Source organism: Mauremys mutica, chromosome 2 (genome assembly GCF_020497125.1).
Source record: "Mauremys mutica isolate MM-2020 ecotype Southern chromosome 2, ASM2049712v1, whole genome shotgun sequence".
NCBI lineage: Eukaryota > Metazoa > Chordata > Testudines > Geoemydidae > Mauremys > Mauremys mutica.
This window is the reverse complement of record NC_059073.1, coordinates 240,085,043-240,291,777: the sequence shown is the minus strand read 5'-3', so window position 1 is coordinate 240,291,777 and position 206,735 is coordinate 240,085,043. Positions and strand designations below refer to the sequence as shown.

General features: G+C 43.3%; 3 protein-coding genes across 13 annotated transcripts; 2 read left to right on the top strand and 1 right to left on the bottom strand.

The window, feature by feature from the left end:
- The first annotated feature begins 16,082 nt into the window (after positions 1–16,082).
- Positions 16,083–66,170, top strand: LRRC72 (leucine rich repeat containing 72). 4 transcript variants are annotated; one of them, XM_045007942.1, is made up of 9 exons: positions 16,083–16,234; positions 24,270–24,343; positions 36,552–36,621; positions 40,469–40,550; positions 43,826–43,939; positions 55,409–55,498; positions 58,736–58,900; positions 62,101–62,128; positions 65,487–66,170. In XM_045007942.1, the coding sequence occupies exons 1-9, from the start codon at positions 16,202–16,204 to the stop codon at positions 65,650–65,652; spliced, it is 822 nt and encodes a 273-aa protein (XP_044863877.1). In that variant the 5' UTR covers positions 16,083–16,201; the 3' UTR covers positions 65,653–66,170. The 4 variants fall into 4 exon arrangements, with proteins under 4 accessions (XP_044863877.1, XP_044863880.1, XP_044863879.1 ...); XM_045007943.1 differs by lacking the exon at positions 16,083–16,234 and adding an exon at positions 19,348–19,731; XM_045007945.1 differs by lacking the exon at positions 43,826–43,939.
- A 2,959-nt stretch (positions 66,171–69,129) lies between these two features.
- Positions 69,130–98,701, bottom strand: ANKMY2 (ankyrin repeat and MYND domain containing 2). Its single transcript, XM_045007941.1, has 10 exons — positions 98,527–98,701; positions 89,059–89,123; positions 84,350–84,488; positions 82,541–82,639; positions 81,109–81,269; positions 79,501–79,715; positions 77,580–77,715; positions 74,513–74,641; positions 71,660–71,801; positions 69,130–70,063 (listed from the first exon to the last, which is right to left on the bottom strand). The coding sequence occupies exons 1-10, from the start codon at positions 98,591–98,593 to the stop codon at positions 69,840–69,842; spliced, it is 1,377 nt and encodes a 458-aa protein (XP_044863876.1). The 5' UTR covers positions 98,594–98,701; the 3' UTR covers positions 69,130–69,839.
- A 196-nt stretch (positions 98,702–98,897) lies between these two features.
- BZW2 (basic leucine zipper and W2 domains 2) lies at positions 98,898–181,568 on the top strand. 8 transcript variants are annotated; one of them, XM_045007242.1, is made up of 15 exons: positions 99,088–99,428; positions 101,993–102,615; positions 117,511–117,582; positions 125,036–125,102; positions 129,945–130,009; positions 136,501–136,677; positions 141,580–141,683; positions 145,612–145,677; positions 157,303–157,438; positions 162,464–162,573; positions 164,526–164,696; positions 165,100–165,246; positions 171,355–171,493; positions 178,579–178,701; positions 181,117–181,568. In XM_045007242.1, exons 5-15 carry the CDS (start codon positions 129,952–129,954, stop codon positions 181,170–181,172), a joined length of 1,287 nt encoding a protein of 428 aa, XP_044863177.1. In that variant the 5' UTR covers positions 99,088–99,428; positions 101,993–102,615; positions 117,511–117,582; positions 125,036–125,102; positions 129,945–129,951; the 3' UTR covers positions 181,173–181,568. The 8 variants fall into 8 exon arrangements, with proteins under 8 accessions (XP_044863173.1, XP_044863178.1, XP_044863177.1 ...); XM_045007241.1 differs by lacking the exons at positions 117,511–117,582; positions 125,036–125,102 and having other exon boundaries at positions 101,993–102,070; positions 102,566–102,615; XM_045007240.1 differs by lacking the exon at positions 117,511–117,582.
- The last annotated feature ends 25,167 nt before the right edge of the window (positions 181,569–206,735 follow it).

Here is a 206,735-nt window from a genome sequence, read left to right as displayed (position 1 = left end):
TTCTGAGATTTTCTTTTTTTCATTTCAAGGGAAACGATTCAGCAAAGTTGACATGATTTTCTGAGATGTTTTGGTTAACTTGAATCTGTATTTTTTTGGCCAAAAAAGTAATGGATAAAAAAATCTGATCTGGCTCTACTACACACAACTTGATTTTCTAGTTCTTCAGAGCAAAGATCTTCCACTGACTTCAATTGAAGTTATATTAGCATAAATATGGCAGGATGTAGTATATTCAGGAACTGTTTCACCCATCACTGAAGTGCTGCCAACTCTGGGATGGAATTTGGCAGCTGTGTAAGAGTGCATAATAAATGAGTTTAGGATAGGAAATTACGAATGCCATATCCAATAGAAACTGCATTTTTATGTATTGAGACAAGCGTTTCAGTTATGACATTTTCAATCTAACTTTTTTTAAGCACTGATAATCACTTTTAAGGAGGAAATGGATGACAGCTGTCTCATACTTGCCAATTAGTCAATCCTTTTCTAAGTATTGTAACTAATTATCAATATAACACCTACGCTTCAAGCACAACTCATACAGTACAGATCACAGAATTTATAAAAATTGAATTAATTTCTTTTTTTAAAACAGCCTTTCATTCCTTGTTTTTTTCTTATGTATGGCAAATTCCACTCTTAACAAGGCTTGTGCTTTTTATATTCTTTTTTAAAGTCTGTGGCAAGAAATCTATTTTAATTTTAAAAGGTTGCAATGATAATGACATCTCTGGGGATGCTTTGTACACAGGGCCGGCTCCAGGCACCAGCTTATCAAGCAGGTGCTTGGGGCTGCAACTCTGGAGCGGGGCGGCACTTTCAGGTATTCGGCGGCAATTCGGCGGCAACTCCCGCTCCGAGCGAAGGACCTCCCGCTGAATTGCCGCAGATCGCGATCGCGTCTTTTTTTTTTTTTGGCTGCTTGGGGCGGCAAAACCCCTGGAGCCGGCCCTGTTTGTACAAGAAAATATACTTGTCATTCTTTCCCCCCACAAAGTCTATTGACTGAGTAGTGAGTTTTTTATTAATGTTTTAGACCATTTGTGTCTTAAAGCTTTTACACAACATGTCTTTGTTTTTAGAGCATTTGTCTAAGAAATGGGAAAACACAGGAAAACAGCTTGTCCTGTATTTATTTGTTTTGTCGAGAAAAAGCGAATTTCTCTTGTTCCTGGGACTATAGTTGCGGTAGGAGCATGCAGTCAGTTGGGATTTTCTCAGGATTCTAAGGGAGTTAGGTGTCCAATTCCCACAGAGTTTAATGAGAGTCCAGAGTCTAATTCCCTTAGGCTTCTTTGCAAATCCCAGCCTGTTGGCTATGCAAGGCATTAATGGATTTATTTTCTTGGGACAACTGAGCAAGTAAGGCAAAATACCGGAAACCACAGGTTTATGTTAATTGCAATTTCTGGTTGGAAAATTTAAGGTGGGGTATAGAAGGAAAATGACAAATTTAGCAGACTGCCAAAAAATGTTAAAGCTACTACACCTCTACCCCAATTTAATGCAACCCGATATAACATGAATTCAGATATAACGTGGTAAAGCAGCGCTCCGGAGGGGCGGGGCTGTGTGCTCCGGTGGATCAAAGCAAGTTCGATATAATGCGGTTTCACCTATAACGTGGTAAGATTTTTTGGCTCCCGAGGACAGTGTTATATCGAGGTGGAGGTGTATTTGTAATTCTTTTCTTTATGGAACAATACACAGAGGGTGGGATCCTGTTTCTCCTCAGTTCCTGAGGATTTTTCTCATAGATCCATAGATTTTAAGGACAGAGGTGACCATTAGGTCATCTAGCTTGACCTCCAGTATATACCAGGCTATAGAATTTCATCCAGTTACCTGGTATTGGGCCCAATAACTTGTGTTTGACTAAAGCAGGGGTAGGCAACCTATGGCACATGTGCCAAAGGTGGCACGTGAGCTGATTTTCAGTGGCACTCACACTGCCCGGGTCCTGGCCACCCGTTCGGGGGCTCTGCATTTTAATTTAATTTTAAATGAAGTTTCTTAAACATTTAAAAAACCTTATTTACTTTACATACAACAATAGTTTAGTTATATATTATAGACTTATAGAAAGAGACCTTCTAAAAATATTAAAATGTATTACTGGCACGCAAAACCTTAAATTAGAATGAATAAATGAAGACTCGGCACATCACTTCTGAAAGGTTGCCGACCCCTGGTCCATAGGATTGCTAGGACTCAAAGTGACTATATGAGCAGTATTTTCCTATAACACAGTGGCTCTCAACCTTTCCAGACTACTGTATCCCTTTCAGGAGTCTGATTTGTCTTGCGTACCCCAAGTTTCACCTCATTTAAAAACAGACATAAAAATACAAAAGTGTCACAGCACACTATTACTAAAAAATTGCTTACGTTCTCATTTTTACCATATAATTATAAAATAAATCAATTGGAATATAAATATTGTATTTATATTTCAGTGTATAGTATATAGAGCAGTATAAACATGTTGTTTGTATGAAATTTTAGTTTGTACTGATTTTGCTTGTGCTTTTTATGTAGCCTGTTGTAAAACTAGGCAAATATCTAGATGAGTTGATGTACCCTCTAGAAGATCTCTGTGTGCCCCCAGAGGTATGCATACCCCTGATTGAGAACCCTGCTATAACATATTTAGAGTGGAACAGAAGAGAGACTTCCTACAGAAGAGATAGCGTATCCTTCTAAAGTCTTTACTATTTAGCCTGTGGAAAGGATTTGAACAACACATGAGTAGGCACCATGCCATTCTAACAGAAGGCCATGACTCTAAATTGTCAAGACATTAAGTGTATGATTCAGGTATACATGCTGAAATATGATTTATAGCAAGGAATATACAAAAATCCATCTGTTCTAAGCCTCATATCAAAGAAGAAAGGGAATATGTCATTTTTAAAATTTAGCTCTGAGTTTGCTTAAGAACCAAGAATGAAAAAAAGCTCTTTTTTGTCCAAGAAAAGTTGGCCTTTGACCATTTTGAATAAGGTGGAGTGCTATGTAGGGCGATGAGTATAATGGGTTTTCCTTTTTCAAATATTTTGTCTTTATGGGAGACCCCAATGTAGCTCTCAACAACAAGCTTCCTTGATGCTGCTGAGTTTCATATGACTAGGTTGGCAGGGCACACACTTTGGCAGAATTTTCCATGTCTGTTGAAGAGACTAGAACTAGAATAGCAGGGATGGCAGAGGTCAGGATAGAGCTGCACTGACTGAATTGTGGATGGAATTTTGCAGAGTACTTGTCCACAATTTGTGCTGACTCTCTCACTTTCATGAGCATCACAAGGTACACACAAATGCTGCAAAAGCACTATTGAATGTCTAGGATTTCAGATTTGAGGCATAACACTTGTGACACATCACAGTTTATAAGTACCTACATGGGGAACAAATATTTTGATAATGGGCTTTTCAGTCTAGCAGTCTAAAGTATAACAAGATCCAATAGCTTGAAGTTGAAGCAAGACAAATTCAGACTGGAAATAAGGCATACATTTTTAACAGTGCGGGTAATTAACCCTTGGGGCAACTTACTAAGGATTGTGGTAGATTTGCCATTACTAGCAATATTTAAATCAAGATTAGATGGTTTTTAAAAAAAATACTATGCTCTAGGAATTATTTTGGGGAAGTTCTATGACTCGTCTTATACAGGAGGACAGAGTAGGTGATGATGGTCCTTTCTGGCCCTGGAAGGTATAGTGGCATGAGACATAAACTTTACATATGTGCATTTCACTTGAGAATTAATAATGCCTGTCAGACTGAAAACTGCCTTTAGATCAGGGGTAGGCAACCTATGGCACACATGCCGAAGGTGGCACGCGAGTTGATTTTCACTGGCACTCACGCTGCCCAGGTCCTGGCCACCAGTCCGGGGGGCTCTGCATTTTAATTTAATTTTAAATGAATTTTCTTAAGGTTTTTTAAATGTTTATTTACTTTACATACAACAATAATTTAATTATATATTATAGACTTATAGAAAGAGACCTTCTAAAAATGTTAAAATGTATTACTGGCACGCGAAACCTTAAATTAGAGTGAATAAATGAAGACTCGGCACACCACTTCTGAAAGGTTGCTGACCCCTGCTATAGATAGACCTATCAACTCTTAATTAGAGTGCTACACAGCATTTTTTCATTTTTTAATAGTTGCACCATGTTCAAGATACACACCAGTTTTCTAAAGTGCCTCTAAGTTTCACAACCCATAAGACAGAAGTGTGAAAATTATAGAGCAGATATTCCCATGCTAGCTATGGGTGGGATTGCAATTTATCTTAAAGTAATTAAAGAGAAACAATGACATATTTCATATGTATCTGTGAGGTACATACAGTTCACGATAGAACAAGTTTTCAGTCCCAGTGCCAGAATAACCTAGCCAGTGGGGATAATTGATCGGTTTTATGCACTAACACACATTGTCTAACAGCACTCATAATCTATGGTTGATTGCACTGTGAGCATTGCCAAAATGCCACACAATCCCCTTACTGTTGAACAAGTTCATAATATTTATATTGACAATTGAGTGTTGAAGACAAAGTCCCATCAGTCATTCTCCAGAGTTAATAATCTTTTAATGTCCAAAATCAACACGAGACTGCACAATCCAGACATTCAGATTTTCATTACTTACTTCTTTAAAAATTCCCATTTTATATGTTGTGCCTTTTTCACCTAAATATGAAAATATTTGAATGTGAAAATATGTTCCTAAAATATAGCCCAACTTCCAGTTTGTCTTCTGTTTTGTATATTACTTTACTACATACTTCTTCCATAACAAAACATCTGCGTTTTCAAAAATGAGATGCAAAGCATGTTTTCGAGGTGGAGAAAATATCACCATGTTCTATTATAAAATAATGTTCTTCACTTTAGCTCAAAATTCAGGGTTAGAGAATCATGGAAACAGCTTTAGAAGTAATGCTGAAATGGCATTTCCCTTCTACATATTGATTTTCAGTCACTGATAACTGTCTCAAAAATTACTTTTGGGGCTCAAATTTCTTAGGATACATCACAACCTAAAAGCTTTTTTTAAAAAAAAAAAAGAAATCACAGAAGGCAGTGCTGTTTGGGCATTGGACTGGGAGTCAGGACACTTTCGGTTTTTTGGGGCTTTTTTTCTGGCTTTGCCATTGACCTAGTGTGAGATCTTGGACAAATTACTTCAGCTTTCTGGGCTTTGATTTCTCCATCTATAAAATGGAGATTAGAATACCTTCCTCTGTAAAATACTTTGAGCTGTGTAGAAGAAACTTTCTCTATATAGTAAGAGCTAAGTAAAAGTATTAATCTTTTGGGTCAGAAAAAAAATCCTCCAATTTTGAATTGATTCTATCCTAGTATCATATCATTATGTCTGAGGCCCTCTCTACTAACAACCTTTTGTTTTAAAGAAGTGGAGTAGAACAAATAAAAAGAAAGGAGAGGGAAAGCATTAGTGGAATAGCAGGAAGAGCAGATGAGGAGACAGCAGAGCAGGGAAGGCATTAGCAAAAAACAGTGTTGGTATAATAAGGGATTAAATCCTGAACCCATTTAAGTCAATGGAAGTTTTTCCACTTACTGTATTGGGCTCTGGATTTCACCTGACCTCTTTTCCCCAGAGCACCAGGCTAAAGGGAAAGTATCCTTTATGGGGCAAAGAATGTCACTGAAGGAAGGTGCTGCTTTCTCTCATTTACCTAAAGCTGAATTTCTGTGCTGGAGTTATAAAGCCAGGATCACTATTTCCTCTTATCAATGACTTTTTAAAACTGCCCTTCTCCATGTTATGTTTCTTTCTCCTAATAAAAATGCTATGGTCCCTAAAACTGATGATGTTTGAATGCAGCTACCAGTTTGAGGTTCAAGGAGTTCAGTCCGGGCCTACATAGGAAAGGGCTTTTCAGACAAACTGTGCAACACAGAAGGCCATCAGAGCACTGAAAGAAGAATTGTCTAGTTGTGCTGTTGTCTGGAAGGCAGGCTGCAGGCATATTTGTCTTCACCCTCTGTTCCATGAGAACCATGAATTATGACTGCTTTGTTTGTATGGCTGAGCTGCTTTGAAATGTTGTAAGGCCTTTTTTTAATTTTAGTTGGGGCTACCTGAGACTGTGTGTGCTTGGTAACCCTGCAGGTTAAACTCATAATTTGCTGATCAAAAATATCATGGCGAAATACACATAGCAGCATATAAACATAAGTTATAAAGATAAGCTGAGATCATGACTAAAAGTATGTTTGCCAGATAAGTCTGTGGGGAGAGTGGCTAAACTGTTCCTCAGACACAAAGGGCAAACTGACACTTCAGCCAGGTGTAAACAAGGCTAATGGACCATTACTGCTAAGTGGCTATTCTTTGTCAGGAAAGCAAGCAGGGGCAAAAATTCTATGTCTTAGCAAAGAAACAACATTGAGTTTCCTTCCACACAGATTGCCTGTCGCCTTGCTCCCAACTGGAAATGCTTCTCAAAGTGGGAACAGAACTATAATAAGAAGACACTGCATCCAAAGGGTACGTCTACACTACAAGACTATTTCGAATCTACTTAATTCGAATTTGTGGAATCGACCTTATGAAGTCGAATTTGTGTATCCACACTAAATACACTAATTCGACTGTCTGAGTCCACAGTAATGGGGCCAGCGTCGACTTTGGAAGCGGTGCACTGTGGGAAGCTATCCCACAGTTCCCGCACTCCCCGCTGCCCAGTGGAATGCTGGGTAGAGCCCCCAATGCCTGCTGGGGGAAAAAATGTGTCGAGGGTGGTTTTGGGTAACTCTCATCATTGAACCGTCACTCCCGCCCTCTCTCCTTGAAAGCGCCGGCGGGAAATCTGTTTGCGCCCTTCTCTGGTCGGTTACAGCTTGGACGCCACAGCACTGCGAGCATGGAGCCAGCTGCGATCATCGCTGCACTTATGGCCGTTGTCAACTCCTCGCACCTTATCGTCCACCTCTTCCACAGTCAGCTGCTGAGAAATCGGGTGAGGAGGCTCCGGCAGCGCGGTGAGGACAGGAAGTCACACAGTGGCGCAGACCTCTCACAAAGCAGGGTACGCCGCGCAGTGGAGATCATGGTGGCAATGGGTCAAGTTCATGGTGTGGAACGGCGATTCTGGGCCCGGGAAACAAGCACGGACTGGTGGGACCGCATAGTGCTGCAGGTCTGGGATGAATCACAGTGGCTGCGAAACTTCAGGATGCGTAAGGGCACTTTCCTTGAACTCTGTGACTTGCTGTCCCCTGCCCTTAAGCGCCAGGACACCCGGATGCGAGCAGCCCTGACTGTGCAGAAGCGAGTGGCCATAGCCCTCTGGAAACTTGCAACGCCAGACAGCTACCGGTCAGTAGCGAACCACTTTGGCATGGGCAAATCTACCGTAGGGCTTGCTGTGATTCAAGTAGCCCACGCAATCGTTGAGCAACTGTTCTCAAAGGTAGTGACCCTGGGAAACGTCCAGGTCATCATAGATGGCTTCGGCGCGATGGGATTCCCAAACTGCGGTGGGGCTATAGATGGCACTCACATCCCTATCCTGGGACCGGCCCACCAGGCCAGCGAGTACATTAACCGAAAGGGCTACTTTTCTATGGTGCTGCAAGCACTGGTGGACCATAGGGGACGTTTTGCCAACATCTATGTCGGGTGGCCGGGCAAGGTTCATGACGCGCGTGTGTTCAGGAACTCTGGTCTGATTAAACGCCTCCAGGCAGGTAGTTTCTTCCCGGACCACAAAATAACGGTTGGGGATGTGCAGATGCCTACAGTGATCCTCGGGGACCCAGCCTACCCACTAATGCCCTGGCTCATGAAGCCCTATACAGGTGCCTTGGACAGTGAGAAGGAACTCTTCAACTACCGGCTGAGCACGTGCAGAATGGTGGTGGAGTGTGCTTTCGGATGTCTCAAGGGGAGATGGCGGAGCTTACTGACTCGCTCGGACCTCAGCGAAAAAAATATCCCCGTTGTTATTGCTGCTTGCTGTGTGCCCCACAATCTCTGTGAGAGCAAGGGGGAGACCTTTATGGCTGGATGGGAGGTTGAGGCCAATCGCCTGGCTGCTGAATCCGCTCAGCCAGACAGCCGTGCCGATAGAAGATCCCAGCGGGAAGCGCTGTGCATCCGGGAGGCTTTGAAAGATAGGTTCCTCGGAGAGCAGGGTAACCTATGACTCTCCAGTTGATTTACAGAGAAGCTGAACCTGTTTCAGTGACTGTTGACTTCGATCTGCGGTTACATACCCCGTTCTCCAGGTTTCCCCCCTTCCAACACACGTTTTAAAATAACTTTAATGGAACACTGATTATTAATAAAGTTTTCTTTAATTATGAATTCCTGTTCAAGGGTTGAAACATGGACGCGGACTGTGGTGGGTACGGTGTGCACTGATGTCCAGACCGCTTCTACACTAGAGGAATGACAGGCTCCTGCTCCTACAGCGGTCTCTGGGGGGAGGACGGTTGCAAGTGGGTGTGCAGGAAGGGGTGGGTTTGCAGGAAGGGGTGAGGGGTGCCGTCTTTGGGACGGAGTTTGGATGCAGGCTCTGGACTGGGGGTTGGGGCGTAGGAAGGGGTGAGGGGTGTGTGGGAAGGGTGAGTATGTGTCCGTGGATGAGGGCTCTTGCTGGGGCTCAGGGCATCGGAGAGGCTCGTGGCTAGGGTGGAAGGGCATGGTAAGGGCAGCCTGCCTTGCCATTTGTGGATGTCAGGCGCTAGGACCCTGGGGCAGCATACACCTCACAGACTGACCCGGGGCAGCATTCACCTCACAGAATGACCCTAGTGCCTAGTGACTGCAGTCTGTGTGTGTCCTGCTGTTGATCCTGCCCCCAAGTCTGTACCCTGGTAATGGAGGCTGTCCTATGCAATTAAAAAAACCCTCCCCCCCCTTCACACAAAGTCTTCTGACAAGGAAAACGTGACGGAAACAGTGAATAACAACAAACTACTTTTAATACTCAGCTACACAGTGGGGGGATGAAACTTGGATTTGGGACTGGGTGATCCAGGAAGGGAAGCACTTCTCATACTTTAGGGAATGAGAGCTGTTTGGTACATGAGCGCTCTGCTGGGGTGGAGTGACAGTTTTCACGGCCCCTAGCGCCCCTCCTTCTTGTGATTTTTGGTGAGGGGGGGACAGGACTTTGTGGCGGGGGAAGGCGGTTGCAGATACAGTTCAGGGGGGCTCTCTGCTCCTGCCTGCTGTCCTGCAGAACATCTACAAGGCGCCGGAGCGTGTCCGTTTGCTCCCTCATTAGCCCAAGCAGCGTTTGAGTCGCCTGCTGGTCTTCCTGCCGCCACCTGTCCTCCCGTTCGCTGTGTGAGCGCTGGTGCTGACATAGGGTATCCCTCCACTGTCTCTGCTCGGCCGCCTCGGCTCTGGAGCAAGCCATCAGTTCAGAGAACATGTCGTCCCTAGTCTTTTTCTTTCGCCGCCTAATCTGCGCCAGCCTTTGTGAGGGGGATGCCGGGGCAGTTCGTGAAAGAGCCGCAGCTGTGTGATGGGAAAAAGGAAGTGATTTCCTTGAAAAGATACATGTTTGCGAACACTGAACACAGTCTAGTCAGTTTCTGTGAACAAGACCATACAGGGCACCTAGTCTCACGAGCTCTCAGGACAAGTTCGAGATTTCGGAATACGCTTTCATTGGCTGCGGTCTTGCACAGGAGATCGGACAAGCGGGGCGGTACAGCTGAATCCGTGTAGCAGCCAGGCCTGGTAAGCACTACACTATAGGCTGCTTAACAGTTAATGGATAGCTGTGCCCTCCCGCTGAAGGCAATCTGCAAAGCATAAAGGCTGACCCTGTTCCAGCCCCTCGCGGCTGTGGCCGGGAAAGATCACTGTATGCTTTTCCTCTGCGGCCTCCAACACGTGGCTGTTAAACGAAGGTCATTGCTATGCAAGGTAAAAGTCAAGCATTCACAATAGTAACAGTACACTAATTGCCCTAATTAGATGCAGCAGTCGCCGAACGAGATTACCCTGAGGCGGGTCACTCGGAGAGAGAGAGAGAGGATGCTGCTAGAATCCCTGCACAGACCAGGACCGTACGCTGCAATGCTGGTGGAGGCAATGATTCCGCTGTACATTAGGATGGCCTGGCGCGGAAGAGTGTGCTTCCACGGAGCACCAAATAAGGCACCACTCCCCAGGAACCTCCTGCGGAGACTTTTCGAGCTGCTCTCCGAGAGCTTCGTGGAAGTGTCCCAGGAGGATTTCTGTTCCATCCCTATATGTGTGGACCTTCTTTTTATATAGTTTTTTAAGGAAAAGTTTTTATATAGTTTTTACATATTTTTTATTCCTGTTTTTTAAAAAATAAATGTTTCCATGTTTATAGCACTTACCGACTGATCCTTCCCCTGATTCTGAGTCCGGGTTAACGGCCGGGGAGGGTTGGTAGGGGATCTCTGTGAGGGTGATGAAGAGATCCTGGCTGTCGGGGAAAGCGGTATTGTAAGCGCTGTCGTCTGCGTCGTCCTCCACAAACCCTTCCTCATCTTCCCCATCGGCGAACATCGCCGAGGAACTGCCCCTCGACACTATCACATACTCAGAGTCCACGGTCACTGGTGGGGCAGTGGTGGCAGACCCACCTAGAATGGCATGCAGTGCCTCGTAGAAGCGGCATGTCTGGGGCTGTGCTCCGGAGCGTCCGTTTGCCGCTCTAACTTTTTGGTAGCCTTGTCTCAGGTCCTTGATTTTCACGCGGCACTGCATTGTATCCCGGCTGTATCCTCTGAGTGCCATGGCTTTGGAGACCTTCTCGTAGGTCTTTGCATTCCGTTTGTTGGAGCGCAGCTCCGAAAGCACAGACTCATCGCCCCACACAGCGATCAGATCCAGGACTTCACGGTCTGTCCATGCTGGGGACCTCTTTCTATTCTGGGATTGCATGGACTCCTCTGCTGGAGAGCTCTGCATCGTTGCAGGTGCTGCTGAGCTCGCCCCGATGTCCAACCAGGACATCAGATTCAAAGTGCCCAGACAGGAAAAGGAATTCAAATTTTCCCGGGTCGTTTCCTGTGTGGCTGGTCAGAGAATCCAAGCTTGGACTGCTGTCCAGAGCGTCAACAGAGTGGTGCACTGTGGGATAGCTCCCGGAGCTAGTAAGTTTGATTTGCATCCACACCTAGCCTAATTCGAGATAGCCATGTCGAATTTAGCGCTACTCCCCTCGTCGGGGTGGAGTACCGAATTCGAATTAAAGAGCCCTCTAGGTCGAATTAAACGGCTTCCTGGTGTGGAGGGTTGAGCGGTTAATTCGAATTAACGCTGCTAAATTCGATTTAAAGTCCTAGTGTAGACCAGGCCTAAGACACTGCTCTCTCTTTCCCTGTCCATTGCATTTTCTGCACCTGAAAAGACAAAGGAAGCAGCCATTAGACTGTGGGGGAGAGTCCTCCTAACCTAAAGAGTTTGGTCAGTAAGACTGCTGAAAGCATGCTGTGAGAAAACTTTGCTTTGAATCTAACATAATTATTAGGCTCCACTAAGCATTTTATCATTATTTGTCTTGTAACCATTTCTTACTTTGATGCTTCATTAATTGTACTCACTTAAAATCTCTTTGTAACTAATAAATTTGTTTTACTGTTTTGTCTAATCCAGTGTGTTTAAATTGAAGTGTCTGAATAACTGTTTAAAATAATAAACTGGTATATCATTCCCTTAAAGAAATAACGGACTTAATATATTTATACTATCTAGGAGAGGGCTGGGCAGTATAGGACATATATTTCTGGGAATGGGGTATTGGGGTCGCCCTGCAGCATAACCAAAGCTGGTATGAACCAAGGTGTGGCTGGCTGGCTGCTGCACACACAGATATACCTGGGAGTGACTTACATACTGGAGGCTGTTTGTGAGCAGTTCAGGTTGGAGGCCATATCAGCAGGGCATGGTAAAGGGCACTCCAGATTACAGGGCAGGGCTGACCAGGAATGAAAGTAACTGAAAGGACTTACCGGTACGCCGGAGTCCTGAGTGGGGGCATGACCTCAACCAGAAGTGGCGTGGCGGCCTTTAAATCACCCTGGAGCTACCAGCTGCAGAGGTGGCCGGGAGCCCCGGGGCTGTGGGGCGAAATAAAGGGCCACCCGAGCCCCGCTGCCAGAGCTCCGACAGTGATTTAAAGGGCCTGGGGCTCCCCGCAGAGGCCAGAGCACCAGGCCTTTTGAATTCCCGCCCAAGCCTGGCAGCCGGGCTCTGGTGGGGATTTAAAGGGCCAGAGGCTCCGGCCGCTGTGGGGAGCCCCAGGCCCTTTAAAGCGCTGCCCAAGTCTTGCTGCCGGAGCTCCGGTGGTGGCGCTTTAAAGAGCCCGGGGCTTCCCGCAGCGGCTGGAGCTCTGGGCTCTTTAAATCCCCACCCGAGCCCGGCTGCCGGAGCTCCGGTAGCAGCGCTTTAAAGGGCCTGGGGCTTCCTGCAGTGGCAGGAGCCCCAGACCTTTTAAATCCCCGCCCGAGCCCAGCTGCTGGACTCCGGTGGATATTTAAAGGGCCAGAGGCTCCAGCTGCTGTGGGGAGCCCCAGGCTCTTTAAAGCGCTGCCCGAACCTTGCTGCCAGAGCTCTGGTGGTGGTGCTTTAAAGGGCCCGGGGCTTCCCGCAGCGGCTGGAGCCCTGGGCCCTTTAAATCACCACCAGGGAAGCCGGTCCAGTCCAGCACAGCGTACCAGCTCTTGCCGGTATGCCGTACCAGACCGTACCGGCTTACTTTCACCTCTGGGGGGTGACACAGCTATTAATTAGTCTGGATTGTCCTCCGCCCGGTATGTCACACACCCATCACAACTGTTACACTGGTACCGTGCTTCACTGCTCATACTACTCTTTGGAAAAATGGAGCAGAGCGGAAGTTAATGCTGTTGGATAATGGTACTGTTAAGAGGGCACATTGTATGGCTTGTTGTTGCAGCTGCATATTAACATAAAAACAGATATAAACCCTCACCTTACATTTCAAAATACAACAAAAGTGGTCATTTAATAGCACCCACAACTGTGTTAAACATTTACCACAATACACATAAATAACAAGTCACATCCATGAACATCTTAAAATGTAAGTGATGGATCCAACAATAGAGGAAAAAAACATCCAAAGGGAAGGGGCCAGGCAGGTAATGGTTGTAAGAGGTAAGGTTATATGTACACTCCCTATTTAAAATACTTGATTTGTTTTTAAAAGTGTAAATATACCGGTACTCTTTTCAAGTTCTATTTGCCTAAGTGGGAGCCTGAATAAGGACTTCAAGCTCCAGGCTGGAATAACTAATTCTCCTTAGATTAGCATCTTCACATTAAAAGTGTGTTAAAAAATTCAGCTGCTGGAAATTTCATTTTACCATTATAGATGAAAGCATGGTTCTCAGTTTTGACTGCCCTTCTCCCTTTACAGAGTTCCAAAACAATAGCTTTGTTGTGTTTATTTAAAGCTTGTTCTTCTGTGAAATCTAAAATGAATAGATTGTCTTTCTATATACCTGTTTGCCTCTCAAGCATTTCCTCATCAGCAGTAAAGCACCATTTCAATCTAAGTCCCAAGAGGTATTTTAGCAGCTAAAATGAGTGATTAAAGACTTTCCTGCTGTTATTTATATACTCTTAAGAAATCTAATTTTTCTTATTTAAGATTTTGAGTTGTCTAAAGCCACCTGGCTGGAATGGAAGCTACTTTCACAACTTTTCTATGACAGCTTCATTCATGCAATATATTTGTAGCTCCACCCATCCACCACACACACACTCCATCCATTTTTTTAGTGGTCTGAACATCATTAATTCCATGAGTGGTAGTTTATTTATGTATTTGAATGTACAATTCTTATTCTTTATTAATTGCACATGGTCTGTAACACCTATTTCTGTTAACTCCATATAACTGAAATTCTAAATATAATTCCAAGTCTTCACACAGATTTTTATTGCAGCTAGATCATTTTCCATTGTGCCACATATATATATATATATATATATATATACACACATATATATATATTCAGTCTCTGGAAATGGCCTTATGCTATTTTTCACTCAATCTATGCAGCATAAATGGTAGTACAAATAACATGGCAACAGCTGCTTGCACATGTGGAAGTCATAAATATTTTGAGTTGGTTTAAAGCCTGTGTTCAATTGAATGCATTTAATTTCACAGTAAAGTACGTGTTGAAGGAACTGGACACAGAATACGTGTATTAAGGTGTGAAGGTGATTTGTAAGTTGCATATCAGTAGTGTAAGTGGTATAAATTTGTTGTACATTAAAGTTCACAAATATTTGCCCAACTGCCAAGAACACCTATGGTTGCTACTCAAATAATGACAGAAATACAGGGCCGTCAAAAAGATCCTGTCTTTCCAGTTCATAAATCAGCAAGACCCAGTAAAGCCAAAGATGGCTTCAAGCTTTTTTTGTTGCTCTCAGGTTTTCCCTTCCCTGAGGTCTCATACCAGGGCACACTGACTTTAATATCACCCTTTTTTCTTTCTCCTCAACACTCAAACAATGAATTCAGAGAGTTCAGATGTTGGGGCAGAGGCTCCATCCAGGAACATAACTATAACTGAGGGCTCGTCTACACTGGCAACATTAAAGCGCTGCCGCAGCTTGTGTAATAGAGCTCTTCCAGTGCTCTAAGGCCTTGGCTACACTTGAGAGTTACAGCGCTGGGGGTGGCTTTACAGCGCTGTAACTCACTCCCCGTCCACAGTGGCAAGGCACATACAGCGCTGTATCTCCCTGGCTACAGCGCTGCATGTACTCCACCTCGAAGAGAGGAATAAAGAGAACAGCACTGCTGCTGCAGCGCTGGAGTGCCAGTGTAAACAGTGATTAATCTTACTACGGCTGTAACTGACCTCCGGAAGCTTCCCATAATGCTTTTAAGTAAATATTACTCTTTGTTTTGTTGTGAATTCGGGGCTCCCGGAGCTGCTTATCTAAAACAAACACAGCTACTGTTTGCTCAAGCAGAGGCAGGCAGGGGGATCCCTTTGGAACGTCCACAGCTAGTGTTTGCTTGAGGAGAGAAGCAACACAGTGGGCAGGGGTGGGGGTCCATTTCGGAGCAGCTGCTTATCTGGTCTGTGAGGAAAAAAACAAAGAAGGCTATTTGCATTTAGTGAATGAGAGAGGGGTGGGGGTAGGGGTCAGAACTTGCAAGGCAGGGAGCTGACACAGTGTCAGCTCCAAAAATCCACTCTCTCTCTCTCTCCTTGTCACACTCCACCCCACCCCCCCTCTTTTGAAAAGCACGTTGCAGACACTTGAACGCTGGGATAGCTGCCCATAATGCACCACTCCCAACACCGCTGCAAATGCAGCCACGACAGTGCACTGGTAGCTGTCAGTATGGCCACACTGCAGCGCTTTCCCTATACAGCTGTACGAAGACAGATTTAACTCCCAGCGCTGTACAGCTGCAAGTGTAGCCATACCCTAAAAGCCCCACCTCCATGAGGGGCATGTGCGCCCGGCGCTGGTACACTCTTTACGCTGGCACATTACAGCGCTGAAACTTGCAGCACTCGGTGTGTGTGTTTTTTCACAGCCCTGAGCAAGAAAGTTGCCGCACTGTAAAGTACCAGTGTAGACAAGCCCTGAGATTAGTTATTTCAGCTGCTCCCACTTCCTCCCACATAAACCCCTCGTGATCTGCCTTCAATCCATGGGCCACTGTGGAGGCTCAGGGGGCCACTCTACTATTAGACCTTTGCCTATTTCTTCAGGGGTGCTGGAACCATTTTTATAGCGGGGCCGCTGAGAGCCACTGAAAGAAACAGTAAGCCCTGTATACAAGGGAAACCACGTCAAGCCAGGCCGGGGGCGCGGCACACCCCTAGTATTTCTTTTAGCTAAGCGTCCAGTCAGTTTTAATACATTATTTACTCCCCACTGTCGCCAGCGCTGTCACAAACCCCCATCATGCCCCCCCCCGTCCCTCCTCCCACACCGCCCCCTCGCTTCCCCCCCACGCGCGTTCCTGGTGAGTGAGATTCTTAACTGGGAGCGCTCCCGTCGCCCCGCCCCCTCCCCTCCCAATCCCGGCTTCCTGGTCCTTGGCTCTCCGCCCGTCTCGCCCTCATCCTCCTCCCCCTCCTCTCTGATGCCTCTTTGCTCTTTCCCCGCCCCCAGGAGCCCCGGTCGCTTAGGAACAGGAAGCCAAAATGGCGGCTAGTCGCAGCGGCAGCAGCTGCCAGGTGAGCCCCTCCGCCTCCCTGCCCGGGGGCGGCCGCGCCACGCTCTTGAGTCCAGCCCAGCCGCCAGCCTCCCGACCCTCAGTGGGGAGCGGGCGCCGAGCCGCTAGCCTCCCCCCCGACCATCCTGCGCAACCCCGCTGGGTATAGCCCCGCCCCTAGCGCCCCCCCCCGTATAATCTCGCAGCAAACCCACGCGCGCCCCCCCACACACACACGGTCGGTGTACGGGGAGAGGCTGACACGACCTCTGCCCTTTGGGGTGAGACACTGACACCTCATCATCTCCCTGAAGGAGAGAGGCAGGAACCCCCACAGGACCCCCCACACCCACTGCATGGGGGTAAAACTGTGACCTCACAGCAACTCCCAAGAGGGGTGAGACCATGACCCCCACAGATCCTGCCCCCATGCCCTCTCCATTGGGGTGAGACAGTGACCCCTATGCATCCCATCCCAATGGGGGTGAGACAGTGCCTCCTCCTCCACAGCAACCCCATGCATCCCATCCCAATGGGGGTGAGAGAGTGCCCCCCACAGCAACCCCATGCATGCCATCCCCATTGGACAGATAGTGACTCCTATAGTAAGGAGATAGCTCAGTGGTTTGAGCATTAGCTTACTAAACCCAGGCTTGTGAGTTCAATCCCTAAGGGGGCCATTTAGGGCAAAAAATTTGCCTGGGCATTGGTCCTGCTTTGAGTAGGGGTTGAACTAGATGACTTCCTTAGGTCTCTTCCAACCCTGATATTCTATGAGTCTAACCCCCATGGGGGGGTGAGATTGACCTCCACAGTAACCCTCATGCCCTCTCTATTGGGGTTAGACAGTGATTCCCTCCTGCACTGTTCCAAGGGAGTGAGGCAGTGACTCCCACACAGCAACCTCCCCTTCTCCCCATTGGGGTGAGAGGCAGTGACCCATACAGCAAAATCACTTTCCATCTCATCCTTATTGTGGTGAGAGAAAAATGTACAGAAAATCACCAAACCTTGCCATGCCATCTGAATAAGACTGCCTACTCTTCTCTTATGCCATTTTATCTCTAAAGGGAAAGGGTCTTTGATATATGCAGCAACTTCCCCTCCATCACATCCTTACAAGAAAAACCTGTAAAATAAACAGCAACATGTCACCTCTCCATTTCATCCTCAAGGGGTTAGAAAGAAACTGACACAAGTATAATGAGATGTCATGGATTATCTCAATTTTAAAGTCCCAGATTCAATCCCACTAGTATTAACCAGGCAGCTGGATTATCAACTAAATGCCCTATCCATCTCTGTATGCTCTAATTCCTGTTTGCCGCTTCCTTGTAAAATTGTGCTAGATATGGATGCTCAGTATGAGTTATCCTATAAACCACTTTTTGGTAGTGAGGGAGATTCCATGAGGAAATATCTGGTATGGAGAAGCTTCAAATCTGGGCCCTGTTCAAGCACAGCTGGAACCCGCCTCAGGAGAATGGGCAGGAAGTTTTAGCAGCAGTAGGACCAGGATCTAGATTCATCATGTTCCTGTGGAACACGGAGAGGGCTGGTTGGGAAAGGGGAGGCAGCAGGGAGGATTGCATGCTTACATGAAGGATAAGGAGGGAATGTGGAAGGAGGCTGAAATATTGGGATTTAAACTGTCTTTAACCTTCTCCCAGATGTCAAAACCGTGCTGTTCATGTTTCTCTTACAAACAGTTGTGCTGCGCAGTTGTCCTGATTTGCATTTTAAAAACATCTGATCATTATTATCACTGGACAGAAAACATTTTTTGTGCAATACATTTCCATTTTTCATTAAAATTTCTACCCAGCTGTAATTACTCTACAAACTGCAAAATCCTCTATCCTCAGAGAAGCAAGGTTGTAATATACTCATATTGCCATATATCAATGTTCCCAAGCAATTTTGTATTTCTAAAGTAAAGTCAACATCTGTGTTTACTATATACTATAGATAGATTAACTTTTTAGATGTTTTGGACCACACTAATCTCAGATATAATTTACTATATATGTAACTTTAGCGCCCTCGTGGCCAAGATGGAGTCTGCTCTGCAGGCAGCTCTGGCCAAGAGACAGCGCACACAGGAATGCAGCAGGAGAAATCCCTTCCACCCCAGGGGCACCTGTTCCAAACCCCCCAGAGTGAACACACACACCCACAGGAAAAGTACAATGGACATAACAAAGGGAGATATTTATTTACAGAGGGCTGGGAGGAGAAAAACAACAAGAAGAAATATAGGGGGAGCAGTAAAACAGGGCTGCATTCAAACCAAGGCCCCACAGACCCAGTGGTAGCACAGTCTGAAAGGGCAGACACTAAGCAATGTGTCTGCGCACAGAGTTCAGGAGGCCTGAGCAAAGTTCCACTGTGGTGATGAGTCTTTGGTGCTCCTGGTCGTCTTCGGCGCCAGTGAACTCTCCCCAGCAAACCCCTCCGGTGCCCTCTTCTGCCGCTCTCTGCAAAGCCACACAGAGCGACCACCTCCCCACTTAACTATCTAACAGCCTCCCTCCTTATTCCCAGTGCAGAGTCACAAGCCCCAGTACTCACAGCCCCAGGCAGCTCCGGGCAGCCGTGATACTGGGTCCAGCTCCGGCCTGTCCTTCTCAGGCCTCCGGCAGGTTCTCTCTGCTTCCTTCTCCAGGGCCAGCCATGCTGCTTCCCCTCTCTCTCCCTCCAGCTCCAGCCCTGCCCCCCTGGAGTTTCCCTCCTTTTTCTTACTCTCCCCCTCCCCCTTGGGAAAAAGATTTAAAGGGGCCATGCTCTCTAGACCCCAAAGGGGTTACACTCTCCCCCCCCCCAAAAGAAATAATCCTTGATGTCCCCATCAAGGTAAGCAACTTTAAGCCATGGATCCCCAGCAGGAGACCCAGGGCCCCCATTCGTCAGAAGCATTCCCTCATCCATCCCATAGGACCCCGAGGGGTGGAACAGGTTTCCCATGAGGCAGCTCGCCCCCCGTGGCACCCCAGGAATCTGTAGGTCACTGGGTTCCCCTAAACGATCATATGTCAGCACACACCTGGGCTTCCCTTCCCTAGAGGAACGTCTAGGCTGGCAGTCGGATGTTGGCTGAGGTGACACCACTGGACATGGAGGCAAGATGATGGATCCTTGAGGCAAGAATTCAAGTGCATCTGGGTTTAAAGTGGCTGTTTGGGGTACAGGGTTCTCTGCCTGCACTGAGCCTTCCTCATCATGTTCTTGGGGGGTCTCCACAGCTTGGGACAGTGAGGCCTCGGGAATGCTCAGTGTGGGGTCTTCCCCTTCACCATCTCTTTGCGTGACAACAAAAGGATCCATTAGGGTCAGGTCATTCCCAACTGGATGTTCACCAAACCCTATTTCATCCTCACTCTCCGAGGAGCTGGGTGGGATCAGCGTACACCAAAACAGGTGCTTGCGTGAGCTGTTGAATGATTTTATGGAAAGCTTCTTCACACTCAGCAGTCCACCGTTTTCCAAAAGGTGCACCCACATTGAAGTATTTATGGCGAGGTGAGTTCCCCTTCTTCTTATTTGTGGGGGGGTATCCCTTGGTGAGCTCTGTGAGTGCATGTACGATGTGCGAAAAATTCTTGATAAACTTGCGGTAATAGCCACAGAATCCCAGAAATGACCTTAATTCCTTGAGAGTTGTGGGCCTCGGCCAGGTAGTTACCGCCTTCACCTTCTCTGGGTCTGTAGCTATACCATCTGCAGACACTATGTGTCCCACATACCGCACGGATGTCTGGCAGAAGATGCACTTGTCTAAGGATAACTTGAGGCCAGCCTGTTCCAAACGATCCAGGACTTTGCACAGCCGAGTCTCGTGTTCTTCTAAAGTGCACCCGAACACTATAATGTCATCCAGGTATACCAGACACTCCAACAGGTGCATGTCCCCTACCACCCGCTCCATGAGTCGCTGAAATGTGGCTGGAGCTCCAGATACTCCTTGAGGCATGCGATTAAATTGGTAAAATCCTAAAGGGCAGATGAATGCTGTCTTCTCCCAGTCCTCGGGTGCCATGGGCACTTGATAGTATCCACTGCGGAGGTCAAGGACAGAGAACCAGCAGCTACCATTCAGGCTATCCAAAGCGTCATCCACCGGGGCATTGTGTATTGGTCAGGGATCGTCCGCCGATTCAGAGTGCGATAGTCGACGCACATGCGCACCTCTCCACTTTTCTTTCGTACTACGACGATCTGCGAAGCGTAGGGGCTCCTGGATTCCTCAATGATACCTGCTTGAACCAGTTCCTGTAGGTGCTGCCTCACATCTTCAATATCAGCGGGGGCTAATCGTCTTGACCTCTCTCGAAAAGGCCGACCATCCTGCATTTGGATATGGTGCTCCACATCACGTGCACATCCAACATCCCATTCGTGCATAGAGAAAACAGCCTTCCTCTTGACTAACTTCTCACACAGGCAATCCTTCCACTCAGCAGGAATGGGGGAATCCCCAAACTGGAAACTATCCCTCCCAAAAGGCCTAGCCTTGGTCTTCTCTTGGGATGGGGGCCCCCTGGCTCGCTGGTATGCGGCTTTACATAAAGCATGCATTGGCAGCTCCTGCAGATAGTTGTTCCCTGCCATCTCACGGCATTTCCACGCCAACCTCTGGAACAGGTTTGCATTTGTCCCTAGGATTAAAGGTGCATACTTTCTTCCCTTTGGATCTGGGCAGACCAGTGCCAAAGTTTCTATTTCCTGGTTTGCCCCCGCAACGTTCTTTGGGAACTGAACATTCAACAGAATATATCCCCGATAGGGGCAGGAGTCACAGCCAATTCCCCAGACTGTCAGGCCAGACAGGGGACGCAGGGGCAAATGCTTCAGGTGTTCTCGGTAGTAAGATTCATAAAGTATGGTGACCTGTGATCCACTGTCCAGCAATGCCTCACACACTCGTCCTTCTGTACGAACAGGTACTATAGCCTGGGGGCCTATCAGCCCACGTGGGTAGCCTCTGTTTGTGTTTTTTTCTGGGGAGCCTTGTCTTGGGTTGCTCCTTCCCCAAGCCCTGTTGGTGTTTCCCTGAAGCCTCCTAATGGTTTGCTGCAATCTCTGAGATACCCTTGCATGATCTGTCTTGTTTTGACAGTCGAAGGCATAGTGACCATCTCTTCCACAGTTATAACAGAAACCTTCACGCTGGCTATCACCCCTCCTGCTACTCTCCTCTCTTGAGGATGGCACAGTATGTCCCTGAGCTTTCATCATGGCCACTTCTCGGGTCAAATCTCTCAGTGCTGCTGCCACTGATGGGGCATCTTCCATCTCTCCTAGCACTGTGGTGGTGTGACTCCCTGCCATCTTCGGCTCCACCACTGCATCCGCTTGCAACAATCGCTCCTCCTCCTCACTTATCTCTCGAATGAGCTTGTGGAATGGGGGTGGGTTTTGGGCCCGCTCCCTCAGCTGCAGTTTCCACAACATCAACCCATCTTGTCAGGTGCCCCGGAGGATTTGGTCCAACCTAGCGAAATCAATGCGCTTGGTGGGGATGCCCTCCTTCCACACTACCTGCTGTAGCAAATCCTCTAGTCTCCTGATGAAATCAGACAATCGTTTGTGGGGCTCCTGATAGGTATAGCGGAAACGATAATACAGGTCTTCACTGCTATCAGTAGCACCGTAGACACTCTCAAGAGCGGTTAAATAGTCTTGCACTGTGGAGGCTGGTTGTGAGTCTTTCAGGGCTCGGATAATTCGCATGGCAGGTCCCCTCAGACTCTCAAGCACCCGTTTCCGCTTCTCAGCATCAGAGCATTCCCACTCTTGGACAAGTGGCACCGTAAAATCCCTCCAGGTTTCATAATCATCCTCCCCTGAGGGTACAGGTGACACCCCCGAGAATGAACGTAACCGCTTGTATGGAGCATTTTCATGTACCAGCTTCAATGCATCTTTGAGAGCATTTCCCAGCTCTTTGGCCCATCCCACCAGGCTGGGTGCTGCAGGTGTTGGAGCCCCTCCTAATGCTAAAATTAATTCTTCTCTTGTCTGCTTCTCATCTACCATCAGAGCTTGCAATTTCTGTGCTAAAGAATCCACCTCAAGTGACTCAGGCACACTAGGAGGGGACTGCTCTGCCCCGAGAATTGTCCAGGGGATACCTTCTACTTTCACCTCTTTGGGCACTTTGTCAAGATCTGCTTCCTTGGAGTGAGTACATAGTGCTACCATGCCCTTCACTTTGTGGTTGTAAATAGGGGTGTGGACCTTAACCCTTCCCAGTATTTCAGCTGCATCTAGGCTTTCCTCAATTTCATTTGGTTCCATCTCTCCTGGGACCCCCGCCACCAGCACAGCTTTGGTTACTGGGATTCGTGCCCCTCGGCACAGGTCTTCTAATAATCCTCTCTCCATTTTTTTTTTACTGAGATGAAAGTCACTCAGGAGTTTCTTTTCTCTGTGAAGAAAAAGCCCAAGGTGCGCAACGTAGGGGTGTGGGTATGTGTGTGTGTGTACTGCAAATCCCCGTACGGGCCACCAAGTGTAACTTTAGTGCCCTCGTGGCCAAGATGGAGTCTGCTCTGCAGGCCGCTCTGGCCAAGAGACAGCGCGCGCAGGAATGCAGCAGGAGAAATCCCTTCCACCCCAGGGGCACCTGTTCCAAACCCCCCAGAGTGAACACACACACCCACAGGAAAAGTACAATGGACATAACAAAGGGAGATATTTATTTACAGAGGGCTGGGAAGAGAAAAATAACAAGGAGAAATATAGGGGGAGCAGTAAAACAGGGCTGCATTCAAACCAAGGCCCCACGGACCCAGTGGTAGCACAGTCTGAAAGGGCAGACACTAAGCAATGTGTCTGCGCACAGAGTTCAGGAGGCCTGAGCAAAGTTCCAGTGCGGTGGTGAGTCTTTGGTGCTCCTGGTCGTCTTCGGCGCCAGTGAACTCTCCCCAGCAAACCCCTCCGGTGCCCTCTTCTGCCGCTCTCTGCAAAGCCACACAGAGCGACCACCTCCCCACTTAACTATCTAACAGCCTCCCTCCTTATTCCCAGTGCAGAGTCACAAGCCCCAGTACTCACAGCCCCAGGCAGCTCCGGGCAGCCGTGATACTGGGTCCAGCTCCGGCCTGTCCTTCTCAGGCCTCCGGCAGGTTCTCTCTGCTTCCTTCTCCAGGGCCAGCCATGCTGCTTCCCCTCTCTCTCCCTCCAGCTCCAGCCCTGCCCCCCTGGAGTTTCCCTCCTTTTTCTTACTCTCCCCCTCCCCCTTGGGAAAAAGATTTAAAGGGGCCATGCTCTCTAGACCCCAAAGGGGTTACATATACTATAAATAGATTTTTTAAAGAAGTTTTGCACCAAACTTGTCTCAGACACATTGCGTACATTGCAGTATATAGTAAAAACCTTGCTAATTCTCCCATAGTAAACCTACTGATTCTGGCAGAAAATCTCATGTTCTCTGCTATGTTTCAGCAAAGTCTTAATAGCTGAGAGCCATAATGATGCTTCATGTTGCTAAGACTTCATTGCTTTTGTAAAATATACCATGGTAATTTACTGGTATAGTATACCATGAAAAATCACAATTAAAACTACATTTGTCAAAATAAATGGACAAGTTACATTTTGTGATTAAGTAGTTGTGTTTTTTTAAATCCTGTTTAATCACTTAGGTTCCAATCATGCACAATTTATCTATGTACATTAATGCTCATTGTGTACAGTTAAGCTGTATATGTGTTTGCAGGTTCTGCACTTTATTAATATTTAAGATTTGACCATCTACAAGGGTCTGCTGGTCATTAGCAAGAATTAGTGTGCTGGTTTTATTCTATCCCAATCCTGCCCTTGAGAATGCACTACTTGTGCAGTGGTGTTTTCCCCCAGATATGTAGCAATGTATCTATGTAAAGAAACAAATATGACAAGGATAAGAAAAACTGGAGTAAATGTAGGTGTTTTCTTCTTATCAATTTAAAGCAGAAACTTCCAGTTTCACCTCTCTTTACTTTAGACCTTATTGTTATTGCTTGCAAGATCTTTACTTGCAGGGATGAAGTCTGACAAATTAATTTTGTTATCAGGCAATAGAAAATCAGCTAAAGATATGTGGCTTTAAGAGGGACATGGATGTCTCAGTGTTGTACCTTGCTGGACAGTAAGTACAATTTATATTACTAATACAGAGGGGTTTTGTATTAAATAGATCCAGATGACACTGTGTACGTTAGTTTTTTGTAGTACTGTGTATGTCAGATATTTTGTGAAAGTTATTTATATATGAAGCACACAGTAAATCATACTTACACAACAGATGGTGGACCAGGTATATAAATAGAAAGAAATAGTGAAATTTTGCTGACATATATAGGCCAACTAAATTCACAGCTAAATAGTTCACTTCCTCAGCCGTCGTAGATCCAGCTGTAGCAGTGCTTGAAGGTACATGAGTTCATAGAGCTCTGCATGACCTTCCAGCACAAGAAGGAGAGAAATCAGGCTCATAAGAACATAAGAACGGCCGTACTGGGTCAGACCAAAGGTCCATCTACCCTAGTATCCTGTCTACCGACAGTAGCCAATGCCAGGTGCCCCAGAGGGAGTGAACCTAACAGGCAATGATCAAGTGATCTCTCTCCTGCCATCCATCTCCATCCTCTGACAAACAGAGGCTAGGGACACCATTCCTTACCCATCCTGGCTAATAGCCATTTATGGACTTAACCACCATGAATTTATCCAGTTCTCCATGGGCTGCTCTTCACTTGTCTGACTAGCTTGTAAAGTTGGGTGGGAGAAGCAGCAAGAAGGCAAGCACAAGTTGAGAGTACAGGAGCATCATTGGCTAAGAACCTGCATATCTGTCTTTATGTTGTCCATCCCTCACTTCCTGCAATGGTCCTGGAGTTCCCAGGCATGAGAGCAATTCACTGCTGTCTAGAGAAGTAGTAGGATAGCTATAGTGGCTTCTTTTACCACCTACTGTCAATTGTAGGAAGTAGCCAGAGATTTTTGGGAAATGGGAAGGAAAGGGAGAGAGACCATAGCACAGTGGTCCCCAACCTTTTTGTGACCAGTAGCACATTCACATTTTCAGAAGAGCGTGGCGGGCACCAACAATTTTTCAAGGCTTATTTTGTATTTGTATATTAAATAATACAAAAAACATATTTAATATTACATAATATATGAATCCAGAGAGAAGAGAGAAGCCGGAGAAAAGCCACAAGGACATAGAACACCGGTGCCCACAGCCCTGGAGTACTCTGTCCCCAGCAGGCGCGGGGCCCCAGATTCTCTTCTCTGCTGGGCACTAGGTGGGCCCCGCACCTTCTGGGGACCAAGAACACCAGCACCTGCAGCCCCAGAGTTCTCTGTCCCCAGCAGGCGCGGGGCCGTGGCTTCTCTCCCCTGCTGGTAACTAGGCAGGCCCCGCATCTGCCGGGAACAGAGAACACCGCAACCGCAGCCTGAGTTCTCTGTCCCCGGCAGGTCCCCTGCTGGGCACGAGGCGGGCACACATAAATGCCCTGGCGGGCGCTATGGCACCCGCGGGCACCACGTTGGGAACCACTGCCATAGCAGTTGGGAGGGGTCAAAGACACCAGGAACCTTATGTGGAGAAGAATGACAGATTATTAGGTGACATGTTAGGATGAACATTTTGATAGGGTGCCATAAGATATAGAGTGCAGAAAAGAGGACACTTAAAAGTTGTTTAGAGGCTCACTTTGAATTTCCGATTAAGGACTCATCCAGAAATTGTTGTACTCCTGGCTACAACCTCACAATTGCACTGTGCATATCATGTTTACACAGCTACGTTAGCGTAATAATATAGGGCCAGTTTTTAAAAGGTATTTAGGTGTCTAAAGGTATGGATATGTACCTACTGGGATTTACATTGATTGCCCAGATTGATTTCAACGGGAGTTAGGCACGAGGGGCCAGACTTAGGCCCAAATCCTCAAAGGTATTTAGGCCCCTAACTCTTATTTATTTCAATGGAAGTCAGGAGCCTAAATACCTTTGAGGATCTTGGTCTAGGTGCTTTTGAAAATCCTGCTCAGTGCTTATCTGTAACTTGGGTACCTAAATATTTCCAAAAATCTGCCTTATCCCCTGAATTGCACCTAAAAGATTCATTCCCTGAATTGCATTCAAAAGGCTGTGCTACTGTTTGAAAATAAAATGTATTGTACATTGGTGCTGAAAAATTATTAAAATAAATGTTAGCGAGAACTTAACATATAGAAAGTATAAATCAATAAAGATATAAACCATTAGGAAAATAAAATTAGTTTAAGTATAAACTAATGGAAAAAAATTAGAAGTGTCTATGATTGTAGAAAAATATATGTGATATTATTTTGTGTTATTTGACTAATAGGTGATCATGTAATTAAAAATTATTATGCATACACATAAGGGGGCAGAGTTAAGTCTACATGTAACCTTACCAGTTGTGTTTCCTGATTTTGGAGTGAAAAATGTGTAACTGTAGTGCTATTTGCTCAGGAATAAAAAGAACAGATCAGATGGCAGATATGGAAATGATCAGTATGCTCAGCAAGGGATCGTTTTCCCCATTCCAGTGTACGCAATCCTTGAACCTCAGCCAGTCTCAATATCAGATGATATCCCCGTATTTTTGACTTGACATGATGTTCTGCTGGCTAAACTAAGAAGAAAAATTAATTATTAAAATCTGTCAAACTAGAGATGAAAATCCTATTTTAAAACCAGTGCTATTAAGGGGACATGAAAAAATTTACCTTTGAACACCAAAAGCTGGAAAGAAATGCTGGAGGCCAAAAAGGATGACTTTGTAAAAGACATGCAAAGGCTGGAAGGCATATGTAAAGGGACAGGCTCATTTAAAATGTGAAAGGAATTAATCTCTACTTGGGGCCATTTAAATGCCTTAGTACCAGAAAGAACAGAGCAAGAGTCAAGATAGTTAAAATGAGCATATTATTAGGGAGGGAAGAAAGTGAATTAAAATGTAGTTTATAAAATTAAGAGTGGTGCAGGAAGTGCAAAGACAATTCCTCTGCTAAGAGACAGTAAAGAGAAACTTCAGCTTGATGGACTGAAATAATGCAGGATTTGATCAGTAAAACTATATAAAAGAATCATATAATAGCCCTGTAAAAGAGTAGTCTAAATATGAAGATCCTGATCCAATAAACACTTACATTTTTTATTTCACTACTTTGAATAATCTACTTACTGATTACTCACCTTAAAGCAGGTGAGTAAGTGTTTTCAGGATCATGTCTATGGATTATTTTAAGGAAGGCCGATTTACCAAATTAACAAAGGACTACGAGTCTCTATTGGACTATCTAGGCTTCAAAAAATGGAAGCATAAGCGCATAAACCCAGATTAAAGATATGCCTGTGCTGTGAGTGGGGGTGTAATTCCCAGATCAAGGAGACATACCTGCTAGTTCTGATGGTGTGAACAGCTAGCTGCCCCAAGTACATACTTATGGTCTTGGACAGATACATACTCGGAGTAGCTAACCTCTTGCATCATCGTGGCTACACTCCTACTTTTAGTGCACTAGCTTGATTAGAGCTAGTGCAGGTATGTCTCCTTGAGCAGGGATTGAGCTGGGAATCACACCAGCTCGTAGTATAGATGTACGCTTAGTTGGTGGGGTATGCTTCAAGCAGATTATTTTTAAAAACTGGACTAAGCAGAGGTGCCTAGTCTCATCTTTCCTCTTCTCTTTTTCCTGGATATGGAGCAGTTTGCATGGAAGATTAGAGAAAAAGTTCATTCATAAACAAATCAATTGGCACTTTAGACTGATGATATGATGTTAGTCATTTCTGATCCTATTGCTTCCTTACCAAACACAGGTCCTGATCCTGCAACTTGGTCAAGTCCATTTACAAAATCAATTTTAAGATAAATATCATAAGGAAACAAAAATCCTTTATGGCAGTGAAAGATGAGGGAGAAGCAAGTATTACAAAAATTATTGGGCAGCTCAACTCGGGTTTTCTGGTGATGGAAGTTTATTGTCATTTATATTACCCTAGTGACCTAAGGCCCCATTGTGCTAGTTGCTGTATAAATAGAAAAGAGACAGTCCCTGACCCAAGGAGCTGACAGTCTAATTTAAAACAAGACACATCAAGTGAGTGTAATTAAAAAATAGGAGGGAATGCAGGAGAGAGGAGGAGTGTAACAGTAATCATAGCTTCTTCTTTGAATGATGTCCTTGTGGGTGCTCTATTTGTAGGTGCGGGAGTGCCACCTGTGCCTGAGATCTGAGATCTTCATCAGCAGTGCCCATTGGACTGCATATGTGCCCCTCCCCCTTCTTGTGCTGTGAGCAGGATGCAGATATATCACTGTGTGGTCCAATCACCCCGAGTTCCTTCTCTACCGACTTTGGTCTAGGACGGAATCCACTGCAGAGCCTGCTTCTCCTATTACCTCACTAGATAGTCCCTTACCTGATAGTGTAGTTAGTATTTTCTTCTTCACCTTTCTTCCTTCTATCTATAAACATTTTTTTTTGTTTTAACTTTACTTTTACAGTTATTTCATAGCTTAGGTTTCCGTTTTCCCTGCTTTCCACCCTTCCTGACCAGAAAGCCTTTTTCCTCTATCCTTATGCCCAGATCCCCTGTGTTTAAGAGGTGCGTTTCTTGTGGCTCCACCTTCCCGGTAACAGGTGACCCCGCACCGTGTATTCACTGCCTTTCCCTGAAACCCAGAGCCAGAAAAGACCAGGACATTAGATTAAAACTTCTCCTCATGGAGAAATTGCTGCAACTGGCATTGGACCTGGGCCCAGACCCTTCCCCGGAGAGGCCTACATACTCTGTGAGGTCATCTCTAATTCTTACTCCCCACATCCCTTGAGGAGAAAGTCATCTCTTTCTTGCTTGGATGAAAAGAAATGGGCTCCCTCCTCACACTTTGAGGCACACCCTCTAGAACACCATCCCTGGCAAGATCTGTTGTCTCAACCTCATCTGATGGGGTACAGCTCCAGGGCCTGTTCAAGTACCTCTGGTATCAATATGAAGAAATAGTCTAAAGACCCTAACTGGGCAGACCTACAGCCCTTGGCTCCGCTTCCCAGCTCTGGGGAACAAGACAGGCCAACTTCAGGAGCTATGGCACCTATAAACTGCTAGCACCTGTGCCCTTTCTGACACCGACGAAGCCATTGGCACCGAGTAAGCCCTCAGCTCTATCGAAATCATTGGCACTGGTCACGTCATCAGAACCGGCCAAGTCATCGGCACCAACCAAGTCTCTGGCACTATCTACAGACATTTTGGGAGAATACACCCTTTCTTTGACACTGAATCGTACACTGGCACTAACAATGTTTTTTCCCCCTCCACAAGACTTTAGATACCCTAAAGACCTGCTGGTCTCTAACATCTCTGAGTCTCCACTCCTTCGACTTGTCTTCGCCCCCACTTCCACCCTTCTCTCCAGACTCATTACATTCCTCCCTTTTTCCATTGAGGATGGCACCTCTCTTCCCCAGTGATGAGAAGGAGGAAGAGGAGAGCTCCATTGCTCCCTCATCTACTAGGCAGATCAGACCTGCTCATCCTCACTATCCACAGTCTACGTCTGGTCCACAATCTTCGCATGAACCACTTGAGATGCAGCCACATGTTACACTCCCTCCACATTGGCCATATTGGGACCCTTGGGCCATGTACAGAGCACAGTTCAAGACCCCCTGAGACCTACACCTCTCCCTTCTCCATTGGTCTCTCGCCCTCCGCTGGTTAAATCCCTGCGGATACCAAGTAAAGAGGAAGATCAGGAAGAAGAACAGGAGGAGGAGGCTCCACCAACATTACATTTTTCCTCCTCCACCCCCAATATCTGCTGATGACTTCATACATTTTCAAGACTTATTCTGCAGGATTGCAGACTCCCTGCAGATTCCTTTGGAGGAAGTCAAGGACCAGCAGCATAAACTGCTTGATATTCTCCACACATCTTGGTGTTCCAAAGAGGATGGAACTGGGCTGTTCTCAGTGGTGGCAGATGACAGAACAAGGAGCAATGGTTTCAAGTTGCAGTAGGGGAAGTCTAGGTTGGATATTAGGAAACACTATTTCACTAGGAGGGTGGTGAAGCACTGGAATGGGTTACCTAGGGAGGTGGTGGAATCTCCATCCTTAGAGGTTTTTCAGGCCCGGCTTGCCAAAGCCCTGGCTGGAATGATTTAGTTGGTGTTGGTCCTGCTTTGAGCAGGGGGTTGGATTAGATGACCTCCTGAGGTCTCTTCCAACCCTAATCGTCTATGATTCTATGACCTACTGGAGACCAAGAAAGAGCAATTCCAGTCCCTAATATTGGAAGGACACCTCCTAACCTGTACAACCCTACAAGCCTCGTTAGAATATGCAGACACCACTGCCTAATCCTTCATGACTGCTGTGTTCATGAGGTGTGCATCATGACTCCACCTCTCAGGTTTTCCTAAGGAGGTATAAACCACAGTGGAAGACTTACTTTTTGAGGGCCAGAAGCTATTCTCAGAGTGCATGGATGATTGTCTGCACTCCCTTAAAGACTCCCAAGCTACACTTTGCTCTCTCAGAATTTACATGCCAGCACCAAAGAGACGCTCCCAATCACAGGAGTACAATCCTCAACAGCATTATGACACCCAGCACCAAAGACAAAAGGCCTCCTACGAAACATAGACAGCCCACTCCTCAAGGGGCTACCTCTCAGGCACTCCCCACTGAAACAACAATTTTGAAGGTGTGGTGGAAACCCCAAGAAGCCTCCCCCTCTTCCAATCATTCCCACCATCTTTGACATTCCACCAGGTTGGTAACTGACTAGCTCAATTTTTCCCATCTTGGAGACTCATCACTTTGGACAAGTAGGTTCTAGAGATAATCAAGGAAGGATACTCCATCTCCTTCTTAACTATCCTGCCCCACCACCTCCTCTCCCCATCCCTTTTCAGGGACTCCTCTCACGATTCCATTCTACGGGGAGAAATAAATCATCTTCTGCAATGGGGAGCCATGGAACCAGTCCATTCCCAGCACATGGAACAGGGTTTCTACTCCCACTATTTCCTATCTGGAAGAAATCTGGTGGCTGGCAACCCATCCTGGACCTCTGCAATCTAAACAAGTTAGTCAAACTGCATGCTTCAAGATGGCTACCCTCTCAACTGTTAGTGCAGTACTGGAACAGGGGCACTGGTTCTCAGCCCTCGACCTCCAACACACATGTTTTCAATATAGTTTCACCCATTTAATCCACCTTCCTGACTTGTGGTGGAAGACTGGGAAGGCAGTAGGGCAATACCATGGCTTATGTATGCTGGGGAAGATGTAAAACACTAGTCAGACTCTACGCTACTGACATTTGGTGCATCTCATTTAAGGAGACCATTTATATCAGGGGCTCTCCCAACTTCATTGCACCGCGACCCCCTTCTGACAACAAAAATTACTACATGACCCCAGGAGCGGGGACCAAAGCTTGAGCCCGCTCGAGTCGCACCACCCCATTGCTTCAGTTCTATGGATCAATGGTTCTCAACCTCTTTCACACAGTGCCCCATACAACAACAGAAAAACGTTGGGATCACCCCCTCGTCTAGCCATAAAGAAAGGAGGTGTGATCTCACTGCCCTGGACCTATTCATCAGGGGTTCCCAGCCTGGTTTCAGATAGCTCTATCTAAACAACACTCTCAAAGAGCTGAGCACACACTGCTATTGAGTCCCTAAAAGGCCAAAAGACTCTGAGAACTCTCTGAGAACTAAGACTTGCGGGCAGTCCAGAGTGCTAACATGCCTATGCATTGCACAAGGACTTTAAGTTATAAGATTTCTGTCACTTAAGAACCACTGGATCCACTATTATTTCATGGTGAACATACTCTGGGATTGAAGGCCTGGAATGGAAAAGCGAATTCAGCGGAAGGTCGCACAGGGTCCTCTTCAGCTTGTGCCCCAATTCTACCAGCAGATTGCTGCAGTCACAAACACAAACAGATTCAGCCCATTTAAAGGGGGAGGGATAGCTCAGTGGTTTGAGCCTTGGCCTGCTAAACCCAGGGTTGTGAGTTCAATCCTTGAAGAAGCCATTTGGGGATTGGTCCTGCTTTGAGCAGGGGGTTGGACTAGATGATCTCCTGAGGTCCCTTCCAACCCTGATATTCTATGATTACAATACATCCTGCCCAGAGGCGATTTCTCTGATTCGTCATGGGCAATGACCAGTACAAGGTGCTGCCTTTTGTACTGTCCATGGCACCGTGGGTGGTCTCCAAGATTCTTGCAGTAGTCAGTGCCTACCTAAGGAAACAAGGAGCTGTCATCTTTCCATACTTGGATGACTGTCTTCTCAATGCCGCATCTGAAACCACGCTCTGTGAGCCGTTCACATAACAATGGACCTGTTCATGAAGCTGAGTTTCCTTGTGAACCTAGAAAAGTCCACTTTAATGCAATTCAACAACTGGAATTAATCGGGACACAGTTGGATGCCATACAAGCCAGAGCCTTCCTACCACCTCACTGATTCTTATGTATGGTATCCAATTCACAGATTTGCCCCCAGATCTCTGCCAGAACATGCCTCCAACTTCTAGGCCACATGGCAGCAGCCACTTTCGTGGTCAGTCATGCAAGACTGCACAAGCAATGTCTTCAGGCATGGCTGCGTACACTATATCTCCCCCACAAGCACAGTCTCCACAAACTTTTATCCATGCTGATGAGAGTCAAGGACTCACTACTTTGGTGGACACAGCCTAACAATGCCTATGTTGGAGTTCCTTTCCTCCAACCACCACTGACCACGATCCTAACAACTGATGCCTCCCTAATCAGTTGGGGAGTGCATCTCCATGATCACACAGTGCAGGGGAGATGGTAGTTAACCGAACCCACCCCACACATTAATCTCCTAGAACTACAGCAGTCTGCAGTTCCTGCTGACATTTCCTCCCTCCACTCAGACCATCAGAGTCATGATGGACAATCTCACCTGCATGTGTTACATCAATAGATAGGGTGGAGTGAGGTTCCACTCTTTATGGTCAAAGGCACTCAAATTGTGGAACTGGTGTATCCAACACAACATGATCATTTCAGTAGCATACCTTCCGGGACACCAGAACAGCACTGTGAACGTATTGAGCAGGAGGTTCTCCCACAATCAGGAGTGGAAACTGGATATGTGAGCACTTCAGCGCATCTTCAAGTGATGAGAATTGCTACCATAAATCTTTTTGCCACATAGCACAGCACCTGCTGCCCTCAATTCTGTTCCAGAGTGGGACTGGGACATGGATCTCTTGGAGATGCATTCTTCAGAACATAAGATGCCATTCCTTTATGCCTTCCCTCCCTGGCCCCTCCTATTTCAAATACTTAGCAAGATAGAGGAGGATCAAGCTCATGTCATACTAATAGCTCCAATATGGCCACAACTTACCTACTCCACATGATGGTATGCCAACCAATCTCTCTCCATCTAATTCCGTGGCTCCTTTCACAGGACATAGGATGCATCCTCCATCCCAATCCACAGATGCTGCACCTCAAAACCTGGCTCCTCTGTGGTTCTGGGATTCAGAAATAACCTGTTTGGATGCAGTCAAACAGATACTTTTGAATAGCAGGTGTGACACAACTAGACACACTTAGGTTCACAAATGGACTAGATTTCAATGCTGGTGCGTCTCCCACCAAGTTGACATAGCACACACTTATCCTGGACTACATGCTACACCTTAAAGAATCAGGATTATCCACCAGCTCCATTTGTTACCCAGGGTTCTTTCAACCCAGAGCTCTTGGTAACTTTTACTCTGTGCGAGGAGGTGTCAGAAAATAAATCAGGGGAGACACAGCCGTCCGAACGATAGATGGCTGGCACAAACAGGACAACACAAGAGTGCTTTCACTTAAAGCTAAACTTTACTAGTCTCAAGCACTTACACACGTCCACAACAAGATTAGTAAAACACCCCCAATCCTTGATAATTACCAAAGCTGAGTGTGGCTTTCGAGTGACACAGCGGCAGCCCATCTGCCGCTGGGGAACAGAAGATGCATCCAGAGGGAGAGACCAGTCCCGAAAAGTCCCCAAATGAGTTCCCTTATTTATACATTAGTAATAGAATGACATGTCCCTTAAAGAAACCTTGTTAAGTAAGCATTTCAATCATCAAGCAAGAGGTTCCTTCTGATTATTGATTAACCAGGTGTGGGTTATTCCAGAACTTGCAGCCTTGAGACCTCAATAGACATTCCAGGGGCATATCCTACTCTTTTAAAATGCATGTATCAGCAACTTCAACACAATTCTTATCAGGAAGGACGCGGGGTCAAGCTGCTCTTCCGTGGCACCCCAAAACCCCCTCCCCTCCTGCCTTGGTCAAGCTGAGTTTGCTGAATGGCCAATTTACAGCTTGCTGACTAGGTTGCTTTTTAACAATAAGCCATAGTGGTTTTAGGCACTTTACTGGTTTGCTAAAGTCTCCCTGTACACATTTGAGTACACTTGGTAGCAGTCACTACTTTTCACTGCCCCATAGATGGTCATTCTGTTTTTACACATCCACTTAGGAAACGTTTTCTGAAGGGTGTCCACAATCTTTATCCATACATAAGAGACCCAGCCCCTGCCTGGGACCTTGTCCTCATCCTACGTTCTCTGACTAGACCCCTGTTTGAATCCATGAAAACCTGTTCTTATGTGCATCTGTCAATGAAAATTGCCTTCCTTGTTGCCATCATTTCTGCCCGACGAGTTGGTGAAATCATGGCCCTTATGGCATATCCACCAAACAGACTGTTCTATAAGGACAAAGTTACACTACGCCCACATCCAAGATTTCTACCTAAGGTTCCAGCATCTTTCCCTCTCAACCAACCAGTACACCTTCCTTGTTTCTTCCTGAAGCCTCACAGTAATCAACAGGAGGCAGTTCTACACACCCTAGATGTGAGACTAACATTATCTTTTTACTTGGACAGGACTAAACCTTTCAGAAAACCACCACGATTATTCCTCTCCATCATCGAAAGATCCAGAGACACAGCCATACCTAAACAATGCCTTTCAAGGTGGATCTCGCAGTCTATGCATTTATCTTACTAACTCCACAATAGACAAACTCCTACCACAATCAGAACACATTCCACATGTTCATTATCCACCTTGATAACTTTTCTCAACAATGCCCCTATTGCTGAAATTTGCAAAGTGGCTACATGGACATCAACAGACACTTTTGCATTACTATGTTATTACGCACGATGCTGCAGCAGACACTCTCCTGGACCTAGGACATGCTGTCCTATCATCAATAGTAAATGTCACTCCAAAGACCCAGCCTTCCAATTAGGGGCACTACTTTCTAGTCGCTTACAAGTGGTGCACCCATAGGGACATCACTTGAAGAAGAAGAGAAGGTTATTCACCTTGTGCAGTAACTGAGGTTCTTTGAGATGTGTGTCCCTATTGGTGCTCCACTTCCCACCCTCTCCCCCTTTGCTTTGCAGTCAAAAACATATGCTCTGCGGCAGGGAAAAAACGGGGGGTGGTCGGATTGCACAGCGGTATATATCTGCCCCTCTCACAGTGTGCGGTCCGATAGGCAGTGCTGATGAAGATCTCCAATCCCAGGTGCAGAGGGCACTGCTGCACCTACAAGTGGCGCACCCATAGGGACACACATCTCGAAGAACCTCAGTTACTGCACAGAGTGAGTCACCTCCTGTGTTTACATAGCCCAGGTAATTACATGACATATATTGAGTACAACACCAATTCTTAATGAGAATTTGATTTAGAGAAGTAATGTTTAACCCTAGAAATATCAGGTCTGCTCAGAAATATGTCCATCCATTTGTTGGGTTTCAGTTTTCCATCTTTTTCTCTTTAGAGCCATGTCTGGTAGCTCCAGGCCACACCTTCAGTAACAATTTTCCCATTGGCTTGGTGGCCTCCCAAATGTAAGAATTCTCCTCATGTGTTATAAGCAGTATTTCTTTGGAATGCAAAGCAGCTGGGACTCCTGCTGTAATAATAATTTTTTAAAATAACTTTTTTCTTCAGAGAAATTGAATTCAATTTGGAGAAAATTAAGATTTTATTTTCTTTACAAAAGAGTTTTCTTTACTACTTTGGTTGCTTGCATTCCCAAGCACTGATCATAACTACACTACCACAGTCAAATTATTCTGTATGTCTTTCTCTATTAAAGGCTCTGTTAAATTGTTGCTTTATAATGTTTGTATAGTATAATTTGACTGAAGATTAAATTATATTTACAGAATAATTATGAAATATTGAAGTTGGACAACTTTTTTTTTTCTTCTCAGGGGACTAAAAGAAGTCCCTAATCTGTCACGATTTCAGATCTTAAGGTATTTGTGGCTTAACAACAATAAGGTAATAAGACATTTTATTAAAATATGAATACTGGTACCTAAAATAATTTTTTATTACTACCTAATGCTTTTGCTATTACAAAATATTTAAAAATTACAAAATTGGTAGATATAGTTGTTTTTTTTAAAGATTATTTCTCATTTCTTTACAAAAATAGGAATCAATTAATTTAAATGTGATATTTTTAAGAAACCTGTTTTGATATACATATTAGAGTATAAGTTGACATTTTTCCCTTTAAAATAATAATGAATTATATTCATATTTAGTTCATCAAAAGGGTTAAGTATCTCTACCAGAGTTATAAAAATAGAGAGATTTTAGAAAGATCTGATCTATTTTCCAAATCAAAGACCTTCCAGAATTAAGGTACTGAAAAATGTGTTTGCTAATATACCTAAGATTGTCAGTTTCTGACCTTACCATAAGGCAGTAAATTGTTTTGCTGCTCCTAGAGCACCCTCAGGGGAAAATTTATTATGACTCTGAGGCACAGTTTCACTGTCAATCTCCCTGCTGTTTCAGGGAGGGAGTAAACTGTAACAGGTCTATACCTGCCCCAGTATATGCTCTCCGACAAACAAGGGTAACTATCCTGGTAGACACTTTGGGGACGGCAGTAGAGTTGAGATTCTGCCCACTCCACCCTCCTATCTATCTCTACAAAGGGGAGATATAGCAGCTCTTTGGAGCCTGCTTCCCCATGTGTGCAGAAAGTGATGGTATAAGGAAATAAGGGAGTGCCTTGTGCCAGTGTGCTGGACAGGCCACAATCTCTCCCTAAATCAGTTGCTTGTAAGAACAAAAGACTAGGAGCTAGACCCTCAGTTACTGTAAGTTTACCTGTGTTTTGTTTCCAGCTCATTGACTCACTGTGTGACCCTAAGTCAGTCACTTAGGGTGGCATCCATGAAGGGACTTAGGTTTTGTGACACTGAGTGTCATGGTACCTAACTTTTACATGCCTAGAAAAATCACAGGAACAATGCTGTGATCCATAAAGCTGACCTTGGGATGTAGGAGACCAAGGTTCAATTTTTCCCCTCCCCCGAGTGGGAGAAAGGATTTGAACAGGGGTCCCCTGCCTCTCAGGAGAGTGCTCTAATCACTGTGCTATGGGACATTCTGATGTGGGGCTTCCTCAGTCTCTACGATTGAAGCTGTTTTCTTCTGGATAAATAATTAAAGGGTGATTGGAGCAGCGGGACTGGAGCCTGGGTCTCCTATCTTGGTGCCCTAACCACTGGATTACACAGTCATTCTTTCTCTCTCTGGCTCAGTGACAGTTCCACTGTGGATAAATACTTAAAAATGCATTGGACCATAGAGAGACCCATGTTCAAATCCTTTCTCCTCCTCTGACAGAGGCTGGGTGGAATTGAAGCTGGGTCTCCCACATCCCAGGTGACTGTTCTAACCACTGGGCTAAAAGCTATAAGGTGGTTGTTACCACCACCACCACCACGTCCTCCTCCTGGATTTTGAATGAGACCGGCTCCAGTAGGTGTGCTCAGAGGCCACCTAACAGATCATGCCTCGCATGCGACTTACGTCTGTCTTTCCCTGAAGGCCTTTATTTCCCTGGTTAGTGAACTACTCTGGGGCTTAGATGGAAGACAGGCATCTGGATGCCTAGAGGGAGGAAGCAGTGAGTGTGCCCAGAGACAGAAATTTCTGAAACCAGGGAACTTTTACCTTAAAAATGTAGGCACTAGTGAGTTTAGGCACCTACAGTGTACAGTGGGAGCTTTGTGGCTTGAAGTGGAGACAAAACTGGGTTTTAATCACCTAAACTCGAGCTTTAGGCACCTAAGTCTGAGGTTTAGGTGCTTAACTACTTTTGTGGATATATGCCTTGCACTCAGTGTCCTAGGGGTGGTATAATGAAGATTATACTACTTAGTGTATACCATATGGGCTTTGAGGCAATTTTGTAAAGTACTCAGGACCCTCAGATGGAAGGTCTGATATAAATGCAAAGTATAACACCCAAAACCAAAATATTTCAAAAATCGGCTAATTGGCAACAAAACCAGCTCATGCCCTTCCTTGCTCTTACCAAATGCAAATCTGCACATTTATTCACTGATCTTTAAAAAAATGAAAATAACTATCGATTTGTACTGAAAAATTGATAACTCATAGTAGTTTAAAACATTTAAAACTTATTTATAAGTTACTGTTCTGTAGTTCACATGATTTCTCAATGTGCTCAGTATCTGAGGACTCTGTGTGCAGCAGTACTTGCTAAGATAAGTATGCAGTTTTGTGAAGAAAAATTAGTATACATTCCACATAACTTAGGAGTGTGTGGATTTCTGCTGCCTCAAGCCAACATTAATTATAAACCATCTCATGTCAACTCTGTTGAAAGACTTGTAGTTATTCAAATGTTTAAAAACTTTTAATGATGGAGACATAAATGAGCTGAACTAGTTCATGGCATTGCTGAACATTTCTGAAGGACATGAAGTGTGAGAAGATAGGACTTCTTGATTACCAAGCAATATTTAACCTGCTGATCAACAAGACAAAAATCAGACCCATTTATCCATATTCCCCATCTTCAAACCTAAACAGTAACAAAGACTAAATTAAAAACAACGAGGAGTACTTGTGGCACTTTAGAGACTAACAAATTTATTTGGGCATAAGCTTTCGTGGGCTAAAACCCACTTCATCAGATGCATGGAGCGGAAAATACAGAGGCAGCTGTAAATACACAGCACATGAAAAGATGGGAGTTGCCTTACCAAGTGGGGGGTCAGTGCTAATGAGCCAATTCAATTAAGGTGGAAGTGGGCTATTCTCAACAGTTGACAAGAAGGGGTGCTGCTGCCAACAGCAGCAAAGAAATAAGGCTGGCAATACCATACCATGCTACCCTTAGTTCTGCACTGCTGCTGGCGATGGTGTTGCCTTTAGAGCTGGGCACCCAGCCAGCAGCCACCACTCTCCACTCTGCCTTCAGAGCAGCCGCCGGTCTCTGGCTGCCCTTCTCTAAAGGCAGTGCAGGAGTAAGGGTGGCAATACCGTGACACCCCTACAATAGGCTTGTGACCCCCCCCCCCCCCAGTTTGAGAAATGCTGTGGAGAAATCATACATTTTTCATGAGTTGGTTACAGCATAAGTAGCAAATTTGGCATTTATACTGTGACCAACCTGCAAAAAATGTGTGATTTCTCTGTGATTTAAGTAGACCCCTACTTATATGGAAAAAATAAGAATTCTCATAGACTGAGATTTCATCAGAGGATAACACAGTTGACTCTCGAGGTTGCTATACATACAGGTTTTGCTATAATTATAATCTGTTTGGGTTTGGAAGCCTAACTAAACTTTAAATGTTTTCAGGAAACCTAGAACAAATACATGCTCCCTCAGATCAGTTGGTGCTGGTGTAATTTTTAATTTGGATGTTGAGTTTATTCTAAGGATATTACCTTTGAGAGTATTCTTAAATCAACACAGAAATGTTATATATTATGAGAGGAGATTCTTCTCACAATACGAATATTTCAACTGAACAAAACTTCCCGATAGCTAGGAAAGTTTAATTGAACACCAGTAATTTTCAGTGAAAATGTGTTCCAAAATACAAACTCTAAATCACGGAGTCAGAAGGTTCTATAAGAATTTTCTATAAGGTTATTCTATATGTATTTATCACACATAATTAATATTATTGACAAGTTTTCAGCTCTCAAAGAAGTCCTAAAACAAGGGACCATTTTCACTGAAACAAGAACAAATACTTCTTTAAAAATATACAATATATTAATATATAGTTCTCCAAAATTAAAATTTGACTGACAGGTACCTATTTCCCTGATTCTCATATTTCAGATCCAGAAGCTAACATTCTTGATCAATAATTATCGCTTGACAGAACTCTACCTCAACAATAATGAGCTCATAGATATAGCAGGTATTGTCTTACATTTTAAACTTTAGAGCAAAAATGTGAAGTTTTTTTCTGTGTATCAGCAAGCTAAGTGAGTTTGATTTAGGTGGTCTGTAGTCAGTGACTGACCGATAGTAGCTGAAAATAACATCCCACAGTTTATAACAGCATACAGACGCCCCCCGACTTACGCAATTGTTCCATTCCGGAAAGCCTTGCGTAACTCAAATTTTGCGTAAGTCAGAAACATATACCCGTACGTTACGCAAAAATTTCCGCAACTTGAAAATCCTATTTCTGGCTTATGGAACTTTTTCCGTAAGTGCGAATTTGCGTAAGTCGGGTCTTGGGTAACCCGGGGAGCGTCTGTGCACAAAAATGATGTTTTAGGAACATGATTTATTACACTACACTTGAATTGTTATATAGTGATATTTAGGGTCAGATTCAACCATGATGTAAGTGGGTGCAGCTTCATTGCATCTACTTCAGTCAGGGATAAATTTGTCCCTTACTCTGTAACTGTTGTTATTAATTGGCTATTTTAAAATGTAAACAGTAGTGTAGTGGGGTGTCTTGCCCTGTAAGGGCCAGAGGCATGGAGCTGGCCAACCCCATACAATTAGTCCTCCCTGCCACACCTGGGATTATGTATGAGATTTAATTAGAACCAGCTGGATATGGAGGAGCTGACTCCCCCATAATGGGCAGCAGAGCGATACATAGAGGGAAGGCGGCCTGGTCTGAGATGAGGCAAGACCAGGCACGACACGACACCAGGGGAGTTTGCGGGCTGTGCCCAGCTTAAGGCTGGAGGGAAGATTTTTGTGTTTATTTTTTGAATTTTAAGTTAAACCAAACTCTGAAGAGGGCTGTTGTTATTAGATTTGTAAAAGACTCTTTTTGAGTTTACTGAGGAACCAAGATTGGAAACTGAGGTGAGGGGCTGGTTGCAGGAGGCCACTTGATGACAAGTAGGTTGAAATAAACAATACTAATTTAGTAAGACTGCATTTATATTTTTTGTTTAAAATGAACTGAAAATATATTGATTCTGGAAGCATAGTACACCATTTTGGTGGAAAAAATCATGCCGTTGAAATACATTTCTGATCTACTATGGCAAGTTCTCTTATTCAAATGAATATGCAAGATTTGCTGGTCAGACAATTCATAATTAATTAAAAGTACCCTTTGGAAACCATATAAATGTATATGATAGTAAACTGATTAGCAAGACTGACAGACATACCATGAAACTAAAGGATAGTAAAGTAATAGATTGTCTCATATGTAGTATGTCTGCAAAGGCTCTGCAATTTTCCTACCAGTATAATTGTCACTTACATTTCAAGTACAATTGTACTCTGTGAAGTTACTCTGCAAAACTGGCTTCTTGTGAAGCTCCATCTTTATCTCTCAAGGACTTTTATTTTAGTTTTGTCACAGAATCTGTCCCTTAGTTTTTAAAAAATTGTTCATGTTAATATTTTCATCTCTCTCTTTATATAATGTTAGATTGGAGAAGGAAGTTAAATGATATTGGTTAGTGTCTTTGAGACTTATGGGAAATGTGAATCTTTAAGAAGGGAATGGGAGGTTGTTCCAAGCATAGGGGGCAGTATGGAAGAAGGTAACAAGATGTGGGAGAAAGAAACAGCAAGGCTGGCTTCACTGGCAAAACAAAATGGGTGAGGGGTAAGGTTGCCAACTTTGTAATCACACAAAACCGAACAACCTTGCCCTGTTCCTGCCCCTTCCCTGAAGCCCCACCCTGGCCCACCCCTTCTACGAGGCCCCACTCCTGCTCACTCCATCCCCCCCTCTGTTGCTTACTGTCCCCCACCCTCACTCATTTGCTCATTTTCACTGGGCTGGGGCAGGGGGCTGGAGTGTGGGAGGGGGTGAGGGCTCTGGATGGGGGTGTGGGCTCTGGCGTGGGGCCAGAAATGAGGGGTTCAGGGTACAGGAGGAGGCTCTGGGCTGGGGCAGGGGGTTAAGGTGTGGGATGGGGTGAAGGCTCGAGCTGGGGGTGTGGGCTCTGGGGTGGGACCGGGTCTGAGTGGTTTGGGGTGCAGGAGGGGGCTCTGGGCTGGAGTCGAGGGGTTTGGAGTGTGGGAGGGGGCTCTGGGCTGAGGAAGGGGTTTGGGTTGTGGGAGGGGGTGGGGGTGGGGCTGGAAATAAGGGGTTCAGAGTGCAGGAGGGGGCTCCAGGCTGGGGCAGAGGGTTGGGGTGCAGGAAGTGAGGGCTCCAGCTGGGGGTTTGGGCTCTGGGACGAGGCCTGGGATGAGAATTTTGGGGTACAGGAGGGGGTTCCAGGCTAGGGAAGGGGGTTGGAGTGTGGGAGGGGGTGCAGGCTCTGGGTGGCTCCCCAGAAGCGGCTGGCATGTCCGGCTCCTAGGCAGAGTCATGGCCAGGTGGCTCTGTGCGCTGCCTCTGCCCACAGGCCCCACTCCTGTAGCTCCCATTAGCTGCGGTTCCCAGTCAATGGGAGCTGTGGAGCCGGTGCTCGGGAAGGGCGCAGCGTGCAGCGCCGCCTAACCGTGCCTCCGCCTAGGAGCCAAGGGACACGTCGCCACTTCTGGGAGCCATGCAGAGCCAGGTAGGGAGCCTTCCAGCCTCGCACCAACCGCACTTTTAATGGCCTGGTCAGTGGTGCTGAGCGGAGCCGCCAGAGTCCCTTTTCGACTGGGTGTTCCAATAAAAAATTGGACATCTGGAAACCCTAGTGAGGGGAGTGACATAATCTGAGTAGGCAAGTTAGTGACTGGTGGTGACTTTTTTTTTTTAATGTAAGGTTATTTGAGGTGGAGCTAATGTTCCAGAGGGAATGGAGTTTAAATTGGTTAATATGGAGCCTGTGAGGCAGAGATGGTAATTGGGAAGGGTGAAACCGGTATGATAGGATGGGGATGATAGATGATCCAAGATCGTTGTGGTTATCCGGGGAAGGAGGAGGCAGTAGAAGTTGGATGTAGATTTTTGGAGGTGAGGTTAGGGAGAGAAGTAGGGGAGCAGGGATGGGAAAGAAGGAGATGAAGATGCAAAATGCTGTGATTAGAAAAGAGGAAATAAGGGATGCAAAATTTCTGGGATGAGGTAGAGGAGGAGGAAAGACAAGAAGTAGAGTTGCTGAAACAGAGGATGAGTATAGTCAGCATGAGAAGTGTTGTATGTAGTGGTGGGAGTGGATGGATAATTAGGATGGCAAACTAAATGTGTAGCATAGCAAAACAAATTAGCAAGTCAAAATAGTCAACTATGGTGAGAATCATTTATTATAATACATTTTATTTCAGGTGCTCTGAAACATTTGCATGCATTGCAGATCTTGCTGCTTCACAACAACCAGCTGAAAAACCTTGACACAACAGTGAAGGAATTAAAGGGAATGATAAGTCTGCAGACCCTCAGTAATGTATCACTTTTTATTATGCATAGCTGCAATCAGTAACATTGGAAATTAGGGAAAAACAGACATTTTTGTAAGTAGGAATAGAACTAAATCATTCAGATGTCCAAGTTATTTTCCTCCTCTTTTCTCCAGAGTAAATGGATTCTCACATACAATAATAATATTTTTTTTTAAATTAAGCATACCAATATCTGTTTAACTAGTGTAGGCATTTTGATTACTGTGTAGAGTAAGTGGTAAATGAAATAACTGTAGTCTCTGAAATTTCAAATTAACATGAACAAGACAGTGCTGGCGCCACTAAGTTGTACTGTGTGAAGTAGCCTCAAGGGAAGTAGGATTATATGCTATTAACCTATTGAAAATGAAAGTATAAGCAATCTTTCTCCATCTTTCCTAAAGGAATGTGCTCATAGATCATACCAAGCTCTCAGAACTTTAAGAAACAGGAAACTAATTTCATGTCTTAGTAACATAATTAATGGAGGTGTATAATATCATCAGCCCCTAACTTATGCATTCAAAAACCTGGATGTTTGATGGCAAGAAATAAAAAGATGGCTTGAAAAGTACATTTTTAAATTGAACCTGAAACTGAGCCAAGAACTGAAAAACAAGTCAAGTGTTATAAAGACAACATACCAGTCAAATTATTGTAAGTTATTCCATTATGTGTAAAATCTAAAAATAGACCTCTAAAAATGAAGTTGTTTGAAATGATTAGACAAAGTTTGGACAGACATCCCATTTCTCAGTGGTCCTGTCACTCGCATTTAGTGTTACAGCGAAAGCAATTAACAGGGAGCTTCAACAAGCACAAACAGTTTGCTTCACAGTATTGTGAAACAAACAGTAATAGCAAGAATTCAAAGCAGTGTTCTAATGCTGAACTGATGCATACATCAGTTATAATGACATGGTAATGTAGTTCCCATTGGTCCAATCACTAGCAAATAAAAATAAAAGATAGAACACTCCAATTTGCTCTGATACAAAATTTTATTCTCGTTTATGGATTTAGGAAAAAATTCCTTTTTATAGGGGAACATATTATTGCACTATACAGTATATACTCACTGGACTTTATAACCCATACAAGAAATTGGCAATTCCTTTCAGTCAAGAATTTATATTAAGGTTATAATGGGGTCTTATATTACGAAGACTATTATTTTAATGAAATACAGTATACTACCCTTCATTATCACATTAGAAGAAAATGAATGTCAAACAAATGAACAAGAGTACATTTTAAGCAGTATCTTTACTTCATAAATAATATTGATTTGCTTACTTGCTAATTGGCAGTGTTCAGAAATTTGAACTGAGCCTACCAGCCTTTAGTGTGAATTAGCCAGATTCTGTGGCTATCCTTTATCAAATATTATTCTTATTCCTAAAGATTACTTTAGGAATAAGAAGATACCTATTGTTGCTAGATGGTTCTATTTTATTGTTGGATAGTCCAATTAAAAATAAAATGTACTCAGCACCCTTCAGTGTAACATCTGGACATATAACATATAATATCAATGTAATATTAAGCATCCATGGGGGGATTATTATTTGAGCAGCCTAATAAACCGTTATTGTTTATAGCCACATCAGTTGCCAAAGTATCCTACTTCCCTCCTTTAGGGCTTTTAGACACTGCCTTACATTGGACATGGTATGCAGCAGCCTTGCTGCAGCAGGAGCTCATGGGAAAAACTGTACCTCCTGAAGTTCACAGGCTGGCTTTCTTGCTAGTGCACCCTTTCAGGGGATGCAGCATGTGCAGTAGAGGGCATGGTCATGGCCTCAGTTCATCCCCACCCCATCTTTTTGGCATACAAACTCTTTGTGTTCCCTCCAGGGTTCTCCTGTGCCAGGGTAAGCCACAATCTGGCTTGGGCTCAGTGAAAAAGACTGACTTAATAAATGCACCTTTCACTGTGCCGGAAGATCACCAGACTCAGGTTCTTGCAAACAGCAAGAGGCAATAAGTTCCATAAATATGAGTCCTCAACAGTATCCTGCTGCTACTTCTAACTAGGTGGTTCTTCTTCTTTTCTATAGGCCTATAGGCTCCAGCCAAGATAAGTTTCCCATTATCTTGTTCATTCTAAATGAACAAGATAGACAAGAATGGGGAAAAAGAAAGTACTATCCCTAATTTATGGATGGGGAACTGAACCACGGAGATTAAAGACCCGTGGCCACAACGAAATTGTGTGGTGGAGCCAAGGAACTGAACCTAAATCTCTTATACAATGCTACCATGCTGATGGACAGAGCACCAAGAGAGATTTATTTTTGGAACTGACAGCTGTTCTCAAACAAGATGACAGGACCCAGAGGGACCATATTGGTGGCTGGGTGGTGAGGGAGGTGCCTAAGTGTCTTTTGTAAATGGGAATTAGGTACTTAGCTGTCATTTGTGCATTTGAAAATCTCCCTTTCTGAAGCCCCACTCCATTCCAAAATGATATTACATCAAATCCAAAAGGAAACCAAATTTTCCTAAGGCTTAGGTGCTTCTAAGATTCCCTTCCTAAAGACCTATTTCTCCCAAACAGTAGCATTCATTTTATTCACTAGTGTAGGTTTATGGGCTATATATAATGTTTTAGAATGTACCGAATGAACTCTGCAGCAGTAAGAATGAAACTCTTTCTATTACTGCCATCTTGTGGTTCTCCTAATACAATTAAATGCAGTGATTTAAAAAAAAAATTCTGATCTAAAAATCACCCTACCAGGAGCATAAGAATGCAGATATTTCACAGAGCTCTCCTCCCCTCCCCGCCCCATATTTTAAACAGCCATTTCCAGCATGGAGAAGACCAATTATCCATTCCCATATCCTGCCTATATCAATGGGCCCCCAAAACACAACTGGCCAGTAACATCTTTCTATAACATAAGAGAGTGTCTCTTCACCAGTCCTGTCTGACAATTGCTTTATGCCCTGAGGAAGAAGGATTGACATCTTATAACTTTCTAACTTGTGTAGAATATCTGATATTCTATACAGAGAGATTCTGTGTTTATTCAGTTAAGTGAATAATCCTTTATGAATCTCACTAAACTGTTTGCTTCAATATCTTATCCCTCTTTCCATAACCTTATCTTTATCCTTATCCTTTCTCTCCATAACCACTGAAGTTGCATAATCCACAGGAGTTGTTTCAGCCTTAGGGTATATCTACACTGATGTGCATACCTGAGTGCTGGATTGTATTCATGCAGGCGTGAGCCAGGCAAATCTGCCCCAAGAGTCCACATTTGCTGTGCTGGACATTGTACAACAGTATGTACCTGCATTCATACTGCTGCTCTAGGTACAGGAGTTTAGCACTACCATTTCAGGGTTCATATCCAAAGGTTCTTTGTGACATACAGAAGCACTTTAAGAACTGATGTGTGGTGTGTTGTTGGACTGGAATATAGTATTTTCCTGGACGCCTGCACAGAAAACAATTTTCCCCGCTTTCCCATGTGTGCCGATGGCACTTCCAGATTATGTGGCCCCTGACTTCTGTCCTTGCAGAACTGGATGGAAGTCATGGATTCATTGGATGAGCTGGTCCTACTCTTGCTCTTTATTGCAAGATAAATGTTTATGCAGTGAGATAGGCACTCATCGAGACACTGGATAGCCTTTTGACAGCATTTTCTGACTCACTGAAGACAACAGGCCATGAGGAATGAGGGCAGTTGATTTATGCAAGGCTGGACAGATCTGATGAAAGCTGCTATTGCCACAGAATACCTTTGGTTTATTGTCACTTCTGGTATAGGAAAACTCACATGGTGTGGTTGGATCACATCATTTTGCAGACTTGGGACAACGCAGCAGTGGCTCCAGGTCTTCTTCATAGAGCTATGTGAGGAGCTTGCACCAACCCTCCACCACCAGAACACTCAATTGAGGGAGTCATAATGATACAAATGTGTGTCACTATTGCCCTATCCAGACAGCTACACTATCCCGGACAGCTACAGGTCTCTAGCAAATCACTTTGAAGTTGGAAACTTAACTGTTGGGTTCATGGTAGTTGAGGTTTGTGAGGTCATTAGCACTGTCTTTACCTCTGGTGGTTGGCATAAGAAACATGCCTGAAATAATAGCTAGTTTTCAGAGGATGGGGTTCCCATTCTGTGCTGGGACCATCAATGGCACTGGTGCTCATAGTTCACCCAGCAGAAGGGGCAAATGAGTATGAGGACTGCAGAGGGTAATATTCCACTGTTATGCAAGACTTGGTGGACCACAGAGGCAAGTTCTTCAACACCAATATGGAAAGTATAGGAAACATTTGTGACATTAGGCTGAAGAGATCTGGTTTGTACCTGAAGGGGAAAGCAGGGACCTTAGTCCCTGGAAATGTTATGAATGGGGTATCTGTGCCAACTATTATTTTGGGGGTCCTGCATACGCACACCTGCTTTGGCTGATGAAACCATACCCTGATGTAAGTGGCTCTGGAAAAAAGGAATTCAATTTCAAGTTCAGCAGCTGCAGCATTTGGTAGGCTCAAGGCTCATTGGAGTTGTCTACAAATCCAGCTGGGTGCCAGACAGAAGATGACGTCTCACTTGTGCAGCTGCTGTGGGCCACCTTTCAGTAAAACTAATTTAACCTTGCATGATGTTACATGCCAGCCTAGGTACAGACCACAAATTCTGTTCACGTGTTTTGTGTTTATCTGGCTGGGGGGTTTGCTGTGTTTGTGCTTGTGACATTGCACACCTGTATAAAACCCATTGTTACAGGTTTTATTAAGGTTGAGGCTGGAGGAGACTGTGATTGATTGGGTTTCCACTAGGGCAGTCAAGTGATTAAAAAAATTAATCGTGATTAACCGCACTGCTAAATAATAACTGGATACCATTTATTTAAATATTTTGGATGTTTTCTACATTTTCAAATATATTGATTTCAATTACAACACAGAATACAAAGTGTACAGTTCTCACTTTATATTTATTTTTGATTACAAGTAATTTGAACTGTATAAAAACAAAATAAATAGTATTTTCTAATTCACCTAATACAAGTACTGCAGTGCAATCTCTTTATCATGAAAGTTGAACTTACAAATGTAGAATTATATAAAAAAACTGTATTAAAAAATAAAACAATGTAAAATTTTAGAGCCTGCAAGTTCACTCAGTCCTACTTCTTGGTCAGCCAATAGCTCAGACAAACAAGCTTGTTTACATTTGCAGAAGATAATGCTGTTTGTTTCTTGTTTACAATGTCACCTGAAAGTGAGAACAGGCATTCACATGGCACTGTTGAACCAATGTTGCAAAATATTTACAGGACAGATGCACTAAAGATTCATATGTCCCTTCATGCTTCAACCAACATTCCAGGGGACATGCGTCCATGCTGATGACGGGTTCTGATCGATAACAATCCAAAGCAGTGTGGACCGATGCATGTTCATTTTCATTATCTTAGTCAGATGCCACCAGAAGAAGGTTGATTTTCCTTTTTGGTGGTTCAGGTTCTGTAGTTTCTGCATCAGAGTGTTGCTCTTTTAAGACTTCTGAAAGCATGCTCCACACCTTGTCCCTCTTAAATTTTGGATGTCACTTCAGATTCTTAAACCTTGGGTCGAGTGCTGTAGGTATCTTTAGAAATCTCATATTGGTACGCATTTTGTCACCTCTCCAGTGAAAGTGTTCTTAAAATGAACAACATGTGTTAGGTCATCATTTGAGACTGCTATAACATGAAATATGTGGCAGAATGCAGGTAAAACAGAAGAGGGAACATACAATTCTCCCCCAAGGAGTTCAGTCACAAATTTAATTAACACATTATTTTTTAATGAGCATCCTCAGCATCAAATCATGTCTTCTGGAATGGTGGCCAAAGCATGAAGGGGCATACGAATGTTTAGCATATCTGGCATGTAAATACCTTGCAATGCCGGCTACAAAAGTGCCATAGGTTATGCCTGTTTTCACTTTCAGGTGACATTGTAAATAAAAAGTGGGCAGCATTATCTCCTGTAAATGTAAACAAACTTGTTTGTCTTAGTCACTGGCTAAACAAAAAGTAGGACTGAGTGGACTTGTAGGCTCTAAAGTTTGACATTGTTTTGTTTTTGAGTGCAGTTATGTAACAAAAAAAATCTACATTTGTAAGTTGCACTTTCATGGTAAAGAGATTGCACTACAGTATTTGTATGAGGTGAATTGAAAAATACTGTTTCTTTTATCATTTTTACAGTGCAAATATTTGTAATAAAAATAATATAAAGTGAGCATTGTACACTTTATATTCTGTTGTAATTAAAATCAATATTTTTGAAAATGTAGAAAAACATCCAAAATATTTAATGAATTTCAATTGGTATTCTATTGTTTAACAGTGCGATTAAAACTGCAATTAATCGCAATTAATTTTTTGAGTTAATTGCATGAGTTAACTGCGATTAATCGACAGCCCAAATAATTTTTATTTTTTTGGTGCAGAATTTTTAGTTTTTTGGTGCCGAATTCTCCCAGGGGCAGAAAGTGTAATGGAATAAAACAGAGCGGTGGTATTGTCATGCACATTAGTCCTGGACAGCCTCACTCCTTGCATTTATAGCACCTATCCCATTGACAATGATGTGTTTTGAGGTACTTGGCTGTGACTTATGTTTTCCACTTCATGTCATTGTATGGTCTGGAAAATTTTGCAGGAATCAATGTGAAAAACTGCTGTAATTTCATAATAGTTGGATAAAAATCAAGGCTGGAGAAAGTTTTAGGAATATTTGCTGTAATTAAGCAAATTTTTTACTTTTTCAGAGAAGCAGTTTCCTCCGCTTACTAAAGAAATTGCAGATTTTTAATTTTTGAAATTTCTTTATTACACTTTTTACAACTGAAAAAAACACATGCACATGGAAAATCCTAGCAGTCACAAAATGGCTGCATCTGTCCTTGCAGCAACCTCACCCCACTCTGTAAACACAATCCAGGATACCTGATAAGAGGGGTTCCAGGCACCTGTGAATTGTGTCAGACACTAAACAGTGGAAACTAGGGCTGTCAATTAATCACAGTTAACTCACTTGATTAACTCAAAAAAATTAATGGCGATTAATCACAGTTTTTAATCGCGCTGTTAAACAGTAGAATACCAATTGAAATTTATTAAATATTTTGGATGTTTTTCTACATTTTCATATAGTATTCTGTGTTCTAATTGAAATCAAAGTGTATATTTTTTACAAATATTTGCACTTCAAAAATGATAAAGAAATAGTATTTTTCAGTTCACCTCATACAAGTACTGTATTGCAATCTCTTTGTCGTGAAAGTGCAACTTACAAATGTAGACTTTTTTTGTTACATAACTTCACTCAAAAATAAAAAACAATGTAAAACTTTAAAAATTCTTAAACCCAAGGTTTAAAAATCTGAAGTGCCTTCCAAAATCTGAGAGGGACGAGGTGTGGCGCATGCTTTCAGAAGTCTTGAAAGAGCAACACTTGGATGCAGAACTACAGAACCTGAACCACCAAAAAAGAAAATCAGCTTTCTGCTGGTGGCATCTGACTCAGATGATGAAAATGAACATGCATCAGTCTGCATATCTTTTGATAGTTATTGAATAGAACCCATCATCAGCATGGACACATGTCCTCCGGAATGGTGGTTGAAGCATGAAGGGACATATGAATCTTTAGCGCGTAAATATCTTGCAATGTCGGCTACAATAGTGCCGTGCGAATGCCTGTTCTCACTTTCAGGTGACAGTGTAAACAAGAAGTGGGCAGCATTGTCTCCTGCAAATGTAAACAAACTTGTTTGTCTGAGCGATTGGCTGAACAAGAAGTAGGACTGAGTGGACTTGTAGGCTCTAAAGTTTTATATTGTTTTATTTTTGCATGCAGTTATTTTTTGTGCATAATTCTACATTTGTAAGTTCAACTTTCATGATAAAGAAATTGCACTACAGTACTTGCATTAAATGAATTGAAAAATACTATTTCTTTTATTTTTACAGTTCAAATATTTATAATAAAAATAAATATAAAGTGAGCATTGTACACTTTGTATTCTGTGTTGAAATTGAAATCAATATATTTGAAAATGTGGAAAGCATCCAAAATATTTAAATAAATGGTATTCTATTATTAACAGGGCGATTAATTCTGATTAATATTTTTAATTGCTTGACAGCCCTAAAATTATGCATACAATATTTTAAAAATCTGTATATTTTATTTGTCAAAATAATACAACATAATCATGCCAGCTTACATTATTTTGGTCATTGATTTAAAAATACCTGTCAGTAAATATGTCTGTAACAATACAGACAACAAAAAAATCAGGAAATGTTTTTTGACAAATAGATTCCTTACTAGGCATATTAATACAGAACTTTGAGTAATAATTCATTTAACTACAATACAGAAACATATTTCCCACACCCCTTAGAAGGTATGCAAAGGCTTGGGTGAGTCAGTGCTAACAGAGTAGCTGATGGAGAGGGAAGTAGGTGCTGGGAAGAAACCTAGGAGTGGACCTGGAGGGTTGTTGGTAGGAGAACTATGGGAAAAGGTTTTTTTTTGCAGGGGTGGGGGGGAGGATTGGTAGGAAGTTGGGGAGCCTCCCCCATGCAGAGCCTGGCTGACCCCTGGCCTCTTGCATTCAGTCAGGCACATCTGTCCCTGTCCCCATGTGTCCCTGCACTCTCCCTCCCCCATGTTCCCAGGTGGCCCTGCATCCCTACTCCCATTCAGCCCCGGCACAGTGTTGAGATCCCACTAGCTTCTGTGACCCCGGCTCTCTGCCCCAGTCTCTCCCCCCATTACCTCTTCTGAACTCCAATCTGTGTGACCCTACAGCAGCCTCTTGTGCCCTGCTCTGTCAGTTCCTTCCCCCCTCCCATGCCACCTAACCTGGCCCTGCAGGCAGGGCACTGTGAGGAAGGTAACCTCTGCCCCTTCCCTCTCCGTGGCTGGCTGCTGCAGCCTGTCAACCAGCTGCTTTCTTTTCTGGCATCACATCAGCCCCTGGTGGGAAAAAGGTGTAATTGCAGCATGACCCCTCTCGCAGCTTCCCTTTACCTCCCTGTCAGAATCAGTTATTCTGCGGTGGGGGGCGAGGACATTAATTCTATGCTTGCACAGTGACGCAGAATTCCCCAAGGAGTAACTTTCACCACATTTCAGCCCTTAAAAGATAAGGTTGTACACCACAGTTTGGTGTTCATTAGTAAAGTAAGGTTACTGGAAAAATTAAATAATGCATTAATCGGCCTTACTTCAGTGATTTATAATGAAGGGTAATTGAACAGCTTTTTAAATGTATACAGTGTCGTTGTAGCCATGTCGGTCCCAGGATATTAGAGAGACAAGGTGAGTGAGGTAATATCTTTTATTGGACCAACCTTCTGTTGGTGAGAGAGACAAGCTTTCGAGCTTACACAGAGCTCTTCTTCAGGCCTGGGAAGCTTACTCAGAGTGTTACAGCTAAATACAAGATGGAACAGATTGTTTAGCTTAAGTTAACACATATTTCAATGGACTATTCAAGGTGAAATTGACTATTTACATGAAATGGACCAGTCATAAGGAGGAAATGGGTGAGGGGAGAAGAAATCTTTCCTGAACCCCCCTTTTCTGGAACACCCTTTGAACTTCCCCTCCATCACTCTATATCTGACCTATACAGTATCAGTCCTCATTCTCAAAGGAAAGCTGCACGATGCTTTCAAAAAACGAGTCTGAGGGCTTAGATTCATAACTTTGCTAGACACTAAAAAACATGGACTGACTCGAGATACTGAATTTATGTCTTATTACAACAATCTATAACCCATTAATAAGTCCCTCAGAGCCCCTCCCTATGACTGGCAAGGTATTAATGGGCCACTTCACCTTGAATGGTCCCTTGAAATATGTGTTAACTACTTATGCTAAACAATCTGTTCCACCTTGTATTTAGTTGTGACACTCTGAGGCCAGGCTACATTATAAACTTACATCAGTACAACTACGTCGCTCAGGGGTGTGAAAAATCCACCCCCCTGAGCAATGCAGTTATACTGACCTAGTCCCCGGTGTAGACAGTGCTCCCACTGAGATAGCTACTGTCTGTTCTGGAAGTAGCCACTCCTTCACCACATCCACAGTGCTAAGTGAGCTGGTATGGGGCTGAGCCACAGCTCATCCGGGCACGTATCTGCTCACCCAAGCACCTGTCCATACCGCCTCAAGTGAGCTAGATAGCTCGGCATCTACTTGCCCTGAGACACGCGCTTCAGGGATTTCTGGGTGAACAATAGGGTGGTTTGGACACAACTGGCCATATGTAGAGTCAGCAATGTAGATACCCCTAGAGTAGCTGAGTATCTGCCAAACAGGTTCTGAGAAGGAGGAAAATTCCAAGGTGACTTATAGGCCTTCTATAATGGTGGTGAAACTAACGGGTTTGGGGGATTTCTCTTTCACCTCTAATCAACATGCTGGGTGGGTCCTGCTCCACTACTTAACTCCTATACTTTCCTTTTGAAATACTGTACATTACAGTAGTTATCTCTGGCCAGATAGCACCTTCTCTTCTACATGGCTGAGAGACACAGCTGCCATGTAAAGAGAAGAAATAGGTTTGCTGCACAACCCATTTTATAAACCATCTTTTCCGGCCTGTCTGCCAGTCAACCAGGGAATGAGCTGGACTCCATTTTGGTGTGCCCACTGGATTTCACTGTGTCCTGTGACGACATTCCCATGAACCCAAATGGTCTGGCATTTGATCTAGGAAGACTTTGTGTGTCCACCCCTGGCAAAATGGCAATATTGGGCTGATACATATGTCTCTCAAAGAAAAATAAATGTCTTCCATTAAAAGGGCTTGTTTATTCACATAAATATTATGAACTCTGAGTAACTGAGCCAAATTTTGAAAAGAGCATAAATGATTTAGGAGCACAAGACCTAGAGTCGTACAGGACTTAAGCATTTTTGAAATTTGTATGCTTCACCCATTGTCCGATACGTATTTGGAGTTGTCTGAGGCATTTCCAACTAGATATAGTCAAAAGTCAGAAAACTGTCATTCACATTTTATATTCCATGTATATGGTAAAACTGCTGTGTACTTAAGTATATACTTATCTTACAGTACATACCAAAATCAAAGGCAAAAAATGTGTGGCTTTGTCAGTATATCAAAAATCTCCTAGTTAATCATAAAAGATCAAGCAGGAACTTCAAAGGCTCAGCACCTTAGGTGGCACCTTAATTCATTTATTTTCATTGAACATTTCACAATGGGCCAAATCTTGCAGTCCTTATTAAGGCAAGGGAATTTGTTTGACTAAAGACTGCAGGGCTTGGCTCATAGTATAAAAACAATGTGGGTGTATTTAACTGTATTTTCTGCAATATCTTTGCCAAATGGTGATTATTTTCCCAGGCTTGTTCATTTTTATATTTTTTCTTCCTTCCTTAAACTTTTGCAGATCTATTTCACAACCCTCTGTCACAAGATCCAGGGTACCGTCTTTATGTGACATACTTCCTTCCCTCAGTACAGCTCCTCGACAGGAAGAGTAAGGACTGCTTTCCTCTTTTCACAGTGAATTGACAGTCACTTAAGACTCTAGCCCATTTAGAAAAGTAGGTGAATTCTTCCTGTGGCTGTTCTCCTTCTTCCTTCTCTCCTCCTTCTCCTTCTTGCTTATATACCAAAACGTATAATGAATGTAATCCAATTAATGGTGAGATTTTGCATGCAGGTAGAGTTTGTGTGAACTAAACAATTCTCTGCTTGATATCAGACCTTTCATGTTGAAACTGACTAAAAGATTTGGCTTCTTTGCTATTTAAAATGTGTGTGTCTACAGTCTGAGATCTCATTTGTCTTACATAAAATTCTGTGGAACAAATTTAAGAGAGGTTAATGTCAGTGTTCAGAAATATGAACCTACCTTCATGTGTGCAAATTGGGTAAGTGCATGTACAATGGCTAGTTTATTTCAGTTTGTGCTCACCCAGAGGTCTGCACACCTCTGTAGCTTTTAAATAAATGCATGCACATTTCTTAATTGATCTTATCCACATAAAACTGGCTAAGCCCACCAGAAATAAAATGATCATCCCTACATCCCTCCCAGCAAGCCCTCAAGGTAAAACCTGGGTAAGTAGGGCTCTGTCTGGAGAATAAACAGAAGTAGTAAATCAGATACATAAGTTAATGACTGGATCAGCTAGGTTCTTGTAGATGCCACAGAAGAAATAGATCCTAAAGATCAACTTCTTCAATAAATGCCTAAGTTGTGTATTTACCAATATGACTTTTTTGTCATCTGAGTGAACTGTTCAATGATGTGGAGGAAGGAGGTTGAACATTAGGAGGAGGAACGTTGGGAGACAGTGGGTATGATTCTCACCCTGCTCCAGTCCCTTTATGCTGGATGATAGGGCGGGAGTGGAAAAGGGGGCCCTTGAAGCCCCAGATCTGGCCAGGGGAGAATTCTCCTGGTGCAAGATCTGAGGCTCAGCACCCTCTCACCAGTGTTAGTGATGGGGTGTGGCTGAGATGGGAGGGGTCAGGTGGTGGGAAGGGCCACAACACACAATGTTGTGGAGATTCTGGGCAGTGGTGCTGCCATTCGGGGAGGCTGCCATAATTTGGACAACACCCCAGGATGTGTCTAAATTATGCTGGAGGCCACTACAGACCTGGAGTAGCTCAGAATCAGGAGGGTGTAAAGTGACTTAAAGTCATCTTTGACCTTCCCCCTCCTCAGCTATCTGTTCTTTACTGTGCCTCTTCTACAACACAAAATGTCACCCATAGGATTGAAGCTGGGAAGGGAGAATGAGTGAGTTTAATTCTGGTGGGATGAGAGGAATGTAGTTTAACTTTAAAAATCTACAATACAACTCTGTAACTAATAAGACTCATCTATCATCACATTTTGTCTGTATGGTGCATCACTTTTCCCCTTTGAATTTTCAGTGTACCCTCTTCCAGACAGAAACCTGTCTCTTCTGCAGTGTCTGAGAAACAGAGTGCAGAGTTTTGGCTCCACCACAATCTAAATATTAAAAATAAAATAGTTCTATTGACTTTGCTGGTTCTACTTGAGAAAGGATTGTCCTCACAAGTAATGGTTTGCAAGTTCAGCCCCACGTGACAATTTGTATGTGCACTTCCCTGTTATACACATACAGGTTTGCAGGTGGACCTCAAGCCTATTTCTGAACATAGAAATGTAGTACTGGAAGGAACCTCGATAGATCTTCTAGTCCAGTCTCCTGCACTGAGGCAGGACTAATTATTAGCTAGACCATCCCTGGCAAATGTTTGTCTAACCTGTTCGTAAAAACTTCCAGTAAGGGAGATTCCACAGCCTCCCCAGGTAATTTGTTCCAGTGCTTAACTACCCTGACAGTTAGGAAGTTTTTCCTGATGTCTAACCTAAATCTCCCTTGCTGCAATTATGAGCCCATTACTTCTTGTCCTTTCCTCGGTGGCTAAGGAGAACAATTTATCACCCTCCTCATTATAACAACCTTTTATGTACTTGAAGACTATTATCATGTCCCCCCTCAATCATCCCATCTCGACTAAAAAAAAAAGTTTTTTCAATCTTATAAGTCATGTTTACTAGACCTTTAATCATTTTTGTTGCTCTCCGCTGGACTTTCTCCAGTTTGTCTACGTCTTTCCTGAAGTGTGGTGCCCAGAACTGGACACAATACTCCGGCTGAGGCCTTATCATAGTACATTTGGCATTGTTCAGAATAACTTTTTCAGTATTCAGGACAGTACTTCTCTTACTGTTGCAATGAGGATCATTGCTGGATAGAGGAGAACTGGCTATAATTTAATCTAGGGAAACTATATTGATATTTACAAAGTCCAGAGATAATCTTGTTAAATTCATGGACTTAATCTTCTTTTAAATACAACCATAGTACAATGATCATTCCTGAATTAAGTTAGGCAGTATTTTTTACCAAACTTTAACCTTGACTGTACATTTGAGAACTATTTCTTTAACATTACAAACTCCTGTCTTTACTATGCAACATTACTAAAATATACTCCTGTCTTCCTCATTTACACAAGACACTTAGTCACACTTTTGTACCCCCAGGCATAACTACTGCAGTTCCTTTCTAATTGGTCCCCTAGACATCAATGTTAAAAGACTTTACCGAATTCAAAATACTTCTGCCAGAGTTTTTTGTTTTGAGTCTTTAGTTCACATTTATCTCAGTTTGAAAGTGCTGAGATTAGTAGGTGGTGCATATTCTTAGTGTCAAAATTCTCCTTTTGATTTATAATCTTAACCTCTTTTTTAAAATGTACAAGTGATCTTCAAACAAAAGGGCAAATGAAGCTGCAAAACTTTTTTTGATTGTACTCCTACAACTTTCTGTAATTGAGTGGTGGGAATTATTACTGACTTTGAACTAGAATTCTGTTTTATTGTGAATATGAATCTTACAATTTAAGACTTCATTTAGTTCTCTAGTATAATGCATTTAAACACCATGCAAACAGAGTCTAGGGATGAAATCCTGGACCCAGTGAAATTAATGGGAGTTTGGTATTGACTTCAGTGGGCTCAGGATTTCACCCTAACTCTTCAGGCAGTATAAATCAGTATCTCTCAATATTGAAGTAAATGGAACTATACAAATTTACATCAGCTGAGGATCTGGTCATAATTCTGTAGAGAAAATAGTTTTCATCTGAATGCTAGCAAGCAGCTAAGCTTAGATTTTATTCCTTGGTATAGAAAGGGTAATAGTTTTTATTTCTCTTTTAACAGAAGTTACTCAAAAAGAAAGGGAATCAGCTTTACATATTTACAACCATGAAAGGTCCCGTGTTCTCCAGTCTATAGGTTTTGGAAAGAGAATAGATATGCCAATGGTGGCTAAGACAGTATCTACCAGAACCACTCCACGTGCCAAAAGTTTGCTGCTGTCTCCAGGTATTTATAATGATTTAGGGAAAAACATATATTTCCAGGTAATTTGATTTAGAAAGAATAATTTTCACCAACTTGGTTGTAAAATTAATTAGATTTAATAATGTAATAGATATGCTTTATGAACTCAGTCAGATTGCTTCCTTATTTAATTAACAAACTGTAGCAACATGCAGTGAATGTGTCCTTCCTACTAATTTGTATATTACACTATGTATTTTAATCAAACTCTGGAACAACAGAATTGCCTTTAAGGCAGCTACTCAAAATAGAATTTCATTCTTTTCAAAATGTATTCTCATTGGTGTTGAAGTTTTTACTTACATTTTCTGTTTAATAAACATATTTAACAGGGAAATGAATTTTTCCAGGATACTGTACCTATGCACTGACCATGAATGTCTGTATGCAGTGTTGGTTTAGTCATGTCAGTCACAAGATATTAGTGAGAGAAGATGGGTGAGGTAATATTTTTTATTGGACCAACTTCTGTTGTGTAAGTAGGACAATTGTCTCTCTCACCAACAGAAGTCTCATGAATACCTGTCAGAGACAGATCCGGCTGTTTAGAGTTTTGGTGCCCTCTGGTGCTTGTTTGACATTATAGACCTTTTCAGTCTTCCGAAGAAAGAGTTTTTCTCTTAAATAGTGTTGCAGATGGTGCATCAGCCTTTTCTATAGCATCTGAATACACAAGACTCTAGGTCTGGATCCTTCTGCTTAAAATATGTTAGAAATATATACATATTAGAAATATCAGTCACACAAAAGTTTGTATTTTTAGTAGACTTACATACTTAACATCTCTCACTACCTGTTTTATTTGTAGAAGTTTAAAATGTGGTTCTGCTTTGAATTGTGACTTTCTAAAAATAGCAACATAGTATGTCATGTTTGTTGAGTCTGTGTGAGTCCAGATGAAATTTGATCCCTTTAAAAGAAAGATGTTTTTTCTAACTCAAATTTAGAAGGGGCTTTTTGTCTTGCACACCGTCTTTACTAGTAAAAATCCTGCAAATGAAATTCTTTCCTAAGGTAGACATGAACCATAGTGGCTTCAAATTATGTTCTCAGTGACAAATATGCAATCCCATTGTTTTCCATGGGGTTGAGCAGGTGTAAATGACTGGACTTTGGGTGTGCAGTTGGAATTTAATTAACGATTTGCTCATTCTAGACAAGCTGTGATCTTGTCTATACAGGGAGTTAGATCTTTTTGTGGAGACTGCTAAGCAGAAGTCTGCAAGGGTTCACGACCATATACCAACCAGTACCAGATAAAGAGCAAACCGCTCAGGAAGACCTATATTAAAACCAGGGATGAGAGGAAAAAATCCATCAGGAGACATGAAACCTATCCATTTTTTGAAGGGTTGGACAGGATTTTCCACAACTACATGACCACCATATCCAGAAAAAGTTTGGAGCCTGCTGCATGCTTTCTTCCCCACTCCACCAAGGACAACTAGCAAAACTCATTGGAGGATGAGCATGAGGAGGCCACTGACACATTGCAGGGTCCATGCTGGCTGACAGCAGTTTGAAAATGGCACTAGCCCACCCAGAAAGGACGTATGGGGTAGACAGAGGAAGCCTGTGATTTTTAAAAAATTTGAACCTGCCTGGCATCCATTATGCAGCCCACAATGCATAGCAAGAAAAATCCCAGAATGCATACTGCTTAGCAGCAAAGCAAAGGATAATGGGATACTCTCCAAGAACACCATGCCCTTAGTACTCAGCAAACCACCATTGTGTGCACAAAATAATGATGCATATTAAAAGTGGGCACACTGGTTCCACGTGTACGATATTAGTGTGGTATCCGTCTTTCACATTACCTCATGCACATCAAAAAGCTGCAGATTGACCCCCCACCTCCCATAGACAAACCCTGAAATATAATCCAGGTAATTCTCTTTTATGTCTCTGAATTTAATGGAGCAAAAATAGTCAAAACTTTCTTTAATCAGGCTGGTAAGCAGAGATGACTCTCTCTCTGAAGTGCTGTTATACATTTATTTTAGTAAGCTCTACCACTGTAATGCTGGGGGTGCTTTTTTTTGTATGGAGGAATTTGTTAAGAGTTGTTAAAATATCTGCTTGAACAATGCATTATGGCCCTGATGAAGCAAAGCACATGATTAACATTAAGCATGTGAATTAGTCCCACTGAAGTTAGCCTACACTCAGCCTCACACTTTCTTAAACAGCAAAATATGGAACTCAGGAGCCATTGAAAATGGGTTTATATTATAACCAAAATGACAACTTTTTACACTGCTGCAGCTTCACTGCTACCAACAGTGGATACTTTAGTAGTAGAGAAAGGTCACAGGTGATTCTACTGTCAGGTCATCTGAGCCTGCTCTAAAAACTCTCATGCCCTATCTACAATACATACTGTGTCCACTATAGATAAAAATACTTACAAATTTTCTCATTGTAGACTTAACATCATGCAGTTGGTTATAATAAACCAATTTCAGGAGTTCAGAGTGCGAAGTTTGGACTTTAAAATAAGTTAATTGCAAGTGATTTTGGAGTGTAATGTTTTGCAGTTTTAAATCATATGCAAAACAATGACTATAAGCGTTACTAGTTTAATAATAATTTCTAAAATGCAGGTTAAAAGAGTTATTTTTAATCTTTTTCCTCATAGTTCATAAGGACCCCTGGGAAGTTAGAAACTGAAATCCTTGATCAGTGTATCATATGTTCACATTGCTTTGCTATTGGAGGGTTGGTGCTATCATTTCTTTTAAAGAAAAAGAAAAAGAAAAAAAAAGGAAGGCAGCATTTTGAGGGGGAAAGTAAAACATGAATAATTACACAGCATAAGCAGTCAGAAGAAAATATTTAGTAAACAAGAAGCTGGGAGCTGTGTGGAGCGGCCCCCGACCCTGCTCCCTGGCTGGAGTGCTGGAGGGGGGCATGCCCCAGACCCTGCTCCCCGGCAGGAGCTTGAGGGCCGGCTTAAAATGGCTGGTGTGCCAGATGCAGCCCATAGTTTGCCCACCTCTGCACTAAGTGCTAAAAATAGCCTATATTTTGATTTAACTACAAATATTCAGTTGTAATGGCTAGCACTCCTAGGGATTGATTTTGCACCATTCAAGTCAATGGGAGCTAGAACAAACTGTAGTTCTTAAATGGTCAAAGTGATGTAGAAATATTTACTTATTATAAATTTGTTGTTACAGGTTATGAAGTTGCAAATCACATAAATAAGTAAGTAGTTTGCTTTGTGCCTATTCACTCAATCCTCTCTGCCCCTCTCACTCCCCCCAAAAGCAGTAACTTTTAAAAAATATTCTGCTCTTTTTTTTGTGGTGGGATAAACCACTGTGACTATCAATGGTGAGACAATCCACCTGCTGCTATCTTCAATACATTTTCAGTAGTATTCCTGATTAGGAAATGAGGTGTATCATAAAATGCAGTTCATTTTGTAATATCAAACACTAAGTCCGGGGTGGGCAAACTTTTTGGCTGGAGGGCCACATCTGGGAATAGAAATTGTATGGCGGGCCATGAATGCTCACAGAATTGGGTTTGGGCTGCGGGAGGGGTTTGGGCTCTGGTTGGGGGTGCGAGCTCTGGGGTGGGGCCAGAAATGAGGAGTTCAGAGTGCAAAAGGGGGCTCCGGGCTGGGGCGTGGCAGTGCTTACCTCAAGTGGCTCTCGGAAGCAGCGGCATGTTGCTTCTCCAGCTCCTACGCAGAGGCGCGGCCAGGCGGCTCTGCATGCTGCCTCGTCCTATTGGAGTGCTGGAGGGGGCCATTGGAGTGTGTAGGAGCCGGAGGGGGGCTATGCCATGCCGCTGCTGCTGAGAGCTGCGTGGAGCGGCCCCCAACTCTGCTCCCTGGCTAGAGCGCTGGAGGGGGGCATGCCCCAGACCCTGCTCCCCGGTGGGAGCTCGAGGGCCGGTTTAAAGTGGCTGGTGTGCCAGATGCAGCCCATAGTTTGCCCACCCCTGCACTAAGTGCTAAAAATATTATACATTAATGTGTTAGAGCAGCCGAGTAGTTCTGCTATAACATGGATGAGACAATTTCCTTCTAACTGCCTATTCTTAAATAGGCAACTTCTTGGAAAAAATGCTGCTCTGTGGAATGAAATTTCTCAGCCCACAGTTGGCTTATTTTGTTGGATTTTTCCATGTATAATAGAAATAAAGATAAAATTTAGTTCTCTCTCTGTGTTGTGATGGGGAAAAAATGCTATTAATGCTCTGAGACATTTTTAGATGCATTTTTTTATGAGGCAACTTTACAAGTTATTTTAAAAGTTCATGCTTGTTTTAATTTATCAATGAGCAACATGTGTGAGTAGCTATGTTTTTAAACATAGACATTATTGAGAAATATATTTCTCAAATTAGCATGTACACATTAGTGCACACAAGTTCACTACCATTTCCTTTAACAATCTAAGTATACGGAGTTATCCACTTTGAGGATAGCCCTACGCAATCAGGCAAATCATAATGAAAACAGTTCTATGGTGGTTTCAATACCACCCTGCTTGCTGCATGTACTTTCTGTAGCTTTTAGGTACTCAGGTGCCAAATTCCACAAGGTACTTAAGCACATGCTTAATTATAAGCACTGGAATAGACCTGTTGAAGTCAGTGGAACTACTCACATGGTTAAAGCTATGCACATGCTAATGTGTGTACATGCCTTTATGCAGAAATTCTGTTCAGTTTTTATGCTGTGCCCAACACCTGAGCACCTATATATGAGAATGACTGTACTACTGAGTTTCTTTCTACCTCTACTCTCTTCACTGATTTTGTGAGTCTACAGCTCACATCTCCCATGGTACAACTAAAGTATGACATGCACAAAACTAGCAATCAGAAGTTTGCACCTTGATTATCCAGAAGACTAACAATGAAATAAACATCAGTTGCATTTGCCTGAGTGTGCGATCACTTACATCTGCAAGAGAGACGATAAATGCAGTGTAATGATTAAGATTTTACATGTTCATGTAACCCTTCTGCCAGGTGGGGCCGGCAGCAACCAGGGCTGGGTTCAATATCCACGGGTTTCTTTTCAACAATACAACACAGAACTGGCTCAAGCCGCCACTCAATAACCTAGGAAAGTTACATACCACCCCTGGGTGCCTCTGAGGGGCAACACTTTCCCACATGCAAGCACAGAGTCTGTGTGTAGAAAAGAAACTTTTAATGAGCGAAGTCACCTGGCATGAATTAGGGAAAATGCCACAAGGATTCATAAACATAAAACTGTCAGCAGGACACCCACCCCAGAGTGCATGGGGCAGAAGATGATTTTCTACAACCAAAAGTCCCTTTACTGTGCCCCCCTCTGCTCCCTCACCATACCTCACTCACAGTGGTTGTCCTTGGTCAGCGAGGACCTAGGGTTCAGAGGCACATCTGTGTGAGTTCACCTCCCACCTGGAGAAGAAGGCACCTTGCTTGCACTTGCCCTGGCTGGCTGCCCTGCCAGTCGTGGTTCCTTGCTGCCTGGCCATCCCACCAGCCAACTGTTTGCCACTTTTGCTGGCTGCCCGTCAGTTACCTTCTGCTGCCACCTGCCTCTCTGCTCTGACCTCTGTAGGTCAGTCTCTTAGTGACTTTCAGTAGGCTGGGCAGAAATGCTGCCCTACCACAAGTGATTTCGGCTCTTATTGAATATTTGAAGTAACAAAAGGCTCCTAATTAAGCCTATTTAGCACTGTCTGTGAGCAGTAGGGAAAACAGATTAAACCAGACCAGGGACCCTTAAGGAAAGTCCACACCTCATGGCTAGAACACCTATCTCCACCGCCTCTTACTTTCACAGGGGTCTAGCATTCAAGCCCCTGGCTTTTAGCTAAGGGTGACCCCCTCATTTGGGATAGGTTAAGGACAGTTCTGCTCCCCTTTATTCATACAATAAAGACAACATTGATAACATTTCACTACCCCTGTATTCAGTACTAAAGTGGTTTGTAACCCAACACCAGCCAAAGTTGATCACTTTGAGCAACACAGCTCTATCTGCTGTATATCTTGGCAGAATAGGTGTGTTCATGTAAATACAGATTGCTCCTGAAGTCTCTACCCCTCCCCAGCTAGTTGTCAGAGGAGAGTTCATTCAGACCCTGCTTATATAAAATTGTTACAATTCCTACTGTAACCAGATCTATATGCACAGAATCATATTCCTGTGTATAAATGCAGCAATTTTGTGAAAGTCAGCTCTGAGCAATTAATATTATATTAATGTATCTTTTTGCACTGAGTTTGCTTGTTTTTTAAAGTTAAGGAAAATACATTTTAATTTGTTTCTTTATTGCATTTAGTTTAATCAAAAATGAAGTTTCTTTTACTTGGACTTCTATGACTCTGCCTTTTTTGATTCTCTTTTGTTTTGTCTCATTTTGATCTCAAGTTTTAGAGAGGAAGCGTACAAAAAAAGTCTTGAGTAGTTATAGACTAGTCTGTTTAATCAATAATTGCCTCTACTATTACTTTCCACATAACTCTTTCCAGAAATTATTTCCAAAGTGGTTAGGAAAAATTGTTTTTATCTTGTCAGTTATTTACATTTGTTTTGTTATTTTTGTAGAGTTCCATTTGAGAACCCTGAAGATGCTGTTTTTGTGAGGGCAATGAAGAGATCTATAATGGAATTTTCCTCTGTGGATTGGAATAAAATACCTACCTGTCTAGGAATACGCCTTGAAAACAAACCAGAAGAACCCCATGAGAAACTGACAGTCAAATTCAGATAACTGTTTGGTTCCTTAAGAAAATATGTACCTACATGTTGGATATTAAACTTTTGTTGTAAGTTAATATCCATAAGACATGTATGCTATAACTTATACTTGATTAAAAACTTTCAGCAGGAAAATTTTAAATTCATTTCCTTTAATCCCAACTGTGGGGATTCAAGGATTAAAGTTAGAAAATGCTGGTCACAGATTTGCTGTAACTTTATCATAATGTTGCCACTAATTGAATTTTCATGAGTACCATACTGTCTGTTGTGACAAATTAACAAAGCACACTTGTACATTAATTTTTAGGACACTAAGGATGAATATATTCATCTTTGATAGTCTTTGCTGGTGGCCTCCTCTTTTCTAACTTAATCAGGTTTCTCTTACCCCCTTAGTTTCTAACACTTCCAGGTCAGATTAAGGCTTCATGTGGCCTCTCTCTTTCCCAAATGAAGTTACTGCAAGGTTCTCTGTGTATAAGGTTGTTATATAGTCCTTATCGCGGTTATCTTAATTTTTTCCCCTTTCCCAACTCCTGCTACAATCCACTTTTGTTCCTTGCTGATTGTTCAAAGGAAAGTATTTGGAACTGGCAGCAGGGAAAGCTAATTACATTAGGAATGTAGAGAAGATGCAAGGTAAGTCCACACTGGCTTCTTACAAGAGTCCCAACATTTCTTACCTCCTGTTAGCCAGAAACCTTTCTTGGCAATTGTTCTCAAAGTGGTCAAGCTGAAACACTAGGAATTAGCCAGACAGAGGTGTTAATCACTCCTCATGGGAAAACTCTACTGCACTGCTCTCATGGAGAACCTCTTGAGCTGTTCCATCAAAGGAAAGGCAGGATTTATCTCCCAGTGTATGTGGGGCAGGGGAGAGCTTTTGGTGGATCAGAAAGCCATGGTTGAGGGCATAGAGCCTAGCCTGCATCCCAGCAGTTAAACACTGTAGGTGCTTTATCTCAGGATGTACAGTTAGAAGAGATCTAATATTTTATCTCACAGCAGTATGAAGCTGAGTGTGGTGTAGAAGAAAATGTCAGTCTCCAGGGAAGAGGGAAGTACATTGCACTGGGACAGTTGCAATGTAAGGTTACGCTCTGATTTACCCAATTACAGAAGTAAATTTCATGTTGTTAAATTCTCTGAAGATTTTGTGTGCACTGAGAATACTCCAGCCTAGGACTGTAGGGACACAAGCATGACTTTCCCTCTAATTGCTCCTCCCCATTACCAGGGGCTGATGTGCCACCAAGCATTGGAACTGACAGCAAGGAGACTGTCTCTCCTGTGCTGTCAATGCCCCCCCTGCTAATATGGAAGAGAAGGAAGAAGCTGCCTGACTGAAGAGGGATGCATGTGGGGAAGGTGGCTTGCGGGAGTCAGAGGATAAGGAGAAACAGAGTGGGGACAGCAGGAACAGGAGCTAGTGGAGGGAGACAGGAGCTGTAGTGGGGTGCATGGAGAGGGAGAGGTGCTGAAGGGTTATATAGGCACAGAACAGGAGGAGGGCATAAACCAGAGGATGGAGGGGATTAGATAGAAGCAGAGGGGGGCAGGGGCATGAGCCAAGTGGGAGACTGGATGGGAGCAGAAAGGGAGGGAGGGAGGCAGGAACCAAGGTGGGATGGATAGAAGTAGAGGCATACCCCTGCCACCCATCCCCCTTCATCCCTCTCCCCTTGAGGCAGCCCCATACTCCTCTCACCCATGTTTTCCCCCCACTTCTCCACCCCATAAATGCCCCTTGTCTCCAGGCCACCAAGCATTCATGTTCTAACTTTTTGGTTTAAAAAGAAAAACAAAACCAAAAAACCCCCTTTGATTACATTCTGCCAAAATAATGTAACTCTGGTAGGGGAAGTGAGAAGGGGGGTCAGGTGAGGGACATACAGGGGTGACCACTAACTCCTACCAACAAACATTTCTCTAACTCTTTAGAAAACTAGGAAATTAAATGGCAAAAAACTTCCTTAAGACAGTGTTACGGTTGCCAGGTGATAGCTCATGCTCCTCCAGACTGTTAAGATCAGCCAAACTCAAACTTATGAAAACTAGGAACGGTAAATGTAGTCAAGGTGAATGCCCATTCACCCCTAACTCGTCCCTCTTTGAGAAATGCCCAATACATCCCCTCATCCCCTCTGCTTTTTCACTGTAATGGACAGGTGCTACCTGCGCTTGCCCTCTCAAACACTGCGCCGACTGCCTTGACAATGCCACACTTGTAAAATTTAACAGCGACTTCATACCCTTTTACAACCCCTTCACATTTAGGATACCACCTAAACCTATGCTTTCCTCTATCCAGCCTTAAATCCACGGATTGTTCTCATATCCCACCTCACTACTGACAATACCCATGGCAAGAAGACCCCAGTGCCCTGTTACGGACAACCTACACAATTCTATAATGAAGTGATGCAGACTGGAACTTCAAGTGATACATAAATCTCCTTCGTTGATAACACACAAAGCGGGAGGTGGGGGGAGGGGAGGAGAGAGAGACTCAGACACAGAATTCCTCATATCATAATCACAGGTCTTCCAGCCTGGTCCAACTTACTCCTCCACCATTCAATATAACTACACCTAACACAGCTGGAGTTTCCAGTGGCTATTGCCAGCTGCATGGGAGCGGAGTTAAGGTTGTGTGGGTGTTTACCTTAACCCTGAATTTCCCAGATTTCAGAAGTTTGAGTTTTGCTGAACTTGACATTCTGGAAGGGCACAAACTATCACCTGGCAACCTTAACTCCGTGTTAAAATTTTTGCCATTTAATTAAATGGCAACTGGTATACATGCTCTCTGGGATATTATTTCTTCCTTTAGATTGACTAGGGAGTCCTGGTTTCTCTATGTGAGCCTTTTAAAGACCCAATCCTTCACACACCAATTACTAAGCATAGTGATTCCTGAAGCCCAAATTCTGCTACCCTTACAAAGGGTGAGTGGTACCTTACTTTGTGAACTGTCCCTTTGATTTCATGACATACTGTACCACTCATCAAATATAAGGGTAAGAGAATCAAGGGTGACTGGGAATTTTCCCATTGGCTTCAATGGGGCCAGGACTTCACCTTTTTGTCTTGTATGGCCATCAAATGTGTGGTCAATGCTTACCAAATATTTCAGAAACATAAAATCTCACTGTTCTAGGAAGGAAACCTTTCCTTAAAACGAAATTTAGAAACGATCCCACTCTAGTCAATGTAAATGTTTAATATTAAAAATTTGGGGCTAATCTTTTCATTGGTCTGTGACAGACTTGAATATCTTTGAAAAAATAATTGCCCACTTCACTTGAAGTGGTCTCCTACAGAATCTGTGAACCACTTATCCTTAGCAACTTGTCCCACCTTGTATTTAGCTTACACACACTGGTTAGCTTCCCCAGGCCCAAAGAAGAGCTCTGTGAAACTCAAAAGCTTGTCCCTTCTACCAACAGAAGTTGGTCCAATAAAAGATATCACCTCACCTGTCTTGTCTCTCTGAACAAATAAGTAATTATTTGAAAGATACATTTCACAGTCAACTTGAGACAGCTGGATCAGCTGTATCATTTAAATGAAAATTGTCACAAAACAGACAAATTATATATTGCTCTGTACCAATAGCGGAAACTAACTAATCACAGTAAAGACAGTGAAGAGTGTTCAGAATCTAGATGAAGACTCTCAAAAAAAAAAAAAACTTAAAAAAAATGTCATGAAGAGTTGTAAAGCAATTTAACTGCTCAACTCCCATATGACTTCATAAGACTCTCTCAGCTTCAATTTTATTGCATGTGGAGAAAAATCTTTAAATTTACTATATTTAGGATTTTATTTTTTGAAAACAAGGATAATCCAAGTGATTTGAATGTTTTCCCATTTCACTAGCAAGTGGCTTATTTTCCACAGATATTCATAGGTTTACTACACTTATTGTAGGTACAACCAGAGGGATATATGAAAATATAGTATTGACCAGAGTATAAATGACTTGTCTTGACAACCTATGATGGAGTTTAAAGTATGTGATTATGCTGGCCTATTTCTTAACTAAAGAAAAAAAGAGACATATGCTATCTCACACAGGAAGTCTTGCATATGCTATGCAGTGAGGGCTATAAACATATTCCACATAGAATATGCATCATGACACTGAAGTACAGGGACTTCAGCCAAGACCTTAGTCCCCTGCCCAGCATCATCTTACTCTTCAGGTTCTTGAACTTTTTGCACAGCAATGTCAGCTAAGCTGGTCTCGCTTTCAGACTGATTGTCCGGACGAGGTGGTGGGGCCGCTGGCTCATTGTTAAGCACACTTTCCTCTGTTCTGTCAACTGCATGATTTGGATCCACTTCTTTGGTAGCTCCTGGATGAGGGTCTGACTGCTCCTCATTTGTGGAACTAGGATCAGCTACCTGTGCTTCATCTAACAAAAAAAAAGAAAAGAAAAAAAAAGAAAAGACATATACATCTCATAAACTCCATCATTAACAAACCCCTGGAACACTCACACAAGAAGCGGACGTCGTTATTCTTAAAGCTGAATTTGGCAGGTACTTTCTCTTTGTTTCACTGAGAAGTTTATTTACCCTGCTATCAAACAAGTTTCCTAATATTTATTCTTCTAAAAGTAATAAGGAAGCAGGACTACATTAAGTGACCTTAGACACAGGAATTCTGCCTAAGGCAGGGGTAAGCAAACTATGGCCTGGGGGCTGCATCTGGCCCTCGAGCTCCTGCTGGGGAGCGGGGTCTGGGGCTTGCCCCACTCTGTGCGGCTCCCAGAAGCAGCAGCATGTTCCTCCAGCTCCTAAGTGTAGAGGCAGCCAGAGGGCTCCACAAACTGCCCCAGCTCCAAGTGCCACCCCCTGCTGGGAACTGCAGCCCATGGTAGCTGTGGGGGCAGTGCCTGTGGACAGGGCAGAGCACAGAGCCGCCTGGCCATGCCTCTGCTTAGGAGCCATAGTGGGGACATGCTGCTGTTTCTGGGAACTGCATGAGATAAATGCTGCCCGGAGTCTGCACCCCGACCCCCTCCTGCACCCCAACCCCCTGCCCCAACCCTGATCCCCCTCCCACCCGCCGAACCCCTTGGTCCCAGCCCAGAGCACCCTCCTGTACCCCCAACCTCTAGGGTCTACTCAGGGGTCAGAGTGATTAAAAAAGCCCATTTTGGCTCCTTAAATTTTACATGAGATGGTCACTAGGTGGAGTTGTTTTCTGATACACTAAACTGCTCTGCAGTAGTATTTTCACAGCCCAACTGAGGAGAGCTACTCTCCTGTGAGTAAGGCAAGCATGACATGGCTCCTGTATTTTGTAACTGCCTACAATAAAGTTAAAACATATAAAGTAGTGATAATAAAATGGGGAAGGGTGGGCTAAGAGATAGGAAGTGAGAATGAGCATGCATGCTACTTCAGGGACTTTCCGTTGAATTACATACAGAAAAATTGTTTTGGAGGAAGGGTGTTACGCATTTTTACTCTGTTGCAGGATCTTCAGAGTTTGTCATTTTGTTAGTGGTTGAAAGGAAAGAACCAAAAAAAAAATAGCCACCCCCTACATACTCACACAAGAGTTCCTTGTTCCTCTCCCTATACCCACAATATAGCAAAGAATTAACTTCGGAGTTAAACTTTCGGACAGTGGGTTAGTGTGTGGGTTGGCGGTTTTGTTTTTATTCGATTTGTCAGTTGGTCTTCCAGTTATACAGTGAAGTTATACAGTTAGGATTTCAGGTTTTTTGATCAGAGCTTTAAGATTTGAAACAGCAAAGTTAGAATTCTTGGTGCCCGATTGTACTCAAGAGTCATGTGTATTTCTGGTATTGTATACAAAAAGTTATGCTTTCACAAATAAGTCGTCAAGCATTCCAACAATTACTGCCATTTTTTTCTACCAACCAAGACATTCTCTTAAACCTCCCTTAGTACATGCAGTAACAGAATTTACTTTTGCTTCTTGTAGTAGAATTTGTTAGTGCAGCATTAATTTTAGTTAGCAAACTGTAGATCCTAACCTCTCTCTTGTTTTTTTTCTTGTCTCTGTTTTTCTTTGGCAGCTTCTAGCTCTTGCTTCTCATGAGCTTCCTTCAGCGTCTTACAAACTTTTTTGTGGGTAAACCAGTGTATTTTCTGGCAGTTCTGGTCACAATAAATAACCTGAAAAAGTTTCCAGAGCCATTACTTCACCTTCATGTAACAGGGCTGTACAATAGTTTAACTTTAAATTTTTAGCTTTATCTCCCTGTAGTGGGGTGGACTGCCCCACTCCCTGTGAGAGTGGGCTGCGGCAGGCCAGGATGCCTGTGCAGACAAGGATCCAATCAGAAAAGGGCTTATGGGGAGCCAATCAGGGCCAGGCTCAGCCACATATAAAGGCTGTCCAGGAAGGGAGCAGTCTGTCTGTCCCAGGCCTTTGAGAGGGGAAGGTCAGTCTCCAAGGGTGGAGACTAGCACAGCAGACAGTGCAGTGCTGGCCAGGCTCGGGGAGGCTAGAGAGCTTGAGCCCATAGCCGCCAGGCTGCAGGCTCTGAAGGGAAGGGCCCAGCGGGTGCAAGGGGCCTTAGGGAAAGCGGCCCAGGGAAGCAGACAGACGAGGGGAGAGAAGGAGGACAGCGAGGCTGCTGCCAGAGGGTCCTTGGGCCGGGACCCAGAGTAGAGGGCGGGCCTGGGTTCCCCCCCCCCCCTTCGCCCCTTGCAGTACACCCAGCCATTGGCCGTAGGGAGCGGCCATTATACTACGCCAGATCCCTGACAAGAGGGATTGGACTCAGAGGGTGGTTGGACATGGTGGCTGGGGTGTGAGACTGCTGATCACAGACCCCCGGAAGGGGGTGCAGATGGACTAAGGGGCACTGCCAGAGGGCAGTGGCCTCGAAGAGGATGCCGTCGAGCAGGGAGCAACGCGGGTCCAGAGACGCCTACGGAGGGTGGAAAGATGGACGAAACACCACCAGGAGGGGGCGCTCCGCTGGACAGAGCTAATTCCCAGAGTCACCAGCAGGAGGCGCCAGGTGGTGAGGCCCCAACCTGTTACACTCTCCATAATCAGGATATTGGAACAATGTTATATAGCCTAAGAGTACTTCTTTGAAATTACAATTATAAACCGTTAATAAGGTCACACAGAGTGGATATTCTATACATTATCTCAGAAAGGAAACTATTGTTCTACTGTAATTAATTTAGGAAATCTACAATGTATTGTAATTCCGCCCTCTAACCCACACAGTCTTATTTGGGGCTTTAAATATTCCTACTTCTTGGATTCAAGATACCTGCACCACAAGCAGGTGTTTTGTATCTCCTGAGTCTGAACATACAAGTATTTCTCAAAGAGCTACAATTACTGGTAAGTAACCTTCCTTTTCCAGACTGGCAGTAATATATTCAGAGATTACAAGGCCAGAAGGGACCATCAATTGTGATCGTCTAGTACAGGAGTGGGCCAACTTTTTGGCCTGAGGGCCACACTGGGGTTCCGAAACTGTACGGAGGGCAGGTGTAGTGTATTCAATTGCTCCCCGTACGAATGTGCTACTTACGGTGTACTACTTACGGCTGCCAGTCCTGGTGCTCTGAATGGCATGGTAAGGGGGTGGGAAGCAGGGGGGTTGGATAAGGGGCAGAGGGTCCCGGGGGGCAGTCAGGGGACAGGGGGCGGTTAGATAGGTGTGGGAGTCCCGGGGGGCCTGTCAGGGGGCGGGGGTGTGGATGGGGTCGGGGTAGTCAGGACAAGGAGTGGGGGGGGGGTTGGATGGGGGTGGGTTTTGGGGAGGGTGGCGGTTAGGGGCAGGGGGTCCCAGGAGGGGGCAGTCAGGGGACAAGAAGCAGGGGGGATTGGATGGGTCGAGGGTTCTGAGCAGGGCCGGCTCCAGATCCCAGCGCGCCAAGTGCGCGCTTGGGGCGGCATTTTGCCGGCAGGGCGGCAGCCAGCTCCGGCGGACCTTCCGCAGTCATGCCTGCGGGAGGTCCACCGGAGCCGCAGGACCAGTGGACCTCCTGTAGGCATGACTGCGGAGGGTTCGCTGGTCCCGCGGCTCGGGTGGACCTCCCGCAGGGATGACTGCGGAAGCTCCACCGGAGCCGCGGGACCAGCGGAACCTCCGCAGGCACGTCTGCAAGAGGTCTCCCGGAGCCGCGGACCGGCGACCGCCAGAGCGCGCCCCGCGGCGCGCCGCCCTGCTTGGGGCGGCGGGATTCCTAGAGCCGCCCCTGGTTTTGAGGGGGCAGTCGGGGCAGGAAGTGGGAGGGGGCGGATAGGGAATGCGGGGTCCAGGCTGTTTTGGGGAGGCACAGCCTTCCCTACCTGGGTGCAGTGTATTAAATTGCTCCCTGTAGGAATATGCTACTTACAATGTGCTACTTACGGCTGCCTGTCCTAGTGCTCTGTAATTAGCACATTCCTATGGGGAACAATTTAATACACTACAGCAGGCGGCTCTCGCAGCCGTGCTGCCCGGCAGGACCTCGTAGCCCTGCCGCCCAGACTGCTGGTGGCACAGTGAGCTGAGGCTGCTGGAGAGGGGGGACAGCAGGGGAGGGGCCGGGGGGGCTAGCCTCCCTGGCCAGGAGCTCCAGGGCCAGACAAGATGGTCCCGCGCACCGGATGTGGGCCGTAGTTTGCCCATCTCTAGTCTAGTATGACCTCCTGTATAGCGCAGGCCATAGAACTTCCCAAAATAATTTCAAGAGCATCTCTTCTAGAAAAACATCTGATCTTGATTTAAAAATCGTCACTGACGGAGAATCCACCCTGACCCTTGGTGAATTGTTCCAATGGATAGTCTCACCATTAAAAAATAGGCAAATTCAGACTGGAAATAAGGCACATCTTCAACTTCCAGATTTTTTAAACTATAGTCTCTTACCATTTTACATACTGAACATCTTTTGTCTGCTCCCTTTTCCCCACAGGTTGTACAGAATTCAGCATCCACAAACCCCACTTGGCCAGTAATTGCTTGTGTAAGTACAGAGAAAGCAGTAGGATCAGAGCCCTGAGGGAAGAGGAAAAAGTTGGGCAAAAAGAAGGGGAAAATACATAATTTAAAGACTGCAGAAATATGACATGTATATTTATTTCTCTTTGTTTCACTGAGAAGTTTATTCACCCTGCTATCAAACAAGTTTCCTAGAAGAAGGCGGCATGTGAGCTGATTTTCAGTGGCACTCACATTGCCCAGGTCCTGGCCACTGGTCCGGGGGCTCTGCATTTTAATTTTAAATGAAGCTTCTTAAACATTTTAAAAACCTTATTTACTTTACATACAACAATAGTTTAGTTATATATTATAGACTTATAGAAAGAGACCTTCTAAAAACGTTAAAATGTATTACTGGCACGCGAAACCTTAAATCAGAGTGAATAAATGAAGACTCGGCACACCACTTCTGAAAGGCTGCCGACCCCTGGTCTAGTCTGCAGTTTCTAAAGAAGGGGAGAAAAAATTATTTTATTTAATCTTAGAAGCTGAAATCCAGTTTTAGGCTAATCAGTTTAGAATGAATATTTAAACCCACATTCCAATGCTGCCATCACTTTAGAAAGTAGTGGATGTGCAAAATCCTCCCTCACCATTCCTGTCCACCATGTGATCTGCAAAAACTCTGATGGCCAGGATTTCAGAGCTTTTATAGTAGCTTTCAAAATACTGTAGCTGGTCCAGTAAGTCTATGATACAAAGTGCCAAATTCTACCCTTGGCTAAACATGCACACCTGATGACTTCAAGGGGAGCTGTGCAACATTAGTCTTGGACAGAATTAGCCCGAAAGGATAACAGTACACAAACACAGCAGCATCTATGCTTCTGATGAAGCATATCTAAAGTTGAAAAGCTGTATCTCCCAGTACCACTTTAGCATTAAGTATGGCTTTAGATAGAGCACAAAGGACTTCTTAATGTCACGTTTAATATTTTCTTATTGTAACCCCTGCACTTACTACAAAGTGTGGTGAGCCTATAAACAAAAAGCTTTTTCCAATGGAATTTTTTTTAAAACACTTATGTGCCATTGCTTGAGGAAACGTTAAAAGAGAATGTCTTTCCCGATTGAGGTTCTTTCCCCATTTGGAAACAATGGATATTGTCCCTGTATCTAATGCTGCTGAAATTAACATACATTTTTTGTTGTAGTCACTCCCATTTGTGGCATCTGGTGAAGCAGTTCTCCAGAATCTCTGCATAATGGGGCACCACTTCATTTTATTTCACACAGATACCCACGTGTCTTGATATCAGAACATATGCGATGTTCCATTGTTTTAGTTGTTTTGTCATAATTAAAGCATCCTTTTAATGTATTTGTTGGCTGAATTAATGAACTATACTTTGTGATATTCTTTTCACTTAGGGTTGGCAGTTTGTAAAGAATATGCAACAGGATTGTGCAAACTAGTGTCTGTACTAGCTAGAAAGAGAAGTTTCTCTTGGCACTGACGTACTGGAGTGTTCCATTTCTTCAAATATTCCAAACTGAATATTTGCAACCTGGAATCTTTAAAATACTAGATACAATTTGCAGACATCCTGCTCCTTCAAAAAGTACAAGCAGTAGCCATCATTATATGCTACTCTGGTAATGTTATGAAAGTGTTAAGAATCCCTTCCTGGAATGATGCTAACACTGAGGGCGGGGGCTGAGGGGAAAAACCAAACAAGTTGTTCCAGCTCAAAAACAAATCTAAAACCATTTAATCATCTGAGAAAGATAGTAATTGCTACACACGAGGCTGGGTTTTTCTCATACTCAATCTGCATAATTATGCATGCCTAAGATCAAGTACTCCTGAACAAATGTAACTGATAGCACAGATTCTTCTAGTGTTTTATAGGTATGCCCAAAAGAGTCAAAGCCTGTGCAATGAAACAGATTTATTTGAAGGGAGTCGGTAGGGGAAGAGGAGAGTGCCAGGAATAGAGGAAAAAAGTAGAAGCCGCCACTGTAAGGATGCCTTAAACAGTTTGAGAGAGAGTATGAACATTCAAATCATTATGCTGTCTTTTGTTCTGATCTAGATAAATTGTACGGATTACTACTGCAGAAATTAAACTATAGAACAGTCAAATGTATCGGATCCCTGTAAGATGAAGGATATTTATAATTCATTAAAGTGTATAACAGTTGTGTCACAAAATTAATCATCATCCTTATCTTAACACACGTACTGCATAGCTTTCAGAAACAGATGCTGATGTGCTTTCCTCTGAAAAATAAGTCTCTTGTACAAGATTTATTATTAGCCAATTAAAACACTCTTTAAAGACAGTCTCCTATCAGACACATCTGGGAAGATGTAAAGTTAGTTTTCTTACTAGGCATCCATGACAATGGACACCAACAGCTGTTCATTTTGCTTCTTCCGTTTATAAAGGCAGTTTCAAAAAGATGCTTTTCTTCCAAGTTACCATCACCTATTGCCATCCACTTCTGGCCCATTGGAAATAATGACTGCAAGAGTCCCAAGAGATCCTGCAGTCCTTACACCCCTTGCTGTTTTGCCCAAGTGCAGTATAAGGCTACTAAGCTACATAACACCACTGAATTTATGGAGTGAGTTTTGCAAGGAGAAACAGGGAGAGTGTATCTCTTGCCTCCTCGCCAAATAGAGAGAAATACAAAGTACTCTGCTCTAGTTTTCTGATGTGAAGATTTTTAATAAATAATGTTCCACAGTCAAAGCCACAGTAGGGGAACAGAAACCCAATTGTCAGGGGTCAGAACTTCTACTATATTTGTTAAAGAAGTAGAATCCCAATTTTTTTTTTTTTAAATATCTCAGGGGACATTCAAAACTTTTGCATCCTAGAGAACATAACTCAAGGGACACAAAGACATGTTAAATTCAACTGAATAATTGGGATTTTACTATGTGGGCTATCTAAATTAATCTGTTTATAAAATAGCACTTATTTGCTTAATGGGAGACACTTACAATTTCAACTGGAGCAATACTTCTCACCAGCTGCTGGAGCAGGGTAGCTTCACAGTAAGGAAACTTTCGAATGCACTCTCTGATAAGCTTCTCTTGATACACAGGAAAACCATCTGTATCTCTGCCTTTCGATAGACTGAAATTTTTAAAGCAAAAATTAAATGAAAATCCACTAGCAACTAATGATTAGCATTTACTAACAAGCATGGTCCAGGCTGTTTATTCCGCTGTCCCCCTGGCTGCCTTCCTCATACTGCAACTTTATGCTAAAATTCAGATTCAAAGTAAATTCTGTATTCCCAAAATCACAGTGAAGTTACAAATACAAAAGAAGCTTTTTGTACGTAATTACATAATTTTGAAGTATAAAATAAACTTACAGCTAAGTTCTGGAAATGTAGATCCACTGTATTTCAACTACCTAGCCCAATATTAGCAATGCCAGATCTACAGCTTATTAGAGAGGCTTTGCTTTGTTTTAAATTATAAGACATGGAGGTACAGTTCTTGTTCAAAATATCTCCTCTTTTCCCTTATTTATCCTCTTAATTCTTGAATCACGGCTGTATTAATTGATTTTAATATTTTAGAAACAGGGTTATTTGCTTCATTTATAACCCAGTTTTCAGAAGCACCTACACATCCACTGAAGTGAGTGGGAACTCCAGATGCTCAACACCATTGAAAGTTAAGCACCTAAATCAAAATAGCCTGTTGGTACTTAGGCATGTTTGAAAATCCCACCCAAGATATACAAACCCAACTGGCTTAGAAGCAAAAATTCCACTGGCTTTAAATGGGACTTTTGCTTTATGCCTGCTCAAGTCTATGCTGGGGAGTAGAGTGGAGTAGACAGCAACATGCTCACAGGTGGCCTTCGCTATATATTTGAAAGTGTAGCTTGCATCACTCTTACACGCATGCACGCACCACCTACCTTTCTAGTGCTCCAGGGCATTCAGGACCCTGGCCAAGCCAGTCTAACCCACCCAGCCATGTGCCCTATGGGGTGTTCAGTGCTGATGACTGCACCCTTCTTTGCACTACATGAGTTACTCCTGGGGGAATTCTGCACCAAAAAATTAAAAATGTTGCGCACATTTTAAAATTCTGCAAATTTATTTGTCAAAATAGCACTATATAATCATGCCAGTTTCAATTATTTTGGTAATTTATTTCAATATACCTGTCAGCGGGTTTGTCTGAATAGAGAGAGGAAAAAATTCCCCCAGGAGTAGAGAGTTGAAGAAACCCCTACAACAATCTGGTTCCTGTTTCTCTGCCCCCTCCTTCCAGAGCCCAGCGAGGGGGCCAGACACTCATATCCCCTCCCCCCAGAGCCCAGCCATGGCCCCTCCAGTCCAGACACTTGCATCCCCTACCCTCCTAGAGCCCAGGGATCCGGGGGGAGGGGCACACGGGAAACAGCCTGATGCTGGGTTCCAGATTTGTACGGAGTTTCCTGTGCTCCCTCCTTCCTTCAGGTTGTGCTGGGAACTGCAGCTGCTGGGCACCTTCCAGTTCCCTTCCTCTCCTTTCAGCCTCGTCTTCTATTTGTGAGCTGGGTTCTGCTGGGTCCAGCAGTCAACATTTCTGCCACCCATTTCTGTGGCCGAAAAAAGGAAATTCTGCGCACACAATTACTACAAAATTCTGCATTGCGCAGTGGTGAAGAATTCCCCCAGGAGTAATGAGTACTGGATACCTTTTGTACATAAGTGGTACGGGATCAGGGCTCCCCTGGACAATGCTAAACTAGAATCTTTCAAACAATGCAATTTAATCTTGGTAGTTTTTAAACCACAAACTAACCAATGCTCCAGCTCCACTTCATCCTAATAGACACATTATTTTTGATATGTATAAAATTAATTTATGTATAGATCCTCAGATTCCTTTTAAATTCTGTATAAATGCATACCTTTTGATTAATCCATCCAGTTTATCCTCTCGCTCTTTGAGAAAATTAATACATTTCTGGAAGATGCAACTGATATAGTGCATTTTAATAGCCAGTACTTCATTCATATCTCTCTGCTTCATGCATTTCTCACAAATCAGGTCCAAAACTCTGTAGCACTTCAGCAGTGCTTCTACTTCTGCCAATAGGGGGTTCTCTTTGACCAGCAGCACAATCTACAGGGAACAGTGAAGAGTGTTTAATGTAATGAGAAACCCTTTTTTCCTTTAAGCATGTGAGTTAAAACATGTAGGTTAGATGGATGAAAATAGCTAACTCTGCCATTTTCCAGTCCATTTTCTCTTCCTATGTTGTGCTTCCTTCCTATGCTAATGGAGCATATTACTGAGTAATAAATATACTGCAATTCATAGTTACCATCCAAGACTTTCAAAACTAAGAGCAAGACTACACCCCCCGAGCAACACAATTTACAGCAATCTAAGTGCTGTCCACACTGGTGTGATGTTGGTGTGAGACACTCTCCTGCCTACATAGCTTCTGCCTCTCACGGAGATGAAGTAATTATGCTGACAGGAGAGCGCTCTCCCATCAGCATAGAGCGTCTTCACTAGATGTGGTGCAGCTGCACCAATGTAGCGCTTCTAGGATAGACCTGCCCTAAGACTGATCAATAACAGCAAACAGATCTAAAAAAGGAAAGTTGCATCAAGAATTAAAATCATTTACAGTGTAACCAAAACACTATAATGATTACCCTGGCCCAACATCCACCTCTCTGTGGTGCATGTACAAGATGGCATTGCATGATATAAGTTTACCACTATGGAGTTAGCCTAAAGTAAGCCTAGAGTGCAGTAAACAGACTGTTCATAGATTGAACTGAACACTTTCAAAAGACAGGTGCCCAAACTGCTATTCTGAGTAATGCTGTACATAATTACCTGCTTGCACATGCCATAGATACCACAATGGTACCTGAACTATTTCCTATTTTAAATGCAGATGAAAACTATGGTATCTCAGATTGGTGATAGCTGACAAATGCTAACTTTCAATGGCAAGCTGAAGGAATTTGGGGCTACTTATTTCCTGAGCTACACAAAGAAATAAGCCATAAGATATAGCTCTTTTTTTTTTGACTGTTATACCAACAGGTAAAAACATAAGTCAATTGCACATATGTTCAAAAGTTGCAGCAACAGACATTACTGCAATGAAATAGTGATTAAAGAAAAAAAAGTAATGGTAAGACATCTGCTGTGACACATTAATTGAACGAACAGTGAGCTTAGGACTGGATGGTGCCTGTTTAAGCATTTATTTCAAGAGTATGAATCTCTGTGACCAGAGATGTGAGCTCAGTTTGTGACTTACCTGTACCATACTAAATCTCATGATGTCTTGCATGAGCATGAAGTATAAGCCATAGTATGCAATAATACCACTTAGTTTGATATCTCAGATTTAATATTCGTAATTATGGGCCAGATTCTGCCATGCCTTCTCATTTCAAAGAACGCCTTATTTTGCAATAAGATAATTCTCCACACAAGAGTTACAGAATCTGGTCCTATGCCAATAAAGAAGATGTATACATTACTGCACCTTAACAGGATGCAAGTTTGTAGTAGTAATAATTTTGTGAAGAGGCCCAGCTAACTTCACTGGCAGTTTTGGTTCTTTATCAAGTCCTTGTGGTTTAGTGTAGTAGTCTAGCCTTTCCCGTGGAAAGAAGTTGTTGATAATGGTCACGCAATCATGTTGACCTAAAATTTTAAAAAAAGCTATTAAGATTGAAAATGTAATTTAGTTATTACTCTCCCAACCCCCAATACCCACAGGAGCTGGTTTGGCACAATTTTTAAACTTTTGGCAGTAAATAAGTACCGTACATATAAGATGTCAGGCTGTAGGGACTGAGAGAGAGAGTCCCTTAATTTCTTCTCCCCAAGATCCTTTAATAATATATTTAAGATTAAGCATGAGGGGAGTCAGTATTCCTCTCAATAATCCCCACATATTTTCTTATTCAAAAACATACAGGGGTCTGTCATATTGGTGTCAGCAAGTTTTCAAGAGGAGCTCTCTGGCAATCGCGCCCTCCTGCTATTCATTTTGAGAGAGTAATCTATTCACAAAAGTAGGTCAAAGCATTGTCTATAGGATGCATGGGATGTAAGCAGGGGAGGGGGGACCTTTCCCCTGGCCTAAGACACATTAGAACGGTTAATCAAAGTTGTGTTAAGAGAAGAGATGAGATGAGACACTGGTTGTTGGAACTGGACATCAATCTCAGGATTTAGAGCACTAGTTAATTCATGAGAAAGGAACAGGTAACCAGAGAAACTAGAGAGTCTTAATCACATACCTTCTTTTGGACGGGAGGAGAATAGGTGCTATATTAATACTTTGTATATGGATAATAAGTGCCATATAAATATCTCAAAGCACTTTGCAAAGGTGCATAAGGATCTTCATTTATAGATGGGAAAAGAGAGGCACAGACTGGCTTTGTGCTTTGCCCAAAGACACACAGCAAATCAATAGCAGAGCTGGAAACAGATCTCAGGTCTACAGTACCCTGCTGTAACCATTAGATAAGTAAAACTTGCTGGACAATTCTCCTAACACATCTGGGATGCAGGCTGGTAAATATTATTATTTCCCTTTTTATAGGTGGGGAAAGCAGAGGGTGAAATGACTCATCCACAGCAAGTCAGTGGCAAAGTCTACATTAGAACTTCCCAGTCTGTCTTATGGTTTGGAAAGTGATGACCCAGTGTAATTTAGCACAATAGCAACTATCTTCACAGATTTCAGCAGAGTGGAGGATCATAGATGTTCTAACATTGTTTAGAATGAAATCTAACTGTCTGCTCGCCCATTACAGGAGGAGACGTGATAAAATCTAATCCCCTGTTTTTAATCAATTAATGCAGAAATGTGAAGTAACGTTCCTCCAAGAATAAACAGCGTAATCCACCAAACCATATAATCTTATAGCCCTGGTGAAAATTAGAAGATAATTTCAATTTACCCACAAAGGCAGCCATCTGAGCTGCTGTCCTTCCCACAGAGTTGACAACATCAGTCTCTGCTCCAGCCTCTAACATCATCCAGGTGATTTCTTTGCTGCCTGTATTTGAAGAGAGAAGACATACAGAGTTTTGTTTTGTCTTTTGTAGATGCACATAATTTGAGAAGACCAGTAGCTAATTTCAAGTTGAACTTCAAAACCTAAAAGGGACAACACTGACACAACAAATCCTTGATGTCCTTGGTTTAAAACAGTGGATTAAAGAGCCAACAGTATTTTTCTCTTATTTGCAAAGCCCAAGGAATAAAAATTCACACTCCCAGGGTCAGCTTCTCCCCTCAGTTATGCATGTTCAATTCCCACTGAATCAAGTGTGTATCTCTCAGTGCCAAGATTTGGACCCCCAGTGGGTAGCAATATAGATGCAAGGCCTGCTATTCTAGTTTGATAGTACAACTACAGCATCTTGTCTTCTAAAAGAAGAACAAATTCAGTACTATTATGGAGCAGAAGCGTAGAGCAGAGAACAGATTGTTTCTTTCTTCCCAAGGGGAACTAGGTGTTCAGGCTGGGATAAATACCAAATAAATAAGATGAAGTTAAATTTGATGGCAAAATTATATCACTTAACTGGTGCCCTTCAAGGAGACTAATAAAGACACTTGTGACCAGGCTTGTTGGTTCTATTTTCCAGAGATGCTCTTCCTTTACTTTCTGTTTTTGTGGGACTGCTGACTAGGGTGGCATGACTATAAAGGAGAAAAAAATATAAATGTTTCTTGTATTTGCTCTAATCTTAAAGTGACACTGCTTCAGCTGTGCTCAGATTTTTTTTGAGCTCAAAGATTAAAAGGCTGAAAACTAACATCCAGGAGTATTCATACTGGAAATTGTGGACCACTGATTTCACTCTATGTCTAACTAATATTTTACACTAATGTCTCCACACCTAGCTAAGAGTTTATATTAATTTCTCTAGGAATTATGCTTTGGAAAAGATTTGAGTGACCCAGAAAGGAAAAAGTTTAAAAAGAGTCTAACTTCCCTAATCCTTATCTTCTACCCCTCATTCAGAGATTTAAAGCCCTTTTCCTGGTTGTAAGAGAATTATTGCTTATCTAAATCAGGGAACAGAAACAATACCATATGACCAGTGACAAATAACAAATTGAGCTCAAAGTTCAAGAATCAGATACATGCAGTGAACTGTTAGTGATCAATCCCTAGAGGAAGGAAATTGGGTGAGGGATCTATCCCTTGCCAAAGTTTCGCTAAATACATTCAGAGGAACTACAATCTGCTTGCAGCCATTATTTGAACAGAAAGACTAAATCTGACAAGCCTCAGAAGTATTAAAGTGGCATTGCTTATTAAAAGCTACAGTTGGAGAGTCTTAAAACTCCACCCATCCTTCAGTAAGGGAGTGTCTTTCATAGGAACTCAATGTAATTAAACAGAATTCACCCTGCTGCGCAGGAAAATCATTGCATGACAGATGGAATTTTAAGGACTAAGTACGGCAGTATTCCTCCCTATATACTAGGAATTATATAGCATATGCCTCAAATAGATGAACAAATCAACTTAATATAGGACAAAATAAGTCAACAGCATCTCTCCTGCATACTGGGTAGTACTAGTACTTCTGCAGTTACACAGACCCACCCATTACTTCAGTAATAACGTCTTTTTATTATTCCATCCTAAGGCAGTGTCCTGAATTATGAACTATTGCAACCTCTTCATAGGCCTGTTGTCCAGATAGCAGTATTATAAAAATTTGAAAATACAAATTTAGAAAGAGTTTACCTGAGAGTCCAGCAAACATCAAGGCAGTATATCCATGCTCGTGTTCATTGCAGTTAACATCCGCTCCATGTCGCAAGAGCAACCTGCACATGTCAACTTTCGCTTTGTATGCTGCATGCATTAAAGGGGTCATGCCATGCTAATGAGAGAAGAATCAAGAAAGAAATATACGCACTTGTGGTAATTACATTTATAGATCTTTGTACTGCTCAGGACTCCCACCTGGTAATTACATACCCATGTACAATGCCTCATTTGATGTGTGGGTTAACAAAACCAAAACATAAAGCAAAGTGTGGGGTAAAAGGACTATACTGTATATATAATGGATTTCACACTCATTCATTACACTGTTTTATTTGCGTATCTTTTATTCTGTACTATTACCATGCAGTCTTCAAAAAACAAAATACCTATTGCCATTTACCAAAGGTCTCTACATGTACTTAGCATTAAAGACAGATTATACCCTATAAACCTAGGAAAGTTGCCAGCCTCCTAGGTTGGCAAATGAAAGTTTTCTCCACTGCACACATGTGGGAGTAAGAATATTTAGTTCAGGCTCCTCTCAGTCTTTCTATTACCAAGATTTATAGACACCTAACTGTGAAAGTCATGCTGTCAATTCTTAATTATAATTGATGGAGCTGTAACTATATTACCCCTTCTCCCTCCCACTTACTACCTATTCACAATACCAAAAATATGAGGGAAGGATTCACCCAGTAGCTGAAAGTTTTTCCCCAGAACTTCTCTGGTGTAACTACAGCAGTGTAGTTATATGGTTTCTAACTCCTTCTGTAAACCCACTGCAATAGTGCAAAAAAAGGGGTAAGCTGCAGTAAATCATAGAATCATAGAATTCAAGATCAGAAGGGACCATTATGATCATCTAGTCTGACCTCCTGCAAGATGCAGGCCACATAAGCCGATCCACCCACTCCTTAAGCAAGCGACCCCTGCCCCATTCTTCGGAGGAAGGCGAAAAACCTCCAGGGCCACTGCCAATCTACCCTGGAGGAAAATTCCTTCCCGACCCCAAATATGGCGGTCAGCTGAACCCCAAGCATGCGGGCAAGACTCTCCAGCCATACCCTCTGGAAAAAGGCTAACAATATCCTATCATTGACCCATTGTACCAATTACCAGTGTGGCACTTAATTGACCTATTGACTAAGCCCGTTATCCTATCATACCATCTCCTCCATAAACTTATCTAGCTTAATCTTAAAGTCATGGAGGTCCTTCGCTCCCACTGTTTCCTTTGGTAGGCTGTTCCAGAATTGCACTCCTCTGATGGTTAGAAACCTTCGTCTAATTTCAAGCCTAAATTTCCTGACTGACAATTTATATCCGTTTGTCCTCGTGTCCACATTAGCACTGAGCTGAAATAATTCCTCTCCTTCCCTGGTATTTATCCCTCTGATATATTTAAAGAGTGCAATCATATCTCCTCTTATCCTTCTTTTGGTTAAGGAAAACAAACCGAGCTCCTCAAGTCTCCTTTCATACGACAGGCTTTCCATTCCTCGGATCATTCTAGTGGCCCTTCTTTGTACCCGTTCCAGTTTGGTTCAGTGTGTCTGCATTAGGGGTTTGTATTGATGCAACTACAACTATGTAGCTACATTAGTGTATACTTCCCCACACTAGCCTAATCTTAAGTAAAGCTTTAGCAACCAGGATGACTTGTTGTGAGGACTATAACCTGACCTTGATTGAAAAGTGAATGAAAATTACAAACACTTCTAATTGAACGACTTATGCCCAAATAAATTTGTTAGTCTCTAAGGTGTCACAAGTACTCCTCGTTCTTTTTGCTGATACAGACTAACATGGCTACCACTCTGAAACTTCTAATTGAGAGTATGAGGTATAGCAGTGTACCCCCTCCTAATACTGGAGAATTGAGAGGAATGCATTTTAGCGAGTCACGATTTCTAAACGAAAGTGTCTGGATGAGACAGTCTCCATTTTGTAATCCAGATCATTGAATTCAGACAGCTGTGTGGATGCAGCCAGCCCTGCATGATGAAAGCTCACAAGTTTGAAATAATCTAATCAGGTGGTTAGTTTAGTGTTCAGTCTGGGGGATAGTGTCTAATGCTATGCAGTAGGGTCAACAGTGAGCATATGAGCATTAAGGCTGCAAATCTGTCATGGAGGTCACAGATTCCATGACTTTCCGGGATCTCTGTGACTTTTGCTGATGTGGCTGGCCCAGGGGCCCCTGAACAGCTTGGGAAGCCCCTGGACCAGCCGCACTGACTGCTGCTGGGGTAGTCTGAGGCCACCGCACCCCTCCCTGCAGCAGCAGCAGGAGTTTGGGTGTGGGAGGGGGCTCCAGGCAATGCTTCCCTCAGGGGGCTCCACGGAACCAGCGACATATCCCTACCTTGCCTCCTAGGCAGAGGGACCAGGGGGCTCTGCGTGCTGGCCACACCCGCAGCTCCCATTGCCCACGGTTCCTGGCCAATGGGAGCTGCAGAGCTGGCGTTTGGGGCGGAGGCAGTGTGTGGAGCCCCCTGGCTGTGCCTCCACCTAGGAACGTGTCGCCATGCGGAGCCAGGTAAGGAGCCTCCCACTCCCACGCCCCCCCCCTTCCCCCAGCGGCAGCGCAGGTCCCAGGCCACACACTGCCACCCTCCCGCCGAGAAACCCCAGGCTGCCCCCCTCCCCCCCCCAAGCACCCAAAATTTAGTCTGGGGTATATAGTACGAGTCATGGACTGGTTATGCATTTTACTGCCCATGACCTGTCCATGACTTTTACTAAAATACCCGTGACTAAAATGTAGCCTTAACGATCATTTCTCAAGAAAGCATCCAGAGACCTTGACTCCCCTGCCCTGCAACTGCATTGGGCCAAATATAGATAACAATTAACATCCTGCATAATAATCCTTGGGAGCAGATATCCACTTAAAATTGTAGTATAGTTTTGAGGCTTAAGGGTTTTGGGGGAGGGGGGAAGAGGAAGTGTAGCTTAGACTTAGGCAATGTCTAGGGGTAATGCACTCTACAGGGTGTGATTTTTAACATGCACTAACACAGGGTTACCGTATTTCAGGTTCCCAAAAAAGAGGACACTGCTACAGTGGGGTGAGGGGGAGCTGAAGGAAGAGGGGATCTGTAGCAGGGTGGTCCCCTGCTCCTGCCCTGAAGGGCTTGAAACAGCCCAGGAGAGGGCTGTGGCTGGCCCAAGAAGCCTGGGCTGATTGGGGAAAGTAGGCTCAGCTGTGGCCATGCCCCAGTCAGGCCCAGCTGGCCCCTATAAGAGGCTGTGAGCCAGAAGCCCAGAGAGTCTTCCTCTGCCTGTAGAGGGAGAGGGCCTGGCTGCAGGGAGCTAGAGACAGGGTACTTGAGTGGAGCAGGGCTGGGGAAAGGCAGAGGAGCTGGGGAGCTCCAGCCTGCGGCCTAGCATTGGGCTAATAGGTACTGGGGGTTGCAGAGGGCAGCCCAGGGGTAGGCCAGGCAGCAGGTCCAAACCCTACTTGCCAGTGATGAGTTGGCCGATACTGTAGTCTGCCCCAGGGTGTGGGAGGCTAGACAATGACTGGCAGTAGACGTATACTGAGACAAGGTGGGGATAGTGGGTGGGGGTTTCCCAGGGAGGGGAGACCCTGAGAGAAAAGGGGTTGCTGCCAGGGAGCAGCACCCCAGATAAAGTGGCACAGGGTCCTCGGAGGGACACAGGGGTCAGAAGACAGGCAGACCACTGGCCTGCAGAGGGCGCTCCTGGCTGGCAGTGAGCTAATTCCCAGAAGTGACCAGCAGGAGGCGCCGCAGGGGTGAGTCTGCTCGTCTACAGGATCCTATTGTCATGGTAGTAGGGTGGCTGGTGCAAGCCCAGGATGCAGCAACAGCCATCGCTCAGCATCTCTCTGCAGGACCCCCTCCCCATGCCTGGAAGCTGGGGCCTGGGTGGGTGAGATCTGGCAGCTGTGGCTTGCAGGGGAATCAACCAATCAGATGCAGGGGAAGGACCAATCAGGAAGGAGACCAATCGGGGCTCTTTCTGAGCTGCAGCTTGTCTGCTCTGCAAAAACCCTGGACATTTCCTGTTATTTGAAAAATCTGCCTGGACAGAGAAAGGAAGCTCCAAAAGAGGCTGTGTCTGGGAAAACCCGGATGTATGGTAACCCTAGATATTAAATGGTCTGTGTTGGTTCTTGAGACTTCTATACTGTCCTCTCTCTTTCCTCCCTTCCCCTAAAGAGGACTGTACCCACTTCAGAGCTAGTCAATGCCACTGGCTCCTTAATCAGCCAGCATGCATGTTGTGGGGCAAAGCACCGTTGTTTTGATGGCACAGTTATCCAATAATGCAGAATTTGCTTGAAAATGCAGGGATAACCTGTGATAGCATGACTTCTTTCAGAATTAAAATTTAGAAGAATTGCAATACGAAATGCAGATTATAAACTCTTTGTGGGCTTCATGTTATACCATTTCACCTGTCAATAAAGCCTGTAGAGAATTTGAGAGAAAACACATACTATATCTAAGCTTAAAGATATTAATCCTCTGAAATACTTTTATAGATTAAGAGTAGTTCAGAGGCTTACTAATAGCTGCAGGTTGAAAAGCTATTCAGAAGTCTGCCACTTAGCTCCTTGGAAGCCTGCAGATCTCTAAATAGCTTTCCAACCTGATACTTCTCCTTGATAGACCCACTAAGATACTTTTAATTTAGAAGTTTTGTTGTACCTCATCCAAGCAATTGACACGGACATTCTTGCTGCCCAAGAGCCTTCCAGCTTCTTCAGTGTTTCCTTAAAAATAAATAAGCGGTTAAAAATAAAATAAAATGGTGTTCATCAAAAGTAAGGGGTTAAAAGGGAGGAAATGAAGAATCAAGGCAATGCAAAATCTTTCTATTTCTGATCTTAAATGAAATACTCAGACTAAATTTGTCAAGTTACCAAGCATGAAGAAACTCAGGGATGAATAATATTAAATTCTAGAAGCTAAAAGCCAATAAGTTTTAAAATCAAAGTAAAGTAATTAGAAGACTTGCATTAATGGGAACTGACTGCCCAGGAAGGAGTACTGCAGAAAGGGATCTGGGGATCATAGTGGACCACAAGCTAAATATGAGTCAACAGTGTAATGCTGTTGCAAAAAAAGCCAGCATCCTTCTGGAATGTATTACCAGGAGTGTTGTAAGCAAGACACGAGAGGTAATTCTTCCACTCTATTATCGTATATACTCATTCATTAGCCTGTTCGTTTATAAGCCAACCCCCACAAGATGGTTAGGTAAAAATAGCAAAAACTGTATGAGTCTTTTATAAGCCGACCCTATATTTCAGGGGTTGGCAAACTTTGGCTCCCATCCTGTCAGTGTAAGTCACTGGTGCGTAGGGACGTTTTGTTTACTTGGAGCTTCTGCAGGCATGGAGCCTTTCAGTTCCCTGTGGCTGTGGTTCGCCGTTCCCAGCCGATGGGAGCTGCGGGAAGTGGCGCACCCTTGGCTGGGAATGGCAAACCGCAGCCACAGGGAGCTGAGGGGCTCCATGCCTGCAGACGCTCCAGGTGAACAAAACGACAATGTATTAGATATTCAATTCAATGATTCCATAGAGTTTTAAATCATAAAATTTTGGTGTAGACCCATTTATAAGCTGACCCCCGCTCTCTGATGTGTCATTTTTTTACCAAAAATATTTGGCTTATGAACGAGTATATATGGTAAGTACAGTAGATATGGGTGTGTGTGAGAAGAGATTGAATAAGGGAGGGAAGTGGGTTCATCAGTGACCAAGGCAAAAAATATTGGAGGAAAACTCTAAGTGCATTTAAACATGGATATTTCTCTGGTGTGTGATAGATTTCCAGGTTGGAGTAAGAGAATGGTTTTGTTGTTTCTGGATAGTACTTTCATACTTATGTCTTAAGCTGATTTTATAAAAAAGCCATTCATAAAATAATTTTGATGTAGCTTTCCTGTTGATCATATTTGTGCTGTATACAAATTAAGGTGTGTATTATGTTGAAGATGTTTGATTTTATAGCTACTATTGATGAAGAAAGTGGGGGGCGCAAAAAAGTAAGCTGATAGTAAAACTCCCAAACTTAAAATAAAAAGGTTATGAACTACATTTACAAGAATGCAGGGTAAATATCTCACTTTTGAGATTCAAATTCTAATCTTTGAAAAAGCCTGGTTCTGTTTCATTATTCTGACAGTAGTAGCAGAAGATCTGAAATCCTAATTCATCAAAGATAATGCAAGTGATGATAGTACTGTATTAAATACTAAATTGTTCTGACCTTGGGTTCTATGAGAACTGGTTTCAAAGTCAAATTAGTGGGACATTACTACTATAATATATCTATGTCAGACATAATGACTGTATTTCTTGAGCAAGTGATCAAGACCAAAAGCCAGAACTGTGTCTAATCTCCAGCGCAGCCCCCAAACTCCCACTCTACCAGTGTCCTAAACGTATATCCATCATTTAATGACAAACAAATTAAAGACCATCCATTTTTAAGGGACAAAAAGGATAAAAAAAATGACATCATAAAAATAAAATTACCTGGCATGAGCTGGTTAAACAAAGATGGATACTAATAAATACTTCAGCAGTTAGGTTGTGGGAATGTTTGTTTACCTTGTGCATAAGCAAACCAAAGTGCAGCCAAGTTATTTTTTTAAAGAGTAATTGTTTAGAGTTCGAAGAACAGAGTAGGCAGTGCCTGCATAAGTCTCAAACTTTTGCCTACAAAATCCTTTCAATTGAGCCACAGGGATACAAGCTTGATCCAAAGCCCACTGCAGTCAACGTAAAGACTCCTTTAGGTTCTACAGGCTTTGGATCAGGCCATAACTGAACAGAAAATAAGGCTGCAGGGAAAGTGGGAGAATGAGGGGAAGAAAGTGGTCTCTATAATTAAAAAGTTCTAGAACCTTTTAAATGAATGATAAAGCTTATTTTGACCTGGGGGATGGGGTGTTGGAGAATGAGATATGTAGATGTTCTCTAAGCAACATTTCAGCATAACAATACTTGAGACTGTCTTTAGTTCATCCTTTCCCCAGGAAAGCATGCCAAGTGACAGATCATTTGTTTTAAATAACTGTTTAGTGCAGTCAGATCACACCATAACAAGCTTCCTTTTGTGTGATTTTCCAGGAAATCTGGGTTGTACAAAGAGGGTAAATCTAGAGACATTTTGCCTCAGTGTTCTTCATAGATATGCAGCTAAATATGCTGAGTGAAATGAAGGGCCATTGTCCATTAGTTTAGCCCCAAAATTAGTTTTTATTAAGTAAAAAAAACCCCAGTATTATTAGAACTGTTAAATTAAGATATTTTAAAACATTGCTGTTTTGTTGAAATGTTTAAATCCATTGTGGTAACATCTGAGAGCCAGACATTTTAGCTTTGTTTTGTTTTTTGATCCAAGCTGAAGGGCAAGTAAATCAAAACCATTAATGATGACAAACATTTGATTGTTAAGTGTATCACTTAGGACCTCAATCTTGCAAAAAAGACCCATGCACAAGCGTATTAACTTTTTGATGGCCAGCATATCCCTTGGCCCACGCCGCTTCCCGCAGCCACCATTGGCCTGTACCTGCGAACCGTGGCCAGTGGGAGCTGCGATTGGCCAAACCTGCGGACGGTGCAGGTAAGCAAACCGTCCCGGCCCGCCAGCAGATTTCTCTGACGGGCTGCGAGCCAAAGGTTGCCAATCCCTGACTTACACTTATAACAAGAATTGGATGAAAATATTTTAAAGCTTATCTGTGTTTTAAGATGTGGTCTATATTCTTATGGCAAAGAATTAAAATTATATTACTTGCCTTAAAGTTTTATTTTTAAGTACACCTCTTACCCCGATATCACACGGTCCTTGGGAGACAAAAAAAAATCTCACCGTGTTATAGGTGAGACCGCCTTAACTCAAACTTGCTTTGCCCCCCCGCCCCAGTTCCTTGTGCCCTGACTGCCCCCTCCAGAGACCCCTGTCCCTAATCACCCCCAGGACCCCACCCCCTACCCAACACCCCTGTTCCCTGACTGCTCCGACCCCTATTTTCCACCCCCCAACAGGCACTCACCGGCAGCGGTGGGAAGCAGAGCAGCCCGGCCCCAGTCCGCTCCACTCAGCCAGCTCCCAGCCGCGGCACTCCGCTTCCCGCCACCGATGAGTGCAGGGAGGTTGGGGAAAGGATGCCCTCCCCCCGCCCTCACCTACGGTGGTAAGCGGAGTGACGCGGCCCCAGCCCGCTCCGCTTTCCTTGCCCCAGCCCCAGCCCCATCGCTGGGGGGCGGCTGGGGAAAAGGTCCTGCACTTACCTGCAGCGGGAAGTGAAGCGCCACGGCTGGGAGCTGGCGGAGTGCAGCTGGCTGGGGCAGGGAGTTTGGGGAAAGGACGCCCTCCACACTCACCAGCAGTGGGAAGCAGAGCGACGCGGCCTCAGCCCGCTCCACTCTGCCAGCTCCCAGGCACAGTGCTCCACTTCCCGCCGCAGGTGAGTGTGGGGTGGTTGAGGAAAGGACGCCCCCTGTACTCACCTGTGGTGGGAAGTGGAGCGCCACGGCTGGGAGCTGGCGGAGTGGAGCGGGCTGGTGCCAGACTGCTCCGCTTCTGCCGCTGCTGGTGAGTGTGTGGGGGGGATCCCTTCTCCCAAGCCCCCTCCCCCTCGCGATACAGCTGGGGCTGGGGCGAGGGAAGCAGAGTGGGCTGCTCCCAGCCCCCTACTAATTCCCCGGGCCACTCTGTGACTGCGGGGCCCCCAAAAGTGCCCTCCCACAGCTCCTGCCCCCCAGACCCTGGGGAGGAGGGGAGCCCTTGACCACCCCCAAGACCCTCTGCCCCTTATCGAACCCCTCGGCCCCGGCCTGGCCTGGCACCCTTAAAACGCTGCTAAGAGCAGCGTGTCAGAGCTTTACCGCCTTGTATGCGAACCCACGTTGTATCGGGTCGCGTTATATCGGGGTAAAGGTGTAATTATAATTGTGCAAATTGTAAGTAATTGGAAAATACTGTGATCATGTTCATTTTTCTTAGAGGAGCACTGTCAATTATTTGCAAGTTGTTTGCTTACTATTGCTAACAGTAGCTCTGAAGATTACTGTAACTGACAGAAATTAGAAGGAAAAAAGTCTGTTTCCTTTCCCCTCCCACCACACTCAGTTGGGTTACTTTGTGCATTTGATTGCACTCTGGGTATAGTCAGTTTCCCCGTTTCCCTTGTAAAATCAGTTTCCTCTATTTTTGTGGGTCTTTCCTATGCTAATAGGTAAAAGAAAAACATTATAAATTTCCTGTTCTGGCATTTAAAAAGTCAAGAGAATTAAACAAAAAAAAATTACTAGATTTCAAGATGGTCCCCCTCCCTCCAAAAGTCTCTCTGCAGAACAAACAGGCAAACAAAAACCTAAGGTCCCTCTTCCACTTGCTGTTTATGAATAGCAAGTGATCAGCATCTGGAACTAAATAAGGAAGCTGACATCAGCAATGTGTTGAACAGGCTCATCCTCAGGTCATCTTCATATATACAGACCCAGAAAACTACATTTTGGATCCTGTATGGCCACAGATCAGCATGAAAAATGATGTCATTTTCCTTGGCCAGGACAGTAACAGATGAAAAATATTAAGGGCCCAGCAATCCTATTATTTGATGGGAAGTGTTTTTGAGAAGTTAATGCACTGAAACACACTACAAAGAAGCCATTAGCAGTTTAGATATTAGCCAGGGAACATGCTAGTGCAATGCGTACAATAAGAGGGTGTGTGTAAGTGTAAAAATTTGCAGTGAGGCATCCCCATACCTACCAACTACACAATATAATAAATCCTCTCTAAATCTGGGGCAGGACTGACTCAGAACCTGAATTATGCGTTCGCCCATGTAGAGCTAGGATAAGAGGGAAAGGAGCCAGCATTGTGTGAGCCTTCTGTCACCTCCAACAGATATAAAAATCTGTTCGCCCATGTGGATCCCTGTGAGCAGGGCTGGCCCTAGACCAGATGGCATTCCCCCTCCCTTTGTTAAACTTTTGAATACCTTATTTTTTTATTGCATTTGTAGCTCATTTCATGACTTTGATGCACGATTTGCATGCATGCTTTATCCCTGTCGTATAAGATGATAAATTTGCACGCTAGGATATGTAATTCTGTATTCCTGCCATATAAAAGCAAACAAAAATTTGTTTCCTCTAAGCTTATAGAAGCTATTTAATTTTAAGAATAACTGAAATGTACTAACATCAAGAAATTGAACTGTACACCAACACTGGGTGGACCAGTATTAAATAGTGTTACAGTAGGTGACAGCCTTAGAATGTTAACCCTAGTCCTTTAGTTCAAAAGGTCGCTTTTCTTGCCTTTGCCCTCACAAACTGAAGTACCGCGTCAGAGAGATCCAAAGACTGGCCAATGGCATTCTCAAGCAATAAAGTAGCAAGTGATGTTAGTCCTTCATCGGCCATCGTCGACTGAAGATATGTTTTAATGAATCTTAGCTTCAAAAAGCTGTGCTCCACTTGCGACTGACAGCATAAGCAGAATCCTCAAAGCTATTCACAAATTAGGAAAAGTGTCCTTCAGCTCTGCATCATAAATGAATTGAGAATCTGGGGTGGAGAGTGCTTCCTGTGTGGCAAAATGTGATGGATGTTGTCCAATTCAACATAGAGGTTTTTATCATCGATGTCCAAACATTCCCATGTCAGCGTCTATACAATTGTTCAAGTGTTTTCCTGTCCTCTAGCAGCTTACTAAGGTCATATAAAAACAGGTCTTTTCGTGGTGCTTTATTTATCCGAACCTTTCTTTGATGGACACCCAAGCAGTGTCAACAAAAAACTCCCTCAAATTTTTCTTCTGAGCTTGCCATCGCGTCATCTCTGCCTTCGTAACCAAACGGTCTTGTCTTCTGGTGAATACAAGCTCAACTCTTAAGTTTTCCATTTCTTTAGCAGTGATAGCACCTTAAAATCTGTTTTCTTTGCAGGCCACAACGAACTCAAGACAGCTTCTCATCAAAGTAGTAGTGGTGGTCACAATGTCCATTGACTGAGTTTGTAATGCCTTGCTTACAACATTTATTTGGAACAGAATATTGTGCCCAACCACATTTGAGATCAGAAATTTGAAGTCAGTGATCTGGTTTGCCAGGCTTTGTGCCTCACGTCAGATTCCAGCCTTGACTTTATTCAACTGTACCAATTCCATCAGGGTTTTGTAAATCTCAGTCACTTGGTACCTCACTGGCCTTATGCTGTCAATGCAGCTCTCCCAGCAAGTGTCACTTAGAGGCTTCCCGGTCAGATTTGTAACACTGTCCATGAGGATTTTCCACCTGATGGTTGATGCTGAACAGGACATATATCCTTTGCAGTACTCTGAAGAGAGATACTGAATCTAAAAAAGATGACAAGCATCTGACACAACCAGATTGAGGGAATGACAGCCACAAGGCACGAAGAAACCTCTTAGATTCAGTGCAAGGATCCTTGCCTGGATGCCACTATTTCTTACCTTCACGTTCATGCCATTGTCATAGCCTTGGCCACGGCAATCCTGAAGCTTTATTTTATTCTCATTCAAAATATTCATAAACAGTTCTTTTAGGCCTTTTTCCAGTGGAGGCATCCACAGACCGGAAACAGATCAAGTGTTTATTTGGATACAGACATCATTGTCAACTAATCTTACTGTAAATGACAATTTTTCACTGTGACTAATTATTTGTTTGCAAGAAAGAGGATAATTGAGATCAGACGCTCAAGCATGTTCTTCCAGTGCTGGGTTTCTACATTAACAACGTGTTGGTTTTCTGCGTCTGTGCATTTATTCAGCTTGAGCCTGGTCTTGTCCTCCATCCTTTTGGAATAGGCCATAAAATGGTGGGGTTGCTTCAGAGCATCAGCTAAATTATGCCAGTAACTGTACCCAGAAAGCACAAGCAACAATTTGGCATTCTTGTCAAATATTTTGCAACAAAACCAGAACACATTGTCAGTTAATTTCAAGTAAACTAACCAATGCCAATTCAGTTTCTCACCATTTTCCAGCACTTTTTCCAGTGTGACTTTGAGAACAGTTCTGCTCATTTACTGGAAACATCGTATCCTCCATTTTGCTGGCATGATCAATATCTGTAGAGTTTAGGATCGCCAGCCATAAAACAGGCTCTGATGTATCCATCTGTAGTGTGCAATTTTTCTCATGGCTGTTTCTGTCATCATACAAGCCTAATTCCTCTCCTATTCATGTGAGCCACATTCTTCTTTATCACTCTCCTGTACATGGCCAGGAAAACTGGATGATTCTCCACCACTTTCCTCATATTTCCATTCCTTATCTTCATATAAATCAAATAATTCCTTAGTAATAGGACTTCCATCATTTATGTTTTGCTCAATTTCTTCTGCATTGGGACGATCACTACTGGCCTAAAGTCCGGTCTATGTTGTTCTGTTTCAGATATTTTCCCATCAAAATTTGCTCCTTGCTGCAAACTAGATTGCAATTGAGCTTTTTACTTCCTACATTGAGCTCCTGAAGGCTTCTTTGGGGGAATCTTATTTTCTACATGGAAAACAGACAGTATTAGGAAGTGCAAAAGTCTATGTTCTGCAATCTTAGAAAGTCATCAAACATTACATGTTAAGCATGGCAAAAAAAAAAGTAATATTTACTTTATATTGCTGTGTAGATAGGGGTTCGATAGATATCTCTGGTGTCTCATAAAATATGTCTTTTATTAGTTGCTACTTACACTCTTCAAGTCTTAAAACACAAGTACACTTTCACAAGTACACAACAGAACAGGGTTCACACAGGGGTGGCTCTAGGAATTGCGCCACCCCAAGCAGGGCGGCACGCCATGGGGGGCGTTCTGGCGGTCGCCGGTCCCGCGGCTCCGGTGAACATCCTGCAGACGTGCCTGCGGCGGGTCCGCTGGTCCCGCGGCTCCGGTGGACCTCCCGCAGGCATGCCTGCGGATGCTCCACCGAAGCCGCGGGACCAGCAGACCCTCCGCAGGCACGTCTGTGGGAGGTCCACCGGAGCCGCCTGCCGCCCTCCCGTGGCATGCCGCCCCAAGCGCGCGCTTGGCACGCTGGGGTCTGGAGCCAGCCCTGGGTTCACAATGTTGCAGCTGGGCTCTCACTTCACTTTGATTCAGTCTTATGGCTCACTGACTGACTGGCGACACTCTGTCCCTTATATACCTGCGAGGGCATGGCTAATAACACTGTAGGATGTTCGAGGAAAATGTAGTTCTCAGAAAGCCTGGAAGGTTCTATGAGATGCTACAAAAGTCTAGGCTAGCGAAAAATAAATCCACATGCAGAATACCTGAAACATGTTACTTCAAACATTCTATTCTCCCTGCTGTCACTAACAAGAAAAACAGCACCCCAAGCCCAGCGTCCCCGAAGCCTGGCACCCAGGCAGTCACCTACCCCTAAATCTGACTCTGGGTATGAGGAAAACGAGCAAGAGGGAAAATAACAGGGAAGAGGGCAGCTGGTCCCCTGGGAAACTGATTAGACTCTTCTCTGTTTGCTCAAGCAGAGAGCTTGCCATGGAAATAGGGCTGCAGTGACCCACACCTGTTGGGTTTGCAGCCTGGGGCAGAGAAGAGAGGCAGGAAAGTCTGCAGCTCCCGGCGCTTCAGGGCGCGGGCGGTTAGAGTGTCAACCCCCAGTGCCTTTTGTGGGGGGAGAAACGGGCCCAGCTCCCAGCCTGCCCGGGAACACGGCGGTCAGTAGCCCACTCAATCGCTGGTGTTTCCTGCGGGAGCCGCCACGCCAAGGGGGCTCACTCCGCGCCCGCGAGCAGCTGGGCTGCGGCAGCGAGACTGACCCTGGAAGCGGAAACAACCGTTCCCCTGGCTAGTGTCGGTCTCTGCGGGGGAGAGACCGAAGCGCCAAGGCGGCACTATCCGTGCCCGGCTCGGCCCCGGCCAGCCAGAGCCACCCCGGGGCAGCGCCAGAGCCAGAGCCGGGCGCTGCCCCGTAACCCAGCGGCCGGCGCCGCAGTGACGCTCACCCCGCCCCCAGCCGAGCGGCCCCGGGCGCTGCCGCGCTCCCCAGGCGCCGGAGGGCTCCCGGGCTGCCGGCTACTCCCGGCCTCTAGTGCGGGAAACCTCCCCCCCCGCCGGGCCGGGCGGGAGCCCGCGCTCAGCAGCTAAGGCCCCACCTTGGGCGATCACCGCCAGCAGCTCCTTCTCCGCCGGGCTCAGCTCACCCCTCCTGGGGGGCGCCATGGCGCCTGGTCCGCGCCTCGCGGCGGGGCCGGACACAGCGCCGCGCCCGCTACTCCCCACCCCTCGGAGCCGCTCCGTCCCCCGCCGGGGGCCCAACCATTCCGCCTCCGGCGGCGGGGACGCGGGGGCCGCCCCCTCCCTGCGCACGGGGGTTTGATTTCCGAGCACAAAGGGCCGCCCGCGCTGCCTTCTGCGTGGGGGAGGGCCCAGGCCCCGCCCTCGGGGTGGTGGGGCCTGTCGTCTCCATTCCAATCCGCCCCCCCCCGCGTTAGCGGAATAATGGTACGGCCGGGGGTCGGGGGGGGGAGAACAGCTGGGTCGCTAATGTATCTCTGCGGCGCTGTCCTTCGCCGCTTCATTGTGCGTGTGGCTGCTCCCGCGTGCCGGCTGGTGCTCCCGCGGCCCGGCAGCCCCCAGCGGTAAGGGTGGCGGGGACCCTCTGGCAGGGAGAAGCGGGAGGGAGTTTGGCTGGGGGGTTGCGCCTCCATCCTGGACACGCTCCTCCGCAAATTGTCTTGGGCATCAGCCGGGCACCGAGCCGCTCTGGCCGCTCTGGAGCTGGGGTGGGTTATTGCGTGTGGTGGTTGTTGTGGGAGCTCTCCGGGCACGGCAGCCCTGCAGGGAGGTGGAAACGAATGGCTCAGCCCTGCGGTGCCCCTGTGATGAAGCAGGTGGCTGCTTAGTTGTGTAGCGTAACAAAAAGAAGAGTTTGTGTGGAGCAGTGGGTCGGTCGGGTGCTGGGTACGCTGCAGTTTCAAACAGGGATGCTCACTACCACCCTGGGAGATCAGGGGATCACAACCTTTGCATTATAACAACCACCCTCACTCAGTTGGTAGGTGGATTCCCCAGCTTGGTTGTGTTTTAAAATATGCCTCCTGTATGAATTATAGGCTGTGAGGTCTGACCTCTGTGGTATTATTTTAAACATATCACTATATAATTAAAAAAAGACTGCTGAGGTTATTTTTCAGGATTGCAAGTTACAAATTGTGGTTGCAGGTGTCTGCTGACCTGTTGGTCAGAAACACCTTTGGGGTTTGGTTAAAGTACTTTTAACAGACTTCATTTATAATATGTCCAGTTCTATTTCATTTTTATGCTCACAGAGTTAATTACCTTTCAAGTAGATGGGATTTTTTTTCATTAAGACTCAAGGTTCAAGGCTTGTGAAAATACGCAGTTGGAAATTTTACTAAATATGCATTTATACTCTTTATACCTATTTATACCCATCTATCAAAAGGAAATTGCATTGCAGTTATAAGAGGATGGATTAAAGGCCCAATGTAAAACTAACAGATCCATGAAATACAACAGAGTCTGTTCAAGTTAAATTGTCAACTGGAATTTTAATCTACCATATCCTGTACTATCTAATAATAGATGTGAAATGGATTAAAGGACTTGTAAAGGAAAATATAGGTTTGTGACATTGTTGTTTTTCTGCTATATAAGAAGAGCTGTACACTTCTTGTTTCTGCTTTCCCCTTCCCCCATTAGTAATTTAGTCAGGGTGGATTTAAAAAAAAAAAGTAAAATCAATTTTTAAAAAATCTATTTAAAATTAAATTTGAAACTGACAACCTAGGTTAAAGCCCAAACTTATAATCTATTAAAACCATTTAAATTAAATTAAAAATATTCAGGCAGTATATGTTTGCTGCTAACACTTTAAAGAATGTCAGTCTACTGTGCTGGTGGAAGTCATTGGCTAAGCACCTGGCTAGAGTGTCTTGAAGTGCCAAACCAGCTGTAGACAACAGTATCCTCTTCTGCAGGTGTACAGAGATTATCTTCATTTCAGTTTATTTAGCTAATTCAGTTCAATAACTACTTCATTCAAAGTTGAGAAACTGAGAGTTGAAAAAGCTACAAAGCTTGTTTTCCTCTTCCAGTATGATTAAAAGAAATTGTGAGAGGATGAGATTTGTAATTCTAAAATCTTGAAGGACGCGGTGACCAGGAACATTCAGTTCAATCCATTAACTACAGATAATACTTTCTGTTATTTAATAAATAAGCTAGTTTTAGATGCAAAAAATGTTAAACTTTTTTTTCTTGTGTATACAGCACATTTAAGGTAGTTTTATTTAACTATAAAAACAATTTAAAAATGCTTATTTTGTACATGCAGTATTTAATTGAATTCCAATTTCAAGCCAAATGCAGCTTGACACAAATCATGAATTAAAATGTTAATCATCATCTAGTAAATAAGAAATGCATTATTTGCCATTTTCTAACATAATTAAAGTAAAATTGAGAATTTTAATAAATCTGTTAATCTATAAAATTACTTACACAATATCTATACACATTTATTTATCTCCTTGTATATCAAATTATGCCAACTGATAAGAATAATCTTTTCTTTAGGATAAAAACTAAGTAAAAATGCAAATCAATATTAAAATTGAGTATTTAAATCAAAGTTTCTTGCTTGATGAATTAAATTACTTTGAATTACACCTCTACCCCGATATAACACTGTTCTCAGGAGTCAAAAAATCTTACCGTGTTATAGGTGAAATTTATATCAAAAGTTATATCGAACTTGCTTTGATCCACCGGAGTGTGCTGCCCCGCCCCGGAGCACCGCTTTACCGTGTTATATCCGAATTTGTGTTATATTGGGTTGCGTTATATCGGGATAGAGGTGTAGTTAATCCACCTTGAATTCAGATCTTTTCTACTTAAGAAGACTCTGGCTCACTGAAGAACCGGTCGTATTATGGCATCACAAGTACCTAGGAAGTGTAATCTGATAAATTTCGAGGGGAAGCAACTTTCATTCAGATTTTTAAAAACTCTTTTATTTTTGTAGTTTATAAAGCCAGAAAGAATCATTGTGATCATCTAGTCCAGTGGTCCCCAAATTTTTTCCACTGTGCTCCCCTGCCCCCTTAATGGAACCTGTCTGCACCTCCTCCTGGGAACTAGGGCGGCGGCTGGGGCTGGAGCAGAGCTGGGGGCAGAGCAGGCCTGGGTGGTGCTCCCTCCCCACCCCCTGTGAGCACTGGCCTGGGCCCCACTGCACCCCCCTGAACGTTCTTCTGTGCCCCCTGAGGGAGTTTGCCCCATAGTTTGAGGACCACTGATCTAGTCTGACCTCTTGCATAACACAGGCCATAGGACTTCCCTGAATTAACTCCTGTTTGAATTAGAGCATATCTTTTAAAAAAAAAAAATCCAATCCCGATTTAACAATTGCCACTGTTGGAGAATTCTTCATAACACTTGGTAGGTTGTTCCAATGGTTCATTATTCTCACTGTTTAAAAAATTGTGCCTCATTTTAAGACTAAATTAGTGTAGCTTCAACTTGCAGGCAGTGGATCTTGCTATACTTTGCTAGATTGAAGACACCTCTAATACTGCATTTCTGTTCCCTGTGTAGGTACTTACAGACTGTGATCAAGTCACCCCTTCACCTTTTCTTTGACAAGCTAAATAGACTTTAATCTTTCACTATAAGGCATGTTTTCTAATCCTTTAATAATTCTTGTGGCTCTTCTCTGAACTGTCTCTATTAAAATACTCAAGGATCAAGTGCTTTTTGTTAAGGATCCAACTCTCCATTCCTCTAACTGAGGGCTCAGAGAGCTTCCAATATGCAGTTCTTAGGCTATGACTACACTAGAGAGCTTACAGCAGCACAGCTGTACTGATGCAGCTGCACTGCTGTAAGATCTCTTGTGTAGCTGCTCTGTGCTGATGGGAGAAGCTCTCCTGCCAACATAGTCCTGCCCACACCGGCGCTTATGGTGGTGTAACTTATGTCGCTTGGGGTGTGTTTTTTCATACCCCTGAGTGACATAAGTTTTGCCAACATAAGTGGTAGTATAGACATAGCCTTAGTCACTGAGAAGCTTAACAAAAACAGGAAAGTAAAGTCTCTTCTTCTCTTGATGTTTCTTAAGAATTTTCAAGATACATTGAGTTTGTGCTCTTTTTTTTGTTTCTTTTATAGGTAATCTTTTAAGAGATTGTTTAATCAACCAACTGAATTTTCTTCTATTGGTAGGTGCAAGTCAAATCATTATCATTTTATTTGAACATATTTTTGTGGTGTTTAAATCCTGCTCCATTGTTTCAGTGGTGTGAATTGCCTCACTGAGTTTCAGAAATCAATGAAGTCCATAGATGTGTAACGTATGTCTTGTTTTGTTGCTGCTGTTATAATAAATATACAAGTGCTTGTGGATTCTGTTTTATTGTACCCATACATTCCAGATTACCTCTCTTCTGTCCACTAGTTTTTAATTACTGGGACTGTTTGGATTGCCATGCTTTGCCATAGTCTCTTCCATTCATAATTTAAACAAAAAACTTTAGCTGCTTTGTAAATGTGCTCTAACTAAATAGATTGAGAAGTGAGGGAGGGCTGGTAGTGACCCCTGTGTTGAGGTTGCCTACCACTTTCCATTTAAAAGGATTTGTGCCTTTTTTTAATTTTGAGAAGCTCTGACATGGGGTTTCCGGAGCCCACAGTAAGGTACAAGGAGTGGTGGAACAGTACTGGCTCAAGAAGGCCCTGCCTTTCAGCAGCAGCTGAATGGAAGAGACTATGGCAAAGCTGCTGGGCATACTCCCTATGCAGGATGGTGATAATCAGGCAAGAGTGGAGGTTTTTTAGGTACCTGATGAGGTCTGAGATCAAGGAACCTCTGGGAGGGACTGCTATCAACACCAGAGATGGAAAGAGAGGAGAGCCATAAGCCACAGCAAGCATAGGTGAGGAGTACCCAGGAGAATGAACGGCAGCCTCCATGCATGTCATGCCACTCAAGGCAACATCGACTTTCCCCAGAGGGGACAAATAGGAGGAATTAAGTGAGCTGTCAACAACTGACATGTTTTCTGACAATCTGTGTTTCGTTGAAAAACAAATAAATGACCCAAAGTTGGAAAGCGCCTGCGAACAGGTCACCTGAGTCAATGGCAAGTTGCTGAAACCTCAATTCCTGAAACAATGGCCATACTTCAAGCTAGAGGTGAGAGAAAATATATAGAGCAGAGAAGGCCCATCAGATGGGGAAGGTTAAAGTGCAACTGCTTGTCCCAAAAAAGTACCCCAAAGAAATACTACACCTGGCACATGCCCTACCCTGTGAGGGGCACATTGGTTCAGGGGGAAAAAACTCCTAACAAAGTTACTTTCTTTCTGTTGGCTGGTATGAAAGTACTGCATCTCCTGCCTGGAATGCCAGTGGACAAATCAAGGGAAAGTACTCTGGGCCCTGCTGATACCCGTCCCCGTGGAAGGGACCCTGTTGGACCTGGTGGGCCCATTGGAAAAGAATGCACCTGGATTCTAGTCATATTAGTCTATACTACAAGGTACTCTGAGGCAAGTCTTCTCTGCTCCATGAAGTAGAGCTCATGAAAGTGTTCAACCAGGTGGGGATCCTTCAGTAGCTAATCACAGATCAGGGCACCAACTTTGTCCCAACTTATGAAGGAACCAAGTAGAGTATTGAGGATAAAAGCTTTAAGAAGATCAGAGTGCCACCCTGAATCTAACTGGCTGGTAGAGAGATTTAATAAGACCTTGAAAAGTATGCAGAAGTTAGTGGCCTTGGAACTTCACAATTGGAACCAATTACTTCCATCACTCCTTTTGCCATCCCCAAAGTTTCTCAGGTGTCAAAATGGATTCTCCCCATTTAAATTATTATAATAGAGACAGGTGAGGAGAGTAGTAGACCTCCTTGGGGAGATGTGGAAGGAACTAAGTTCCAAGGTCACGAACTCGGTACATTATGTGCTGTGGCTGAGAGAGAAGTTAAAGACCTTTAGAAAACTATGCGAAAATCTAGCCAATGTGCAATGGGCAAACACAGGCATACAACAAGGGAATCTGTATCTGGGAGTTCCTGCAGATGGAGCTAAGGCAGGAGATCCAGCAACTCACCCAGTCTTTTCTGCAATTCTGGGACAGACTCACCTGGTGTTCTATCACATAGAGACTGAAACGGGGGAAAGGATGAGAAAACTTTCGGTCATTGCCAAAGTGCATGTGGGAAATGGTATAGAAGGAACTGCAAGCTGTGTTAGGTCTTGGGGTGGTTGACGAGTCAGACAGTGAGTGGTGAAGCCCTATAGTGTTGATAACTAAACTTGATGGGTCAAGCAGTTTCTGCACAGAGTTCTGGAAGGTCAGTGTGGTGTCCAGGTTGACACCTAATGATGTCACCACCCTTGACCTACCCAGGGGTTACTGGCATATCCCCTTTACTCCAGAGTCCTAAGAAAACATACCCTTCTAGACGTTGTTTGGCCTGTACCAATTTAAGATAATGCCGTTTGGCCTGTGTGGCATGGCAGCCACCTTGCAAAGGCTTATGGACAAAGGTTTTGGCCTCATGGTCAGTATGCAGCTGCATACAACTATGGCATCGTCATCTCTAGCAAGTCCTGGAATAAACATTTAAAACATGTTGCAGTGGTTTTGCAGGCTCTCCGAAGTGCTGGACTTACAACTAACCTCACCAAATGCCACCTAGCTAATCAAAAGGTGATGTACCTGGGATATACAGTGGGGCGGGGGGGCTGTGGCCATTGGTAGGAAAGCCCCGAACCTACCACAAAGTGTAGATACAATGCTTCCTTGGACTGACAGGCTGTTGTAGGTGGTTTATCTCTAATATCGCCATGATTGTGGCTCTGCTACTGGACCTGGTGAAAGATGCAGCCCCCCAGAAGGTCCAGTGAAAAGATCAACTGTGTCAGGAACCCGTCCTGTTTCACCCTGATTTTTTTGAAACCTTTCATCTTGCATACGGATGCCTCCAGTATCAGCCTGGGGGCCATGTTGTCCCAAGAGGTGAAGGGAGGAGAACACTCAATCCTTTACCTCAGCTGGAAATCATTTCCCAGGAAGTGGCATACTCAGTGATAGAAAAGGCAGTAAAATGGGCCATTGAAGCACTCTGCTATTATTTATGGGGACAGCCATTTCATCTCATGACGGATCAGGCACACCTCCAGTGACTTGAGTGCCATGAAAGACCATAACCCACGGATTATATACTGGTACCTTTCACTACTGCCGTATGAGTTTGAGGTACTGTATTGAGCAGAATTTGACTAGAAGAATGTGGATTTCATTTCATGGGACAAATAAGACTCATTTGTGCAGGCTGACCCTGTAGTGCTCAGCCTGGATGGGGAAGAGTGTGATGGAATTTACAGACCCACACTAAAGAACAATATTGGGCCAACAAGGCCCTGCCCCTCAGCAGTTGCTGGGCTTGCTCCCTATGGAGGACCTGCTTAAAAAGGAACTCTGGTAGTTCTGTTGGGGAGGCGGGAGCAGCATGGATGAGAGACTGGCTGCAAGAAAGCAGACTGTCTGCAGCCACTAGGCAGAGCGATCTACAGAGGAAGGTCCAAGACCATGAGTAAGACTCAGCCTGAATTCCTCTTCCCCCTGACTAAAGGGGAGAGGGGGCAACTGGACTCTGAGGGTGAGTTGGGAAGCATCCCCTACCCTGCACAGCTGAAGCCCTGAGCTACTGAGACTGTGTAAGCAGAAGGCTGGGGCCACACCTCAAATTGAAGGGAAAACTGGGAAGGTAGGAAGCAGTCCAGGGAAGGTTGTTCTGGAGTGGCAGTCAGAAGGGACTGCCCCTCACTTCTTTCTCCTCAAGCCCTGGATTGGGATTCAATGGAGAGGGAGGGCTTGGGTCCCCCATCCTCCCCCTGATCTCCTGAGACATCTCAATGGATTCCAGAGAGACCAATGAACTGGGGCTTGCTTGCCAGGCCCCTAGACTGCCCAGAAAGCCTCCTCAAGGCTCAAAGAAGCTGTTTTGCAAGCTACTAGCTCCCACACCTCTATTATTTGCATCAGACTTTTCCCCTTCTGAATATTAAATGCTCTCAGACTACAGAAGTACCTTCGTTTCTGCTTAGTGCTGGCACAAGGCTGACAGAACCCCAACTCTACTAAGAAGACTTTAAATGGTCTCTTGCTGGATCTTTGTGAACCCACTGTGAACTTTCCAGTCCATGGTGGAGGGTTGAACTTTCCTCCCTGACCTTATCGGGTTCCTTGGCCTGCTTCTAAAACTTCTAGGCCCTCATTGGCTACTCAGGACAAGGTCTTCTCAACCTCCCACTTTATTGGAACTCTCAGAGAAGACATTGGAAAAACCTTTCCTGTCCCCTGACCCCAAATATCTCAGCCTCATCTGGAGAAGAAATCACTCCACAGTCAACATTGCCTCCTCCTGAGGACTTCACAGTTTTTCTGGACCTCATTAGGAGAGTGGCCACATCTGTGTGAATACAAGTGGAACCAAGTGCAAGATAGTCTTCACAAACAGTAAAACATTTTGAAACTCCTGCTCCTGGAAGGGGTGCCCTTCCCATTAATGAAGACTTTTTGGTAGACATCTACCTCTATCCCACTCGCTCCCAAATGGGTGAACAGATATTACTAGGTTCCTCCACACAACTTAGCATTTTTCTTTACCCATCCCATCCCAGATTCATTAGTGGACACAGCAGCTAACAAGCATTCAAGGTAGCCTCACCCTAGGCCACCCTGAAAGATACAAATTATAGGAGACTAGACCTGTATGTCGGAAAGGCATATACCACCATAGCCTTCATATGAGGATATCAAATTTTCTAGCATTGTTGTCCAATTATTAACTGGTCAGCAATTTCAAAATTCACAGGCCATTCACAACACAGGGATTTGTTTTTGGCCACAATTTTGAAATGTCATCTCATTGCTTGCACATCCCTCCACGAGCAGCGATTGACATGTCCGATACTGTGTCTTGTTCTATGGCTATAGCCATTTCAATGAGACACTGTTCTTGATTGCAGGCCTCTGGCTTTCCAAGAGAGCTGCAAAACACTATAGAAGGTCTACCATTTGAAAATGCTAAATTGTTCTTCCCAGAAGACTGATGATGCAATACATATGTTGAAAGATTGTTGTGAAACACTGTGATCTCTGTGTGTATACACTCTCTAGTAACAAAGAGGAAGCAGTGTAAGCCACAAATGCAGTACAGGCGTTACTACCAGCAGAGGCTTCTGGAGCCCCATAGAAGACAGACCTTCTAAACATTGCCCTTAGGCATCCTCTGTAGCTGGCGAATCTCTCCATTCTTTGGTGACTTTTGAATAGTGTTTTGATACATTTGTTGCGGACAATATACCAATTGTCTCATCTCTTGCATCACACCCCTCGTCCCCCACATTTGGGAGACATCTCTCTTTTAGGCCTTATCTACACTACTACTTTACAGTGCTGCAATTTTCTCACTCAGGAGTTTGAAAAAACACCCACCTGAGTGCTGCAAGTTTCAGCACTGTAGACAGTTCACCAGTGCTGGGAGCTGCTCTTCCAGTGCTGGTAGCTATTCCCCTGGTGGGTTTCTTTATAGTGCTGGAAGAGCTCTCTCCCGACGCTGGTGCCGCCACTACACAGCCATGTTAAAGCGCTGCCGTAACAGCGCTTTAATTTTGCTAGTGAAGACATACCCTTAGTGTGTGGACAGAGATTACATTGGACAAATTGGGTGCTCAGCATAGTAAAGTAGGGATACACGTTTACCTCCCTCCCTGTCCCTTTCCAGGGACCTGTCTCATGAGATTGTTTTGACATCAAGAAGTCCCATTTTTTGTTAGTATTGGGAGCAATAGAGGAAGTTCCTTACCAACACAGAGGGGAAAGTTTCTCTGCCTGTTTCCTGATTCACAGAAAGAAATGGTCTTTGGTCCATTCTGGACTTAAGAATGCTGAATTGATTTATCAAAAAATCAAGTTTAGGATGGTAACCCTTGCTTTTATTATCCCTTCCCTGGATACTGGATATTCTGCCCTCGACCTGCAGGACACTTACTTTCACATGACAGTTCATCTGTCCAGTGAAAGCTTCTTTGATTCATAATAAATGGTATGCACTACTAGTGTACAGTCCTGCCCTTCAGTCTCTCCTCATCCCCAAGGATATTCACAAAATGGTGGTGGTGGGCCATCTATGCTGTCTAGGAATTCAAATTTTTCCCTACCTGGTTGATTACTAGTTTGAGAAAGAGTGAAGTCCTGTATCCAGAACAGCATTCTTGTTATTAGAAATCTGTTATCTCATCTAGGTCTAAGGCTATGTCCGTGCTTATAGTGGCATGTATTGTACAGCGACTGCACGCCTGACTAGCACAGATATAAATAGCAGGTAAACGGGTGAGGGACTGCTTAGGCGTGCAGAGTACAGACATACCAGAACCTTTGCATATACCTACATAGCTCTGTCCATGCATATACTGCAGAAAGTGATCTGGGGATCATAGTGGATCACAAGCTAAAAATGCCTTTGGTTTGGCTCATGAGGAAAAAGGGGGCACATACATTGTCTACTGGTACAACTGGGAAAAGTCTGTGAGTGGAGTGAATTGGGTGCACATACATCTACAGTGGAATGTATAGGTGTGCAACCCATCTCGAAGAACAGCTGTTACTGTACAGGTAAGTAACTGATTATTTTTCTTGATCAGGTCCTAAATCATAGAAGATTAAGGTTGGAAGAGATCTCAGGAGGTCATCTAGTCCGACCCCCTGCTCAAAGCAGGACCAACCCCAACTAAATCATGCCAGCCAGGGCTTTGTTAAGCCAGGTCTTAAAAACCTCTAACGATGGAGATTCCACCACTTCTCTAGGTAACCCATTCCAGTGCTTCACCACCCTCCTTGTGAAATAGTTTTTCCTAATAGCCAACCTAGACCTCCCCCTCTGAAACTTGAAACCATTGCTCCTTGTTTTGTCATCTGCCTCCACTGAGAACAACCTGGGAACCCCCCTTAAGGTAGTTGAAGGCTGCTATCAAATCTCCCCTCACTCTTCTCTTCTGCAGACTAAATAAGCCCAGTTCCCTCAGCCTCTCCTCATAGGTCATGTGCCCCAGCCCTCTAATCATTTTTGTTGTCCCTGCTGGACTCTCTCCAATTTGTCCACATCCTTTCTGTAGTGGGGGGCCCAAAACTGGACGCAGTGCTCCAGATGTGGCCTCACCAATGCCAAATAGAGGAGAATAATCACTTCTCTCTATCTGCTGGCAATGCTCCTACTAATGTAGCCCACTACGCTGTTAGCCTTCTTGGCAATAAGGGCACACTATTGACTCATATCCAGCTTCTTGTAATCCCCAGGTCCTTTTCTGCAGAATGGCCGCTTAGCCAGTCGGTCCCCAGCCTGTAGCGGTGCATGGGATTCTTCCATCCTAAGTGCAGGACTCTTCACTTGTCCTTGTTGAACCTCGTTAGATTTCTTTTAGCCCAATCCTCCAATTTGTCTAGGTCAGTCTGGACCCTATTCCTACCCTCCAGTTTATCTACCTCTTCCCCCAGCTTAGTGTCATTCGCGAACTTGCTGAGGGGCAGTCCACTCTGTCATCCAGATTATTAATGAAGATGTTTAACAAAACCGGCTCCAGGACAGACCTCTGGGGCACGCTGCTTGATACCACCTGCCAGCTAGACATCGAGCTGTTGATCACTAGCTGTTGAGCCCGATGATCTAGCCAGCTTTCTGTCCACCTTATATATGAATATTTAGGATTGCTTTGTGCACTGAGTGATTATCAAGCTCGTCTTGCCTCTTTACTTTTGATGTTTTCTCAGCTTGTTCATACAATTTTCATTCTGCTTGCTCAGATTTAAGGACCCTTATTTGTGCTGCACTGAAGGCAATAAACTCATCTGTGTGTGTGTCACTGTTAGAGCCTACAAATAAGAACAGTTCCATACTGAGATGTCAGAGATGCCATACATTTCATCTCAGGGTTGATGTGGGTGAATATTTTAAACGTGGGCTTGGGTAGAGATACAATTTGCTTGAATGCTTAAGTGATCACTGAAAAAGAAGATTTCTTCCCCAATTTGTTAGTTGTTTTTCATTATTCTGGAAATACTGATTATCCATCCAAAGGCAACTGAAATATCCAGTAATAGTGCCACATTGGAAATAAGTTGACAAATGAAAAAAAATTATTTGTTCTCCCTGGAGTGCGTGTGGACTATATTCCAGTTCTGTGATGTCTAAGGACACTTCTAAATTTGTTGTACCATACCCTATGTTGTCAGTAGCTACCGGTGTGGTGTGGTGCTCTGCTCTTGTTCGCTGATAACAGTCGGCTGCGTGCGTGTTCCCTCTGTGTGCTGTCCTGGCTCTGCACAGACAGCAGACACAGCAAACCCCAAGAGAACCCCCAAAGACCACAGACTCTAGTAAGGTACGAAGGAACCTGAGCCAAGGTTATTGTCAAACGAAGCACAGTAATAGTTTCCTATAGACTCTACAGGACATACTACGAATATGTGCCCCCTGGCAATGGACACAGCTCAGTCAGTGGCAGGACTTTCCACTGCCCCCTAGGCTGGACAAAGATGCGCACTCCAGGACCTACTTTTATACAGTTACAGGACAGATTGCTCATCCCTCCTGACGTATTAGGTTCAGCCCCTTGGCTCATTAGGGTGCTGTCTCCCCTTTGATCATGTTATTCCAGACAAACAGATCTATCCATCATGCTGTCCTGTCTTTGAGATGCACCTGCCTGATCTTTGTTATGTCTGTGAAGTGTCCTGATGTCATCTTGGCGCAAGTTCCTCTTCTCACCAGTTCTGTGAGTGAGGCCTGCCTCTAGCTCACAGCCCAGCTTTTGCTTAGTAATGCCTGGAAGTACTTTGGTTCAGGCTTCAAGCTTTTAGGCCTCAGACTAGGCCTCTGACACAAGAGTTTGTTTCAGGGCCTCATCTTACTACACCCTAAAAATAATTAGGTGATAGGCTAGCTAGATGAGATGTGCAAGAAAGCTGGTGATTTGTAGGTATACAATGTTTCAAATTTCTCTAGTTCAATTTGTTCCCAATCCAGCAGAGGATATGCTCTTCTCATATAGTAACTTTTATTTATATGTTACATAGGAAGCTCTTGGTGAAAGTTTTTACATGTTGTATTACTCTTCTGTTGATTTTTAGTTCCCAAGAACACAGGAAAACTCTGCCAGGAAAAATAATTGGTATTGATTCTTACCACATGATAGAAATCTTGCTTACAGGCAGCCATTTGTTTCTATGCTTCATAGAGCTTTGGAAGTTGGAAATTCTTTTTAAAAAGGACTTTCACACAGTGAACATCTTTAAATTCATTGCAACAGGATGATCTACGTTAGGTCTATGCCTAGGAACGTAGGTCTCCTGAACTGAGTAATCCTGATGACAGATCGTTGAGTCTTGCATAAAGGTGCATTATAATTAAGTGATGAGTCATGCTAGCAGATGGATCTTGTTAGCTCCAACCATGCTATAAAAGAGGGTGAATTAGCCTTGGCCAGAAGAAAGAATTAGGGTTGGGAAAGTCATACAGTGAAAACCTTAGGAACAGAGAGGTCATGCAGCGAAACCTTAGAAAAATGGGAAAGATGTGGAGACAGATTAGTGGTGTTTATACTTAGTGGTTCTTCTAGTTGACAGTAAAGGTAAACTCCAGGAACATGGCAAATAGACAATATCAAATACATAATCTGTTCAGAGGAGACAAGGGAAAAGGGGGAGAAATTGGTAGCCCTACCTACACAGTTCTAGACTTCTGCAGGTGTGTGGGAGAAGGTTATTGGTGACTTCATGTTTATAGTCAAAGCCCAGCGTATCAGGCGGTAAGTGGAACAGGATTTCTTTAGCTTTCCAATATGGCAGACTGGACATTGTATGAATGATTCAGGTAAACTAAAAAATGAAGATATTTACTGAAATTAATATAAAATTGACTGTTTTACTGTTAATGATTGTATTGTTCATTTCTCTTACTCTGCCTCTAATTTTTTTATTTTCAGTGTGCTGCAGATTTTTATATAGATAATTAATAACTATACATATGTAGCTATCTAGAACTTGTTTGGGGGTAAACTGGAGATCTAAGCATCTGAGTAGGTGACTTAAGTCTTTTCACACACAAGAAGGGTTGAGATGTGTTTTAGGACTAAGATAATTACAGTAGTTGATTATCTGCTAAAATGATTAGCAGTGAGATAGCTAGTAAACTTGACATTTTAGACTGACATAATTAGGCTTCAGAAATAACGCAACTTAGATGAATTCAGTGATTCACTCTTCTCAAACACTTTTTCAGTCTGTACACATGGAAAAACTACGTTTTAGTTCACGTTTGGGAGGAGAGGCTTTCTTCACAACCTTAAATGTAAGATATAACTTAACTGTTCTTCAGCATGAGCTTTTGCTTTTATGTGGCAAATTCTGTTTCTGTGGCATGGGACCCTGCCCATAGGTTCTGTGTTCTAGTGACAGTGTTTTATTTAGTAGTTTTCTAGAACCAAACCTACTCCCTTCTTTAGTGGAGTCAGGTAGCTGAAGCACTGGAACTGTGCAGGTATCCACTTCCCCATCTCACTGCTGCAAGAGACGACATTGTCAGTAAATGACTTATTCTTTCTCTCACTGTCTTGTGTTAAGCTATGACCCATACATGGCTTTGAAATTGTTTGGTACTAAACAGTTCTCTTTCCCCGCCCCCTTTGGTGGTGTCGGAGAAAAACTCAGTTCTCGCTTTTTGTTTGAGTGCAGCAAAATCAAATACTTTATTTATTCTCAAGCAATTGCATAGAGGGAGGGAGTGTCCTAGGACACACCAAAGTAGTCCAAGTTGATTGAAGTATAGTTGCAGCATTTAACATTTTCCCAGGGACACTGTTTTGTTTTCCATTGTGTTGTGTCCCTTTTGACTCTTTCATTCTGTACCCAGTGGCTGCAATTTACTGTTGGTTGATAGATCTTGACAACATTTGAATGTTATAAACAGCATCGATGTGGATAGAAAAAATGGCACACACCTTTTAACTGTGCTGAAATTGCTTGGTCTATGAATAATTTTTGGACTGATGGGGTGGGTGTATGGTAGGATTTAACTGAGTACTCATGGTAGCAAGAATGTGCAATAAAAATAGGAACTGGCACACATGAGTTGTTGTCATTAGACTTCAAGTAGATGCAACCTAAAGAGTTTTTATTGGGATTTGAATAAACACTAATAAAAAACAAGCCCCACACACAACCACAAACCAATCTAAGTGCCCCATTATTTTGCTGATTTCATACCTGAAAACCTGCTGCCACATCGTACTGTTCCTATAGAAAATTTTCAAGTAATTTTAAAAAATAAATGGACTCAATACTGACATTCAATTTAGATTGTAACAGTGTAATTTCTTACTGAATAAGGCATTCTACTAGGGATGGAATTTCTTAACAATATGGATAATCAACGGGCCCACAGTACCATAAGTGAAGTGAAACAGTATGATGTCATCTTTAAATTCACAATGCAGGCTATGCTAGGGAATTTTACTCCACAATTTCCCACTGATGTTGTGCTGGTGTTAATGTGGTGGGAGTTCTTCTGTAGACGAGGCTTTAGCCTTTGACAGTTTATGGCATTTTTGCCACCACATCAAGTAACCATGCTCCAGTCTTGCCTATAGTAGGGCTCCCACTTGTGTAGGTGAAATAGTGGTAGTTAAAATGTGTATGTGTTCATACAGTTCTGGAGAACCCAAACACTTTTTTTTAAAGTGATCCAGCACACTATGCCACAACTCAGTTGGCTTTGTTTTTAATCTGATTGCAGTGTTACTGCATGTCAGTAATACAGAAAAGTGGATACAAATTAGAGAAGGGACATGCTAATCACTCTGCTTTCTAGCTCTTAAGGTTTACACTGTTATTTTATTTGATTTCAAAGTATAAAACTATTTCTCAACCTGAAATTTGTCACATTTATGCACTATACATGTGCAAAATGTATGATCTGATTGTATTTACAATTAAAATAATAAATAGTTCTGCTTTTCACAAATATCGATCAGATTCATGGGTAATAAAGCAAAGCTAATGCATGATTTCATCCATTGTCGCCCTCATCCTCCCTTTTATTTGTCTGTTCCTATCACTTGTAGTGCTGTTTAAACTTAGGATAGGTATAACTACAAAGTTTTGTTCGAATAGTTATGTCAGTCAGAGGTGTTTAAAAACAAACAAACAAAAAAACCCCACACCCTTTAGCTGACATACCCTTGCCAGCCAAATTCCTAGTGCAAACACAGCTGAGTGCTTCTGTTGGGGAAGCTAATGCCATTTGGGGCGATGGTGTTATTAGGCCAACAGAAAAATGCCTTCTGTTGGCATATTCTGCGTCTACTAGGTGGCTCTGCAGGTATAGCTATAGTAGTGTAGCTATGCCAGCAAAGCAGTTGATGAGTAGACCAGGTCTTAGATTGTGAACAATTTGGGCTAGAGAAGATGCATTTTACTTGTTTTGTAAAGTGCCTGACACCCTTATATGGCTGTATTAATAATAATCACATATTTATGATCTTAGGTTTGTAGATTTAAGCTCTTGGACAAATGTAGTCTAGAATTCAATTTTAGTTCAGGTACAGTGTGGGAAGAGATTAATAAATGGAAACTGGATTATTCAAGTTTAAAATTTTACAGGGAAAGTGTAATATTTTGTATGTTTTTGTGATTGTTGAAAATTTAGTTCCATATACCGCAGGAAAAATAACACAAGGAACAATCTGCCATGCACAGCATAGAAAGGCAGATAATCAGACATGTTGGGGATCCACCAAAAGTCTGCGTCGTCTTGGCATTTCCTATACCAACACAGTGTCTGTTCTGTTGCAAACCTTCGTTTCAGCAAAAGTTATGTATATCAGAACCTTACTGAAAGTATTCTTGATAGAAATTGTATCTTTTCTTATACCATTGTTTTACAATCTTTTCATGAAAGGTATTTTTTGGGTTTTGCTGCATCATGGAAAAATTTGAAATAAATATTGGTTAAAAGCATATCTAACTTTATATATACATTGTCTTCTATATTAATTTTTCTTACAGAATGCATATGCATGAAAACAAGGTCTTTTTTGTCTTTATAGTTTGCTCCTGCTGCTTAATCCTTAGCTGAAGTGATAACCCTCTGTTTGACATCAACTGGTTGCTGTGGAAATTCTGATGTCAATAATATAAAATTGACTTCAGGTGGGAAATAAACAGCGGGAGTTGATTAAATCAAATAAAGATTCTGCTTTTGTGAAAATAGTTACTATAAAGAGTGAAGAGGAACACAGAAATGATTCTAATCAGAATGAACCAAAATCTGTTTACCTTGGGGTAAACTCAGACTAACTGCATTGACTTCAGTGAGTTACTCACTTCTGTTGGGACTACTCATGTGCAGAAGGTTAAACAAGTATACATTTCTTAAGGCATATGTTTTACTTTTATTGACATTTTACTAACAGACATTTTTTTAAGACATCTGTAAAAATGAACTCTTCCTTGAGTAACTTTTTCAAACCAAGAGATTCTGCTATAATGAGGTCCAGATTCTATATTACTGACACCAAGAACACTCCAGGAGCCCCAGCAGTGCACTTTTCACATTGAAAACTCCTATTCCCAAAGTTAGTTTTGTATATGCAAAATCAGCTGCCTTGCTGAAGGATTTTGCTTGTGGGAGGAAGGTGGTGGAGAAAAGGAAGAGGTCTGAATCCAATTTTAATAGATGAGAAATCTCTGAGATGAGAATTTTGAGGTTTTTATCCACTCCAGAGGCTGGGTAAGTTACTGGCATAATATATGTCCTATAGTTTTATATTTCTGCTACCAAAAGGCTGTTGCTTGAAGCCACAAATGCACAAAAAAAGTATTCATTACTTGTGACAGCATTCAGTTTGGAATATTATAAACCTGAATGTTGAGTCTTGTGGGGAATCAAGATGACTGGCCCAGGTCAGTGTGTTACTTGTATTTGTCCTGGTGAGAGAACCTCTAGTTTAGGTTGGCTTTCTTAAAGGGGGAAATGTTGACTCAAATTCTGCTCAGTTACACCAGTGTAAACCCTATGTAATTCACTGAAGTCAGTGGAGTTAGTCGGAGTTCACTCCAGTGTAAGTAGATTCTGATTAGAATAATGTATTCCTCTTCACTCTCTCTTTATAATGGTAAATACTTTTGTGAAAGGAGAATCTTTGTTTGTTTGAACTCCTGCTGTTTGTTCTCCACCTAAAGTCAAGCTTACAATTATGACATCAGAATTTTCACAGCAACTAATTGATGCCAAACAGAGGTGAAATGTTTGCTTTCCCCCGCCACCCCAGTCAAGGCACTTCTGAGGCAAATTGATTTCACTGAATTTCTTTCCACAATTTTTCAAATGACTGTCCACACCAGGAGGAGAATTTTATAATCCTAGATTTGAAATTTTTCGAAGTGATGACCTGTCTTCCTTATTTTCCCTTCATACACTGGTATCTTCATCCTCAGCACTACATCATAACATATCTATTGGTGGAAGAAGGAACAACCTCACCACCATGTTTGTTTTATTTAATTATTTTAATTCCAAAATGGGCATGAACTAGGTATTTGTGTAATTCTGAATTTTGGATTTTCTAAATCAACTAGATAAGCTTTGAGTTGACACCCTTCAATCACAGTTAAAAGTAATATCCAAAGATAGTGCACAAACAATGAAGACATGTCTCCTGTTTCTTCCATCTGTTTTTTTTTTTACCCCCTTTTTTCCCTCCACCAATGTTCCTTTTAGAATATAGGCTCCTATGGGCTACTTGCCACCAAATGATCATGGTGAAATTGCTTTGTTAGGTGAGCAGGTGACCAGCAAATGTTAGCACTGTGCGAATACAGGGGTTCTCACAACAAATTTTTTGGTGGCCTCAAAGTGCGACCACCAACTCTTGCTGGTGGCTGCACTGACGCTTTTCCCTAAAATTATTTTTCCTAAAGTTAATAAACTAATATGCACATATATACATCCAAATCATTGTAATTTATTTATGTACTTTTTTTTGCAGACTGCATAATAAAAATCCTACACAGTTGTCACTATTCGTTACTGAACCTAACAGAATAGAAACACAAATAAGGTGCTTTGCATGTTCTTGTCTTTTTTTATCATCGTTTCTTTTGCTTTTTTAGTAAAAGTGGTTGTCTATATAACAATTCTGAAGTAAATTTAAAAATGCTTTGACATAATAGAAGTCCAAATAATAATGAAAAACATATCTGGGTAGCTTGGGTCTGGGGAGGGAAGGGACAACTGCGGCTGTGGCTGGCCCTGGGCTCCTTGGGGTGCTCTGGGCTTCAGCCAGCCCAGGGCTCCTCCAGGCAGGGGTGTGTGTGTGTGTGGGTGGGTAGGTGTCTCAGGGCTTCAGCCAGCCTGGGCTCCTCTGGCCATGGAGGGAGGGTGCTTGTGGCTCAAAGTGGAGGGGGTCTCAGGGCTCCAGCTGGCATGGGCAGAAGGGGTGGAGTTGGGGGGCTAGCCTCTCCAAAAGGGGGCTCTACCTGATGCCCGTACACCCACCATTCACCTCCTCATCCCATGCCCAGCTCCTGTATCCCTCCTCACTCTCACACTTGCTACTTGCCTATGGTGTCGCTCACCCCAGCCCACTGCAAGAACCTCCGCTTGCTGGTGGCTCACCACTCACCTCCCCACTCATAGTCAGGCCCACCTCGTCTCCCTGCCACTTGCCTCGCTGCTTGCTTCACCCCCCCCCGTCTGCCTGCCACTAACCTCCTTGCCCCCCCGCTTGCAGCTAGCTCCCCATGCCCACCTCATCATGCTGCTGCTTGCCTCACTGCTCACCTCCTTACTCCTCTGCCAGGGCGCTGCTTGCCTTGCCGCTTGGCTCCTCACCCCCCCCCTACTCGCAGCTAGCCCCCCCGCCCACCTCATCACCCTATCGCTCACTTTGCCATTCGTCTCCTCACCCCCCTGCCGCTTGCCTTCCCACTCACTTCCTCACCCCCCCACTCTCAGCTAGTCCCCCCTTCCCACCTCATCCCCCTACTGCTCACCTCGCCTCCTAACTGCTCTGCCAGGGCCTCCAGCCACTCACTTTGCCACTCGCCTCCTCATACCCCCCACTCGCAGCTAGCTTCCCCCGCCAGCCCACCTGCCTGCCTCCTTTCTCCCCCTCCCGCTGCTCATCTCACCACTCGCCTTCTCACCTTGCTTCTTAAGTGGTGTGTGTGTCCCACCTGTGTCTCTAGAGAGGCGGTGCATACAGGAGCAACAGGGAGGAAGGGGAGAGGCTGATACTCCCGCCCCCACCCAGGAACGCCCCCGGTGGCTACATGCATCCATGGTGGCCGCATTTGAGAAATGGTGGAGTAATATTTGCTCTAATGCTGTAGGTGAGGGGCGGGCAAACTTTTTGGTCTGAGGGCTGCATCACGTTTCGTAAATTGTATGGAGGGCTGGTTAGGGGAGGGGGTTGTGGCCTGGCCTCCACCTCCTATCTGTCCCCCTAGGACTCTTGCCCCATCCAACCCCCCCGTTCCTTGATGCCCCCCCCCAGGAGCCCTGCCCCATCCAACTACCCCTTCTCCCTGTCCCCTGACCGCTCTCGGAACCCCTGTCCCTGACTGCCCCCCTGCTGCCCCATCCAACCCCCCCTCCTTCCTGACTGCCCCCCCCGGGACTCCTGCCCCCATTCAACCCCCTCTTCCCCCCTGACCACCACCCCAAACTGCCCTCTATCCAACCCTCCCTGCTCCCTTACCACGCTGCCTGGAGCACTGGTGGCTGGCGGTGCTACAGCCATGCTGCCCCGCTGGAGCCGAGCCATGCTACTGCTACTACACAGCACAGAGACCAGGTCAGGCCGGGCTCCATAGCTGCGCTGCCCCAGGAGCTCACAGCTCTGCCACCCAGAGCATTGCGCCGGTGGCGGGGTGAGCTGAGGCTGCAGGGGAGAGGGAACAACAGGGGAGGGGCCTGGGGCTAGCCTCCTGGGCCAGGAGCTTGGGGGCCGGGCAGGACAGGCCCACGGGCCAGATGTGGCCTGCGGGCTGTAGTTTGCCCGCCTCTACTGCAGGTAGTATATTTACCTAATGAGCCCAGAATGATGATTTTAGCTGATTATTCAGGTGCTTTATGCCACATGATGGCATAAAGCACATTTATGTAGATTTTTGTTTTGCTGTTTGCATTTTGAATGATTGCACATCAACTTCCGAATGACTGCCACAAAATTGCTTATGTATTTACAGCTTGTATTGAGCAGAATTATATCAATAACTGCCTAGAAAACAGAAACTGTTTTCTATGTATGTCTGATAAAGTGGTCTCTGTGCATCTGAATATTTACTGGTTTATATTATATCATGGACTTTAGAAATAACTATATCACCAATGTTACTGGCCTCTCTGAAAATATCTATCTTTTCTGGATTGTAACTAACCAATCATGAGAGAGAAGAAATAGCCACAGGGATTAGGAGACTGGTAATGAGATATGGAGTGTTATTAACTGGTTGTAGGGTTTCTCTTTCCTAGTGAACATTGCTCACAGCATAATTGATGTGAACTGACATTTTTGGAGTATCTGAGTTAGTTTCTACATATGCATAACATCCAACATCACTGCCGATTACATCCTGCACTGTATCTTTTTAACCAGGGAATATTAGAATTCCAGTTTCCCAAAACTGGTTTATTAACCTGAGGTTAAAAAGAAACACGTTAACTTGGTGGTCTGCCTTATCTAGCACATTTTCTCAAAAAAAAAGAGAGAATCCTCCTCAAAACTTGCATTTGCTGCTTATAGCAGTTGGCTTTTATTAAAGCAGAGGCCTTCACCGCGTAAAAGAATATGAATATCTTGCCTGTTAATAATAACTGTTTCCTGTATGTGTGTTTAGTTGATGAAATAAACATGTAAAAGTGTAGGCAACACATTTATGTCAAGTGAGAAACCTATATATACAGAATAAATGAATAGTTTAACAAAATGCCCCCCCTCTTTCTCCATGACAGATAGGAGCTGTGCTGAGAAGTCAGGAAGGTAGATTCCCTTAGAGGAGTATCATTTGCCACTAGAGTTCTTGGTGTATGGTTAGTGCTTGAAAAATCCACATAATGACAAGCAGGGAACTCCCCTGGCAGTTGGAGGCATTGTTTTCTGTAAGAATCTACACTTGACTTTTTTTTAAATCGCTGTTCCAGGCCAATGGGGGCTGCTGGAAGTGGCGCGGGCCAAGGGACATACTGGCCGCCACTTCCAGCAGCTCCCATTGGCCTGGAGCAGCAAACCGTGGCCAGTGGGAGCCGCGATTGGCCAGACCTGCAGACGTGGCAGGTAAACAAACCGGCCCGGCCCTCCAGGGGCTTTCCCTGCACAAGCAGCGACCCCTGTTTGAGAAACCCTGCTCTAGCTCTTTATCGTTCTAAAGACAACCTACAGGATTTCCACTACTACAGTGCTGTATTTTTGAGTCAGTGGACAGCCCCATTGCCTTTGCTGTTGCTTAGAACTTTAAGTATCAGAAAAATGAAACTGTGAAGTCTCTCAGATAAGTTTTACTGGTGCTATTACGGTAATTGCGGCAGTACACTGGGAAAAATGTCATTCACTCTGCTACTTCTGGAGAAAACTAGCATAAGTAGAGGCAAGTACCAAAAGCTATTTGTTGGGGGAGAATGACCTAACAAAGCAGAAGAGATGGGTAGTGTAGAAGAGGCCCCCACTCTCTCATACCAGCCAGCAGCGTGGTGATGCTGACAATAGCAGAACCCAGTTCTGTCCAATAGTCAGGAGACTCAAGAATTGGGAAGAGAGGACAGAGGGAGAAAATAGATCCTTCTAGCTTCCAGCATGGGGATGGGGTGTTTCAAACTCATCAGTTACCTACTAGCCAGAGATGATATGTAGCCATCTAGAAGATGAAGCACTTCAGCAGGGTCCCAAGACAGGACCCTGGTGGGAATCTTTGCCCTCCCCTTCACCAGTTGGGATGTGTGTGTGTGTCGGTGTTGGAGGGGTTGCTGGTGCTCCCTTTCATCACCCCTAGCCTCTGCCCCCAACTGTGGGCCCAGCCGCAGCTCTGTTCCCAGCTCCACCCTCAGCCTTGGCCCCGATGAATGCAACTCTGGCCCCAGATCCTGCCCCACCCCCAACTGGGGCCCCCATCTCAGCCCCCATATGCAATCTGTGCCCTGCTCCTGGCTCTGAGGTGCAGATGGGGTAAGTGGGGGAGTGACCCTTAAAACTTTGGGGACCACTGATCTAGGTAATACTTGAGTGCAGGCGACTGGACTAAAAGACCTCTTAAGGTCCCTTCTGGTCCTATGATTCTGTGACTCTGTGCCACTGGAGTCCTGCAGCTCATACTTGGTAGTTTAGCTCTTAAAATCTGAGCTGGAACCAAAAAAAAGTGCTGCTTTGACTTTTGTGGTGATGGTGAGAGATTACAGACATTTAGTACATTTCTTGGAAGTATATCATAGATCATGAGGGTTGGAAGGGACCTCAGGAGAGCATCTAGTCCAACCCCCTGCTTGAAGCAGGACCAATCCCCAAATGGCCCCCTCAAGGATTGAACTCACAACCCTGAGTTTAGCAGGCCAATGCTCAAACCACTGAGCTATGCCCCCCCATATATAGAGAGACTCAGAAATCTAGTCATGGTATCTGATCTTCCGCATGCAGATTAAAGATGGCCAATTAAAGATATAGGTGGGAGGTTCTGTTTCTCTGTAACTTGATGGTGTGGAGCACTCATGCCTTCTAGGTCTTGTCTATACTGGGGAAAGAATTCCAATTCTTGCTAATGTCTGTGCCAGTGAGAAACCTAGTACTAATGGTGCTCCAGCAGCTCTTTTAGCATTGTGGCAATCAAATGTTCTCAGCACAAGTCTACACAACATGGTGTTGAGCGCCACAGCTGGAACCAGAAGGCTGTCTATACCTAGTATTGCAACCTACCAAAGGGGATAATTTTTTTGTTAAAATTCCCTGTGTAGACAGACAAAATCTCAGCAGAGTTTAAGCAATCTCTCACATTTGACAATGCCTGGCATTGATTTTTCTGTAGTCATTAAGTGAATTTTTACTGCGGTGGACCAACTGTTGTATATAACTTGATCTTGGGCATATTAATAGTGTTTGGAGAATCTTGGATGCTTCAGAGCTTCTGTTAAGATAACTAGACTAAAATAATGCCTTTTAAAAATATGTGGTATGGAAATAGGTTTCCAATATTTCCTGTTTTCAGTCCAAGCTTGATATCTTGCAAGAACTGAGGCTTGTGAAGATATTTCAGCTTCTAGTTTTGACAGAAAATGAAGAGAGCTATGAAGGTTTTAGATAAACTAAAAGTTAATTCTTGATTTTGGTTTCCTCTCTCTCTCTCTCTCCCCCTTCCCCACCCCAAACCTCAGATTGTGTTTTGGGTTCAAGCTTGTTGCTTTTCTTTTATCTGAACCATTTAGCCTGTCACTGTTTGTTAATTTAGGGCTCCCATAAGCAGGCTCAAGGCAATGAGGGCATTTGAGTACAGCTGTCAGTATCTAATTATAAAGACTACTAAACAGCTACAACTGTTTGTTTTTGCCCCTTTCACCATGTGATGTTAGCTCAAAATAGGTTAAAGAGACAGCAAAGTGTAAATTTCACAAGTTCAACCCACACAGTTTTTAGAAGAATGTAAGCAACTAATGCTATTTCATTTTGCAACAAAAGACCTGTCCTATATATATCTAGGGCAGGGGTGGGTAAACTACGGCCCGGGGACTGCATCCGGACCTCCAGATGTTTTAATCCAGCCCTTGAGCTCCTGCTGGGGAGCAGGGTCCAGGGCTTGCCCCACTTCGCGCAGCTCCCAGAAGCAGCAGCATGTTCTCCCTCCGGCTCCTACGCACAGAGGCAGTCAGAGGGCTCCGCACACTGCCCCAGCCCCAAGTGCCACCCCCGCAGCTCTCATTGGCCAGGAACTGTGGCCAATGTGAGCTGCAGGGGTGGCACCTGCGGACAGGGCAGCATGCAAAGATGCCTGGCCATGCCTCTGCTTAGGAGTCATAGGGGGACATGCCACTGCTTCTGGGAGCTGCTGGAGGTATGCGTTGCCCGGATCCTGCACCCCTGACCCCCTCCCATGCCCCAACCCTGATCCCCCTCATGCCCTCCAAACCCCTTGGTCCCAGCCCAGAGCAGGCTCCTGCACCCCCAATCCCTCATCATCCTCAGCCCCACCCCAGAGCCCACACCCCCAGACAGAGCCTTCCCCCTCCCTCCCACACCCCAACCCACAATTTCATGAGCATTCATGGCCTGCCATACAATTTCCACACCCAGATGTGGCCCTCGGGCCAAAACGTTTGCCCACCCATGATCTAGAGAGAGTTATGAAAGTTCTGAGTTCTTACTGCTATTTCAGAGCCATCCATACTAACATGCATGGGGGGAGAACAGAGAACCCAAGGAACTAGGCAAGGTTCATCTTATAGATTTTTTTACTGTTCAGTGGATTTTGGAAATGAGTTTGAATAGGTTCCAGTATTTGCTTATCCCCAGGATCCATAGGAACCCTTCTGGGATGTGATATGGGTTGCCCTGTGATATTGTCCAGCCTGCTCTGCCCCAGGCAGCCTAGCTCTGCATTTGATATACTCTCCTGTCTTGGAAGTATTTTTGGATGTGGAGCAGAAATCAAGACTGCCCTTAGCAGCATTAACTTCTACAAAGAAATCTTTTGGGTCATGAGGAGAGAATCAAGAGCAAGTGTGCCCCAATCTCTGCCCAACCACTCCTAACTTTTTTGGAACTCCAGTTGGGTGAGAGAGGCATGCTGAAGAGTCACTACTTCCTGTGTTCCTCCTTCCCCCAATACTTCTCTACTCCCAGAGACAATCAGAGTTCTTCTATCTGGAATTACAGAACACTCGTATCCTTTGGTACTGAGCTTCCTGAAAATGGCTCATTTCAGTATGGAGATCTTATGTAAAAGTTCAAGGTCCTGAGTGTTTTGTTGCCTCATTATACATTACAGGTACATTTTGTTGTGAGCAACACATTGTATACAATTTAAAATTCAAGATGTGTATGCTCTTTATCTGCAGTCCCTATAGTGTTGACACAGGAGTTGCTTTAAAAAACCACTTGACAAAGTTTTCCCTTATGGTTAGAATTTAATTTCAAAACTCTTTTCTTTTTTAACTGGAAACTTTTCATCCATATACATTTTATTTATTTGATAACAGAATTGTGAAATCAGACTTTCAGTGTCTTACATCGTCTGCACTGTGGATGGGTGTTAGATTATTTCTAAAGAACTAAATCTGTTTTGCTCAGGCTAGTGCTTCTGCAATTTCCTAATGAAAGTGCTTTTGCTCCTGGGCCAGTGCTTTAGTGAGTACCTTATAAAGTCTGGCCCTCACTAGAGCAGATTAGAGGGCAATGCATTTAAAGCTAAATATAGAACAAGGCAAATCCTATGCTCCTCCTAATAACTACTCAAGAGTTACTGCTGTTGTACTGAACCTTTGATTAAATTTACTGCAAGTGGTAAGTCTTGTTTTGTTCTGTTTGTTCCCAGGTTCTATTAAAGGGCATCTCTTTGATGTCCAGAAAAACAATATTAAAATCTAATTGTCAAGCTTCAGGTATGTGAAAAATGTTTTTTAGTATTGGAAAAAAAAGACCTCCCCATCCCCCACAACAAGGAAAATGTGCAGTAGTAGAAATTAATGTAAAAACAGAAGACTGCACAGCTGCTGGGAAGTCTTATCTACTGCACTGTGGGGAAGGCAGGCTGGCTTTCCATTCCGCTACCCCAAAGGAAAGCTGGTGTTTTTTCACCGAAGGAGTTAAGGTGTATTAATTCAAGTCTGCTGGCTTATTTATGCTCTGAAGGGTTGTGACAATAGGATTAATTAATGCGTATTGTATAGTTAGCTTTGTTTTCTTTCCCAGGCTGCTGTAAGGTTTCTGTATCCTCTTGAAACTAACATCATGTTTGCTGCAATGAGAGAACATTCTTCCCAACCAAATGAGATACTATGATGACTAGAAGAACACAAACATAAAATCCACCGTTAGTAGCAGACTTACGGAAATGCAGATTTTTTAATTTATTTTTTTTAGTACACATCAAACTCTTTCACAAATGATTGGTTGTTAGGCAAAATAGATATGTCAGATCTAGCCGGTCACTAGCTAGAAGACTTAAAACCTGCAGGCACCGGTGGCAGTATTATCTGCCTACTTCATGTAGAAAGCATGTACTGGTGATCTAGATATGTTGTCGGATGGTAAAGGGCTATATCTGTCTTTCTCCAACCTCCTCCTCTGAAGTTCCTGAGCACTCCACAAGAGAGACTGCTGGACTCTGCTCATTGGAGAGCCTCAGCTCCTACAACACTTTCTAAGCTTCACTGTGCCATCTCATTCACCATCCTTGATTTTAAGTCACAGAATGCAAGTAAGAACATAAGGACGGCCATACTGGGTCAGACCAAAGGTCTATCTAGCTCAGTATCCTGTCTTCAGACAGTGGCCAATGCTAGGTGCCCCAGAGGGAATGAACATAATAGGTAATCATCAAGTGATCCATTCCTTGTCGCCCATTCCCAGCTTCTGGCAAACAAAGGCTAGGGACACCATCCCTGCCCATCCTGGCTAATAGCCATTGATGGACCTATCCTCCATGAATTTATCTAGTTCTTTTTTGAGCCCTGTTATAGTCTTGATCTTCACAACATTCTCAGGCAAGGAGTTCCACAGGTTGCCTGTGCATTGTATGAAAAAATACTTTCTTTTGTTTGTTTTAAACCCGCTGTCTATTAATTTCATTTGACTTCTACTTTGTGTGTTATGAGCAGGAAATAACACTTCCTGATTTACTTTCTCTACACCAATCATGATTTTATAGCCCTCTATTATATCCCCCCTTAGTCATCTTTTCTCCAAGCTCAGAAGTCCCAGTCTTATCAATCTCTCCTCATATGGCAGCCATTCCATACCCCTAATCAAGATGTCTTTCTTGAGTGGTAACGGCCCCATTTTTTATATGTATAGTTGGGATTATGTATTCCAATGTGCATTACTTTGCATTTATCCACATTGACTTTCATCTGCCATTTTGTTGCCCAGTCACCCAGTTTTGAGAGATCCTTTTGTAGCTCTTTGCAGTCTGCCTGGGACTTAAGTAGGCAAGTACATTGCCAGAAGGTTGGCGATGCAGTTTAACTGTACCTTCTTTAAATGTTTTTAATTTCTGGTAAAACTGTAGCTTGTTTTTTGGTTTGTTTTTGAGAGAGAGGATATTCTCAGTATGCAAACTGTAACTGCTGGTTGGGTATTTTCTTATGTTACAACTTGAAGACAGCAAAGCTAATCATGACTCTAAACTTTTCTGGCTCTTTATGCTTTCTTTCTCAGATGTGCTGGCATTTCCTAACCCCAGATAAATCATAGTTCTGGACTAGAAAACACTGATCTGCTGAGTTACAAAAGTGAAACACTGTTGGAATGACCAACAGAGGGGCCAGCTAGTGACATCATAAGAGTTGTTAAATAATTAAAAAATAATCACAATTAATCACAATTAATTCACAACTATTTTTTAATTGCACTGTTAAACAATTATAGAATACCAATTTAAATATATTATAAATATTTTTATATGTTTTCAAATATGTTGATTTTAATTACAACACAGAATACAAAGTGTACAGTGCTCACTTTATATTTTTATTACAAATATTTTCACTTTAAAAAAGATAAACAAAATAAATAGTATTTTTCAATTCACCTCATAAGTACTGTAGTGCAATCTCTGTATCATGAAAGTGCAACTTACAAATGTAGAATTTATTTTTTTACACAACTGCACTCAAAAACAAAACAATGTGAAATTGTAGAACATGCAAGTCGAAGTATGAAGGGGCATACAAATGTTTAGCATATCTGGCATGGAAATACCTTGCAACACTGGCTACAACCGTGCCATGCGAATGCCTGTTCTCATTTTCAGGTGACATTGTAAATGAGAATCGGGCAGCATTATTTCCTGTAAATGTAAACAGAGTTGTTTGTCATAGCGATTGGCTGAACAAGAAGTAGTACTGAGTGGATTTGTAGGAGATGAATTGAAAAATACTATTTCTTTTGTTTATCTTTTTTACAGTGAAAATATTTGTAATAAAAATAATATAAAGTTAGCACTGTACACTTTGTATTCTGTGTTGTAATTGAAATCAGTCTATTTGAAAAGTAGAAAAAATCCAAAAATATTTATAATATGTTTAAATTGGTATTCTATAATTGTTTAACAGTGCGATTAAAACCGTGATTATTCACAACTTTTTTTTAAAAATTGAGTTAATTTGTTTTACATTTATCACATGCCCTAGCTGTGATTAATTGACAGCCCTAATTATAACTGGAAAAAATAGACATCTCAGAAATTGGAGTAGATTATATCACTAGCACATTGTTGGGAGGGTTGTTCAAAAACTAATTTCCTTGGATACAGAAAACCAATTAACTGGCAGATTCTACCAATTAACTGTACAGTAATTTGTAATTGATAGAATCTGTCCAGCTATGAAACCAAGAATTCACTTTGTTCAGTCTAGGAGGAGGTGATGTAGTGTAGGTGTGTAGTGTATGCTTTGAAACCAGTAGCATGAGTGAGACTTGCTGTAGAATAAATCTTCTCTATAGCATCTATAAACAAATGGGCCTAAAATGAGGTAGGGTGTCTGTGTGTAAATGTGGGTGCGTTAAACTTATTGGGTGGTTGTGTTTTGTTGGGTTTTTTAGGTGTTTTTTTTTTTGTTCATCACTAAAACTTGATTTGCGATAGGTAAAACTTTAGGGTGCTCTCAGATGAGTCAAGAATCTTGGTAGAGTTTTATGTCCTGAATTATGTGAAATGGCTTACCCAGTCCAAACAATAATCTCCTCTGTGGGGAGGATGGGGGGAAATGTAAGAGAACTGGTAGGTACAATGAAACTTCATTATATTCACTCTATATTACGTATTTGCATTTGTTTAACAATATAGGGTGTGAAGCTTATGCAAAATTTAGCTATGTAATTAAATCCATTACACTAATATACTCAAAACTGAAGAATAGTGGTTCTCATCAGATAATATGCTACAGTATTTAATAATTATGATTGAGTAAAGGTTTAATCAAAATTGCCATATTAATCTCACATTAATTGAGGCCTGTATGTAAGGAATACTCTCCAATAGTTTAGGCCCAATATTCGTCCTAGCTTGAAAATCTAGATGGCATTCTATTAAATAATATCAAGTATCTATTTAAATACAGAATTGCTGATGGAGGAAAACTAGCTACCATTTTGTGCGGGACACAGAAGGCGATGACTTCTCTTCCCAGTTCTTTAGTAGCTAATAAGCAAGTCATGGTTATAAACACTTGAATAGGGCAGGAAAATATATTTGGTATTTGGGAGAAGTATTTGCCAAAGACTTGATCCTGTAAACATCTTTGTTGTAGAACCCATATTGATTTCCATGGGACTCTGTAAGGCATGAGTTGTCATTTGTTTTTCATCACTAAGGGCTAGATTATTGCAGCCCTTTGCTGGTTGTGCAGGGGAGTCAGGTTCCCCCTGATTTTCTTGCTCAGATTTTTAGTCTGCTAATGAGGACAGCAGGGGCTATTCTCCCTGCAAGCTAATAGGTAGTGAAGTGGCAGAGAGTGGGAGGATCCATGCCTCCATGCTCCCCTTCCTGCCAGCCTGAGTAGTTGACTGGGTGCACAAGACAAGAGTAAGTTGCTCTCTGAAAAGGTGTGAAGTAATTTACTCCCTCCTCAGAGTGAGGGGCAGTCGGGAGGAATTGTGACTTTTGTAAATCACAGTTTGGTCTTTCCTGAACCAGTGAAGCACCCGGTTGTCCCCTACCAGGTCAGATAATAAAGTTTCAATCTAGTCTTACGTGTTTCTGGGTTTTAATTTTGTTTTTATCTTAGAAATCAGCTAAATTATATAATGATGCCAATATATATTAATTTACAAATCATGATCCTATAGAAGATCCTATGGCTGGTTAAAGCTGGCCCTTATTAGAGCTAGGATTATTCTTGGTCCTGAGACTCATTATCTAATACTGTAATTAATTTCTCTACTTTACATCTCTTGAAATAGAGGCAAGACAAATGATATTGTGACAATACAATTTTTGAGATTATTTTCTGGTACATTTCTGTGTAGAATGAAAGTTTCCATTTTTATAGTATTGTCATGAATCAAGCTTTGTCAGGGAAACAAATTTCAATCCAATTATGCTAAAATTATAGCTCTGTTTGTCTTTAAAATAACAGAAACTATTTTTTACAAGAATTTTTCATCAGTGTTGCTTGAATCTATGAATTTCTTTTTTGCTTTACTGTCACGTTACCGTGTTGTCTGTAAGTACTCTGATTAAATTGATATATGTAGTTAAACTATTTTTCTTTCTCTTGCAGAAATTTTATGAATAAGCATCAGAAGCCGGTGCTAACAGGCCAGCGGTTCAAAACTAGGAAGAGGGGTAGGATAAATGCTTTATTTTTTTTCCTCTTCATGAAGATGATTAGAATGATCACAGTCATATAAAGCATTGATTGCTGTCCTCTCATTTGAAAGTTTAGTAGGATTAAGGTGTCCCCTCCTACTCACCACCACCGTCCCATCAGTGTTAAGGATACTGTTAGTGTTTTTAATGTAACTAAAGTTTATGCTTTTTGTATACATTTAGGACTACATATAAGACACTTGGAGCTTGGCTTTGTTTGTATTAGTGTGCAGTAGCCTCTGGAAAGAGCAAGTTTTTAACCAGGATTACAGAAGATTTGGATATTAGGAAGCATGGTTGATGATGATTAGACACTCCTTCCAGCTGCCACTGTAAAGGCACATTTTTTATTAAGAAAGCACAACTACCAAAAGTTTCTTAAAAGACAAGCAGTATTCAGAAATGAACTTCAACTGATAAGGTTTTTAGAGTCAAATCGATGCAATCTCCCAAAATGGGCCCCTAATTTCTACCCCCTGAAAGTGGAGGTGTGTTCTATACTTAGATTTCATCAACCAAGTAACAAGTATGAACTTCTCAGAAACTATAATAGCCTTAATAGGGAGCCACAGACAGTCCCCGTGAGTAGTCCAATCTATCTTGCCACACAGGCAAACCTGCCTCTGTGATAGATGGTCCCTTACACCAAAAATCACAACAATATCCAGGTTACTCCCAGTCCCAAATGACCAGTCACTTACCCCAGGTCAAGTGCATCCTAGATCTCTCACCAAAGACAATGCGTATAGCCAGTCTTACAATAGGTATAAGGCTAAAGCAGTTACACACGTACAGTGCGATACAATCTTAGGTTCCAAAAGATGATAGTAGCTGATATAATATGCAAGCTTTATATGCCCTTTAGGGCTAACTCAAACTAAACAGCTGAAGATCTCTTGCTTATGCTTAGAAATCTTCGCATCTTCAAGTTCAAGCAGCATAGGGATATCAATTTCTCAACATGTATTTTTATTCCCTTCTCATAGTGATCAAGCAGCGATGGGATGGGGCTTGTGCGTTATCCTCTTCAGAGGTGTGGGGGAAGCAATCTATAGAGTCTTTTGTCCATAGTGGCTTCTCTGATGTCTGTAGACCTTCTTTTGTTGAGAGAGGAGACAACAGCTCTTGTTATAAACTAGCACTTCACACTTGGTAAAATGCTTCTTCCCTGACTGTGGGATTTACAGTCTTAGCAAACATTTTAAAGTTGCAGAGCCAACATTTAAACATTACTTTATAATATGGGATACAGATATTATTAGTAGGATTAATACATGTGGCATCCTACAAGAATCCATAAAGTTAAACACATTCTTATAAGTGTAATATCTATTTTAACAGTACTACCACACAGGTAAGCCAGACCGGTTTCCAGCTATGCATTTGTCAGTGTTCAGTGAGGCCTGGGGACTTGGTATGAGCTGGCACTGGGTTTGCCAAAATCACCAAGGTATTCTAGTGAAATATAACCTTTTACGTGCACAGATGCATCTCATAATGTATTTTACAGCTCACTGGCTGCTGTAGGTTGTTTAGTCTGGGAATTGCGCCAATAAAGGGCTGCTTACCAGTAGTTCACTTTGACTGTGAAGAGAAACAATTGGTAATAATGGATGTGATACTACAGAAACCACTGTGAGCAAAGCGTGTGTGTGTGTGTGTGTGTGTGTGAGAGAGAGAGAGAGAGAGAGAGAGAGAATATGAATTACAGATATATCCTCGCTGCTATAGTAATTTATTCTATTATCTGTAATTTAACCTGGATTTTAACTGCTCTGGTTTACAATGGATTTATCAGAACAGTTACATGATATTGTTTTTTTGCAGCTAATTAAAATGAGTTTCAGTGTGTATCCTTTTAAATTATTGGTTTATCTCTTCTGGAGAGGCTTTTGGAGCTGTATGTCTCTTGACCTCTCCTCCAATAAATTATGATAGTCTGCTCATAGCTATAATACATGTCTTAATGTGCCACTCGTATGCACTTTTCATTGGTGGCACTGTTGTTTTTAGTGCTTTTTTAAAAAAAAAGAGTTCTCGTGTGTCCTCGGCAAAACTAACCTTCCTTAATTAAGTGGCCCAAGAATCAAGTTCAAGGTCCTCAGTGGCCTGGGCCATTAGTGGTGGTCTGCCCATGTGGTGCTCTAGCATGTTGGCTTCTGAAAAGGGATTTAGCCTGATGGGAACCATTGCTGCTACTCTCTTCCCAGCTGTGTTTTGTCTGTTTGGGCTCCCCTTGCCCTCTGCCTACCTCCCAACCCTGCCAGAGGAGCTGTGTGGAACATGACAATTCCTTGGAGGCTAGCCTGCCATGGGACATAGAAAGAAACAATTTAAGATGGTTGTGGACGTTGCTGGAGGGGCATGTACTTGCATACCTGGCCATTGGGCAGTGGAGTTCAAAACAGTGATCAGAGCAGTCACGGTAGGACACCTCCTGGAGGCTACTAAAGTCGATGCAAGTAACGCAGCGTCTACACTGACACTGTGTTGACCTAACTACGTCAACCTAAGTGCAATATTAAGTCAGCGTAGCATGCGAGTTACATCGGCAGCAGCGACATTTTAGTGTAGACGCTTACAGAGTTAGGTTGACATAAGCTGCCTTGCATTGACCTAACTCTGTAGTATAGACCAGGCCAAAGTGACTGGATTCTGGGTGGCTCGCTTTTAGGGTGCCAAACTTGGAAAAACCTTGAAGAAGCCTGTTTTTTTTCAGGAGGCAGTTCTCAGCTTGCTTCTTGCTTAGCTGTTATGTTGTATTACAGCAGTGCTCCAAATGTGTTGGGTGCTGTGGAGACATTTAGGAAGACGTAGTTCCTTCCCTGAAGAGCTTAGTTGTCTGCTGGCAACTAAAGAAATTGCTAACATACATCTGTTAACAGTGCTTTAGTTGCCAGGAGTTAAAATTACTAAAGCGGGAGAAGGGAGAGTGCGGGGAGGGGGCAACTGGAGTGGTGTTGCAATGTGTGATAGTCTAAGATGCAGTCCCTCTTTGGGCTTCCCCGGGGTGGGGTGGCTAAATGTTGCACTCTGGCCTCTACTATCTGGTTACTTGCACAAATAGGAGAATTCTAGTGAACTCTTACTCAGTGCAGTCTTTCCTATACTCCTGAATGCTGTTTTCTCAGTGGTCCTATCTGCAGTAGTTGGGATCAGGCCAGGATTTGTGGACATGCACAGATATACACAAGCCTACCATATTGGAGCATAGATGTGACTGCACAGAGTATTCCTTTCCTCTTGTGTTTCAAGCTCCTGTGAAATGAGAGAGAAGGTAGGATCTGGAGCAAAATCACCAGTGCCTGACCAGGCTGGAAAAACACATGCCCACATAAAACACTGTAGGTGTCACATGGGCCCAGTGGCATATTGGCAATGCTTCATGCCAGCACATGAGACCCAGATCTATTCCTGTGATATCAGAGATGGGAGTATATCCTTCAGAAACACACAGTCTGGCAAACTAAAGAACCATGCAGATGCTATTAGCCAGAAAGTTGGTGAGAATGGGTAAACTGCAGTATAGGAGGAAGTGAAGAAAAAGGAAATCCAGGTGCCATTCAGGAAGAAAATTGTTCAGTAGAAAGTCAAAATAAATACTAATACAGTAAAATGAGGTCAGAAAGGGGACGGGATGGATTGTGTGGAGGAATGAATTCAGTTTCCCTGGCTTGTGAGCCTTTTGTTGAAGGGTTAAGATTAATTTGTTAAAGAGGAAGATTCAAATGTATTTTATGATGTGGTGCATCTGTACAGAAGGGAAGAGGGTGACTTCTAGAAACAAAATGAGTGGAACTGCTAGCTGGCCCTAATTATGCACTTGAAAACTTCACATAATGTTCCTATTCCATGATGACAGCTTCTTATTCAGCTTGTTGTGCTGGTTCAGCACATCAGTTCTAGGGATGCAAGTTGTTAAGAAAACAACATTTCACTAATGATGTGTATCACTCTTTGGGCAATTTAAAAAAAAATCCTCTTCCTACACATGTTAAATTGCAACAGAGAAGAAAATATTAGGACATTCCAGATGGGAAGAGACTTGTAGGCAAGAAAGTATCTGGGTTTAAAATAATTGTAGAAAATATTAGTGGTGGTTGTGTTTGTGTTGCACTGTGATCCACAGCCCCCATAGTGCTAGACACAGTGAAGCCCTCCAAATTTAACACATTGAGTATTTTTAAACCTGCCTGTCTGAAAAATATAAAAATATCCATACGTTTAAAACTCTTAGGGGTACGGACTTTGTCTTCTTAACTGTCTGTAAAGCACCTAGCATGCTGTTGATATCGTGTGAATAATACATATTCTTGTGGTTTCCCAAGGAGGAATAGTTTGTACTTCCTTTGGTTGTTTGGTAGCATTCGTGATTCTTCTCCTGGTATTGTGTTTCTTGTGCACAAATAAAAATATTTTGGGCATTAGTACACATTAAGGTGAAATGATTGCTTTTTATAGTCCATGCTGAGAAGTACTCTAGGAGGCTCAAGATATATGTGAATAAGCAGCATGCCTGCTCAGAATGACTCTGCTACAGTTTTTCTCCATGGATTTTCCTGGTTCACTAACTTCCACACTAAGCCCTCTCTTTTCTTTCCATTCCCTTTAATGCCCTGCCAAAATCCCCACTGAGTTACTCTCGTTATCAATACCTGCACTGAAATTCCTCTCAGACCATTGCAGAGTATTTTCATTACATGCCCCACAGCTCCTGGGACCTGCTCCAGTAGGAGGTATAGTTTGAATAGGGCTAGTTTAAGGGTGCAGTGGCAGAACCATTTGCTTGATCTAGGTTTTTAATAGATCTTCATTTTTACTAGTAAATGAGAGGTTTATTCCTTCATGTGCAGAGTCTATTATATTCTTAAGTAATTATTGCTGTTATGTGATCATATGACTTGGCATCAATATCTAAAACAGATGACAAAATGCTATGTAAAATTCATGATTGTTTCTGTTTAAACACTCTCATGCCTGGTCTATGCTGCACAGGTAGGTTGGTGGCTACACACTACAGCCTTGTCCCACTGATATAAGTGCATTACGCCTCTCGTGGAGGTGGAGTTACGTCGGTGTAGTTAGGGCGATGCAGTGTCTACTTACATTGACTGTTGGCTGTCTTGTCAATTCCAGGGGTCTGCTGGATCTCTGCTCCAAGCCATGCTGCCACCCAGGCTCCCAGCTTGGGCTGCTGCCCAGGCTCCCCTCTGGCTCCTCGCTTCCTGCCGGGACCACGGCAGCTGACCAGATTGTTGGTTCCCCAGCAGGAGCATGGCAGCTGACTGGACTTCGGGTGCAAATCTCCCGGCCGGAGACGAGAAGCCAAGGGTGGCTGCCCCCCAGCTCTGGGCAGGGAGTGGGGAGGTGAGAAGCCCAGGGGGACAGCAGGGCTCCCAGCGGAAAGATGCGTGGAACTGAGAGCCCTGGCTCTCAGCCCCCCACACTCCGTCTCTTCGGTCAGTGGAAGTGCTCTGGTGAGGACACACACCACTGAGAGAAGGAGAATAGTGTGGACATCAGCAGTAATTACTGCAGTGGCTGTAAATCAACCTAATCTAAGTCGATTTAAGAGTATAGTGTAGACATGCTCTCAGACATAAGCCATTCAAAGCGCACAAGTGTAAATCCTTGCTTTGCTGGGAGGTTTCAGGTGTACATGGCTCCCTATTAGCAGCTTGTTAGTTTATCAAAGAAAGAAGAAGCAACAGGAGGTATATGTGTATGTGTCTAAGCTTAATCTAGATTTGCAAGTGCATCCATTATGACTAAAGACCTTGACTTAGAGATGCTATCTGAAGGTCAAAGTGAGCATTTTAATCAAAGGTTTTCTACCGGGGACTGAACTAGGTGATGCATCATTGAATGTCACTCTTCTCTGTTTCAAGAGCTGCTGCTCTCTGTCAATCTGGGGAACAACTGGTGACAACCCCCCACTCACACTCCTCCGTGCTGATAGAACATAGGAGTTTGTTGGCTGTTGTGATCTCTTCTCTTTTCTTGCATACGTCAGTGCATGAATTAAGTTGCAGTTAAAATTCAAAGAAGAACACCAGAAAATGAAAGTTCCTGCTGCACTTTTAACTAGGCAGCTTTGCACAGCCTGTATTTTATCATCTAATTTAACAACATATATAGTAACGTATTGAGGAATGCATTTAATAAGAGAAATAGCAATAGAAAATTGTACATATATACAGTTTAATTTTGCATTAATGGATTTCTTCTATTTAATTTTCCCAAGGTAGGTTGTGCATATTCCTTTTTAGTTTTTGAAAAAGAAGGGGGAGAGAAAAAAGTACAATTCCCAGAACTAACAAAAGCCAACTGATACTTGTGAAATAGGATAATCAGAATGGGAAATATGTTACGCTCCCATACCACAGACATGTCAGTTGTTGTCTAATATGTAAATCTAAGCATATAGATGGCTGGTTGACTTGTTTGTTTGTTTTTTCCTTTCCTAGATGAAAAGGAGAAATTTGAACCCACAGTTTTCAGGGATACAATCATCCAAGGCCTCAATGAAGCTGGGAATGATCTGGAGGCTGTAGCCAAGTTTCTGGACTCAACAGGCTCAAGGCTAGATTATCGTCGCTATGCTGACACGCTGTTTGATATCCTGATCGCTGGCAGCATGTTAGGTAAACTTTGCTCATCTTGTTGATGCTAGAAAATTTATGTACATATCATTTTAGTGGAGGAATGTGGTTAAATAGTATATGCTTTGCTCCACAAAAGCTATTAACTCTGCCCTCAGTACTATCTATCTAGGTACTTATTTAGTCTGCAATCAGATAGGTGGTGGTATTATTTATTATTGTGTTATGGTAGTGCCTAGGGACCCCAGTCCTAGATGAGAATCCTACTGTGCAAACAAAAAATGGTCACTGCCCTGAGGCGCTTAAAATCCACATATAAGAGAGGCAACCGATGAATACAACAGACAGGCCAAATGTGTTGGCATGAACAGCACTGGTACAGGAGGAGAGGAAGACGCTAAGGCAGCTTTTTGTATGAAGTGAAGAGGAAAAAGCTGCTGTAATCAAAGGGAAGGATGATCATGATTTGGGCAAGGGCTTTTTGCAATAAAGATCAAAGAGAGAAGAACTGTTGTTTTGTTAAGAGCTGTTTATGTAGAGGAGGAAGCAACAGGATTTGGCGACAGCCTGAATGTGGGAGGAGAATGCAACACAAAGGTAGTGAGCCTGGGTGATGTGGCAGACAGTGGAGTTGTCGGTGGGAACTAAGGGGGTTTGGAAGGAAAGTAAGCTGAGTGTTTTGTGGTGTTGAGTTTGAGATGGTAGCAAGTTGTAAAGATGTGATTGGGAGAAGGGTATCTGGAGATGCAAGACTGGACATATGAGGCAAGGTTACTGTTAGGTACATGTAAGAGTCTGAATTTAAAGATGATAACATTGGATAAGTGAAAGCAGGACCGGCTCTAGGCACTAGCAAAACAAGCACATGCTTGGGGCGGCACATTTCCAGGGACAGCAACCTAGACCCGGCCCTGGGTAGGAGACCTGTAGCAGAAGAAGCCCTGCATGTTAACCGTGAAGGTGTCCGTGAACTCAAAGTAATAAGCCAGCATCATGGTCCCTGCCATGATCGCCATCTGGAAGTAAAGCATGCTGGTGAGCGCAGAGGGCACAGGCACTCTGTCTCTGGCGGCCGCGGCAGCCCCCCTCCCAGTCTGCGCGGTCCGTCCGCTCCCCAGCAGCATCCACTGGGGGAGGAGGCAGCAGTGGCGGTGGCACCCGGGTGCAGGCTGGAGCACATGGGCAGCGCAGGAGGCTGGTTAGTTCCAGGCAGCGGCTCGGTTCATGGGCTAACGCCGGGCAGCTGCACGAGCACAGCCCTGGCACAAGCCCATGCCCATGGGCTGCTCCTGTCAGGCAGCTGCGCCTGGGCACAGGCTCGTGCACTGGGGGAGCAGGCGGCGGCTAGACCCAGGCAGCAGCGCCAGCTCCGTCCGGGCACATGCAGGGGGAGGCGGGTCCCCTCCCTGGAGCAGCCCCTGGCCGCTGGAGTGGGGAGCCTGGCTGAGAAGCCTCTGCCCAGCACCAGCCTCCCGCAGGAGGGAGGGGAGCGGGAATCCCAGTCACTCCGAGCCCACCAGCTCAGCCCGCATGAGCCTGGCTCCGGGCAGGCAACGCAGCCGCCGCTCCTGGGCTGCCAAATCCGCCACCCTTTTCCCTCTTAGGATTTTGTGTCTTTGTCCAAACAGCTGGAGCAATAATTGCCTGTGCTGAGCAGCCTTGTGCACAGCCCCTACCGCCACCTCTTCCACTCTAGCTACTTGCTAGACTTGGCGGTGCAGAGCTGTCCTCCACGCCAGCGATGCCAGCCCGTGAGAGACACACACACGCTGTCAGACTCCTCATCATCTGCTTTAACCTCGCTTTCCAAATTGCTGCACGGGGATTCCAGGGAGTTTTGCAAAGGGCGCCCCCTCGCCCCAAACCCTGCCCAAAACTTTGCCCTATTGCAGTTTGTTTGCAAGACAAGCACATTGATGCTGCCTCTTTAGTGCCAACGCTGGGTGCAGCTCGCGATCAGCAGGCAGTGGGCAGCTCCCTAGAGGACCCTCGAGGCAGTCCCACCTGGAGCACTCCAGTGGGCAATGAGAGGGAGGGAGAGCCTCAGAATGGACTGAAAGCTCCCCAGAGCCTATTTCACCACCAGGCTTATCGAATTTTAATTTAGTTAACAAGGTTGGTCTATAAGAGGCTGATCCCAAACCCACTGAAGTTGGCAGCCTTCTTTCCATTGTCTTTAGTGAGCCTCTGATCAGACCCTAAGCGCACACTTTCTATGCTCTGCTTCTTATGTGAAAACAACTTCATTCCCAGGACAAATATTTAATCAGATGAGCATTAAGAATGTTTACATTTCTAATAAATGCTCAGAAACCACAATATATTTCTCAATAGTACTATAACAAGTACTATACAGCAGTACAATGATTAAATGCTTTTACTGTGTTCTTTAAATGCTTTATATGTATATTTCCTTCATATAAGCTGCTCCAGCACATGAATAGGATCTTACCTGAAAGAAGACAATGTATATTTAACTTTGGTAAAATAAAACAAATAAATATTTCATCCTTTGGGGAAATCACACTTACAATATAAATGGAAAAAGGAGTCTTATTTAAAAATGCAAGCATTTTAAAGATTAAACAAAAAATGGTAAATTCTTTTACAGATGTACCAATATATTCTTCAAAAAGTTATGCTCTGAGATCAGAACTCCAAAAAATAAATACAGAAGTGAGCTGTAGCTCACGAAAGCTTATGCTGAAATAAATTTGTTAGTCTCTAAGGTGCCACAAGTACTCCTGTTCTTTTTGCGGATACAGACTAACACGGCTGCTACTCTGAAACCTACAGATAACAAGTAACTTTCAGGTTGTGCCCCAAAAGGACAAAAGCCAGAGACTGTAGTCAAAAAGCTCAAATGGTCTTTTTCAAGGCCACACTGTTAACCTTAAATCCATTTTAAACTTTACTTGGCTTTGTTACTACAGTCAGTCAGTCTGATCTCAGTTGTAAACCAGATTTGACAGTTATTTTTTCCCCTCTCCTGCCAGAGCAAAGGAACCTCCACAGATTTTGTGTGTGCTTTACCTTTTTTCCTGTGCCATACTAACAAGAAATACTCCCTACGGAAGGACTGGCTTAGCATAGCATGGAAATGTGGCACTGGAACAGCAATAGGGTTGGCAGATTCTGTCACTTTGGTAAAGAAAGTGCTGAATAGGAGAATATATTTAGAAAATGGGGGAAATTATTTTTTCAAACAGACATACAGCTTTGAGAAAAGTCAGCTTCACTTATACTGAAAAGTTGGACTCAGAATGTAAATTATTCACAGTTGATTAGACCAAGACAAGCGTTTCTCAAACATTTCTCAATGCTTAAAATTAAATGAGGCACTAGTAGGAAATTGTTTTATTTCACTAACTACAAATTCTCTGTTTTCATTTTTTAAATTTTAAACAGTCAAAAAACAAAACAAAACAAAAACATTGCAAAGTGCAAACGTGTAAAAGCAAAAAAAAAAAGCAGGGGGGAGGAGCCAAATTTTTTTTTGCTTGGAGCGGCAAAAAGCCTAGAGCCGGCCCTGAGTGAAAGGGACTAAAGGAAATCACGCAGGGAGCGAGGGGAATGCTCAGAGGATTACTGACATACAGATTAGTTACTAGTATCTCAACAAGTGTATTTATAGCAGTGAATTTGAGTGTGCAGCAGTATTTTCCCTTTACTCTTCAGTTACTTTGACTGTGGTTTCTAAAACAGTGGTGGGCAACCTGTGGTCCCTGTGGCCTGCTGTTTTCCACAGCTCCCATTGGCCGGGAACGGTGAACCACCGCCACCAGGAGTTGCAGGAGGCTGTGCCTGCGGATGGTCAACATCAGCAAAATGTGGCCCACAATCAGTTTACCCTGATGGGCCACATGAGGCCTGTCTGCGGCAGGTTGTCCACCACTGTTCTAAAAGGAATAAGCTCTGATCCCATTTACATAGTTACTGGATGAGCTATATAGAACCAGCCCACATCTACTTCAAAATATTTCAGCATAATGGTATTGGATGAAAACTCTATTGTGTCACTAACTCCAACAGCCACTGGAGAACTGAGAGCGAATAATCTGCATTATTGACTGCAGAAGCACAGATTTTAGCCCTTGATGTACCAGGAAAACTTCCACTATAATTCCCACCCATGCAATAGCTACAAAAGCAGCTTGAAATATGGCTGCATGATTCCTGGGATAAGGGTGGAAAATCAAACTTGAGACATTCGGAAATGCTGTCCCAACTTGTGAGTATCCTGAAGACCTCACAGCACTGAGGATTTATAGATTACAAATGGGAAAGAAGTACAAACAAATGCAGACAGTCTGTTGAAAGGGTGATCAATAGTAATGATGCAGAAGAGAGATGATGTTTAAGAAAAACAAACACAAATTGAACAAATTTGTTGGGGGAAGGTTAGTAGGCAGAAATAGTTTTCAATAAATAATCAGCTGCCTAGCACCTGTGTCTGAATTGCAACTCTGTGTTTTTCCATTTTATATTTAGTAGATTTTCCTGAAGCATAATGGTCTATATTTTCAATATTAATTTTATCCGAGACACTTTTTTTTAAGCATCTTTTATGTTCAAATTCTGTTTGGGGTGCTTGATTACAAACCTGTATCAATAACCTTTTTCACACCATAACTTTATCTAGTTATTTCCACTGTTTGCTTTTTCCTTTAGAAAAAAAGTTAGTTCTCCCCTCTATTCCCTGAAACTCTGTATTAATATATTGGCATAAAAATGGTAGAGGAGACAAAATGTTTGACCTTAATTCACTTGACTTCAATGGGGCTGTTCACATATTGAATTGAGGCCTATTTTTGCTATTGCCTCTGATGCCCATTTTCATTCCACCTTGCACTAGTGATACTGAAGAGGTTATAAGCTTTAGTAAATTTAGGGGGCCTTATCTGAATGGTGCATCTTTATTGTGCTTTTTCTCTTTCTTTTTAGCCCCTGGAGGGACACGCATAGATGACAATGACAAGACCAAGATGACCAGCCACTGTGTATTTTCTGCAGATGAAGATCATGACACTATCCGAAACTATGCTCAGGTTAGGGTAGGAAGGGAAACCCATTATTGACAGGCCACTGTAGTCTGTTTATAAGTCATTAGAAAAGATAATAACGATAAATCTGCAGATTGACCTTGCAGTAGACTAATTACAAAGCAATTAAGTAGTATAGTTGTACTAATCTGCCTTTGTCCCCTCTAACCTATAAGCATTAGATAAGAAAAAGGATTTCTAGAATTATCTGGTCACAATTCCTTTAAAAGACAATTATAGGGCTGTCATACATTTATCTTTGATCCTATTTCTTGTGAGGTTTATCAATCATTTCCTATTCTTCTCTTTAGTTTGGGCTGTCCTTTTCTACATACAGCGTTATTTTATAAAAGGTTTTAGCAAGTTTATATTTAATTAACAGATGGTACATAAGAGTAATGACTGAAAAATTTAAAGCCTAATCCTACAACTCTTCTTCAGGCAAGTAATCGGGATTTGCACAAATAGTCCAGTTGACGTCAGTGGTCCTCTACAAGTGATGAAAAAGGTTATTCACAAGAGTAAGAGTTTGAAGGAGTGGAAAAATAGGCCTATGTGAAATAAATATTAATAAGCAATGAAACGTAAAACATTATGCAAGAATATCTCAAATCCCGTAACTCCTTAGTGGAGTATAACAAATAATAACAATGAGTAATAGCAGTGCATCATAATCTGTAATATTCTAATAAGGATGAGTATTGTCATTACAGAAAAATATGAGCCACCCTATAATTCTGCATATAAGTAAAACTAAATTTAAAAAAACAAATCTCATTAGTGTGTGTCCAGGTATAATAAATAACAATAAATCTGTTATTTTGTAAATAGTACCTATGTAACTAATTATTATTGTAACACTGGATACAGTACATGAAAGAATAAGAACCATTATCCCTGCCGATATGTTCAGGTGATGTACAAACCCTCGCAAGACTCATACAAAGGGCACTAGCATCAAGAATTGTTTCAATAGAATATGTTGGCTGAGATGTGCGAGGCTACTTTAAAAATCCACCTGGAGGAGTGAAATTATTTTGTGTAGCAAGCAAAATGTTTAGCCACTCCACCCCATGTTAAGAATATGCCTCTCTTTTTAAGAACGTCTTTATTCATAATATTTATTACACAAAATTGTTGCTTTTGGTTCTTCAGCTTGGATAGGTTTTAAAGTTGTCTGGTAATGACAACTGGAAATATAAATCTGAGGGAGAGAAATTTAACTTTGCAATTGAATCTGCAGTTAAGTGTAGAGGCAAGAAGTTTGAGGGACTAGAAATGCAGCACAGTCAAAGTAGTCATACCAAAAGTCAGCAAAACAAATCAGTATTTTGTAGTTAATAACTGAATTGATGCTTCCATTACTGACTCTGCCAACTCTTTTTGGACTAACAGGAAACAGAGGTTTGACTCTAGCATGAAGAAGTGAAATTAAGGCTAAAATAACAATTAAAGTAACACTCAGGGTCTGCTTTAATCCTGCAGACCAGTCTTATGTCAGTGCATACTTGAAGACTCTTAAATGTGCCAGTGATGCCACTACTTGCATGGCACTTTGCTGCTCTGTGTAGACAAGCCCTGTGTGCACAGCAAGGGTATGATTTCTAAAGTGCACTAACATGTTGCACATTAGCTGGTCCTTGTAGATGCTATCGTTGCACATTAAGATTATGTCTACACTAGAATAAAAGTCCTGCAGAACGACCGCAGCTGGCCCAGGTCAACTGATTGACTTGGGCTTATGAGGTGGAAGGGAAGGGTCCCAGAGCTCTGGCTGGAGCCTGAGCCCAAACATCTACATTGCAATTAAACAGCACCTTAGCCCGAGCCAGAGTCAGCTGCCACAGGCGAGCTACAAGTGCCTAATTCCAGTGTAAACATGCCCTAAGTATCCCATAGCACTTCTCCACATTACAAATTGTGTCATAATATGTAACATTTTCTTAGTTTTTTAAAAGGCAAAAGGCTTAAAAACCCTAGCTCAGGGGTCAGCAACCTTTCAGAAGTGGCATGCCGAGTCTTCATTTATTCACTCTAATTTAAGGTTTCGCGTGCCAGTAATACAATTTAACGTTTTTAGGTCTCTTTCTATAAGTCTATAATATATAACTAAACTACTGTTGTATGTAAAGTAAATAAGGTTTTTAAAATGTTTAAGAAGCTTCATTTAAAATTAAATTAAAATGCAGAGCCCCCTGGACCGGTGGCCAGGACCTGGGCAGTGTGAGTGCCACTGAAAATCAGCTTGCGTGCTGCCTTTGTTGCGCGTGCCGTAGGTTGCCTACCCCTGCCCTAGCTCACGATTTTTATTCTCTTTCTACATCTTAATTAACTATAAATTTCCATATTTCATCCTTTATTTCATTTTCTGCTGCTGTGCAACAAGAGTGCCAGTCATAGGCTCTTGACAGCCTCTTAAAAATACATTATCAGAGTAAACGGATTCTGTCATTTACCCTCAGGTCACAATAACCTGGCAACAACAATAACAAAATTAAATTATATTTATTGTAAACCAGCTCCCCATCCCAGTTGAATCCCACGTCAGTCACAAGCCTGGTGCTGGCTCTGCACAGTGGTGAGAGCACTGATTTTCAACCTCTCAACACCAACACACCCAGGCTACTGCAGCCACAGTAGGAGTATGATACCCTCCACCTTTTACCAGGGCTGCAGTCAGGTGGAGAGGACAGGGAACAAAGGATGAAGAGACAGAACAGAGACAGATGATAGGGAGGCAGTTATGGAAGGGGAAGAGAGGGAAACAGACAAGTGGAGGACAGACATGAATAGAAGGCAGAAGTTGATTTGAGGGGAAAATATCAGAGTATCTTGGGGGAAGGGGAGAGAATTGGGGAGCCGCTAGTGGGAGGAGATCTATGTCCCCTCAGGAGAGAACAGAGAAAGGCCCACTGCTGTCTCTTCCCAGCCATCCACTACCCCTATAAGAATTAAAAACAAACTCTGAGAAGAGAAGGGAGATGTTCCTGAAGATGCCAATGCGGGGAGAAGGGGAAACCTCTAATGCTTATTCTCTGAATGTACCAGAAAAGGATATGTATGCATACACATACAGACATGGGAAGAACCTGCTGAGGAGAGGAGGGGATTTTTGGTGGGGAGGGAGAAATGCAAGGCTCTTGATGAAAAGTCCAAAACTTTTGAGGCCCTAATTAAGCTACTCCTATTAAAATAATCTGAAAGTTACCAGAATGTGCCTGTTACACTCTGGTAGAACTGACTGTTGGTTTCTTGCAGAGTTGTCCCTGAAAAGATTTTTAAAATAACTTTGCTAGCACTGTAAAGTATTCTCCCTCTCCCTCTGATCATAAAGCATTTTATGATACTTTGGTAAAGGTCTTTGTTAATAAGCCTGCATCTACTAAAGGTATTTAGCCTTAACATCATGGCATTACAGGCCCACCTCAGTTTGTTCAATCCCCCAGCCTTCCAAGGCAGCTAAGTTGTTAGAGGATGTATGCAAAGTGGGGATATCCTCATTGTTTCACTCCTGCAACTGGAGCTATGAATGGGGTAAAAAAGGGAAGATGGGGCACTGGAGAGAGAGAGAAGAGAGGGGAGCAGGGATGAGAGGTTGAGAATCAGAACATTTGTCATGGTAGCTTGTGAGACAAGGGATTGCTGCACAAATGCGCACAGCACCTGTTGTACTGGGTAGCTGCTACTTTCCCGGAAACACTGGATATTTGGTCATATTTAAAAGAAAATCATATAATAGGACATAAAAGCATAAGAAGCCACTAATCCCTACTTCTTTCTCCTCAGAGCTGGAATAGGTCTTCTTTTTTAAAAAAATCTGTATTCCAAGGGTTATCACAGATAAGTTATGGGTGTTCTTTGACTTACAGGAAACAGTGCTAGTTCCTGGCCCCCTACCTGTAAAATATGCTGACTTAATCTGTTTTGTATTTAGGTCTTCAATAAACTAATCAGGAGATATAAATATTTGGAAAAGGCATTTGAAGAGGAAATCAAAAAGGTAATGGTGCCAGTATCTCTCTGGGCTTAATATCACCTACCCTCTGTCCAAAGTAACTGCATATTCTTACATGCTGTTGTTGTTGTCTTGATTTAACTTGGCTGGGTCAGAGAATGCAAATTGCAACTCTCAGAAGTGGTAGCTTTAGTTTGTCATTGAGGCTCTATAAGAGCACTGCCTGTGGAGATTGTCCAGGATACATGCTGAGTCAGTGCATCCTTGGCTCCCCAGACTACCCCGACCCCCACTTTCTCATCTCAGCCTGTGGTGCTCTGATGGCTATGGAACCACCTGGAGAGCACTCATTGGGATGAATTTCACCACCAAGGCCCTATATCAACAGAACCTAGAGTTGTCTCAAACTCCTAGCATATATTTTCTATATAGCGAATGCAAATCTACCATGCATTGAAGTAAGATTGCTTGTATGAGTAGTAACTAGTCTGGTGTGTATAGGTTGCAGAATGAGCCCTAAACCAAGTTTTAGGTGTTTAGGAGGCTTTGAATGCATTTCTGTGACATAGTAAGAGCAAGTATCACAACAACAGAGTTGTTATTGTATTTGCATACTTTAGACTTCAGTCAATGTGGTGGCCGTGTTTTGAATTGTGGCATTTACTGAATTATATGGGAACCTGAAGAAATCTGTGGAGAAATGTTTGGATTTATTAATTCTGGCCAGAATTAATATATAAAATATATTGTAGGTTAATGGTTGGAATAATAAAACTGTGGTCAGTGCTGATGTGTGTATAACCGCTCCTGTGGTTAAAATACCTCCATTTAATAAAAATGAGCAAGAATATGGAATACTGTTCCAAGTATTAAATATCATGCAAAGAAAAAGTGAGGAAGTGTCTTTCTGATGTCAAAATGACTCCCTTTTACAAATGCAGTGGCTTAGGGATATTGGCTCTTATTTGCACATTCTTGCTAGTTCACGAGGCTGTTTTTATAGTTGTGGTCCATATATCTTTTAACTGATGCTGATTGCTTAGTGCATCACTCATTGTAGAACTAAATTTATCTCTCTTCCCCACACAAATCTGACATTCTTGCTGTTAATTATTATAATCGTTGACATAAGAAATGTTGACTCATTCAAATTACGGAAAGCGTTCTGCATATTTAACAAAGGAATACCATGTCAATTCAAACTGCCTCTTCTTTTTAACTTGCTTTGTAATTTGCTTCACTTCGAGTTTTGTGCATTTTTAAGAGAGCATATTCCACAATCATGCCACTTACAGATTGTGTTCAATACAAAGTCATTTGAGGCTTTATCAATCCATTAGCCCATTTTCTTTAATCATCAGTTCAAATCAGTAATGACAAAGTAGCTACCTAAAATGGATTGCTGGTGTTCTAGCACGTGAACTGGTACCAATCCCATCTCCAGTGGCAAGTAACTCAGCTGAAATAAGAATTATAGTTGGCACTAATAGTCACGTCAGCAGAGACTCCAACACTTAACTGGGTGTGGAAATATTATTCTTACCATTCATGGTGGTGGTTTGATATTAGGGTTGAAGCATGTTGTCAGAGCCCTGGTGGAAATCTTGCACTGCTGCTCCCTAAAATTGTGTATTACTGGAGGATATTAGTCTCTAGGACTGCAGATCTGGCTATTTTTGCTTACCCCAATTAACAAATAAGACTTACTTTTCAGCCATACCCAGTGATGAGCTGCCAAAATCTTTACAACCAGTTCCCTATAAAAAGTTCTGATTTAAGGGATGTGCCACAGTATGTATTTTTTGTACCAATAGGGTTACCATACGTCCGTATTTTCCTGGGAGGAATTTTTTAAAATTTAAAAATTCCTCCCGGACGGTGATTTAAGAACCAAAAAGCCTGACATGTCCAGGAAAATACGGATGTATGTTAACCCTACCTAAAGTTCTTTTTTTAAAAGATGGGCCTGAGCTAGAAATGAGCTCCATTTCACATGTGTGGGTCCCCGCCACTCCCTGGGGGTGTGCTAGGGTGACCAGATGTCCCGATTTTATAGAGACAGTCCTGATTTTGGGGTCTTTTTCTTATATAGGCTCCTATTACCCCTCCACCCTCTCTCCTGATTTTTCACACTTGCTGTCTGGTCACCCTAGGGTGTGCACATGTGTGGGTCCCAGCTGCTCCCTGCCCCCCTCATTGAAGCAGGTGTGCAGGGTTACTGTCCTGGGAACTGCAGGGCACCAGTGGACGTGGGGCCGGCTGCAGACAGGGGCGTGGGGCAGGGCTAGCTGGAGGCAGGGGGTGCGGGGCTGGCTGTGGGCAGGACAGAGGGTGCGGAGCTCGCTGGAGAGAGGAGGGTGTGGGGCTGGCTGGAGGCAGGGCAGGGGCTGACTGGAGGTAGGGGCTGGCTGCAGGCAGAGCAGTGGTGTGCGGGGCTGGCTGGAGGCAGGGCAGGGGTTGGCAAGGCTGGAAACAGAGGAGTGCGGGGCTGCTGGCTTCAGGCAGGGGGTGCGGCAGGGGTTGGCTGGAGACAGGGCAGGGAGTGCGGCAGGGGCTGGCTGGAGATGGGGGTGTGGGGCTGGCTGGCCTCAGGCAGGTCTACAGGGAGGTGCAGCAGGGGTTGGTTGTGGGCAGGGCTGCAGGAGGGTACGGCAGGGGTTGGCAGGGCTGGAGACAGAGAAGTGAGGGGCTGGCTGGCTTTGGGCAGTGGGGTGCGTCAGGGGTTGGCTAGAGACAGGGTAGGGGGTGCGGTGGGGGCTGGCTGCGGGCAGGGGGTGCGGGGCTGGCTGGAGACGGGGGTGTGGGTCTGGCTGGCTTCGGGCAGGGCTGCAGGGGCGTACGGCAGGGGTTGGCTGAGACAGAGGAGTGCGGGGCTGGCTGGCTTCAGGCAGGGGGTGCGGCAGGGGCTGGCTTCAGGCAGGGGGTGCGGCAGGGGCTGGCTGCAGGCAGGGCAGGGGGTGCGGCAGGGGCTGGCTGCAGGCAGGGTGGCGGGTACTTATGGGGAGAGGGGCTCGGAGCAGCCCGAGCAGCAGGACGCAGCCCAGGCCCAGCAGAGCAGCCGGGGACCCACCAGGCAGCAGCAGGAGCCCCACGGCCAGGAGTCGGGGGGAGCAGCAGCGGCAACAGGGCCAGGCGGCGGCCCACATGGCTCCTGCTGTGCAGCACCCCCAGCAGCCGGAGGAGGAATTACATCACTTCCCGGCCAGAGCCCATCAAAGCCGCAGTGCCCTCTCCTCGTAGGGAAGTGGTTTAACAACCGGTTCATGTGAACTGGTGCGAACCGGCTCCAGCTCACCTCTGGCCGTACCTCCGCAGGCTATGGTCTTCTCAGGTCTCACAATTTAAATAGATATCAGGCTGAGGGTAGATTAGTAGTTGGATGAAAGCTCTCAAGAGCCTACTCTGGTGCTGCATAGTGAATAGGCTGTAAGCCGGGGTGGGCAAACATTTTGGGCGGAGGGTCACATTGGGGTTCCGAAACTGTATGGAGGGCTGGGTAGGGAAGGCTGTACCTCCCCAAACAGCCTGGCCCCTGCCCCCTATCCGCCCCCTCCCACTTCTCGCCTCCTGACTGCCCCCCTCAGAACCTCCAACCCATCCAATCCCCCCTGCTCCTTGTCCCCTGAGCATAGACACCAACTTCTGCTGTTCCCGGTGGGTGGTTGACTCCCCTCCGCCCCTGCACCGCCCTCACCCCGCCCCCATTCCACCCCCAAGTCCCTGCCCCTGCCCCGCCTCTTCTCTGCCTCCTCCCTTGAGTGTGCTGCGTCCCCGCTCCTCCTCCTCCCTCCTGGAAAGTCCTAAGGTGCTGTTTGGCAGCGGGAAGCGCTGGGAGGTAGGCGGAGGAGCGGGGACATGGTGCACTCTGGGGAGGGGGAGTGGGTGGGCAGGGGAGCTTGGCTGCCAATGGGTGCAGAGCATCCACTAATTTTTCTCCGTGGGTGCTCCAGCCCCAGAGCACCCATGGAGTCGGTGCCTGAATGCCCCCTCCCAGGACCCTACTCCCTATCCAACACCCCCTGCTCCCTGTCCCCCACTTTGTTCTTTTTTGTGCACCTACTCTGCAAGTAGGCACCATCCAACCCATAGAGTAATTCAGTTTAAGGGCCATTGTGGTAATATTAGGAAGACATGAGAAATGATGCCTTGATGATACCATAAGAAATGGTTGTGACTGTCCCAGCAGTGAAGTTGATACTCTGGCAGTTACATCATCCAATTTAGAGTGTTCAGGTAGTGCTGGTGGAAAGTTCCACTAAGGTAAGAGACAGTCATGCCGAAAATCAGGGCCAGACCAGCAGTCTCACTTTACTCAAGCAGGTGGTGTTTGGGGAATCTTTAATTTTTTTTTAAGGTGAGATTGTCTCAGATGGCAATTTGCACTGTAGTGCTTGCTTTCACTGGGTCATATTTTATTCCTTCCTGTTCATAATTATTACAAAAGATCATTGATAGTCCTGTGAACCTTGAGAAGCATTTCCCTTTCATGTCTGCATTTGGCTTTCAAATCTTATTGTAAAAGAAGTGAGACTTAAAAAATAGGATTTTTTTTATAAGGACTTCCTCCCAATTGTGTAAGTATGCCACAGATTTCAGTAGCAATTTCTCTCTGATAAGCAATTTTTAATCTAGACTTATTTAATGCAAGGAATTTCAAAAATTGTTGGAAAGAATGTCCTTGCACAGTGACTAAATTTGCTAACCCTCTACTATTAATATTATCAGTTAAAGTTCATGCCAGTAGTTCACAGATGCTCGGCAACTTGGTGAATTGTCACAGCCCAAATAAGAGAGACAAGGTGGATGAGATAATAGCATTTATTGGACCAGCTTCTGTTGGTGAGAGACAAGCTCTCGAGCTTCCTCAGAGCTCTTCCTCAGGTCTGGGAAAGGTACTCTGTTCCACCTTGTATTTAGCTGTGACACTCAGATTGTTTAGCATAAATAGTTAACACATATTTCAAAGGACCATTCAAGGTGAGGTGGCCTGTTAACATCCCTCCAGTCATGGAAGCAGGGGAGGGAGAGAAGAAGGCAGGGGAGGAAGAGTGGGATTGTTCGTGGGTTACAGATTGTTGTAATAAGCCATAAATCCAGTATCTCCATTCAGTCCATGATTTTTAGAGTCTAGCAAAGTTATGAATTTAAGCTCCCAGGGACGTATTTTGAAAGTGTTGTGCAGGTTTCCTTTGAGGAGGAGGACTGATAGGTCCGCTGTAGAATGATTTCTTTGTGAAAAGTGTTCACCCACAGTTTGTGGTGTTTTTTGTCTTTTATCATTTTATTATTATATTATCATAGTTGTTGTTCAGGCATTTAGTGCACTGTATGAGGTACACCATATGTTGTGATAGGCATGTGTAGGACTCATAGATCTTGAAAGGTGTGTTGTGAGAGGTGTTGATCATTGTAGTGATGGAGATATGTCTGCAAGTTTTGCATCTGTTGTTCTGGCAGGTCTGGCACTGCTTCGAGTTAGTGTGTCCTAGTCTGTGGGGAGCTTGCTTCTGATGAACTTGGAGAGGTGGGGAGTTGTTTGAAGGCCAGAAGAAGGGGTTCAGGAAATATTTCTTTCAGGATGCGGTCCCCATCAAGTATGGGTTGTAGTTGTTTGATGATACCCTGTATGGGTTCCAGTGTGGGATGGTAGATAACTAAGGGTGTGCAGTCAGAGGGGTTTTATTTCTGTATTGAAGTACGTTCTCTCAGGGAATTTGGATGGCCTGTTCCATGATGTGATCTGCTTCTCTGGTGGAGTGTCCTTGTTCGGTGAAGGTGGTTCTGAGTGCTTTAAAGTGTATATCCCAGACTTCCTCTTCAGAGCATATTATGTGGTATCTGAGGGCCCGGCTGTAGATAACAGATTTCTTTGCGTGTTGGGGTAGTTACTAGATCTATGAAGGTAGGTGTGGTGATCCATGGGTTTCTTGTGTATAGGTGTCTGTAGGGTTCCATTATTGAAGCTGATCATCGCGTCCAGGATGTTGATGCTAGTGTGGGAGTGTTCCATAGAGAGTTTAATGGACAGGTGTTGGTTGTTGAAGTTGCGGTATAAGCCTAAGTTTATTTACTACAATTAAGATAATGCCTAGAAATCTGAGGAATCCTAAGAAAGTACTTGCGGCCAAATCCTGCTCACCTTACTCTTGTAGGTATTCCTATTGAAATCAGCGGGACGACTCATGTATAAAACAAACAGGATTAGCCCCATATACATGTGCATGCATTAGCCTGATGTTCTTGTGTCTATCAGTAAAACATAATTATATATATAATATATACAGTAGATATAAATGGTTCAGCCTTGCAGCATTCTACTTGCTGGCTATCTTACCTAACTTTTTTCAAGGCTAAGGAAATATATTTTTCTCCATTATAAACATCCATTCTAAAGGGCAGATGTGTAGATTTTTGTACTTGCACTGGTAAATGTTAATGAGGCGTACAGGAGTATGTGCAAGTAGTGAGATATGGTACAAGGAACTTTGGTCATTTTTCCTCTTTCCCTAATGAAAGTAATTGCTTGAAACTATGTAGAAGGATACCAGAAAGGTGGCTTGCTGAGAGATCAAATATGGATTAGGCATAAGATGCTGTGCAGAACAGAACTGACACAATCATGGGATATTGTAAGAAGCTCGCTGTGCTTCTCTGTGGATATGTAAAGTGCTTTTATTTTGCAATGCTGACAAGTATTTTTAAAACAATTGTGTGAATTTTAAAGCAATAACACTTCAGGAAGTGGGGTTATTCAGGAATAACTGCACTTTGTAGGTGGATGGAGGCATTTAGTCTTCTCAACCTTTGTGCTTTTCCAGATTACAAAAGAAGTCCATATACCTTTTTGTTTACAAAGGATATGTGTGGATAGTTTATACTGCACAGGACTTCACTTTAGGTTTAAAAAAAACAAAGAAAAATTTTAAATGTCTTGTAACACAGCACAATAGACCTGATCCTGGGGCCATTATGCACTTAAAACTCCCACTGAAATAAGTAGGAGTTGTAGATGTCCTATGAATATAGTACTGGAGTCAGTCATACTTCTTATTTTTCATACTGGGAACCAATTTGCATTCAGAACCAAATGCAGTAATAGACAAGTGATGCTATCAGTGGGAGGTTCAGAACTATTCTGAAATAACTTGGGCATTTTGTGACTCCCCAACAGAGGTTAGTAACAGTGTTAGTAAAGGAAGAGCTCTTAAAGTAATCAGTAATGAAAATCTGTAATAACAGCTTAGATCTGAATATCTTGGTTTTTTAATTGTTCCTAAGTGGGTTAATTAAAGATTTTGAAGTTTTTCCTTAATACTTAATTAAGGCTGCATTTTGCAACTAAATGAGGATTGTATAATAATACCCTGGAATTAAGAAAATGATCCTGTACATAAGCTTCTTAGAGCTATCTTTTAAAAACTTTATTAGTTCAAATATTCTTATAGCATCAACAGAATATTAGGCATTTGCAGGCAGGAAGGCAAGGTCCCTGCCCCAAAGATATTGTATTGAAATGTAATAAACTTAAAGAACTTTTAATTAGAACCTGTCCCAAAAGACCTTTTGTAAGCAGAAATTTTGGTTGCGGGTGAGATCTGAGAAGAAACAGGAAACATCTTAAACAATATTATGTGACTTCAGATCTTGTAGTAACCTTTAAAAAAAATGCTAAAGTTCAATTTGTAGATTTCTGAAATTTAGAAGGATTGATACATGTTAATGTTGTAGGTTTTTAATACTATTATACGTGATTTTTTTTTCCCTATGGAAAGAAGTGTAACAAAGTTTTTTCCATGTGTCATTTTTCATATGTTTGTGAAAAAGTGTTTCTGAATAATACCAATGGGTTCCTATTATTATTAGTGCTTTGGTAGTTAAAGATGTTTCTGCTCCCTTTATAATCTCCCTCTCTGTGCAGCCTATAGGAGTGTAGAACTCTGCTGCCAGTAGTAATGGCTTTAAAAATAGCAGCTTTTTGCCCAGAATTCAGACCTGGTGCTTGGGACGGCATTCTGCAAGGGGCGGCAGTCCCTGTTGTTTTTCCGCCAAGCAGTGCACCGAATTGCCGCCCCGGGCGGCGGGGGCAGTCCATGTGCCTTTAGGGCGGCAGGCGCGTTACCGTGGTGAGGGCAATTCAGCAGTGGCTTCTATGTTTAGCTGTCCGGGGCGGCTTCAGCTAAACATAGAAGCTGCCGCCGAATTGCTGCCGCCGCGGAAACACGCCTGCTGCCCTAAGGGCACACAGACTGCCCCCGCCGCCTGGGGCGGCAATTCGGCACGCTGCTTGGGAAGGCGAAAACTGTAGAGCTGGCCCTGTGTGAATGCATGCAGCTTCACTGAATTTGTCCCAGGGATTTTTATGGGTCACATACACAACAATGCAAGCGGCACATCAGGAGTAGGATGGTCAAAAATTAATACTGGTTTGAAGTGCTAAAATAGTGCATGCACTCAATTTGGCTACCATTGGGTGTACATAATCCTTCTTATTTATTTGCCAAAATGGGGACCAAAGAGATGGGTGATATAGCAGGAAAAGCAAATAACTCCAGGGGGAAATTAAAGATGCTGCCCTCTTACTAACAACTTTGCTGGTAGTCTCAAACTGGAAGGTCTGAATTACTTTAGCTGTCTCCAAGTCACGTTTCAGGTAGCACATTTATAGGCTTGGATCAAGAAGATTTAGGTCCCCACGGCCATCAGTCAAATAATTTGTACTGGCATTACATTGGAATATTTTAAAAATAGATTTCAGCTTTCACACTAAATCTGGCTCCTGAGAGTTTTGACCCTGGCCATTATTTTACCATTGGCATTTCTCTGCGTACTTATAGTCTGAACACTTTGAGCTCTATATAAAGAATATTAATAGGTCTCTTGATGTCAGTGTTCCTGTGGCTATTAATCATAATTCACAGTTACAGTAGATTAAACAAAGGCAATTAAAATGCACGTTTTAGATCGGTACTCTAAAATATAAATCCCATTTTTCCCCAACCTGGATCTGTTGGTTTTGATAACGTTCTTTAAATAACTTTTCCTGCTAACCAGTTAGCTGCTGTGTTAAGCTGGAATCAGTCTGCACCTTCTTTGGAAAAAACAGCATAGCCAAGTATTTTCTCACCCATATATTTATAAATCTTCTAGACATCTTTATCCCAGGTTTTCTTATGTTTTCTGTTTGAGTCATAATTTGGCAGAAAGAATAAAATTACACTTGAGATTTCATTTTCAATTCATATTTTTTTTAAGCGAAAATAGCATGGTGCAAGCAGATGCCCGCTAAAAAGCCAGATGATGGATTTCCTTTGGTTGAAGCATTTAGGGCCTGTGTAAACTATAATTTAAAGCTATGTTACATAATCACTACAGTGTGAATGAGGAGAGCTTCATTTTTGAGCTTACAAATACACAGCAGAGTTATTTGCAAGACATGATGGCTTTTTAAAAAACGTATTTTACGAGTGATCTTGAATTTTAAATTGTCACTATATTCAAACAGCTTATATTTAACAGGAAACTTCTTGGTGAGGGTGACAATGAATTTATTGTCAGCAGGAAGGTACAGGAGCACACTTGGTATTCTGTCTTAATCACATGGATATCAGATACATTTAAGAGGTAATGCCCCTGATTTGGAGATAGGATAAGAAAATGTGCATGCTAGCATGGGCTGCTCTTTATCGCTTCAGTGGCTATCTCCACAGGCTGCATGTACTGTATAGATGGGGGAGGGGAGGGGGGAAAGGGCCATGGCAGTGGTAAGGAGAAGGATCAAGGGTTGGTAGCTGGAGATGAAGAGGAGTTAGAGAAATGCCAGTATTTTTATAAATTGATAATGATATCCTAAATTCTTGTTTTTTCTCCTGCTGAATGAACTTGCTTCTGATGGAATCTATATTTTGCAGGAAGTGAGTTTTCCATTGGTAGAAACTGTTTTTAGCCACTCCTTTCCCCCCAGACCATCTGGTTTGACAAAAATGGCATGTTTTGCCCTGGGAAGAAGTTATTTTGCACAGCTTTGTTCTGGTAAGGATGGGAGATGATAAACTGCATAGTAAAATTAAACAAAATGAAAAATATTCATATATAAAATGGGGAGGTACATTAAAGGAAATTAAAAGTAAACGTAACACCCACATAGGTTTATACAGTACTTGGACTCCAGGTCGTGCAAAGGGTTTGTAATTGCATATCTGAAACCAGCTGATAATAAACAGTAATTTTTAGAGACCCAAGAGATGTAAACTTGACTGTATTTTCTCTGAACAGGTCAAATCTTCTTTTGCTTCACACAGCAGGGAAGCTTGTATTTTCTTCTCAAACCAATTTGCTGCCTTACTGTAATTAGTACTGGGAATGATGAGGTCTCGGCAGCAGCTTACATTCCTGCATTTCCTTTGTCAGCTTTATCAAGAATATCAGTATTGCTTAAGTTAAGAAATTATTTTGAATTTCAGCTAAGAGAGAATCTGTTGTAATTGCATTCCCTGCCCCCAGTCCCCATAGGAAGAACCGAAAGCTCTCATATTTCTGTGTTCTCTTAGCATGCTTGATAGCTTTGATAAGTCGGTAAAGCAGTGGTCCCCAACCTTTTCGTCTGGCGGGTGCCAGACGAAGGACCGTGGCAGCGGTCGAGCATCCGCCGAAATGCCGCCGAATTTCTGCAGCATTTCGGTGGCGACGCCTCTCGATGATGTCGCTTGTCTGCGGCAAGCAGCGTCATCGAGAGGCGTCGCCACCGAAATGCTGCTGAAATTCGGCGGCATTTCGGTGGATGCTCGACCGCCAGCCAGGATGCGGGCGCATTTAGATGCCCCCGCAGGCGCCATGGCACCCACGGGCACCGCGTTGGGGACCCCTGCGGTAAAGGAACTGCAACTGTAGGGCCTGATCCAAATCCCACTGAAGTCATCAGTGGAAAGACTCTGATTAGCCAAATGAAGTCAATAGAAAGACTCTGCTAAAAGCATCCCATTGACTTCAATGGTCTATGGATCAGGCCCTTAATGAGAAACCATCCATAACTTTAAACAGTGAAGGACAGATCTGTCAGTCTTACTCAAGTGAGGTAGTGCCTTACCCTGTGAGTGATTTTATATTCTTCAGTGACATGATCTATGGCAGCATTTCTCAAACTAGGGTCTGCGGACCCCTGGGGACAGGGGCAGTGCACGGGGCCCTCTTGGCCACCCCGTCTAGGAGCTGCCGCCAGAGAGATGTGCTGGTCACTTTCAGGGGCCAACCAAGGGAAGTGTTGCCCATCCAGAGCCCACCCTCTCCCGCACCCCAACCACTTGCCCCAGCCCAGAGCCTGCACACCACACCCAAACTCCCTCCCAGAGTTTGCACCCCTTTGTCAGCTTTATCAAGAATATCAGTATTGCTTAGGTTAAGAAATTATTTTGAATTTCAGCTCAGAGAGAATCTGTTGTAATTGCATTTCCTGTAAGTGTGGCAATGTCTGGTGCTAAACTCTTTAGGTCAGATTCTATTGTGGTTCTGGTGAGTAGCACTTCACTCCACTAGCTTTCCCATTGACTTCAATGGACTCTTTGAGAATTAAGGGGTTCATAATCTGGCCCTTAATGTTCTTCACGACACGTTGTCATTCTCTGTGGTAACTGTATAATGGCTCAGATATATCTGTTTGTCTGATCTGATCCACAGCTCCTGTTGTTCCTTAAAGCCTTTTCTGAAACAGAGCAGACAAAGTTGGCAATGCTTACTGGGATCCTGTTAGCCAATGGAACACTTCCTGCGGTCATATTGACAAGCCTTTTCACTGACAATATTGTCAAAGAAGGTAAATTTTTTGTGTGGCGTGCTTTTTATTTTTAATGGTTTTTCTGATTTTAGCTTTAATAGGTTTGGGGAGAAATGTATTTTGTAGCACATACATTAATATTCGAGACAAGGTGGGTGAAGTAATATCTTTTTAATGTGCTAACTTCTGTTGGTGAAAGAGACAAACTTTTGAACTCCACAGAGCTCTTCTTCAGGTGAACAGTTGGGGTCTCTGACATCCTGGGACCATCACAGAAACAACTACACTGCAAATAACATATTAATAATGCCTTCCCTCCAAAAAAAAAAATAGTTAGCCCTGCACGGCAGGGTGAGACACCTCACGCCAACCATCATGGCAGACTCTAAACAAGTGGTTCCCAATCTGTGGGGTGTGCCCCTCTTAAGGAGGCATGGAGGAACATTTGAGGGGGCCCAGTGGGGCTTGGGCCAGTCCTCGGGGGGGGGTGAAGGAGGGAGCACCACCCAACTCTGCTCTGCCCCCAGCTCTCCCCTAGCCCCAGCTCCAGCCTCAACCCCTGGCCACAGCTCCAGACCCAGGTGTGGCCCCGACCACAGCCCTAACTCCAACTGAAGTTCTGGCTGCAGCTCCACTCCCGGCCCCAGCCCCGGCTCCAGCTCCAGCTCCAGCCCTGGTTGCAGCTCTGGTCCCACATCCGGCCACAGCTCCCGGGGGGACATGGGCAAAGTCCATTATGGGTAAGGATGGGCTCATTACATAAAAAGTTTGGGGACCACTGCTTTAAACCCTCAGGATTTAAACCCTGCCTGACCTGTGCCTGACTCATCCCCCCTGATTGATGAGCATAACTGTTCTGTCTGGGGGAGAGAAACATTCTTGGTAGATAGGTGCTTGGTATGCAAATCCTTCTCCTCAAGGACTCACAAGTCTATGGAGGTGCAGCTCACCTGGCAGCCAGCAGACTTCTTGAACAGGTAACCCATGTCCAATCATGAATGATCCCTGCAGATATTCCATATTTAGGGAATCTCCATAATACTTGTTTGTTACCAGAGACAATGCCAAGTGTGAGAACTTTTGCTCCAGATGGGGTCTAACTGTATGATTATTGCCAGACGCCTTCCCCCCTGCAGTGTACGAGAGGCCTGCTTTATGCCTGTCTACTGATTCCCTTGATTCCCAGAATGATTTCCAAGATCAAAAGGTCATTCTTGTAGCTTATATTGGCTGAGGCAGTTTTGGCTGATGTATCTATTACAGATGACCATCAGTCCCGGATCTCACACTGTCCAGACCTGATCTCTCAGCCCCGTGGCCAGATGCTCCACCCAGACCCATAGTCACCGCATTTGGTTGCATGGCTGTTGGCTGGCTGAGTACCATGGACAGGGACTGCTCTCTATAGGTCAAGGAAATCCTGATAGAGAGAGAAAAACTTCCACCTGAAAAACTTTCTAAATAGAAAAGGTTCTCAGTAAGGGCAGTCCAACATGGTCTGGACCCTGTCCAGCCCCCAATACCAAGATCCTTGGCTACTTACCGCATTTAAAGCAGGCCAACCTTTTGTTCATCTCTATTAAGGGCACTCTCTGTAACACAATACATCTCGCTGTGTTACCATCTGGTTGGTGTACCTTTACCATAAAACATCAAGGCTGCAACGTGGAGCAGCCCACTGACCTTTCGCAAATGCTATGCCTTGGACTTAGCTGTAAGGCCAACTTCAGGAGAGCAATACTTCAATCACTGTTAGATACAGCTGAAATTCCTCATTTCCCACCATCGTGAGTGGATCAGCACAGACCCATACTCGAAGAAGAAAGAAGAGTTACCCTGTATTAATGGTGTTCTTCAAAGTGGTGTTAGTGTGGATTCCCAGACCTGCCCGCTATCCCCACTTTGATTCCTCAGTAAACAAAGTATTTGATATATGAAGGAAGGTCATGGGCACTCTGCCCTTTATGTCCTTGCATGGGAGCACACAGTGCACATATGTGACCACCGTAGACACTCCTGTTAAAAAAATCCGAACTCACGTGCACCTACAATGGGATCCATAGTGTTACATCACCTTGGAGAACCACAGCCAAGGTAGGGCAAGTAACTGTTCTTTCAATCTTCTGGTGCATTGTGATATTTCTTCTGTTTTGGAGACTTAATATTTTTCCAGATGCTTTTTTTTTTCACATTTGTTTCTCTGTGAATGTGGGTTTCCCATCATAACTCATACACGTATTGGCAATGTTGTACTTTTTTTTACAAAAGTATTTTTTTAAATGAATCAGTGTTCACTGCAACGTATTGCAACTGTTCAAAGCAGCTGTGAGTGGAACATGTTCTCCTTTACAGCATGCTAACCCTCATCACATTTGTTTTCTAAATGCCACAGAAAGAAAGGACCTGCTCTGCCATCACCCACAGCTTTCACAATGCGAATAAATCTAGGAGAAAATCCAACCAAAAGCACTAATCTATGTTTTAGGGTAATGGCCTGTAGTAGTTTTAAATGACAGCCTGTGTTAGTTACAGGAACAAGAGGCATCTGGAAACACAAAAGCTTAGGATTTATTTTTACCTTAAACTACTATAAATCCAGAGCAAAAAACCTTACATTATGAACCCATATTCTTAGGTGTTTTAAACTTTTGAGAGCTCCTTTTTATTCCTAGTGCTTTTGGTTCTTGGCATATATTTGGCCAAAAACGTCCATGTTTTTTCTGTTGCTTTTTGCAGCCAGTCAGCCGTTTGCTGTTGCACACAATAATATTGATCTGTTCCATACAATGAAGTATCGTGGCTCAAGTAGCTGCAGTGAGGTATCAGACTTTGAGTAGAAAATATGTGTTTAAAGCAAAATCCTGGTAATAGCTATGCCAAAAGGCATTGCTTTATGAAAAGTCCTTATGGTAACAAAGTGGAATGTTTCCCTCACCTGAGTTTACTAGAATGTTGTATTGTATAGCGAGTGGTATGTATATAGACCAGGGGCGGGCAAACTTTTTGGCCTGAGGGCCGCATTGGGTTTCGTAAATTGTATGGAGGGCCGGTTAGGGGAGGGGGTCATGGCCTGGCCCCCACTTCCTATCTGCAGCCGCTCAGCCCACCTCCCCGGATTCCCACCGCCCCATCCAACCTCTCCTCTCATTCCAGATGGCCCCTCAGGGACCCGTCCCCCATCCAACCACCCCTTCTCCCTGTCCCCTGACTTCCCCTGGAACCCCTGCCCCTGACTGTCCCCTGCCACCCCATCCAATCCTCCCTTCTTCCTGACTGCCCCCTCCACTGGAACCCCTGTTCCCCCCTGACCACCTCGATCCCTATCCACACCACCACCCCGAACTCCCCTGCCCTCTTTCCAACCCCCCTGCTCCCTGCCCCCTTACCGTGCGGGCTGGAGCACCGGTGGCTGGCGGCACTACAGCCGCCGCCACCACCACCACGCAGCACAGAGACTGGGTCAGGCGGGACTCTGCAGCTGCGCTGCCCCAGGAGCTCACAGCCCCACCGCCCAGAGCATTGTGCCAGCGGCAGAGCGAGCGAGCTGAGGCTGCAGAGAAGGGGGAGCGGGGGAGGGGCTGGGGACTAGCCTCCTGGGCCAGGAGCCGGGCAGGACAGTCCTGCGGGCTGTAGTTTGCCCACCTCTGATATAGACTGTGTATAATGAGTTCTAACTATAAATGACTTGCGTTGTCTTTTATACAAATTCAGTTATAGATTTGGAATGAATAATTTTTTTAAACTTCGGTAGAGTGAGCTGTGGTTAAAATGAGCTATTCTGCAGATACATAATCATAGACATGCATTGTTCTTTAAATCTTGTGTTAGTCAAACACACTCCCACTGCTGAATAGTCAGAGGCTATGTAACTGTGTTTTTGCTTCATGTCAGTTTCAACTTGACACACAAACATAAAAGTAAAATGCAAAGTAAAAAGTCTTAGGCCTGATGCTGAGAGGTGTTGAGCATCTGCAGTTCCATTTAGCACTTGTCTCATGCTCATGCCCCACAGCCAACATTCCACTCAACAAGATTGGAAAACCTGCCGTAGCAATGTCATTGAAAATCGTGCATGTTCTTTCTTTCTCTTTGGGGATGCTCAGGGAATAATCTTTTCAGAAGATAGTTTATGATTCGCTACAAATGAAAAGAGAGAAAATGAGCATCTGTAAATTGGCAAAGAACAACCAAGTCATGCTCACTTCCTACCTAGCTATGTCCTATTTTCATTTTAAAACCAGATGATTTTGAGGTGAGGGAGAAGATGATGAATACTTGGGAACAGGGTGGGGCAGCTGTTGTTTATTTTTATGCTGTTAGCACCCAGGAGCTGCAGTCATGGACCAGAACCCCATTGTGCTAGGCATTGTGCAAACAAAGAACAAAAAAAGGTCATTAAAGTTACCTGTAAAAAACCCTATGCAATTTCAAAGAGAATGCACTCCTACTTCAAGATATTACATAAGTGTTTTGGATAGCTACAATCCCATGGTGATTCTACATACAGGAACACAGAAGAAAATATAATACATACTATATATTTTTTCCTTACACTAAGCTAAACCATGTACAAAGGAAGTAGTGTTGTTTGGTTTATGATAATAAAGCACTACTGTATAACTCTGGAGGGTTTTCAAGTCTCCTCCAGTGCATACTTTAAGTTCTTTCAAATTATTTAGACAGTCAAGCATCCTTCTACTTAAACCGATTCCCTATCTAAATCTGTAAAAATTATTTTTTTTTAATCATTGACATATTCTATAAATGAAAATAAGACCAATTCCAAGAAAAACAATGGGGGAAATCTGAATGGTCCAATGCAGATAGAAAAACAGCATGTTTGAAAGTACTTGTGAACTTTGCAGAATAATTCAGAAAAATAAGATTGCATTTAAAATAAAAATAATCTAAACACAAACTCTAAATGCTTGTTATTGTTGACAAAGCATCCACAGAACACATAATCTTGCTTTCTACCTAGTTTGTTAACCCTCTTAAGCGTTGCTAATTCATTCAGAAAGTTGCTGAAGTGTGTGTTCATGTTTACTTTATTTTCTTAAATAGGAATTGCGGCATCTTTTGCTGTAAAGCTTTTCAAATCATGGATGGCAGAAAAAGATGCCAACTCAGTTACCTCCTCTTTAAGAAAAGCCAATTTAGACAAGCGATTGCTAGTAAGTACCATGTATTTTCTGGGAGTTTTTGTTGTTTGTTTTAGGAAAAGGAGGATATGTGAAGCAGATGCTACTTTGTCATAAATGTTAATTCCCACTAATGCTCCCAAAAAAACCCTGACATATTTTGAATCACATCAATAATGTTAGAGCTACTGTCCCTGCATCTTTGTTAAAGCATCAGGTCCTGTAATTTTTTTCCAATCCACTTTTGTTTTTCCATAGCAGAAAGCCTTCTGGAAGACTGAAGAATATAGTTTAAAAAGCCAGAGAATTAACTAACTTTTATTTGTCACTGTCCACTGAAACTCTGGTAGCAGAGTATAAATAACAAGTATGTGTGTATTTGGGGCTTTTATTTTATTGACGTAGTTTGGTTTTTGCCAAAACCATGAGTGAAGCAACAGTGGTTTATGAAATTATTATACTCTTGAAAATGAATTATAACTCTATAATTTAAAATAAAATTTGTGAAATAGTGTTGGGATATCATCATAAAGTGAATAAAAGACTAAGCATTTTGGTAGAGTCAGTGGTTCTAAAATGATAGTTGCAGAACCACTAAGAGCAGCGTGTGGTCAGGCCAGTGGCCTTGTGGTTCATTCATATAATTCTTGGACCATAGCAACAGCCTGAAGTGTTGAGAATTGTGGGTTCCGGGGAAGAAATAGTAGATTCTTGCTGTCTAATGTGCAGGTCTCTTCTTGCATTTGCCTGAAGACTCTTAGATTCATAGATTATAAAAATGGATTATAAATCTGACTTTCTGCATAACACAGACCATCCCTGTTTCTAGCCCAATATGCAACTAAACTAGAGCGTATCTTTCTGTAAAGACATCAAATCTTGATTTTTAAAAGTCCAAGTGATTGGAAAAAATTTACCATATATCTTGGAAATCTGTTCCAATAAATAATTACCCACATAGTTAAAAAATAAAATATTTTTTTCCGTATTATTTCCAGTTTGAACATTGCTGTCTTCAGCTTTTAGCCACTGGAATGTATAATGATACTGTCTGCTAAATTAAAAGGCTTCAGTATCAAATGATATCTCCTGTGTAGGTACTTGTAGACCAAGATAGATAAGTAAATAGAGTGTGCTCCTTTAGTGTCTATTGTAAGGCCTGTTATCCAGATCATGAATCATTCTTTCAGACACTGGGACTTGGTGTGTAAATAACTGCCATTGTGTCCCTGACAAGATGAGGTGCTAGTTGTAGTAGCAGACTTGGGAGTTGCCATCTGTTTTTTTTTTTTCATAGTTCGAGTCTCATAATTCACAGGTCTGCTATTGCTGTGAATTATATGGGCTGAATGATGCCACTCTTGTGAATGAGTTATTTTAATAGTGTGCTGTCTATTAAATGCAGTAATTTTCCCTATTTGTTGGATGGCGCTCAGAAATATTTCTATTTGCCTTTGTGCAATATATGGTAAATAACACACTGATATATTCTCTCAAAATGTAAATATGTAGAAATGCTTTGTGGTCATGGTCACTGATCTTAGCATGATGGCTTTATGGTCTACATTTGTGCTCACTAGTACACAAGGCTTCTGGAACTAGGTGAGGTGGGGGAGGAAGAGAGCTTCTTTCTCATTCTGTATAATGTCTCTGATAATTTTGTTTTGAAATGTTATCTTAAACTCAAGTTTTTTTTCATGAATATGCAGACTTAATATTAATTTGTAAATTACTTGTCTTTTCTTTGTATATAACCTTAAGAGTTGTAGTTTTCTCTCTCTAACCATCTTTAAAATAAGCCAATATAAAAATTAATGTGGTTTCTCCACTGAAAATGTAAACATTAATTTTCTTTTAAGTCCATTGCCAGTTACATTTTTTCATTTCAATTTGAGGTCCCTATGTTAATTTTTAACCAGTTCTCCTTCATCACCATAAGCATTCTTGGTTATTTATTTAACAGAGAAGCATTCTCTGCCTTCTAGGAACTATTTCCAGCCAATCGGCAGAACGTGGAGCATTTTGCTAAGTACTTCACGGATGCAGGGCTAAAAGAGCTCTCAGATTTCCTCCGAGTCCAGCAGTCACTGGGGACTCGTAAAGAACTTCAAAAAGAACTACAGGAACGTCTGTCTCAGGAATGCCCAATTAAAGAGGTGGGGAGAGGTTTTTTTATTTTTTATATTCATACTGTTACCCAATTAGGCAAAGACTTAAATGAACAGTGACTATAGGGAAATATGTGTATACCCCCACAGGCTTCCTCTAGCCATCTTAGAATTATTTAATTTACTCCTTATTTAATTCTGCACAAAAACATAATCACAGGGCTTCTGTGTTGCCAAGAATGGTGCTAGAATTTAGTTTTACATTGTACATAAAGCCTTGAAAAATGAACAAGTTTTACTCTGTAGGACATTTTAAGGAAAAACCATACCATACATGATTGCAGTTAATTCCACTTTTGTTGTCTGTTATAATCCATACCTTAGATAAAATTCTGAACTATAAATACACTAACTGTACAAACTATTGTGGAAAGTTTCTTTCTTCCACCAGGTAGTGCTTTACGTAAAAGAGGAAATGAAGAGAAATGATCTGCCAGAGCCTGCAGTGATTGGACTCCTGTGGACCTGTATAATGAATGCCGTTGAATGGAACAAGAAGGAAGAGCTGGTTGCAGAACAAGCACTTAAACATCTAAAGGTGTGTATGCGTGTTCATGTGCCAGGGTTGTAAACAACAAGAAAATATTCCACAGGTGTCAGTAAACTTTTTTTTGACATTTAAATCTGGAAGGCATAGAACCTGGTGTCACATTGTATTAGAGCAACATCTTGCATATATGGGGAATAATGCCCTGTGCCTGCTGTATGGTGACAGTCAGCGCTTTTGGCCAAAGTACTGAGGAAGAGAAGGTGACCTCATAAGGATACAAACACTTTACAATGTGGCTGAAATGTATTCAGAGGCATTTAAAAAAAAAACCACCAACAATATTATGGCTAGTACTCCCCAACTGAATTGGGAAGAACTGTAAAATAAATATCAGGCACTTGAATTGGGGAGGAGAGCATAATTCCACTGAAGAGTTCTGGTGAACTTGTAAACTCTGAGTGTGAGGCTATTATGCTCACCAGTCTTTTAAGACCAGCATATTTTGAGTGATGGTTGGGAAATTGCTGAACTTCCAGTTTAATGTATGATGACATTGATCTGTGCTTTGCACACAATGCCTCTTACCTTTCCAAATCTCTAATGTTGGTTGCCCACTACTGCTGTCCCTTCTTCCTCAGTTCCTTCTCCTAAGGTTTGTATTCAGCATACACAAAGCACGTGGCTGTTTGGGGTCCTGCATCCCACATAGGTTCTGCACCTTGCATGTTGATTATGGAGCCTTTTCCAGCTGTGGGACCAGATGGGAAGAAAAACTCAACACAATTCTCTTCCAGCAGGAAGATGCATTTTGGAGTTCCAGCAGTGACTTTATTTACCACTTTGTGGTGGTGATTGGTTTAATCATTTAGTTCATAGTTTGTAGCATGAGGTCAGGTTTTTTCTTTTCTTTTTTTTTTTAACATGAGGTGTAGTATTAATAATGCAGCTCGTGTGTTAAAGTACAACTTTAAGAATATTAACATTGGAAATAAATAAATAAATAGACAAGTTGTTTTTCAGTACATTGTGATGTACAAATATTGTTGTCTTGTAATCCAGTCCTGCAAAATTTACTCTCAGAAGAAGTCCTTACTTATGGGAGTAGTTCCATTGAGACCAGTAGGATTTCATGCCTGTGTAAAGGTTGCAGGCTTGGCCTGTTGATATGTACATTGACCTAAACCCACTGTCTCAACCCAGAACAGCACATTTTCTGTCCATGCTGGAAGGAGGACAGGAGGCCATGGCCGTGGTTTAATTAGGATACAGCTTTATTCACTTAAAATATCTGGGAGTACCTGGCAACAAATAGTACAGTACAGGAAAGAGGGGGTCAGCTCCCTGCTGATGCAGACAACATGCTTGGCTGCCTTCTCACCTCCCTCTCTAGGTTTCCTGAATGTCAGATTCTTTCCTTCCTTTTTTTTCTTTTTTTTAAACTGAGGTGAACAATAGTTGCACTCAGTGTCCACTCCTAGACTGCCTAAGAGTGTACAAGGAGTGTCAGCCAGTCCCACAGCCTGCCTCTCTTTCCATGCCAGCTCAGGACTGCCTCACTCCGTAGGCCCAGCTGTGAACTGCCCAATACCGTGGAGGCTCCACCTGTGTGCCCAGTATACAAAGTCCACCCCACCATTCAGTTGGCCAGTCTGCATGATTCTGAAAGTGGAAATACAAGAAAATTAGCCCTGATTCTCTACCTGAGGTCTCACATATATCCTGTATGCATTTGAATGCTATCGGCCAATTGCCTGAATCACTTTGGCCCCTGACCTTAGCAGGGCTGTAGCTGTTGCAGCTCCTATCCGGAAAAAGTGGGAACCAAATTCTTGCACTGGTAGCCAAAGGTTTGTAAGCCCCTTTTTGAAAACTGTAACCAATTGATATGTTGTGAGGAGGGGGCCTTCCATCATCATGAATAAAGAGGGGCCACTCTTCAATGGGTCTCTGTGCTGTATAAGCCCTTCAAGCCGTTACTGGGCAAATCCTTGCCTTGGCCCGCTCCTATAGCATTATGGAGTCAGTATCACCTCCCTACACCCCCACAGATCGGTTTTTGAGAACTGCAGGGTTAAGAAGACTGATTGCTCTTCCCACTGTAAATCCCTCCACTCTAAAGCTCTTCCTGAAGTATCCCTCACTGACCCAGGCACTAGTTCACTGACTTTAAAAGCTGCAAAAAAACACTATCAGGATTTCAACCTTGAACAAGGCTGCCTCCTGTCTCCATCTGTGTATTTGACAGAAAACTTGCACCAAATTTTTAAGTTTTTGAAGTGGGATGGGATGACATGGATCCTCTATAGGGCACGTGTCCTGAGACCAGTCTACTAAAAACCTCAGGACTAAGAACCTTTGACAAGGATCTGGATAACCATTCATACTACTGGCAAAGTTAAGGCCTAATGGATGCAGCCAGCCTTCGGGGTGCCAGAGACCCCATGTATTGAAATATCTGGTCTTCTGGAATAAGCGAAATCATTGCCAGACTCTCCCTTCTCTGGAATTGCACAAAATCATTAAAACTTCTGTCATAGGCCCTAAACTTTCATGGTGCTACTGAGCTCTGTGCTACCCTGAGAGCTATCATAAGGCCAGGTTCCAGAGTGCTACTGCCATCCATTCTGGTTCCTTGTTGGCCTGTGCCAGCTCCCAAAATTTGTTCATCTGAAATTGAGGCAATGCATCAGCTATGCCATTATCAATCCCAGGCACATGCTTGGCAGAAAAACATATGTTAAGATTTAAACAATATAATACAACTGCCCTTAATAGCCTCATAACCCTGGGTGATCTAGAGGACTAGCAATTGATAACGTACCACTGCCAAGTTGTCACTCCAAAAATGTACTCTTTCTTTGGCAAACTCCATTCCCCAAATATTACTGCTACCAAAATGGGAAGGAATTCCAGGAATGTTATATCCTTTACTATACATTTTTGTATCCAGTCTGAGGACCATTTCTGGGCTCACCACTTGACTTTGCAAAATAGTCAAAACCCATTCCTCCCAATGCTTTTCTTCAAAACCAAAACTAACCAACCAAAAAAACCCAGTCCTATTACAGATGGAATGTGCCAGGTAATTGATTCTCGTATGACTGAATTTATTAGGGAACTTGAAGTTACAAAACATGAAGCAAAATTTTCAAAACCATGTCAATCCCATTTTCAAAATTCACTTATGAGCCAGAGTGATTGAAAGGCAACGAGATTTAGGCTCCTAATAAGTGACTTTTTTGAAGATGGGACTAGAGATCCTAAGTAAGTTTAGATGTTTGAAAATTTAATTACAAACCTGTAACCTGTTGAATTGATTGACCCTATCAGTCATTGGGTAAAAGAGAAATGTGAATGGAGTGGATAGAACACTGAAAGGATCAAGGTCTCCCTCTATAAACAGAGAATTTGGGCTATATTTTTAAAATAAACTCCTTAGTATTTATGTAGCAGCAGGAGACTATTAATCTCTGGACAATATTGGAGTCCCATTGACATTATTGAATAGAGACATGTAGCGTGTATTGTTACGTCTCTCAACATCTGTATCCAATTAAACAAATGCTGGACAATTGAAGGGCCAAAGAGGGAAGGATCTCAATACCCCAAGCTTGCACCTCAGGGTTGGCACTGTTGTTGCCAAAGTGATAACTGCACTGTTGATAAATATTTGGGTATACTGAGGGAGAGTGAATATTTTACTTGCTAATATTAACTAAGTTCTAGCAATTTTTGTACTTGTAGTTGCTTGGTGGGAGAGGTTCTATCAACACTTAAATAAAAGTTGGAAACAAGAACCTTACAATACTGTACCTCAAATTACCAAGCTCGTATTACAGACTGTGTAGCTTGTGTCTCTGCCTAGGAGAATAGCTGATGAATCAATTTTCAAAAGAAACTCTGAATACAGTAACTCCTCACTTACCGTTGTAATTATGTTCCTGAAAAATGCAACTTTAAGAGAAACGATGTTAAGTGAATCCAATTTCCCCATAAGAATTAATTTAAATGGGGGGAGGGAGTAGGTTCCAGGGACATTTTTTTCACCAGACAAAAAACTATATATTATATAGATATACACACAGTATATGTTTTAAACAAACAACTTAATACTGTTCACAGCTATGATGATTGTGAAGCTTGGTTGAGGTGGTGAGTTAGAGGGTGGAAGAGCGAGGGATATTTCCCAGGGAATGCCTTGCTGCTAAATGATGAACTAGCACTTGGCTGAGCTCTCAAGGGTTAACACATTGTCGTTAATGTAGCTTCTCACACAAGGCAGCACAAACACGAGGGAAGGGAGACAGCATAGCAGACAGAGACAGACACACACCTTGTGTGTGTGTGAGCGAGAGAGAGGGAGATGCACACTGCCCCTTTAAGTACTCTGACCTACTGTTAAAGTGCATTGTCTTTTTAAATGGATCAGGAAGTTGAGACAGCAGCTGCTGCCGCAAGCTCTCTCTGTCTCTCTCCATCTGTGTCCCCTCCCTGGTCTATATGGAGAAGGGGTAAGTGGGGTGCAGGAGCAGGGGGGAGGAAGACACCCTGAAATTATCCCCCTCTTCCCCCCCCGCACAGCCAGCAGGAGTCTCGTGGAGCAGCTCCAAGGCAGAGGGCAGGAGCAGCACATGGCAGTCGGGGAGGGACAGCTGAACTGCTGATTGATAGCCTGCTGGGTGGCTGCAGCACAGGGAACTTAGGGAAGCAGGGAGCTGATAGGGGGGCTGCTGGTCCACCCTGGTTACAAGCTCCCACCTGCTAGCTGCAACGGGCTGCTCTTCCTGCAAGCAGTGGACAAAGCAGGCAGCTGCCAAATGACATTTGAAGGGAGCATTGCACAACTTTAAACAAGCATGTTCCCTAACTGATCAGCAATGAAACAACATTAACCAGAAGGACTTTAAGTGAGGAGTTACTGTACTTGGCCCAAGTCCTTATGCAATTTTTACTCAGTTCTATTCCTGTTGACCTTATTAAGTAAGAACTTCAGGATCTGACCCACTGTGAAGCTATTTCATTCAGTATATGAACACATTTATATTGAAGGTGACATCTTCAGTGTGAAAAGGACATGTTGAGGAATGAAATTTGCACCAATTTGGGCAATGATGTAGGCAGTAGCTTTGAAAATGTACATTTGGGCAATGGGGAAGACCAGAGGAAGTTTGTCTCCCCTCAGACTCAAAACTGTAAGGTGCTGAGTACCCTGGCCCAGTACTGAAGAAAAAACACTTAAGCGTGTGCTTAAGTTTAAGTTTGCAAGTAGTCCCACTGATTTCAACCCCCTAATGAGAGGGAAAGAAATGAGAAAGCAAGAAGGGTAAATTATGACTACTTAGAAGGAAAGATCAGATGAAAATAAGGCCATAACTGGCATAACTTCCTTCGTCAAAGGGAAGAGAAGTATTTCCATAACAAAATGGAGTTCTGACTTTTTATGAGCAGCTACCTTTTTTCTTTGGCTCTTTTAATTGTTATGTTAAAGGTCATAAAAAGGACCATTACTACCTTCTCAGTGTGCTATATTAAATAGTTTAATTTTTTGTACTGGAAAAGCTATTGTGTTCTTTGCATAAGGAAAGGTCACTTCTAATTCATGGCCCAGCATGGTGAGTCACATGCTACTAATTTGTTCAAGTTAATGGTTTTCATATACTGGATTTTATTATGATCTCTGAAGCCTCCATGAAACCGGGGATTTAAGATTATCAGGAGCATCAGCTCTGGGTGTGTGAAATTGTTGGTGCTCCCTTTGCAACATGTAGCATCCAGAATATTGTTGAAACATCATACATCATAGTTGCTTATCTTTGGCTGTACCAAACAGCGTACAAATGACAATACTCCAACATAATGGGTCTTATAACTTCACTTTACACAATTCAATAGCAAAGTGAAACATTAAACTAATCCATAGCAAGTGCACCAACACTGTTTTACAAAAGCTTGTGTATATTTGCGTAAATGGCACTAGGGGAAGTGAACATTAGTAGCAATAAAATCTGTGTAAATGTAGCAACCACATCTTTCTCTAGGTGATTGTTTTGCAAAGATGAAATTTACAAGGAGTTAAATTGTAGTAATGGTGTCTGTGATTTTTCACTTTCAGTACTTCTATATAAAATAATTTGCCTTTCCCCCCGCCTCTTTCAGCAATACGCACCCCTGCTGGCTGTGTTCAGTACCCAAGGCCAGTCAGAGCTAATTCTTCTCCAGAAGGTTCAGGAATACTGTTATGACAACATCCACTTTATGAAAGCCTTTCAGAAGATAGTGGTACTCTTTTACAAAGGTATATGTCCATATCTGCTGTAGTATGGTGTATGGTGAACATTGTGTCCTGTGCCTACTGGAACATACTGTACTAAGATATTGAGTAAGTTTGGCATGTATTTAGATTCTGAAGCTGGTCTCTCAGGTCTGTGCAGAAATCACTTAAACCAGCCAGAGACAGAATTGCCCCTGTATAAGGAGATTCTCCACTGCCGTAGAGATGGAGGAGGTGGCATAGTCACTTCTTACACCAGCCACCCCTTCGCCGATGATGTAAGTATGTGGGGAGGGGGAACGGAGAAGTTACAGGCATTTTGTGTGTTGGAGTGGATATGGTAGACCTGAGTTCTGCTAGACCTGCTGGCGTCAAGGACCTTATACCAGCAGTAAGCTAAAGCAGATTCCTCCTGCTCTAACCTATGGTGGTGCTGGGAGGCCCTAAATCATGAAATCATGGGGGAGGGGAGGGGAGGGCTAATCAATGTTATCTTGAAAAGAACAGTGATCAAGGTTTGTCTTTTGGCTTCTATATGGGCATTACTCTGTTCCCATTGGCGTCCCTGGAAAATCTTGCCTTGACTTTAATGGAAGCAGGATCAGGCCATAGCTAGGCACTGTCAGATCCTTGGAGAAGCCAGGATTTCATTTTTTTTATAGTATAGATGGTTCCTTAGTAGGTTTATTCAGTTCAGGTTGTCATAGAGACTAATAGTCTTGCACTGCATATGAGAGGTGGGTGATAAGCAGTTTGTTCTGACATTCTTGCTATAAATAGTTGAAGGGGGAAAATCAGTGTGAATAGAAATGCTCGGTATAGATTTTTTTGTTCATATTGTGTTTTCACGTATACTTTCAAAAACACACACAACTGATGACTAAAGTATTCATATAGGTTTTCAGAAAGCAGAAATAAGTGAGTCAACAGTATTTATTCTCATCCTTATTATGTCTACATAAACTGACCCCAGTAGCTTAAAAAAATAGAAAATGTGACCATTTGAGAAAAATTAAGACTTAACAAGACACAAACATTCTAATCTGATTTTCTTTCATGCATCCTCAATATTGTGTTCCATCCTTAGTTCACTCTGTATATGCTGGATGAGCATTGTAGCTTTTCTGCATGTTATTTAAGTTAAGTACCACAAATGAAAACATAAATAGGTTAAGTAGGTTTGTCTTCAGTTTGTGGTGTAAGGGACCTAAAATGAATTTAAATAAGTAACAATGCAAATGTGACAGGAACAAAGCTATTGAGAATTATTTGTACAGTTGTTATGGATAATATCTTTAATATACATTTCCTCATAAAAGCAACATAAACATATCTGGTGAAAATTTTTAACAAGTAATAGACACTTTCTTTGCCAATTTGAGCCCAGTTCAGAATATGGCAGTGATTACAGTCAGGACTGGGACAGCCAGGCTGTCCCCATCTTCTGATGCCCCCAAAACTGCTCAGACTTGATTTCTTCTTGTGTGCGAGCTGTATTTTATTCTAAGCCTGTCCACCAACCCCAGTACAGTGAAACATCAGAGTTTTAACTTCATTTCTTTCAGCCTTTCTTTGCCAGGGTCCTAGGAGGAGAAGAGGTCTCCCTCTCTCTAGGGAGCTCCTTCATTCCAGGCTCAGCTAGCCCCGTCTTCCTCTCTCTTGTAACCCTTCCTTCCTGGGTTTTTATCAGGTTGGTCAGCTGAGGGCTAATTAGTCCCTTATCTCCCCAGCTTCTCCTTCTGATTAGCTAATTATTTAATCAGCCACTGATTACGGGGAGGGGGACTAATTGAGGCTACAGTGATCAGAGTGCTGACCTGCCTGTCAGATCTCAGCACTCTGTCGCAAGGTCCACCAATAATGATGATAAAGAAGGGTTTTTATATCCACACTTGCTTGGAAATAGACTCCAGGCTGAATTTGACGGACTGTACAGTGTTGATGGCCTCATGGATTATCATCTATGTTCTTACTCTAAAATCTGTCCCTTTTTTAATGTACATATATAGGGCCAGATTTCTTCATGCAGTGTCGCAGCTTTGTGCCACGTTGCTTGGCATAATCTGACCTTTAAAGACAATTTAATGAGCCCAGAGAGCATCATCCTAGTGTAAAGGTGATTCTCCAGTGATTTAGAGATGATCTAGGGGGCCCCTACATTATTACGCCTCCCTGCTGCTGGCATAGAATGGAAAAGGGATGTGACCAGGATATCCCTGAGCTATGCCAATCCTAGACTGTAGGTTCCCCCCACTCCCACTGCACCCCAGTGTAAGTTAGATCAACACAGTCCAGACAGATGAACAGAGCAGGATCAGAGGAGTCTGAAGGTAAGCCTTAAGCAAGTTTTGAACAACCCCCCTGATCCTTACGGTGTTCATTTCAGCCTCAGCTGGAGGATCAGGGTGCTAATCTTTCATTACTGTTCAAGAGAGTTTGCATATATAATTTCTTTTAGTTGATATAATTGTAAACTCATATTCAAATGTGGTAATTATTTATAAGGACCTCCACATTGCTGATCCACTGTCAGTTTAGCAGTAAAAACATCAGCCACATTCTTCCAACTTTTGAAAGTCTTAAATCCAGGAATGAATAATAAAACAAGACCTTTAAGAAGTTATGTATTAGAACTCTAATTATAAGAAATTCTAGGCCACGTAGGGCCTTTAAGACCTGATTCAAATCCCATTGAATATGTTGGGAGTTTGCTATTGATTTCAACATGAGAAGGGTCAAGTCTCTTATCAGTGCAAAAGACCAAAAATATTCTGTTCTGTATATATATTTTATTTATATTTAGAAGAAATATGTAAAAGAGCACCCTTTACACTCTTAAAAGTACAATTGATGATAAACAGAGGCTGGCAATTGCTCAGTGGCAATACAACCCCAACAGCAACACAGGTCTAACAAAAAAGTAATAAGCCTCACTCTTCCCCCAGATCTGTACTGGCCAGCCATAATACGTAGGATGATGTAAGTTTTCAGTCAATTCTAAATCACCTAGAACATCTTCATTTCTGGCTAAACTATAGTAGGAAAATAATGAACATAATTAACATTGGATTACATATTATACTACGGTCATTAACCACAGAATCCCCTGTAGCTCTACTAAATTTATCTCTAACTTAGAGATCCGGGGTGAAATCTTGGCCACACTGTAGTCTATGTCCAAACTTCTGTTGACTTGAGTGGATCAAAAGGATTTCATCCTTGAAGAACAAATGTTCCTAACATGGAATAAAACCTTTTTTCTGTTCTTTAAAGGCCACTAAAGCTACATTTTATTAAGTTTCTGGCCTGCAAAACCTCCTGAAGATATGGAAAGAATTGGGAGTTCCCATGGGAGAATACACCCACTTGCTGCACCTGACTGAGGCCTTAAAGATGCTAATGATTTTATTTTGCTATTGTCTCCATTTTGGAGTCTTTATAACAAAAAAACATTTGAACCACCTCTCTCTGAACATACAGTCTATTAATCCTCCACTTCAGGATCTTCAAACTATAATTTACACACAATATTTCATGGGGTAAATTTCATTATCTCTACTCAATTATTCCAATTTCCTTCCCTAGGAAGTGAAAGATGGCTTATGAATCTTTCACAGCAGAAAATACACACAAAAGAAATGCAAGCATTTTGCCACAATTAAACTGTGGGTAACATTACTTGAATAATAATAATGATAATCCAGAAGCACCATCTAAGGTTCTGTCTTTGCTGCAGTTAACTCAAATTAACTCCTTTCAAGTTAGGCTGCCTCGAGTGAGAGCAGCCACACTGTGAAACAACACATGAACTACAGTGCGATTGTGTTAGCAGCTGACAAGTTGTGCTAAGTGAACCTGTAGTCTGTACCACCTTATGGGCCCCTTAACTTGAGTTAAAAGCACCACCACACTCAAGGGTTTTTGTGTCTGGACAAGACTTGAGCTAGGGGCAATACTTAAGTTTTAGTTCAAGTTAACTCTGCAGTGAAGACATCCTTATGAAGTGTGCCTTGGGACCTCTCCCTTTCACCAGGGGCGCTAGTGCTGGGTGGCTGGAGTAGTAGTTAGCTGCACTGGCAGGGAAACCAGCTCTGGATCTCCAGGGCTGACGTCACCCGGGGCAGTGGATGTAACAACACAGAACCGTACCAACAACAACATTCAGCTGAAACTATTGCAGCACGTAAAAAGTAATTGTCATCATCTTTAATCAGAAATAACTAAAATAAATCACCCCCAGTATTCCCATTGCTTCAGAGCAACCCAGGGCTATCATTAACTACACCCTGCCCTGGCTGATTGCTTAATTGAGCATCTCTGCACTGACAGGAGAATATTATCCCTTACAAACACTGTGGGCATGAATGAACTATCAATGATGTTTCTCAGAAACGAAAGGAAAGACGTGATTGTCATTTCTGTAACTGAAAGTATTTTTATTCCTTCTCTGGGTGCATTTTCTGTCAGTGCAGGAACATTCACTTCATTTTAGTGCCAGAGAATCATATGCAGGCAAATCTCTTCCCCATCATCTGGGGGGCATTCTCATCTTTCAGGCAGGTAATGAGATGTTGCTGTCCTGGATTTAGAGCTATCTAATTTTTGTAATGCTTGGCCATTAGAATGGGCTCTACTATTGTTGCAAATCCATCATCCTCAGAGCCCAAGTTTAGGAAAACACTTAAACATGTGCATAAATGTAGGCACTTACTTACATGGTGTACTGAATAAGGGCCAACAGTTCCATTTGCAACATTTTCCATACCTATGACCCCATGTTAAAATATTCAATCCCTTCCCCACCCCTGCTTAGCCAGAAAGAAATGGAGGCTAGTCACAACATCCTTCTCTCCCAGGGGTTATGATGCACAGGTTGAGAATCTATATCATAGGTTGCTGTATTTCTTAGAATTTCATGCATACGCTATACAGTATATTGGAGTACAGTGTTTTTTCATGAAGAAATTATATTTGTAATCTCTATTAAAAGTGCCATGTAAGTACTTTGAAGCTTGTATCTTGTACACTCTAAATCAAAGTCCAAATGTGTGTTATAGACATAATGCCAGCAAAATGCTGGAGCCATAGTAAAGAATATTGGGTTGACATTTGTTTAATGCTAAATGTCACATCTTCCTTATGAACTTTATTTAGTTCCTGTATCTAATTTTTCTCATGACTCTACCATTTTTATTACTTTTGAGTACATGTTCCAAGTGCAAAATAGTGGAATTTTGTTATTCAGATACATTTTTAGTTAAATATTAGAGCTGAATTTTTACAAGGGGAGAGAATAATAGTTGTTGGTACAAGTAGTCATAGTCTTAAACAGGAATTTTGTAGTCTTGCACGCACACACACACCTGTCCCACCACACTGTTTTCAAAAGGTGTGACACTCCTGCTCGTCATCTACCTTCAGCATGTTTGTTTGCTGATAATGCCAAATTGGATGATGGCTTTGGATAGTAAAAGGTATTTGTGAGACGAGAGACTTCTAAACACATTTCACTTGTTTTCACCAGATTTGAAATCTCCAGGGAGACCCAAGTGTATTCAGCTTCCACTTATGAGTGACTGGTTGGCTTAGAGCAGGGGTCGACAACCTTTCAGAAGTGGTGTGCCGAGTCTTCATTTATTCTCTCTAATTTAAGGTTTCGCATGTCAGCAATACATTTTAATGTTTGTAGAAGGTCTCTTTCTATAAGTCTACAATATATAACTAAACTATTGTTGTATGTAAAGTAAATAAGGTTTTTAAAATGTTTAAGAAGCTTCTTTTAAAATTAAAGTAAAATGCAGAGCCCCCTGGACCGGTGGCCAGGACCTGGGCAGTGTGAGTGCCACTGAAAATCAGTTTGCGTGCCGCCTTCGGCACCCGTGCCATAGGTTGCCTACCCCTGGCTTAGAGCATTTGTAATTAGTCCTACATTATCAGCTCAAATAGTTCCAGGTCACTACTATCTATTTGCTGTTCCATAGCTTATGTGAAGTGAGTCTGTGGTCTCAGTCCTGTTTCCATTTGCACAGATGTTTTAAAGATGTTTGTTCATTTATTTCATTATAATTGATTCAGTTAATTTTCTTCTGTCCTTCACTGCTGGCATCTGCCTATAATCTTTGTGCTACAGTAGAATATGGCTGTGTCCTGGTATTCAGCAGGGTAGCAAAGGCTATCCCATATTCCTGGTATACTAGGCAACACTGAAGAACCTGATGTAAATCACTTCCAAAAATGTGCAGCTTGTGAGGGGCAGGGGAGGAGGATGTTAGTTTGACCAGTACATGAAAATGAAAATGGTGGCGACAACCAAAGGTGCTGTTTTTATTCTGGCCTCCATGTCATCCAATGGCCCTGAAGGCTAAAGTGCATCACAGATATTGGCTTCACGACAGTCACCTATTCAGCTGCAAGACTTCATTGGATGGCAGAAGCTCTGTCACTTGGGCTAGAGGCTTATTGTTTCACATCAGCTAGGATTAGTGGGCATCCTGGCACGGTTTATTCAGCCTGATGTTCCTCTTGTCCTCAATTATTTTGTTCTTGACACTTAAAAGAAGAGTTTTGGGAGCATGGTCCTTTTAAATGATTCCCCTGATGACTGCTGTTTAATCAGCTGGGAAAGATAAGACACTTCACAATATGATGGAATTTTTGTTAATTTTTTTCCTTCACAATTCTAGCAGTTTTACTCTTGCATAGCTCTATGAGTCAACAGCAAGAGAAACTACAGTATTTCTTACTGAGGTGAGTCCTAAGATATACAGGTAGATTTTATTGATGTCCTTTGCAATTGGTGTGTCTTATCTCTCTTATTTAAAGCCAATTGAATAGAGGAGTAATTACTATTTACAGAAGCATGACACTGAATGGTTTAAGACTAGCCTATTTAGTTAATGACTGACTTTACAGTATGTGACACAGCTGGGATCCCTCTAATGTGACATACTGCAGTTATAGCCTAGTGTCAGGTACAATGCTGATTCAAAGCTCACCTCACTCTGATCAAAGTGATTCACTTCTTACTGCCTCAGAACCTAGAAGTTTTTCAATTGTCTTCTGTCTTATAAAAATATGCTGCTCTTTGCAACCACTGCTCTGAATTTCAGCTGATGTCCTGAGTGAAGAAGCCGTCCTGAAGTGGTACAAAGAAGCACATCTTGCTAAAGGCAAAAGTGTATTTCTTGACCAGATGAAGAAATTTGTTGAGTGGCTGCAAAATGCTGAAGAAGGTACAGTTCCATCCATTTAAGTTAACAGTATTTAGTAGCCTCTTGGCAATTCCATTTTGCAGATGTTAGTTGTATTATAGTAGTGCCTACAGGTTCCAGTCATGCCCATGACCCCACTGTTCTAGGTACTGTACAGAAGTATGGTGAAAGACCGTACCTGCTCTAAATTGTTTACAATCTTAGTCTTTAGAAGGCAGGCACCGCTGACTATTTTTCAGGTCATTAATGGAGTCCACATAATAGAGTCTTGAGTTCTTAAAATTCCATGTGTCCTGCAGTGTAAATTTCACTGAATTCCTGAATGAGAAGAGCAATCATAAAGGCACAAAGACTGTAGTTACTGTTAAAAAGGAATAATGGGAAGGGAAATGAATGGGTGTTCATTTCCTTTTTTCTGATGCCCTACAATGATAAACACTTTCCTTCTGGTATAAGAACAGGAGAACTGTCTCTTTAAAGCAGGGATCGGCAACCTCTGGCACACGGCTCACCAGGGTAAGCCCCCTGGTGGGCCAGGCCGGTTTGTTTATCTGCCATGTCCACAGGTTCGGCCAATCGTGGCTCCCACTGGCAGCGGTTCGCCGCTCCAGGCCAATGGGGGTGGCGAGAGGCAGCTCCACGGGCACCAGGGCTGTGATGGGCTTCTCCTACCCACTACTGTAATAGAGTGAACCTCTGGCTGAGTTACTGAGGTCCTCAAATCGTGATTTAAAACCTTCAGGTTACAGAGAATCCACCATTTACACTAGTTTAAACCTGCAAGTGACACAAACTCCGTGTTGCAGAGGAAGGCGAAAATCCTCCAGGGTCTCTGCCAATCTGACCCACAGGAAAATTTCTTCCCAACCCCAAATATGGTGATCAGTTAGACCCAGAGCATCATACCATCCCCTCCATAAATATATCAAGCTCAGTCTTGAAGCCAGTTAGGTTTTTTGCCTGCACTGCTCCCCTTGCTCCCTATTCCAGAACTTCACTCCTCTGCTGGTTAGAAATTTTTGTCTAATTTCAAGCCTAAACTTGTGGATGGCCAGTTTATACCCATTTGTTCTTGAGTCCATATTGGTGCTCAACTTAAATAACTCCTCTCCCTCCCTAGTATATATCCCTCTAGTGTATTTATATAGAGCAATCATGTCTCCCCTCAGCCTTCTTTTGATTAGGCTAAACAAGCCAAGCTCTTTGAATCTCCTCTCATAAGGCAGGTTTTCCCTTCCTCGTATCATCCTAGTAGCCCTTCTCTGCACCTGTTCTAGTTTGAACTCATCTTAAACATAAGAGACCAGAATTGCACACAGTACTCCAGATGAGGTCTCACCAGTGCCTTGTACAATGGGACTAACACTTCCCTGTCTCTATTTGGAAATACCTCGTCTGATGCATCCTAATACTGCATTAGCCTTTTTCACAGCCGCATCACAGTGGTGGCTCATAGTCATTCTGTGATCAACCAATACACCCAGGTCTTTCTCCTCCTCTCACTTCCAACGGATACATCCCCAGCTTATAGCAAAAATTCTTGTTGTTAGTCCCTAAATGCGTGACTTTGCACTTTGCACTATTAAATTTGGCCTGAGAAGTTTGGTTTGAAATTGAATTGCATTTGCAACATACTTTCCTCAGAGGTGAATAATAAGTCAGAGATTCAGCATAATGTAAACTTTTTCACTTGATTTTAGTTGGCAGTTTGGGGATGTGTGGTGTTTTATTTAGATTTTTTATAGCAAATATTTGACATGTGTCAATCTAATTGTACTGCCACCTACAGTTCTGTGAACAGACTGTATCATAATAGTCTTCAGAAACTGATTTATCTGATAGGGCACATCAGCTGCAGTATGTAACTTGTATTCTGGACAGCAGCAATCCCACCTGGACATATAGATTAGTTATAGATGGATAATTATTATTTTTTATTAAATTTAACCTGTGTATACTTGAACTCACTTTATTTTGTGGGAAAGTTAGATCTAGATTATCCATAGTGAATCAATTCTGTTCTAAATCTAGACCTGTACAACTGAGAGTAGAATTAGGCGTTCTGTCTGCAGTATTCAGAGTGGTAGCCGTGTTAGTCTGTATCAGCAAAAACAAAAAGGAGTCCTTGTGGCACCTTAGAGACTAACAAATTTATTTGGGCATAAGCTTGGATTTTAGCCAATGAAAGCTTATGCCCTAATACATTTGTTAGTCTCTAAGGTGCCACAAGAACTCCTCTTTGTTTTTGTCTGCAGTATGTTTCTTGCTGAGCTGCTTTCAATGATCTGACTGCCCTCCCTAGGAAATGTGATATGAGGCAAATCTTTATTCAAATATTCTATTGTTGCTGTTTACAGGAATAATGCTATAACTGTCACTGTAAATCGAGTTCAAAAAGAGCAGAAAAGTTTACTTATTTTTTTTTTTACCTCACAGAATCAGAATCTGAAGGCGAGGAGAACGAAGATAGTTCAACAAAGCACAATCTCTAGGCTACTGCCAAATGCTCTTTGGGAATGCCGTACTGTTCAAGCAAAACAGGTTTTACTTCAGTGTCCTACAAAAAAATCAAGACTAGGCTTTCCTTTTGTTTAGAAGAATAAAGTTCTTTAATGGAGCTCTGAGGCATTAGATGCTCTCCTTGGGACTCTGCCTACGTTAGTGTACAGTGAGTCAGAGTTAAAGACATTCAGCAAGGAGCCATATAGGAAACGTGAAATGAAATACTTATGGACTCCTTTTTCTCAGCAGTCTTTTTAGGTACTGTGATATGTGAACACTCCTATGTCTGTTTATAGAATTGGTTGATCTGTGTTTGTAGCTTAATATTAGCTTGGGTATGTGACTTGACATCACATTTTTTTTAATAAATGGCTTTTTGTATCTTAGTTCATTTGTTCTCAATGCATTTGTTTCATAGACTTATTGTCTGCCACTAAACACATTAAGATTTATTGTTCCTTAGGTGAAAACTGAGTAACAGGCTATTCAGAGACTTCCTCTACTCATTTTTTTTGTATTTTTAAAGTTCACTATTCACAAAGCCACAGTCAGTTAAGGATAGGCAGCAAGCCCATTTTTTCCCTCAATTTTGTCTGATCCAATGTGGTTCTGGTCAAACTATCCAGATACCTGGACAAATCTTGGTATTCTCAATCTGTTAATAACACAAAGAAAATACAAAACTGCAAGCTGTGTTGATCTGGACCTTTACATGTACAGTATTTGCACATGCAACAAATCAATATTGTGGGCTCAATCTAATGGCATGCAATAATTGGTAATCACCAGATTTTCATGAACAAAATAATTCTACATATAAATCTGGTGGTTGCCAATTTAAATATATAACTGAAATTTACACATGCAAATTTGAGGTTTCCTATAGGACTATGTAGGTTAATGCCCCCCACCCACTAGTCACTTGTGCAGAGAAAGGTCCCTATTCACCCCATGAAACCAGCATTCTTTAACTATTCCATTGGCCTAGATTTTCATTGTTCACTATTCTAATACCTCCACAATAACTGTAATACAGAGAGGCCCCTTCTTGATAGCTTGTATGCAAATAATTTTTAAAATGTATGTTATATACTTAAATCTCTTAACTGATCTGAAGTCTTTACTATGGTAATAGACATATGAAGACTAAAACAATGATTTAGTGAAAAGCTACTGCAAGTGTGCACTTCACAATTTTCAAATATATAAACCTCCATTTGTTGTTTTAATATAAAGGGGTTAAGTCCACATTGTGGTGAATGATCTCAGTAGAGTTTAGAAAGTCTTTTTTAATCATGGAAGGGCAAAAGAGCATCATTAACCAGAAAAGTAGCAATGCAGTTAGTAACTCTAAAACTATCCAACAGATTGGGGTTTGTTTGAAAAGTATTACATGCCAAATGGTTCCTGGTGCATCCAACAGGTAAATTCTTGCCTCAATATATACCCAGCCTTAACTGCAGGCAGCATGCATCAAGCAGAGAATAAATTCTCTTGTATGCCACCTTTCAGCCAAGAACAGTTTTGCAGCAGAAATCGATCTAACAGAATATATAAAATAGACCTTTTCAGTAACTATAGTAGCACTAGCAGGCACCAGGATAATCACATTATAATGAAAAACTGATGCAATGACAGAACACAGCTGAACCTAAAGGGGTTCTTAATGTCTACAGAAACGAACTTACCACAGTCATTATTGCCCTTGGGTGGTATTTGCATAAGCTCTGCTGCTGAACTGTTATATTAATATAATGCTGCTTCTGAATAAGTTTTTATCAAAGCATAAAATGAACATACAGTTAGGGTATGCAAAAGAATTATACATTTGTGTTAACCTGAAAATCAGGATGCCTTCAAAGGTGCCAATCCAGGATAATGTGCAAAAAGGTATAATAATCCTGCCTTCAGTGTGTCTCTCTCTATCTATCGAGGAAGACCTTGTCAAAGGTGGGCATGATAACCATGCTCACAAAATGTATATGCACCTTTTATCCTCCCTAAAAATCTTTGTCTGTTGGAAAAAGGGACATGCCCACATGCACGTGCAGTTACATATCATTCATGTCCAGGTACAGGTCTTCACAGGTACCGTGTGGATATGTATAAACTACTGGTTACTGTGTTGCGTCCCCCTCTGTGCCTGATGCAAAGAGAAGGTGAGCCTGTTAAAGCCCCCCACTGACAAATAACTGGCTCTGTAGTTCAAGCTGTAGAGACGCATGCTTTTAGCTTCCCTTCTGCAATCCCTGGAATCACTCCAGATGGTGACTTTCCAGGCGTTTTGGATGCAACAGGTGAATTGTCCTTTAAAGCCCTTGTCCAGTGTATGTTCTGGAAGCTGAATGTTGCTCTTCTAGATAAGTATTTTTAGAACAGCTTTTCCACAAAATGAATTGATGCATTGAAGTGTATATAAATTAAGGCCTTGACAAAAGTCTCAAATGAGAATTTGGGCAACAGGTTGAATATAACTTTTTGAGATGGGTGGAGAACAATGTTTATCTTGATTTTTATTTACTGACCCGTGGTCAAAAGCTCAGCATTATTGGAACACAACATTTAATTTCAACAGACTTGGATCAACACTTCAGGTGGCATTAAGATCCAGGGTTAGTCTTCGAATGGTGTGATTGTTGAATAAAAATGTTCTGTATATAAATATGCTTCACGATACAATAGCATGTTATTTCAAAACATCAGTAGACAGTGTTTAAATGCTAGAACTAAAAATATCACTCTCTTTAAAATAGACCACCATGTGGGGAAGGAGCTTGGGTGTGACCTTGGAGGGTTGTTGGGTATAGGTGGGAAAAGTATGGAACAGGGTTTGGAGGGGAGGGGGGGAGGGATTGTTAGGGAGCTTCTCCCATGCAGACCCAAAAAAGCTAAGCACTCAACTCTACTAATGCACATCATCTTTGAAAATCAGGCTACTCGTCTTCAAAGACGTTTTAAGAAAATTTGAATCCTTAATCTTTGGCTGATACATGACAGCGCAGAAAGAGTTCTTTAGGAGGGCATGCTTTTAATATTTCACACTACAATTTGACAGCTCCACACAGAGACACTTGGACTGCTGCTGTGAATGCGGTTTGGTGGATGGGTAATGTGTACTACTGGAGGAATTCTGTGTCACTGTGCAATGCAGAATTTGTGCACAATTAATGTACACAATATCATGTTTCCCCCCCACAGAATTGGGGCCGCAGAGCTGCTGGTGGCCATTAGGGGCTGATGGACTCTGCAGAGCCTAGCTCTCCAACCCACAGTGAGCGAAGCACCCAGCCTGGTGTGGATGGAGGCTCTGAACACGTTGGCTGGCCGGCTTTGATTATCTTCTACTCGGGGACAGGAGAGGGTCCAGGAGACCCAGCTCTGACAAAGGGTGAGGGAGGGTAGGACTGTCATGGGTCTACCCTCACTTGAAACTGGGGGGTTTCAAGGTGAGGACCCGCATGCCTTCCCCCACCCTAAAATCCTAGGGTAGGTCTCACCATGTCCTAGGTCTCACCCCCACTTGGAGCTGTTCGGCTCCAATGTGGGGACCTGACTTGGTTTCCCTCTAAACTAAAATCCTAGTTTAGATCTAGTAAGCTGCCACCACTCAATCAGGAAATGTGGATTGAGACACAGTCCTTCCCCAAAATCCTAGGGGATTCCAAGAGCCCCAAATCCATGGAGTTCTTACACCCAGGAGAAACAAACCATTCCCCCTGCTTCCTCCCCCCTCCCTTTTCCTAGGAGAGAGATACCTGATTCAAACTGCTTGAATCAAACCCAGGAGGAACTGTCTCTTCCCCCCTCACCTTCCCCTGAATTTCCACAGAAGAAGGAATTAACCAAGTCCAAAGAAAAGAAAAGAATTTATTAAGAGAACAAAAAGAAAATACAGAATCTCTATGAGCCCAAGCTGGACACTCATAGGGGATAACCTTATCAATCTTTGGAGAGAATCCCCCTCCCCCTTTCTTTCTCAGTGAAAGCAAAGTAACAGCAAACAGGAATAAAGAATTTTCTTTAGCAAACACACAATTGCAAATGGAGAAAGCAACTCAAAAGACTAATTCGCCTTTCTAATTAATACTCACTATTACATAGTAGAAACTACTCCAGGAGAACTTGGAGACATGACTGGTCTCTTTTAGATTCAAAAGAGTTCTCTGAGCAAAACAGGGAACACAGACAAAAAGCTTCCCTCCACAGAGATTTGAAATTATCTCATCTCTGATTGGTCCTCTGGTCAGGTGGTCACCAGGTTACTGAGCCTGTTAACCCTTTCCAGGGAAAAGAGACCTTAACCCTGATCTGTTTATTTATGACAAGGACCACACAGTGTCCCCCAATGGGATAGAAAATAAGCTGGGGGGAGTAAAGGCTCTGGGGAAGGGGGGTGCTGGTGTGTGGGCTGGGAGGGTAGCCCGCAGCTAGGCTCGGGAGGAGGAGGTTGCGGGTGTCTGAGCTCTAGGGGATACCACACAGCACCGTCCAGCACTCCCCAACTGGAACTGGGTTGTCATAGGAGTTTCTTGAACTCTCTACTCCTGGGGGGGAATATTTTTTTGTTGCCTGAAACATTGACATACTTGTTGACAGGTATTTTGAAATAAATTACCAAAATAACTGAAACTGAAGAGATTATATTGTTATTTTGACAAATAAAATATGCAGAATTTCAAAATATTGTGTGCAGAATTTATTATTTTTTGGCACAGAATTCCCCCAGAAGTAAATTTGGTATGGCCAAGGGACTATTACCTGTGGGACCTTCTCACCAGCAGGGGAAGGGAGTTAGATGGACTGCTGCCAAAATTACTTGGGGGGAGGGTGTATTTTATGCTTAATTTACCTATGTAATGCTGACAGCCCCTGTCGTCGTTAGCCAGGATCAAACCTGTGATCACTGGCGCTTAATGCATGAGCTTCTATTGCATGAGGTAAAAGACACATCTCTCTTAGCCAAGGCTATAGCGGACTCATCACTCTCTAGCTGTTCTAACTACCACTAGAGGGTGATAGAGTACCACACCAAACAGGCATCTCTCTCTCTCTCTCTCTCGCTGCCCCCACCCCAGGTTTGTCCATTTTCTTCACCCCAATAAAGATTTATTTCTGTCTGATAAGGGCACCCAGGGATCTGTTTAGTTTTTGCAGGTTTCTGGGTGAGGACTTGAGGCAGTTTGGTTTTGTCAAGAGGGACCCAAAATATATTGAATCTGACCCTTTTTGCTGCCAATAACCACCTGACGGAAGGGTTACACACATCTTCATCAGAAGCATCTACGTCTTTACCCATAGGTTCCCAAATTATTCAGTGCCTGTAATAAAATTGGGCCCTTTATAAATAGCTGAATTTCAAGGAACAGTTTAAAAAGTCTCAAACTCATCCATGGTAACAGGGAAATATACTGAGAAAGTGGCTTCCAAAAAGGAGTCATTTTATTCATGGTGCCATTGCATCAGTATGTCTTGCAAGAGTCATTTTTTAGACTGGAGAGAGGTAAATAGTGGTGTCCCCCAAGAGTCTGTACTGGGATCAGTACTGTTCAACATATTCATAAATGAGCTGGAAAAAGAGGTAAGCAGTGAGGTAGGAAAATTTGCAGATGATACAAAACTATTCAAGATAGTTAAGTCCAAAGCAGACTCCACTGCAAAGAGTTACAAAGGGATCACACAAAACTGGGTGACTGGGCAACAAAATGGCAGATGAAATTCAATGTTGATAAATGCAAAGTAATGCACATTGGAAAACATAATCCCAACTAAATTAGCTGTTGCCACACACAGAGTTCTTGGAGTCATTGTGGATAGTTCTCTGAAAACATCCACTCTGCAGCAGCAGCAGTCAAAAAAGCAAACAATGTTGGGAATCATTAAGAAAGGGATAGACAATAAGACGGAAAATATATTGCCTCTATATAAACTCACGGTACACCCACATCTTGAATACTGCGTGCAGATGTGGTTGCCCCATCTCAAGAAGATATATTGGATTTGGAAAAGTTTCAGAAAAGGGCAACAACATGATTAGGAGTATGAGTGCAGTTTCTGAATTGGAGCATTTCAGGCCCCGAGGGCCTTCGTTACCTGTCTTTTCAGTCAGCAATGAGCACTGGAGCTAATGACAGATCATCTAATGTGAAAGGGTTGTAAGGTGACAGCACCATTTTGCATCTTGAATCTGTCACTTCCACTTTGCCTAGCTGCTAGAATCCTGATTCTCTCGGCTCAAGTACTCCATTTAGCAGCTCAGCATTAGCCATCACAGTTGAATGCTATGCATACCTGGCCTTTACATTTACAGCACCACACCACTTTAGAGTGCATCTATGCAGTACTATCCTTATTTTCATTTATATAAGATCATGATCTAAAACTTCATATGCTGGCAGCTATTCATGTCAAATATTTTTGCAGAGCAAGGAGTTCATATGCATCAATAAAGCAAATATGTATACAGTTCTGCTGAGAACCACCACACCAGTGTAATCCCAGTATGGCTTTGGTTTGGAAGTGAAGAATCCCTCCTCCAGGGTCATTTTTGTTAAGCGGGATGTAGTTAATTTGTGAGAGATGCTAGTCTGAGGAAAAGTGACATCAGATCTTTAATGAATGAGGAGGAAGGATTTGGGGGTTATAAGCCTAAAAAAGAAAACACCCCCCCCAACATCGTAGTGGCCCATAAAAACTACTCTGATTCAGAAGGTAGAGAATACTGCATTCCTAACACCTCTCCCTGCAATACCTCAATTTCCCTAGAGATTTCCTCTATAAGTAGTGACTGAAATTGACCCTGATAATTTATGAAAGTTGATTAATTTTCTCTATATCCCTAATAGTTACTGCTGGGATGCATAACATTTTGCATAACCCAGGTATCCTTAAAAGATGGTGAAAGGGGAGATAAGAGAACTCCAAAGTCTGGTTATCAGACCCTTTGTCATAAGTTCAAAGTCATGCCACATCAGTAGTGACCAAAAGTAGTCACCATCTAAAGACTATTTGGGGACCCAGGTGAAGTAAATTGGTGCACTCAGTCTCCTTCTAATGGACAAGCATCCATAAAACCCACCACCCTTGCACTCAGTTTCCAGTTGGTACTTTCAGCTGAAAGGCCACTGCCTTTAAGAGCATGAAGATTAAACTTCCCTCATGCCATTAAAGGTGGTTCCCCTCCATGGTAAGGCAGATGTTCGTTGAGGAGAAGCTAGAGAGAGGCAGGAGCAGTGAAGCTTTCATTACTGCCATCTGCGCTGTACCTGTCCTGTGGATAAATAGATTTAAAAAAAAAAACAAAAAACAAGCTTTCTTCCACCTTTTTCCCCCCAGTCTTTTCTGTTTACATTTTGTATCTCTGTGTAGATAGAGATTCAGGCACATCCTTTTTCAGTACTTTGGAATTCGTATTCCCTGAATTTTTGAGTTTGATTTGAATGGAGCTGGAAACCTACAATAAAGTTCTGTTTGAGACCATCAAGTTGTATCTGGCTTCAGATCAAGATCATGGGTCTGATCCTGAACCCCAACTATGAATACCCTGAACTTTCCCAATTCAAGCACTGCCACTCAGGACCACCTCTTGCCACCAAAAAGATTTCTTTGTTTTTCATCCATCTCCATCACTTGGCCCAGCCTTGCTCACACCTGGCTTGAATTTTCAAAAATATCTGTGAACAATTTGTCAAACTTGCTCTAAGTTTTAGGTTTGTCGTGAAACAAGAACCAGGCTTGATTTTTGTATCATACAGACTTGTTAAATGGCTATTACATGGATGATTTCAGCATGCTGTATTGGGCCAAGTCCATACCTAGTGTTAGTCAAATTCTACACTGAGGGAATTATGACCAAATGAAACTGGCCCATTATTTGTTAGCATTTTAATCCATTTGTTGAAAAGCTATAGCATCATTTTGGGAATGGAATCTTAGTGCCCTCTAGTGAGTATCAGAGGCTGAGGCACACTCTATAAACTGTGTTTCCTTTTACATTGTTTCACAGGACTCTGAATGTAAAACAAAAAGACAGTGCCACTAAGATCTCACCACTGTGCACATCCCACTGCAAGTCTATTGGTTACTCAAAATGAAGGCAGCAGTCTTTTACCGTTCAAAACTGATTGGCTGTGTCATGGTGTGGATCCTTGTTAGGCAGGTCTTGGTGTCCGAATACCTAGGAGTCCTCATCTTGGTCACTGTAGCATCCAAACGCCTGTTCCTCAGGTCTCTTTTCTGTTTTCATGAGCAAGTCACATAGTTCCACAGCCTGCCACAAGGGAACAGAAAAGGGAAGTGTCTGCATACATGCATCTTTACATGCCTAAAGAAATCCAGAGCAATGCAAAAACCAAATGAACATCCCAGAATTATTATTTGTATTACAGCAGTGTCTAGAGACTCTAAACAGGGACGTGCAATCAAGTGTGTGGAATGACTGCCCACGGAAGGGGTCTTCCACCCTGTCACCTTGCATGAATGGAACTGACAAGCGGGAGGGAGAGCAATTTGTCAGAGTAACTTGGTGACTCGTGCTGACATGCTGTCGCCATTGAACCTAAGCAGTACCCATGTACTCAGAGTTTGAATCCGGCTCTGGCCAGCTTTCTGACAGCATGTGTGTTGTAAATATCAGTTACTTTCCACTTACATTCTAGAGAATGAGGATGGGCTAGGAGTCAGGGCACTATTCTGAGACTCAAGTTCAATTCCCTGCTCCATCATAGACTTCTTGTGTGACCTTGAGCAAGTCACTAAGCTGTGTTTCAGTTTCCCCAGGTGTAAAATGGAGATAATAGTATTTCCTTAGGTGTTAAGGATCAATACATTGAAGACTGTGGGGTGCTCAGATCCCTGATGATGGGGTCCAGGTAAAAACCAATGTTTCAACAGAATGAGCAAATGCTCATGCATGGATGTAAATTTGTGCCTGAAACCCAGAACCCAACTGATAGGCCTAAATTTAGTTTTTTAAAATAATCCTTTTACAAAAAAGAGTTCTTGGTCTCTGCCTAAAAAAGAGGTGGATGTTTAACATATTGATTTAAAAAAAAATGTGGTGACTGGAACTGGTTAAAATGTTCATCAGTTTTTTTTAAATTAAAAATTACTTTTTGATAAATGGAAACTTTCATAAGAAAATTTCTACTGGGGCTTTGTTAAAAAAAACAAAACCAAAATATTCAGTTTTCAGTTGTTGAAAACCTGAAAATTTCAGTGAAAAATTCCTAATGAAAATGAAAACATTTCATTTTCTTCAAAATTTAGTGCAGAATAAAATACATTTTGAACTATGTTTTGAGGTAACAATTAATGGAACAATTTCAATTAAAAAAAATCACACTTTTATAACAATAGTAAGTATTTACATTCATACAGGTTACACCAAAGGTTACTGTAACAAAGATCAGAGAAACTATTTCTCTTTCTTTCCAGTTTCTTCACTTTGTGCATTCAACATTGCTTTGTGTAGATTTAGTTTCACTGTTTCCCTTATACAGTCATCTTCCTCCCTTTTGGTTGTGTGGTCTTTCACACAACAGGGAGGAAAACCTTTATAAAAAATGTGACTGTACTGCCACAAAAATGGGGAAAGGGATTTAAGGGCAGGTATAATATCAAACTATTTTAAATTCTATTTTTTAAAAGCTGACTAGAGTAGAAATTGAGTAGAGCTTAGGAGTTATGAGAGTATGATATAGCTCAATTGAGAGGCTTGGGAGAAAGAGGCTTCTGTGTGAGTTATTGGAATTGTACCATACAGTAACTGAAAGAAATGGGGAAATGGCCACTGTGATCGCATAATCTCCTGTAGACACAAACACAACATCTTTACAAGCTAAATCAGAACTGACTTGGGTACGAGGCACAAGATGAAAATATCAGATATACATTGTCAGTAAATATGAATCTTTTTGGTCCTTTTTTTCTTGTATATTACATTCATTTGCATATTAACCATTTTCCCAGAATCTTTATGATATTGCAAAGTGTATCTTGAATTCTAAGGCCCAGAGCATTAGTTCTTTACCTGTGTGACCTGTACTCAGGAGTTTTTAAATGTGATTGAGTGTTGGGCTGTATCTAATTATCATCAGCATCTCCAGGTCTGTGGGAATATAGATGTTCAGGGAAAAGACCCCTCAAACAAATAAAAGTGTCTACAGGAGTATGTTATAAACAAAACTGAGTGACTGATAAGAGATATTTGTTATTGCAGATGGGTTCTGTAGTGGATAAAATAATCACCCATTGAAAAATGGGTAACTCATTAAGAACTGTTGGTTGTCACAGTTGTTAGTGTATATGATCAGGTTAGAGAGTCCTTTTTACTCATCAGTCAAGTAAACTGAGGATCATACAAGAAATTTCATGAGTAATTAGGAAACAGAACACATGGTAAAATTAATTATGGAAAAGGATTTTCCCCTCCCAAAAGCACCCTATAAAAGGAACTACTGTTGAAAAGTTAGTTTGAGAATGAACACTATCAGCATTGCACCAGGTACAGAGAAAGGACCAAACTACCATCTCTTCACTATCTACAGGGGTATGTCTTTTTTCTGTATAGGGCTGTATGCATCTTTGATTAATCATCTTTGACTACATAATTCCATTTGAGTCTGCTAGCTGAGCATCTCAAATCGTTATCCTATTCAAACATGTAACATCATAAGAAACCAATGTGGATGAGTCAAGTTCTTACTGATGCCTCACTGAAGAAATGTTAAAGCAGCTGGCTCTCAGGATTTTAAACTGCAGAGGTTTTCACAAAGGTTAGGAAGAATTTTAAATATTTCAAAAGTTGGTAGCAGATGGGTTCTGAGTTAGGGCACATGATGGTGGTGATATTGCAAAACAATCATGGAAGCTTTTAGAGTAGAAGATTTTTTTAAAGTCATTCCTGCCTCCAAACTCACACTCAGTGTGTCCCACTGAGAGTTTCCCAAATCTTTCACATGCTTTCATTTGCCCCCTTTCCTCTTTCACACAACTACAGTTGTGTATTATCCATTTACAGAAAAGGAAGTTTAAACCTTATGGTGGGAAGCTAAAGAGCTTTCAGGCTGTAAAGTGCTTCTCCAACTCTTCTTTATTGGACAGCATTCCCCCCACCAATTTGTGATGTTTTATTTAATGTTAGTCAGCACCACAGTTGCCACTGCTGTCAGCTATTGCAGATTCTCTTACAGTCAGTCTGTCACCACCAGAAAAAGTGTAGAACTCTACGTATATTGCAGTCTGCCTTGTTGTGATCTGTTCTAAGGGATCTGTTACCTGTAAGACAAACTGCTATAGACTTCCAGCTGAATAGCCACAGGTGGTGACAAGCTGACATCTCCCAGAGCTGATGCAGGCCAGTGCTAAAATAAAATGTACAAAAAGTAAAATGAAGCCAAAACACTTTCCAGAGCCCTCACTGCTTTTGAATCTAAAATATCCCTATCAATTACATTTGCTTCAAATCAACTGAAATTAGCCCTAGAGGAATTGTGGTTTCCATTTAGTCTTTTTTTTTTCCCTTCAGTGTAGTTTTCTCTTACTGCTCCCACTTCTTTCCTTCGCCTTTTATCAAAATCTCACCAGCCTCATCAAAACAGTACTACACTTAAAGCTAATGATGGGGGACTTTCAGAAGGTTCTAAATTGTTATGCTCTGCCAAATCTTCAATGCTGTTAATTTTCACCAAATTTGGTGTATTTCTGAACCCTTTAGCTCCTGGAGTCAGATGTTCAGGTGAGAATTTAAAATAAATAAATTGTTTCTAGAGCTCAACATTATGAAAGAAAGCTGGAAAATGTGACCCCCCCAAAGGCTCAGAATTCAGAAAGCAAATAAGATCCCAGTTGTTTTTATTTTAGTATCATGTTTTGGGTATCTGACTCACGGTTTTTGAGTGAGATGGGGCAGGCAGTGAGGATGCGAAGCAAAGAGATCCTTCCCCACTGCCTCTTCCCCCACCTCACCCCCTTTCCTATATTCCCCCCTTGCCCTTCCTGTCCCCTCACTCCACCCCCCACAGGCACTCGCTCTAGTACAGAAAACAGGATGCTGACTTGCAGGGCACCCAGCACATGTAGAAGGGGAAGCTGACCAGCACTAGAACCCAGAAGGCAGCTGCAGAGGCACCGTTGGCAGGAGAAGCAGCTCCATACTCCTGCTACTCCCATCCCAGGTCTCTGGGGAGGCAATGCCCCCCCAACCTCAAAGTATGCCCATGAACTCCAACCGATGCTGCTAGGTGTCATCCTGGGGCAGGAGAGCTGATGCTGCTGGGATTGATTCTGTGCCCTCTGTTGGCTCACCCCCGCCCCGCTCACCCCACCCTAGTTACGGCTGGTGAGATTTTCTGTTTACTTCTGATTGTTGGATTATTTTACCTTCTTGTGACCAACACTAATCCTTGAAGAAAAGGCCTTGCTCACTGCAACTGTATTTTTTCTGATTAGTCATTCTGCTGTTTTACAGCATGTTACCATCTTCATTAGTTCAGAAGTATTTATCTTATGTCCCTCACATTCTTATTGTAGCTGTTAATGTAACAAAAATATTCCTTGACTGCACAGAATGGGGTCTCTCTAGAACATCCTATGTTCACAGCTGTCCCACTTTCCAGTGAGTGGGAGCCACATCTTACATGATTTTTTTGCTCACATCTTAAAGATTTTAGTCAGCTTTGTCTCTTTAGGTGCCCAAGACATCCAAAGTGTGTGCATGCCTGAAAAGCTTTCAAGACATCACTTCATATGCCATGGTGTAGTGGTCCCTTGCTCTCAAACAGGGAGGGAGGCCTCACAGGATCAGGCAGCAGCTCAAATCCTGCTGTTGGGGCTGAGCGGTAAGCAGTCTGTAGCTTGTAGCCTCCTAGCAGAGGCAAATAACTGTTAACTGTCTGGCGCTCTAGCCCCCTCGGGTGGGGCAGAGCAATAAGCAGTCTTTAGCTCAGTGTCCCCTCGGCAGCAGCAGCAGGTGGGTCCCCCCTGTTAAGCTGGCCCATCCCTCTCTCCCCCCCCAGAACTGGCTGCTGCAGGTACCCCCTCCAGTGCCCTCCAATTTATCCTTCCCTGTACAGAGGCATCCCTCCAACACCCCACAAATACTTCCTCCAGTTCCTCCTTGCCCCGATTGTGTCCTCTATTTGGGAACTAAAAATATGGTAGCCCTAGTGGTCACTCTCTTCTCCCGGACTTGGTTTCCGGAGCTGGTGGGAGCGCGTACACCCTGCCTGAGCTGCCTGCCCCCAGTGCCTGGGCTTGGCACCAGGCTCACATGACTGAGCTCAGACTGCAAGCCTGGACGCCAGGGGGCTAGGAGTGTGGGGAGACAGGCTGCAATGGCAGGTCCCCGAGCAGTGAGCAGGATGTGACCGGGCTGCTGAGAGGCAGGTATCCAAGGGGGGATGAGTACTGCAGGGAGCACCTCAGGGAACATCTCATGGCAGCCAGGCTCCATGGGCAGAGCCCAGCTCCATGGAGTGTTTCCAGTCAGCACCAGGCTTCTTTTTGTCAGTGGCCTGGGGAGTGTCCGGATGCACAGAAGTGGCCAGCTTGGGGAGCAGGGCAGGGAGGGCTGCTGGGCAGCCAACCAGTGCCTCAGCTCCCACAGCGCACAGCCAGGGACCCGAGCGGGCTGGGCAGCTCCCATCAGCTTCCGGTCTGCCAGCTCCTGTCAGGAGTCAACTGTTTTCAAACTGTGGGACACATCCCCCTGGGGAGGTGCACCCCACATTTTGAAAACCTCTGTGCTAAATGGGAGGCAGATATTGGAGGGGGAAGCACATAACCCCACGTGTCCACTCACACACCACCTGTAGGGGGCGCAAATATGATTGCTTGTCCTGGCACTACATGCATAGTTAAGGCTCTGCAGAAATCTGTCATTCTCTCCAGCTCCCGGACTAAATGAACCCAGCCTGTTCTGGTTTATATAATTATAATGTGTTCCTAAATCCCGGCCTAAACTGAACAAACTACCACGGGCTTTGGATCAGGCCCCTGCTGTGTACTATTAGTAACTTGAGGAAGACACTTGCTTAAAAATGATGTGACACTGTCCCTTTAAGCCCCTAGTTGCCTGCCTCATAATACTCTAGGTGAAACATACCGGTACTTATCCTTATCTTAATCCTCTCTGCTCTTAATTCAAGATGGATTTAAAATGTGCCTAAAGGGAATTCTTATATTCAGATACAAACAAGTTTCACAAAATCTCAAGAACTCATCTCAGATCTATAAAGATAATATTTATTTGCCTCTCTCTCTCCGCCATTCCCACAAGGCATCCTTCTGAAATGAAAGACATCTTAATAATAGAGTCAATATGCATGACTCCATGGATCTGAAGAAGTGGGGTTTTTACTCCACGAAAGCTTATGCCCAAATAAATCTATTAGTCTTTAAGGTGCCACCAGACTCCTTGTTTTTGTGGATACAGACTAACATGGCTACCCCTCTGATACTTTATATGCAGTTGGTGTTTCAGTTCTTTTCTCTCTTGCCTTCCACCTGTCTACATACATAACAGCCTTTCTGGAAAACGGGGAGGACAAACTTTATCTTTTGTCTAGCAAATGCTAAGGATCAGACCATTCAAAAGAGAAGGGTATCAATAGAACTATAAATTCTATTGTCCTCCCAACCAAACTGTTACTTTTACCCCGTACATGCACAGCTGGAGAGGATTTATATGGGGAAGGATTAAAAAGCCAGCCCCAAAATTCAACGGCTCAGTTTGAGCAATTCATTCATTCTTGCCTATAGCTATACTTATTTGAAAAGAGCCTCCATTCTATATAGATTTTCAAAAGTGATTTAATTTTCCTTGTTTGACTGAAGAGTATTATGCAGCCTTGATTTCAGTGAATAAGTTTCTCAAAAGCACTAGTATATTTTCAGAATACTGTATTCCCATTAATAAATTTGGAACTACCTGTAATTTCATTAGTAATCAGTTGTAAATGCTTGCCAGAATTATTATCCTGAACGCTTTCTCTGTTCAGATGACATAACCAGTAGGTCGTCTAACCTTTGGTAAGCTAGTTTCTGTTCTAGGGGTAGGTTGCAAGGTAGGGGAAGGTCTACAGCAATGGATGCATTTTCCTATCCTCTCACAAACAGGTGGATTGAGTGTAGAGCATAATCCATTTTGTCAACAAATGCTTCCTATATGCTCCCTTCCTTCTCTTCAAGGAAGAATTTTAACTTGCATAACCGACACGCGTTTATTTTCTAGCACAGAGTTAGCATTTGCTTCTGTTCGATTCAGGTTCTGAATCGAACAGAACCTGCACTCATCCCTGTAGTATCTGAGGCTCAGCTCCACAAAGGTACTTAGGTGCCCAAACCCCCAGATTTAGGCACCAAAGGCCCAAATTTAGGTGCAATTGTGATCCACAAAACTCCTGCTTAGCTGCCACCTAAACTTGTAGGCACCTAAATTCACTCGGTGCCTACATTTTCACTGTAAAAGATCCCTAGGCACCTACATTTTGGCCTCTGGGCATGCATACTGCTGCCTCTTTCTAGGCAGCCAGATGCCTATTTCAACGGTTCTCAAACTGTGGGTGAGGAGCCCAAAGTGGGTTGCGACTCCATTTTAATGGGGTTGTTGTCAGGACTGGTGTTAGACTTGCTGGGGCCTGGGGCCGAATCTGAAGCCCAAGCCCCACTAGGGTTGCCGGGTATCCGGTTTTCAAACGGAATGCGTGTTTGAAAAGGGAGCCCGACAGCTCCAGTCAGCACTACTGACCAGGCTATTAAAAGTCTGGTTGGTGGCACAGTGGGGCTAAGTCAGGCTCCCTGCCTGCCGTGGCTCCGCATGGCTCCCGGAAGCAGCGGCATGTCCTCCCTCTGGCTCCTATACTCAGGGGCAGCCAGGGGGCTCTGCACACTGCCTCTGCCCCAAGTGCCGGTTCCACAAGTCCCATTGCCTGGGAAACATGGCCAGTGGGAGCTGCGGGGGCAATACCCATGGAGGGGGTAGCACGCAGATCTGCCTGGCCACGCCTCCGCATAGAAGCTGGAGGGGGAACATGCTGCTGCTTCTGGGAGCTGCTTGAAGTAAGCGCTGCCCAGAGCCTCCACCCCTGACCCCTCCCCCGCACATCCCCCCAACCTCCTGCCCCAACCCTGATCCCCCTCCAAACCCCTCAGCCCCACCCCAGAGCCCCCTCATGGACCCCAAACCCCTCTTCCACAGCCCTAGCCAAGAGCCCTCACCCCTTGCGCACCCCAACTCCCTGCCCCAGCCCCAGTCCTCACACACACCCCAACTGCCTGCCCCGGCCTGGAGCCCCCTCCTGCACTTCAAACCTTTCAGCCCCAGCCCCCTTCTCCACCCCAAATCCCTCATCCATGGCCTCACCCCAGAGCCTGCACTGCCAGCCAGAGCCCTCACCCCCTCCTTTATCTCAACCCACTGCTTCAGCCCAGATCTCCCTCCCACATTGAACTCCTCATTTCTGGCCTCACCCCAGAGCCCACACCCCAGCCAAAGCCCTCACACCCTCTCGCACCCCATCCCCATGAGCCAGCCCGGTGAAAATGTGCCAGTGAGTGAGGGTGGGGAGAGTGAGCAATGGGGGGTGGGGGGGAATGGAGTGATCAGGTCGGGGCCTCAGAGAAGGGATAGAACAGGGGTGATGCCTTGGAGGAGGGGCTGGGTAGGGGGCAGGTCAAGGGTTTTCGGTTTTGTGCAAGTAGAAAGTTGACCACCCAGGGCTGAGGCCTGAACCCCATCACGCGGGGCCAAAGCCAAAGGGCTTCAGCTCTGGGCAGCAGGGCTCAGATTACAGGCCCCCTGCCCAGGGCTGAAGCCATTGGACTTCAGCTTTGCCCCCGCCACCTGGGGCAGTGGGGCTCAGGCTTTGGTCCCCCCCTCTTGGAGTCATTTTTGTTGTCAGAAGGGGGTCGCGGTGCAATAAAGTTTGAGAATCACTGGCCTGTTACATGCCGGAGCTCCAGCATGATCCACACCCCAGAGGAAAATAGGTGGGGGTCACCTATCTTGCCTACTGGGCCCAATTTGGAGCACATCTACTAAATCAAGACCCATTCAAAATCTGGTGGTGAAGCCATCACCGTCCCCTTTATAACTAGAGCCCTGTGTGAAATTCTTTTTACTTTTTACAATTTTTCATTTTATTTTTCAGGAACTTCCTGTTGTTTTATTTTATCCAAGGGAAGGGGGAGGTCCAGCCCTGTGCAGGTGTTGCAGAGCGAATTCACACTGAAGCCTGGGGGCTCCTGTTCCTCAGAGCTGGACATTGTGACTTGATGCATGGGCTCACAGCACCACTCACTCAAATCTGGCCCAGCTGCCTCTCCATCACAATGACAGAGGGGCAGCTGGGCCAAACCTGAGAGGCACTGAGACCCTGTGTGCTGGGTCACAATGTTTGGAGCAGGGAGCTGGACCCAGCCCCAAGGGACAGGAACTGTGGTTGTGGTGTGAGTTTTTTTCATTTTAATAGTTTTACATTTTATTTCACATTTGTGAAGAACACAGGGCTCTACTCACAGCACAGAGGGTAGAACACTCACCCAGAATAGAGGAGACTACGGTTCAGTTCCCCCTTCTGCATGATGGGAGACAGGATTTGAACAGGAGATTCCTATCTCTCAAGAGAGGTGCTCAAACCACTGGGCAACGGGGAATGCATAAGTCCCTTTTGTGGATCTGGGCCCAAGCACCTTATTCACTTATAGAATCATAGAAATTTAGGACTGGAAAGACCTCAAGACGTCATCTAGTCTAGTCCACCCCCCCGAGGGAGCAGGGAACAATCCCACACAGTCTCAAGCCTACCTCTCTCCCTATGCTGCTTTCTTCCTCCAAAGCATGTGAAGAGGCTCTCTGAGGGTTGGAATGACACAGGGCTAGTACTACTTTCCTCGGCACAGATCTGTTTTTTTTCTCCTAGATGCAGAGGGGAACACATGCCTCACTGTATGCAAGTGGTTATGGTGATGCCAAACCTATTACAGGCCAGTTCAAGTAAATATCTAGTTACCAAAAAAACGATTTGTTTCATGCTGACTGTAATGATCCCATAGTCAAGAAGGAGCAAACTACAGAAACACTAATGACATCTATGCACAGGAGCACGTTTTAAGGGCTAGATCCTCAAGTGGTACAAATCTGTATATTTAAACTAGCTGAGGATGTAGTCTGTCATGTATACTATTGACTGGGAACCCCAATATGAACATCTAAAAAATTCCAACAATGTATAGTACATACTCGGAATCCAATTCTGACAAACTGCAATGCTCCGTTTGTTTTTTGGTCATATGCAATAATCTGTAAAAACAATCGTATGGGGCATTTTTGCAAATGCTGAAGGACATGAGAATTCTCCAGCTATGACATCATCATAGCCACAGGTCTGAAATGGAAATGTAAAATCAGTGATTTTACCATTCCCATTTGTAGTTTTACTTATAAGAGCAGAGAACCCAGGCTGCTGAGACCTGGAATCAAGCCAAAATATCAGTCACTTCCACAAAAATTAAACCACAACAGCTAAAGAAGAAAGTTTGCATGAGGCTTCTGTTAACCTTGCTGAAAATCTTAATGGAGTTAAGTAGGATATTAACCTCAGTATTCATTATCCCAGCAGCCCGTTTATCAGAAAATTGTCAGTTCAACAACAAGCATCCCAAGTCTGATTTATTTTGGACTCAACTAACATCATTAAGCTGTTTATTTTTCCTCTCATAACCAAAACTTTGTTTTTGCACTTAAAGGAATAAAGTCAAGTTGAAATCTAGCAATTAAAAAAAGATTTATAATTTAGTTTAAGGTGTTACTCTTTCCATGAGAGCACCTACTAATTTTTTCTGGTCACCTCTTTTTTATTTTTTTCCCCTCCTCCTTTGCTACTGTGTGAGAGACCCACTCAAACAGGGGAAACTGACTAAACTGGATAAAGAGTGGAATTGACTATCCACAAAGTGCTGTGAAATGCTCAAAGTATAACTGGCCAGGGGAAGGATTTCTCTGTCTAATCTTTCATTTACAGTGTTCTTAGCCGTTTTCTGTAATAATAGTAGGCAAAAAAAATTCACACAAACAGCTTTTCAATGTTATGGTTAGATCACTTATTAAATAAACACTGATGCCATGGAGACTTGAATCTTGTACCATGACACTGTTACAGATTTTCTGATCTCATGACTCTGACTTAATAATATTGATTCATAATTAACTGAAAACTATCAGAGTCTTGCCTCATTAAGAACTGAGTTTGCACCTCCTTCCCATATTGAGGCCCTCAGAATATGATTTAAAATTTTATTAAAATTACATGAAGATATGCAATATATCAAAATGAATGGTAAACTATGAAAATGGCTTAATTCAAAGCCTGTCCTAAATTGTAAGAAGTGTATTCGCACTGGGCCATGGTAATTCTGAATTTACCCTGTCTCCTCTGAATAGCGCCACACTATGCCCTGATCTAAACTACAAACTTATGTCAGTATAACTACTTTGCTGAGCAATGCACTTATACTGGCTGAACTCCTGGTGTAGACAGCGCTGTGTTGATGGGATGAGCACAGTAAGTGTACACAAGCCTTATGTGTAAGTACATTTTTCTCAAGGATACTCACAGCAACTACAGAATTACAAGTGACCAGTCTGAACTGTCACACTGTTGCATTTTCCCATGGAAGAACAACCGATTCACACGTTGTATAGATTTTCCTATTGCCACTGACACCACTGAAAGATGCCAAAGAGAACAAGGGGAAGAAACAAAGACTATATAAGGGAGTGGGGAATAAGGAAGACTCAGAAAGAGTGAGTGAAGAAAAAGAGAAGGCAAATTCCATTGTCAGTTACACCTGTATGACTCCAAATTAAGAAAACAGAACTGTGCCAGTGTAAATGAATACGGAAAGACAAGAGGGAGAAGAGACAGGTGCATGCTATTGTCAGCTGCACCAAATGCTTAGAGAAACTAAGCCCAAATAAAAATGTTTTAATTTTTTTAAAGTGGAAGATTTTCCCCAAAATGCAAGGAAAGGCTGCTTTCTATAACAGCATTTAGGGATGCATTCACAAAAATGAAGACAATCTAGGCCCTATTCGCACTGAACAGCTCAATGTACCAGCTCGATCCATGTACAAAAAAGATTACTCAGCATGATTTTGGTTAGCAATACAGACCCACACCAGTTTGATTTATGAACCAAGCTGGAAGAGCGTATGGGACAGACCGCTGCTAGTATGAATTGTCATAACTCCATTCACTTCAGTGGAGCTATGATAGTTTATAACTGTTCAGATCTGTCCCTAAGAGTTTGGTTGCTGGGTGGTGTTGGGTGGGGATGCAAGCCATATTGCAATAAATATGTTTGGACGTATTCATATTTGAAAAATAATTTCAAATGTTGTTATACACCTAAGGGTCTAATCCTGTAGAAACAGCTTCATGGCCTGTTAGACATTCAGTGTAGGATTAGATCCTTTATGAGAAACACTGTCATTAATTAATGAAAGCTGGAGCATCTCTTAATTATTAACAGAAGAAATGGATCTTTCAAGAAGGACGACAGTGGGTAATGTTATTGAATAATTCAGGAGTATGACAAATGGAACAAGGATACAGTAACTTCATATCTGTGTTTGCATTGGTCCAACAAAAACACCTGAATATCAGTTTTTAAGACTTAGACTTCTCTCCCATAAAGGTTATAAAATCATGTTATGATTTCATACAGAAACAACATATAGCAATTTTGGAATCCTCCTCAAAACACAGGGTAACTTTCTGACAAATAAAGAACTGTTACATATCTTTCTATTGGGTACTAGAATATTCCCAATGTGGATAAATTGTTTTACATTGGAAAAGCAACTATATATTTGTATAGTGGAGCTAAGAAATTGTTGTGTGATTGATCTGTCACGGGAATAATAATAAAAAAGGAAACTCCTCAATGAACGTAATGACCAAATTCAGAGCTGGTGCAAGATGGTACAACTTTGTTGAAGTCAGTGGATTTAGACTAGCTTACACTAGGTCTGAATTTGTCTCAAACTGTGGGTATTGTTAGAAAGGTGGCCCTGTAAAGACAGAATATTGATACAGCAAACATATGTTTCCCATGGGCCAGATTCACCCATGCAACCAGCTTAGTTTACTAGGGCATAGCTTCACTCCAAGAAAAAGCTTTAAATCTAAACACTCAATAGCTGCTAAATTTGTGGTCATAAGGATTGCTAGATTTCAACTTGATGCCGGGTTGGCAACTGAAAGGTAAATATCCATCAGTAGGAAAATGGGGAATCGTTAGTATTGTCGAAGCAAAATATGTGCTCTATTTAATTGCAGAAGCCTGGCAAAACATGAAAGAGCATGGAAAAAAAATGCAAAGAGACTAGATCACAGTGACAGACCAGAAAGACAAAGCCTGCTGCTGTTCAGCCTTTTTGTCTCACTGCTGGCTGGGATTATTAGCTTGCTCTAGCTTTCCTCAACCCGACAGGACCCAGCCAAATTACATAAAACAAAATTATTTGGAGTGCCTTCCTAAAATGCCTTAAGAACTGTTGCAAAATTCATCAGGAGGAAAATGTAATTTTCTATGTTTACCAGGACCTGGCCCTCACACGTTTTTCGCCAGCATGCAGAGATGACAGAGTAAAGTTATAGTGCTATACACTTGTCATTAGATCACTACAACCATGTATGTAGTCACAACTAAGGGTATGTCTACACTACAAGACTATTTCGAATCAACTTAATTCGAATTTGTGGAATCGACCTTATGAAGTCAAAGTTGTGTATCCACACTAAATACACTAGTTCGACTGTGTGAGTCCACAGTAACGGGGCCAGTGTCGACTTTGGAAGCAGTGCACTGTGGGAAGCTATCCCACAGTTCCCGCACTCCCCGCTGCCCATTGGAATTCTGGGATTTCCCCCCAATGTATGCTGGGGGGAAAAATGTGTCGAGGGTGGTTTTGGGTAACTGTCATCATTGAACCGTCAATCACGCCCTCTCTCCCTCCCTCCCTCCCTCCCTCCCTGAAAGCGCCTGCGGGCAATCTGTTCGTGCACTTTTCTGCTCAGTGACAGCGCGGGCGCCACAGCACTTTGAGCACGGATCCCGCTGCAGTTATGGCCGTTGTCAACTCCTCGCACCTTATCGTCCACCTCTTCCACAGTCAGCTGCTGAGAAATAGGGCTACTTTTCAATGGTGCTGCGAGCACTGGTGGACCATGGGGGACGTTTTACCAACATCAACATCGGGTGGCCAGGCAAAGTTCATGACGTGCGTGTTTTCAGGAACTCTGGTCTGTTTAGATGCCTGCAGGAAGGTAGTTTCTTCCCAGACCACAAAATAAGTCTTGGGGATGTGCAGATGCCTATAGTGATCGTTGGGGACCCAGCCTACCCGCTAATGCCCTGGCTCGTGAAGCTCTGTGCAGGCGCCTTGCACAGCGACAAGGAACTCTTCAAGTACCAGCGAGCAGTGAGCAGCGTGACCTGTGACTGTTCAGTTTCTTTACAGAGAAGCTGAACCTGCCCCTGTTTCTTTACCAAGTTACTGTTGACTAGCATCTGCAGTTACATACCCCGCCCACCCCGCTTCCCCAACTTCCAACACACGTTTAAAAATAAAATACATGTTCCACTGTAACTTTACAAAGGTTTCTTTATTGATGACTTTGCGTTACAGGGTTGAAACTGGGACACGGACTGTGCTGGGTAGGGTGTGCAGTGATGTAAAGACCGCCTGTAAACTCGAGGAATGACAGGCTTCTGCTCCCAGAGCGGTCTGCAGTGCCGGACTGGATGTTTCAACGGAGCCTGCCATCCCTCCTTTTTGGGACTCTGTGTGCGGGGGCTATGTGGCCTTTTGGCGGGGGAGGACGGATACAGATTCCTCTGCTGCGTGGCTCTGTGGTCCAGGACAGGGACCGTTGCATGAGATCTGTAACCCCCCTCCCCCGCTACAAAGTCACGTACCCCCCCACCCACACAGAACCTGCAAACCACCTCCCATACCGACCAGGGTGCCTACTGACTGCAGTGTGTGTGTGACCTGCTGCTGATCCTGCCCCCATGTCTGTACCCTGGTAAAGGTGATTGTCCTGTCCAATTACCAACCCCCTTCCCCCCCTTCAAACACAGTCTCCTCTAAAAGAACATGACGGAAACAGTAATTAACAGAAAAGTATTTTTTATTATCAACTAGACAGTTAGGGGATGAAACTGGGATGGGGGCTTGGGTGAGGCGGGAAGGAAAGGACTTCTCAAAATTTAGGGTATGAGAGCTTTTGGGTACTTGAGCACTCTGCTGGGGTGCAGTGACAGTTTTCACGGCCTCTGGCGCCCCTCCTTCTGGTTATTTTGGGTGAGGGGGGTATGGGACTTTGTGGCGGGGGAGGGCGGTTGCAGATACACTGCAGGGGGGCTCTGTCCTCCTGCCTGAGGTCCTGCAGAACATGCACAAGGCGCCGGAGTATGTCCGTTTGCTCCCTCATTAGTCCAAGCAGCGTTTGAGTCGCCTGCTTGTCTTCCTCACGCCACCTCTCCTCCCGTTCGCTGTGTGAGCGCTGGCACAGAGAGAGGGTCTCCCTCCACTGGCTCTGCTGGTCCGCCTCGTCTCGGGAGCACCCCATAAGTTCAGCGAACATCTCGTCCCGTGTCTTTTTCTTTCGCCGCCTAATCTTTGCCAGCCTCTGTGAGGGGGATGCTGTGGCAGGTCAGGAGACAGTCGAAGCTGTGTGATGGGAAAAAGGGAGTAAATTCCTTGCAAAGATACATTTTTGTGAACAATGAACAGTCTAGTCTGTCTCTGTGAATTCTGGGTTGAGATCCCAGTGCCTGATGGGGCAAAAACCATTTTCGCGGGTGGTTCTGGGTAAATGTCGTCAGTCATCCCTTCCTCCGGGAAAGCTACAGCAGACAATCATTTCAAGCCCGTTTTCCCTGGATTGCCCTGGCAGACGCCACAGCGTGGAAACCATGGAGCCTGTTTTGCCTTTTGTGCCTGTCACCGTATGTGTACTAGATGCCGCTGACAGAGGCGGTCCAGCAGCGCTACACAGCAGCATGCTTTTGCTTTTGCATGATAGCAAAGATGGTTACCAGCCATACTGTACCATCTACCATACCATAAATTGGTAATAAGATGGTCATGGTTACCAGTCCTTTTGCACTGCACCATTTGCTGCTGTCATAAGTGCCCCTGGCTGCTCTTAGCCAGGGGCGCAAAAGCCAAAATTGGGAATGACTCCCTGAGTCAATCCCTCCTTTTTGGTATCTAAAAATAGAATCAGTCCTGCCTAGAATATGGGCAAGTGTACTAGAGAACCACTGTATCAGAGAACCAGAGAGCACAGCTGCTCTGTGTCAGATCCTGCATAGATTATGAGCTGTACGCTATTCACAGGGGGTGCTCCTGCAACAACCCCACCTGTTCATTCCATTCTTTCCCCAGCCTTCCTGGGCTACCATAGCATTGTCCCCCCACTTGTGTGATGAAGTAATAAAGAATGCAGGAATAAGACACAGTGACTTGTTAGTGAGAAATGAGTGGAAGGCAGCCTCCAGTTGCTATGATAGTCCAGATAGGACATTAAGGAGTGTGGAGGAGAGGAGCCCAGCATCCTGCTGCTAGTCCAGGGGCAATTGAATCTTTTCTTTACACATGAAGGGTGGGGGCTGATGAAGCTCAGCCCCCTGTTGCTATGATGAAGACGGTTATCAACCATACTGCACCATCTACCATGAAAAATTAGGTGCACCTGACATTGGGGGACCTGACAGATGCTAGTCGGCATGGTTACCAGTCCTTTTGCACTGCCCCATGTGCCAATAGGCTGATGATGACGATGGATATCAGTCATATTGTACCGTCAGCCACCCATGGCGGGGGGGGGAGCAAGGATATTGGTGTTGAGTGCTGCAGCATCGCATCTATCTGCAGCATTCAGTAAAGATACGGTGACATGTAAAAGAGTCAACAGAGGATTGTTTTCCCTTTCACTTCTGGGGGTGGGGAGGGGGTGCGTAAATTGCCGAGCTATGCCCTGACCCACCGCGGACACTGTGTTTGACCCTAGAAGCATTTGGAGCTCAGCCAAGAATGCAAATGCTTTTCAGAGACAGCAGGAACTGTGGGATACCTTGCGTCCTCAGTCCCCCCTCCCTCCATGAGCGTCCATTTGATTCTTTGGCTTTCCGTTACGCTCGTCACGCAGCAGCGTGCTGAGTCTCTGCTATGCCGTCTGTCCAGAGATTTTTTAAAAATACTTTGGACCAGGCGTAACATTACAGTAATTCCCCTAATTAGATGCAGGAGTCTCCGAGCGAGATCACCCTGAGGACGGTCACTGAAGGAGATAGAGAGCGCATGCTGCGTGAAAGCCAACACAAACCAGGGCCCTATGCAGCCGTGCTCGGGGAGGCAATGCTCCCTGAGTACCTCATGAAAGCCTCGCGCGGAAAAGTGTGCTACCACAGAGCACCCAATAAGGCAGCTCTCCCCAGGAACCTCCTGCAGAGGCTTTTCGATTACCTCCAGGAGAGCTTCG

Bases quoted from the DNA above. Each gene is read 5' to 3' on its own strand.
- LRRC72 (XM_045007942.1), top strand. From the start codon at position 16,202: ATGGCGGCTAGTCGCAGCGGCAGCAGCTGCCAG. The intron at 16,235-24,269 runs GTGAGCCCCTCC...TTTTGTTATCAG, and splicing joins GCAGCGGCAGCAGCTGCCAG to GCAATAGAAAATCAGCTAAA. The intron at 58,901-62,100 runs GTATTTATAATG...TTGTTGTTACAG, and splicing joins AAGTTTGCTGCTGTCTCCAG to GTTATGAAGTTGCAAATCAC.
- ANKMY2 (XM_045007941.1), bottom strand. From the start codon at position 98,593: ATGGCGCCCCCCAGGAGGGGTGAGCTGAGCCCGGCGGAGAAGGAGCTG. The intron at 77,716-79,500 runs GTATGCATTTAT...TAAAAATTTCAG, and splicing joins CTGGATGGATTAATCAAAAG to TCTATCGAAAGGCAGAGATA. The intron at 74,642-77,579 runs GTAAGTGTCTCC...CTCTTCCCTCAG, and splicing joins GTATTGCTCCAGTTGAAATT to GGCTCTGATCCTACTGCTTT.
- BZW2 (XM_045007238.1), top strand. From the start codon at position 129,952: ATGAATAAGCATCAGAAGCCGGTGCTAACAGGCCAGCGGTTCAAAACT. The intron at 141,684-145,611 runs GTTAGGGTAGGA...TTTTGTATTTAG, and splicing joins CTATCCGAAACTATGCTCAG to GTCTTCAATAAACTAATCAG. The intron at 171,494-178,578 runs GTATATGTCCAT...TCTGAATTTCAG, and splicing joins AGTGGTACTCTTTTACAAAG to CTGATGTCCTGAGTGAAGAA.